Source organism: Actinia tenebrosa, unplaced genomic scaffold, assembly GCF_029948245.1.
Source record: "Actinia tenebrosa isolate PJP-AT-01 unplaced genomic scaffold, QUT_ActTen_1.0 PGA_scaffold1__47_contigs__length_23844297, whole genome shotgun sequence".
NCBI lineage: Eukaryota > Metazoa > Cnidaria > Anthozoa > Actiniaria > Actiniidae > Actinia > Actinia tenebrosa.
The window spans coordinates 11,414,087-11,697,626 of NW_028292578.1; the positions used below are offsets into that span (position 1 = coordinate 11,414,087).

The window sequence follows — 283,540 nt, forward strand, 5'->3', positions numbered from 1 at the left end:
GTTCGTGTTCTTCTCGTGAACCTTTTTTGAACATGTTTACAATTTAGACTAGAGTAACAAATAAGCAGTGTGACCTATATACCGGTACGTAGTTCAACCGGAAGTCTCACCGATATGTCTCTTGGTAGGTAGATCGAGTTGAAAATATTAAAAACAAGTTAAGAGAGGATTCTTCTCGTATTCAAGCAGTGAGCGCCAAAAACTATTGTCATGAAAAAAGGCTGTTGTACAAGGCTAAAATCTTATTATTCAGTCGAAAGTTTAACTTGTTTGGAAGTGGAGATAACCGATGAAAGTGGAATCAAAGTGTTAACCCAAAATAAAAAAATTATTCAAAAATGAGGTTTAGGCCTTCGTTTGCTTATTTCCCGTATATTTTCTATAAAAAAAGCCTGACAAAGCAACATTCTAACACAAATGCAACAAAACATCTTTGTTCAATTGAAAATACCGCTTGAAACAGGCATTTTATCATAGCACATCAGTTTATAAGTGTTTAAAAAAGGTTTTGAGTGTTAACCCAAGACGAAAATTGGGATAAAAACTCATATGAAAGTCTAGTTTTTAGCGCTTTTTGCCATTTTTGCTTAACACATTTCCTCTTAATGTGTATCATCGTCAGAATGAGTTTGTTGATAAACACGAGGTATCGCTTTTGCTTTATTATAATATGGGTGAGTTATTTCGGGCTGTCGGAAGTGGTTTTCACTTTTTCGAACTAGAGAAAAATTAACTTGAAGCAGTAAGCGACTAAATTTGTTTAAAAAATATCAATTATTAAGTAAATAAAAACAAAAAGGATAAATAAACAAATACAAAAAGGAAAAAAAAAAACATGTGACAAGATCATTTAGGAAACTCAACTCAAACTCAACTCAAATTCAACTCAAACTCAACTCAAACTCAACTCAAACCACTCAAACTCACTCAAACTCAACTCAAACTCAACTCAAACTCAACTCAAACTCAACTCAAACTCAACTCAAACTCAACTCAAACTCAACTCAAACTCAACTCAAACTCAACTCAAACTCAACTCAAACTCAACTCAAACTCAACTCAAACTCAACTCAAACTCACTCAAACTCAACTCAAACTCAACTCAAACTCAACTCAAACTCAACTCAAACTCACTCAAACTCAACTCAAACTCAACTCAAACTCAACTCAAACTCAACTCAAACTCAACTCAAACTCAACTCAAACTCAACTCAAACTCAACTCAAACTCAACTCAAACTCAACTCAAACTCACTCAAACTCAACTCAACTCAACTCAAACTCAACTCAAACTCAACTCAAACTCAACTCAAACTCAACTCAAACTCAACTCAAACTCAACTCAAACTCAACTCAAACTCCACTCAAACTCAACTCAAACTCAACTCAAACTCAACTCAAACTCAACTCAAACTCAACTCAAATTCAACTCAAACTCAACTCAAACTCAACTCAAACTCTAACTTTATTTGAAATAAGTGTATAGATCGTAGCAATCTAACATCTAATAAAAATTTTGCTTTCAACTTTTCTTGTTTTTTTCCCGTTTCAAAAACAACGAAACCGCTCCTAAAAATAGTTATTATGTTCTCTAGTACACCTTTTGCTGTTCATTAACCGCAAAGTAATATTCGTTGAAGCGAAGAAGCATTGTCATTAGAGCGAACAGGCATACAATAAGGCGAACGGAGTCTCAATAGTGCGATGGAACGTTCATTAAGAAATTTAGCATTGAATTTGACAATCATGAATATGTTTGCGTAGGTTCATTAATGTTTTCAAACTTTCATTAGCGTTTTGGTGCAGACAATAAACCACAACACGCATTCAATACAGTGTTTTGGACATTTATTTACGCAATACAATATAAGTATATTGTTCTTTTACGATTGTAGATTTTCAAAAACAAAAAAGTGAATTTATCGTTGAATGTGTTCTCTATTTAAACATCTTGGAAGATAATGTTTGCATGTGGTTGTACTATCGTATGCATTTCTGTGGATCTTCATAGGCCCTCACAAGATGCTATCTGACTTCATTTGGAATTTGGTTTCTTTGTTGAGCCATTGCAATATCCGAAAAAGAGGGATTAAAAAACTCAGAACTGATTTGATATTTATACCTAACGGCGCTTTGTTTGTACGAAGTCATATTCACGGCTAGTAAAAAAATGGAAAGACAGTTAAAATCCTACAATTCCTAGTGTAATATTTCTGCCTGTGCCTTTGTTCCTCACAACTCAAAACACATAGTTTGTTGTGAAATTGTTTCTCAAACTCATGATATTTCACAACTTTGTTCCAGTGTTCCCTATATTTATTCAATGATGTCTCATGTTCCTTCAAACCCCCTGGGATCAGTTCTCACACCGATCATGAATAAGTTCTTAGTCTTGCATGATTATTCAAATTAAACGAAAGCTTAACTTCAAACAAGATTTTTCAAATGTTTTGATAATTTATTAGTTGTATTAATTATTTTCCCCACGAGCTCAATTAGCCGAATTATATCTGATAGCGGAAAATTGATTAAAAAAATTGTTTTCATCGTTTACTGTCCTGAAAAATGAAAAGAGTTTGACTTTTAATTTGGTCGCGGGTCGCGGGTGAAGTGCGGGTCGGAAGGAGCGGGTTATAGCATCATTGAAACAAGATAATTTTTGAATGAGAAGTTAGATATAACCACCAAAGAAGGATTCAGGGTTATCCCATCATGCATTGCGATTGAGATTTAAAATTTCCATTTAAGGTAGTTTGGGACTCGCACTTTCCTTCGATAGAATTTTTTAAAACTTTTTCTACTAAAAGACTAACATATATTAAAGTCAAAAATGCAATAAAAAATAGGGGTCACCGTGCTCGTTTTGAAACTGTGGGGCTGGTATTAGGCCAATTTTTGCCCTATTTGAGTTAAAAAATGAAACATTATAATTAAATTTCCAGAAAAAAAACTTTTGCGACAAAGTGTATATGCTTTTCTATAAATTTATTCCATTGGGACGGCATGGATTGAGCTACTACGGAGATTTGAAAGTGGTACTCTATGAATTTCTGGTGTACTATTACCTCAAAAAAGTCAAAATTACCATGTTTTGCCTTCGAAGACCATCTAATTTTTTATCAAAAATTTAAAAGATTGTTTATGCCCAATGTAAAAATTAAAAAAAGTTGGGTGTCACAGTACTATATTCCGAGCTATAAGCTAAAAACGTGTGAAAAATCTTATGATTTCGATGTTTTGGCCGCGCGAGCATGGGCACTAACTGCTATTACGGCCCATATGTAATGTTATGGAGCTTTTTTGAACCAAAACTCCGCGAATGGCCATATTTTGACTCTAAAATGCGTTTTTTTTTTTGAGTTACATCGTAACTTTTGTTTCGATTTGCGTGCGCGAGCTGGATGCGCAGTAGCAAGGGTCCCTAACTACCTTAAACCGCTATGAATTGATATTTTCGAAATTGAAAAAGTCTATTGTATTTAAGTAGATTGTATTTTATATCTTTTAGCGTTATCTATTTACTAAATTCTGCGAGAAATTTAGAGATACTTATTAAAATAATGGAGTACTTTTGAGTACTTTCAGGTTCAGTGCATATCCTACAACTGGCTACTTTTACTTCAGTGCCAAATGGGTTCATTAAATGCAAAAGCAGTACTTTAGTATTTATATTATTAGTAAAACAATAATAAGCACGCAAAGGCGCTTGGGATACCCCTGGATCCTTCTGGACATCAACAATACGTGCCGCCGGCCAAACAGGGTATGGTTTTCAGCGATTTTACTCTGGAACAGGGTATATAAAATCGCGCTCGCTCTGGAACAGGGTATATGAAATCACGCACTCTCCTCTCTGGAACAGGGTATCTATTTTCGCAATAACGGAACAGGGTATATATTGTTTTCAGCGATCTTGTTCTGGAACAGGGTATGAATTTCAGCGACTTTACTCTGGAACAGGGTCAGGGTTCAGAGGGCTCAGACGCACATCGCTACCCTAAATGGGTAAGGGTACCCCCCCCCCCCCCCCGGGTTTTGGTCTAAAAAGCGTAGGGTTGATGCTGTTCAACTACAACGTCATTTGAGTTATCTATTAGCTTTCAAGTAGTTATTTTGTCAAAAAAAAATGTCTAACTCACTTTTAATGTTTCTCTTCCCGCGTAGGATATCGTCAAACACGATAACTTTGAAGGAATTACTAGGTTCAAAGCAGCGGACATAAACTATCCTTATATAGTCGAGATTAAAACACAACGTCCGTTGGCAAAGCTTCCCAAGGCATCAACAGAGATTTCTTTGATGAATAGTATACCATCAAAATCATCATGCGAGCAATTAGTAGAGCTGTGTGAAGTGGGGAAATATCCAGCCGTTTCGTGTGAGTTAGGGGAATTTACCGTCCAGTCGCTAAAACAACTAATCAAAGTACACGACCTTCGTGAAGTGAAGAGTGCTGTTCTCGATGAAAAGAAATGGCTTTCAAAGCAAGTTGATGTCCCTAACGAAGCCTGTTCCTATTCAAAAGATCATTTAGATGCCTTTGCTATGAAAATATTGCATACACCGAATGGCTGCAGCGTTCTCGAGAAGAACAATTACATCCTGTCATCAGACCTAGCAACAATTGCAGGTTCTGGATGGCTACACAACAGTATTTTGAATGACATCGCAGAAATCCTGCACAGGCAAAATAGAGAAACAGCTGTGCTTATGATGAATGACATTCTCTTAATGGATGAAGAAAGCATGTCAAGCTACATAAAAAGCTACATCTGTCCCTCCGTCAAGTATGTTGTTTTCTTTGCTAACGTCGGGAAAACAGGCTTCGGTGAGGTTTTTATCAGCACGCCAGCAAAACCAGGAAATCACTGGATATTAATCTACACGGATCTTACTGTGAATAAATGGTTGTATTGTGATACAAACTCCTGGGTCATGCCTACTAATCTAAGAGAGACTCTAAAGCCAATCATAGCAGCCATTTATGAACAAGTGGAAACCCCAACTAAAACCTTTGAAGAATTGATCCCTGCACATGTACCAGAAGAGGGACTGATCACGAGTCACTGCTGTTCCGAGAAATGCCTAAAAAACATGCCGGTGCAGACATGCTCTAATGTATGTGGAGTAGCAGTGGCAATAATGGGAGGAATCGCTTGCACTGCTCCGATGCTGTGGAGAGATGTTTTCCTCAACCCAAATGGAGATCTACCTTTAAATTTGAAATGGTTGAAGTGGCCATCGAGGTACTCCGACTTCTTGCGACTCACCGTCATCTCGTGGCTTCTCACTGATTCTATCTCTTTGGCATCCTTTGGAATAAATGAAGAGAAAATAACAACCCCCTCACCTGTCCTGAGTGCACCTTCTCGTATTCTAGAGCCTGAAGTTTTGATAATGTCAGACGATAACACTTTCGAGGAAATGGAGGAAGAACACGAAAAGGCTGCGGAGGAATCCCCTAAAGATAACAGCAATGAGGAAAGGGAAGAGACAGAGTGGCACGAAGTTGGAAGCAAGCGCAAAGCTAGGAGGGGAGAACAAAACTATGGCGAGAACATAAAGTGGTCAAAGACCAAAGATAATACCAATGCTGGAGTCAAGCTGGCACGAGAAGCCAAAGAAAAATCCAAGTATGTAGAAGAGGAGTCAGAGGGAAAGACAGCGACAAAAACCAAGGGAAAAGGAAAGAACCCGCGAGGTACTCGAGGTAGTTTGTCTAGTAGCTATGTTGACGATGAAAGAACATATACTGATACAGAGACCAGCACAGTTCCAGACAGAATGGAAACTGAAGACAAGAGCGATGGAAAGGAAAGTGGGAATTTATTTGTGGGTCAAACTTTTAGTAGTTTGAAAGAACTTGAAAAGGCAAAGAGGATTTATGAAGAAAGTCATTTCTGTGAATTATGGAAACGTGATTCAAGGACGCTAGAGTCGGCAGCAAAGCGTGCGCCAAAGAGGGTAGCCAATGCAAATAAAGATCTATTGTATTATTCGCTAAAGCTGTCGTGCAAATTTGGTGGGAGACCGGTCGATTCCAGAGAGGAAAGAAAGCGAAAAACAAGATCATTTAGACAAGGGTGTCCCTTTGAAGTTTCCATAAACTTGTCAGAAAATGGGGAATGTCTAAGAGTACAACGGGTTTCCAAAGAGCACAACCACGTTCTGAAAAAAGAAATATACGAGCGCCTTCCTCGTCAACGCGCTACACGAGATGCAAACGTGACTAAAGACATGGAGGAGGCAATAAGTCTTCGAGCCAATCTGAAGCTTCTAAAAGATCAAACAGAAAGAAACACTGGTAAAAAGGTAACACTCAAAGATATTGCTAACGTAGAACAACACTCGAAGAAAGCTATGAAGAAAAACGATATAGAAGATGTAACTGCATATTTGAAAGTTCATCCAGGTTCCCACACTGATGTTATTGTTGACGAAGAAAACAATTTTAAAGGTTTGATTTTTCAAGATGAATACATGAAAAATACATATGCTCAGTGTCCTGAAATTATCGTTGTCGATGCCAAGTACAACCTGTTGGAAATTGACATGCCTGTATATATACTCACGTGCATAGATGGTGGTGGTCTGAGTGGAATTGTTGCCATGTTAATATTAGCAGAAGAGACAAAGAACATTCTTGTCCAAGCTCTTGAAGAATTCAAAGTAAACAATCCTGCCTGGGGAAAAACAGCTGTTATAATGACTGACAAAGATTTCATCAAGCGCGACGCATTTACAGCATGTTTTCCCACTGCAACCTTGAATCTATGTAACTATCACGCCTTATTGTCATTCAGGAGCGAACTGCAATGTGAAACAATGGGAATGTCGCCAGCTCAAAGACAAAGTGTACTGGCAATTTTGTCGTCGATTGCCAAGTCAAAGACTACAGCCGAATACGAAAAAAATGTGAAAGCACTAAAGGATACTGACATCAGAGGTGTTGTTGCTCATGTTGAAGAGAACTGGTACCCAATAAAAGAACAATGGGTAAATTGTTTTAAAGTACAGCAGTTCAATGTGGGCGAAAGTAACAATCGCTTGGAATCCACTTTCAATAAGATGAAAACTGTTTTTTCCAAACGCGCCAGCTTGATGCAGTTCTGTGTTCAATTTCTAACAGTGATGAAATGCTTAAGAGACGAACGATGTCATTACTACGTCATGGCGGTCGCAAGGAAGCAAACAAACCCTTTGGATAAAGATCTACAACTGTACTCAGAGAAACTTACTTCTTATGCATTCAAGTTCGTGCATGAACAATATAACCAAATTGGTGAGGTCAACGTAATATCGCAAGATAGTGATGGCGAATTTAGTCTCTCTGGTTCAAGCAACAGCGACAAGAACCTACACAAAGTGACAAGTAGACAGTGCGATTGCATTTTCTTTACTCGAATGTGTTTACCGTGTAAGCATATACTTAAAGTTCGTCAAATAGTCAATCTTCCAGTATTTGAGGAAAGCCTGATTCATGAGCGTTGGACAATTAATTTATACCAGTGAGTGAGCATGAGATCAACTGGTAGATAGTTAGGAATATTCAGGAATGTTTAATAGACAATTATAAGCGTTATTGTTATCTCTACATTATCTTGTGGTTAGAAAGTCAATTCTGATTGGCCAAAAAAAAAAAAAAGAACGTTCCTGGAATATTTCTAGGTGGATACGGTTTTTCGATTCGCACTGTAAAAGTGATAGGCTGGGATAGTTGGTGTTATTGCATGGTTTGGGCTTGGTTTTTTTTTTTTCTCAATAAATTTAACATATAGTTTTAGGACTATAGGACTGTCTCAGGATGACCGCCAATCAAACATTTCAAAATACTAGATGGCCATCAGTTCAAATTATTTTTAAAAATCCAGCCCAAACTAATGTAATAAATTCTTAATAATGATAAGATATTTTGGTTCGTCTGAGGGCCCCGTCCACACGTACCCGAAAATTTTTGTATCCGCAAATTATTTTTTGCAGATACGAAAATGTTTGCGTCCACACGCAGCGTATTCGAATCGTTTTCACCGTCCACACGTATTCTATTTCGTAGAATTTGCGGATACGGTCACAAAAATTTCCGGACACGTGTGGACGCAACCCGTATCCGCAAAAAAAATTTGCGCATACGAAAATTTTCGGATAGCGTGTGGACGGGGCTTTAATGCATGGATTGGGAAGTTGAATTTTTTTGAAAGAATGAAACTTCCGGCCACTTTATTAGTATGTTCATGTTCATGTTAATGTCTAAACGACCGGCAGCCGGTACCAAGGATTTTTTGCTGGCAGCGAAAACTTTGGCGTTAACTATTTGGATTGAAAGAAAATGTACTGCTTTTGGATGAGCGTATAGGAATAATATAACGTTAACGTATCTCAAATGGATTGGACAAACGTATGGTAATATAATTTAGCCAGGTAATCATGAGGGAACGACTTTTTCACTGTTGTAGTAGTTGTTGGTGTTGAAAACATCAGTTTTCAATCATTAAAAAGGTCCTTTCAATGGATGTGAAAAAGTCGCTTACTCATATGGTCTCATGATTAGTTCACATTTTGAGCTTCATAATCAACTCTTAAACCATATACGTCTATTATGATTCATATTATCTATGTAGTTTTTGTTTTGCGTTGACCAAAATATATACGTTGTCGAATTTGAAAAAGATCCTTTCAATGGATGTGAAAATAGACGCTCCCAGTCATGGTCTTAAGATTAGTTCACATACAGTGAAAGGACCTTTGAACCATATTCGTCTAATAAGATTCATATTATCTATGTAGTTTTTGTTTCGCGTTGACTAAAATATATACGTTGTCGAATTTTAAAAAGGTCCTTTCAATAGGTGTGAAAAAGTCGCTTCCTCATATGGTCTCATGCTGACTTCACATCCAGTGAAAGGACCTTTGAAATTCCTAATCAACTCCATATACGTCTATAATGATTCATATTATCTATTAAGTTTCTGTTTTATGTTGACAAAACCTATCAGTTTTCGTTTATTAAAAAGGTCATATGGTCTCATGCTTAATTCCATAGTTAATAAAGCTCCCGATTAACTATGTGAGTTCACATCCCGTGAAAGGACCTTTGAAGCTTCGAATCAACTTTTAAAACATATTCGTTCATAAGTTATACTTTTTATCTAATAATCTTATTTATTTATTTATTTTTGCTTTTGGTTTCGTTGAACAAATCAAGCAACTTTTGATGTTACGAAAAAGGAAAAAAATTAAAGCTTTCAATATATTTTATGCTTCCTTCATATGCTCTAAATAAAAGTGAACAAACCATTAAATGAGTATGTTTTAGGATTTGATTTGGAGCTTCAAAAATTATTTTATAGGATGTTAACTTCTTGCAATCAAAACGCTAAGTTAATAAAAAGAGTGAAAAGACCAGTCAAAAGGCGTTCTCTAATAATCAAATAGTCTCTAATAGTCAAAACCTACTATCTGAGTTGAATCAGAACAATTATAGAAAAGGGGTTGGGCTCGTAGACCATGCCTAAATTAAATAATGTGTAAACTCACATGATAATATATATATATATATATATATATATATATTTGAACACACATAAAATCACTACTCGCCTTTTTTGTTTTCACTTGAATAGCATTGATGCAGGGATACCATCCCTTTGAAATGAAGACTTCCTTTTTACCCTCAAGTGCGCGTGGTATCTATCTATGTTAATTGTACAACCGCTCTCTTTCTGTTTTAGCATGTAATCTGGCACGGCCACACAAGTGAGAGATTTTCGAACTTTTCTTTTGATTTCCTGCTGAATAAAGATGAAAAGAAATGGTAAAACAAGTGGAATATATTCATAGACTCTCGCTGACTACCCTTAACTTTTCCTTCTCATAAAAGCCATATTTTTCATTAATTTCTAAAAATAACTACATCAAAGCAATTCTTTGAGCAATGTCAGACTTTTAACTTTGATTTTAAATTGAAATACCAAAGAAAAAACTTATTCGATTCCGATAATCCACCCAAGAAAAGTCCAATCCAAGGAGTAAATCCAGTTCTAAATTTTCCACAATTTTGGATTTTAAGGCAAAAACTACCAAATTCTAACAGGGCAAAAGAAATGGTTATCAATGGTGCAATTGGTTTTGCTTTTTTCGTAAAAAAAGTAATGGTTTCACGAGCAACAAATATTGACCCCGCAAGCCCCTTGTACGCCATTACTCACACCTACCCCTTACCCACAGGGTTTGGTTCTACAATTGGATTTTTGGAAGCAAAAACCTAACGATAACTAGGCAGATAGAAAGAACATGCACTGCTATTGCACTGCTAACAACACTTGCGGTGTAGTAATAGGAATACGTGAACGCACTTCCCGCAGACCTTCGCGCCATTAAAGATGTTAGTTTGTTTAAGCGCCATCTTAAGACCCACCTTTTTAAATTAGCATTTTGATAGTTTTTTTAGTATTCATCAATATATTTATTCATCTTATTTGTAAATAGTTATATAGTTATATATACATATTATATTATTATTGTAATGCGCGCATGATCATTGTATGGAATGCGCGCACAATAAGTGATTAAATTATTATTATTATTATTACGTTGTGACCTTTTTTATACGATCCTCAGATCTACCAAAACTGAAATGCATATTGAAAACATTACATGACCAGTGTTATATTAATTTTTTTAAATCAAGCCCAATACATGCAATAACACGGACCAAACTATCCTATCATTATTACAATACTTAATTATATGAGTTTGGCTGAATTTTTAAAATAATACTATACTCCTTCACACTCTTCAGAGGGACACCTTCTCCTGACAATGTAATTTCTAAAATAAGCTTACTTAGGTGTCCTTTTGAGTGCTGTGATCTTCTTACTACCTCGAACTCCTCCACTTTATTTCCAAAATAAGTATAGGAAATCGCACGATCTCGAGTACAATTTGGAAATTAATAGACACGAGTAATGTTTTGAAAGTTCTTGTAATTACACGAGCCTTTAGGCAAGTGCAATTAAAGAACTTTCAAAACATTACGAGTGTCTATTAATTCCAAATTGTACGAGAAGATCGTGCGATTTTTTGTTTATAGTTCACTCAACAAAATTTCAGTAAAGAATGCGAAGCGACGCCGTTCATCTTTGTCTATTTGGTGGCCGATTTTCAGTACATCGCACAACTGAAATGCATAAAAAAGATTAGTTCTTACGGCTTTATAATTTTATTTGTTTTTTTTAAAGTACAAAATGATAGAAAATAATTGTCTTGGCCGTGTTGCCATAGCGACTTAATTCGGTACTCCTACGGAGTACAATTAACGCTATAATTGTACTCCTCTCGACCAATCAGAGTCGAGTAATTTTGTTGAGTGTATTATAAGCTTAATAATTGGTGTCCTTTTGAGTGTTGTGATCATTGTAAAACTAGCTCAGTACTCGACACTCCTTCGCACGCTTCAGAGGGACGCTGCTATTTGCAGAGAATTAATTCTAAAGCAGACTATCGAAATAAATCCTATGAAAATAGAATGTAATAAGATTTTCTAAAATAGGCTTACTCTGGTGTCCTTTTGAGTGTTGTGATATTTGTAAAGGGACGCCTTCTGTCGATGTAATTAATATTTGCATTGGTAGTGAGTATGAGAACTGACTCGGTGAATGCAGAACAAGTTTATAACTACTACTATAAAGACTGGATAATTAGTCTATACCTTGAGTTTTTCACAGTCACACAGAATGTACCCTTTGTTATGATCTCTTCATATGCTTTGAGTTTTGGGAATTAAAAAAGTGGCTTTAAGTAGTTTTTCATAGTGAAAGATTCATGATACGGATGAGGACTACATCCCGGGCGGAGAGTGATACATGTAAAATACAGTAAATGTATGTAAATTGGGCTGTGAGGGGGCCGTGAAACGCACTCTACGCCCGTGATATAGTCTTTTCCTCAAAACACACCATTCTATCACAAGCTAAGCCCTGTTATTCTTTATCCTTCCAGTCTGTTGTATCACGAAATAATCATACACGAACCCTAAGCTAATGAGGGTGGATTTTTAACCGCCAACTCTCATCATGGACGAAGCAACGAACAACAAGTTTAAGTCGAAGTTGGAGACATTTTATCCCGATAATAGACATTCATGCCTGAAGTGAAATCGATGATAAAAGCTTAAAAGTATATCCACTTTTTCAAAAAATAGGTGTGTAACCACAAAATGACTTTGACAAATGAATTTGCTTGGTGTTATTCTTGAAAAATGGATACCCTTAAATATGGTCATTTGAAAAAAGGATACCCTTGAATATGGTCATTTGAAAAAGGAATACCCTTAGATATAATCAAAGATACCCTTCAATATGTTCAAAGATACCCTTCAATATGGTCATTTGAAAAAAAGATACCCTTAAATATGGTCATTTGAAAAAAGGATACACTTAAATATGGTCAAGGATACCCTTAAATATGGTCAAGGATACCCTTAAAACCATTTAAAGGAAAGACACGCACTCACTCTCTGTCTTGTTTTCAAAACCTAAACTACAGCCATATACAAAGTTTGAAAAAATTTCACACCAGAATTTTTGATTTTTTTCAGTTTGAACATTAAAATTAATGACTACAAAAATTTTCCTTTTGCAAGTTCTACGTGATCGGGCCAAGAGCGAGCGCGCGCAAAGAAAAACCGTTTCGAGGCTAATTAACTGATATGACAACATATGTTAATACCATCTAGCTATAGACTTTTGCAAACTGTACCGCTTAGAAGGGCAAGCCAACAAATTTGTTTTAAAACGTTTCAAAATAAAGGAAATCACACTTTATTTATATTTAATAAGCATTAAATTAAGTCTCTCTAACAATCTGAAAATTGTGAAATGTACCACCGTCGGTCCCTCTAGACGGTACGATTTTACAGATTGTCTCGCTTTGAAGAACAAACCGACAAATCGATCATTCAAATAAAGGATTTCGTTCTTTATGAAGAAAATGTAAAGAGGTCATTCCAAAGAAACTAGACGTTAAATCACAATCGGGTTTCTAAGTTGACTAGGAACAAGTGTAGTAAAGAGGTTGGGCTCCCTGTTGTTTCTTCAGCCTTTGCCAAACCACAGTCAGTCCAATCTTTTGAATAGTCAATAATAAGCAAATACATACTCATATAATTTTGAACACAATAAATATAAATAAATAAATATCACAACTCACCTTTTCTGTTTTCACTTGAATAGTACTGATACAGGGATACTGTACGGAATATCCATCCCTTTGGAATAACAACTTTCTTTTTACCCTTAGCGGTATGATGGTACTGTACGCCGCTCTATTTTCTGTTCTTAACTTGTTATCTGCCATAACACAAGTAAGGCATCTTTGAACGTCTTTATTCATTCCCTGTTGGATAAAGATGAAACGAGATGGTTAATTATCTGTAACAAAAACACAGATTTTCACAAACTTTTTTAACCTTTTCTTTCACATTAAAGCCATATTTTTTTATTAATTTCTAACAACTACTGCGTCAAAGCAATTGTTCGAGGTACGTTAGACATTCTACAATGAATTTAACTTGAAATACCAAAGGAAAAAAATTCTCGATTCCGACGCTCCACCTAAGAAAAGTCCGATCCAAGGGGTTAATCCAGGTTCTGATTTTCCACAATTTTGGATTTTTAGGTAAGAACTACTATATTCTGAGAGAGCAAGTGAAATAGGTACCAATGGTGTAATTTGTTTTGCTTTTGTGGTAATAAAAACATGTTTTTATGAGCAACAAATATTTGAACCCTCAAGCCAAGTGTACGCCTGCACAACACACCTTCCCCTCCCCAATGAAGAAGGTGTTACATTTGAATTTTTTTGCTCCCTCCACAAAATCACACCTAGCATTTTAAAACCCAACGCGATCTCTCTTTTCAACTGCGCTGCGACATTGATCTGAATGGTTTCAATGAAATTCTAAGGACTGTCCAAGCACGATTTCTATAACTAGATGGATAATCCGAATATTTTGTTATGCTCTTTCTTTGCGGCGCTCTAGTCGAATCTCAAAGTCCCCGTTAAGCCAGGTTATTGTCGTTAAGATCACATAGTATGATCACGGCATGGCAACAAGTATGTGCATGAACTCAGTTTAATTTTAGTTGGAAAGTTGGACGCGGAGAAAGTAAATTTTCAGTTTTTTTTGCGAAGCGAAGAAAAAGTGGGCCACGACTTAGATTATTCTGTACATTGATATTTTAACGGTTAGACAGGATCTACTTTTTATATCTTCTTCATGCTAGGGTAGAAATGGAAAAAAGTTGGTTTCCAAAACAATTTCAAAGTAATGACAAGATATATACGTGGAAAACTATATGGGAGATGGGCCTCATAAAATACAATAAATGTATGTAATTTGGTCTGCGAGGGTCATTTGAATAAAGGATACTCTTAAATACGGTCATTTGAATAAAGGATACTCTTAAATATGGTCATTTGAATAAAAGGATACTCTTATATACGGTCATTTGAATAAAGGATACTTTTATATACGGTCATTTGAATAAAGGATACTCTTAAATACGGTCATTTGAATAAAGGATACTTTTAAATGCATTAATTTAAAAAAAGAACGGCTTCTTCTGTTGTGTTTTAGGAAACAGTCCAGCATGATACACAGCTGCGTACGGAATAATTGCCCGGCAGTTTTTTATTTTTGCCCAGTTCCCAACAAAATCAAATCAATATTATAAGCGATTGAAAGATGCAAGGAAAAATAATCTTGCAGAAAAGCAAAGTAAGACTAAGTTTCAGGTCACCCATCCAGGTACTAATTTCGCTAAACCGGACTTGACTCAGTGTTGTTGAAGCCCAAGTTTTATCCACTGGACCACGGTTCCAGGTAAATCGGCATAACAATAGCCGTGAAAACAATGCACCGAATAGACTAGACTTTTTAACATTTTATTTTCAACCGATTCCGTGCGTGGCAGAGATGCAAGGGATTAGCCGATATGGTCTGGGGGCCGGCTGGTCTCTCCCCTGATGCTTCGGCTAGAACATTTTCTTGCGTAATTCGTACACCCAAGGGCAGAAGGATTTAATCGCCGTCAGGTCCGAAGTCCATACGCCGCCTCAGCTCTGCGGATGTCTCGGGGGTATGGCAAAGTGGAGTCGATTTTTTTTCTTAAATGTTTGAAGGTGGGATTGAACCCCATTGCATCCAGATAATATTTTCTATTTTTTAAAAGTATATTATCATGAATTTGTTAATGTGTATAAGTAAAAGGATTCTCCTAAACCAAGTAAGAGATTCTGCTAAATTACGTTAAGGCATAAGATTCCAAATGGACATTTCATTTATCAGATTTGTCTCTTGTCCGGCACCCGGTCTAGGATTTCAAAAGACTCAGTACTACATAGCCAGCAGCTCGGCATCTATTCACCTAAAAAACATCTATCGCAATCAATGCAATGACTTCCAACAAGAGAAAATAAACTAGTTTATAATTCTCCTGCTTCCAAACTATCCTATAATTATGATTAAGTAGTGCCAAGCGATTCCAAAGGACATTTTATTTGTCAAATGGTTCGGACTGGATTGTTCAAAATAGTTTTTCTGTTACGAAAAAGGTCCTTTCACTGGATGTGAAATAGTCCACTTACTAATGTAGTTCACATCCAGTGAAAGGACCTTTGAAACGCTAATCGACTTCTCAACCATATTCGTCTGCCATTAATTTCATTCTTATCTATTTTATTTATTTTTTCGTATTGCTCTGATTCGAGCATATTGTTTCTTTCTATTTATTTCATTTATTATTTTATTTTGCTTTGACCAATGACATACAACAGCTTTTCAATAAATAAAAAGGTCCTTTCACTGGATGTCAAATAGTCGCTCCATTGTATAGTTCACATCTAGTGAAAGGACCTTTTTTATAAAACCCTCATGAACAATTTTTCCCATTAATTTTCTCTTTTTTCTATTTTATTGATTGTTTTATTCTGCTTTTTCAGCACTATTTCACACGCTTCAAAAGGACAGTTAGAACTAGTACTAAATATTTATGTGTTTAAATATGAAAAAAAAAGAGACCATCCAATCACCTGGACTGCGAGTATACCATATCTAGATGGGATACTCGCAGTCCAGGTGATTGACAGAGACTAGGGAGATCATAATTGCCAGTGAAATTTTTTTTAGTCGACTAGTAGTCGTATCCTACGATAGTATAAACTTAGCTATAATAAATATTTATGTGTTTAAATATGAAAAAAAATAGTCCGTGAAATTTTATTGAGTCGTGTAGTAGTCATACCATACGATAATATAAATTTGTTTAGTTTTTTACCTGCGTTGTTGATTCATACATATATGTAAGTTTTCGATTGGAAGAACGTCCTTTAAATGGATGTGAAATAGTCATGGTAGATGGTCGTTCAGTCAAGAAACCTTCGAAGCTCAGTCATAATTACTTCCGTTAAACTGGTATGTTATTCATTCGTTTTCTTTTGATCTGCTTTTGATTTATACATAAATGTTGGTCATGTTTAGAGTTGACCAAAATATGCGGCTTTTGAAAGTTGATAAAGTTCCTTTCAATGGATGTGAAGAGGTCTCAACCTCGGATCTTACGCTTAGTTCAATTCATATCCAGTGAAAGGATCTTTGTACTATATTATGAACTGTTGAACCATATTCTTCCATTAGGTTTCTTTTGAACTATTTTATTTTACATTTTGGTCTGCGTTGACCAAAACATATAACATTTGGATTCAAAAAAAAAAAAAAAGAAAAGTTGAAAAAGGACCTGATTGTAGTAGCTTCAAAAGTCCTTTCACTGAATGTGAACTTTATGCTAGCAAAATAGTTAACAATATCCTTAATTTGGTAAAAGGTAAAGAGGTAAGTCCAAAGGTGGAAAGTTACAATCCGGTTTTTAATATAAATCAGAACTATGGTAAAAACGGGTTGGTCTCCCTGTGGTATTTTCGCTTCGTCGCACCACAGGTAGTCCATACTTTTAAATAGTAAACATATAAACGCACACTCTAAATATATGTTTTTGAACACCCATAAAAATCACTACTCACGTTTTCTGTTTTCACTTGAATAGCATTGATGCGGAGATACTGTAAAGTATATCTGTCCCTTTGGCCCAAAGACTTTCTGTTTACCCTTTGCGGTATCCATGGTAACTGTATGCCGCTTTATTTCCTGTTCTAGCTTGTTATAGTCGCAGGAACACAAGTGAGGAGTTTTCGAATGTCTTTTTCGATTCCTTATTTGATAAAAAAAGAGAAGAAATAAGATAATAAGTGGAATAAATTCACAGATTCTCGCCGACTACCCCTTAAATTATCAATCTCATAAAAGCCATAATTTTTCAATAATCTTTCGAAATAACTGCGTCAAAGTAATTTTTCTAGTATTGTTAAACTTTTCAGTATAATTTCAAGTCGAAATACTAATGGAAATTTTTTCTCATTCCGACACTCCATCTAGAAAAATTCCGATCCAAGGAGTGAATCCAGATCCTGATTTTCCACAATTTTCGATTTTGAGGCAAAAAGTATCAAATTCTAAAAGAGCAAGAGAAATGGGGATCAATGGTGTAATTTGTTTTGTTTTGGTCGTAAACGCAATGGATCTAAGAGCATCAAAAGTATGGACCCGCAAGCCACTTGTATGCCTATACAACACACCCACCTCCCCAAAGGTACTAGGTACTACGATTGGCCTTTCTGGGGCCAAACTCTGGGCGCTTACTAGCTTTACTATGCAGATTGAAAGGGTCTCCTTTCTTCCCAAAATCAAGCCAAACATACTAAAATCGAATGCGATCTCTGTTTTAGCCGCACTGTGACTTTGATTTTCTGTAGTAACGGTAAGATACTAAGAATTATCCAAACGCGGTTTGTATATGCATCCATCGTAATATTTTGTTACTCGATAATTTCGGCGCGCTGTCGTCGAATTACACATATCCTCATACCTTTAAGATAAATAAACGGTACGTCTGCATGTTACTATGGTAAATCCAGACTTACTTTCTATTCTTTCGGAGACAAACTGAAAAGTCGAGCCAAGAAGAAAGAATTTGACAACCTGTTGTATCGGATAAAAAGGATGTCCACTACTGGATTGGTCTATACCTTGACTGTTTTAACACTCATGGCAGGATCTACTCTTTATGCTTTTCGTATCCTCTACATGGTAGGATGAATCGAAAACATGGTTTCCGACGGGCGATGAGTGACCCTATAAAATACAGTAAATGTATGTAAATTGGTCTGTGAGGGGGCCGTGAAATACACTCTACGCCCATGTTATAGTCTTTCATCAAGCACACCATTCAATCACAAGACAAACACACCTTCCCCTCCCCTAGGTATTTGATGCTACTTGGACTTTAGGGAGCAAAAACTGGCGGTCACTATATCAGAATTTATATGAAATGTTAAGGTTATCGTTAATCTAAAGGCATCAACATATTCTATTATGAATTATTCAATAAACTCGCCTTAGTTTGAAGATGAACAAGAAAGCCAAGAGCCACACACCGTCTGACAAACAAGCCTCGTGTAACGTGGCAAATATTCCATAACCTTTACCAATAGAGAGAAGTACTTCAATATTTGAGAAGATTTCACATTAGGAAATTCAAGATTATTCAATCAGCTGAATGAATTTCCTATACCCCATTACGGGTCTTCAGCGATGTAAATTGAACGTCATGTTTTATAACTCGCAGCAGAGATCTAGAGCATTCGATTTCTTGGTATCAGTCATCAGCTGAATGAATCTCAAAAGTCATTCCCAACCTACTAGGCGAGCACTGCTATCAACCAGAGAGCATTCTATAGGACGTTTGCACGATGGCGTCATTGACCTCTACTATCAGACTCCCTTGCACGCTTTCTTTTGTTCAGTTAATTAGCACCAATTGTCTTACTATTCTCATGAGGGAATACAAATTTAAATAAGAAAGAAAATTCGCAAAGCATCTTGGTAATGGGAGTCAAATGACGCCATCATGCAAACGTCCTATTGCTTGGTATCAATCAGCTGAATGAATCTCACGAATCTCCAACAACTTTCGATGAGCAGCTGAGTAAAAATTCCACGCGAGACGTTATCTAACCACTGTTTTTCTATTTCAGACCACGCGTGTCATTCCCTACAGTATTATTTTCTTTGTTTAACGATTACGCACGAGAATCGAAGGCACATGAATATGGGCACAACTTAAACAAAGAATCTTATTCTTAAGAGAATGATGCGTGGTCTTAAATGGCCAAACATTACGCTCAAGTGGATTTAGTTCATTCCGACTAATTGTTTGTGTGGCCGGTGCATACCGTGACTCAAAATCCCTTGAGATATATATAACAATGAAACAGCTGCCATGTTGGTTGATTTAACAAGAGAAGCTTATTATACTTTGCTATTGCCAACAAACATTGCGGTTTGAGATCACATGCACTCCGACTATACTTATACGGTGGTTTCTTAGTGTAGCGGTTATCACGTCTGCTTTACACGCAGGTCCTGGGTTCGAGCCCCAGAGGAACCATTAATCAAACGTTTTTGCTTCGATATACCTATACAACAAGTAAGCGGATCATTTTACGTGCCGTTCTTCAGATAACGTTTTTAATTTATTTTGTGCGATTTCACGGCACCTTTGAGATGTGCGGATCCAGGTGTTTTTATTTTATTTTTGTAATTTTTATTTTCAGATTCTCGTTTCTTTAATTCGTATTTTTGGTATGTAGCACCCCATGTCCCCACTCCTACTCCTTTGTGAGAGGGTGGGAACGATATCGGATCAAGATGACTAAGTTATTAAGCGATGAATTTGTTATTTTTAATGAAGTCTAATAATGTACATAAACACAATAAAACAACCATCAGAATTGACTATATTTTTTATATTTTACTATCTACTATAGGTCAAGTTGAATTTGAGAAATGTGAAACAGACCTCATCGGTTACGGCATAATGTTTTCCTATTTCAGACCACGTGTCATTCCCTTGAGAATAAGATTCTTTGTTTGAGTTGTATCTATATTCATGTGTCTTCTCATTTGCAAACATTAAACAAAGAAATAATACTCTAGGGAATGACATGTGGTCTGAAATGGGAAAACATTACACCCAAGCTAAGTAGGTCTTTTGTGCGAAGCCAAACAACAAATACGAAGTAACAACATGTTTTTCCCGTCATTTTAGACAGAGCTACCAAGTGTATAGTAGTTCTCTTCCCAGTAAAATTTGAACAAAAATGAATCTTTTATTTATCCTTCAAATATCACTTTAGCCAGTGTACTGACCAACCCAAACTCTGGTTAACTTAACTTCAACTCTCAAGCCAGAGTTATAATAAGGTTGGGCTTCATGCAGGCTTATAGATAGGTGATGTTATCTTTATATTTTTGGTGTAACTACTGTGCTGCAAATGGAATAGAATTCTATTCACTATGAATTAGTCTAGAGGGGCTAAATTATTTTACAAGACGCCTTATGGGCATTTACTGGGATACCTGTGGTTGGTGGTCTATTGAGGAAAAAGTCCCCACAGGCATCCCAGTAACAAGTTGGCTACAGCGATGGCTACAGCAGCTGTGTTTATGAAACTGCCAAATCACTGAGTCCTGCAGTCTTCCTTGCCTTGTGCAGCAATGCCCTGAGCATGAACTGCTTGCGAGAGAGAGTTCGGACTTGCTACAAGGTAGGAAACAAACAAGGGTTAATTGAAAACTGGAAAGTAATATCCTTCATCATTCAAGGGCGGATCCAGGGGGAGGCAAAGGGAAGCTGAAGTCCCCCCCCCCCCCTAGCATTAAAAAAAACCTGAACAATTAAATGCTTTTTTATTGTTTTCCGTTGTGTTGAGGAAGAAACTCAATTAGCCCCCCCCCCTAAAATTTTGGCTTGATCTGGCCTTGTCATTATCACTACCTCCATTGACAATACCACCACCACCACACCATCAACATTACTATCATCATCAAAAGCAATACTACTACATCATTATTACATTATCACATTACTTACTTTAAGAAAAACCTCTGAACTTATTGCTTCTTTCCTGAGGGATTCACTCAAATAGTAAATCGTATCCTCCACTGCATTTTCCTCTGCAAATAAGCTAAGTATCCTAAAAGTAGAGTAGAGAGTGCATGTAGATCATGATTTACAATATGTATAACATATCATTAACATAATCATATTCATCATCAATATTCAGTTGCATCATCATCATCATTATCATCCAGATCTTCACCATCATCACCACATCCATCATCATCTCACCCATCATCTCCACCATCATCAACTCCACCATCATCATCAATATCACTGACATCACCATTATCATCAGCACCATCACAATCACCACCAATTTCATCATCATCATCATCACTGCCACGACCATCGTCATTAACATCATCATTACCACCAACATCATCAGCACCAACTTCGTCACCAACTTCAACATCCACATTCATGTGGCTAGTCACAAACACAGCCATCACAAGCATTGCACGAGTCTATCCTAAATTTTATGACTAATTTCTGTAAAGAATTGAAAGGCCAAGAAAAGACCTTGTACACATACTGATTATAGAGTGGAGCTGTTGTTACTACAGCATCATCAATATTCAAGTTTTCTGATTCTCCTTCAAGCTTGGAAATAACGCCAGATATTTCTTCATTCTTCTGAGTCAAAACTTTAATGTTGTTTTCTACATCAGACTGAATATAACAGAAAAATATAACAGATTTTACAACTTTCTCTTCCCTATGTTCAACTCACACATACTACCACTTCATCCGAGGGGAGGGGGGTGGGTACTCCGCCAGAATTTGGGTAGGGGTGTAACTTTTTTTTTACAACCATAATAACCAGTTTTGGTCAATACGAAAGTAGAAACCCTGAATATGACAGGAAACTCAGGAAGAACTTGGAACTTGAGTGAAATTGCATACCCTGTTTATGATAAGGAGCTCGAAAAACCATACCCTGTTTAGTGGATCATCCCTGTATAGTCCATATATGGGAGTACCCCCCCCCCCCCCCCCCCCCGGGCACTTCATTCACTGTTTACAACACACAAACACAACTCTCAACTCACAAGTTGATTCTTAGAGGCAGGGAAACCTGAGAACCTGGAGGAAAATAACCTTGGCAAGGGAGCTAGAGAACACACACTTAAGTCACATGTTATTCAGTCTCTCCCTTGGTAATCTGTCATCCACAAGTCTAATAATTTCATTTTAAGTGGTAAATGAATACAGAGTACAGCTGTACCTGTTCCTTTTCTAGACTTCTTATCATATCTTCTAGTTTATTACTGCCTTGCTTCAACTGTTGTTGAGTTCTGTCCAGTTCATCTAATTCAATCTATAAAATAAGAACATAACTGTCATTTCCAATAGCATGCAAGAATCGTCCTAGTGACAAAGTAGGTTTTGGCACATTTGAAACTCTGTTTTTTTCCATGACATGGAAACATTTTGATTGAACTCCTCCAAAACTATATTGCAGTGATGGTAATTCACATAATCCTGTATGTCCTATAGTGCTTGCGCACCTTTTGGTGTAAAAAGCCGATGTTTTCTCATTTCAGACCATGTGTAATTCTCTATGAAATAAGATTCTTTGTTTGAGTTGTATCCATATTAATGTGTCTTCTCATGCACAACCATTAAACAAAGAAATAACACTCAAGGGGATGACACACGGTCTGAAATGGAAAAACATTGCACCCAAAGTAAAGAGGGTTATAGATAATAACTGTAAATAAATATTACATGCAAACTTACACCTTCCCTCAAGCAATTGTTACTACATAGAGTTTGATAAATTATTATGAAATAATTGGGATACGACGCACACTATGATTGGTCGAAAACCATGTTTGATGAGAGTATCAAAACACGCTATCGTCATTTTAGCGTGCGCAAGTATTGCAACTGTTTAAACTATCGCGCACGCTCATTGGTCAGTTTGAATAAGACAGCGTGTAGGGAGAATTTACTTATACTTTGCTTTTTGATCAATTAATAAACAAAACAAAATCAGCTCCCTACCTGTGCTTGTTCAATAGTAGCTTTCAAACTTCTCCTAAGCTTGTCTTCAACAGCAGAGATCAAGGAACGTTTGATTTGATCTTCAGAGATACTACTCTGAGTTTGCAGAAGATTTTGACTTGTCCTTTGAGAGGATGTGCTTGAAGGGGTAGACTGAGACACAGGGGGATAGCCCCCACCAGGGGATGGGTAAGGCATTGTTGGTACAGAGAATGAACTACTGTTGGAGGAGGTTGGTGGGTAAGGTGTTTGGTAGCTTGGTCTTTGTCCAGCATCTGCTACACAAGAATTGAAGGCAAAATTCGTGACATTTTAAAAATGAAGTTTTTGGTAAATTCCTCAGAGAATGCAAATTTCCTTCAGTGACTTGAGTCACTTTCACATATGCTGGGTTTATGACAAGAAATAAGTTTTTTATTTGCATTTTTCGTGAGGTTTTTTAAGCCAAGTTGAGCCCTTTGTTTGACCTCGATCATGTGAAGTGATGATGATGGTGATTAGGATGGTGATGATGCTGGTAATGCTGGTAATGAGGATGGTGATGGTGATGATGAGGATGAAGATGATGATGATGAAGATGGTGATGATGATGGTGTTAGTGATGATGGTGATGATGATGATGGTGTTAGTGACGATGGTGATGATGATGATGGTGTTAGTGATGATGGTGATGATGGTGATGATGATGATGATGGTGATGATTATGATGATAATGATGATGATGATGGTGATGATGATGGTGATGAGGATGGTGATGATGATGATGATGACACAGTACCAATAACCAAACATTGATAATGATGATGCAACTGAATATTGATGATGATTATAGATGATGTTGATGATTTTTTAACATCTCAGAGTCTTATGGCTAGGCACAAATACCTTACTAATTGGGGAGACCTACTTTAATACTCCCTTCAGTATTATCATGTTATTTATGGATTGCGGATAATCTCTAATATGGAATATGGATATTAGGTACAGTAACACAACAAAGGTTTAAAAACTCAGCCGTGTTTAATATACAATTACCTGGCATTGGCATTGACATAGGTGACGGCATACGGGGACTGTTTCCAGGTGGGTAGGGTGGGGTATTTGAAAGGGAATATCCCATTCCAAACTGTTGACGATAATCTGTCCGTTGTTGTTGTTGTTGTTGTTGTTGTGGGTGATAACCTACTGGTCTTGAATATACTGGCGGTTCTTCAGCAAATATGCAGCATAATATTTGAATAAGAGATGTTAAATCTGATCCTGGCTGGAAAACAAAACAATGAAGGTCATCAGCAATGATATTGATTGCCTTCAAAGTAAAAACATGGCTTTACCAGCGTTTGCATTGCTACACGGCCACCCCAGATAAAAATCGCAACATGCACTTTGCAATAGACTGCCGTCAATCGAACAAGTTGATGTCATTTACACGCGTTTGGATCGGTCCGGATAGGCCCTACGAGTGTGGCTCATAATACTAATTTGTAAACAATTGACTGAAGTTTTGGCGCCTTTTGAATCACACACGCGTGTAAGTGGGGTCAACATGTTTGATTGACGGCAGTCTATTGCAAAGTGCATGTCGCGATTTTTGTCTGGGGTGGCCGCGTAGCAATGCAAACGCCGTTAATAATAAATGAGTGTTAACGTCAAAATGGGGTTAGTATTGTGACAAGATATGCTAGAGACTCTATTTAAACTAGCCTTGCTAAACTAGATGTGCCTGTACTTAAATATTGATTTAAATAAATAAATAAAAGCTTAACATAAGTTAAGAAAAAAAAGAGCACTTACATGAGTCCATTCTGCCAAATATGGCAGAAAGACTTTTCCTGAGTTATCAACATGTTTGGACACTTTTATCGCCATTCCAGTCGTTGGACGGACAAATACCATAGGTGGAATGAATGGGTGTGTCTCTTGAAGAAATATACACACTGGAATATTGTAGATGTTACCTATATAACAGAAACCAATCATCATGGTTTTTTTTTTGAGATTTCATTAAAAAACATATGGGGAAGCTGTGTGCCATAAAAACTGATAAACTGTGTTTGAAGAAGCATGGCATGTACAAGTAGCAGAGTACTTGAACTCAACACTTCTTAAATATCTACCAATCTGTTAAGTGTTTTATAATTTTACACTAAACTGGCAAGCAAGTTTTCATTCCTTTGAAAAATACAAATTACAAAAATAAAAAAATACAGAATAGACATCATTTTGGTTGTGAATAACAAGTGTCTACCGCGTAACTGTGCTCTCATAGAGTTCGCAACAACCACAACCAAACAATCAGAAATTGAGAATTATGACTTTCACAATATTATAATAAAAGGTTTTAGAAAATATGGACATTGTTAATCTTAATAACATGTATAACAGCACTTACTCCTAAAGTTAACTGGAATTGTTCCCTCAAGAATGAATAAATCAGTTTGTCTACCATCATTGTGAACTAAGAGGAATTAACACCAAAATATAACATGGTTAATTTTTATTCAATAATTCAGACTTACATAGAGCAGCATGGAATTCCATGTAAGAGTCAATTCAAATGCACATTCTATGATTTCAGTGATTTGTTAGATTCAAAAATATTCAAGCTTTTCATGTGCAAATGTTAAACATAGGAATGGCATAATTCTAGAGAATGACCACGTGGTCTGGAATGGGAAAACATTATGTATGCCCAGGGTATCAAGAGGTCTTATATATGTCTTGTCGATATCAAACATATAGAAAGCTACAATGTGTGTGGCTTTACCAAATTTTTCTGTTGATGGTCGTAGGTCTTTGTACACTGCCATTGCTGCAAGGATCTGCCTTTTACACATCTCTTGATGTGGGTACTGCAAAAAAGATATTTTAAACTTATTTAAAATTTTATTTTAATCTTTCTTCATAAAAAAAAGATATTACAACTGTTTTCATTGTTATGCACCGATCGAATTGAGACAAAAGACATGACAGGTTAAAGGGCAATAGAATACCATCAAATCCAATTATGGATAGTTTTCAGAGCTGCCATGTTGAATGAATTTAGAAAAGATTTGTCATCAGTCTCCTTTGTTGTACCATCCAACATGGCCGCCGTGTCTTTTGCTATTTCATTCTCTTGAGAATGATTACAAACCTGCAATTACATTGAACAACATAAAACAACAGTCTCTGGTATATTTTACATAAAGGACAGCTCAGAATTCGACATTTATTTAGACAGCTGACATTAATGGTCATCTTGTAAGCCATAATTATATAACCAAAACGTTGGATGTTTCTACAAATGTATGTTTCTACAGGTTTATACAGTAGAACCTATCTGCATCCCCAGGGGACATGTAAACTGATTAACTGGTACCCTAAACTCGAGTTAAGCATATCTAACACGACAAGCGAGACTTAAAAACCGAAATTCTGCATCAAATCGAACGCTCGATTCAAAGAAATCTTCAAGATTTCAGCTTATCGTTCATAAATTAATACAAATTTCGGAGAACTAGAACATCTCATGAATAACGTTCATAAATATTAGTGTATTTTAACCTACCATTCGCAGTTTATCCCTTAAAAATGGCTCCCAGCTCATCTTGATTCCTTTATCTTTAACACAGTATTACCATTGGGTTTATCTAATATAAATGATCTTTTACATTCGTAGTTTGTTTTCGTGAAAATATTTTTTGTCAACCAGAAGTAAAATCAAACCAAGATGGCGGACTACTCCCCAGGGCACATCGGAGTCAATGACATCATTATTATTAAGATCTGCTGACCGATATTTTTATTGTGCGTGGGCCATCTCACATGACCTTTAAGAGCACCGAAACTACAAAATATGACAAATCAATGTATTTTTTTGTTTTTATGTCAAAAATATCCATGCATTATTGTAGAATGATTGACTAGCCTTCATTCGTGCAATCATAGAGTCTACAAATAGTCAGGTCTCTTATGGCAAAATATAGGTCCCATCGTGACAGAAGTGACAAAAGCGCCAAATTTGGCAGAGATGTTCCTTAGGATCCACTAAATAATGTTAGAGGGGGAGCCCAACGCAATTCTCACAATTAAGGGGGATTAAGGGGTTTTTTAAATTGATCTTAATTACGAATTGGGCTACCTGTGGTGGTTTGCAGTTTTCAAGTAAAACAGCTCACAAGAAATGCAGTAGTGACATTAATTGACTGAAACTATTATGCTTACTCATTTCTTCGCATATACATTACATAAGGCTTTTGGATATTTCTTCGCATATACATTACATAAGGCTTTTGAATATATACTAGTTCCCAGTCCCTTCTCGCCAAAGCTTATTGCAATTCACGTTCCCTTTCTCAAATTCGCATTTTGAACCTAAATTACTGCTGTTAGATCGATATATGTTCGCGAAACAAATGTACTTTTAAATAGCGCTAATAGAAACGCCAAGAGATAACTATATTATTTGAATTAAGTTAGGGCTACATAACGGAAACAATGTTCGATCGCTGAAACTCTTCAGATTGTACCTTAAGCTTGATGCAATTACTTTGTTAGCATTGGCATCTACAAAGGGGGGTACATCCCAAGGAAGCCTTGGCACACTTGCATCTTGTACAGGCACGTTTGCAAGAGCACTTAATCAGTTCACTGCAAGCCTTGGATACTTCGGGAATAGTGATCCATTTCGGAACCCATTTGCAATCAACTTCAAACCACGAGAACTGCCCTGGTGATGGCACAGGTGGCTGTGGCTGATTGCTAACTGTCCAGATACCGGCCTGGTAAACGGTGCGCCGGACATGCTGCAAAAGGACATGGCCTGCAAATAACAACAGTGTCGATGTTATTAAGGATTATTTAAAAAAGGGATTGATCCTAGTTTCATGGAAAGAGGGTGCAGCGGGTTAGTTCAAACTTGTCATTGTGAGTATGTGTCCTGTTAGCGTCCTGGCCCCCTGACTCTTCCTCTCATAAGTGAATTGGAGACAAATTGTGATAAAGAAAAAAGTAATATTTACCTGTGTAGGCGGGAGCTTGTCCATTGCTCTGCTGTTCTTGCAGAATAGCTCCATCCGGGTTAGGTTGATGTCGGATAAGGGACTGAGCTTATCGTACAGGATTACCGTGTATCTCTCGATCTGTTTGAAGAGGGGCGAGTCTGCCGTAAGCTGCATAAATGGCGTTTTGGCAAGCATTTCGAATGTGGGCGTGACTTCTGGAAATATCTCCCATGCCTGCCAGGCTGACTTCTTCCCTTTCCCAAAGAAGCAGGAGGTGGTATCGCATCCAGTTAATGCGTGGAATACAGGCAGGGAAGTAGATCGTGGTTTACCAAGTACAGCACAAATAGAGTTGATGCTGACGAAGCGAAAGTTTCGACCCATACCAAAGGCAAGCCACAGATCAAGTTCCGGCTGGATTTCTCTCAGGTCATGAAATTTTCCCACCAAGATGAGTAGGACATCGGTATCCACGGTTCGGACGAGGACAGTTTTCACCTCTTCAACTTGGATGGCGTGAAGGATATGGACCACAACCCTCGTATCTGCCTCCTCGTGAGTACAATCTGTCATAGCGGTTACAGAGCCAATGGAAATCACAGAAGTACCTGGAGAAAAATCATTTCGGTAGTTAAAATTTTTTGTGTGATTCCAACATAGGTTATACACATTAGCATGATTGTTACCACTTTTCAATATGTCTTAGTAAGAAAACTGAGGGGGGTCGCTTAGCCGAAAGATTTGTTAGTTAATTTCCTTTGTTGTATTACACATACAGCATATTTCGTTTGAGTATCATAGCTGACATATGTGTTGCATGTTACCTGATGTAACGTGGATTCTCTTCGTTTCTGGCCAGTTATGTCCAGCAACCTTCAACGATAGGAACTGAAACAACTCTTGTTTGTTTAACGGGTCACGCAGGAATGACAACCAGTTGGATGGTAGTTCAGTACCAAACCACTCAGGATCATAGAAATGAGTGACTTTAGACTTACTGGGGTGGACATTTCTTGACAATCTGTAGTAAAACTTCCAGAAAAGTTGAATCCTTTATGCTCAAGTATGTCTCTTCTTACAATTGCGGAAGCCTTGGCCAGTATTGTGGCGTCCTCGGAGAAGTCCCTTTTAATCTTGATTGCATCTTTAACCATGCCCTTTAATGCTTTCGTGAAAACTATGAAAACATTTTTTCCATCATTTTGCTCTTGTGCATCATGAAACTGATCTAACGATGAATTCTTCAGTCGAGTCTTATTTACAGTCTTATAAACGCCCAAAGCTTCAAGACGAATTATATAAAGTGCATGCAATTCAGATAGCATAAAAAGAAGCTTGTTTTCCTTAATATAAATCTCAATATACTCAACCAACTCAATGGATGCTTTCTGAAGAAAACATTCTGAAGAAAAGAGGCATAGACTGATGCAGGTTCATAACAGGAACCAGATGCTCTAAGAGGACATCTTAAATCTTCTGTTGTAGTTGTTTGGCATATGATGCATCGATTCCAAGATATTTCCATTTCAGATTCTGAAATAATTATATTTTCGATTAATTTTAGCTAATTAATTCGAAAAACAACTTAAACTTCAAAGAAAGCCTGTTAAACCAAACTTTTATATATATTGCAATATAAAAATAGCAAGATTACGGCCTTTTAAGAGCAAAATTACTTACAGGTTTTGTAGGTAAGTCTGGGGGCCGCCATCTTGGATTTAGCCAACAGCCGAGTGAGACTGGCCACTAGTGTTTGAAAGAGATGCCGAAAAGTAGCTTTTTTGTTAAGATTTGGGGTTGTAATCGATAGCCATGACAGATAATGCATTCCAATGGGTAAATAGCATGTAAAATTTATTCAAAACGATTTTACATATTTAATGAATATATTTTAAAAAAGAAGCACAGGGAGCCCAATTCGTGAAATTTGAAAAAGTAAATCCTCCGTAATTTCCCTTAAAGGACAATTTACGTTGGGCTCCCCCTCTAACATTGATAGTACTACCATAAGCTACAACTATGCCAAGTTTGGTGCTTTTGTAAGCTCTGTAACGATCAAGACCATAAGAGACCTGACTAAAATAGCTATTATCTCATGAATCTTAATTTTTTTCTAATCACTTCCTTTGGCGCAATTTTTACTCTAAAAGCTCGTGCGTAGGCTTCCATTAAAAGCTGATTATCTCGAAAACGAGCTCGGGACACCCTATTTTTCTTTCCAGATTTGGAATCAGCATTAAATTTTAATTCGGAAAATCGAAGTTTTAAAAAAAGTTTAAATCAATTTCCAAAAGTAGGCAGTCACCTTAAATGATAATCTCTAATTATTATTTTGAAAATTAAAAGCTTTGTATTTTCATTTTATATTATAATTTTTTCCCCGTCATTTATCACAGGTAGCCCAAGCTTGCCTTCTGTGGGATTTTTTTTCCTGACCAGTAAAAAAAAATCTTAAGACGGGCTAAATTCAAAAAATAACCAAACAGACCAAACGAAGTGCTATTTCTCAATGATCGGGTAAAATTTCGAGGCTTTATTTTACGTTTCAATGATTTTATTGAAATTTTTGATGAATCCCTATACATTTCCTAATAGCATAACACCACAGAAACCAAGCTTGGGCTACCTATGCATTTGTGTAAGCCTCATACAAAATTGGTAAACTCTTCTTACAATGTATATCGAATGGCTGGTTTCTGTGGTATCTTTTGTAAAGAAAACGTTTATTGAAAACGCATTACAGTCTTCAACATAACGTGTTAGATTGCGAAATTTTGAATTTATGATTACTTTAAGATAATGTTTAAAATAGCAGTCGACGTCATGTTCGAGTGACGTCATAGGATCCAGGCCTTTTTTATAAATACATGACGTAACGCAAAACATCTGAAAACAAGATGGCCGCCGCATCGCAGGCCAAAACAGAAACGAAAGAAAAGGTGATTCTCTTTTAAAAATTGAATAATATCATTGCTTATTTGTGAAATTATAAACCCTTGAGCAAAAAGAAATATTATTTAATTTAGCTATTTCTTAGAAAAGTTAAAAAAATACTCGCTGTACAAGGATTTAAAGGTTTATTTTTGTTCTAGGTCGTGTACAGTCAAGATGGTGTGTTTGTTCATACTGCTGTCCCTACTACGACACACAGCGCTAATATCATCCCTGGACGAGTCAGCCTGATAGAAAAGGTTTGCAAATATTAATAACTTATTTTCTGCGAAACCTGTGCTAACAAACTAGTTATTAACTATTTTAATAATATCTCTTGTTGATCCTTTGAGCAAGCATCCATAAACTTATTAGCTTAACTTTATAAGATTATATATGTCAGCTCATTATAAGCTTATGTTTGATGTTAGTTAATATTTCGATCTGTTATTTAATACATCCATAATATATCTTAATCCAAATATGGCTTCTTTCCCCTCCCCCAACAGTCGTTTAATGCAGTCCCTCTCTACCCTTTGGAAATTGCATTCCATAATCAATGCAGACTCCCCCCACCCCTTCAAAAATCAGTTCCCCATTCATAGAGTTGCATAGATATAGTAACTTATATTAATTATTTCTCAGGACAACAGTACATTTGTTGATTGGTCACCCTGTGATTTCGGAGATGATGATTATGAACTGCAAAGTAGCGATTATTCTGAATGGAATCTGGTTACCCAGAACAAGCAAAAAGGTTTACAATACATTATAAAATAATCTCACTATATAATATCTCTTTCCCTATATTGGCGCTAATGAACAAAAAGGAGATAAAAGTGTTTACATGCAGGGGTCTGCAGAACAGGAGAGAAGTGTATGACTTCATTATTATCCCCTTTTGATGCACAAGTCCTGAACATAAATGGGGCACCCCCTAAAAAAACCTTGGTGTGCACCCCTCCCTAAAAAAATTTTGGACCTACCTCTGCACCTACTAAGTTTGATATCAATCCCAAGGTACTATTTAATTATTGTGCAAATCTCACTAGACCAGTTTTTCTCTTTCTTTTATCAAACACAAGTACTCCAGTTTTGAGTTCTCTTTGCTCAAACCTTAGTCTCAGTTGTGTGTTATAATATTCAGCTATTCAACCAAAACCCGTGGCATTTTAATCAATTCATATTGTTCCTTAGTGCGTACATTCCTTACTATACAATGGACCTTAATGAAAGAAAAGAACACATTTGTACATAATCGAGGCTAAGACTGAGCAAAGGCAAACTCGAAATGGGAGTATTACAATTGCTCTTGTTTTGAATATGAATGACAATGACAAAAGAGAAAGTTCTATAGGGGTTTGTACTCACAAGATTATGTATTTTTTGTGTTTGTCTAAGATGAGAAGAATAGTCCGAAGAAGAAAGAGAAATCCAAATATGCCATTCACTTTGATATCAAGAAACTTCATTCCATACGACGCTCAGATCCAAGACTGGCATGGTCGTATATTGTATTTATCTTAAAGGATTCAAATACATTACCGGCGTTACACTTTCATTCAGGCGGAATAATGAATCTTATCAGAAACTTGCAAAGATATATCTGGATAACAAGGTACACATGCTTGAGTATAGCTTGAGTAGGTTTTCTATGGATTTTCCAGTTTTTCTTAAAGATCTACCTCTAGATTCCACTTTGATTTTTGGGCTTTCACTTACACAGTTTGGAGACTAGCTCTCTCTTGATTGTCCAACAAAGTATAATCTTTATATCTCATTACTACTAAGTTGGGAGTGCATTGGTATGTTGAATAATAAAAGTGAGTGAATAAGAAGGGATGTTTCAAAAACACAGCGTAAAAATGCTTGTAGCTATACTCTTGGCATTTAGCTTTTTTCTCAAGTAAAAACTATCTTTAAGCATAAATCTATTAACAATGAGTGGACATCTTTTTCTTCTTATGCTATTGTGGATACTGATGCCACATCACACCTTATGTCAGCATGAATACATTGATGATGCATGGTGCTAAATTTTGTCATCTTTTCTTTCAGGTCAGCTACAAACCATAAGCTGTTTTTAGTGGATGATGAACAGAAAGCATTACGAATGTCTTTAACCCAGTTACAGTTATTTCCTGAGGGAGCCCCACAAACATCATATATATCTGTAAGTACTCTATCTACAGAGTAAACCCATGGTAAAGACATGCCTTAATTGCATGATTCCTAGTTACCTTAATTCTGTTGTCTTCTTCTTTTTTTTTTTTTTTACTTAAAAAATTCAAAGGATGTCATCAGTTTCATGACATGGCCCAAAACCACTCTAGTGGATTTCCCTGTTTTACCAGCACCTAATTTGTTATTCATCTGTTACAGCATTTTTTTAATGCTGCCTATTACGATGGTATGGATGCACTCTCCAAGGTCACAAAATACTTCCGAGATACCATGGATGTAATGCAATCAGGGCCAAACCTTGCAGAGATGGATGATCCTTTGGTGATCAGTACAACTTCACCAAGGAAAGATGCAGAATTTGAGGATCTGGGAGAAGCAACTTCTCTTTCTGAGAGGAACATTCCACATCGGGTAGGTCACACTTGATAGGATTTCATCTGAACAATGGCTGATTTTTAACAATAATTATTGGTGAGGTGTTGATTTTGACGCAACTGCTCATTTGCTAACTTGACCGTTAGAAATGTAATTGCCTTGAAGATTCAAGATTTATTGAGTCCTCTTTACAGTAGGTCTTTGGAGTATTGTTCTCCTTTTTCAGACCACGTGTCATTCTCTTGAGAATAAGATTCTTTGTTTGATTTGTATCCATATTCACATGTCTTCTCACGTACAACAGTTAAACAAAAGAAATGATACTCAAGGGAATAACTGAAATGGGAAAGACGTCTAATAGCCTGACAGTATCAAAGTATAATACATTTATAATCATGTTTATAGCGTTGCCTTGGAGAAGTTCCTATGGTCAGCCGAGAAGAGCCTCTGAGGGAAGAAGGTTGGAAGTCAATGCTGGACAGTAATGGCCGAGTTATCAACATAAAAAAGCTGCATGATAAAGTATTCAAAGGGGTAAGTGACTTGACAGGTCCATTGCTAGGACCTCGAAAGGGGAGTTTTCTTTCCCTTTGTTCCCTTTAAAATATATATACATATATTTCTTAATTACATGTTTTCACTTACCCAGGGAATTGATAAAGGTTTAAGGAGAGAAGTCTGGAAGTATTTGTTAGGTTATTACAAGTATGGATGCACGTTCCAGTCAAGATTTGCTCTGAACAAAGCTAAAGAGTAAGTACACTAATATACCTGTCCTTAGGTAGAATAGCTACTTTACTTTTCCTTCTCTGGGGACTGACTGCTGATAGTGCAGTTTTCATATGAGTGGGGAACCATATGGTAAATTTGTAGCAGTACTGTAGGTTGTTTTTGGAAAGTTGCAAAGTTTTTTCCAGGGTTTAGGAATGAAAGTCATTTCAATTTTAAGGCATGTCATACTGTGTAACATGCCGTAAATCAGCATCGTATGTTTCCCACTCATATTTCCCGCCCCAAGGAGAAGGGAGAAGGTGAAAAAAGGGAAATGTTCACAGTTGTTCATTTTCTTTCTTATTTTAGAGAGGAGTACAGAACTATGAAAACACAATGGCAAACTATATCAGCCAAGCAAGAGAAACATTTCTCAGAATACCGTGAAAGAAAACAACTTGTTGGTAAGTGTGTAGAGACTCATACGATAGAAAATGGATCTATAGACTTAACATTAGCCCTGCCCTGACATGGATTAGCCCAGAGGTTGTTTTAGGGTTCTATCTGTGAGTTAGCCATGCCCTGACTTAGATCAGACCAGAGGTTGTTCCAGGGTTTGATCTGTGAGTTAGCCATGCCCTGACTTAGATCAGCCCAGAGGTTGTTTCAGAGTTCAATCTGTGAGTTAGCCATGCCTTGACTTAGATCAGCCCAGAGGTTGTTTCAGAGTTCAATCTGTGAGTTAGCCATGCCCTGACATTGATCAGCCAAGAGGTTGTTTCAGGGTTTGATCTGTGAGTTAGCCATGCCCTGACTTAGATCAGCCCAGAGGTTGTTTCAGGGTTCAATTGACTAATCTTCAGTTTAAATTGTTTTATATTTTTAGAGAAAGATGTAATGCGGACAGATCGTACTCATCCGTACTACATCGAGGAACCTAACAACAAAAACATTACAACATTGAATAATGTCCTAATGACATACTGCATGTATAACTTTGATTTGGGTGAGTAGTGTCGCATGCCAGGTGGATTGGGTGGCAACCGATGGCATGGGTTGATTGGGTAGATTAGGTAGCATGGGGGTCAGGGTTGGCATGGGCGACGTGGATGACATGGTTTTTATGGGTGGCATTTGGGTAGCAATGGGTGGCTGGGTAGCATGGATAGCATGGGGGGCTTGGGGAGCAAAGGTGACATGAGCGACATGGATGGCATAGCTTACATGGGTGGCATGAAATCTTGAGGGTTGTAAAATATAGGCTTTCTTAAGCTTTCAGCCAATCAGATTTAAGGAAACACGTTTCTCTGGTATACAAATGTTGTTATGTAACACAGTACATGTGCTTTACCGTGACAAATAACACTGAATCAGTCTCAACACTAAGGTCCGTGTTCTTGACGAGAATAAGAAGCAGAAACACAAGTCATTCCAGCTATTCTTGGAATGACCTATCTCCTATCGCTTTTTGTCTATCACTTTTCACCTATTGCCTATCGCCTTTGGGGAGTATATAGAGCTATACAGTACAATGTATATAATTCAGCGATAACAACGAATAATGAATATCTTACAGATGATGTTATTGTCTTGATTGCCTATAATAAGTTATTAAATATATAAAGAGTTACCAAGGTTACGTGCAGTTTATAATGAAATATATAACCCGTTTCCTAGGTTACGTGCAGGGAATGAGTGATCTGTTATCACCAGTTTTGTTTATCATGGATAATGAAGTGGATGCTTTCTGGTGCTTCGTTGGATTGATGAAGAAAGTGGTACGTGAATTACTGTATATTACAGAATACATTACATGGTACGGAATAGGACGTTTGCATGATGGCGTCATTTGACTCCCACTACCATAATGCTTGGCGAATTTTCAATTTTTCTTAAATTAGCATTTCCTCATGAGAATAGTAAGACAATTGCTGCTAATTAACTGAACAAAAGAAAGTGTACAAGAGATTCTGGTCCTATTGAACCAATCACAAGGCGTGATATTACACCTCATTCAATCCAATCAATCTTTTACAATACTCTGTTGTCGCTTCTCTATTGAAAACTTTGTCTGTTGATACTTTAGGCTCACAACTTTGACGAGAATCAGGAAGGAATGAAGATGCAGCTTCACCAGCTCGCTGTACTATTGAAGTTTGTTGATCCTTTGTTCTACAGTTATCTAGGTGAGTTGTTCCTGTGAAAAGGTAATCACCAACCTTCTTTTCATCCATCCATCCATCCATCCATCCCTCCCTCCCTCCATCCATCCATCCATTTTTTCTTTTAATAATTTGCTTCGTATTTTTGTTCAGAGCAACATGATTCTGGCAACCTTTATTTCTGTTTCCGTTGGCTGATTATCAACTTTAAAAGAGAGTTTCAATATGATGATATCATGACACTATGGGAGGTGAGTCTGACGATCAATAAAGCATATTGAAATTGAAATTATCTTGACCTTCCTTGCTTTCGCTGTAGCTTTCTTGAACCCTGGAACAACCTCTGGGCTGATCTAAGTCAAGGCATGGCTAACTCACAGATCAAACCCTGAAACAACCTCTGTGTTGATCTAAGTCAGGGCATAGCTAACTCACAGACTAAACCCTGAAACAACCTCTGAGCTGATCTAAGTCAGGGCATGGCTAACTCACATATCCAACCCTGAAACAACCTCTGGTCTGATCTAAGTTACACTAATTACACTGCGCACATATGGAGCACCATAGCACATGAGTAGCCAGGATATTAGCACAAAAAATATAACGAGTAAAGGGTCACGGCACGAGGTTTGATCTCAAAGTCATCAGACATTTATAATTCGTTTCTATCTCCCCAGGCCATGTGGACTCAGAATCTGTCGCCAAACTTTCATCTGATAATTTGTCTGGCTATCTTGGACAAACACAGGCAACTCATCATGGAAATGAACTTCGGTTTTAATGAAATCCTTAAGGTACGTTATAATTCACTTGTTTCTGTCGCACTGTGTTCGCAGGGAGGGGAGGTAAGGGATTCATTTTGTCACTGGTTGACCCATAGTGTCTCAATGTATTTATAGTTACCTAATAGTTACCTGCAAGCCGAGAATGGCGGGTGTTTTAGAAAAACTTAGTAACAATAATATAGGTCTGGAATTGAAACTGCGTGAGTGTTGTTTGTGAAAACAACTTGCGCATAAAAGGAATAACTCATTTCAATCTTCCTTTGCTCTGAAACTTGGAGCAATTTCAATCTGGGCTCCAATTTTCCCTCAAAATTCCTACGGAATCGTCTTCTTGTGATCTGAATGCTGAATCTATTTAAATCTCTTTCTTCTTTCCCGTGAATAACACTCATTTTCTTTCAAAACAAGTATATACACTAGTGTTCTTGAGCATATATTAACAATCAAGTGACTCGCGCAATATGACTTCCCTTCGGAAAAAGTGCTAGGCCCCAGCCCCTATCGGCCTGAAATCAAGCAATTATCTTGATATAGTAACTCTACGCTTCAAAGCTGCGGTTGTTGTATTTTTTAGTATATCAATGAACTCGCTTACCAAATTGACGTCAATGAAACGCTCATTGGAGCCGAGACTCTTTGTCTTCAACTTCTGGCTCATCCAGAGCTGCCCGAGGAGGTCCGGGCAATAGTAACTGGAAGAAACGTGGCAGTGATGACCCCGGATATAGAGAAACCAGACCCGCTACTCTTACGAATGCACGGCCGGGATGTTTCCAGACTTCTCCCGGTTACCGAAGAACGAGGCCCTGAGCAGAGGAATGGTGCTAGTAATGGAAATGATCTCTGTTCATCAGTTATTAATGATCTTAGTATTGTTAGTGTTCATGAGGATGGGACATGTCATGATATCTCGTCCAAGCCCCTCACCAATAATGTCCCTCTAAATGTTCAGACAAATGGCTCTGACGACGAGATCATCGTTCTCTCTGAAGAAGCGGAGAATATTTTTTAAATGTCTTCCAGCTGATCTAAAATAGTGACGTAGAAATGACGTCACTGCAAAACTGAGGCGTCACGAAAATATATATATATATATCTCATTAATTATCGTGTCATTGTTTTCAACCTCTCATTAGGAACGTCATTTTTTTCATTTGGTGGCCTGAAAATCAATAATTTCGAGAAAAAAAGTGACAGCGCAGTTTTGCAAATTTTTTTCGATTCTGATTGGCTGACATTTTCGCAGCTGGTTGGAAAAGCTCTCTTCAGGCACAATAATTAAAGGCGATGTTGACTGCAGAAGAAAAAATTCGGTCTTGGAAAATAAAGCCGTGTAATGATAGAGGATGACCCAAGCTATCCTATCATGCATCGCATTAACATTCAGTGCTTCTTACTTTACATTTTGGGGGTCTTTCATAAGAATAATCCATAATCCATTAAATAGCTTATCAAGGATGTAAAACCAAAGAGAAAATAATCAATTGAAAGCACAGCAAATTGGACAAGAAAAATAGTTAAAGCATCTCTTTTACGGCAAACATGAACTTAGCTTGACAAGTAATGAATTTAGAATTAGTGAAACAGAATGTCAAAAATCTCCAAGTGGTACTATAGTTGAAGAAAAGAATATTTGTCTATAAATGTGATGTTTGCCGTTTGCGGGAAGAAATAACATGGACTTATTCTGTCTTATAGTCGTACCTAAAAAATAATTTATAATAAAAGATGCTTTAAGATAGAAGCAATGATAGCAGACATGCTTTATCTGCATGTAAAATGTTAAAATCTCGGTTAGAAAAATGTTTTTTTTCTGCGGACAAATATTTTTGATATTTAATTCAGTTGGGAAATTGGTTGGTTCAGATTACTTGTTTTATATTTACAAGTACATACTCTAGTATAATATATGCATCTCAGCACGTTTCTCAACAACAGTAAAGCAAACTCGTTTTGTATAATATGTACAAACAACTTAGTGGATATACATTTTAGTACATAGCATATATCCGAGAACAAGTCAACTAGAGGGATCTTATCTAACCCGTGCAAAAATAATACGCATAATATTTAGTAGTACACTCTAAGCCCATTGTTTTCTTTTCTTTTTTTGTTTTTTGTTTGTTTGTTTGTTTGTTTGTTGGTTTTTTTTTTTTTTTATCGAGTAGTACTCACTAAATAGTCACTTTTCTTTCACGGGTTAAATAAAATCTCTCTAACAAAATAGTACGAATTAGTGAAAAGTTTTGTTCTATTGAGGCCTATACTGAACTAACTAATTTGTGCAAATTTCTGCAATTTCTTACGAAGTTATTTTCACATATATATGTTTTGCACTCTAGTGAAGCCAAGGCCATACTGTATCTATAAAGACAATGTGAAAGAATTAGTCTTAAGTTAAAAAAAATGACTAAATTTTAAAATTTTGTCATGAAGGCAAGTTTGAAAGTAAGTTTCAAATTTTTTTTATGCTAGCGCGAAGGTAGTTTTATTCAGCAAGGATAGGTGGAAGAAGGTCAAGACATAGCGTACATTTAGATATAAGCTTAGAGCACTCCTAAGACCCTATCTTTTTTATCGCTTTTATTCGTTAAGAAAAACAACTGCACACCTGTCGTGCAATGAAGCGGTTTTTGCTTAAGGGGAAACTTGGGTACTGACTTGCCGTACCACTAAAATGGCTTCCCATAAGAATGGTTATCTTATGAGTGGGAAACATACGGTACTGACTTATAGTACGTACACGGTACGACATGCCGTACTACTAAAAGGGCTTCCCATAAGAATGGTTAATAATAATAATAATGTTTAATATTTATAAAGCGCAAATTAACATATGAATATGATCAAATGCGAATACGATGGTTATCGTATTCATGAGTGGGAAACATACGGTACTGATGTATTTGTCGTGTCGTTTCCCACTCTCTTGCACTAAAAGCACTCTTGCATTTCGACAACTTTGAATTCAATACGGACAAGTTCTTTTGTGAAGAAGAGTAGAATCAAGTAGTATACATGATTACATCCTGATTGGCTTGCTCTTAAGTGTTTTCTTACTTTACACAGATTCATCCAAACGAGAGTTTCTTTTAAGAGCATTGTACAATGAAGAGGTCTTGTAATAGGTAAATCTTGTTTTCAAGAGAGACGGTCGTTCTTCAATTCTCGGTTTTTTCCGCAAAATCGCTCTCATCACTCCTTGAAGTAGCTTAAAAAATTCGTTTCGAAAGTTCTCGTTGTAGATGAAGTAGATAATGGGGTTTAGAGCGCTATTCACGTGTCCCATAAACCAGCCAATGAAAACTAGGATAGGGCTTAGACCACACCTTTTAATGAGTTGATCGTCAGTAAATAGGGCAATGAAGACTGTCACGTGAACTGGAAGCCAACAAACTGCAAAGGTGACGATGACAGTGACAATCATTCTTAGTACCGCTTGGTTCTCCTTACACGCAACTGTCTTGTTATGATGAAGATGCTTGCCCCTCCAAAGCTCGCGCAGAAGAGCGGAGTAGAAAACGATCACCAAGACGAGTGGAATAGCGTAGAGAAATACAAATAACACTATTGTGTAATCTTTCGAAGCTCTGTCATCGTCAAAATGGGGTTCCCAGTCTTCATAGCATAGCCTGACTTCACCATCTTCATGTAGTTTCATAGCATACAATAAAGGTGCATTGAAAATGACCCCCAAAACCCACAGGCCTCCAATCAACGCTTTAGCTCGTCGTTTCGTGATAATCTTCCGAAAGGGAAACACGATAGCTAAGAAGCGATCTGCAGCAAGTGTGAACATAGTGAGAATGGATACCGCGATAGCCAGTCCCTGTAGAAATGGCAGCATCTTGCAGATAAGAATTCCAGCAATGCCCTGTAACAAGCTATGAGATATATTCTTCGCTGCGATACTGAACATGGACGTTGGCATGCAAATAACCGCCATTATAATGTCACTTATCGCTAGGTTAGCGATGAAAAAGTTGGTTGTTGTTTTGAAGCTGCTTCGTCGAAAAACGATGGCCAGTACAGTGGCATTACCAATGATTGCCAGCACAAAAGCTACTGCATAAACCGTTATCTTGATAGTTATCACCACTGTCGAGTCTCTACTGATGTCTCGGTATTGACTACAAGAAAGGATAGAACCAAAACTCTCATTCACCGACCTGTTTGAAGCTTCCCTCGACATCAAGCTTGTGTTAAAGGCCATATTAATGTACCTCACTCAATGATGGTTTCCTCTGGAACTAAGAAAAAAGTCGAATTCAATAAATATACTAAAGTGAGTTTTTGTGCAAGAAATCATTATTGTTTAGTTAAAAGTAGCTGATTTCCACTGTGTTTTAAGTAGCGAGACTATCTATTCAAGCACTTATTGGCGTCTTCAAGTCGCAGTTTTCCGTAGCACTTTCTTATTTGAACGCTCCATTTGGGGCTAATTAAACAAACCTATAATATGATATATTACCGGCTTTAAAATAAGGTTTTTGGAATTGCGGATGTATTGTTTAAGTTTACTCCGACGAAGGACTAGCGTCCGAAACGTCAATAAGTTTTTTTCATCTTTTCACGGTGTATAATTTACCTTTTTATCATTACTGTTTCATTAGAAACACCGACGCAGCTCACACTAGTTTTTTGTCATTTTACTGTCTGTATTTAAAATATGCGTGCTTCCTAAAACTCCTCTTGTTAACTACTTTTGATGCAAATTTAGTTAATTTGCAAGAGGGTTCTGAAGGAGTAAAATATATTAACTGGGATTTGCACTAGAGTACGACAACACTACAGTAATTGGCTGTGGTGTTGTGGTGTCCCTGCCCCGCCTCACGTGAAAAAGAAAATAAATTAAATTAAAAAATAATACTGTCAGGCTTTTGACTTTAACTTCAGAAATACAATTTACCTTTAGCGTTTCTTCACTAGGCTCATGTTTCTTTCATTTATCATTGCGTAATTGCGACGACCACGGATAGCGACATGAATGAAGGCTGTATCATAATGGATTATCATCGCATCTCCCTTGAGTGGCCATCCAACCTTTAGGGAAATGTGTAGAATGACTATATAACAATCGTATCACTTGATCAGTCCACCAACGGCAAAGCAGCTGGATATCATATAATACTGATAATCTAAAAGAGAATAAAACTAAATAAATTAATAAAAACCTACATATCATTATATTTTCTTAATAGAATCGTAGCTAGGAAGGAAGAACACTAGATAATCTCCAATAAAAAAAACTCATCTTATTAGATAGACTCAGAACTTTTCTGGGACTTCCCTGTTTGTGAGAAAGCTAAATGCATCAATTTTTGGTAGGTCAATTCCTATTTTGCTTCGTTTTCCGTGTCTGGTTCTAGCTTAATAGATCTTTGAAGAGAATAAACTCAGTTGGACACTAGGCCTTCGATTATTGACCAAAAGTGGTTAAAGTATGCCTAAGGATGCTCTAGTTGATTGCGAGCAAAGTGGATATATAAGAGGAAAGGACAACGAGTCCATTAAAACTAAGAGCAACTCAAATACTAGACTCCGAAATAACCCGCCAGTTATCTGATATCGCGCAAATACATTTTGAATTTATTAATTCAGCATAATATGGCCTAAAAACTTCTTTATATTCTTCCATTGCTTTTTGTTTTTTCAACGCGTTTTTTTCAGTTTCATCTTCGGCAGATACAGGGTTTTCACAAGGAATTTTCAAACAGGTGAAGCGAACGAATAACTATTAAAAAAGACTGTAGTTTGGCGAACCAACAAAAAAAAAAAAAACAGCTTTTAATAGCGCAGCGCGCTGATTCTAAAAATAGCTTAAAGATTCGGACAAACATTGCATTCTGTTTAACCGCTACGAGGATATACGAACCGATTTTATTATTCTTACTTAAAGTTACAATAATAACCCATGTAAACTAAGATCAACTGCGATCGGCTGTGAAAATTATCTGCTGAAAGTAAACTTGTAAGTTTGCTTGTCCGAATTTCGCCTTTGTCTTCGTTTTTATGACGTCACGGCTGCGCACGCTATTGCTGGTTTTCAATCATTCTCAGGGGATTGAAATCTCAAATGACACGGCGGCCATGTTGGATGATATAACAAAAGAATTCCTTGAAAAATCTATTTCTGAGATATGGGCAAACGAAGTTTACGACAGATTTCTAGTGTAAATATATGACTAAAACGGTCGCTCGTTGACATTAGGGATGCCAACCAAGATGGCAGCCAAAATTTCAAAAAAGATTTCATTACGACAATTTGCATGCATAATTCGAATACAACAATCGTTTGGTTGGCTCATTATTCACTTTTCTTTCTTAACTTACTCAGGCTCCCAGTAATGGATCCAGGGGAGGGGTGCAGGGGGCGCAGCACCCCTCCCTGAACAAATTCCTGGATCCGCCCCTGCTCTCCTAGGTTAAGATGGAGGCGTAATAATGTTTTCCCCTTTCAGAAAGTGCCATGACTTCAAAAATAATAACACACACACAAAAAAACAGGATAATCAATTATGATTTTAACAGCAACCATAACTGGGCATGTTGGCTCACATCCTAAATTAACACCCACATTGATAAAACAGCCCACAAGGAGCCACAGGGAGCCCAATTTAGATTAAAGTGAATGGAGAAAATAAAGTCGGAAAACTAAATAGTAATTTTTTCCCTTAATTCGAGGTCAAGATAATGACCTCCGTAATGCGAAGGAGTAAAAAAATAGATAAAGAATGCACTAGAATATTTGTTTTCGCGCGCTCCTTTGTTTTCCTATATAATTCCCCTAAAGATAGGAAAACAAAGGCGCGCGCGAAAAAAAACTTTCTGGAGCATTTTTTATCTATTTTTTTACTCTTTCGTATTACGGAGGTCGTTATCTTGACCTCGAATTAAAAATGATTATTATTTAGATTTTCCGATTTTATTTTCTCCATTCACTTTAATCTAAATTGGGCTTGCTGTGTATGAACATGATTTGAACCTCGCGCCAAAAGAATATAAAGTTCCCGGATGGGTCCGCGCGCCTATTCTGTGCAATGTCATTATGAAAGAAAAACTGAAAATGAAATTTAAAAACCTTTCAAGATGGTCGTTTCAATCGCAATTTATATCGTTAATATGACAACCGCATAACCGTTAAAGCCGATATTAATCTTTATTTTCCATGCTTGTCAAGTTTGTAAAAAAACATTTTCTTTTGATTTAGTTTATTTTTTTATCAAATTATGTAAAGTTGTCGTCATAAAACTCTATAAAACTCGCATTTAAACTGAGTGATTTATTGCATTTTTATTTTAAGAAAATAAAGCGGCTATTGATAATATCCTATTCAGTTATCGCACGATTACTTGATTCTTGCGTTCCCTTTTATCGCCCTCAAACGATTTCGTTTAAATTAATTTGAGCCGAAAAAATACAGCTGTAAAAGGAAAGGCGGTTTGAAAATTTTAGCAAGAAATCTGGATTTACTTGGAATGAAATCCTAGTTTCATACATGCTCGTAACAAATTTCGAAAAGCAAATTCAGAAATATTCTTTTTAGCAAAACTTAGCTGACTGATTTGTAAATATTCTGCAAGCAAGACACTTCTCTAGAGACTAGTGAATATTAACACTCTTTCCAATATTTATCCGGCATAAAATCTTGGTGTGATGAATGATATAATTTAACTGCGTAAGTTAGGACAGTGACGAAGTATACTCGCCTAAACTGTTGTAGAATCAGTGTTGATAAAAGACAATAATACTAATGCCGGAGAAAAGCTTTCGAGTCACGAATGATTAACGAGAATCTAGAGGTTTTTTTCGGGTGTCTAGCGTTTGGTTAATTCGGACTTCGTAAAAGCTTTTAAGTGAAGTCGACTATTACAATGACTAAATGCAGCTTGATCAGTTATTGAAAGGTAAGATTTTTAAAATTCATAAACAAGTAATTATAAAGTAATGTACTGTCCATTAATCAGGATGCATGGTGGGTAGAAGAAATGTGTTTATTTTGTTACCCGACCTCGTATTAAAGCCAGAACGGAATTCTTTTCATTTTCTCTTTTCTCCTCTCCCCCTTTATTTCGCTTTTGCTTTTAGCACTTTCAATTAAAAATCGTTTCCATCTGTTTTAAAAATATTGTTCATACTGTGAATTATGTCAAACTCATCACGACTAAGCAATAAACTGAGCAGCTTGGTATCAATTACTGTCTTATTCTGGTTTTTGCTTTTAACATCTTTTTTAAGCTCTCAATTTATTACAATCAGTGAAATCCGCTATTTAGTATACTAACACTATGATGAATAAGAAAGCTTTTACTTGAAGTCCTAGCCTCTAGGTCCAATAAGGTGCATTTTATCATGGCTTCTCGGTATTCATTTTGTCGCGTTGCATTTTCCAGCACATAGTGATCGTCCAAGTATCAAAAATTAGACAAAATGGTTCGAGCAAATTATTTTTTTCCCTTGCTCTTTTCATTTGATTCCTCATCTTATCAATAAATAAGACCAATCTCTCATCTTTTGCGATAAAATAGATCAACTCCATCAAAAAAACTATCAATAAATAAAACCAATCTGCTATCTAAAATATATCAACTCCAGAAGACCAATCTTCCATAGTTGGATAAAATATATCAAGCAAGTTCATCAATAAATAAAACCAATCTCTCATCTTGTGAGATAATGATAGATCGACTCCATCAAGTATGAAAAACTGCCGCACATAATGGTTCAAGCAAATTGATTTTTCTCCTGCTCTTCTTATCAAAATTCCCCATCTTTTGGTGATAGAATAGATCATTTTCATTAATAAATAAAACCAATCTCTCAACCTTTGGGAAAAAATATATGAACTGCATATGATAAATAACACCAATCTCTTATCTAAAATATATCAACTGCATCCGATAAATAACACCAACCTCCCATCTAAGATATATCAACTGCATCCGATAAATAACACCAATCTCCCATCTAAAATATATCAACTGCATCCGATAAATAACACCAATCTCCCATCTAAAATATATCTCCCATCTTTTGGGATAAAATGTATCAACTCCATCAAAAAAACTATCAACTTTATCAATAAACCTTAGGGCAACGATGTGTTTATCAAAACATTGGGCAAGTAAATGTTTTACCTGATCCTGTTCAAATTCTCCTTATCTTTTGGAATAGAAATTGTCAAAATCAGTTGAAACTTTTTTTTTTTTTTTTAAAAGTAGACAACTCGAAGAGCGGTAATGTAAAGAAATATGTAAAGTAAATTGCCTGCTTCCAGGGATTAAAGGAAACGGCGCGTTTGTCAATTGTGAAGGATGCTTTTGTCACTGCATGATCAATAGCGGCTCATAGCTATAAATGCTTATAATATATATTTTGTTTCGGGAATAAAAAATAAACCTTGATTAGACAACGGGCCAGGAAAATTGAAATGAAACTTAAAACTTTTGATGAATATTTTTATATTACAGTCGTTGTTGTCGACTGCTTTGAAAAGAAAAGGAGAGAGTGAAAGAAGAGTACGCTTACTATGAAAGAGAGGAAAATTATTCCTTTGGGATCGTAGCCGGGGGGAAACTATGAAATGATCAAGCGAATAAAGAACGGAATAGGAAGAGAACGAGAAAGTACGAGAATGGGTATACGAGAACGAGAACGGGAACGAGAGCTTGAGAGAATGAGAGTGAGAATGAGAATGAGAATGAGAATGAGAATGAGAATGAGAATGAGAATGAGAATGAGAACAACAACGACAACGAGAATAGGAACGAGCACTTTAAATTTCTGTTCTTTATAGCTGAGTTTGAACGAGAAGGAGAATGAGGCCGGATAAATCGAAGGAAATTTGTTTTTCTTATTTCACGAGAAGAAGCAATAAAAACAAATTCAAAGCTCTGCTAATGATATATTTTTGAACGTTACTATATTCTACTCACCTATAGGAAACTCAACGTATACTCAATCCTCAGTAACAACATCCAATCTAATGTCGCTTCTGATGAATGTCTCTTTCAGCTCAGCCGGTTCCAGTCGTCGGTGCATCAGTGAGCTTCCATGTTATCAGAACCCCAATCTTCTATCAAAAGGTCTTAAATGTTCCTTCTCAAATGAGCTCAAGTGGTTTGGTGCTTAGGTTACCGCTCAATGTTTGTGTTTTTGGATCATTTAATAACCCTGAAGCGATAACGTGACCAATCTATCATAAAACACTCAAAACCGCTTCAAATCTAACATCAGCTAGTGGTAGATGAAGAGGTATGGGGAAACAATTCAATTTACTAAAAATAAGATCGTTTTCGGCAAAAGGTATCTATGTTGATATCCATTAGGTTGTTAGGTCTTCTATGACATTTCTGCGGTTTTCTTGCAAGTCTAAACATAACGTTATAGGCGACTTCCATTCACAATTAACGATCACTGGAGGGCGTTTCCATCCACTTCCTAAATTGTTTTTCTTCCGTCTTTTCAAAAGCTCCAGTAGTATAAAAAATATTTTATTAGAGAGTAATGACAAATTGGGAGACATAACGGCTGGAAGCACATCGAATAACGTTAAAAGGACTTTGTCAAAACAAATATAAGTCATTCCTCACTCATTTTAACAAGTTAGCCTGTGAGAACTTTCTTTAATAAAAATAAAATAAAATGCTTAATTGCAAGAAAGACAGTTTCTTATTCGTTTAAATAGAATAACACCAGCATGAGATTCGGTTATGACAAAATAAAGAAAAGTGTTCTAGTTTAATATAAAAAGAGATGTATCGGCTACAACAGGCACTAAAAAAAGTTGGTTTTGCCTGTTTTTTGCTTTTAATAATTCGTTATAATAATTAAAGTCATACCTGTGATTATTCGTGCTACAAGTCACGCTGATCCAAAAAGACATGTATGATGGTTGCAATAGGCCAAACATGATGGCTATAAGCCTAGCTTAATTTTTGCTTCTAAATCAATTCTAATTATATTCGGCAAACAAGGGTTAAGTTTAATCATTTGATGTTTTGACTCTGTCTTAACGGTGAGAACAACACTTAACTACTTTTTTGCATGATTGAAAATTGCTGGAAGCAAATGATTATTTATTTAAAGTACTTAATCATTGTTTTTACGCCCTCCCATACGGCCATAAGTAGTACATTGACATATTTATAAATAATAGAACAAAATTAAATAAAGGGTGGGAAAATCGGTTAAAAAAAAGAAAAAGAAAAAAAGGAAAAAAAAAAAAAAACTGGCCTCCGGCCTTTACAATTATTTCGTTTTTCAATTCTGTTCCCTGTGTTTTTTAATTTCGAATTAACACCAATCTAATAATATTTGGAGGTTTTGAAAATGACTTCTTTTCAATCGCTAGTGCAATCTAGAGACACAATGATAAAGAAACCTCAGGCAGGTATAACCTAATTTTCATCCAGTTTGAAATATATCGCTGCTTGATCGCAGACTGAACGTGATCCTAGATAACCCTAAACAGATTAAACAAATTATATGAGGGCATATCATGATTTCGATCGAAATAAAATTCGATATACGAATTTAATTCCTATTTTACTTGCACTTCCGACCAAAGAATGAGTCACTTGAAAATCATCAAAAACGCCCACAAATGAATTCAAAAAAGATAAATGGCAAGAAAATACGAAAGTCATTATCTAATATTTTCCCATGCTAGCTGATTTTTTTATATCTTTGCTTCATTAAATCTTTTATGTCTTAATTTATTGTGTTTTTTTTTTTTAATTTCAAATAGAATTATTGATCTTAATTGGTAGGTAAACACGAAATTCTCTTAATGACATTTATGTATAATTTTAAAGAAAAACTGTGAACGTCGAAGATCCATAATGTACAAATGTAATAGTTTGATACATTCATTTAGTTACCTTGAGCAACTTTCATTTTCATATCGAAAGAAACTTAAACTTTACTTTATTATTGTTAATAGCCGGCAATGTTTGGAGCCCTTAAAAATAAGAGGAATTGATAAATAGAGGATATTACATGGGCGCGCGGAGATACGAAATTTATCTTCGAGTGTTGAAAAGATTTTCAACTCGAGAAGATAAATTTCGTATCTCCAAGCGCCCATGTAATATTCTGTTTATTATATTATTATCAATGAAAGTATGTTTTGGCTTTTTCAGGCAATTCTTTCCGCGTATTTTTGAATAGCCATCGCAATGGTGTTATTTTCACACGTGAAAATAACATGTTATTTTCACGTGTGAAGATATCAATTTTTCGAAATAGAGAAAAATAGATATTTCATTGACAATTATATAATAAATAAAGTATTGAGTTGCCAACGACGTGTGAAAAGTAATCCATATTAACTTTGATATCGAGTTTAAAATTCTGTCAAATGTGTTTTTCGTCATTATATATATTTTTCGTTTTCAAGACATTTTACATAGATATCAAAACGCCACTTTATTTTTCACCGTTGGCTATGGACGTAAACACCTAATTATAATTGTTGTGGAAAGTGTTGCGAAATTTTCATGATGGTGATTGATTTGCGCTGCGGTTGCCTCAGGGATTGAAAAATATATTTCAGGTTTCTGATTGGCAAAGTGTCTTCGAGGTCGGCATAATTGAAGGTGGAAAAACTCTTCAAATTTGATCAATACCTAAACCAATACAACCTCTGGGCTGGTCAAAGTCACGGCTCGAATACCTCACAGATCGAATTAGAATTTAGCGTGTTAGGTTTTGCAGGGGGAGGAAAGGCGAAGACCCCGGACAAAATCAAGGGAAAGATCTAGAAAAACCTTTACTCATGTGATGAGCATATAGGCAATTTGTACTGCGCATGCGCGCGTTAATAGAAAACAAAAGAATTTCAGACGCCATTTTTGTTTGGAATGCACAGTCTGTGGGTTTTCTGATCAACGTTCTCAGAATTTAGAGGCATTCGATGGAAGAGCTTCAAAGAGGATCAAAACTAGAGATGAAGGACTAGCACATGAGCATATCAACAAGTACATAGTCCTTTTATTTGGAGATAAATCACTCGTCAAAATGTGCCCGAAAGGGAAAAACCTCAAGACATGGTTCACTTTGTTCCTGTTGTATTTCAAATCTAACCAGTAAATTGAAGAAATCTTTCTTTAAGGTGAGAAATTATTCTTTGATGTTTTAATTTTGTTGAATTATAACTTTTAGTTGAAAGCTGATCGTCTAAAATAGGAGACTGTTTGATGGCCAAATTCGCGTGTAAGCTAATTTTTACTCAAATTCAAAGTCAATTTACTCGAAAGTTTTACTATTCCCCAAGATGGAAATTACCTCTATTAGAATGGCCTTTCTTTTATCTTTACAGGTGTGCAATTTTTTTGTACTGAAAAATTGTGTGGCATATGGTGTTAAAGGAAATGTTAAGACCATCCCAGCTACCTCAGCATATCCTCAAATCTTGGGTAATTTTCCTTGTTTAGGTTTACCAAGATCTTCAAGTTGTTGGTTGTTGAAATATCTATATAAGGTAGCTTGAACACCTCAATCTTGTTTATTGTAGTTGTTTTTTAAATTGCTTATCTTTGTCACCAAAACTATTGGCATAGTTCGTAAGACTTTTACTGCTAAAATATCATTAGAGTGAATGCTACCCCGAGTAAGAAAAAGTAAAATTTCTATTTATTTTTGCTTTTCCCCAAATTTCTATTTGTTATCATTTAAGAGCTAATAGGCTATAGAATTAACTGGCCATAGTCATTTGCCTTGAAAAATTGTGCAGGCTTTACACAGTAATTTCAAACAGCTGACCTGTCATGCCTAAATCGGCCATCTTGGCTCACTGTTGTACGCTAATGCAGTAAACTCGTGTTCTTTTCACACTCTAGAAATGACAAGGCAGTTCTAATTTGTATTAAAATCTAAAAGTCAAAACAGAATTTATGGCCTTAAACCATTTTTTGAAGATTTTTCACTTTCACTATGTAAATAACTAATATTACACTATGTGCTATGAATGCATGTATAAGGAAGCATATATAAGGTACTAGATAGAGGAAGTTTAAAGGGTTACAAACCATGGAAGAAATAAAAACTATCATAGCTCTTAGAGCTGCCCAAGGTAGCTAATAATCTAGCTACTTACAGTCTGTAATAAATGGTTTCCAAAATTGTTGAAACAATTTTCAGTTGATGTGACGTTCCAGAGAAATTTGTTATAAGTTTATAATTATTAGGATTCCAACCTCTCAATGGGGCCTCAGCCAATCCTTAGGAAGAAATTTCTTTACATAATAATTAGGAAAAGGGAATGATAATTAAATGTAATAAAAATATAGTTTCTTTGTTCCTGTCTATAGGTAGAGGTGTATGATGAAAAGGTAGTCTGCTGGTCCTGAGAAGAAGGAAGGTGGATAGGAATGAATTATTTTTCAAACTATACAAGGAGTGAATGTTGTTTTGAATTGTTCCTTTCTATATTTTCATTGTCAAGACTAAATTAAAATTAAAATTTAAGTAAACCGACAAGCTGCACTGTTGTATTGATGTACTGGTCCAATCCTATGACAATCGCTATAGTAAATGAGGCTGCAATATACTATCATTTTTAGTCTAATATATAGATGTCCACAACTGACCAGGTCTGACCAAATTTGTTTTTTAATCTTGGGATGACAGCATCATTAGGATTAATTTAGATGGGTATCTCATGACATTTTTCATGGATGGTGATACAATTAATTTGATTATATACTATTCTGTTAATTATCTGCACAGGTTGTTCATGATCATGGTTATGTTTCTTTAATTGGGAAGGTTTGGCTTTAAAAAATTCTTTCTTTAGAAAGGGGGTTACTTATTAGAAAGGGGGGGTTTATTCGAGAGGGGATGCTTAATAGAGGATTTACAGCAAGTGCACATATACTTTATTGGGCCTTTTCTTTCTCTTATATATTAAGTCAGTCTAACCATGAAACATGAGTAAAAAAGGAAATTTTACCAGTTAGAGAATTTTCTATGATTGTAACCACTTCAAACATGCTTGCAAGAAGAAAACAAGTACAGTACTTGTACAGTGAAATAATAATTATTCACGACTCTACCCCAACGCGGTGATCGTAGGTTAACTTAATTTAGAAATGAACCATCAACCTTGTCATTAAGAAAGAATTAACCGAGTTACCTCCCTTACCTCTATCTATTTTAGCGCCTTTCAACACTAATCTCTCGTTCTCAACGTTGAAATTTCTACATGATTTCATTAAAATAAAGAGTAAAATAACGACTTAGCGACAACCTATTTCAAAAGGCAATAAAATATCCATTCGATAGCGTTTTAAATGGTCTCCAAAAGAAACAGAGAACTAGTAAACAAGCACTGTTAGACAGAAAATATTCCGCCATCTTGGGCAATTTCTGCAGGCTCAATTCAGCGGTTTTTCTATTAAAACTTATATTTGCACGCATGCGCAGACAAAATGCCTACGTGCTCATGTGATGTTGTAAATTTACGACTGCGCATGTCCGGTAGTTTTTATGCAAATTAGTGCCTTTCCTTGGTGCTGACAATGAAAAACGCGGGCTCAAGGTATTGTTTTGCTAAAACTTTTTCAATAAGCCTGAAGCGAGATGACGTTTTACCCCCGTCTCTAGACCATAATCCTTTTCACATTGCTTTTGTTCTTTAATTATGATTATTGTTCCTGTATTCTCTAAGGAATCAAAGATTTTAATATGAAAGAATTTTAAAAACTATTATGGTATAGAGTCGGGGGTAAAACGTCATCTCGCTTCAGGCTTATTCTGCTTATTTTCAAGATTCAACCCAAAGATAAGCAAAAAATGATTCTCTGGTGCTCAGGTTGCGATAAAAGTAAGTAATGATTCTCTGGTGCTCAGGGAGAACTGAAGTTTGTCATGCCGGGAGGACAACTTTCCATCTTTGCATGTTCGAAGCGATAATTCGATGAATCAACGAAAGAGGAATTGGTTTACATACATTGTCCTTAAACGACCAACCGTTTTTTCAAGGCGATTTTGACATGGACTTTTTTCGCCGTATTGAAACAAAACTTTTATATATTGAGTCCCGAGTGGACACTTTTTAAAATAACAAAGCCCTTTAAAAATTTTTTTTTCAGTAACTAGGAGAAATTTCAAGAGATTTTCGGTCATTTTTGGGGCTCTTAAAAGTTGTGGGCGTGGCTCTTCAAAACCGCTGTCTATTTTTTTAACTCATCGTTTGATATACTTTTTTTCCATACTCATTTCTTTTTGATACAAGCAGTCAAACACTTATGAAATGACAAGAAAAAAGATAAATGAAAGAAAGAAAGACTGCGTGTTTCTGATAATGTTCCAAACCCATTGCAAAACCCCAAAAGACTCATTTTGAACTCCGCAATGCTAACTATATAACACTGAGATTGATATTTTGTAAATCAATCTATCTCTTCCAGCTTTTATATTTTTCCCTTTTTTTCTTTGAAAATTGAGCTAAAAAATAAAAGTGGGTTGAAAAATAGTTTTAAATCGCCTTACGTTTGCTAGTAGCATTTTGACCACTGACTCTATGCAGCTCCCAGAGGAGGAGAAGTGAAACACCATCAAAGACGTCATGATTCACAATAAAAGTGTGAATGGTATGACTCTGGCACAAAGGTGAACAAACAGCAACTGCTTGAATTTGACGGTTAAACCCTGAATAAGTGATAATTATTATCGCAACTTTTGAAACCTCATGCATAGTAATGAAGTAGTATATATAGTAGGTCTTGTAAGTGGTATAGTGAGTCTTTAAGGAGATTTAAGATGGAATTGAAGATTTTAGAGTCGGGATTAGAAGATTAAGAAATCTCTAATTCGGTCTAAATTAAATCTACCTCAAGATATTGTTTTTTCAATTACAGTTCTTCAACACTTCGACGATAATGATATTAAATAATTCGAATAACTTTAGTAATTCGTATTGAAGGTATGAAAGATGAGCTCAAATTCAAAAGGCTATGACTCGCTCAAAATGGACTAAAAAAACTTCAAACCTTGCCCAATGGTGAAACAAAACACAAAGAACAAGTAGGAGTAATTGAATTATATTTGGTCAGCGTTTTACCCACAAACAGTTTATCGTGCAACGAAGATAGCCCATTGTAAAGCTACAGTGCACTTGTTTTATTTATTGCAGGCGGCAAGACTATTCGTAGTATTCGCTTGGTAAATATGCCTCATGAACAAAAAAAATTTAGCTTTAATACATTTAGTTGTTTTATCCATGCTCAAAACTTCAGCATCAGAGTTGAATGAAAGTTTGAAGGATTAGAATCATCGTTTTGCTTACCTCGAGGTTGAATCTTGAAAATAAGTAAAACTGGAAAAGTTTTAATGCAAGAAACATGAACGACGATGCAAGACAAACTTGCTCCATGTCAGGATTCACGTGTGAACAAAAAACTTGTACATTAAGCCCAACTGTACACAGGGGTCCCATAAAATAGATAGTTAGAGTTTATTTCGCTCATGTAGTTGAAAGTTTACAACTTTTGCTAATAGTACAGTAAATGAGGGTTTTAAGTATATGTATAACATATATATATATAATATTGTACGTACGCAATTAAAAGCATTGAGAGCCTAGTGAGGGTTAACTGGGAAGTTAATTGGTTAGCCCCTAGCCTTCAGTTTCTAATTATTGTTCAGGTTATGGAAATATACAAAAAGTTACAAGTCTAAAGGAGAAAGTGAATTAATAAAGAAAAAATGAAAAGTATCAAGCAGTGTTACTTAGTATTTTAGATTGGAAGTAGATGTTAAAAATTGAGAATGGAAAGTGGGGGAAAAGGGGAATTTAAAAGGAAGAAAACACAAAAACTTTTTGCGCATTTGTGAATTACAGACGCTTCTAGAGTTTTATCAGAGGGTTCGTAAATTTTTGAAATAGCAACATCAAGCGCACGCCTAATTAACATAAAATCTACTATGCGTAGTTGTGTTTTTACTAAAAAATGGAAAATTATCCACACCCACCAAGCAACCGCGCGCCAACGCACAGCCACAATAAAAGAAAAATATGTTAGTTTATCAAATGGCCACCCTTTGAAAAAAGTACGTGGAACGGGTTCAAGTGAATATTAGTATTTTTAATATTATCTCGAATCATATGTCCATAATTATTAGAATTTACTTAGTATTATTATTAAAGCTATTCTTTATTACAATAAGAACTATTAATCTTTATTAGTATCGTAATTAGTAATATTAGTATTATCAAGGATTATTAGTACTATTAATAACATATAATTTCAAATATAAACCCGGAAATATGATTATCTTATACTAGGGAATATACCTATTATATGTAGGAGTCAAAACTGTTGCCCGACGACGTACAAAGCGGGCGAACCCTGGATTCATCATAACAACATCACCCACTCCCTAAAATCATCCAATAAAAAAAGGCGCGGTTGAGCCACCAGATTAAATTGTTTATCTCTGTCCACTTTGAGACCGCGACTTCCAATTGTCACAAATCAACGTACTTCAAGTTAAAAACTCATAACGAACATACGGTGCAAATATACAACACTACCTAGCTAGATATAGTAAAGTGCTTGTCTTAATTCATTAATAACCATTTTGCATGATTTTACAGCGGTATATTTCACTGATGATGCGCATGCGCATGAGGTACAAGAACAACTGGAATATTTGAATGAGATAGCACGTGATCACTAACTCCACCAATCAGGGTTCGGCGAATTGAGCTCAAGCCACGTTTACCGATGACAATGTAAGCTGCATTTTGCTTTTCTGCAAAAGCGCAGATATGTTCTCCTGATCTGTGGTGGTTCTCTATTTTTATTTTTGCTGATTGCTGAAGAAAAATATGAAAGTTATATTAGTAATGTTGCGTAAAAAGCTTCAATTTTATTCGCGTTTTTATTCGATGATTAATACTTCACTTCCTCCGCAAAATAAGTCGGCAATTCCGCTATAGTTCCGTAGTTCCGTGATAGTTCCGTGACAGTTCATAGTTCCGTGATAGTTCCGTGACAGTTGCGTGGTAACTCCGTGTCAATTCCGTGACAGTTCCGTGACAGTTCCGCGACAGTTCCGCGACAGTTCCGCGACAGTTCCGTGATAGTTCCGTGACAGTACCGTGACAGTTCCGTCATGAAAAACAGTCAATTGTCAAAAGATAGAAATCAAACTTACCGAAAATTCTTTGCACTTGTTCGTATAAAACTTTATAAACTCCTTCTGTTCGTCATCGTGCTTTCTTACTTTCTTTTGCCAGTCGAGAGTATGAGTTGAATCTTTGAATTAAAGCATAAACAGATTCGGAGTTGAGCGTAGTGCTGGGTCTTATTCCCAATTATAGTCTGAAAAAGCTAAAAGCTAAAAGACTTCCGAAGGCTCCCCCTGTTTGACGCTAAATAACAACCGACCGGACAATGTCATGGCCGTCATCTTTGCCGTCACATCCATTGATATTAGCCAATGTGAAATCTTAAATCGAATTCTATTTCTTCGTCGACTATGACATACAAAAGCCAAACCCCATACCCCCAACACTAGCCTCACCCCTCCCCCTACCCCAAAGCTGAAATCACCCCTCCCTTACCCCAACACTAGCCACACCCCATACCCCCAACACAAGCCTCACCCCTCCCCCTTAACCTAAGACTCGACTCAGATAAAACATTTACATACATGGATCTGCAGGTTGTTCAAGTGGGGCTTGACAGTAGAACAGGATCACGTGATCATCACTTTTGTGAATATTTTCAATGTACCCTGCATGATATAAAAAATACATTCATCAGTGATTGCTTAATTGGCATGCACAATTCAGTGTTTATCAGTTAGCTTCATTTTCCGAAGAGAAGACGAAAGAAAACTGATTGAAGGTCTAGGGAAACGTACCCACTGTTGCCTTGAGACAATATAGATCTAGACCCCTTGCATCAGTTTGGAATGCTGCTCAATCTGGGGACAAAACAATAGGTACCCAATTCTCAGGAGATTGGGATTCTTTAGTTTTGTCCCTCAGATCGAGCTGCTTTGACGTCAAATGCAAGGGGTCTATTAATCAATCAGTTGTTTTACCTTCCTTTTCAAAGAAATAACCCAATTTTCATATAATAAAAAATTGAAGTAAGAAATTATTTCATTATTCGAGAAGTGACGTGCTCTTGTCTTATCGAAAGTGAGTTGTATATGCCCATTGTCATTTAACCATTAATATCTAGGCCAAATGTCAGTTAAACTGTTAATAATTTTACACGCGCTGACCATAATATTACCTAAAATTATGAAATAACCTGCAGTTAACTGTTAACTACTAATTTAAGGTTATTTGTCGATAGCTATGCTAATTTTTAGGCCAATTACACTGTAATAGCCATCGTATAGATACCGAAAAGACAAACATGCGACGCGTGAGTTTCTTTATTTTTTTCTATAGCTTCTGGTGTTTAAGAGATTTATAAATGATTAATGACATAAAATATACTTTCCAAAGCTAAAATATGCATATAGATTTTTTCTCTTTGATCTAAAAGAAAATACCGTTACGACTCTATTTTTTTTCATATTTCGTATAGCTAATGATATATTTGTATATATATATATATATATATATATATATATATATTTAAGTCAAAAACGTTTTCTCGTCAATATTATTAGACAGGATTGAATTGCGGTTAGACTGTGACCCCCTGGTGTATCTTGCTTTAACAAAATATCTTCCAGTATATCTTTCTTTACTAGCTTTTGCCGTGAATGTAAGGGCAATTATTACATTGTATAGTCACGAAACCTCAATCTGTTTGTGCGCGCGTAAAGTCGTTTTGAAGTGCTTGGATGCGAGGCTACAAGGAAGGAATTTATCGTTCTGACAGTCAACATGGCCGCTGTCGCGTGAAAAATATATCCATGCAGAATTTAGCATTCAGAGAGACAATAACAGCTGTCACTACCTCTGATATTACGTATACCATAATTGAGAATACTAATAGATCCCTGAAAAATATCTCTAGCTTCTCTTCCCTTTTTCTGTTTTCATTGGTTCATATTCCATCAGTTTACTGGTTCTTAAAACTAGAACTAACGCTATAAAATATCAGTTTAACTATTTCGAAAAGCGCTTAAAATATTTTCCAGTAAAAAGCCAAATATCAGACATCATGCAGTCGTTATTTCTGCCGACACTAAACACCTAAATTGTTTTCCATTTTCAAAATAGCATTATTTTTACTGATTTCATTCCTCTATACATAACATCAGGCTATTAAATTTAAGTACACTTACACTCAAAAGCACGTTGGCTGTGTTCGCTGATAGTAACTGCAATAACAACAGTCCTAGTAGAAGCAGTTTGTTCAGCCATTTTTCGCTTTGAAGCTCGCTTCTTTCTAGTCTCTCTAAACGGTGCTTCTCTCTGCAGAATTCCTCAGCGTCTTTGCTGTTATCAAATCCCCACTATGTAATGACTGCCTCTGAATACTACATCAGTGTCCTCAAAAACAACAAAGACCGCTTATTAGTCATGAATGAAATCAAATGAAATTGGGGGAAATTGTACTATAAATATTAATATAAAACTGGCAGCCAATTATATAAAGGTTGGCGGTTTAGAGAAGGCGGGAGGCATTCAATCGTATTTTTCATAGACCGATATTTTTCTATAAATATCTTCCGATATTTAATAATGTTATAAAAAGAAAAAAGAAAAAGAAAAAAGAAAAGATATGACATTTGTTAAGTTAGTTTAGTGATTTCAGGAGATTTAAGGGCGTTGTAGACTGTGTACTGAGTTGGCGTGGAGATTTCTTTCTTCCAGCGCGGGTTGAAACAAGTTTTGAGAAAATAACGCTGTCATGAATAATATATGAGCGTCATGTACGATTACCCACTGCCACATGCAGAACTTTCCTTTCCATCGCCAATAAAAAAAAATAATGTAGGGAAAGCAAAGGAATGATAAGAAATGCCGACATGTTTATCTTTCAGCTGCCGCGGCTTACTTCGTACTCACCAATTAGAATAACTTTTATCAAAGTTTCTATTTTTGTTTACTCTAGCAGGTGTTTTTCGTTAGCTGTAATTCAGTATCTTACTACACACTTGTAATAAGTGTTCTCTTACTAATAAATCATATGGGTTTTTTCGTAAAATATGCTCATCTCTTTTCAAAGTCTTAAAGTGTCTCTTGATCCTTGGTAAACATGCCAGATTTGAAATCAAATAATGAATATACATTAGAAGACTGTTATTCAAAAATAAGTTATCTTTTGTTTCGCCTTGGTTCTATAACTAATACAAGGAAAACGCATATTACAGTCTACTAATTTTTTATTTTAATTTTTTTATTTTCCCACCTCCAAATTAAACCTTGACATTTGCCCCACATGTACAATTTTTAATGTCCTCATTTTAAGTATTTTCCCCTTAGGCCTTAAATTCAGAGGGCGTATTCAATGAATGATATAATTGGATCTCAAAATGGGTTTGATCGATCCAATCTTAATTATATTTCTCCACACGCATGTGGAATCTTGTAAATTCTCGTATTTGATTTATCAAAACAAAATCCGACGAATTCAAGTTATAGAACTCTCCTAAGATGATGAATAAATCAAGACTTGTGTAGGCTACGCGTAAGCTTTGAAGGCAGGGTGCATTATGCACCCAACCCAGGCATACAAGGGCTATTGACATAAGAACCTTGCCCATAACTGGGGCTGCTAAGCTTTTATTGACACTTTTTTTTCGTTTTCAAAGTAAAACCCTCAAAACAACATTTTCATATGGCCCTTATGAGGGGCTCATTGACAATTTTTTTTCAAAGATCTCAATAGCTCCTGGGTATGCCCGTGCTCCCCCGTTGGGGCAAGACATTAATAGGTGCATCATATTAGCGTATCGGATCGATCAAGTGTTTCTGATAAACAAAAACATCATAATCAAGGAAAAGACACGTGGTCTGAAATAGGAATTGATCATTGTTTAAATCCAAGGTATGTAAATATGCAAATCCCCCTTCTCTCCCCTCCCACTCCCATATTTTTGATCTTGGTGAGTTTCCTTGACTTTGTCGCTAAATTCTCACTTTAACGGCTTAGAGGGCGGCTTTAAAAAATCAAAGGTAACCCATGGTAAGCTCGCGAAGCTTTTTGAGTACCAATGAACTGAGGCCCCGTCCACACTATGCCGGATAAATTTGAATCCGAATTTTTATTTATTCGGTTAGGCCTACCGTCCACACTAGTCCGGGCAAATTCGGAACAATTCTTCACCGAAAACGAATTTTCGAAATGGAACCGAGCAAATAAAAATTCGGATTCAAATTTATCCGGCATAGTGTGGACGGGGCCTGAGATGATAATAAATGACACTTGGTGACTCATTTCATTGAGGGTATTGTGACCCGAGTGTATACGTAAGGATGGATAGTTCGACAAAGTCAAAGATTATTTGGACCGAGTCTTCGATCCAATAAATGATTGATTCTTCGAACTTAATTATAAATACGACAATCTCAAATCTCAAGGTCCAATAAAAAGAGCATAAAGTAAACTAAGAATACTCAAAGTATGCTGAACTCACCTACATCAAACTGATTATGAGGTGATCGAATATCCAAAATGGCTTCCTCTGCAAACAACGTGGTTGGAGTTTTCTTCCTGTGACCTCACTTAGCGATTAATACAATGGATTCCATAGCCCCCTCGATAGCTCTTCATGAGCTAAAGCTAATGACACACCGATGCTTGGTATACCTGTGTCTTAACAGACAGCGATAAGCCTGGATCCAATATTATTGTCTTAACAAGAAACAAATGGCGGCGAAACAGAAAAAGATTCTCGTCTTTTTTCCTTCTTTTTATCTTCTGATCTTCTTAATATTTAACCATAATGTCGTTCTTGGGGAGAAAAAGCTGCGAATGGTGAACATGGTAAGTAAGAGCAAAAGATTCTTTAAATATAGTACAAGAAAAACAAGACAAAAGTGGAAGTAAATGTTGTTCTTTTGAATCCACATTTTCTTAAAGTTAGTTAACTTTTGGAACCTTTTTTAATTTTTCTTTAAATCATTCCTCTCTTAATTTATTAATATTCGTTATTTAGGAATAAATTTCCCTTAATTCAGCGTTGTATAAGTTCAATTTAACGGTGTAAAATTTGCATTCTGTATAGCTATAGATTCATCTTTGATCTATCTGTATATGCAAATGACGAGCTCTTTGACACCATGGTGATTTATAGTGACCTTACAAATGAGCTCTCAATATTTCAAGTAAAAATGATTAATTTTACTGTTTCTTTCTTTCTTTTTTTTTTGGTTGGAATATTGCAAAGGCCATTTCATTCTCACCAATTCTTTCAAAGTCTGCATGATTAAATCCTTGAAGAAGAAGCTTTTAATCATTAAAAAGATAAAACTTGGAATACACCTGAGTTAGCAGAGAGACCTTATATTTTAAAGCTGGACAAAGTCCCTCGGTCTATCATTAAGCTGATAATTATACAGCTTCTCATTAATCCCATATAGGTAACTGCCCAATTATTTCTTAATTGGACAGGTCTTGTTGATATGGAATTAATTAGGCAGCTATATAATTAATAGGTAATGGGATTTCATACTTCCCAATCAAGAAATAATAAGACTCGAAAAATTCCTCTGACTGCCAAATTGGACTCGGCCTACGACCTCATCCAATTTTGTCAGTCCTCAGAATTTTCCTCGTCCAATTATGGAGTCCTGTTACATATACTAATGAATAGCAATTACTAGTTGGGACTGCATTACTATCTTGGATACGACCAGTGGATCAGAAAGAAACTCATTATAAAAAACTTGTGATTGTTAACAATTTTATGGCTGGTTTTACAAGTGAATAATATTGTTCTGTTACTAGCATAAGTTAAATTTTTTTAAATCTTTGTTAATTTCTTTTCACATTTTTAGGTTTATCGTCATGGTGACAGATCTCCAACAACTACATTTCCTCTTGATAAAAATTTAAAATATTGGCCTCAAGGACTTGGACAGCTGACTCGGGTATTTCTAGAAAAAAACACTGTTTCGTAGTTAGCTAAAAAATTAATTATTTAACAAATAAAACAGCTTTTTCAGTGCTCTTTTCAGTAAAGAGCGCAGGAATGAAGTAAGCATGAAAGAAGTGCAAGGAGAAGCAGGAGCCATAGTTTTATTATATAGTCACTGATTTTATTTCAGTATTGAATTTATTTATGCAAAAAGAAAAAAACAGTCGCAGGTTCAAGCAGCACTTCAAATTTGCACATGCGGATGACATCAGCACTGTGCTTCGTTCACTTATGAAGCACAGTTTTCGACCAATCAACATGCACGTACTATCCTTACTATATAATAAATAGATATATTAGAGGGCTCGCACGAAACCTATGAAACAAATACTAATTTTTAGTACTAAATAGTGATAATCAAACAATAGGAATTCTGTATGATTACAACTAAACAGTACTATTTAATGTTCACGGTTTTAGTGTGCACTCTATTCCCATCAAAAAAAAAAAAAAAAAAAAGTAAATAAATAAATTAATAAATAAAAGGCTGGTTAAATTTATTTACTATATTCAAATCAAATCTCTAGTTAAATAACGAATTATTTGTTCACATAATGTCATATATATTTATAATACATTGTTTCTATATTCAAAAAGTATTACCTGCATTGAACTAACAAGTGAACTAACTTAATTTTATTTTTGTTTTCATTTTTTGTTTTCTCATTCATTTGTGAATAATTTATTTATAACTACTAATTATTTCTAATTACTGTTTTTATATTAGCTATCATTTTTTTGTGCAGTGTTTATCAATGTGTTCTAATTTTATTTTTCTATTTGAAACAGTTGGGAATGCTTCAAGAGTATAAGTTGGGGAAATTTATCAAGAAACGTTACATAGACGATAATGAACTGTTAAACAAAACTATGTATTTGAAAGACGAGGTAATGTTTCTTTGTTTACCAATAATGATTACGAAGTTATATATTGAAATATAGATGATACTTAAACAAAGAATACCATTTTCAAGAGAATGGCAAATGCTATGAAACAGGAGGGCATAACAGCCAAGCTAAAGAGTAAGGTCTATTTCTTTGCAAATAAACTTGACTTAAAGGGGCACTTAACTTGGATGAAAACTCCCCAATTTTTGAAAGTCCAAATAACTGAAGTATTCGAGGATAATTTGACTCAATTATGATTATGTAAACCAGATTAGTGAAAATCTTAGCCTGTGAGCCACTTGCAGTTGAGAAATTTTGGTTTAAAAGCTAAAAGAACAATAGGGTTGAGTAAATGACGTCATTTACTCACAATTTAGTTGCTGAATAAAACTGCTAATTTTCACACCCCACTTTTGACTGTCAAGAAATATGTTGCTTGGCTACTATCTGGGCCATATAGATAAGTTTAACCAAGTTTAAAGTCATTTCCAATTTTCATCCAAGTGCCCCTTTAAAGTATTTACACACTGTTTATTTGTGACATTTTCAGGTTTACTGTAGAAGTACTGATACTGATCGCACAATAATGAGTGCTCAAGCACAGATGAATGGTTTATATCCTCCTCATGGAAATCAGGTGAGGTTATAAAGCAACGACAATGAGTGATGGGGTTGATTAAAATTTAACAGTTCACCACGAGACAATTTGACAAAGGAGGAATTTTGAAAAATGAACAGTCCCACGACTGAGCAAATTTCTCAAAGATTGTGGGGTCATCATTTTATCATCTGTGTTATGTCTTGCCCCCTGTCAACTCATAATGCCTTGCAATCGACCTTGCCAAAATTGTGGCCGCAAATTCAGTTGAGCTAAAATTAAACTGAGAGAAAAACCAATATCAGCACTGAAAAGAGCGTGTTTACTTTAGTAACCCTATAAAGATTCATTATGTCAGGTGTTATATCGGCCAAGAAAACTTAAGTTGACAAATTTACAGACATTTGTATGTCTGGGGGTGAGGGGCATACGCTATAGGGGTCTATTTGAGATGGGCACCACATTGTTGAAGTAGTCCATTTATCCAAGTAAGACTAAATATAGATACTGGACTCACTGCTCACCTTTGAGAGATGTCGAGGTCATTTCAGGGTTTGATCTGTGAGATGAGTTAGCTGTTTTGGGAACCTTTATCAAACCATTATTAAAACTTTTGGGTAGATCAAAGTAAGGAAACTTTGAATTAATCGAAGTTAGGTTTTTCAAGGTTCAATAAAAAATTGGTTTTTAAAGGTTTTTAATTTTTTTATTTAGATCTGGCGTCCCCATGTGGAGTGGCAACCAATACCAGTACATGTCGAATCACTAAAGAATGATAAAGTATGCCTGTCCAATATTATTCTTTAATTGCTGGCTGAGCTCAGGCAAGCTATCTCTGCACCGTCCTTCAAGTGCTTACTTGTTAGTCATTATTATGACAATCTTTTGTCTTCCTTTGAGATCACTATTACTGTTCTTGGGTGACGAAATGCCACTGCTCCAACTGTAGGGCCTAGCCATTCATTGATTAGTTACTTGTTTGATCTCTCTTTTTTTTTAAATTTTAGTTGGAGACTATCCTATAGGTGGAATGTCACCTGTCTAGTTCTCCGCAACAGTTTAACTATTGGAAGTTAAAATAAATAAACAAAAGAAAATTTAATTTATTATTTTTAAATCACACATTACTGTAGGTACTTCGATGATCTTTTCCTAGATCAATATTGGAAAGGGATGCTGATTGTTTTATTTTATTTTATTCAACAGTTACTTAGAGGTTCAAATTGTCCAAGATATGAAGAGCTGATGGAAAAGTCTTATAGTTCGCAAGAATACAAAGATATAAAACTAAAATACCAGGTTTGTTATTTGTGTTGGTAGTTGTGCTGTTGTATGTCAATGATAGTGTTAGGAAGTGGTCGTGTCGTAAGTAGTGATAGTGTTGTTGTGGTTGGTTGGTTGTGTCATTGACATAACAATTGTGTCTATTTTCAGGACTTCTATAAGGGCCTTCGCGTGCAGACTGGCCTTAATGACTCACTTAAATTTAGGAACCTTTATTCAGTACACGACAACTTGTTTTGTTCAGTAAGTAGTGAAACATTTTGCTCGTTATTGAAGTACATGAAACAGTAAGTAACATCCTCAAACTGTTTGGTGTTGTCTTGTTTTTTTTTTTTTTTTTTTTTTTTTACAGCAATCTCATAATTTGACACTACCATCCTGGGCCAATACAACTGTCATGAGTGTGTTGAAAAATATTTCCAACTTCGAAATGTACCTGCTGACCTCCAGTAAAGAAATGGCTAAACTTCAATATGGTAAGGACGTATCGTGACGGTGCTGTGCCCGAGCATAAATTTTGATTGGCTGAGCAGCTATCTCGCACGCTGGCATTGGTTTATAGGATGTCGTCAATTCCCTTTCTGTGCCGTCTTCTGACGGCTGCAAACTGCACATGCTCGAAATATTGGTGGGAAAACAGCAGAGATGTACGAAACAAATGTGTCTACGTATTATTATTTTTAGTTTCTTTGATGCAAAATCGGCGCGCATTTTGATATACTTTTCGTACAATTGTTTTTCATTTATACCCCAGGAATTATAAGTATATAATTAGTCGACGAGGGTAAATTTAATCACAGGTTTTCTTTTTCGTGAAAACACTGAGCATAATGGTTTGTGATTGCTTGTTACAGGCCTTCTTCTTGGAGAGATGATAAAACATATGCAAGGTTTCGTTAATCACGAAAAAGGGATCAAGAAAGCCTACATCTACTCAGCTGTAAGTAACAGGATAAACATACTAAGGGATGAGGTCAACACAGAGTAGAGTCATGACCCTAGAGGAGTCAGGTTATGATGTTGCAAAGATGTTGAAAAGATGTTGCAAAGATGTTGCAAAGATGTTGCAAAGATGTTGCGAAGATGTTGCACAGATGCTGCAACGATGTTACAAAGATGTTGCAAAGATGTTGCGAAGATGTTGCACAGATGCTGCAACGATGTTGCAAAGATGTTGCAAAGATGTCGAAAGCTGTTGCAAGATGCTAAGATGCTGCAACCATGTTACAAAGGTGTTGCAAACGATGTTACAAAGATGTTGCAAATGGATGTTGCAAAGTTGTTGCAAAGTTGTTGCAAAGCTGTTGCAAAGATGCTGCAACGATGTTGCAAACGATGTTACTAAGATGTTGCAAAAATCTGCACAGATGTTGCAAAGATGTTGTAAAGATGTCGAAAGCAGTTGCAAAATGCTGCAATGATGTTACGAAGATGTTGCAAACGATGTTGCAAATATCTTGCACAGATGTTGCAAAGATCCTTAAGGACAACTAGACTCGATTTGATATCCATTAGCACCCTTCTTCCTTGCATGTTTAAGAGATATAAACATAGTGTCGCGAAAAAAGTCTTACTAATTTTGTCTTTCTATCTTTGCTAGCACGACACTACGATCAGCGGAATGTTAGCTGTTCTTGGTTTATTCGACCGAATTTCTCCTCCATATTCATCTGCTGTTATGTTGGAACTCTATTCATCTGATAACGGGTATGACCATCTACTGTCTTTGTATTTGTCAAAAAATAAAATCGCATCTACAATTTGTTTTAACGCATGGCCAGCCTTTAGGGGGGAGGGAGGCGATGTCCTCCTTTTAGTTTGGGATTCTTTTTCAACTTTTTTTGGTCCAAAATATTCCTAGAAAGTAGGAGATTAAGAATTTCCCTGGTTCTTTGGAGCATATCCCCGGAGCATCCCCTTTCCCCAGATTCCTGGATTAAACTGAACGAGGCATATATTGAAGTTTTATCCAGGCATTTATCAAAATTTTTTTTTCTTTTTTTTCTTTTTTCTGCAGAAATGACCAGTCTGTTCGTATCTTCTACCGATTCGGGCAAAGTGACAAGCCAAGACAGCTGACTCTTGAGGGATGTGATGCAGACTGTCCTCTCAACGATTTTATAGAGTAAGGGCTTGTTTACACGAATGTGAAAATGTAAAAACGATAGCTGGAGAACCGTCTCTTTTTTTTACAGACTGACAAAAGACTCCATCCCAAAAGATAGAGACGCAGAGTGTGGCGCTAAAGAAAAGATGTGCTTCAAGTCTATAGTTTATAAAAGTAAGTCAAACAGCAATAACTCACGCGTCATTGAAAGCGAGAAAAGGGAGAGGGTTTGAGACAATAGTGAAAGAGGAGAAGGAGAGAGGATAGTTGGATTGATAGGAAGGTAGGAAGGACAGAGGAAGAATCGAGGGAGGAAGAACGAAGGTAGAAGGAGGAAGGGACGAAGAAGGATGCCGAGAGAATGGATAAATGGAGGCAACAGAGTAAGAGCTGAGGAGGTTTGAGGAAAGAAAGGAAGGGCGCTGAGAGGAAGGAAGTAGAGAAGAAGAACGAAGGAATGAGGAACGAAGGGTATAGAGAGTGAGGGAAAGAAAGAGTCAATTTTTTGAATGTTTTTTTCTTTCTTCAGGTTTTCTTGCAGCGTTTGCAGGGACACTGGTCATTCTCATTCTACTTTCTTTCTGTCTTTGCTGCTGTTGGTGTAAACGTCGTCGTTCTCGTATGCAAGCGACAAGGGTAAACTTCGATGATGGTCTGTTGAAAGACGCGAGTCTGTTGCATAATCAAGACTATGATTCGGAGTGAAGGAAACAGTATATAATGTGCGGAAGGATTTCACGGCAGACATGTTGTAGGACAGGAATAGCTTTGCAGGACAAGAGATTTCAATCCCCAAGGCAAGAAATCCTGTTCGTGTTATTGCCGGCTCTGCCGTGAAACCTTTCATCTTAAGAAACATCACATAGTTCGCTATACTAGCTTCGCCCGGGTCACAATCATTCAATATTTAGTCTGAAATACCGTCAGGAAATTAATTTACGAATATTTGAACGATAGGAGTGGCAGAAACAATCAACAAAACAAATTAACTAACAATAATAACGACAACAGCAACCGAACAGCAGCATCAGCAACACCACCAGTAACAACAGTAGTAGCAACAACTGTAACAGCAACAACTACAACGAAGACAACAATAGCTAGAAAATAGTGATTTTGATAAATATATTTATCATGGATGATAAAATGAAATATATTTAATGTTAAAAAATAAAAATGTCATTAGTACACCAATCAGGCATACTCGATCATCTCTCAAAACACACAAAGCGCTTTGATTGGTCGAAAAATGTAACACTTGATGAATGAAAAATGAGATAAAGACGAAATTCAAAGCAATTCCACGACTTTTTCTGGTGTTCATAAGTTTATTTAAGATATATATAGCTCTACAAGTTAGTCGATACGGATCATCTAAATACTGTGTGCCGTAAAAACTAATTACTATATTGGTGTTACACACTTTATCGTTTACTACTTATTACCGTCAATGTGAATATCCCATCCTGAGAGAACATCTACATTATGGATGTTCAAAAAGTTGTCAATTTACGGAAAGAACCGACAGGTCACATGACCACTGGATGACATTGTTTTGATAACGCAAGCTATAACAACTTGTGAGGCTTAAGTTGTGAACAAAGGGATCTGGCGTGACTCAAAGTAATCTGGCGTGATTCAAAAGTCACGAATCACGCCAGATTCCTTTGTTCACAACTTAAGCCTCACATCGGTGCGAGTTTTGAATTTGGTCTATGGCTAACTGATATATAATATATATATATATAAAGAGGCTTGTAAAGCGCCTATACAAGCCGGTTCTAGGCGCTGTAAAAAATAATAAATAAATACTATACAAACATAGATTACAAATCATAAGCAAGTCTAAATAAATAAGTCTTAAGTTCAGTTTTAAAAGATTCAAGAGAGGTATTGTTCCTCATAGGATTAGGCAGAGAGTTCCACAACACAGGAGCGGCAACGGTGAATGAACGATAACCATAACACTTTAGATTATACGGTTTTACAGACAGCAATATACTTGAGACGACGAACGGAGATTACGAGCAGGACAATATCTATTTATTAATTCTTGAATGTACATAGGAGCAGAGCCATATAGAGCTTTGAAGGTTAGTAGGAGAATTTTAAACTTTATTCGATATTCAATAGGAAGCCAGTGCAGGTTGATGAGAATAGGAGTAATGTGATCGCGTTTCTTGGTTAGAGTTACAAGGCGGGCAGATGCATTTTGTACAGATTGAAGACGGTTAATGAGGTATTTCGGAAGGCCAAATAAAATAGAGTTATAATTGTCAAGTTTTGAAGTTATGAAAGCATGAACAAGAATTTCAGTGGACTTTACGGAGAGATATTTACGAAGTTTAGCAATGTTACGAAGATGAAAGAAGGCAGTTTTGCAGGTGTTCTTTATATGAGGTACCATGGTGAGAGCAGAATCAAATGTGACACCAATATTTCTAGCTTGAGTAGAGGGGACAATTTCATCAGGACCAAAAAGAAGATTTTGACTACAGTGTTGAGGATTGTTCAAGGAAGAGAAGATGAGAAATTCTGTTTTTCTCTTGTTTAATTTCAACTTATTGAGGGTCATCCAAGAATCAATTTCAGATAAACAATCATTGATGTGCTTCATAGTTTCTTTAAAAGACAGGTCATCATTACAGGAGAAAGGGATGTAAATTTGTGAATCATCAGCATACAGGTGGAAAGACATCTTGTGCTTTCGAAGGATATCAGCAACCGGAGACGTATACAGAATATAAAGAAGAGGACCAAGCACAGAGCCTTGAGGAACACCACAATTAAGAGGAAGAGAATTGGAGGATACACCATCAACAGAAACAAATTGGTAGCGGTCGGACAGGTAAGATTTAAACCATTGGAGAGCAGAACCACAGATGCCAAATTTGGAGCGAAGACGTTGTAGGAGAATAGTGTGGTCGACGGTGTCAAAGGCGGCAGACAAATCAAGCAACAACGTAGCAACACAGTTACGTTTATCCAGGGACTGAAGAATGTCATTACAAACACGAAGAAGAGCAGACTCACAACTGTGATTACGTTTATATCCAGATTGAAATGGTTCGTGAAGGGAGTTAGCTGACAAGTAGTTGTCGAGTTGCACTGCAACAGCTTTCTCTATTACCTTAGAGACCATTTTTAAATTTGAAATAGGGCGATAGTTGGCAAGAATTTCTTTATTTAGGGAAGGTTTTTTTAACAGGCTACGAAGAACTGCAGTTTTAAAACAAAACGGAACAGTACCAGATAAGAGCGATTGATTGACAATGTTACAGATTACGGGCAACAACAAACAAAGATTATGACGTAATAGGTCAGCAGGAATGGGATCGAGGCTACACGACTTGGACAACAGCTTCTTACAGTGTCTTCCCATAGTTTCGGATATTTTGCGATGCAAATCCAGAGGATCCAGCATCATTGTGGTTCTTTCTCCACTTCGATCTTTGATGGAAGATCATGTGCTATATCTAAATAATATTGGGATTCCAGCAATTGCCATCGGTGACGAGGAAGATGCTGAAATCATCCAGCAGATCGTAAATGGCAACTATGTCGTGTTGTTTGGTTCCCCAGAGTGCTTTCTGTCTACGACAACATGGAGAGGAATTTTCTGCACGCCAAGCTTCAGGGATATGATGATCGGCGTCGTAATAGATGAAGCTCACTGCATCGTTCAATGGTATGTTGACAAATTTAAAACTTTTTATCTCTTTTTCGTTTTGGTAGATTTTCAAATTTAGTATAGAGCATTTCTAGCTAGGTTGATATTCACTCTAAATTATCCTTGTGATTGAAAATTAGAGGGTAAAACCTTTGCAAACGGATTTTTGCCTTTTTTAAATTTGTAATTTTTGAGCTGGAATTAATAAGGAACGTGGGAGAAACTAAAATTGTTAGGTCCACCAAAACGCTGTGAAATATTAATTTTTAAAATCATCCAAAATCCCATACAATTTATGCAAAGATGCAAAGCCATAATTGATAGCTAGACAACCAGATCAAGCGAAGATGAACGGATTGATCGATATATAGAAAGACAGACTGATAATCTAACATAAAATAAAATAGAAAACCCATGCAAGAAATACTGTCTACAGTTACATAGTAGTGTTATGCAACAACATAAATGTAGTAGAAACATAAACATGCACATTGATATAGCATGCTATGTTTGAGGTAGTTCATTCAGGATATAATATTTTCATTATTCTATAATTTTTAAAATTGGACATACACCTACTTGCAAGAACGTTGACATACGAAAATAGAACATTAGTGGTTTAGTGGGATAGGAATTATATTAAAGACCCATTGCCACTTACCGTGATGCATCACAATTTATTTACATTTTGAATCGTGTCACCACTGAAAAAACAATTTTAACCTTTTGAATAAACTCTTAAAAGAATGTAAAAGAATCAATTTGTGCCTTAGTGCTATGTCAGAAAAGGATCTAATATGAAGTTATTATTCAATATATGAATCTTTGAATTTCATGGACCACGAAATTCATCTGTGACCGCGGTGCATCATGGTAAGTGGCAATGGGTCTTTAAAGAACAAAAGAAGATGACTGAAGCTGAACTTTTTTTTTGTCTTTTTAATGTATTCCTTTCTCACTAAATTACTAATGTTCTAATATCGTATGGCAACGTTCTTGCAAGTAGGTGTATGTCTTAATTACTGTTTTGTTCTTTGTGTTATTACAGGGGGCTAACAGGTACCAAGAAGGTCCCATTCAGGAAGTGGTATGGTTGCTTAGGAGAATTACATTCTTTGATTCCCAAAGATACTAAATCAGTGATCCTAACAGCAACTGCCACCAAGGCAACCAAGGAACAAATAATGGAAACCCTGAACCTGTCACCAAAGGATGTGCAAATGATCCAGCAGAGTCCTGACAGGCCAAATTTATTTTATTCTACACAATATGTAGATAAAAATGAGCCATTGGAGATTGTGTTTGGGCGGCTTATTAATGAAGTTGATGATATGGGTGCAAACATGCCAAGAACATTAATATACTGTCAAACACGAAAGCAGTGTTCAGTTCTGTACCGAATGTTTGAAGTTTTTTTGGGTCTGAAGATGTACAGTGGTGGAGTAACCAATCCACAAAAAAGACTGGTTGAAATGTTTCATGCTGGCACCCCTAAAAGAGTTAAGGAACACATAATCGAAAATATGGCAAAGGATGATGGACATTTACGAGTTGTCATTTGTACTGTTGCCTTCGGCATGGGTATCAATTGCAGGAAGGTTAGACAGATTGTGCATTTTGGACCATCGAAGACAGTGGAACAGTATGTTCAAGAGTGTGGGCGTGCTGGACGGGATGGACTTCCAAGCTCTTGCATCCTGCTGTTCAATGGACTACTGTCAGCCCACTGTGATAGGGATATGAAGGCTTACGTCCAACAAGAGGGATGCTCGCGTATATGGTTAATGAGCCATTTTGAAAGTAAAGTGGCAAGTAACAGTTTACTTCACCAATGCTGTGGACAATGTGCAATGAAATGCAGGTGTAGTGACAAGGATTGCAGGGTGCTTTGGAGTCCCAATTTGAATGGAGATACAACAAAAAAGTCACCAGTCCAGAAATTAATGACCACCATCAATGCACATGCTCATCATGAAAGGGCCAAATTTACAAGAGTTGTCAGTGAACAACAAAGGGAGAAACTGAGATTGGAACTTCATTGCTTCCAGCAAGAAATGATGAAGGAGGTACAAGTGGATACTATGGTGACATGTCCCAATGTACTCATGGAGTTTAATTCTTTCCATATTAATCAAGTGATTGAACACTGCAGCATTCTTTTTACCATCCAAGATGTTGTAGAGTTGGTAGAAATATGGAGAATGAAATATGCCACTGCCATTCTCATAGCTTTAGATAAAGTCTTCAGTGATATAGATGCTGCTGAAATACAAATGGATGTGTTTCCACCTGAAATGTCAAATTATTCTGACTGGAGTCAAGTCAGGGATGACACTACACTGGTAGGGATGTTGAACAGCCAAGATTTAGAGGATCTAAGTTCTTTTAACACATGTATGGACACAGCAGACAGTAGTTTTTTAGATAGTACTTCTTATCAGAGTTTGAGTACTGCTTAGAGCTTTTATCCATAAGTTAAATCTCTCTTACCCATTTCTTTTTTTCATTTGAAAAAAAGCAAAGTTTATCACATTGTCCTGGTTTTGAGATATTTTCCTCATAAGGACAGTCCCCTCTCTAAATGTGCATATATTATGCAATAAAATGAACATTTGCAAAAGCTAAGTTTAGATTTGAGTAGCATGTGAAATAGCTTTTTAACCCTGGATTCATCAAAAACTACAAAAAGGTAAAAGCTTTGGAATACACGTAGTTAAACATTGAGTGACATCACTATTTCTAAAACATTTCTTTAAGAAACAGATTTCAGAAATAAAGTCATTTATCTTAGCAAAATCAGAAAATTAAGTGTGATTATCCCAAGAGATGTCTTATCAGTAATTCATGATGCATTATTCCATGAGAAACTTCGTGTCAATTTTATACGATTTTTTCCTATGAGAATGAAACTATCTGAAGGATTCAAACTCTAATTGTCAGATTTTGCCAGAGCATTTTTCATATTTCAAAAAAGGCTGTCAAGAGCTTCTTGTAACATCTATATTCTATAGCTTTTACAATTGTGTCATTTTGGTTGAAGATTTTTAGCAGTACAGACATGTCTTGTGGAGAATGTAAATGTGCCAGGAAAAATGAAGTCATTTATGATTACGTGGTTAATGAAACACTTATATGTACATATTCAGGTATTATTAACTGCATTTTTCCAATTTCTCTTATTGCATTTATTATTTTTCTCAACTACATGGACTTTATATTTAAGTTCTATGCAAATAATTATAATATATAAGAAGTACAAGTGGTAATTCCAATATTTTCCTTAACTTGTTTCTGGAACATAACAGGACTCTTAAAGTCAGAACTCTAGTTGTTAAAGTACCAGGGGCTGATCCAGGGGAGGGGTGCAGGGTTTGTGTGCCCCCCCCCCCCCCTCCGATTTGGTTGATTTACAGTCAAATATGACTTTATTACTATCTATTTTTCGATTTCCCAAAAAACTTCCTGGATCCGCCCCTGAGCAATTAGCCTGTTCTCTGACAAAAAAGAGTAACAGAACAGGAAATTAAATTAATGCTGTATTTTAAGTTTGTATCAATCATGCATAAAAGGAATTTAATTAATATACATTCATATGAGAATTTGTGTTGAATTTGTTTTTATCTTTTCTTTGTCATTGTTTATCGTGCTCTTCTATTTAAGATCATGTACTTTTTGTGGTCGTTGATCCAGGAGAACATGCTGCTCATGTCAAACCCATGTAACAAGGTTGGTTGTATTCTTGAGTAGTATCTGTATCTTCTACCTGGAGTAAATGTGAATGCGTCATTTGTTACCAGTTCTTGCACAATCTTGCACATGTCATTCTTTGTTGACTTCTTCACATGCTTACCAGATCTTTTATTGATGGACAGGTTATGGTCATAGTTAATCATAAGCTCACTTGTTATTCCAAGAGAATGACATATCCTATCTAGGGATCTTCTAGAGGCAGCAGGTCCTAGCTTCTTTATGGCTTCCTTCACTGTCTTGTTGTAAAACTCCAACTGCAGATCAAGTGGAATGTTGGCTCCTCTTACTGGCTTGTTTTTCACAGATCTGTTCCAAATTAGCCGATGAGCTGACTGGGGACTTAATAATGCATAAACTTGAAACATCTGATACAAGCACTCCAGAGAGTACTTTGTGGCACTCCCTCCTTGATGCTTAAGGTACATGAGGAAAAATTTCCAACAACGATGCAATCTTCCTCCATCACCTTCTGATATAGCATCAAAGAAATTAAGAAGAAGCATCCCATATTCCAGTAGTGATTTCTGATATGACAACATGTCATCTCCATCTTCCTCATCTGATTTGGGATCTTTAAGTATGTTCACAGTACTGTTGTCACTTGAAACTACAGGAGGGTCATGGCTGGCCTCATGCTCCTTCGAATATTTGCCATTATGAACAAAAGTCTTTGAACATCCAGGGAATCTGCATTTGTATCGTGCACCAGCTTTGCGTTCCTTCTCTTTCTGTTCAAGAAGTTTTGCCAACTCTTCCATGCTTTTGTTCCTTTTCTTATCAACCACAAAAGCATCAATAATTAGAGAGGCTATCTTGTGAAGAAAGTCTTTCTTATCCTTTTTAGGTGACTCTGGTTTTGGAAGCTCAAACTTAGCTGGCTTTTGATCATCCAGAGAACCCATGCCAAGGATTTTCAGTGCTGCTGCAATTATTCTTGATTCAACTTCAAGGATGAAAAATCTTCGACATGCATTGGCTGCTGCACTAACATCCCCTTTGACATTCCTCCTATTGATAAGGTTGCGGTCGCTGTACATAGTACACTTGTCACCAGAAGATGAGATATTATATAGGTTGGAAAAACCTACCTAAAGAGGAAAAAAGAAAAGAAAAAGGTATCCTTAATGATGATAATGACAATAGTAATACTAAGAATGCTTTAAGTAATCTTTACAGCATAAACTGAATGTAATATCAATTGGGGGTGGGCTTTTTACAGGGCGGTCTTATAACCGAAAGGAAATTTATGTCAGCAGGAAGGTGAGCTTATATCCCTGTGGGCTTATAACTGGGTGGGCTTATAACTGGGATTCTACAGTATCTTAACATTTTCTCTAGCACAAGTACAAACTAACACTATCACAGAAGCAGAACAGTGCAAACAACAATAGCAGCATCCAAGCAGTTTATCTAACTGTCTTTTTATTCCTTTGTGTTGTTCATGCCTAAGTGAATTCTTAGTTTGTTAATAACCAAATTGGTGGACAAATAAATATTCTGATGAGCTAAATAGTTAGTATTTGTTTCACAGGTAAATGGCATGCACTCTTTGATTTGTGTTTTCATTTTGACAACCTACCTCTAAGAACTTATTCCCCGAGTGCCAATCAGCTATTTCAAAGTGCAAACCCTGGAGCTGCTCCTCACTTGTAAAACCATTCGCTAAGGATGCATGGCCATTGACTGCTCTCTCAACAGACAGTTGGTCTCCAACAACTCCTTGGTCACCATACTCTTTTTGTTCTCCTTCCCCATGAGAAGGCACATATTTATGGAGGGTTTGTAAAACCTTTATTATCCCATCAGCATCGTTCTCGTTCTCGTGTATCATTCCTAGAAAAGACTAAGAAAAATATTTTTTAAATAAATTATGACAACCATTTAGGTTGCATTGTTAAGGAATAGTGGTATTCACTATTTATAAAACCAGAAAAAGATTATTTATTTATTTATAAAGAAGATCTAATTGGAATGTCCTACCCCGGCTGGATATTTTGCTAAGTGTTGGTAGGGGTAAATGTTATTGCACTGTGACACAACTGAAACAACAGTTCACTTAATTACTAGAAATATTACTGAAATTCGAGAGTGTATGTGGTTGGAAAAAATAAGTCCACCTGACAGGATTCCAACCTGTGACCTTTCAGATACTCTGGTTGGCTTGGTTTTCTCAAGCCCCTGTATGAGAAAATTTTCGGATGCAGTGCAGGCTATATAAGCTAGTGACAACTCCCAATTGATCTTCCTATTATCCCTTCAAAGTTACTTATCTATCTTCTATCATGAAGTTCACTTACTGTTTCTGTTTTCTCATTCATTTCTTTACTATATGCATGGGGTATATGGGAAGTACAGACATCTGAAAGATAGTTTAGGCATGGTACTTTAGCAGCAATGATGCGTTCTGCCAAAGTGAGGTAGTCATCACGCTGCTTGACATTTTCATGGGGACTTGGGAGACAGACACCATTTTCCATTTGAAGGATACCATCTTCTGGAGGCTTATTACTTAGATGATTTCCAGTAACCCTGTTTTCAGTGGACATAAACGTAACACAATGTTTATCAATGTTTTGATGATCCTCTGTCATGTAGTGAACATCCTGACGATAGTCTATATTGTCAAACGTGATCTTTCTGCCCTTATCCTGTTGCACATGCATATTGTCATGGGGAGTTGGCATGTTAGTAGCAGGTTCAGAATTGAGAACTGCACCAGAGTTTAGCCCAGGTTCTGTAGGCACATCTTTGATATGCTGGTTACTGTGCCTTGCCATCCATTCACCTTGCTTTGATACTAAATTTGTAATCTTGGTATCATAGTTCTTTCCAAACTCATCTAACTTCTTGTATAGATATGTATGGCTTGTTGTAAGCCGGAGAGGGGCCAGTCGAGCAAGAGTTGCCTAAAACAAAAATAATGGAGTGTCACAAACATTTTTTTTGCTAAGATCATATCAGCCGCTCAGGTTTTATTCCTATATCTTGAACATGCTTGAAATATGAAATGAAATATTCGCAATTATCAGATTCCTTTTTTCATGAGAAATATTTGTCTTTTGTTAATGCTTTTTTTTAAATTTTCATCAACAGAAATGTAATACTGTTATAATCAGTAGGGCAGCAGTGTTGCTAAATATACATTATTTGTGTAGTGTATATTATAGTATATTCTATTTATGAAATTATTTTCAAATCAGACATAGTACTTACCATCCAACTTGAATGATAGAGGAATGTTGTTATCAAAAGTTGAGCAGCAATCATAGACTTTGACCTGTTACAAAGACAAACTGCAGCTGCCATCCCAATAGCTCCAAAATGACCACCTGAAGTATTTGAGGCTCTACTTTTACTGTTGATTGCAGCAGCTGACAGACAAGAATGCATCAGTGGCGCTCTTTTACTGATCTCTTCGTCCAGCTTTTCCATTGTAAATAACAACATGCTATCCTTGTCTGTCTTCCTGAGGGAGATCGGATTCTTTTTGGAACACAGTTGTGTTGCTTCTTTTTCAATTTCCTTTAACACGAGAGCTGTTAGTTCTTTTTTAAGAGCTGGGCACCTCCACGTTGCATTGGCGATTTGTTTAAAGGTACCCCGAGCTAACATCTTCCCAAGCGATTCTAGTTCTTCAGGGAGCTTTCTCTCCTTCTCTCTTGATTTCCACTTCACCTTTACGCAGACGTCAATATGTTCTGCCTTTGTAGGTGCCCCATTAGTAAATTCTCCCTGAACTGGAGACCCAGGGCAAGGATCAATTGCGGGAATTCTTAGGTCAGGAATTAATCGTAGGTCTTGAGCGGTCACAGGTAGGTGTAAGATATTACTTCCGCTTACTAGAGAGATTTACTTCCGTATATTATGCATGTATGTAATTCATTAGCATAACTGCACGTGGAGAATAAAGCAGAATAAGTGTGGCCATCTTGTTTCTTGTTGTGGTTAAAATACAACAAATTGGCGACGAGGACGGGATCCAAATCAGCCTAAATTTGGGAGAGAAGGTCCTAAGGAAAAGTTCTCAGCGAAGAAGCCGTCGAATCAGCTATTGTGTCGAAATGCCGGGCGGAGAAGCACCTAGTGCAGCGAGTTCATTTTGCTACGGCAAAATAGCGAAATATCAAAAGGGTACCGACTGGGAAACTTACACTGAGCAAATGGATTTCTACTTCATTGCGAATAAAATAGAAGACCCCAAGACAAAGAAGGCAATTCTACTGGCAAATTTGTCGCCGGAGATGTATCAGTTATTAAAGGATTTACTTATACCCGCCAAACCAACCGACGAAGGTACGACGTATGATGTTATTGTTGGGCGACTTAAAAATCATGTCAAGCCGGAAAAATCTGCCTTAGTAGCACGATTTGACTTCGATAACCAATCTAGAAGGGACGGTGAGTCAGTTAAAGATTACGTAGCTGTTTTAAAGCACCTAGCAAGTGAGTGTAAGTTCAGTAATGCCATGCGAAATGAGCGCCTGCGAGACCGATTGGTATCAGGCATTCGCGATGACAAAATGCTACGTGATTTGCTAAAAGAAAACTTGGATGATTTGACGTTCGACAGAGCAGTAGCTAAGTGCATAGCTCATGAGCAAGCTAATAAAGATGTGCATGCCCTTAAGGGGGAGGTGGAACCCAATGTCAGCGCGAGGGTCCACGTTTTGAAAGATGTTAAGCCAAAGGGGAAGCAAAGGCGTAGAATCCCAAAGAAACAAGAGCACAACACTCAGCAGCCTGAACAAAAATGCGGTCGTTGTGGGGAGCAGCATGACCCTAAGACATGTAAATTTAAAAAAGAAAAATGTTACCATTGTGGAAAGGTGGGACACATTAAGAGAGCGTGTCGTGCTTTAACTGCCAAGGGGACCCCAGTGAAAACCCTAGAGTGTAGTGATGACGGGAGCAGCTCCTCAGATCTGAACCATCTAACCACTGCCAAAAAGAGAGAGCCCATTTGCGTTGATTTAGCCCTGGAGAAAACCCCATTTCGTATATGGAAATCGATACAGGTTCAGCTGTTACTGTTATTAGTGAAACAAGTTACCGGGAATACCTAGGACATATTCCCCTGTTAAATACCACTCTTCAGCTGCACACGTATACTGGTGAAACTGTTAGACCATTGGGCAAGTGCACCGTAATGGTGACATATCAAGACCAAAAGAAAAAGCTACCCCTGTATGTAATAAAGGGAGGTGGCCCGGCGCTAGTGGGTAGGGAGTGGTTAAGGGAGATTACCCTAGACTGGCGGCTGCTAAAGATGGAAGTCCGTGCAAGCGGACTGCAAAGCGTGCTAGACCGCCATGAGACTGTGTTCTCAGACGACTTGGGTTGTCTGAAGAACATTAAAGCCAAGTTCACCCAGAAGGATGGGGCGCATCCTCAGTTTTGGAAGCCAAGGCCTATTGCCTTAGCGCGTAAGCCGGCTGTTGATAAAGAGCTGGAAAGACTAGAGTCTCAAGGAATTTTGAAAAAGGTTACCCACAGTGAGTGGGCAGCCCCTATTGTCACACCCATCAAGAAAGATGGTAGTATCCGGGTCTGTGGTGACTTCAAGGTAACAGTCAACCCCTTTCTCGAAATTGATGTGTACCCATTGCCCCGTATCGAGGACATATACGGGAGTTTGAATGGTGGTAAGATCTTCTCTGTGATTGACTTGAAGCAAGCATATTTACAGATGGAAGTGGACGAAGGTAGCAAACCATACGTTACGATTAACACTCACCGCGGTCTCTACCAGTATCAGCGGATGCCCTACGGTATTGCCTCAGCACCAGCTTTGTGGCAGCGAGCAATGGACCAGGTGCTGCAAGGACTCAACGGGGTGCAATGTTATATCGATGACATAATCATAACCGGCAAGACCGAGGAAGAACACCTGGAGACCATGGACCAAGTCCTGACAAGGCTGGAAGAGAATGGACTCAAGGCTAATAAAGATAAATGCACCTTCCTCAGGGACTCCGTAGAGTACTGTGGACATATCATTGCAGCAGAAGGCCTTCGTCAGTCCCCTAAGAAGGTGAAAGCCATAACTGATATGCCGGCGCCCCAGGATGTCTCTCAACTACGTTCTTTCCTGGGGATGGTACAGTATTATGCACGTTTTTTGCCAGACCTGTCCACTCATCTTAATCCCCTGCACCGCCTGTTGGCTAAAGACCAGAAATGGAGCTGGGGGCAGAAGGAGGAAAAAAGCTTCCAAACGGTCAAGAACATGCTGACAGAAGATCGAGTCCTTATCCATTTCGACCCGGACTTGCCAGTGATCCTGGCCACTGACAGTTCTTCGTATGGGTTAGGGGCGGTGCTGTCTCATAAGCTGCCCGACGGAAGCGAAAGACCAATAGCCTACTCTTCAAGGTCTTTAACGCCAACAGAAAAGAAATATTCCCAAATAGAGAAGGAGGCACTTGGCATCATTTGGGGTGTAAAAAGGTTCCGGTCATACCTAGAAGGACGGCACTTCAAGCTGATTACAGATCACCAACCGTTGAAGTTCCTAATGGATCCAAAAAGAGCCGTCCCAGTGACAAGTGCAGCCCGAATTCAGCGATGGTGTCTGTTTTTGGGCGCGTTCTCATATGAGATTGGGTATCGCGGAACCAAGGAACATGCAAACTGTGACGGATTATCCCGACTACCTTCACCAGCGGCCCCAAGGGACCGTTTGGACAGTGTTAGTTTCCTCTACTCCACTGTAATAAACACCCTTCCAGTCACTGAAAGGGACCTGAGACGGGAAACCCGAAGGGATCCTAATCTTGCTCGTGTGGTCAGATTTGTGGAGGAGGGGTGGGACTCCTACGAAGCTTGTACACAGCTCGCACCATATGCATCACGCAGTGAAGAGATAGTAGTTCATAACGGAGTGCTAATGTGGGGTACTCGAGTCATAGTTCCACCTAAGCTGCGAAGCAGAGTCCTCGACATTCTACACGAAGGCCACATATGCATGGTAAAAATGAAGGGACTGGGCCGGAGCTATGCTTGGTGGCCACAGATGGACGGAGACATAGAAAGGACAGTGAAGGAGTGCGATGGATGTCAACAAGTCGCGAACAATCCCGCGCCGACACCATTGCATCGCTGGGAGTATCCAGCCTCGCCCTGGCAACGTCTACACATAGACTTTGCAGGCCCTTTTCAGGGCCGAATGTTACTGGTCGTGGTGGACGCAAGCACCAAATGGCCGGAGATATTCTTAATGAAGAACACTACTGCAGAGGAAACAGTGGCAACGTTGCGCACACTTCTAGCCCGAATGGGGTTGCCAGAGCAAATCGTGTCAGATAACGGGCCCCAATTTACCTCCGAAGTGTTCAAACGTTTTGCACAGTCCAACGGCATTCGCCATATCATGGGCGCACCGTACCACCCTTCTACAAACGGAATGGCTGAGCGTTTGGTTCAAAGTTTCAAGCGCGCTGTCAAGGCAGACTTGACTGGTCGAGACTTACAGCACAAACTTGATCGCTTCCTCATGGCCTACCGTGTTTCACCCCATGCCACCACAGAACAGAGTCCCGCACAGCTCCTTTTTGGGAGGAACCTGAAGACAAAGCTTGGTCTGCTTAAGCCTGACGTGAAGAGACAAGTTGATAAAAAGCTCCTCACAAGCGAGACCAAACCCATGAAAGTGTTCACTGTTGGAGACAAGGTTTGGGCCAGAAACTTTGTTAGTGGTGTGAAATGGGTTCCAGGTGAAGTCGTTAAACAGATGGGTCCGGTGCTATATCATGTTAGTGCCAAGGGCATGGTCTGGAAGCGGCATGCTGATCAGTTACGGACAAGAGTAGCCAAATACACTGATGATAGTGAAACCGAGGCTGTATCATGCATCATACCTCCACCGATCTCGACAGTTGGGATTTCAACCACAGAAGCAGTTTTGGGTCAACCGAGTCAACTGGACCAACCGGACCAATCACCAGGAGATGTTCCACAACTGGAGCAAGACCCTACTGTATTGTCGCCAGTGGTAGGCGTGCCAGAAGAAGTACCACCCAAAGTCAAGACTACCAGATCTGGGAGGGTTGTGCGAACGCCCTCTAGATTTAAGGACTTTGAACATTAAGCTATTAGGTCAAAGATAGCTAGGACTTGTTGAGTTTACCAGAATTAGTGAGGGGGGAATTGTAAGATATTACTTCCGCTTACTAGAGAGATTTACTTCCGTATATTATGCATGTATGTAATTCATTAGCATAACTGCACGTGGAGAATAAAGCAGAATAAGTGTGGCCATCTTGTTTCTTGTTGTGGTTAAAATACAACAGTAGGAGTCGAAGTTAGAAAGCCATGCGGTGTACCTTCGCTACGACTTTTTTTGGGAGTTACATGGTTGATCTCCTTTGATGAAGCCCTCTTCGGGCTTGTGTGAACGAGCGACTTTTTTTTGTCGTAAAGTCTTCGTATTTCTGACTCAAAATTTTGTTGTTGTTGTATAACACTTCGCCGCTTCCAATCAGTGTCATAATTACGGTGGCCCACAAGTCTCACGGCAAAACAAAAACTCACGGCAAAACAAACTAAACTCACGGCAAAACAAACTAAACTCACGGCAAAAGGCAATAAATTCACGGCAAAATAAACTTAACTCACGGCAAAATAAAGAAAGCCACGGCAAAATAAACTAGACTCACGGCAGAATAAAGAAAGCCACGGCAGAACAAAGAAAGCCACGGCAGAATACAATGAAGGTTGTGATGGGCAACGACGTATTGGGTTCCCTGTTAATTTTTTTTACCGCGAGCAATTTGTCAGCGGTTTTGATGTTGTAAATACGGCGTCTGGTTAAATAGTACATAATCCATCCTGCTTACTCATTAACATTAATTAAGATATGGAGAGTCACCCCTGACGAGCAACAAACTCGCAGGGATAAACCTAAGAGTAAGCAGGAAGGGTGGGTGGGAGGGGGATTTCTTTCTCCAGTAGGGTTCACGCCAAGTGACATACTTGAATATTTAATGATCTCTTAAATAATACTAATGACGTCATCAGGATGTCTGATGAATATTTAATGAGATAGAATAGTACATAATCCATCCTGCTTACTCATTAACATTAATTAAGATATGGAGAGTCACCCCTGTCCTCGTTGTCTCGATAATAACCTTTGTTCACATATCACAAATCATATATCTCGGTCATAGCACAATCGATCGAAATGCCAAACCTTTTATCACAGAACACCTACCCAACCTTATCACCAATAATTCCCCCAGCCTTATATCTTCTACTTATATCACCCAATGTTTTCCCAAACTCATCCCCAAAATAAAGTTATACAGATGCAACGAAAACTAACCCAGACCTCTGACAAGCGCTTATATTGGCCACTAGAGGGGATGGCCACATTTTCTAATTTGCACCTACGACATAGATCGAGCTAGTGAATTAGCCCTTACAATGCTGTAAACATATCTACCCAAAACTTATGCTCATTAACTTAAAGCGCTTGAGTAAACCCTTGCATTGCATTCCTAGCGCTATAAGCGTCACTCAAGTTTTCAGGCAATCTCGACAAGATATCACCGACTCCATCAGTGGACATGACTTGTTGGAGTTTAACATAATGTTGCGCCGTGGTAATCGTTTTCCAGCCGACATGACCCATTATCGCCTGCATGTCCGCTCCCGACAAAGCCAACGATATAGCGCATCCACTTCGTAATCCGTGTAATGTAGCATGACGGCCTTTAAATGTTTCCTTCATGCCTCTGACATAGGTGGAAAGTCTAGCCTGAGCAGCAGAAGAGTCGAAAGGGGCCGGTAAAACCTCTCCAGATGGACTAGTCGGCCTGAACAAATAACCCAGTCTTATGGGGATCTTTAAATAGGCGCACATCTTCATATAAACTTCGAGAGCGACAACCGGACAAAGACCGGGGTCCTTATACCTCTTAAGAGCAAATAGATTAGAACTTCCGTCCCGCAGCGATTTTGTTATCATGTGATTAAACAGCAACATCTCTTTACCAGGGGAATACAACAATTCTTTGGACTTCGTCCGACCCAAATCCCCCGCTCTGTCACCAGCAAAAAACCGTACTTTAAAGAAAGCTTGATCCCGAGCATAAATATACAACTGACTTGACGTATTCGATTCTCTTTTAAGATGTTCCAGAATTTTCCTTGCGATTGCGGCTAAATCGCTGAGAAATAGTGGTTGCGCTTGCGAGGGTAGTGTTCTTGCCTGTAACTGCTCCTCCCGAACCAGCGAAAGGTATTTCTTGACCTTTACATCTGACGCAGAATTCCCATAACCAGGCAGAGTAGATTCATCACAATTTCTGCCCAGTTGATTAAAGATCGAGCGGAGTTTGCCAATTAAAGTATCAACCGTGGTAAAAGCTAACCTTCTTGGGCATGCGCAAGATGAGTCTCGTTTGTCGCCAAAATGTGAGCAGATATCTTTATGCACCACAGTTTTGCCAAAAGTATCTTTCCAAATTAAAAAATTAATGATATCATCCGGTGTCGCACGGGTTAAATTTGTCGGAGGGACTGCCTGTCCTAAGAATGCCGAAAATTCGGCCTCCAGGGCTGTCTTCTGTCTAGAGTAAGGGGTAGAACTTGCCCTTTCAACTAAGGCTTGTTTCCTTCGAAGAATCTCCTCCCAGTTAATAGTTGCTTTTAGGCATTGCCAACGGGTCACTATCTGTACTCGCCGTCTATATCCACACCTCTGGCAGAAATGAAAGTCCCTGTCATTGGGGTAGCTGCATTCAGGGCAGGAGACCGCTGGAACGAATAATCGTGGAACCAGAGGAAGGGCCTAAATGAAAAGGAGGGCATAAATTAGCATGGCCCTACGCGGAACATCCAAAGCTCGGTTTGAAGTCTTTGTAGCTGAAAATCCTGTTTAGAAGGAAATAATACAGTATCTAGGCTACCTTTCTGTGCTAACTTCAGCTTTCCCCTGGACATTGAATTAATTACAGGCCACCATATGGGTAAAGGTGAGAGCTTTGGCACCACCATCGTAACCGTAGCCTTAGAAGACCGTATCAGTCGCAATAAAGGACCGACTAGCGAAAAAGGCGGGAAAACGTACGCATTTACTCGTTCTCCGTCGCAAATTGTGAGATCCTGGGTGAAAACATTCACCCCTCCTGAAAGGGACGTTGGGAATGGCGTAAAATGACGCAAAGGTGTGCCCTGATAATCTTTCTAAACTGTTTCGTTTATTGACGAAATGTTACAAGCTACGGTTTCAGAACTAATTCTCTTCGCGAGTTATATACGAGTTGGTTCGAAATCTAAAAAATGCGAAGCAAAATAAAGCGTTACTTGTGTAGAAATATATATAAAGTTTAAGCGATATGACTTACCCGGTAGCTTGCTCTGAAACTCGACGAACTGAATTTAAATTAGCGTCACTTACTTATATACAAATGCGACTTAATCCGAGGCAAGCTACTCGTGCGTGCGTGCAGAAAGGAATCTATAATTGAATTCATGCTTTTCGCGCATAACGAAACACTCCCCCCCGGCCTAAATAAAGAATCTTATCTTAACCTTAATTCTAACTAAACAAGATGCATATTCAATAAATAATTCTTATCTAAAGTTGAAACTAGGTCTTTCTAGTGTCCTTCTTTTCTTCATTATTCAGTTTCTTCTACAGGAATCAGAACTACCAATTTTTGGACTGCTCTCTCTACAGTGGTGTAGTTTCTTCCTTGGTAGGTTTTCCGCGGCTCCCCTTGCTTGGGTACTTTGTACTGTACTTGCACTCTCAGCAATCTGATGTAGGATGAGAATCGCTCGATGTTGATTCTTACTTCTAACGTATCTGATTGGATGTTTTGTGCCATCATAACAGGTTGAACTGTCTCTGGGAGAATTATGCTTGTGGGTTTCTGGGTTATTGGCCATTCACTTACTGGTAACTCCAAGAATTCTGGTCCCTTTTGCCAGGCACTGTCAACATCTAGTTCATCAGGTTTCTTGCCACGTGTTAACCAGTCTGCGATGTTCAGTTCTCCGTCAATCCAATACCAATCAGAGGGATTTGTCTTTTCTTGAATTTCACCTATGCGCGTGCCAGCGAACGTATTGAATCCGTATGATTCTTTCTGGACCATAGCTTGCACAATTTGCGAATCCACAAGATGGTAGAATTTCACAAAGTTGTATCTTGATTCTTTCTCTATGAAGACCTTTAGACGCTTGTTTAGAACTGCTCCACACAATTCAATTCTATCAATTGACATCTTCTTTACTGGGGTCAGGCGATTCTTCGACATGATTAGATTACTCTCAAACGTATTTTCTGGCATTTCCCATCTGGCGTAGGCACATGCACCATAAGCTTCTTGAGATCCATCGCTGAAAATGACTAGGGAAGGATCACCAACAGCATTACTTGGCTTGATACATCTGTTGAACGATATTTTCTCCATACCAAAAAGGTGCTTGAAGATTTGCAACCATTCACTTTGGAACATATCTGGAATAGGATCATCCCAATCAAGTTTTGGATCATTCAGCCATAGCCTTCTCATCTGCATCTTTGCTTTCACAGTAAACGGACCAGCAAGTCCCAGGGGATCATAGATCCCGTTAACTTGTGACAAAATCATTCTCTTTGTCAACGGCTCTGGAACTCTTTCAGGAATCTGCTTGACACTCAAATCGGGTTCTGTTCTTAACTTCTTCTTCTTCGGGGAGAAATTTAGACGCACTTTAAAGTAGAACTGGTCTTTGACGGGACTCCATACCACACCAAGAACTTTCTCTGAACTTGAATTTCTTTCGTCTTGTAAAAGCGGTTTAATCGTCACCTTGATTAGATTCACGTGAGAACGTCCAATACTTGACTTGAAATCCTCCTTTCCTCAAGAGAGTCTCTATGTCTGTTGTTAGAGATTTAGCCTCTTCCTTGCTTTTGACGCTGTCAATGATGTCATCCATATAGGTATTGCTTGTGATGGTCTTTGCTGCTTGAGGATACTCTGTTGATGACATCTCTGCGGTTTTTCTCAAGGCTACAGTAGCTATTGTACCAGCGGGTTTGTCTCCAAACGATACTCTCTGAATAACGTAGGTGTCGGGTTCTCTATCCTTCTCCATATTTCTCCACAAGAATCGATGAGTGTTCTGATCTTTGATGCCAATCTTGACTGTGTGGTACATTTTCTTGATGTCTCCAGTAATTGCTGTTTCATTTTCTCTAAATCTGACGAGAACTCCAAGCAAATTATTAAGCAGGTCAGGTCCCTTGGCCCAATACTCATTCAAAACATGACCCATGTAGTTAGCGCTACTGTTAAATACTATTCGTACAGGGGTGGACTTGGAATCTGGACGAAGAACCTCGTGATGCGAAATGTAGTGGACTGGTCCTTTGTAATGTCTCATCTCTTCTGCAGTGAGCTTTCTGGCGACATTTCTGTTTATCATATCATCTATTTGCTCTTGATAGACTTTAGCATGTTCTGGATTCTTGACTAATCTTTTCTCTGTAGACATCAACAATCCCATTGCTGCTTTCCTGTTATCTGGTAATTCAGCTGGATTTCTTATCCAAGGGTAATCTGCGGTCCATGTGTTTTCTTCATTGTTGAATTTCAAGTTTTGTTCAATTAACTTCAGTTCTCGTTCTTCTTTTAGCGTATAGTCCTTCGATCCAGGAGGGCACTTTCCACATTTACAGCCGCCACAACGAGGAGTACACTCGATCCCAAGATTCTCGATCTTGTAGAAATCTTCTAAGTCTACTTTGGGCTTTACCTGACTAACATGATGAACTCCTCCAAGTACGTGTTGGCTACGCGTCTCTTTGACTTCCTTGAGAAGTGGGTGTCTACCTCCAAGACATCGTCCAAATCTGTTTTTCAGTAACATCAAATGTTCCACCTTTTGCTCTGGTTCTGGATGAAATGCAGCATACTCGTAACCAATTAGAACATCTACAGATCCTTCAGGCCTTGCTATGTCATCTCTCTTGATATCTTTGAATAAATGTACTGCTCCTTCGACGTCGATGCTATGGATGTCCGATGTGATTCTGTCTATCCCGAATGCATCTATCTCTACCACACATCTTTGCTTGTCTATCAGATGAAGCTTGTACCTTTTAGAGTCGATCGTCTCCGTCTTACCCCCAACTTTGATGATAGTCAATTGCGCGTTCTTGCTTGGCAATCTTTGTTCTTCAGCTTTGGCGTTGGTAATGAAACATAATGATGCTCCACTGTCCCACATGACATTTACGTCTCCTTTAGGTGTTGGAATTTTTTGAAAAAGTAGGAGGCAAGTTTCTTCTGCTAAGCTGTCACAGGACGTGGCACGTTTACCTTTTGGTGTCTCTTCATCTTGTGTTTTGCTGTGTTGGTTACTTACAGGTTCCTCAGTACTGTTCTGACTTTCTTCAGGATTGTGAAGTGTCTTGTGATGTCGTCTGGTACAACCACTTTCTCCACAGTTCTTTTTTCTCTTGCAGTCTCGGAACAAGTGTCCTGGCTTAAGACATGACCAGCAGGCTTTTTTCGTCTTTATTAGATCTTTCTTCTCGCTGTACGGCTTAGATAAGTAAATACGACATTCATCTGTCCAGTGATCCGCGTTATCATGTAACAAGCACTTCTGGGAAATCTTTCCATCAGAATAACGCTGTTGTCTCTCTCCTGGTTGGCGAGTATCTTGTTCTTGAGCTACTACATGATGGGCTGCTGATTTGTATGAAGTGTTGCTTGTACGTAATTCAGCTGCGTCGTATTCTATCGCTCTCTTTTGGCTTAGTAAAAACTGCAACAAACTAGGGAACTTGTTAACTCTTTCAACTTTACTGTCATCATCCGTCACCATCTTAGCCCATTCTTTTCTCACACTGGCAGGCAGTTTTTTCTCGATTATACTAACAGAACTAGTAGTTGTCATTTCGACTTCAAGGTCAAGTCTCTTAAGGTCTCTGAAGCCATCTTCCACGACATCAATAAATTCGATCAATCGCTTACTCTCTCCATCTCTTATCGGTCTTACCTTGCGTATGGTATCTATGATAGCATCAGCGATTTTCGATGGGTCACCATATTTCTCATCTAGGCGTTTCCATATTTGGTGGATGTCATCATCCACGCTTTTAACCACGCCCAAAGGTTCTTTGCCAAGACAGGATCTTAGCGTATATGGAGCGGTTGCTGTTGATAAACTTGTCATAACTTGTTTCTGGAAATCTGCTTTAAATCTCGGATATTCTCTTAATTCTCCTTCGAATCTCGGCATCTTTATTTTTTCCAACCGTAGATTATTCATCTTTGCTGTCTCCTGAATACTTAGTTCTTCTGTCAACTTTGTTTCAACTTCCTCAGCAGCTTGACTACATATTCTGTATAGCGACTATCCACGTGATTTCTAGAGTGGCACTTTCTCTGGGTAGCAGGCTGAGATACTCGTTGTTTGCTTTCTTGCAGTCGGCAAAGGCTTCATCTAATTCTTTCTTGGCTACCTTGAGGGCTGCAAGCGACGAATATTTCACAATATTTATAGCTTGTCCAAAGACTGCTTTGGCACTACTCCTTCTCACATACGCTTGATCTAACATTCGTTGAAATTTCTCTTCTTCTCTAAGAACCACTTGCTTCTTTTCTTCTTGTTCCTTGGCTTCATTATCGGTGGACGTTTTCTTCTTCTCGTATTGATTCTGGCGTTTCATAGCGTCGCTGAACAAATCTTGCAATTCCAGAATCCATGTGTCACCGGCTTCTACCTCTTCATCAGTCAGGAATGTGGTATAAACATCGTGCTTTAACTCAACGGTCTTCCAGGTTTCAACCAATTCGTCGTAATTTCTCTTGACTATTTCTACTCCACAATCTTCGTCGATAGCCTTCTTTACTTCGTTTAATTTTCTGGTAAACTTGCCTTTAGCTGCTCGTCTTTGGTTCTTAACGTCATCGGCCATGTTCCAGTCGTCTTGGTGAGCTCGGATTTCGAATGTTTCGTTTATTGACGAAATGTTACAAGCTACGGTTTCAGAACTAATTCTCTTCGCGAGTTATATACGAGTTGGTTCGAAATCTAAAAAATGCGAAGCAAAATAAAGCGTTACTTGTGTAGAAATATATATAAAGTTTAAGCGATATGACTTACCCGGTAGCTTGCTCTGAAACTCGACGAACTGAATTTAAATTAGCGTCACTTACTTATATACAAATGCGACTTAATCCGAGGCAAGCTACTCGTGCGTGCGTGCAGAAAGGAATCTATAATTGAATTCATGCTTTTCGCGCATAACGAAACATAAACGTTGGAGTCAAGTGACATTAAATCCAGATTATGACCCTCTGGCCCTCCAAACGCCCGCTGCACAGCATCCCAGCCACTTGGGGAAAGCATAGCATCTAAGCGTGAAAGATGACGGGAGAAATAATCAGCCGGGTTAGCACCTGAAGGAACGTAAACCATATGGAGTGATAAGTTTCTTTCCGTGGTCGCGTGAAACAGTTGGCGAGCCACCTCTGTTAACTTGAGTGACTTGGGGCCACGTCCCTGCCAGATATTTAGGGTCACCTGGTTGTCGACATTCACATCTACCCTGCAGTCAGTGACTGAGTCGGGAAGAGACCTAATCGCTTGCAACACAGCGTAAAATTCCTTCACATTAACATGCTCCTTGCGCAAATCCTCGCTCCAGTAATCGCCTAGCTCTTCGTCACCGGAGGCAAGATGCAATGTTGCAGCCCAGCGGAAAGAGGAAGCATCAGTTGACATCCTTAGCGACACATGTCTCTCTTGTCTCCAAGGGATGAACCTGTTCCAGGAGTCTAAGAATCGCCAGAATTCTATCTCCTTCCTTAGATCCCTTGATAAAGTCACCTCTGAGCCACGATTTGCCTTCCCGATGGACGCAGCCATTTCTCTAATGTAAAATCTAGCCCCGGGGAATGCCAAAGAAAAGGATGAGCATTTTCCCATAAGTCTTTGTATAGATTTCAGAGACGTCGACTCTTTACACGATAAGATGGCCTCTCGTAACTCTGCAAACTTAACACGCTTATCTCGTGGGACTGAGAATGCTTGCGCCTGTGTATCAATGATCATTCCGAGAAATTGAATTTTGACAGTGGGTAAAAGTATGCACTTCTTAAGGCCAAGAAAATAGCCTAAACCTAACAACACTGCGCAAGTCACGTACAACGCCGCCACCGCCGCTTCCCGGCTAAAGTCATCATCTCTTATCTCCAAACTGCGAGACCATCTTCCCTCCTCACTATAGATTTCGCCTAACAACCGGTCATCGATGTATAGGCAAGAGGTGATGCCTCTTTCCCGGAGGAATGTGGTTGAACTTAGACCAATGGACTGGTAGACGAACGGAGAGTTTTTCCAACCGAACGCGAGTGTGGTTCCAACAAGCCACCACCCCTTCCACTCGACCCCAAAGTACTGTTGGGAGTCCTCTGACAGAAGAACATGATCATACCCCGATTTGTCATCTATCTTCGAAAGGTATGAACCAGGGTACGCAAACTGGGGGACTGACACCAGGGTGTCGAGCTTGAAAGGCGTATCCCTCATCCACAAGTTTAGGAATCTTGCGTCCACGCACAAACGAGGCTTATTAGGTTCGACCGTTAAAGGTAAGACCAGCCAAGGGGGATCGACCTTCCCAACCTCGCCCCAAGTCCGAACAGCGCCTGAACGGATGCGATCAGCGAGAGTTATCGAGATAAATTCTTGAAATCGGTCACAAGATCGATGATTTTTGAACATTTGTCTAGGGGGCGATGGCGAGTCGCACTTGATGCCTTTAAAAATTCCCTTAAATGGTTGTATAAAATCTTTAGCGTTCACTCCATTTTGGAGCCATCGTAGGATCTGGTCACCTACTGGGTTGTTCTCTAAGATTTTTCCCCACATCGGGATATGCCTATGAATCTCCCCCGCCCTGAAGCTTTCAGGGTCACGAAACTGAAGCATGCCGAAATCCGCTTTTTCCCCACTTATCACTCGGTCTATGTCAGCGAGCACAGCACTGGAAGTGCTAGTCACCCTTCCTGAACTTGGGCTTCCATCCGCTTGGACCCATCTAATCTCTTTATCATGGGCTGTTCCCTCTACACACAAGGGGTTGAAAACTATTGCCAACTGTAAATAAGATCGTAAAACGAGAGTAAGGTGAAATTTTAACCCAAGCCCAGGAAAAAGGCGACCACCACACAGCTCGCTAAAGCGGGCTCAAGGGCATGCCCTAATGGGCAATACGCTTGCGGGAGGTCCTTTTCCCGAGTTAAAACAAAAACAAAGCAAAATAAAACAAAGAACAAAACAAAACAAAATATCTGATGCAACTTGTTTATGCAGTAAAGTAATATACGCATTATTTCATTCGATCATCCATTTCCTCGCAAAGTCCGTTCTCACAAATCAATTCGAACCTAGTGCCACCTAGCGGCGCTTTACATTAAGTGAATTAGTGGGACAAAATCGTGCAATGTGCCCCTCCGCGTTACAGACAAAACACCTCCTTGGGCCTCGGTTACGACGGGTATACGGTGCTGTAGCCCTAGTCGTTCGCCCAGCAGCGGGAAAGCGGAATGGCGGTGTCAGAACAGAAAGTGGTACTTGAGCTACCTGGGCCACCTGAGTCGGGTTTTGAAGCCTTATAGCCTTATCGATCGTCTTAGCTATTTCCGCTTCTTCTTTACTTGCTACCAACGTAGTCAAGATTGGTTGTAAAGACGGCTCTACCACAAGTGGGCGACACTTTCGCAAGATGATATTAAATTTTGTAGCCCTCTCGTCATTTAGCTTCTGTGCCGTATAGACAACCTCTTCCAAAGCCGCTATCGCGGCGTAAGCATCGAATAAAGCCGTTGGGCGACCCACCAAAGCCTGTAGAGAACTTATCGCCCCATCTACCGTGTTAACACCCGCTTTTTTCTTCATCTCCTCAAGTTCTTTCCTTAATTTCTCTATCTATAGCAGAGGATCAAGAAAGAACTATTACTTTACATTTGAGACTCTTTGCCAAGTTATTTTTCCCTCTCGATGTGCCAACTACATTTAACTCATACCCGACCTCTCGGGTTCAGTCCTTTCGTTAACTTAATCTCTACCCGACCTTTCGGGTTAGCGGCCTCTTAAGTTGATTCTACCCGGCCTTCCGGGTCCAGGCCTTGTTTGTTTTTGTTTGTTTTTAATTATCATTTTATTATATAACCTCTACCCGACCTTTCGGGACAAAAACTGTGTGTAAAGCTATTTATCACTAAATTTGTAACCCGTATCGGGTACTGGTCCGCACAACCAATTAATCCCAATATTTTATAAAACTAACGATGCACAGCATAAAATAGAACAATAACCAAGCGAGACAAGATATGCACGCAAGAAGCACACCATATGTAGCAAAACAATAGAACGAAAACAACGAAACAATTAAACATGCAAATAGGACTAAAACTTAAATAACCAACGCTTGTGACCTAAACGTATAGCGTAAAACATTCCAATAAATATAAAACACAACCATACTAGAAATAGCTAAGGTGAAACCCAAAGATATTATTAAAATTAAACATAAGACAGCACATGGCCAGGGAGTAGCTACTGATGAACATACGCGTATGACCGTGCCAAAACTGAGATATACACTGACAAAGATAAAACTAAGTGCAGCTCGGCAAAACATACCTCCGAAACCTGCCGAGTTTCGGTTTGGTTTAAAGACTTTCCCACGGAAGAACGTGGCGCTCCCGCCGAAGACACCGTAACCACCGAATCTTCTATCCCCGGTACGGCCAAAGCTGCCGAGACGTTTAAAGGCACTTGAGACGTGGTAGAGGAAGTTGGTGGGTCAGCCACAGTAACCACATCGGTTGGATTCAATTCTTCAATAATCTCAGCCGGAGAAGTCATAGTGAAACGCTGCTGGGTGAACGAACTACTTGATAAATGGATTTCTTTCTCCAGTAGGGTTCACGCCAAGTGACATACTTGAATATTTAATGATCTCTTAAATAATACTAATGACGTCATCAGGATGTCTGATGAATATTTAATGAGATAGAACACTATTAAATTTACAATGCAAAGTTTATCAATTTATCATAACCTTTAAAAGACTTTAGACTTCAATATTGACCCTGAAACAATAAGAACGCTTTATAATTATTCCAAAACAAAAAGTTTCAATGATAAGAACCTAAGCTTGACAAGAAATAATTAAAAATGAATGTATGTAATGAAATGAATGGTTTTAGGAGATATTTTTGAAGAGAAAAATCGGTTCAAGGTTTGTCATCTTAGACGCCGGGTAGGTAATTTCAAGCCGATCGGTTGTTTGGATGCTCGATGTTCTAGCTCAATCAATCGCGTTTGAATAAAGTTATCAAATGAACTATCCACCACTTAGCAACATTTTGAGGCAAGTAACAGCCCTTATGGTCAAAGGCCACCTTTCGTCATTTAGTTCTCAGATGTTTTGGCAGTCAGGAAACAAAACAATCCTCAGTCATTCGCGAGGGTTGCCAGTGAAGCTAATGTGGCCCCCAACTAGTTTTATCGCCATAAATGGCAGAGACTTCACCGTACAAGTATGTAGAAATTGAAAGTACACACATTGTAGATATAGGAAATCACCAACTGCAAGAAAATCCACACCAAACCGGTGAGACAGATTTGGCATTCATAATACTTTCTCGCCAGGAGATGTTCACACAACGACGGTCAAATGCAAATGAAGCATAATGAAACTTTTACCCCACAATGCTTCACGCGACTTGATCACCTTCCTCTGATTCTGCCATGGCTTTCTTTATTCTGCCGTGAGTTTAGTTTATTTTGCCGTGGCTTTCTTTATTCTGTCGTGAGTTTAGTTTATTTTGCCGTAGCTTTCTTTATTCTGCCGTGAGTTAAGTTTATTTTGCCGTGAATTTATTGCCTTTTGCCGTGAGTTTAGTTTGTTTTGCCGTGAGACTTGTGGGCCACCGTACATAATTAACAACAATGCTTAAAAATACTAAATATGTTCCTATAAGTGAGTTCAGTAGTTTGTCGTAATTCCATACGGACGATGGGGTGGAGCAATCCATAGGTTGTAGATTGGCATTCTACTACAGTATGGAGTTGGCTGAGTCAACTGGGGGTAAAACGTCTGAAACGGCTGATGTGTTAGTCTGGGCTGATAAGGTACCGGTGCCTGATATGACTGCATGTTGCATGGACCACTGTATGGATTGGTACTGTGCAACAACACATCATACCCATACCTTGCGGGTTGTCTTCTTTCACGTGTCGGGTACCTAGGCTCTTGATGGGACTCTTGAACTGTATCCTCATGTGATCCATCTGTATCATCTGTAGATACGTCTTCTACTATCTCTCCTTCCGCTTGAGAAAGGTTATTTCCGCCTTCATCAGTATGGTCCTCTTGAATGTCAGCATCAGTATCAGCATCTGCAATAGGTACCAACTCACTCAAGCATGTTAAGGCCTGGGTTATGAACCAATTCTCTATCAAACCATTAAAAAATCATTTCTCTGGTGTTTTTGCTTAAAGTATAACCAGCTTTCTCAAACTTCCTTAGATCGTGGTTCTTTACAAATTGATTCCAATAAATGGGAAAAATTTAGGTCACGTGACCACGAAATTTGCGTAAAAATTCATTTTAATAGTAGGTGCTCAATTTAAGTCTTTGTTGAACGTTTTCAATCTCAATTTATTTCCTTTCCTGAAGTCCTTCAATTGACGTTGAGAATGGTTGGCTAAAGTTTTGTGTTAAGGAGATATTTTACAAAATAGGTCACGTGACCTGTCAAAATATCCTTTATGCCCATCCTTCTCCTTTCGTAAACATTTTGGTCGACCATTCCAAACGTGCATATCTGTATCATTGTTGCTACTTTCAAACAAGCTAAAGAAATCTTACAAATAATCTAAAACCATCACCTAGTTTTTCATTTAGCATTTTCCCTCTTTTAAGGTCACGTGACCACCTTTTATGCAAATTTATCAATCCAAAAAGTTAAGCACCCGAAATAGGGATAGCTGTTGCAATCTCATTCAATTATTACATCTAAAAATGAGGATTCTACAGTGAAAAGTAATTTTTGCCCTTTTGAACAAAATCCCAGGCCTTGGACTACACGATACCACAGGATACCCAATTATAGAAAATCTAGTCAACCAAGCTATCTAACCAATAAAAACTAAATATTACATGTTTTTCACGAAATCCACCAAAAGCAAACTTAACGTTTTGATTATATTATTACATGTTACGCGACTTAGAGAACTTTAAGTTCATTACGACAAGCAGTAAAGCGAGAAATGTTTTTTATATCGACGAATAAACAAAATGGAACAAAATAATTCGACAGCTCTGCTGGATTTTAGGCGCTGAAAAAATTCAGTGCACATCGTAAAGGAAACAAAAAGCCACTTAAGGCTTGACAATGGTACATTCTAAGGATTATTTTATAATATGACTAGATTATTACGCGCGCTCTGATTGGCCAAAAACCAATGAACTATTTCCCCATGGGCTGCAACTCGCGCACGCTGATCTCAACGGACGCTCGCCTTTTTTCTCTAAATTTTCAAACCCGATGGCGTCAATAGCGCGCGCACGAGCGAGATGGGTGATAAAACGCGTGCTCTTAACAAGCTAGTGTCACTCGGCTTCGCCTCGTGCCACTCTTTCGCTTGTTAATCGTTCTTTATATTCTCTCGTGCGTCGACACTGGTGAAAAACGCACTGCGCACGCTCGGAGATGGCATAGCGTAACTAAGGGCAACTTATGTTTTTGATGCCGGTGTTTTGATTGTTTTACAAAATCGCAAAACTTAAGAAAAATGCTGAAAACTTAAGGTTGTCCTTTTCGCAATAGCAAGATAATTTCGATAGTGATACACTGCCGATTTAAAAAAAAACTTTTGTTTATACAAAGCAAAAATAATCTTTGAAAATGCCGCAAACTCGAGGCCCGTCGTCGACATCCAGCATGGCTAATTTGCAGATAATCACATGGTCGGATCCTATGTAAAGAAATCCAAAAATATGTGTAAAATTCCAAAACGAATATTTTAAAAATAGCCCTGTCGGTTAAAATAAAACCTACCTTTACATGTGATCAATTGTTATTGTCCGCCATTTTGTTTTTTTCTCCCAACGCATGCGCAGTGTGTTTTTCATCAGTGTCTCGTGCGTCTATATCGCCATGGGCGCGCTCTTTTATGTCGTCTAACTGAAAATTATATTGTTATGTACCACTCTATAAAAAAACTAAACTAATAAACCACTTGAATACAAACCCTCGTAAATATATATTGATGATTACACTTATTTAAAAAAAACCTTACAAATTTATGATAAACAAATAATAAATCATAATATTTGAAACTCAGTTGTCTGTCTGTCACACGTTTGTCTGTCACAACTATATTTGTGTTTGTCTTGACTGTCGTCAAATCACACAATGAAAACTAATATAATAATAATAATAATAATAATAATAATAATATTCATTTATACACGATAAGTTATATACAGCGTAGCTGATGTGGTCGTGTTCTAATCCTAGGTCCTAAGCTATACTAGTCCTCTCACTCTCACCCACGCATATTAATAAGCTTGTATCAGTAATCAATTAAATCGTCCACTACGATTTAATAAAGTAGACTGTCATGGTCACGTTATCGACGATATACGAGATCGAATGATGCATGACGTCACGAGGTCCATTGTGACGTCATATTTCATCTTTCCTCTCGTTATCTTAAGAAGTACAAGTGGCAGGATATGACGTCATGACGTGATTCTTCCATTACGTCATTTTCTGTTTTCATTTTTGAACGATCCGAGCACAGGTAGCCCAAGCTTGGTTTCTGTGGTGTCCTGTTATAAGGAAATGTATGGGGATTCAACAAAAATTTCAATAAAATCATCAAAACGTGAAATAAAGCCTCGAAATTTTACCCTATCATTGAGAAATAGCACTTCTTTCGCTCTGCGTGGTTATTTTTTGAATTTAGCCCGTTTTAAGGATTTTTTCTCCCACCAGTAAGAAATAAGAGAAGGTTGGAAACTCGGGATCCAAAAGCGAGCCATCACGAGTCTTTGAAACCTTGTACGTCTTCGAATTTTCTTTCCAGCGCCAAATTTTAGTCATGACCCTTCTCTCACATCCCTATAGAACCGAGAAAGTGGCATTTGAGATTAGTCTTCGCGTCTTTAAGCCATGAAATTTGCCTGTATTCACATACTACCTCGCTTGTTCTGACCCGTACTTGGAGCTCACTGTACACCAGTTCAACGGATTTCTTTCGGCAACCGACCCGAGGTCACGCCGGAAGTCTTCGTATCGTAAATGCGGATTGGATTTGGATATAGTCTTTCTTCGAAATTATAAGTTAAATACTTTTGTATCTTAGGCTGTTAAAAAATACACTCACCATAATTTCGAAGAAAGACTATATCCAAATCCAATCCGCATTTACGATACGAAGACTTCCGGCGTGACCTCGGGTCGGTTGCCGAAAGAAATCCGTTGAACTGGTGTACAGTGAGCTCCAAGTACGGGTCAGAACAAGCGAGGTAGTGTGTGAATACAGGCAAATTTCATAGCTTAAAGACGCGAAGACTAATCTCAAATGCCACTTTCTCGGTTCTATAGGGATGTGAGAGAAGGGTCATGACTAAAATTTGGCGCTGGAAAGAAAATTCGAAGACGTACAAGGTTTCAAAGACTCGTGATGGCTCGCTTTTGGATCCCGAGTTTCCAACCTCTTATTTCTTACTGGTGGGAGAAAAAATCCTTAAAACGGGCTAAATTCAAAAAATAACCACGCAGAGCGAAAGAAGTGCTATTTCTCAATGATAGGGTAAAATTTCGAAGCTTTATTTCACGTTTTGATGATTTTATTGAAATTTTTGTTGAATCCCCATACATTTCCTTATAACAGGACACCACAGAAACCAAGCTTGGGCTACCTGTGATCCGAGAAACGAACCTGAAGCACGCCATTTTGAAATCATGGCGCGGCTAGTTTAGAGGCTGTCCATAAAAGCCTTTTTTGTTAACGGTTTACTTTTATCACATGACATTGTTCAAATTCACCCGCCTAGGAAGAACATTTGCCATGCTGAAAAATCGTCTTTTTTTTTGTCCCGGCTTCCGAGCTGGTTTAAGAAGTACATGCGGTAAAAGTACCCTTGCTGGGTATTTTTTCTTTTCGTGTTAAAAAAAATACTCAATCTAAGAACTACTGAGCACCTAGAGGGTTGTGAAATAGCTACCATATTGAATAATCACCGTCGTGGAGTGAGCTTGATTGCTAAAGCATTACGAGCATTTAGGTCTTCCTCCGCCCGTATTCTAAATATCGGGGATACATTTCTTAGTCTGCGACGTTTTCAAAATGCATCAAGACTTACGATCGACATCAGCTCATTCCCATCGATGAAAACTCGATCTTTCATATCCGAAACTGAATTTGGTAGCAATTTGTCTTATTGTCATACAGTAAATACGACACAAACTTGCTGTGTCTACTAATTTAAGACACTAATCCTATCCTCAAAGGTGCGCGTTACTATACTTCTAAATCTACCATTATCTAAATCTACTCTTACAGCATACTAAAATATTGAGCTATCACAAATAAACACATCACATGACATTCAAATTGACTACATTTTCCCATCAAGAGAAAGCTACTATTACTTATCTTTAGGACCAAAGCCTCCTAATGACTCAGTGAATGACCTATCAAGGCTTTCCAGACGATTGCTAAACTCGGCTTGAATGCCTTTGAAGTTGACCCGAAATTGAGAATTGGAGTCGTTCATCTCGTTGTTCTGATCCACAGGGCAGTGGCTCTTGCTGGTGGTTTTGGTGTCGCTGCGGACGGGACCTTGTGGTTCATCGCTGTTTTCTTTCCCACAGAAAGTCTTCTCTTCATTTTCTTCTTTCTCTACCTTGACTACATTAAGTTCTTGGTCACTTGTGTTTCCTGACGTCGGAGAACCTTTGGGAGAAGGACGTTTTTCATCTTCTTGTTTACTACCGCCAACGGGGATTTCCTTGAACGGATTTGTGTGAGGCAACGAGGAGCTTTCCCCATCAGCGCGATTTGGAGTTTGCCTTTGCTCAGCCAGATGCCTCTCGTTCAAACCTCCTGGAAATTCAAAGGGGGCATGTCCTGGAAACGGGAATCCAAATGGAAACTGCATTTGAAAGAGGCGCATTCTTTCCACAGGCGACATCATGGCTGTCTGTGCTGCCAGAAGAGGATTCATGGCTGTCCGAAGCATTTCCGAAGCACTAAGCCATCTGCGCATGGCAAGTTGACTGTATTGTTCGCGGGGAAGACAACACGGGTTGTGCACATCAAAAGGGTTGCGAATAGGAGAAACATCAAGAGGATTGGACAAACCATCAAAACGCGGGAACATCACATCAGGGTACATAAACTCTGGAAATGGGTACATAGACGGTAGAGGTAGATGCATACCGCCAAGATTCATGAGCCCTCTTGCAGCATCCAGCCTGCTGTCAAAGTTACCGAGTGGTCTCCTTAGCAACCCATCTTCCTTAGTGTTTTGGTCTTCAGAGTTTGCCTTGACATTTTCATTCGCTGTCTCGGTTTTCCCTTCATTCTTAACTTCTGCTATTGACGGAAGATGGTTCGCGTTTCCGAAGCCAAACGGATGATTCTTCCGAAAGGCTTCGTACTCACTCGGGTGGATTTCGGAAGCATCAGCAAGGCTTCGGGATCGCTTTCTCATGGGAGATTCATCAGTGTCGATTTGGGATGGTTTTGTTTTCTGTTCATTTCGGATCATATTATGCATCCTGTTCTGATTGGCTGCCCCATACACACGGTCCTGCACACGAGATTCGGTCTCAAAACTAGACTTGGAGGAGTTGGACAGATCACTGATGTCACTTTGCATCTCCTGATCAGAGAGAGTGGGTTTAATGTTATTGGATACAGGAGGATGGCCAGAATCTGATGACGCAGTAGGCGAGGCTAAGGGGCTCAATGGAGGACGTGAATTAGGGTAGAGAAACGGTCCGACGTGAGCTGTTCGCATCATACTATGACTTGGATAAACACTACGCCTACAAAAGAAAAAGAAAATAGATTACATGCATTTGAATCCCATTTGAAGATCTTCAATGTTTTTTTCATGACGTTCCTCGCTCTAATAGCCTGAGAGGGGGAACTGGACCGTGAAAGTGTTTATATTGAAACAACATTGAATAGACCCCTTGCATGTGACGTCAAAGCAACTCAATTTGGAGGATAAAACAAAAGACCTGCTGCAAGGGGTTCATACCTCTTTACCTTGGGCGTAATGTTTTCCCATTTCAGACCACGTGTCATTCTCAAGAGTATCATTTCTTTGCTATACAGTTGCGCATGAGAAGACACATGAATATGGTTACAACTCAAACAAAGAATCTTATTCTCAAGGGAATGACACGTGGTCTGAGATGGGAAAACATTACGAACAAGGTAAAGATGTCTATTGGCCATTAATTGTAAGATCCAACAGAACCCATAACATACTATCCTACCTGTTTCCCAGTGGGTCACTGTTAGTTCTTTCTAATCTCTTATGTGCTGCTAGTGCGACTTCTTTTTTAACCGACGAACCAGAAGAACCATTATTGGAGTCGTAAGCAGGGGAGCAGATGGCGAAAAGTCCGTATTCTACGACGTCATTGTCTCGCTTTCGGGTCTGGATGGCGCGAAGGCGACCGCTGAGTCTGAAAAGCTAAAAGAAAAACGAAAGAAGAAATTAAAGATTAATGGGAACAACCGAAGATACATGTGAAAAAAAAAAAAAAAAAAAAAAAAACGTACACCAGAGGCAAGCAAAGGACGAGTGTTTATAATTAGAAGTTAAAAAGTTTTGTCATCCTATTCTAAAAAGGTACAAATAATTCTCCTAATCATGCTAACTAAAAATGACAAGACATGTTGGTGGGAGGATGAAAAAGGTTTTACCGCGTTGCGCATTTGCATGTTATCTCTTTCAATAGTTACAGCTATGCCTTCCGTCACTATCGACACACACCACCCGCACCCGACACACGCACCACGCACGATGCACACCAAACATACGCACGAAAACCGCACGACTCTCACCCGACACACGCATGACACACGCCCGACTCACACCCGACACACGTACGACCCACACGCACCCACTTATCAATTTACCTTGTAAAAGCCTCCACCGTGATTCAAAGTACACTTCATTCGACAGGTAAATGACCGATTGAGTTTCTCGAGTTCGCTGAGGTCTGATTTGCCATTCTCAGTAGGTTTACCAGACGTGGAGTCTCGTCGTCTTGGTATTTCTTTATCGATCTACAATAGAAACAATGCAGTGAACATTTTGTTTTACGATAACCAATCGCCCGTGACGTGTCTGTACTGAAATATAAGTATTTTAAATATAAGTATTGTACTGCGTACCTTGGTATCTTTAGAAATATTATTAGGCCAGGCTAACTTTAATTTAACCATGTCTTGATCGTCTATATGTAAGAACTTGAACATGCTTTGGTGTATAACGGCTGCCTGTTGTACGATAAAAGGGAAAAATAACAATTAGATACAAGAGGGCAATTCATCAATAAAAAGGGGGATAGAGAGGAAAAATTATAAGAATATTACTATAGCAAAGGCTATCGGCTATCCTCGGATCAATAATATCCACTGGTTAAGGATTTATCCGTTGGATAGCGCTATCCATGCATCCTTCGTACAACCGTAAAGTGATGGTGCAAAAAGCGCACCCATCCTGACGATACACTTTTTTAGTTGGCAACATTTATGGAACGAAAAAAAAAAAAAAGAAAAGAAAAGAAAGAAATGAAACGATAAACTGTTAGAAAGTTGTAGAAAGTTAATGAAGCGCAATGATCTTTCAATAATCACAGTTGCTAAGTACTTCATTGCCCACTCGTCACCCACACTCGCCTCTATTGTTGTCTAACGACTACAGCTGTAGAGGCTTGAGCTTCAAGCTTAATTCCACCATCGCATGCAACTACATCATTTCAGCCGCACGCAACTTGATTACGTCAAGCGAAGAAAAAACAACTTTAAGAACGGGTGCAAATGACTTTATTTCTTCTAATGATTAATTTTATTGTGAATTTGGAGATTTTCCTCGACGAATTTCGTCCAGCTAAGGCAACTACATTTGGTGTCTATAGTAACACTTACTGGACCAGCCTCATCATGTCCTGAGATGTCCTTGAAACTCAACAACGACTGGATTAAGAGCCAAAGAGGGTCGAGTGGTTCTTTCATAACAATGACGATAAATTATTCTTAATTTTTGACTCGTTATCCGTCAGGTTATTAGAAACTGTACTTGTGAAAGCTCTTAGATGTCCATTTAGAGTTTTACTCAAATATTCTTTGTACGTGGGGATAATATTCTCATATATGAGTCTTTTTTTCGCGTGAATTTGGATGAATTAATTAAAATTCAAGCTTTCGGTTGGAATCGGTCCATCATCAGGGAATCAACGACAATGGAACTCAGCTTTGTAGCATGCCAGGAATTGTCAGAGAGGAAAGAAAAAAATAGAAAAGGAAAAAGAAACGAAAGGGAAAAAATTCAGTCAAACAGTCACAAAAACCCATACACACCTGTGAATAACCAAGAAAATCTCGAACATTTTCAGACACGTAAAAAAGTTGTCCCTCTTGTGTAATAACGACAATGAAACCATCTAAAGCCTGAAAATAGAAAATAAAGATTAATGATACTTATTAAGTTAGAATCCGGAAAAATAGAAACCACGCGCATGGGTTACCTTTGCTTTTTAAATTACCAGATTACGAAAACATTTGTCTTTATTTTAATTAATTTATTTTTTTCATGCAAGAAATATCACAATTATCCGAGAATTTTCAATTTGTTGGAAGAAAACTACTCTTGGTTTTAGCTTTTGGCACAACCTTTTCTTTCTAGTCTTTCTTTCGTACAAATCCATTGGAAAAAACATAGGGAGCCCAATTTTGGCGCCAAAACGAACACAAGGGGTGAAAAAGCGAAAAAGTTGATAAAAAAGTTTAACAAAAATAACAGAAAATAACGATGATGGACTTTAAATGTGCAGAAAATAGGTAAGAAAATCTATATTTCGTGGTTTTTATACTTGAATAAGCAGGTTTTTGGGGGGGCATTAAGTCTATATAAGCTTACATTTTACAAAGAAGCTAGCTGTTTATCAAGAAGAATCATTAGTTGTTATAGAGAATAATTTTAGCTTATATATCGTTATTGAAAAGTTATTATCAGTCATGAACACTAAGCTGGTCATAAACCTTAACTACTTAAAACTTTAAACTCTTAGAAAATGCTAATGGTTAAAAAAAACTGGCTACAGCTCACACAGAATTTCACATAAACTTTCTTATTTAAGCTCGTATACTAGCTGTTTTTACTTATGAATTTAGCTGACTTTTTAATAAAAATTATCCATTTTTCATCCCTTCAACATGTTAATCTATTAAACTTAGGAAGTCATGCGATTTTGAGATTATTGTAAATACCTTTTAATACCCTTTGAACAAAAGAATTGTAGCTGCATTCCTAATTAATCACATCAGGTGATCTAATAGGGACTAAAGGCAGGATAACAGAACTAAAACGAACATTTAGTTAGAAAATAAAGACTCCTTTCAAAACTACCTTGGATGTATTGCTAGTGGGAAAATACAAAAGGAATGACACAAGTTTCATTTCGAAAAAATGAGATATTTTTGCATTTTCCTGTTAGCCAAGCTTATGATCACATCCAAGATTTTGATTAATTGGGATTAATTTCTATTACGAGTTTATGAAGACTAAAAACATTTAAGCTTGTTTGTTCGTCTCTGTTGTAAATAATCAGTGCAAAGTCCTTAATCTGTCAAAATAAATAATAAATAAATATATATATATACATGTAGGTATGCTAACATATAATATCCATATTAATGATCTCCGTATTAATAATCTCCAAAAACACTCTTGTCACTCATGATTTATCATGCATTTATAAATAATTATGAGTTAACATAATAATGCTCTTCGTTCTATCACTGCTCAATCACTTTTTTCATGTGCATTTATACCTCATAATGTAAGCCTTGAAAAGAGCTTGCCGAAAGGATACTGCACTTGAATATTAGTTTAAAATAACATTAATCTTTGCCATTACCTGCCATTATTCTCTTAAATGATGTTTAGAGCATGGGCAGGTGGCATTACACTTTTTGACCTATGATCCCATCACTTTATTACACTTCAATGTAATCTTCCACCATATCATCAGAACAAAGGCAAGTTAGCTTGAGACTAAGGAAAAAATTAAGTATATTGTCCAGGAATCACAATATCGGCCAGCTGCCACTTACACATGTTATTATTCACTATGTTACCGGTATATACCATACACCCTCAGGCCATCCTGGATATATTCCATGCGACACATGTATTTTAAGTTATATAATATAATATAATTATTAAACATCTTAAACTGAAATAACCTCAGTTCTAAACTAACTTGAAAGTTTGAAACTTGAAATTTTGAACACAATTATTGATACATTCCATCAACAAATGCTGGTTTAACATTTGATAGTTGCCTAGCTTAGTGTACTGCTATGCTGGTTTAACATTTGATAGTTGCCTAGCTTAGCATACTGCTATCTTTATTGTTTATTAATGTTTGCAAGAGTTACTATGGTGTTTTGTGGTTAGAGGATTAAAGAGGTCCTAGTTCTTGATATGTGCGTATAAATTTTACTCGTGGCCAGTAGATGTACAAAACTAAATACTTATTATTATTATGTTAATAGATGTCGTAAAAAAGACAAGTGTACAACTAATGTTGTTAATTTTAACAATAAAACAACTGCTTTATCCCAATTAATGGCACATATTTAAGAGGCTTCCTGAAATAGCCCTTACAATAAAATGCATTTTTACCAGTTCACTTTTCTGTCACAGAAAAACTCTCAAACAACTTTTAATTAGTACTTTTACATGCACCATTGCTAAACACTATTGGAATTTTTATTGATGTATATATTTTCAAGAAAAGGTTGTCGGAGCCAATGGAGCCAAATTTTATGAATATCCTGAAACAACCTCTGGGCTGATCAAAGTCAGGGCACGGCTAACTCACAGATCAAACTCCGAAACAGCCTCTGGGCTGATCTAAGTCAGGGCACAGCTAACTTGCAGATTGAACCCTGAAACAGCCTCTGGGCTGATCTAAGTCAGGGCTAACTTACAGATTGAATTGGAATTTAGCTTTCTAGGTTTTGGAGGAAGGAAAACTGGAGCAGCCAAATAAAAAATACAGAGTATAGGAGTCGAACCTGGAGTGTGAGGCTTAGTGCACTACTATATTGAAACACTCATGCTAGCCTATAACCAGAATATATCAATTATTGTGATCCATAACAAAGATTGTGACTGGTCTACCTGTAGTGAAGGTGTTAACTGAACATGTAATCTAATCTAATATATTCATGAATGTATTTCTCCCTACCGACTTGTACCATTGCATGATGAAGGAAACTGTTGCTTATATTTATATGCCATGTGGTGAGACCAACAGTGTATCTTGGTTAAAGATACATTTATTTCCTATTCACTACAATTTTTATTTTCATTTTTCATTCACTCTGAAAATTTCATTTTCAAAGATCTTATTTATTTTTTAGATCTTTTTTCCTAAGTTTACCTTGGCTGCCTAGAAAGATAAGAAAATATTACATTTAATCTACCACTTTTCACAAACAAGAAAACTTGTATTTTCATTTCCAAAATATGATTTTTTTTTTTAATATTAGCATATGAGAACCAAACCAAGAAGGACTTTTATAATTCAACTTCCTCCGAAAAAAAATTCTTTTAATAATAATTTAAAAAATACATAAATAATCTTAGTTGTAGTAGATTGTAGCAGAAAAAACCATGTGGTACCTTAACAAGTTCATTCCACTTTCAGCTAATCCAGTTAAGTACTATTACATGTTAGTTCTTTCATTATCTGTAACTTTACATGCTTTTCAATACACCACCAGCTTGTCTTTCATTGTAATTTTTTCAAAGACATGGTGTTTAATTTATAAGCAATCTTATTGAAAAGAAGCAAGAATAAAGTTCTTTATAAAAAATCTAAAAAAAGTTTTAAAAAAGTAATAGAACCTTTAAAAAAAAAATTTTTTTGAATATAAATTTCTGTCATATCTATATAATTTATATGTACCTCAATGTTGACGATACCAACAATAGTCCACTTCTCTTTGCATTCTTGTTTCAGGCAAGGAAATATTAGAATTCAGTACTCCATTTTTGGGTTTCTGGATCTAGTTATTTAGACTAATAGATTATTCTACTGGGCTATTGGAATAAGGCATGCCCTGACTTAGATCAGCCCAGAGGTTGTTTCAGGTTCAATCTGTGAGTTAGCCATGCCCTGACTTTGATCAGCCAAGAGGTTGTAATTGAGGGTTTGATCTGTGAGTTAGCCATGCCCTGACTTACATCAGCCCAGAGGTTGTTTCAGGGTTCAATCTGTGAGTTAGCCGTGCCCTGACTTTGATCAGCCCAGAGGTTGTTTCAGGGTTTGATCTGTGAGTTAGCCATGCCCTGACTTAAATCAGCCCTGAGGTTGTTTCAGGGTTCAATCTGTGAGTTAGCCATGCCCTGACTTAGATCAGCCCAGAGGTTGTTTCAGGGTTTGATCTGTGAGTTAGCTGTGCCCTGACTTACATCAGCCTAGAGGTTGTTTCAGGATTCGATCTGTGAGTTATCCACCCCTGACTTTGATCAGCCCAGTTGATTTCAGGGTACTGATATAACATTGAAGAAAGTTTTTAAGGAACAAAGATATATCGTTGAGTAGTCTTTATTACAGATGTTTAATGTTTAAAATCCTTTTCCTTATTTTCATTCACATAATGCTAACTTGTACTACCTGCTGCTAAATACGAGAATATAAACTCAACCATGTGAAGAATAAAAAAGATTAAAAAAACATACAACATGTAAAGACGTTAAAACAAAACATCAAATATAAATAAAAAAGTTAAAAACTATAATATTATAATCAGAAATGCATTTTCAAGTATCTTGCACTAGTAATGAATCAAAATTGAAACAATAAATCCATGCCACTTAAAACAGACATTTTGTGTTATGTAAGACATATATGACTAATTTAATGTCGTCCACAATAACCTTTATTTAAAATCTCTGTATAATCTTATTCCTACATTGTATTACATTTAATTCAGAAACAGCTGTAAAACACTAGTTTTTTTAAATGAAAAATTTGTTGGGAAAGTAGTTGTAATACAATATAAGATGTGAGACTGAATTCTGTCATAAACTATGTTGTCTTATCTTTTTTTGTTTCACAATACAAGAATAGAAAAGAAAATCAGGGCCATTTTCATTCCTTTCAAGGCATTTCCCCCTCCTTTTCATAGCAGATTGCCTGAACAATGAGCTACATTTAAGTGGACAGACCTCACCTTTCTTTATGCTTATAGAAATTACTTATTCTCTTACAATCTAGATGATCAATAGCTATTAGGTAGTACTTTAACTGGACATACAGCATGTTTGATAATACATCCAGTAAATAGTGGTGCTTTAATGTCCGGGCTTTTATCATAAGGGAATCAAAGGTTACGGAGTAATACTGTAGTTTCCTCTCACCTCTGAGGTCTCAGATTTGATTTCCAAACTCAACTTAACATGTGAGTAAAGTTTGTTAGATTTTTCCTTTGATTTAATGTTTTTTCTTTGGATGCTCTAGATTTTCTTCCTTCGCAAAACCTAACAAGCTAAATTTTAATTCGATCTGCACATAAGCCAGTGTACTGATTATGTACTTATTGACTGAGTTAGGTCGGGCCGTACGGGAAAATATTTGGCTCGAGGTGATGCCGTACAAATGACCGAGAGCCAAATATTTTCCCATACGGCCCGACCTAACTCAGTCAATTAGCATTTTATCATATGACCCTCACGAAAATAAAAATAATTAAAAAAAAGAAAGCGTGCGGATTCGAGCAGGGCCGGACGGGTTTTTCCAGCCCGCTTACGTCAACCCGTCCGGCCCCCATCACGTGACTTTTTCCAATGGTTTTATTAGAGTGCGTGAGCAGGGCCGTACGGGTCATATGATAAAAAAGCTGAAGGCTTACCTCAAGAGATAATTGTGAAAATAAACCATTGCCTTCAAATTCTCTAACAAGATCTTCACAGGTCTCTTCCTGGCCATTTTTACCATTTACTGGAAAAGAGAGAGAATACGATCTAAATTGTCAAGAAAGCCAATAAAGTGTTCAAATAGAAAAAGAACAAGTAGTCAATTAGAAAAATAATATTTCAAACCACAATGGTGCATAATTTTAGAAATTGAATAAATTAACATCACAGGTCTACCAAATGTGTAAAGGTGGTTGTTATGTATAATAATGATGCTTATATCGATGTTTTACAACATTTCAAAGCTATCCTGAAAAAACATTCTGAAAAGAATTTTTTTAAATTTTAAAATTAAAATTTAAAATTTAAAATTTATTTTTAAAATTTTTTGTAATGTAAAGACTCAGCTCTATGAACCAAGCTGATTTAACCAATCAAGCATTACAATGTTTACCAATTCATTACATTGAAATACCTTTTAATATGGTTTATTTTCGTTGTTTCATACACATAACAAGCCACATACATAGATATTTTAGAACATTCATTCTGACAGGGCAAATGACTTTAAGATTCAAAGAGGTCGAGACCTTTCTTAAAAGAACATCTTTTTGGATCCATCTACGTATCAGACTATAAATACGTGTTCATTCTTATGTAAATATAATTTCGCTTCCATTTAGAGATAATGCTTTTAAGAACCACGAGATCTTTTCCCAGAAAATACATCGCCGTTTTTTACGATAAATAGAAAAAAAGGAAAAAATATTCTAAAATTTTCTTGCGAACAGTCTTTCACTCACGCTGAAAAAGAGTCGGAAAAAAAACGAAGTTATAGTTTGCCTTTTATTATTATTACAGTTACCAGATACCAAAAGTGATGATATTCCAGGTAGCTTTGATAGAGACATTTTCTGGCATTGTTACCAATGCATACACACAGTTCGAAAGGTCAAATTCAACTGGGATAATGAAGAACAATTTCGTATACTGTAGTTACGCGAGATCTATTTCATTATCGCCGTGTTCCGTAGTACAGTAGTGTCTTATTCTTTCCAGGATCATAGAAGATTCAAATTTTCCCTTAAGAAAAAGATCTCAAACTGAGTTCTATCACTTGGGGCTAAGAATTAGTCATAAGAATTAGAGTGGTCGTTTGCGTCAAAGGACTGTAAGCGCGAGTTTACAGTCTCTCTTTTGCTTCAGTAAGACATATAACCATATAAAATTGAAATTAATTGGATCAAGACTTTGAAAATTGATTCATCGTTTAATGCTACAGTTCTGTTTCATATGGTCAAAGATGGCCACACTCATCAGGAAAAGTAACAATGATAAACTATAATTAATATGAATCAAGTATATATATATACTGTATATATTTATATATATACATATATATATATATATATTCATATCATAAATTAATTGATTTTGTTTTGCTTTCTTTAAGGAAAATACAATGCCCTTACCCAGTCATAAGTACCTTCTTTTATAGTACCTTGTGTGGTGAACAAACAATAGGGGAAAAAATTTCAAGGTACTTCAAAATGTAAACATATTACAGCTTATTATTAAAGCTGTTACTAATATTGCATTAATCCCTTAAAAATGACAAAATTTAGAAATGTTCAAAAACTGGGTTAACAATATATTAATTGCACGAAATAGGGAGGACAGAATGAAAGCAGCAGCAAAGTTTTTCTATCCAAATGTTCTTAGTGAAGATTATGTAGTTATTCCAATCAACAGAAGGTACCTGTATTGTAATTTATAAAAGAAATTTATTTTTTACAATTTGTTAAGAAATTGTGAATCAACAAATCTTTTGTAATCAAATTGTTTATTTTTCAGTTTACATTGGCTTTTGTCTGTAAAAACTCCATGGTATGTATAGCTCACTATATGGATGACATTTTCAACTGGTGATTAGACTGTGCAAGTCAAACTGTAGCATATAAGAATTTACATTTCACCTTATGTTTTAGGCATATTATTATAATGGACTCCTTAACGTGTGACATAACCACAAGGAAAACTGAAATGCTGTATCTTGAAAGGTAACTTAAAATTGTTAGGTTACCTCAGTAAAAACCAAACAAAAGAATAAATAAATAAAGTTAATTTTATTTACTTAAAGTACACCTTTTTATCAAAGGTTTTTGGAAGATTTTTGCAAAACTAATGGCTTAGTTTCAAACACAAGCAAGTTGTCAAAACATGTGCTGAAGGTAAACAATGTAATGTGCATGTATCTTAGTGTGAACACTTTTCAATATAAAAAAAATATGTACAAAACGTTTCAATATTTACTACCAAACAGTGCTAATTAAACTAATTATAAAGAGCAACAGAATTATCATATGTTGCACACTTCTATTGTTTGTATCATTCGACTGAAGTTTATTATATGATTATTACTAGTGTTTAATCAATTTTTTTTGTATTCTCTATATAGGTACCACAGCAGCCACTAGATAGCAATAACTGTGGACTATACATGACCATGTTCTTAAAACATTTTCTTGAGGTATATAATTCTACAATGTTTACAGTTTTGGATTAATTATTTGTAAAGTCATATGTATTTTACTCCATTTTAGGACCTGGAAATATATGAAAGCAAACCCAATGCTTATGTACATGCTGTTCATGACTGGTTTGATCCAATTGCTGCAGAAAACAACAGGACTGAATTGAGAATACACCTAGAGTCTCTGTTCGAAAACAGATAAGATTAACAAAGCAGAAACATAAATTTTAATTGATTTAAGATCTTAACCTAATAACCAGGCTAGTAACTATAGATATATATTTTTTTGTGCATGATCCCAGGGCTCAAAATCTGATATTTAATCCTTAATCTCAAATATTACACTCATCCTTCTGCAGATCTCACAATTACTTTGTTACTAGCCTGCTATTTGAAGTAATTTTATAAACAAATTTCAAATTACTACTTAATTATGTTTCATTATTTTTAATAACACTTGGTTGCAAATTCACTAAACAAGCACAAACTGTTACAATATCATCTATGTAGGGTTTTAAGGTCAGAGGTATTGTTCCTTTTAGTATTGTAAACAATTTCAAAAGTCTAATCATTCTTTCAATGTGGACTCGTGAAGTGGCAATACGCCGTGTTGCTGTTGTTGCTTTGGCAGACACATGACCTTTCTTCATAACTGGAGGTTTAATTAAAATTGCATCATGTAAAGCAAGAAGAGCCCGAACGTTGAAGCCCTTATCCGCCATAACTTCATCATTTGGCTGCAACTGTTGCAAGAATCCACTTTTAGTTACAATTTCTTTGTCACTTATGCTACCACTATACAACTTTGAAATAAAATTAATATGACAAGTAGGTGACTTGGAGATAAGCAATTTAAACGTGTTTGCAGACTTATATTGACTGTACGTTGATCTCTGGAAGGATGGCTTTGAAGGTTTTTCTATATAAAACTCTGTACAGTCTATTATGGCTCTCAGGTTTTCTTTTTTCTTAAATCCTTTGGGTCTGGTTATTCCCTTTAAATCTGAGATAGTGGAGAAGGGTAAAAGGAACTTTAGTTCCTTACTTAAAAACAAAACCCAAGAAATAAATATTTGGCTGCCAGTTCTTGCACATACTCCAAAAAGGTCAGACAACATAATAATGCTTGGGCTTCGTCTTAGTCTCACAAGGGTAAATACAAATTGCTCCTTTGGTGTCAGCTTAGAAAGTTCTCTTCGTTGCTGAAATTAGGTAATAGATCAAGTTAATTTTTTGGCCAAAGTTTAGGTCCTTACTATATAGGGATACATGCACAAACATATCAATATACATAGTGCTATAACCTATACATATGCCCTAACTATTTTCATAAGAATACCTGAAGGAATAAAAACAAGAATTAGCATATACTATTTTTCTTGTGCTTGTATACTTTTGCTAATATTATACTGCTTATGTTGTGATGAGGACCACCTAGGCTTTCGTAAACTCAGTAACTTACTTGTAAATATTTATTATCAATTTTTCCTGTCTTTGTCTTTTTTGTCCCTTTCCACGTATTCATTCGCTGACTTTTTTCCTCGATGTGTTGGAAAATCAATTCAAAGCACTCTTTGGTCATCCCTAATATTAAAGTGCAAAGTTGTACAAGCATTCTTATTTTATTTATTTATTTATTTATTTATTTATTTTATTTAATCAAATTTCAAATACATTACATTCAGATTCAGTCTAATCTAGTGTATCTGAGCTAGACCAAACAGAATTCAAGATTCCTTTATATAGTCTAGCTGAGATTAAAAATATATACTATAGCCAAAAATATCAAAGGTTTCAAAGGTTTTTATTTTTCCACACACGAAAAAGCAAGAAAAACTAATTACGAATTAAATAAATTAAAAATACTATATTAATAATTAACGCAAATAAAGAATTCTAATGCTTGACAATAAATTATCACAGTGTCTTGATCTACGTGTACTGGTGTGTAATGACAAATTTTTTGAGGGTCCAGAACTTTCTCCATAAACAAATTCTTCATAAGAACATCACTTGAATAGGTCTGCAATCACACCAATCGATGAATGTATTTATAAATAACTAACCTACAACCAGAGTGACATTTTGTACTAGCTGACAGTCATGTAAGTTTAAATGTGTAAAGATCTATGTGTATTATTTCTAGAATATAATAACCTACGATACCTGAACACTGCATTCAGTGGTCGGAGTAGCAACTGTGTTCGTGCTTTTGTCGTAGTGTGTTTCCTCAATAGGTTCATCTCCGTCAATCCAGTCGATTTCCATCTGGACGTCCGCCACGATCTTATCTACGTCGACGTCGTCGAGCATTAGTGCTTGCAGTGCTTTGGCTGCTTCAAGCTCTTTCTTCAATTTCCCTTTTGACATATCGTTGTCGCCAAGCATTATCAAAGCCCTGGCTGCTTGCTTGTTATCACAGATTTTCTTGCTTTCTTTTTTTGTATTCTCCCTTTCAAGCGAGGATTTTCTTTTACGATTACATCGTTTGACCTACACAGAAAGTGAGTTATCGTAGCTGTGAGTAATTAAAAGAATAGCAGGATATTACTTGGTAAACTCTGCGAATAAAATCAAATCACCCTTACTTTTTCTTTACTTGCCACTGCAGATATGGGATTGGGGTAATCTTTTGTCGGTCCATTTTCTCCAACGAAGTGAAGGCTGCAAACATAACTATCCTTAGTACAGATAAACGTGTCGCCTCTGTGACACGCTAAAATCCATCTTTGTCTTCTCTCTTTATGTCTTTTTTCACCAGGAAAATGATAAAATTCTACCGGATCTCCTCTGCTGTTTTTGGCCCAACGTTCTGGGTATCTCGAGTCATTTTTGCAGGTTCCATACGCACATCTTTTTGTTATAACCATGATTTCAATTCAGAACTTCGTACAATTACACCAACTCTACAACGACTGAATGTCCGAACTTTCCGAGTTTGTTTACGTATTGGTCACGTGACACTACACAGGAATCCCTAGCGCCCCAAGGGTGAATACACCAATCCCGCTTGTCAATCTCCGTTGTAAAAGTAGCCAATCAGAAGTCAAACTTTGAAAACGCCATTTCCGGTTTTAGACGACGCCATTTTGTCGGACAAGTTATCAAGGTCTGTGGAGGTTGATACCTTTGATATCTGAGTAATATTTTCAGTAAATATTGCTTTGAGGCTTGCTATTGAAAGTTTTTAAGTTCCGAAAAATAACTAGAAGTATGGTCAAGCACTGCTGCTATGGTACTTGTAATTCTGATTCACGGAAAAGTGATATATCTGTCATGTTTTTCCCCTTCCCAAAACCCAAAACAAGGCATGAAGACTGCCTTCGTTGGATTAAAGCTTGTGGAAGGCCTCACAGCGATTTTAACATCCAGAAAATTATGAAGGACACATATATATGTTCAAAGGTAAGCAATAAAATCTGAATAAAATAACCAAAAATAATAATAAGTGTAAATATAACTGCTGACGAAAATAAAGATTTGATCTTTGTGTTGATCAGTTTACCTTTGTTTTGTTGTTTTGGTGAATACAGGCCTTTTTTCCCTGTCGCATAGCGTTTTGCCTTAGCCAAGATCATATTTACGACAGGTAGGGGTTTAATTTTGGTTCCTCTGGGCCTATGCCATTGCTGGGGTAAACTAGTACAAGACAAGGAAGTCGGTACTTCCTTCAGTCCTTTTTGCTGGTAGTGTATCAACGTGAAAACCAATGCAAGAATATGGGAACACGTTCCAGACATACTAAAACGAGATGCCACATTAGAATCTGATGATCTCACTTTTAAGTTATAAAGAAGATGAAGAGATGCATGCTTACCCTGCCACGCAAACGCAATTACAATCTGTAAAACGACGTTCCTCTGTAGAAATATCCATATGGAGTTTGTGTGGTGTTTCATTTTTGCGCATCGATTGGTAACATTTGCTTGAAACAAATGCATGTTTTTCTTCAGATGTTTGCAATTTGACATCAAAGACATAACTGTTTAGGAAATAGTTATATCCTCTCTCCTTAGATCTTAACGTGAGAGGTCGTGATCCGAAGAAGTTTAATCCAAAATCTTTGGGTAATGCATTCATCGATGTAACGCAAGGAACCGCCATATTGGATTTAATGTCCGAGGTTGCCTGGTTGCTATGCGTTGCTATGAAGGGGCGGAGCTTGAGGGATCGGTGTATTGAAAAGGTTTTCAGTTTCAGAGGTTGCGCAACGGGGCGCGACATCACAACACCATTCGTCCATCAAAATTGTGAAGTATCTTCAGAAATTCTCGGCTTGAAGACGTTTTCTTATTCAAACTATATTTATTCTTGGTCTTCGATAACGATTATTTCGTTGCGTGAGTTGAGATAATGAATATTTCCTTTCAAGCCTGCGTGACAAAATTTTGCACGATAGTGGAAGGTGTGAAGGCAAACTATTCCGCACAAAGCCACCATTTCCACACATGGTCACCTTTTCCTCGCAAAACTGTCTTCTAATTTTCGCTATTTTCCAGGGCGACTGTCTAAATTTACATCTCAAAGTCTCACCCATTTTTCTATAATTAAAAAAATTGGAGTCGAAACTCGAACGTGGCAAGAGGAAATATTTCCAGAACTATGTCGTGCCAATAAGCAAACATATGGCGTACGATCCCCGCCAAAATTCATGCCTTGAATTTGACATTCAAGTTTCAAATTCAACATACAAATTTTACACTCGACATTCAAGTTTCGAATTTTACGCTCAAGTTTTGAACTTCAGCATTCAAGTTTTATATTCTACATTCATGTTTTAAATTCGACATGCAAGTTTTATATTCTACATTTATGTTTTAAATTCGACATGTAAGTTTTATATTCTACATTCATGTTTTAAATTCGACATTCAAGTTTTATATTCTACATTCATGTTTTAAATTCGACATGTAAGTTTACATAGCGTTCGAGAATGTATAACTCTTCTTTTGTATCTTACATCAATGGGCGACATTTTTATTCGCGCCTTCCCAGGCGTCTTGCGTCTTGTTACTCGTATTTGAGACCGCGACCGGCAGTGTTGGTGAAAATATTCTAAGTGACATGAACCAAGTGCTCGGTATTCTATGCCGAGCAAAGACAAACAATCCTTATTAGGAGCAGTGTAGAGTACAAGAAGCGCTTAATATTCCTCGATAAATCTAGTCTAGTTTGGCTTCTTTAACGTAGGTAATTTATCGTATTTTTTGCGAAAATTGCGACCGGCAGTGTTGGCGAAAATATTCTAAGTGACATGAACCAAGTGCTCCGTATTCTATGCCGAGCGAATACAGACAATCTTTTTTCGAATCAGACAAGACTACAGGAAGCGCTTACTGTAATATACCATAATAAAGTAAGACTAGTTTGATACCCTTAGCTGTAGCCAGTTCTCGTTCGCATGATGAGCTCACGTGTAGGTAGAACCGAAATTGTATGTGTGTTAGACCTAGCGCCCTATCATGCATCTATCGTGAAGGCGTGAAGATGCAAGATGGCGAAAAAAATCGACGTGTTTCAAGACCGTTATAGGCCCAAGAGCTTCACCCTAGCTGTGCGCTAGATAGAGATGCTAGACCATGCTACGGCAGATCCTATTCCAGCCACAACAGAATCCGTCAATTCCCCATTATTTATAAGGATTCGATTTAAATATTCTAATCGAAGCAAAATACCACTGTAATCACCATCCTGACAGGCATCTATACTCTCTAAAGTTTCTTGTACGACGGCAAGAGCGAATTCTGCCGCCATAGCTTGCGCCTGTCTCAAGCAAAAACCTCCTCCCCTCCCCCAAAGTCTTTCCATCTCAAGATCACTGAAGCGTAAACGAAAATATAAAAGTCGAGTTGAAAATGTACGAGGTCGAGTTCGAAATATGATGCGGTGAATTGCAAAATGTACCCAGCGTGTGTCGAATACCAAACTTGGAGATCAGTCATATATAGGGTACTGGTTCAGGTAGTTCAGTCTACAGCTTGGAGTTGAAAATTGCGGCATCCGACTTGAGATTTGAAGGGGCGAGTAAACATCACATAACGAGTAACAAGACGCAAGACGCCTGGGAAGGCGCGAATAAAAATGTCGCCCATTGATGTAAGATACAAAAGAAGAGTTATAAATTCTCGAACGCTATATAAACTTGCATGTCGAATTTAAAACATGAATGTAGAATATGAAACTTGAATGCTGAAGTTCAAAACTTGAGCGTAAAATTCGAAACTTGAATGTCGAGTGTAAAATTTGTATGTTGAATTTGAAACTTGAATGTCAAATTCAAGGCATGAATTTTGGCGGGGATCGTACGCCATACAAACAAACATACATTTATTTTAAGACGTTGAATTTTTAATCATGCGAGGCCAAAAAGAGCGAATTCTTCCCGCACTTTGTGGTGGAATATCTTTTCATTAGTACATCATTTTATCAGAATATGGAGCACATTTGAAGTAAAATCGTGGGTCTGGAAAAGCTGTGTTGGCGAACTGATTTCCGCTCTAAAAAAAGTACTGTGAAAAGCGACGCATATTCACCGACACTTACACTATACAGGGTTTCATTAATTTGCGCATTTTTTAATACTTCTCTAAAAAACATATAAACTCACCCAAATATCAAAACATGAAAGTTATCCCGACATTTTTAATACAAACGATATACAAGACATAGGGATCCCTAGTTCCAACAAATCAAATACGCGAATACAGCCAAACATATATATTCATTTTTTGTTCCGAATTTCTAAGGACAAACACTTTAAAAAAGCACGGCAGGGCTTGAAATAGAATTTTTTTTCAGCCTGCCAAAGTAAAGGAGCATGGTAAAAGGAGTCATTCCAGTAAATTTTGCATGTCATTTTATTATTCATTTGGCAGTGCATCATTATTTTTGCCTGCGATTTGGCCATTGCCAGGCTGCTATTTCGAGCCCTGCACGGGTAAATATAAAACGTTCCTTTGCAACACTATGGGTAACATTATAGCCGAGTATAGGGTCAAATTTCTAGAGATCGGATATTGCTTTAGGCGATCGGCATCGTACCCGCCAACTTCTGACCTTTCTAACCTTTCGCCCGAAAAAATACACAAATAAATAGCCTAGAATATCCTCGTTTTCTAGTTCTATTTACGCTGATAAATAGTCTAACTCCTGTTAAGAAAACTGAGCGTCAAAATGAAGAGTGAAACGACTTGAGGAACATATAAACAACAGTACATAAATTATACTGTGTTGGTCAAACCGGCCGAGGAAAGGCAAACGACTCTAACATGAAGGCAATTTACTCACTCTTCTTAGGAAAATCGAAAACCAAATTAGTCTAAAATTCTCTGTATTTTGTAGAGAATAAAATAATAGGAGAAGAATCGACGTCTTTAACACATTCGGTGCTCGAGTCAACAGAAGCGTTTCAATTATCGCAAATACATATCATTTCCAGACGGACAAGAAAAAGTATTAAATCAACTTTGAAATGGTTGTGCCTTACCTTGGAAGAAACTCTTCGCCCTAAGATAGCTTACTGTTAGTCGAAGAATTGAGATTTTATCCAGCTTCGTTACGGTTTCTTCGGGAAAGGGCAACAATCGAGCCAAGTTATCCAACTCTGCATTTAGGCGATCCCTATGTCTCTTTGACGGATTGCCAGGCCTGGGGAAAACATGGTAAAAACAGGCCTGTATTAAATTCGAGTTGCGTTTGGTAGTAGCAGAGAATATCTTTAGTGTCTGTTGACTCCCATGAAAAGTATTTTACAAAACCAGAAAAGGAGTTTAGAGGTGAGAATTAGATACAAACATCACACCAACTCGGCTCGAATCGCTTCGCTCTCACGAATTCGCAAACTCTCACTCGACCTGACACGAAACATAAAATCTACATTGAAACATCACAACAGACCCGTGAGTTTTCTTCTTCCTTTTTAGTTTGTTATTTGAGTTCATACTCTCTACTTCGGAGGCCGCCAGTTTTGCGAAAGGCCTGCAAATTCCAGCCACAAATTGGAGTGTGTCTTGTTTAAGGCAAGGATGCCGAACAGAATTGTATTTTAATACAAAAGCCACGACACGAGAAAACAACACCAGAACGCCAGTCCATCAATGTATGAGCAACATCTTGAAAATATAATCCAAATCGAGGGTGTATCATAAACTTCCAGTGAGGGAAAATTCGTTTGTTGTAAAGCTAAGCGCTTCTGGAAACGCTGTACCAAGTGATTTGGTCATAGACTTGACTTCGGGTTTGGAAAAGCTGCTGATCAATCTTAACCATTTGAACCCCCAGTTCTCATGATTGACAACGCTATTGTCTGTTTTCTCGTATTGATTGTCAGCTCAAGTTTAATGATATATTCAGGCCCGGAGGAACGCTTGTGATTGGCTGAGTCACACTTTGTCGGCTCTATAATTGGACACTCGCAGTACCGCAACAATAATTTATTCAAATTCTGCACGCTCTCTTGCAATGGACTACAGGGGGGTTTATATATTTGCATGAGAATAATAATACAAAATGATTTTGAGTCACGAAAGAAGATTGCGTCTCGCAAGGGCCTATGTATTTACTGGATCACGCTGAGAACTACAGAATGAGGAAAGCTTAACCTAAATATCGTCCATGATCTTCCCAAAACGCTTCTATTTTCTCCAATCGGGTATTTTATCTTTTTCCCGCAGAACTACCCTTCAGCCGTGAGTTTTAATGCTAATTTCAAAGTGCGTAATAAAAGAACAAGTTTCACATTGCCTCACGCCAGAATTTGTATAAAAGTCGAAAGCTTTTGTCACTAAATGGTAAATGGTTGTTTTCTAAACCTCATATAAATAAACTAAAGGCTAAACGATTTACAAATAAATATTAAGATTTTATTTTTCATGGACCAGGGACGGAGTCAAAGCGGTATTTCGCAAGAGGCCATTACCGCTCCCGAACATGGAACAAAATCCACCCTATCAGATCTATTAGGTCAGTATATAATAATGTGTATGCTTAATGTCATTTTTTGGACCATTTCCTGGACCGTATATATATGTTATTTCATGGTTCTTCGTGTTCCTTTTGCGTGTATATGATTGTACAACATCTGTACAAGTGTTACAGAATTAATACGAGTTCAATAGTTACGGTGGCCCACAAGTCTCACGACAAAACAAAAACTCACGGCAAAACAAACTAAACTCACGGCAAAACAAACTAAACTCACGGCAAAACAAACTAAACTCACGGCAAAAGGCAATAAAGATATACAAAAGGCAATAAAGATATACAAAATAAACTTAACTCACGGCAAAATAAAGAAAGCCACGGCAAAATAAACTAGACTCACGGCAGAATAAAGAAAGCCACGGCAGAACAAAGAAAGCCACGGCAGAATACAATGAAGGTTGTGATGGGCAACGACGTATTGGGTTCCCTGTTAATTTTTTTTACCGCGAGCAATTTGTCAGCGGTTTTGATGTTGTAAATACGGCGTCTGGTTAAATACTATTAAATTTACAATGCAAAGTTTATCAATTTATCATAACCTTTAAAAGACTTTAGACTTCTGACCCTGAAACTTTAGACCCTGAAACAATAAGAACGCTTTATAATTATTCCAAAACAAAAAGTTTCAATGATAAGAACCTAAGCTTGACAAGAAATAATTAAAAATGAATGTATGTAATGAAATGAATGGTTTTAGGAGATATTTTTGAAGAGAAAAATCGGTTCAAGGTTTGTCATCTTAGACGCCGGTAGGTGATTTCAAGCCGATCGGTTGTTTGGATGCTCAATGTTCTAGCTCAATCAATCGCGTTTGAATAAAGTTATCAAATGAAATATCCACCACTTAGCAACATTTTGAGGCAAGTAACAGCCCTTATGGTCAAAGGCCACCTTTCGTCATTTAGTTCTCAGATGTTTTGGCAGTCAGGAAACAAAACAATCCTCAGTCATTCGCGAGGGTTGCCAGTGAAGCTAATGTGGCCCCCAACTAGTTTTATCGCCATAAATGGCAGAGACTTCACCGTACAAGTATGTAGAAATTGAAAGTACACACATTGTAGATATAGGAAATCACCAACCGCAAGAAAATCCACACCAAACCGGTGAGACAGATTTGGCATTCATAATACTTTCTCGCCAGGAGATGTTCACACAACGACGGTCAAATGCAAATGAAGCATAATGAAACTTTTACCCCACAATGCTTCACGCGACTTGATCACCTTCCTCTGATTCTGCCGTGGCTTTCTTTATTCTGCCGTGAGTTTAGTTTATTTTGCCGTGGCTTTCTTTATTCTGCCGTGAGTTAAGTTTATTTTGTCGTGAATTTATTAAATAATAATAATAATAAACTTTATTACTGTGTCATGTCGTTCTAGCTTATTTAAATAAACTAATTGGGGACACCTATCTAGAACCCTATAAAACCAATAAAAATCTTATCCCATGTTTCCAACCCTTAAAACAACCCCTATATGATATTTACAATTATCTAATTTACGGTAATATCCCACCCCTCCGACTAAATATACCCATTATTCTTACACTTTTGTGTAAACTACAAGCGAAATCCTTACCCCACGGACCCCATAGTAACTGTAAGATAATTCCCACCCCCAACTGATCCTAATTTACATGTGTTCGATACTCAGATCGATACGCTTACTAGGTAGCGCATAAGAGGCAGTTTTGGCAATTATCACTCATGAGGTCACCTAAGTTAAGTGTTCTTATGTGTCTTTTAAATTTACTTAGGGTATCTAATGACTTAACGTTCCTCTTAAGCTTAGACCATAAAACTGGTCCGAGATATCTTATGCTGTGTTTTCCGAAATTGACTGTATTAAATCTTGGTATGATGAAGTCAGAATTCCTAAGATTATATCTGCAACTGGACTGATTAAATAAGTCAGTAACATAGGAAGGGCTTAAACGATTTTTAACTTTATACATAAGTATAGCTATATCTTGTAATCTACGATCGTTCAGAGTACTTAGGTTAGCCCATTTCAAAAGTGTTGCATAATCACTAGTCCTATTACGGTACATAGCTCTCAGGGCTCGCTCCTGAACACGCTCCAACTTTCTCCTATCCGAAGCACGACAATGATGCCATACTGTGTGACAGTAGGTCAGTATTGGCAGTATGGCAGTCTTGTATATCTTTATTGCCTTTTGTATATCTTTATTGCCTTTTGTATATCTTTATTGCCTTTTGCCGTGAGTTTAGTTTGTTTTGCCGTGAGTTTAGTTTGTTTTGCCGTGAGTTTTTGTTTTGCCGTGAGACTTGTGGGCCACCGTAAATAGTAGACTAGTCTAGCGCAGGTCTAAAAATAATAGGAAGTGTCTAGATACCCGGGACCCGGGAATGATTTTCAAAATACTAGATACCCGGGAGTTTTTAGTTTTTATTAAAAATCCCCGCTAATGATAACTTTCATGGATTCAAAGTCTTCTAACTTTGTTTAGGATAGCAAAGCGCTTCTTAGAATCCTTAGACATTTGATGAATATGCATTCGCCGAGTCTCGCCATACTATATACACGGCGTCCAAGTAGAAAAATTTCACTAGTAAACAAGGTCCCGGGAACAATTTTCAAAATACTAGATACCCGGCTGTCGAGAACCTGCCTGGAAATTCTACAATTCTTTAGTATCTTCTCTTATTTTCTTTGATAATCACACTATAAAGTAGTGCGGTAATATAATCGACAAAAATCTCCTTGTCACGTCACGCAAATGAAATGGATCTTTTGAAACCAGGACTCAAAAATCTAGGAAATACGTGTTTTGTAAACTGCATTTTGCAGTGTATTGTGTACAACAAACCTCTCATGACCTTCATCAAAGAACATGCAGTCGAAGGAAAACACGGTAAGACCTACAACCAACTATATTTGGATTCATAGACATTAAAGTGTGCACGTGTAATATTTTTTTCCCAATCAATTTGCAGATCATGGAGATGGATTTTGCATTGTCTGTGCCCTCAAAGAACTTGAGCTCAATGTGTGTGGTGGCAATAATGGTATTATTGACTTGTCCCTAGTTATATCGTTGACAACTTACAAGGTATCAAGTACACTTTGTAGGATAATTAGTCACTAATCAAAATATATTATGTGCTGGCTTAGATAGGAAGGCAAGAAAAAGTAAAATTATTATTATTATTTTATCATTATGAGAGTCATGTAAAGGAAGCTTTAATATACACGGAATAAGAATAAATGATGGTGCATTGTGGAGTTGTAAGAAAATAAAGCACTTGTTGATGTATTGCTATATTGAGAAGTATAGAGCAGGCCAGTTTATTGACTCATGCATAATGTGATAATAATAAATGAATGATATTGAAATATTTTATATCTTTTTTTGATATTTAATATATTTTTTATGTACTTTGTGTAAATTATATTTATTTACTCTTAGTTATCTCCTTTATTAGTTGATAGAATTTAATAACTTTTTTTTATTTATTAACTACCGGTACTTCATTTGTTAATATGGTTGGCATTCAGTACTCTCTGAGAATTTCATCAAAATGCCTGGTGGATCATTTGATCAGCAAGATGCACATGAGCTGTTTTTGAATATCATGGGAGCTATAGAAACTTGCACTCAAAAAAAGTAAGTGGCATTTAGAATTACTAAAAAATGCAATCTATGCATGTGAACCTGACCTTTTTCAATATTGTAGGTTCACAGCTATCTTTTATTCAACTGCTGAACTTTCTCTTTTCCATTTCTACAGTGGATTTCCAGCTTTACTCTTAAACATTGGAGGAGAGACAACTAGCTCAGGTAAGACAGATTATTGACAAATATCATTTGAATGGTATGCCAGAACAGTAGTAACCAGAAAGATTTTTTTTTTTTGTAATGTCAGAATATTAATTTCTATCTTTCATTTACAGTTAGATGCAGTGTATGCAACCACACCAGCTATTGTATTACTCCAATGTATGGCTGTAGCATTGACATTCCGGTACGACTTTTTTGCTAGTAAAGAGTCATGTTGAACCTGCCAGTTGATATATTGACTATATTTTTATTTTTGTAGGCAACGTGCAAATCTTTGGTACATGCTTTAGAAGCTTACTTTGCTGCAGATATACTTGATGGTAACAATAAATTCTTTTGTGCAAGGTACATTCATTGCACTTTTGACTTCCCCTTATTTTGGTGTTCTTAAAAATCTTGGCCTGCCTGGATTCCAAAATAATGGATGTACATATTGAATTCATAGGTGTGGTCAACTGACAAGAGCGGAGAAAAAACTATCTGTCACAGAATTACCTAAAGTTCTTCCTCTTCATTTAAAGAGGTAAATTATATTATACCTATTCAGAAATGCCTTAAACATTAATAAATTAGGTTGTGTAAAAATTTAATGCAGCTTTTTTGGGGCAGATTTTCCATGGGAGGATCTACAAAAATCAAGACCAAACTGGCCTATCCTGAAACACTACAGTGCAACATGTTTAGTGATGTTTCACAGGTACAAAATGCTAGTCAAAGCTTATAATTATATTATTTAGTAAACATTAGACAAGTATACTTTGTATATTATGCAGGAGTAATGCACTCATTTTGTCTAAAAATGGCCAACTATAACAACTGACAATAAAATATTATTGTGTTCTATAATTTATTTATAGGAACATGCCAGCAAATATACTCTGAACAGTGTTGTTGTGCACAATGGGGATAGCTGTAATTCTGGCCACTATTCCAGTTTCTGTAAAGTAGACAACATATGGTTTTCTATGAACGATCAACATGTATGTACTTAATTATATTTTACTGACAATAAACAAATGCCAAGCATTAATATATTAATGTCAATTTCTTATAGGTCACTAAAGTGTCAGATGTAGAAGCTCTCAATCAAGAAGCTTACATTTTGTTTTATGTCCTGTCTGATAAGGAAGTAAAAGAAAAGGTTAGCTAATCTTTGTTTAAAATCTAATTAATTGCCCTATAATTATACATTATCCAGAAGATATATGTATTGGACAATATGTAATTTCAACACATGAAATTATATGAATTATGATTATGATATGAAATTTCATATTATTTTTTATGCAGGTGATACAAGTAAATGGCAAGTGCATTTCTTTACTCTTATCAAGTCATAACATAGACAAACCATTTGAAAATAAAACAAAAACAAAGTGAATGTGAAATATTTATGTTAATCAAATTACAGATACAAGCGGGGAAGACAAAGAAGAAAACCCATTGCCGGGATATCGCATCAAAAATCAAGTGTTCAACGAAGAGGACCTCACGAAATTACGGGATCCTAAAGCCAAGATCAATGACAATGTAAGAGCTTTAAATTCTAAGTCTTACCCTAATGAACAGAATGTTCTTAACAAATTAAAACAGGTCAAATGTAATTCCAGAAGAAGTAATTAATTTGCTTTTCTTTAGATAATAAACAGTTACATTCAGCTCCACCTCATGGAGAACAAGGTATTAAATAAGCTAGGACTTGCTGTTTAGCATTGTTTTTCCAAACATAGGCTTGAATTCACTTGTGGAACTTTCAATAATTATTTAATATTATGTTTACCAAGAAAAAATCACTTTATGGAGCAACTCACTTGAATTACTTATCTATAATTCCTTAATTTAATGTCTTCAGAAAATGTCCTTCCTCAACTCCCATTTTTTTACAAAACTGAAAAAAAAAGGTTATCATGCAGTCAGAAGGTGGACCCGAACGGTGAGAATGTATACATTTAGATTTTTAATTTTTTGTCATTAGCTAATTATCAAGTAATGCCAAATTATCTAAAAGAACTAGTACACTGACCTTTGACCTGCATACATAAGTCCTTCTGTGTATTTAATATTGCATTTGCATTTGTCAGTTCATTATAATTTCTGGAGAATACAGTTGAATTAAAGGATTAAAGTAAACAATTTAATGAAGGATCAGAGGGATAAGGAATCCCTACATCTATTTTCATAACAACAGACACTGACACAAAAGGCAATTTCCTTAAAATTAATCAAAATGTTATTTAAAAATTATTGTTTTTCTTTAACATGTACAGATTGATATATTTAGCCTGGAAAAACTTCTGATTCCAGTTTATCAGGATGGCTCACATCCAAGTGCTGGACACTGGTGCCTGGCTGTGAGTACAATTTAGAATAACTATGCTGAAATTAAACATCATTCATTGTGTGACAGAGTCAAAAGAACGTTATTTTGAACAATAGTAAATCGGACTTTAACCTAGTTTTAATTGGTTTAATTATAATTTCAGATACTAAGGAATGTTCTTCCTCTATATCAAGTGAAATCTGCAAACAAGTAGTTAATTAATTTCCTGGGATTACATGAGTAATGTTAGCATATAGCTACGTTTTACGGAACAAGTGCGCCTTGGGCGTATTGCGCGTGGATTATTGTAATACATGAGGAATGCAGACTCAAGCATAAATAGAGCTTTTTAAGTAAATTTAGTCAGTATAGCAAGAGAACTTGGAAGAGCGTCGAACCACAGAGTCAAGACAAAGAACTCGCGTCGTTAGAAGACAGAGAGCTGTAATCTCGTTCTCGTTTTGTACTGATTTGTGATGTACTAAGCTGAGTGGTGAATAAACTCTTTTGCCAACACACTTGCAATCTGTTTAGTGATTTGTCACAAAACCTGTTCAAAATAGTACTGTATGAATGAAAAGCATTAGTTCTTATAATGCCTATTGACCACGATGAACTACATTTTACCCAAAAAACATTGAAGTGTGCCCATATGCAGGATATATTATCTATACTTGACTTTTTTTGGGTCCTATTTATAGGTCATTGACTTCAAGAACAAAAATATCATGTATTATGACTCACTAAAAAATGAGTCAGCATATGAAGAAAATGCTGAATTAAATGTGTTAAGGTGTGCAATACATAACTAATGTAGTGGCTATTAATATCACTTTTAGCATTACATATTATACTTTGTTATTACATACATCAATATGCATCATCAACATCAACATCATCATCATCAACATCTTCATTGATTGATTTTTTGTAATTGGTCACTGAAAAGCTACCATCCCCCCAGGGGAGAGTACAATAAAATTTCATTCAATCATTTTTTATTATCATCATCATCATCATAATCATTGATTGATTTTCTGTAATTGGTCACTGAAAAGCCCCCCCCCCCCCCCCCCCAGGGGAGAGTACAATAAAATTTCATACTTAACTATTTTATATCATCATAATGTATCATCATCATTGTCATCATCATAATTTTCAGGTGTTATTACTTATTGCAGATCATATCAAAGAGGAGATGAATGACAAGCTAGGATTACCATTTAATGAAAATGGATGGACATATGTCATTGCTAAAGTAGGTGTTAAGATGAGGACATTTAACTGTACGGCATACAACCAATTATACCCAGGGGGCAGTGATTAATTTCCCTAATGTACACAGTAACAGACTATATGTTGGCATTTTTGGTCTCAGCCACCACCCTCTAACACCTTCCTCATTGTTGATGCCCTTAATGTAAAGAAAAAACTTACTAGCTGTATTGTTAATGAAATAATATAGGAAATCCCAAAACAGGACAATGGTACTGACTGTGGTGTATTTGTTTGTCAGGTAATAATATTATTGTTGATAATCATAATTTCATTTAATTCTTCTTGTCCAATATATTTTTTAATTTAGACTTTATCACATTTCCAACATACCATATCTTTCTTTTCTCATCTTCCCACCTTATCCAAAACAGTATGCTGCTCACATTGTTCAGGGATTGCAGATCTTCGACTTTAAACAGGTAATTATCAAAATTTTGCAATTTCCCACTCTTCCGTTCTCATTTTACCAGTTCTTTTAGATATTCTTATTTTTTTATTCTGCTAAATCACAGGAAGATATTCCTAATTTGAGACTGCAAATGAGTGATGAACTCAAAACCTTAACTCCAGTGTAAGTGTACTGCTCTTTATTGCTATATTGCTGACATATTTACACAGACTTTACCAAAAATAAAATCTATATGAAAAGGCATTTATCTATCTTTGTGGCTGCAAAGCCACAAAGCACCATATGCACAATATAAATACTTTGCAATTCTTGTGTCTTGGATGTATACATTTTTTGAGAGAAAATTAATCAAACAACAATACAAATTACAGCCTCAGGGAAATTGCTTCACCATTGACTATTGGCCTAGTAAACTTGTTATACTCTTCTTGCAGTTCATTAATTTCCGAGTGGGCAGAGACTTATGGCGATGGTGGTAGTGAGACTTATAATGATACTGAAATATACCATAGTACTGATGATGATGATGATGATGCTCAAAAAACTGATTACTCTACCTGTGCCACTGATGATATAGATAAAGTTGGAGAAACCCTTGATGAGAGTGAAAAGTGCATGCGAAATGCAAGCTCACTGCAGGATCCTGTGGGGAATCAAGATACAGATGGATGGGATGTCAGTGATGCTGCTGATCATGACAGGAATCTGGACTTTGACACTACTAAAGTAGCAGATGAAGACGATGATGTAAATCCACAAGTATATACAGATGGAACTGTAGGTAGTTATAATAGTTGCGGTAATTATGGTAAAGTGCAACAAGCTGGTGCTGGGTCAAATACTGAAGGTGCAGCTGAAGGTGGTGCCAGTGGAAAACACGTCGATGATAATGAGAAAGAGCCTTTCTATGTAGGAAAAAAGATACACAGTGAACAGGAATTGGAGGAATTAATTAGCACGTACGAAAAATCCCATTTCTGTTCACTGTGGAAATATGATTCCAAAACACTCGAGGCAGCACGAAAGAAAACACCCAAGAAAATTGCTTATGCAAAGCACTCCTTAAGATATGATTATGTGTTCATGAAATGTATTTTTGGGGACAAACCAAAGAGGTCCAGCCAGACGAGGAAAAGAAACACAAAATCATTTAGGCAAGGATGCCCATTTGAGATCTTCATCAAGTTATCCCCTGGTTGTCAAACACTGGAAGTGTCTCGGTTCAAAGAAGAACATAACCATGAACTGATACAAGACGTCTTTGACCATCTTCCAAAGCAGAGAAGTGTAAGCACTGCCCATAAAAAAGAAATTGAAGAAGCAATTCAACTGAAAGCAAATCCGAAACTTCTCCGTGAAAAAGTTGAGAAAACGACAGGAAAAAAAGTGACACTGAAAGATATTTCCAATCTGAAACAAAGAACAAAAAGTGAACTAAAACAAAATAACTTGGATTCAGTCATTGAATTACTAAAAAACCAAGAGGGCTCTTCTGTGGAAGTCATTATTGACGAAGCCGAAAAAAATTTCAAGGGCCTCTTGTACATGGACAGGTACATGAAGAACATGTATACTATGTTCCCTGAATTGCTATTAGTTGACGCCACATACAAGCTATTAGATCTTAGAATGCCAGTGTATCTGCTTCTATGTGTGGACGGAAATGGCTTCAGCGAAATAGTGTACATGTTTTTCTTGGCCGAAGAAACGAAAGACGTAATTGAAGCTGCAGTGAATGCATTTAAGAAGTTCTGTCCGGCTTGGATTAACACTCATGTTGTCATGTCTGACAAGGACTTCACGGAAAGAGAGGCCTTTACAAAGTGTTTCCCCCAAGCATCGTTGAACATATGCTTATTTCACACTCTAAGATCTTTTTCAAGATGTGAAAAAATGGGCATCACCTCTGATGAAAGGAATCGTTCCTTGGAAATTTTGACGAAGATGGCCTACTCAAGAACACGTAGCGAGTATGCTAAATACCACCAAGAACTTGATTCGATCAGTAAGTCAGTAAGAATATATATAGATAAGAACTGGACTCCAATTAAGGCACAATGGGTGTCTTGTTTTAAGGACTGTACATTAAATATCGGAGAAACTACAAATAATCGTCTGGAGTCCACATTCAGCAAAATCAAATCTGTCTGCAGCAAATATGCCAGCATCCTACAATTTACCCATGAATTCCTTTCTGTTCTTAATGTACTGAGAAGTGAAAGAAGCCATCACTATGTTATGTCCATTGTCCGTAAGCCTATCAAGAGTAAGTGCCATCAAGATCTTCAACAATATTTAAATTTTCTGACACCATATGCCGCCTTTAAATATGTAGAGGAGCAATTCAATCTATCATCAAAAATGCAACCAGTAACAAATGACACATTACAAAAGACATTTTCATTCAGCTCTTCGAGATCATTTAACAACAATGATAATTTTACAACAACAAGTTCCTCATGTACATGTCCCTTCCAAAACAAAATGGCCCTTCCTTGCAAACATATCTTTAAGGTGAGAAATATTCTTAACTTGTCTTCATTTGAGCCAAGAACTGTTCATCAACGGTGGACAATGACTTATTACAGAACACTTCGAGAAACACGCTTCTAAAAATCCATATGCGATACCATTACGGTAAATGAAGTCACACTGCCGTCAAACAGTGACAAAAGAAAAATAATGACGCAGGCGCAAAAATTTTAAAAAGGACTACAACTGGGTCAACAATTGGCATCTTTAATAAGTGAAGGAGGAATGCCCACATACTTAGAAAGAGAAAGCGTTTTAAAAACTATCATTGAACAGTGGAAAATAGGGAAAAAAGTGGAATTGTGTGTCCCGAAAAATGAAAATAGAACCGATGATCAAACAGTCCAAAATGAAGAAATTGCAACTGTTGTTGCAAATGATTTTGTCATTAAAGGAGGAAATGATAAAAGTATTGAAGGTGTTGATGACAGTGAAGAAATTGCAGCAAAAAGTAATCCCTCTATGTTTGAAGAATTGAAAGTAAATGATGAAGATGTTAGAACCGATTATATAATGCCACCCAGAATGATGAAAAGAGGGCGTCCTAAAGGTGCTGAACTAACTGTCATTGGGCTTCCAAAAAAGAAGAAAAAGATTAAGGAACAAAAAATGCTACCTTTCTCCAAACTACAACCGAAAGAAAAAGACCGCATCATTCTAGAATGCCTTACAAACACCCTGTCAGCAGCTGAAGCTCTAAGTGGAAAACGGCTTTTAATTAAATCTGATCTTCAATATAACATCCAAGAAATTCCAGACACCATTAAAGACCAAGAGACTATTGATATCTACAGAGCAGAAAAGTATTTTCAGAAAGATACATGGGTGGATGTTCTTGGCATCTTACACAAAAAGGAAAATCAGAAATTTTGTTGCACTGTCTGCTGCAAGGTGATATCAGATGAGTCCCAAAAGAGCATTGCCTGTGAGCGATGCCTGACATGGTTTCACTTTTCTTGCACTTCACTTAACAAAGCACCAAAGATGCGAAATTGGTTTTGCAACTCATGCAAAATGAAATACCAAACCTGAGCATCTGTTTTAACGTAATGAAAAGTTAAAACCTTAAATGGAAATTACGTTCACCTAAAATGCCGACACTGACTACTTTGGAGCGCTGAATGTGCGGCCACTTGGAGCCCTCGCACGGATGGTTCAGAATTGCTCAGCACGGGCATTACACCTTTGAAAAATTGTATAATTTCCAACTTTAACAAACCAAAACCCACACTTTTTTGCAAGACTATATATTATTCAAGTTATTTTTAGAGACAACAGGTTAAATTCCATCAATGTGCGAAGTTTAAGAAAATTCTATAATAGTACAACATTTTAAAAAATAATTTGTCTGGTTTTTATTCAACTTTTTCAATAAACTGGTGCAGTGAAACCTAAACCTCATGTTTTTTTCCTGTTTTGAAATAATTCCGGCTTTCCTTTGCATAAAACGTTTCTATTTAAGAAAAAATAGTCAGTCGCCAGTTGGTGTGAATTTTTTTTAAATTTTGGGTTAGTTTCAAACGTGGGAATTATTTTAAAATGTATTCTATAGATATTTTATGTTTATTTATTTAACTATATTTATTTATTTATTTATCAATCTATTATTTATATTCATTTCCTCTTCTTAATTTATTGGTGTTTTTTGAACGATCTCTTCTCATTTCATAATTTAAATATTTATTCGTTTATTTATTTATTTGACTGTTTATTTTTTAAATTGTTTATTTAATTATCTCTCTCTTTCTCTCTCTCTCTCTATTTATTTATTTATACATTTATCTATTTATTTATTAATTTGTCTATTCATTCATTCATTCATTCACATTCATTCATTCATTATTTAGATAATTTAGATGTAACACTGTTTCACACTTTAAGTGAGTTCACTATAATTAAAATATACTATTCCAATAGATAAACAAGAATTTACAAATTCATGGAAATAAAGTGTCCAATTAAAGCATAAAATTTTCGCTCCCAGTCTATTGCAATATTTCAGGAGCGTTGCGTGACTAAAAGAAGCGCTTTGCTATCCTAAACAAAATTATTAGCGGGGATTTTTAATAAAAACTAGAAACTCCCGGGCATCTAGTATTTTGAAAATCGTTCCCGGGACCTTGTTTACTAGTGTGAAATTTTTCTAAGTGCCACAACTTGGACGCCGTGTATATAGTATGGCGAGACTCGGCGAATGCATATTCATCAAATGTCTAAGGATTCTAAGAAGCGCTTTGCTATCCTAAACAAAGTTAGAAGACTTTGAATCCATGAAAGTTATTATTAGCGGGGATTTTTAATAAAAACTAAAAACTAAAAACTTTCGGGTATCTAGTATTTTGAAAATCGTTCCCGGGACCTTGTTTACTAGTGTGAAATTTTTCTAAGTGCCACAACTTGGACGCCGTGTATATAGTATGGCGAGACTCGGCGAATGCATATTCATCAAATGTCTAAGGATTCTAAGAAGCGCTTTGCTATCCTAAACAAAGTTAGAAGACTTTGAATCCATGAAAGTTATTATTAGCGGGGATTTTTAATAAAAACTAAAAACTCCCGGGTATCTAGTATTTTGAAAATCGTTCCCGGGTCCCGGGTATCTAGACACTTCCAAAATAATATGTATCAGAAAGTTGAGTAGACAAATTTCCGCCAGCATAAAACGCAGTATTCAAGTTAATCTTTAAAAATCTAGATAAATAAAAGTCAAAATATCAATAAAATGAATTCAAAATAATTATTTATCCGGACGTAATGTAGACTAAAATGAGGGTCGGTTGTCTCGATGTTATTTCCATCCATAGCAGGGTGTTAGTTTTTGATTATGAAATCATTATTACCTGCGGAATTGTTAAGTCTATCATGGTTATCCCAGAGCTTGAAAACAAATTGGAAATCGGAACATACTTGAGCGGCATGGATGATGCATGGGTGTGTCGTTAGCTTTTTTTTTAGCTTGGGGACGTGCTGTAATAGAGTATTATGGTCCCAGTCAAAAATCTCACGCGCGAACGATTCAAAGAGCAGGTTTTCAAAGGCCCATGATGCATTAAAGTTCGAGCTATTGAATTCAAATCAACTATTTGTCAGTAAATGTTTCCTTATAGAAATATCCTAAACCCAATGTGAAGTCTTTTAAAAAATAATAGTAATAAAAATTTTTTTTTTAAATCGGCCTAAGGTTTTTGTAACGAAGGCAATTCCTAGTAGCAAGCCGGCTGTTAAGAGAACCCTGCTGTTATAAACGCGTGTCAAGATCACATTGTCTGGGCTATATCTGTCTACGTTTGCACCCTAAATCTAACTGAAAACCTGTAGAATATTTTTTACTAATGTCTTTTTATTATGAGTGCAAATGAAGACTCGCAAGTGTCATTGTTTGTAACTGGAATAACATTTCCAGTCAGAAGTTTCATTTATCACAGCTGTTGAAAGATTTGTCTAACATTCAAATTCGTTTTAGTTTACGTTTTTGAAATGTTTTTTCACTTTTCTCCATGCAATTTTCCACCTTGAATTTTCTACCCGCACTTTTGAAACGCTTTGAGTATGCTTTTACAGGGTTAATGATATTACGATTTATTTGACTATTTTTTAAATTTTGAATACAATATTTGTATATTATTGTTTTTTTCCTATTAATCTGTCAACGTTGAAAGATTTACTTATAAATCAGATCTGTTGACAATTTTTCTTTTTTCCCCTCGCATTTCTGTTTATTTCTTTCGTAAAATCCTAATGAACAGTTTCCAAAACCTTGTGGGTTACAAACATTTCTGTAATTTTTTGCTGGTCAACGCCAAATGTAATTTCCAAACCATGCATTATTAAATCTTACCATTTCCAGACACCGTCAACACTAATGCAGGGCTGTCAACTCTCCCGGATAAGCCGGGAGTCTCCAGATTTTGGACCGTATCTCCCGGTCTCCAGATTAGAGTCTCAAATCTCCCGGATAATCGCCGAAGCTGACCATATCTAGATTCGACTTTCACAACTATAAAATTTCAATTATTTTTGTGTTGTTTTTGTTATTTTACATCGCTAACAAAATCAAAACATTCCTCATAAACTGTTCTCGCAAGCAGGCCATTGTAATATAAGCGATAATCTGATTGGTCAAAAATAAACCAATCACATCAAATGTTACAAAGTGAATGACGTCTTTTTCGCGCGCTTTTTTCCGCTGTGACGTCATGTCCCTACCCTATCAATTCTCCAGATTTGAATACCTTGGGGGTTGACAGCCCTGCTAATGGTAAACAACCCTTCTGCACGAAATCTAAAACTAACGTTTTCCTATCCTATATAAGATTATTTTTCTCGAATTGTATAGATAATCTATTATTTTTGTCCTTTATGGAGTAAGATGAATAAAAATATGAAGTTTTTGATGGTTTTTCTTCGCAATTAGGAGATTTCGTGACAACATATAAAGGAGTCAGATATGTGATATGATTCAGTTAATGTTAAGTTGTCTGGCTACTACAGTCGAACCTCTATTAAGCGGCACTCTATTAAGCGGTCACCCTCTATTCAACGGTCACTTACTAAAGTCCCAAATTTTCTCTCTCATGTATACTGTAAACTTGACCCCTATTAAGCGGTCACCTCTATTAAGCGGACGCGGTCACCATATCAACGTACCAATTTGTAAACTTGCATTGTATTTAACCTTTATTAAGCGGTCACCTACTGATTACACATTGATGTATTATGACACCAAATACATAAAACATGTCAACATTCTTTTAACAGTTGTTTAGATAGCATAACTTCAATAACAGATGTTCGTATTTTACGTCACTGTATATAAAGCAAATCCGCAGCACTAGCCAGTTTATTTTGGCCAATTTCCACTTCGCGCAATTCCATGGTCACGAAGAACTGTCGCTAGCGCTTAGCAAAGTGAACGACATGTTTCATGAACTTAAGTTGTCTGCCCCTAAATTACAAACAACCATAACTGAGTTTTTTTCATAATACTGTACTGTACCTTAAACAAATCATGTTTACACCAGCGATGTGAATTTTGTGATTTTTTTTATAGCAAGTAGACGTAGTCATGCAATGTTGTTCTTCAGTTTGCGACGAAAAAAAATATTTTGAGTGAGCAATTTTGCACTTTATTGCTCTATTTTCTAGTGTTACTGTTTTCTAAGAATAAAATGTACATTTCGTGATCAATTATGCACTCTTTTGTTAATTTTCTGCAAAATGTGGCCTAAATAAGTAAAACCTCTATCAAGCGGTCAACCTCTATTAAGCGGTCACTTGGCTAAGTCCCGTGGGTGACCGCTTAATAGAGGTCGACTGTATATAGTTTCGTCAAATATCCCCCCTCTGTATTTGGAATTTTTAAATTGTTTTTGAACGAAATTTTTCAGGGTTTAAAAGTGCGTTTTCCCTCTTCTCAGAGAGTGAGAAACTTCTAACACATGAAAAATTTCAATTTTAATTTCCGGTCTTGCATTCATTCAGTTAGTTTACTTGGGTGATTGAATTCGAGTAATTCGCAAAATATTCAGTTTTCTTCTTTATCTGGCGAAATATTTCCTAAAAAACTTTCCCTTTTTGTGGAAAATATTATTTAGTTTGAATCTAACCTACTTATTTTGTATGTCTATAAAAATCATTCCTCTTGCATATACGTTTTGACGATACTTGATAGGAGGGAATGAAAAAAAGTAAAAATTGAAAAAAATTCAAATATTGTTACTTAAAAAGAAATGCTTTACCCCAAAACCCAAACCTTAATATTATGTAATTTAGTGTACAGGCTGGAATATCGTGACAAAAAGAAGGACTTTGCGTGACAGGCTTTAGAGCGTCACGTGAGTCAAGTAGTGTACCAAAGTACTCGTAAAGTAAGAGGTTTAGCGTGAAGACGGGTTGAATGGATAATAAGGCCGGATGAATGATAGTATAGCAGATTTAATTGTTGTTAAGAAGAAGAGTAGGCACTTTCAAAGCTCTTAAAACAAATCTAGCGTCATCATAATTCTTAGCGTCCTTTAGGTGAGCCTGCATTCGTTTTGGTCTCCGCAATAAGTGACTCCTCTTAGTCCTTAGTGCATTGTAGTCTCGCTTTGGTACAAGCATCTTTTGATCAGCATATTAAGCCCTATATGGCTGTTTTTATCGAATCTAGACCACAATGCATCACGTTTATAAATTCCCTTGCCGCTGTCTAACTACAAATCCTTTAAAAAGTTAAAGGTAACGAACCAATATGTTTTCCAATCTTCGTTTCATCCGCCATTAGTGTCGATCCCAGATCCTTCCTGGCTCTCCCCGCGTTTGAGAGGGAGACTATAAAACACAGTACTAAAGGTATTCCTCCCTCCCTACATGGCAATTTGACGTCATCATTACAGGGAGAGAGTAGGAGAGGAAGAGGGAGAGGGAGAGAAACCTGGAATCTTTCTTTCTTCCTTCTTTCCTTCCTTCCTTCCTTCCTTCCTTCCTTCCTTCCTTCCTTTCTTTTTTTCCTTCCTTTTTTCTTTCTTTCACAAAATCGTTTTCTCCACTAAAATGACTAATCAATCCGATTTCTTTGGCATCGAATCACTTGGATTCACAAGTTAAATTAATAAGCTGTGTGCAAAAAAGGTAGAAATGAATAGGTTTGACCCTTAGGCTATTGCAAGGACCTATTCATTGATGTTATGTTTTTATATCGACGCGCTGCGGGCGGTATTTCTCTAGGCTCCGTCACATGTCGCACTGAACGTAAATAGATAATAGTTTATTCGCGTTCACAACGCATGGCGCAACGATGTTCTATCAACGGGTGAAGTAGTATAGGGAATGGGGGTTCCAGCGCAATCTCGACACGGGCAAGACCCGTGTCAAAAATCCACCTACGGACAATCCCCACTCCAAGTGTGGTTGGGGGCAACAGCGCAAATATGTTAGTCTATATATGGAGTGCGAAGAATGTAAGAAGTTCGTTAACGACTTTTGCATAATTTGTCTAAGACCTAAAGTTAACATACCTAAGCCCAAGGGTTTCTGGTGTTGCGACAAGAAAATGCAAATAGAAGACGACACGTCAGCACAGTGTTACGAGTGCGGTAAAAATATTCGTAATGCCGTGCCTTGTGCTACCAGGGAACAATATTATTCCAACGGAGGCCGCAAGAAAACACCTTATAAGAGAATAAAATACTTTAGGGACTGGATGAGTCATATCCAAGGTTATCGACCGGTATATTTAGACAACGAAGTAAAGAAGAAAATTATAGACCATTTAGAAGAGCCAACCCCACAAAGTCTACGGAAGACATTGAAAAAATTAAAACTAGGGAAATATTACAAAGCTATTCCCTATCTTTTGTCTGAAATTACCGGTAAGTCTATTCCCGAGGTTTCTGATATGACAAAAGCCGAGTGGATGTTTTGTCGGCTGGATAAGGATATTCCTTATTACCCTGACGTAATTTACGAAATATTTTACAAGATAGACCCCAACCACCCCCTGTTAGGATGGATTCCAAGGCGACTGACGTAATAATATGACAGCTGCGAGGCGGGGTTTTACTTTCACGTGGCGGAAGTGGCGTGCCTAGGAAGAACAATGAGTTGTTCACGTGTAAGACAATAGACAACATTCCGATCATGCCCCTTCGCCTTAACAACCAGCAAGTTTGAAAGTAGACTCGATATTCACTTTTAAAATCGCTGGTTGTTAAGGCGCTCAGGAATGTGTCGACGTCAATGATAGCTTCAGACATTTGATTACGCATATGACCCAGACAGCCGGCGTTCAATATGTAAATAGAATCCTGTCTTGCTTTTTTCAAAGCAGATGTTTACTGAGCAAGCTTTCTTTGAAGCTCTTCTTTTGCCTCCTGGTAGATCTTTTTGCGAGATTCCTCGGAAAGATCTCTTACGACTGTTTTTTTATTCCTTATGTCCGACTTTAATTTCTCGTACTTTTCCTCTTCGGCCAGAATAAGCGAGAATTCTACGTCGTCTATCTTTCTGTCACGCAAAGCCTTTGAGACAAGGTCAGTGATAGTATTTACTTTAGCCCTTGACAGAGCTATTGTCGTGTCATGCTTGGATATCTTGCTTGACAACTGTTTCATGATGCCTGTTGTAACAGCGGAAACGATGCCGCAGACGGCGCCGACGCTAGCCAAAGGAACTCCAACAATTATTCCCGGTCCAGTAAGCGAAGTAGCAACGCCAGAGCCTGTTAACGCCACGGACATGGAGCCGGAAGTTATCGCGATTTTATGTAATATGCTTCGGGCTCTAGCATACTTTTTCCTGACCTCCTCATAGTGCTTCGTTTGACCCTCTAAGTAAGCGAGGATTAGATTTGCCTTATTCAAGCGGAAGTTCTCGGCATTCAATTCATTGGGTTTTGTAGGTAAATCAGGATAGAGTGGAGGTGCTGATGGTATAACATCCATTATATATACTAATGTACGACGCTTTTGGGGATGATATTGAGGAGCAGCCACATCACGACAACCGGGATTATGCCAACTGGAGAGCCTTTAGGAAGATGTTTCCGCATGCAGACCCTAGTAAGTTCGAAAGAAGGCCCGATGGGATTTACTATAACGGCGAAAGAATATACAGCAATACAGACTTGGAGCCGCATGAGGAGAGGAAAAAGGCACAGCATTTGCCAATAACGAAGGAGGCACCCGTGTATAAAGCACCCAATTTTCCTAGAAACTTATTGTTAACCACGGAAGATTACCCATTTTACGATGCTGAAGGTGGTGTAAACAACTTCGAAAAGCTGGTAACGCACCTGAAGATTTCAGTGGGTAGGCAATCATTTGATGTAGTAGTAAGAAATATCTATGGGGATACGATGTTAAAGCATACGTCGGGTAAAGAGGCCAGGGAATGGTTAGCAGGGCCCAACATGCGGTATTGGCCGCAGCAGTTAAACTTTGCTGTCTGGGCCGCCACTAAAGGTTGTGGCGTTGCCGCGGACATGTTTCACATTCCAATTATGCAGTTTCACGTTGCCTTTACGGTAAGGAGGTTGTTGAAGGAGCTTAACGTACCCCTACCGGGAGATAAGGCATTTAATCCAATGAATAACCGATATGACGCCGCAGCCCTGGAAAGGTTAATTAATGAATTCAAACCACAGCAAAGAGACTTTCGTTATAAGGAGGGTAAGACGCATGGGCTGGGTATAGTTTACGTTTGGGGTGCCAACGGTGAGAAGCCGGCTGATTATGGGCATCAGGAATACCCAAGTAATGAGTTAGAGTTCGGTGATATGGGTGGTGATAAGAGCAATAATTCATTAATTACCAGAATTCAAACAAACTACCCCGGCACTTGGGATCCGTTCGTGTTAATGAAAGGAAAAGGTTTAAGGAACCTAGCCAGGATTAACCGTAGCATTGAAGCATTCGTGTACTGCATCCTGGGAGCGCAGGTAAATACCCGCAACCCCATTGTTGGATCCCAAGGCGCTTCACAGGAAACGCAACAAGAATTCCTAACTTTATTTGAGTCTGCAATAATAGAGAACAACATATCCAAGTCGGTGCAGAGATATCAATTAGCGGTGCAGCAGTCTAAAGTGCGACTGGATTACGCTTTGTCGCCTGGTTGTTGGTTAATGCCAAGTAATTTAGTTATTAACGCCAATTCCGTTGTGGGTTATAACAACAAGCTGCAGCGAGCTACTAAGGATATGAAGTTTGGGGTGAACGACGTGAACTCTGACACTCTTAGGAACATTCCTCACTTCGTAGAGAAGCCAAAAAAGTCACACGAAGCGAAGCTACCCATAGTTAAGAAACCATCGAAGAAGGTCCATGTTATGCCTACGATACCCGAGGAATACGACCATAACTTACTAAAAGCCGGCTTAGCAGCCGCGGGTGTTGGTCTGAGTTATTATATATGGCGATGAACAACCCCTACGTAGCTGGAGTAGATTGTGTTTATACGACTTACACAGGCGAGAAAAAATACACCCAGGCATCTTGGGTCGATGTCACGGGCATGTCCGTGAATTTGAACTACTCAGGAAAGAAATTAATCCTTTGTAGCATTTGCCTTGGCTCCGCGAGTCATGCTAACATTGGGTTTCGATTTTGCGATGTTAACGGCGCACTACAGCCAATGCGCGCGAAGACGAACAACAGGGAGCCAGCACACTTTTCCGCAGAACCACCGACGAGTAGCACTGAAAATTTATCGGTTTGGACTTTACACATGGTTGCCGATTGCCATGGGGAGGTAAAGCTGCAGATACGCGTAGACGACACCGGGAGCGTTTGCATAAATAGCATAGAAGATCAGAGAAATAAGGCTTATAATCACATGACAATTAGCACTCTTACGGTGCTTAGCCTTTAAATATATGAATCCACATTTAAGCGAAATGCGTTACCTCCACTACCTAGGGTCAGAGAGTTACAACAAACACGAGTGGTTCGATGTGGGGATGTGGGCTGAAGTTGGAGGTCCTGCGTTAGTCGTTTGCACCGTTAACGTCGGTACGTTGGTAAGCGCAAACGTGGGGTTTAGGCTTGTTGATGAGAATAACGAGCCTTTAACTCCCTATCGAACTTCCTCGAGCAATAGGAGAGTAGCTCACTTTTCGATGGAGCCAAACAAGTTTAGCGGTGAAAACCTAACACCAGTTACGTTTCACGTGGTAGTTAACTGTAAGTATGCTAAGCTGCAGGTGTTTCCTGACGACGTTACCAGCGACGGATCAAACTTTGGTTATGTAGTGATAAATGGTGTGCATAAAAACGACGATGCCGCCTGGAACCACAAACCCATTAGCACCATGAGCGTGCTGCCGTTAGTCCCGCATTATCGAGGCGGCGCGAATACTATCTTTACTTATCCCAAGCCGAGAACGCCTCGGGTACCCGACAAGGATAAGCCCCCAGTAACGTACCCAGATAAGATTAACCCTGAATCTTCTTCAGGAGTACCACTCCAATAGCGACGACCAAGATCCAAACGTTATTCCCCACGAACTTTAGCAGTTCTCCGCCGGCCCTAAGTGCCAAGGAAACAACCGAACCCAGCAGCCCAGGAAGACCGGCTGCCATCTTTTTTCCCAAGTCCGCCAGCCCATTGCCTAATTTCTTTACGCCTGCGCCTGTAGCCTTAAGCGCGGATAGGATAACTCCTACTACGGTGCTAATAGCGACCGCAAACGCCAGCGGAACGCCATACTTCAAAAGGGCTCTTTTTACCTTTTCCTTGGTGGTAAGCCCCAGCTCTTTTTCCAGGTTTTCCTTTTGCGCTTGTAATTCCGCAAGGCGTATTTCAAGGGCCTCCACTTCCTTTTGAGCTGCTTCCCTTTCTTCCTCGGTACGAGTTTGGTCGTTGATTATTTCCTGCTGCCGCTCTATTTGCCCCTCCAGGTCTTCGATAGCCTGATCTCTTTGCCGGATTTGCTCCTCTTTAGTGTTGATTTCGGCAACCAACTGCCGCCGTTCCTCCAAAGAGCCGGATATGGTGATATGCAAGTTTTTAGCTTCCTCTTTTGTCAGGTCTAACTCCTGTAAGGTGAGGTCGAAAGCCCTTTGGGCTTGGTCTCTATCGCGTAGGGCATTGTCTCTTTGTCCTCTAATTTCTATTATTCTTTGGGTTTTGTCATCAACTTCTCTCTTTTGAGCATCGAGAAGTAGTCGGTTTTGCCTCATGTAATCTGCCTCCCTTTCTTCCAACGTTTCTTGCAGTTCCTCGACGCGTTTTTCTAACGCAACCTTTTCATTCAAGGCTGCCAACCTTTCTAACGCGCTTCGGGTAGCTAGTTGAAAGCCTTTTAATCTTGCCACGTCACCCCTAACTTCACCATTGTCGTCGAAAAGGGGTTGCGGTTTCGTCCAGCGGTCTTTGTCAGGAAATCTCAGGTCTTGAACGCTTATGAGGACTTTGTTTCCGCGTTCTGTGAGCCTTACGTCGTCGGCCTCGAAGTGGGAATAGCGCTGCGTTAGCTCTTGCGTTGCCCACTCTACAGTTTCCCGCGCGGCTGCCTCAGGCTGCTCTATGTTTTGAAGCTCCAAGTACTCAGGGACGGGGCTGCCGTGGTTTTTTGATTGCCACATGCGATTCAAGGCGGCCTTGAAGCTTTTCCATCTATTACCATACTTGTTTTCTAGAGCCATGTCGTAGATTAGGGGGTCGGTTTCCGCGCCTTTAGTCCATGCGTCGTATTCTTCGTCGTTAATGTCGACTTGACCTTCTTCGGTGGTGGGGTCAAAATCCGTTCCTTCTACTTCCATTATATATGATAAGCTCAAAGTTAAACCCCAACGTATTACCTAAGCAGGTTGGCGGACTGAAAGCAGAACGCACCTTTCACCGAGTCACCTTTACCCCCAGCAGCGCTAAGCCAGGGGAAACCCTGTACGTAGGCGTGCCCCGCCTAACGGATAACCTAGTCTTAGTTCCTGGAACCCTGGCGCTAAGGTTTGACCTAGCAATACAACCAAGCACTGCGGACGCGCGTCACGTTGTCAACGACCTTGGTCGCAACATTGTCTCAAAGATGCGGGTGAAGTTCGCAGGGGAATCCCTCTTGGACTTAAATAGGTACGATCTGTATACCACGTACAAAGACTTATGGTTGACTGCATTTGACCGCGCGCAAAGGATAGAGCAGGGAATCGCCAGTGATGCCATACGCAAGGTAAGAAGCGCAGCCTCTGGCGCCTCAGGAGAAGACGAAATAAAGGCGGCTTATGGTACTAAATATGTCATTCCATTAGATTTCGAAGTTATCACGAACCACGGTGCATACTACCCAAGGCAGCTAAGCGAACTACAGTTCGAAGTAACCCTAGCAGACACTACGAACATCCTACAGGGAAAGGACGTAAGTTCAGCAGCCGTCCACCCATACTCCGTTACTAACTTAGAGCTGCAGTATGAAACGGTATACAGCGAAGACTTAGCACGTAGCGCCGGTATGGAATACAGCTCCGGGAAGGCTTTCCTTTACGATCACGTCGTGATGTACAAGACGTTCAGCTTTACGAATAACGTCGAAGAGGTCATCAACCAAAGCATTAACCTTCCCAGGCGCAGCCTTACAGGGATAATGTTGCTGTTCGCAAAGACATACACGGCAGGATTGCGTGACTCCGAGGCGTTCTTTAATCCTAACGTTACCAACGTAGGTGTTAGCATCAACGGAGTGCCTAATAAGGTTTACTCACAAGGGATAAAGCCCGCGGATGTGTACCGGGAAGTCGCACGTAAGTTTGGCGACCAAATTAGCCCAAAGGAATTCTTTAAGGATAAGTATGCGCTGTGGATCGACATGCGCACGACGAACGACGAAGACCTACATGGACAGGGATTACGCCTGGTAAATACCCAGGACGGCATTACGTTGGAGATCAAGCGCACCAAAGACGCCAGCGACACTACTAAGATAAATGCATACATTTTCGTAGTCTCAGACGCGCAGCTAAGCGTGGAAATGAATCAGCTAAAAAGCGTCGCGTACTAGGATGACTGAGGATAAAAATATCCCTTACGTATAATATGCTCCGCGTATTCAAAAACAACGAAACTAAACTGCAATGCATAGTGCAAAGCGACAAGCTGTACTTTAAGGCGAAAGAGGTAGCAAAGGCATTAGGTTACGCAGACACCAAAGATGCTATTAAAGTCCACGTGCGGGATAAGCATAAGAAGAGGCTTAGTGAATTTAGAATAGAGGTGAATCGCCTCCCTTCTGGTTCACACCCACAATCCCTGTACGTGACGGAATCTGGTTTGTATCAGTTAATATTTAGCTCCAAGCTACCGACAGCAGAGGCATTTCAAGATTGGGTCTTCGAGGATGTCCTACCTACGTTAAGGAAGACGGGAAAGTACTCGTTGGATGGTCCAAATAAGTTGGTCTTCAAGATCGAGAATGAGTTTGACTTACATAAGAAGGTCATCGATTACGTACGCCGGTTTCACCCTACGCTGTTATTAGCACCTGGACTCGGGGAATTGCAAGATACCACCAGTAAAAGGATAACGTGCTGGCAAAAGGGCTACCAGGCAGGTCAACCCGACATCCTAATTCTTAACTCCCATAAAAAATACAATGGGTTATGTCTGGAACTGAAGACGCCAAAGGGTAACGGCGCATTGTCCGACAAACAAAAAGCGGTATTGACGCAATATGAAATGAATGGTTATCTTACGATGGTTTGCAACGATTACGATCTGATCTGCAGGGAAATCGACCGTTACGTCGACGGCATTCGCATACCTTGTCCTGGCTGCGTTAAGGCTTTCAAGTCACAGGAGACGCTACAAACGCACCGAAAGATATTTCATAAATATAATGATAGTTGAACAAACTCACTGGCGCGAATTAATACAAGGCATTTCATACAAAATAAAAAATTACGTCGTCTTCGAGGACATTAACCGCTTAAGGTTGGTCCTCTTAGACGGCAGCCAAGAGTACAGCTTATGGGCTCCTGACTGCGTACGGTACGTACTGCAAGGCGAAGAGTACACTCACATACGTAGCTATGGTAAAGTCAACGGTCGATGGAAGTTCGACGTTGAAAGAAAGGCGGAGGCTAATCCATTGTGTGATTAGTCATCCTCATGGGCTTCTAGGTATTGGTCTGCTACGTCGGACCTCATTTTTTCCGACATGAAATCAATCGATATCGTAATCAAGGCTCCTCCTGCGAACGCTGCGACGTAAGGTAACATCATATATTAGACCATTCTTTTCGTATTGCAAGGTAATGGTCTAAAGGCTTGGGACCTTCGTACAGGCAACACCAAATATGTTGTTCGCTACGTTGACAACCACATTTATCGCAGATGCCGTCCCAGTGTTCTCGGTTCTCCCATCTTACTCCTTCGTAGTCGTCAAAGCATACGAAATCTTGGTCTATTTCTTTCTTACGCAGCACTAAAGCCCGGCTGGTTTCAAGGGGGCAACATCGCTCTGCTAAATCGCCGTGGGTTTCACAGACGACTTCTTCGAGGTGGTAACGTCGGCAGCGGTATTTATGCCAGTTTTCTTCGAAGAGGGGTTCATCGCATCGGCGGCAATGACCTTTAAGGCAGACTCTATGCTCGCGGTGATATCGTAGGGCCTGTACTGTGGACAGTTCCTTACCGCAGTCACCGCAAACAGTGCTGATGGTCTTCTGACAGACTTTCTTGGAAAGATGGTATTGCAGTCGCTGCTTGCTACTAAAAGTTCTATCACATTGCACGCACTTCATTATATATACCTTATTTTTTATTGTTAAATTGTTAAACCCTGTAAGAGGGTCTTAGGATAAGGTCTATTATTTCTTGTTATTTTGTTAAGCCCCCATCAAAAGATGAGGTATCATTCTTTCTCATCGTTGAAACCAGCAAAAAGATAATCATGTTAACCATTCTTCGATACGATGATTTAACAAAATAACAATAAAAAATAGGTCCTTACTTGAGACCTCTTTGCAGCATTTAACAAAATAACAATAAAAAAGAAAGACCTATGCTAATTCCCCTTGCCGGGGCTTAGTAAGATCTTCTTTGCGACCTCTTACTCTTCTCGAGCGTCGTCTAAAGTCCTTCGTGCTTTAGTATCCGCGGGACACCAATGTCCAACGAAGTCTTCTTCAGAGAATACCTTATTACAGTGACGGCAGGTGTATTTTTTACACGGTTTGGGTATCGGTTTTTTGGGAGGGATTATGCAGTCAGCAGGTAGTTCGCACGTAATGCAGTCCATATATCTATGGGGGATATCGAATGAAGTCCTTAATGGACTCCTTAGCCCACGTCGCCATCGTCAACAAGGCGCCAAACCGTTCTGCACGCTTCAGACCGCACATTTCATCGTACAATTCCTGTACGCGCTCTTTTAACCGGTCTATCTCTTCCCTTTGCATTTCTATGGTGTCTCTTTTATCTTTTGCGTCGGCGACAATCCTTCTTACTGCTTCCACTGGGTCCATCTATATATGGACCCAGATCACATACCTTGTAACGCTCTGATAGTAGGACCCACCGGCTGCGGAAAGACCCAGTTCGTGGTAGAGCAGCTATTAGGACCCTTTAGATACCGCTTCGACTACATAGTACTATTATGCCCCACCTACGTGAATAACCGCACCTGGGAAGGCATAGGCGGGAATGATGACGACTTCTTTGTAGATATCTTAGACCCTAACGAGTTATCCAGCCATTTGAAGTTCTGGCATAAGCAATTCCCTAAAGATACGCAGACTTTACTCATACTGGATGACATTGCCTGTGGGGACGACGTAAAAAGGCGCACCTCCGAATTAGTGAAGCTCGCTTTCAGCGGCAGACACGACAATATCAGCGTTTGGTTGCTTTCCCAGCAGCTTACCAGTGTCTCTAAACCCTTTAGGGAAAACATAGGCTCTCTCGTAGTATTTTATACACCCAGTAAGTCTGACCTGGAAACCATTTTAAGCGACTACGGCGGCGAGATAAGCAAGGAACAGCTGCACGAATACATGCGGCATTTAAAGACGCACCAACATTCCAAAATGATTTTCTCTTTGAGGTTTCCTTATGACGTTAATGTATATGGAGATTGAGCAGCTCTTAGATGAAGTCCCCACGCAGTTAGACGAAAGTAACCTCAAGGAACAACTTAACATCCTTGTGTCATCTGGGAAGTGCAAAGAAATGATAGGCAAGGAACTTACCCATGAGCAAGTTAATAAGTTGTCAGAAGAAGAAGTTAAGAAGTTCCATAAGAGGTATGAGGCCGCCCTTGCAAGTAAGACCACGGACGCCGTAGCAGACTCCGCTATCCGACTTGCCACTAAATTGCTTGGACTTGCACTGCCTATAGACGACGTGGAGCAACTACAGAAGGACATAAGAGATGACTATGTCATATCCCAAGAACTTAAGATAACCTGTGGGTGGTTGTCTTTGAAGTGCGGTAAGTTAATGGCGGTCGCCTCTGCGGCACTTCACGTAGCTCAGCACGTCGACTTGAAGGAGGTACTAGGTTCCTTCGGAACATCTTGGAAGGACTTCAAAAAGGGCAGAGAAGTTGAAAAGGTCTTTCAGGCAGCACTTGCTGAGGTACCTGATCAAGTCGCCTCAAGTACTTAGTCAAGTCGTTGTCAAGTCACCTCAAGTACTTAGTCAAGTCGTCCTTAAGTCATTCTCAAGTACTTAGTCAAGTCGCCTCAAGTACTTAGTCAAGTCGTTGTCAAGTCACCTCAAGTACTTAGTCAAGTCGTCCTTAAGTCATTCTCAAGTACTTAGTCAAGTCGCCTCAAGTACTTAGTCAAGTCGTTGTCAAGTCATTGCCAAGTCATTGTCAAGTCGTCATCAAGTTACTTGTCAAGTCCTTCAAGTCCCTTAGTATAAGATGAGTGGTACCGAAGAACAACCTCAGGAGGAGCAGAAGATTACCAAGCCTAAATCTGCAGGCAGAGTTGCCGCGGGAAAGAAGCTCGCGGAGATGAATAAGAAGAACAAAGCAAAGAAGGTGGAAAAGGTGGAGGACGAAAAGGAATCCTCCATTAATCCTGGGTACGTCATTGGTGCGTTAGGAATTGCTATAGCAGCGGGCAGCCTTTACTTACAATGGTGGAATATGAAGCCAGAAGTAAAGTGGGAGGCCGTGCATGTGCCGCCAACATATCACGCACCTGTAGAGACGAAAAAGAGTAAGATCCCTGAAATGGAGTAGATTTATCACCCGTGGCGACCTAGATTTTCCTTCTCGCTTTGTAATATAATGTCGACCGCGTTGTTGAAAACTGTTGAAGAAGCAGCTATTATTACTTCTATTGTTGCGGGTATTGGTTGGGTAGGTAAGAAAGTGCTCAAAGAAGACTTTACTGAAGACCCAAGCAAGAGCTTCGCTAACTTTGCTAAGATGACCGCTGCCGTTGGCGGGGCTATCATGGTAAAGGATTACCTACGGAAGGAAAAGTACCTACCTAATGTATAATGGTTAGCTTAGTCGCAGGTGGAGTCATTGCAGCTTTAGCATTCACTGGAGCTAATTATGGTGGTCAATATTTAGATAGATTAGTTAGAGGCGACAAAAGCGGTGCCGCCGAAAGAAAGAGACACGACTTAGCGCTGGAGAAATATCAAAGGGACGTAGCGGCTTGGAATGAAAAAAGACAAGCTTACAGGGATTGGTTGGATAAGAACTACCAAGACAAAATGCAGGCAGACAAGAACTTCGAAAACACAGACTACGCCTTCAAACTTTATGCGCAAGCGCATCCCACAGTGGCGTTAAAAAAGCCTCAGTTCAAGAATTACTACCAGCCTTCTAAGAAACAAAAAGATAGTGAGCTGGTCTTCGTAGGAGTCGCAGGGCTGGCCGGAGGCGTGGCTTTGGCGTATCTAATATAATGATCGTCTTTTTGGAAAGCGACAAGAATAACTTTACTACTTATCTGAATCCTCCCATCCGCGCGGAAAGGGCTCGGTTGGTTAGTTGCTCTTTGTACAATTCTTGGCATAATTTAATTAATGGCTTTGTCATCGGAACTTCCGGCACCAAACCAAAAATACCAGATTCCCATTACACCCCAATAACACTGGCTAAGGAGCTAGCGAAGCATGGATACACTCTTACCACAGGATTACCCCATGAAATGAAACTCAAGAAAAATAGTGGAAGCGCCAATCTAAAGGGCAGTTCATTGGTAGAACTCCTGGGCCTTACTAGTACCACGATAAATAGCGGCAGTACATATGATGTGAAATGGAAAGTCGCATCCTCTTACGAAGTCTATTGCGACTTGGTCCATAGTTACAACAATGGAGAAAAGTCTTCTCTTATGTCCAAGTTTCTGCCCCAAGGTAATCCATTTGACCCAGTAGAATACACTCCCATTTCTTTGAGCTATGACTTATCTAATTTGGTAGAAAGCATAAACATCACCATTAAAGTGGACGGAAAGACGGTGGATTTTAACGGACGTAAGATCAATCTTGTTTTGGAATTCATATAATGGGCCGCGTAGAGGACAAACTTAAAAGGATTTACTATGGGCCGGAAGGCTATTGGAGAGGAGCGTCAGCTATCAAGAAACTCGCGACCGCGGCCAGGGTATCAGACGAAACGGCTAAGAACTGGTTGAAAAAACAAACCCTCTGGCAGGTTTATCTTCCCGTGCCCAAGTACATTCCCAGGCCCAGCTTCACCGTAAATACCCCCAATGAAGTTCATCAAGCGGATTTGCTTTTCTTACCGCACGATAAGGTAAGAAAAAAGACTTACAGGTACGCTTTGACCGTAGTTGATATCGCAAGCAGATACAAGGACGCCGAACCTATAACCAGCAAGGATTCTGGGGAAGTCGCAGAAGCCCTAGGTAGGGTTTATAAGCGCGCCTTGAAATGGCCCAAGCTGCTGCAAGTGGATGCGGGAACAGAGTTTATGGGCGTGGTTACCAAGACCCTGAAAGACCACGACACTAAGATTAGAAGAGCTAAAGCAGAGTACCACAGGGGTCAAAGCATTGTCGAAAGATTCAATAAGACCCTGGCCGAGCGTCTCTTTGGATACCAGTATTGGAAAGAGCTGGAAGATCCCTCCAAACGCAATAGGGAATGGACTCAGAGGCTCCCCCAGGTCGTCGCGGCTTTGAACAACGAGGCGGCCAGGGCTACGGGAATGAAACCCAGGGATGCCATAAAAAAGAAACACGTGGAACACAAGTCCTTCGTCAGAAGTTCGAGGGCGGTCTTCCCCCATGAAAAAAAATTAGGTAATGTCACGGTTCGATATCTCTACGAGCCGGGTGAATTAGAAGGAGGATCCAAAAGAGCTACGGATCCTAATTGGTCTTTGGAAACTTACCAGATCCGAAGTGCGATAGCTAAGAAGGGTCAGCCCATCTCGTATTATCTTCATGATGGTCCCACGCGTGGGTTCGTCAAAGAAGAACTGCTTATCGTGTGATGTCCGAATGCTATCGTATGCACTCCGTCATCACACATCCATCGCTTACCGTCAAATGCAGACAGTGACACCTTCTCCTGCGTGACGTTATGTATCTGATGACCATAGCTGCGCAGGCTGTTCATCTTATGCCGCTGTTCCTTGCGTGTTCGTAATACGTTGAGGTAGGACTCATGCGTAATGTCCTTCTTAACCACGTACTTTTTTACGCCTTTAGCTTTCTTTTCTACGCCGTCTAACTTTAGCACGCTGTACATCTTTGGTTTCAGACCCACGTATTCCACGATGGGTTTTCCTAACATTTCGTCTTTCATCTTCCCAATTACCTTCTTATTCTTCGCAGAGTAAAGGAAGTGCTCCTTCGGGTAACCGCTGGTGTCGTACTCGTCTATGTCGGGGAGGCAGTCTTTGTAAACGTCTTCCGTTTGCACTTCTAGAATTAGGGAGTCGGTGTCTGTGTACAGAAGGCGACAGCGGTCTCCGTACTTTGGCTTAAGCTTATCGTAGTAGAACTCGTACATAAGCAGCTTCGATAGATCCAGCACCGTAAAGCCTGTGTAAACGGGCTTGTTTAGTAAGAGGTTTGCCTTTTTCATGTGAATCACGTAGAAGTTCAGCATTTCTACGTATCTAACGAAGCCTGGCTGTGACACGTATGCTTCTGCTTCCTCTTTGGTGCTGACTATTCTTACGCTTACGCGCTTGCGGATGTTCTCCATTGTCTTTCCGAACACGCTGTTGTTCATCAGTTTGAATAGGTTTTTCTCGAAGTCATTTTTCGCTGCGGTACGCTTTTGCGTGTTAAAGTCAATGTAGGGGCGCATCCAGGGTTCCTGCGTGAATTTTAGGACTCTGTGGATCTTCTTCACGCGCATTCCGTGTCGCACGTAGAACTGTAGGTTGCGGTAATGCACCACATACTTCTTCTTATCCATCAGGTTCATAGTTAGTTTCCTGTACGGTTTGTAACCAGGGCACATTTCCCTCTGCAGCGGACTTAGCTGCTTAAATGGTATCTCTATCGCTTCTGGTGCTAAGGGGAACTCATTGTGTTCGTCGTGCAGGCGCTCTGGGTACTCCAGATCCACTTCTAAGACGTAACCCTTGTCTTCCTCCTTTCCTACCTGCATGTAGAAGTCTATCGGCTTCACTGGATCCCATTCGAAGTCTCTCACAGGTAGGTACTGTGACATTGCCCAACCATAAAGGTTATTCGCATCCAGGTAGTAAATGTATGTGGTTGGTTTCTCTGGGTCGTGCTCTACTAAGGGGTTGTTTGCGCGGGCGTAACGTCGGCTGGGCCCGCATACGCCGCCGCGGATACCGTCTTCCATAAACCGATACATGTCGTACTCCGTTAGGAGATCCAACTGCGCATTTGTCTTCTTTAACAAAGCACTCCAGCTGAGCCCAGGAGCCGTGTAGAAATTAGCGGGATCCAATCCGTAATATTCCATAGCCATCTTTCTGAAGCTTTGGAAAACGTCTGCAAGCAGCACTACGTCAGACCTTAGGTAGATGTCGTGGTAGTCACCCATGTTCTCACAGGAGTACTTTTCCCACACGTCTAACGCATGCTGGTACTCCTCATCCTTTATACCGGACTCGTTTAGGGTGCTGTAGAAGCGATCTTTGGGTGGTAGGGGTTCTTTGAATCGATCCCAGGAGTCCATGTATTCGTATGGGTACACTCCTTTCCTTTCCGCGCCGTATTGGCTGGAAATGGGGAACTCCGTGTTGTATTTAACCAAGTTTGCTAAGGAGTCCGCCATGAACTGCTGCGAGTCTAAGAACTTCAGCTTGCCCACAGTTACGGACATGTACCTTTCTTTGTTGTTGGGTATGCACTTTACTTCGGAGCCGTCTGTTCCTTGTAGTAGCAAATGGGAGTCGTAACCCCTTAAATTGTGAAAGAATACGGGTATTTCCATTTCTGGATCTACTTTGAAGTTTATATTGCATTTCCAATGAGCCGCTCCTCTGTATTTACCCGTGATGTGGCAGTGATCCCTAACCTTATCCACATAGAAATCCTCAACAAATGCTTTGTGGCAGTGAATGCAGTGCGTGGAGGGCTTTCCCGGCTTCTCACCTTTCTTAGCATACTTCCCGCATTTAAAATGAGCTTCTCCTAGATACTTTCCATCTTCATCCCACGCTTTCTTGGCTCGTCTTCCAAACTGAAGAAGCGTATGTTGGCAAATGTGGCATTTTTTTGCCTTGTTAAAAGCCTCCTGGTTCTCTTTGGTAAATTCCATCTTCTTTGGACGTCTTAATTGTTCTCTAATCTCCCCCTCCTCTTCTCGCAATGCTTCTAGAAACTCATTAGCTGCGTTCTTACCTCGGTAAATCACAGGAGGGTTTGCTTTACCGTCTGATCTGACTACTATGTAACCAAAGGAGCAGATCTCGTGTAATCCTACCTTATTCGTGGCGCCACGTTTCTGCTCTTCCTTAGTTATCAACGCTTCGAAGTCTGCATATATCACGTAAGGCACTTGCATCTGCTTTTGATGGTCTGCGTATGAAAGCTCTTTGTTGGTGGGCATCTGGATCCGTTGTGCCACTTCTTCGACTCCGCGGCAGATCTCATCGTGTTTCTTTAGGGTATTTAAGGACGTAAATGACAGCAAGCAGCAGTCGCAGAAGTACTTTTTGCCTTTGTGCTTAGTATGTCTGTAGAATAGTCTGCTAATGTGTTTAACCCATGAGTAGTGTCCGCCGTGGTAGAATAAATGTACGCGCTCTCCTTTACTTTTTGACAGAACTAACGGTACTATCGTCTGCTCTCTGACTCCGTAAACGTTAATTGCTAGATCGTTTATTTCCTCAAATATGGGGATGTCTATCAACTGCATGGGAAATTCCACACCATCCCACTCTAAATCATCTGTGGGATACTTACTTGTCCTACAGGGATCCTTCTCTGCTGGATACAGTGCAGACCTGATTGCCCACATAAAGCATCTATTGTCTTCATTCTTCACGTTTACAATAGCCTTCTTCCTTTCTACCCACGTTGGTAGCGGTACGTAACTCCCCCCTCTTATGGGTACGTACCTGGCTATACTTATCTCTATTCCTTCAACCTCCTCTACTGTCCAACCCGATCCTTCTTTCGTGTAGTTAGACAGCGACTCCATTATCGCTTCTAAGGCTTCACTGAGTGACCTATCCAGATTCGTGGATTCTAATATCACTAACGACTTTGATCGCAACATTGCTGTCGTCATTACCTCGTCTTTTGATAAACTTACTTCTACCATTATGCTCGCTTTCAGGGCTCCTAATTCTTCTATACCTTTTCGGAGAGTCCTTTTAACCTTCCTTTCTGACTGACGCCAAAACTGTCTAACGTCAATCTCACCGTTACCGGGTATTGGCACCGTGCTGAAGTTGCTTTGGGATTCCATGTATATAATAGGAAATATTTTATACCTAATACCAAGCACTTTTTAAGTCGTCGTAGTCGTACTCACAGTCCTGACAATGCCAAAACAATTTAACCTTAGTCTCAAACTTCTTACCACATCCACAATCATAACTGCTCATACACTTCGTCTTCATTTTCAAATGCTTTTTCAAATCCGCTTCTTTCTTAAAAGTTCTCTTACATTCTTCGCACTCCATATATAGACTAACATATTTGCGCTGTTGCCCCCAACCACACTTGGAGTGGGGATTGTCCGTAGGTGGATTTTTGACACGGGTCTTGCCCGTGTCGAGATTGCGCTGGAACCCCCATTCCCTATACTACTGGTGAGGTTGCTATGTCCCAAAAGCTCAGCACATTAGCTACAATATCTCATAATTTAAAACTCTCATCGCGGAACATAAATCAATTGCTTCGATTTTTTCATGCCTTGAGAAAATAAAATATAATTGCCTCATAATCCTTGTAGTACTCTTAAAACAAAAACTATAAGACACATTTTAAATTCCACTTGGAAAACTGATTGGTTTGCTATGTCCGAGTCGGAAATATGATTGTTGCATTTGATCGAAGTTTGAGTTAGGGCCCTATTACACGTTGAAAATTCTAGCTGAAACTTGCTTGAAACGGCGTTGCGAGAAAAGTTTCAAGGGGGTGTTACGCGGCGCAATTTTGGCTTTGTGAAACTTTCGTCGCGAGAAAGTTTCACGAAAAGTAGAACTGCTTTCTACTCGTAAAACCGAAACTTGTGTCGGGAACAAGTTTCAGAACGAAATTGTCCCGTGTAACGCCCCCGCGAACGGCTTGTCTCGCAACGCCGTTTCAAGCAAGTTTCAGCTAAAAATGTCAACCTGCAACAGGGCCTTTAGTTATTTTTGAATGTTAATTCACAGGTGGCAAAAACTTCCTTGAAAACTTTGCTTTATATCTACCATACTTCCATACCTGTTTCTACGCGTTCGAAATGGGATGAAAGAGATAATTACCTCACACTTCTCGACTAGTCGCACAATTTGGTGTCAGAAGCGACACCTACAGAACCGTACCTTACTAGCGCGCGCAGTTATCCTATTTAATTCCTTGGAAAATGCTCTATAGGCCGAGAATAGGATCATCTGAACTTAATGGAACGCAAGGAACAAAGCCAATGTTTATATAATCTATTGTTTTTGGTTGCAGTTGAGTCATTGGTTTACGGAGCGGCTGGTATGTAGATCAACCAAACGAAACGGGTAACATAGTATAATAAACACACAACCTAACGATAATATCTTCAATAATATTTTTCTTGCGGTATTTTTGGAGTTTAACTACTGTTTTGTTTGTCAAAAGTGCCGACTCTACAACAAGGTCTCTATAATCCAAGTTGGTGTGTTCTCAAATGAGAGCCGTTCGTTTGTTATTTTGGTTGGTTCGCGCAATACCAGTTGACTGTGATAGGTGACAAAACTCGACTGTCACACTATATTTAATAGGAATTCTAAAACCTCTAATATTTGGCTTTCCTTTTAAGTTTTACTTTTGATATTATCCGTAATTCCTTTCCCCCTAATTTCCCCCCAAGAGTATAAAGTCGGATAGAGTAGTAGTCGAGAAAGTGAAACGTAAAACTGATCGAAGGCCATTTAAAAATGAATATTAAATTCTTTTACTTTGAATTTTTTTTTTTTTTTTTTGGTGTGTGTGAGTGCGTGTGCCCGCCTTATTTTTCTTTAATGTGTGGTACAGTGCTCATGAAAGGCCAAGTTGATTTAAATTAACAGTTCTTAAGAGGACTATTCGCTATGCGGAAGCGATGAACCGCTTAGATTATCAAGACAGTCAGCTGCCGTCACACGGACAACATATTCCAACCTTACCTTACGTTTCGCGGCTGCTTTGTCGTTTCTATTTTCTCCCGAGGTATGAGGAATTTCAAAGTCTTGGACTTCGGGCTGGGAAACATCGTACAGGAAATGTTGGTGTAGTGAGTAGTGAGTTTGTTTCATGAGATGTAGCTTTAATCGCACGAAGAGTCAATAGACGTGTTGCGCTAAGCCCGTCCCACCCACGTGGCACAAAGACACAAGTAAACATACTAAATTTATTAAACAAGTTACTCAAACGAAAAAATACTAGGACCAGCTATGAATCTACCGATGGACAGAGAGTAAAAGAGCGTAAAAAACTGATAGAAAAGGAGAACATTTTTACTAATACAATGAAATAAAGATCAGCCGCAAAGTTGAGTTCCTTCGATCAATGACGGCGCGCGCACACTCGCGTTCATTTGAGAAAAAAGAAAAAAGAAAAAGAAAAAAGACTTATTTAGAAATTAAAATACTTGAAGATTTTTAGATTTTAATATGAAGGATAGCGCGCGCTTTGCGCGAAGATCAAACTTTAATGCGTGAGTGTAGAATATCTAATATAGAAGCTCGTGACACAAGCCTGTCGTGTTGGGTTTGCTCGCGCAACAGGTGAAACAGGTAAAGAAAGCATTTCCGAAAACTTACCATCACGAACTCAGTGTTTTTTAAAAGGCCTTGAATCTTCTCAGAGCGTTTTAAAAAAAGGGTACCTACGCATTTGGTTTTGAGTGGCCTTTTTTTATATTTATTCTCATACCTATATTTGGTCTGGCAGCGGCGAAAAGTCAGAGACAAGGTCGAAAATAGAAAAACAGCTGAAAAACAGTATAAAAATTTTTAGAACTAAACTTGGATCTCAAAATTTTTAGATAGAAAATAGACAGAAATAAGATATAAAAACATTTGAAAAAATCTAAACATCATAAATTATATTGAAACTATCCTTGATGCCTTCGGGCAACCCTTTACAACCGAGAGCAGGGCGAGTGTATATCGATTTTTATAACTTCTAGATTTGCGAGCTCCCTCAGTGAACAAAGATAAAACAGCAACAGCAACACTGAAAAAGTTCAAAAAGTCCTTCAACTTTTTTTAATGGGGTTAAATTAAGATTTTAACTGATGTGCAATCTGTTTGAACATAGCAGCTTACTATGTGGACGGAGTGGTATTTGCGTCAGTCGCGCAGGAGAGCAATATGGACTCCGTTTTTTTATTTAACAGGAGGGAAAAAAAGGAAAATGTTCTTGTCATCATTCCATCAAGTTACCAAAAATAACCGAATCATTATAGGATTATAGTACCTAGAACTAGAATTTCTACAAAGTCCAATGCTGTAAAAATCCAAACTTGGACGTCAGACGTTATTTAAATTACAGCCGTTTGAGTTCGATTTTTTTAACGAAATTATCAATTAAATTTGATGATTTTACTCAAAATTATTCTTTTCAACTTCGTGCTTTTCCTTTTCTATTTTAAACACGATGTGAGAGTTTTCAGCCATCTGCTCTCAGTATTTAGTAATGGGCGGATAGGTCATGCTTGCTCTAAGGCTTTCTAAAACCCTCATCAAAAATATAGTCCCTGAACTCCAGGAATCTAAGAGTTTTTCCAATAATAATAATTTAAACTTCAAATTAAACAGGCGTCATAATTTTTACCAGAAAAATTTTAAAAATCACCATTTTTAAACGACTTGAATTTGACGTTTTTCAAAGCGCCACTAGCGGTTGCGTATTGTCCGTGGGATTAGCCCTGGTCTGAATTAAAGGTATTTTTCTTTATTTTAAGCCTGAAAAATGATTAATTGGGTGTTAAAAATCCATTAAATACCTAGAATGTGTATTTGTACAAAAGAGTACTTTTAAGAAGGGATTATGGTGTGATATTAGAACAGGACCGTCCTGAAAAGAAATGCCTGGTACCTGAGATACGGCCGTTGTTGAGAGGACAAATTAATATTATAACAAGTAACTGGGGAACATTGGTTTCTAAGGGGAATTTTCGCAGCAAATTCTCACGGAAAATCTAAACTAAAATATTGTCCGAGACTATAATACTCATTACAAAATTGTCTTGGATAAAGTTTAGCGATGTTTTCAATGGTCGACACAGACCACAAACTCTTTCAAAAATCACAACAGCTTAGTGGGGATAAACTATGACACAATGCGCGGGCCTAGTTGGTCGTGATAGGCTTGAAACCATTTAGCTTCGTGAAGCGAATCTCCTTAGAATTGCACGCATTTTCTAAGGATTTCCTGAGGGCATATCTGAGGCAACATTTTTTACTCATCTACTATATTTTATTCATATATTTATCAGTTGTTGATACTTCCCACACGAGATTAACCAGAAAAAAAGTAGTTGCATTCGCAAACGTTGCACTTAATGTTTAGCCTTAAATTATAAGTTTAAAGCAAGGAAAAAGCAGACAAAGTAGAATGATAACGAAAAAAAGATGAACGTTAATAGAAGAAAGAATTGCAGTGTGTTGTTTTGGTAGACCCGAAATTCAGTTTTTGGTGTTGCCAACTTTTATGAATTGAAATAAAAACAATAGATTTTGATCTACTTTTTATACTCCACGAGAGAAGGTCTTCCAACTTAACGATAATAAACGTACTTTTGAATTCCCAACGGAGTATGAAGATCTGTTTATAGTTTCTTACGGATTCAGGATCAGGTTTTGTGTTTATACAATTAGGCACGGATAAGGCCGGCCCTAGAGACGGGAACGAAGTAAGAACAATGAAGACCAGAAAGATAGAGATCAACTGCACTGCTAAATCCTCAAATCTTTACTTACTATTTCAGTATTATTTACATGGAGGAAAATCCCACAAGCGATAGTGGGCCAGTGAAGAAAACTGAATAACATACAACTTGGTGACTTCCTATATGTCCTCCAACATGTCAGAAATGTTCACTTAATAGACATGACTACCCTTTGCGAACTATTAGTCATTTTGAGGTTGAGGGAAAAAGATAGTCAAGTTGACATTGCAGTGCTGTAGGGGGTATATTTCCAAGATGGCGTCTATTTCGCTCACTTAAACAGTCCCAAACTGGACTGCAATGCCACCTCGACAAAGTTTTTCCTCGACCTTAAAATATCTAATAGGATTTAAAGGATAAGTTGTTCACTTATCAGGGCACAATTGTCCTCCAATATGGTGGAAATAACCTCTAGTTCAACGCTCTTGAGAAACCTATGACATGCATTTCAAGACAAGTTGGTCATGGTCAATGCGGTGGCTTGTGATTATAAAAAAAACTTTAACATTTACCAATGTCTTTACTTGGCCTCTGACATGGCGAAGACCTATAACATACAGTCTGTATAGAAGATAACTGGTTTCAGAAGCAATAATCAATAATCACTCACTCATCAGCGAGTGTTATTATGAATGCATCTGCGATTCTGTGTAATGATTCGCCCAGTCAGGAGCGTGATGGTTGATCTTCTCAATGATGTTGTTGACTTGAGCACACAACCCTTGAATCTGTTTGTCCCAAGAGGGAAGAGGTTCTTGAGCTTAAAAAGAAAGGAAAGAAAAACAACAACACATCATAATGTGTAGAGACAAACAAGTCCTTGGGTATCATCATTTTCAACTCCTAATTTCAATTCCTTCTGTGGTAAGTTAGCCATGACTTGGATCTCAGAGGTTGTTCCAGGGTTTGATTTCTGAGTTTGCCGTGCCCCGACTTTGATCAGCCCAGAGGATGTTTCAAGGTTTGATCTGATATTTATCCGTGCCCTGACTTAGATCAGCCCAGAGGTTGTTTCAGGGTTCTATCTGTGAGTTAGCCGTGCCCTGACTAAGATAAGCCACGAGGTTGTTTCAGGGTTCGATCTGTGAGTTAGCCATGCCCTGAGTTATATCAGCCCAGAGGTTGTTTCAGGGTTCAATCTGTGAGTAAGTCATGCCCTGACTTTAATCAGCCCAGAGGTTGTTTCAGGGTATTCATAAAATTTAGCTCCATTGGCTCCGACAACCTTATCTTGAAAATATATACGTCTATAAAAACGAATTCCGATCAAATAGTGTTTTTTTTCATATTTGCCACCAGTTGTAAGGAAAGCCTTTTTCAAGCTGTGTCATGAATATATTCTTTAACAGTAGGTGGCTTAGACAGTCTGCTGGTTTTGAGTTGATTGAAAAAAATTTTGCGCAACTCAACCCGGAAATGTCGCGTCGCTTCTCTTTGAAGCTGGTACCCGGCAGCTGATTAAGTATCAGGAATAGAATAAAGAATATAGACTAAAAAAACTAAGGAATAGCTTTTTTAACAGTTGGTGGTTACAGTCTGTTGGTTAAAAAAAATTGTGCAACTCAACCCGGAAATGTCGTGCCGCTTCTCTTTGAAGCTGGTACCGATTGATTAAGTATCGGGAATAGAATTACAAATCTAGACTGAAATAGCTAAGGAATAGTGAATTCTTGGATGAAAACAAAAGAAATATTTCAGTCTTCCTAAAAGAAAGAAAGAAAAGAAAGAAAGGAAGGGAGGGAGGGAGGTTTTTAGGATTAAATGAGATAGACGACATGCTGCTCGGATATCTTTCTTTATTCTTGGAGGTGGGGATGGACGGGGAGGCAACTGAAAAATCTGCTTAAATCGTTCTGATTGGCCGATCATATGGCAGAGGCGAGAAGAGGCAAAATCCTCGTATGTTGCGTGATCTCGCCCTTCTCTATACAGGTGCTAGATTTGAACTCTTTTCAATATGTGATGCTATCAAGAGAACTGTTTTTATTATGATCATTTGATGACTTTACCCGCACATCCCACCAGTAGGCTACCATAACTTTTAATTGGATGAACCGTGCGTACGAAAACAATGAGAAGCCATTTCAATGTCACCATATGACGCATCGTAAAGCCATTTGAATGTTGTGCCGTACCTGGAAGTGATTTCACGGGTATACCGTACTGGGAAGCCTTTTGAATGTCACGGAAACGTGCGGGAAGCCCTTTCGAAGTCACGACATTTTAATGTTACACCGTATCGGGATATCATTTTGATGTTACGGTATGCATGCCATAGTTGGAAGCCATTTCGGTGTCACGATATGGCGCTTCGAAAAGCCATTTGAATGTTGTGCCGTATCGGACAGTGATTTAGTTACGGGTATACTGTAGCATGAAGCCTTTAAAAATATCACGCAGGTGACGGAAATGTGCGGGGAACCTTCTGATGTCACGGTACCGCAGATTTCCTATTCAAAATATTTCATATTTTATTTCATTACAAAGAATATATTGTGGTATGAGTTAATAAACAGCAACGTTGAAGACTAAGGCAGCGATAAAATCCGACAAAGCACCACAAAAGTAACAAAACAATATTTATTAAATATTTGTGTTGTGTCGTGAATGTTGAAAGACCTGTTCAAAACAATAAATATAAAGCTACACCCGCAAACAGCGAGAAAAATAGTAGAACAAATAGAGTATAAAAAAAGCTGATTTAAAAAGGTTGAGCTTAATAGCGACTATGTCAGCTAGACTAGAAAATGTTCAAATTTACACTCATATCCCCCCCCCCCCCCAAAGTACAATCTTCGTGAATATGAAGATAAAACTCATGGTAGAGATAAAGGAGGTAGTCAAGCAAAGAAGAGAGTAAACAGGTACATGACTTGTAGGTCTACCAGACTAGAAAATATTCAAATAGTCCCTTTCACACTTCCCTGTGCCAACTTGAAAGGTAGCCGTGCCTTTGCATCGAAGCGAGACGAACGGTGAGCTTGCAATGATAGACATGTGAATAATTGTCCAAGGTGTTAAGAAAGGTCTCTATCATTGCAAGCTCACCGTTCAACTCTCGTTAATGCAAAGGCACGGCTACCTTTCAAGATGGCGCAGGGAACTGGGAAGGAACTATTCACTTGGAAAATCTGAAGTAGTCACACCAATGTGAAAATTTTGATAAATATTGGCCAATTTCAATGGATAACGAAGTAAAGTAAATGTCAAAGCTCTTTTTGTGTTATTACTGTATGACCCAGACAACGACAGACCAGGTATGTCTTCTCTGTTGTTTTTATTTTTTGAGTTAATATATCCTTAATTGACAGAATCAAAAAAGCCAAATTAACTGAGTAACAGGAAGGAGTTTCAAAAACATCTATACTGAACAGTAGTAGATAGATATAGGGATATGCGGTTACCCCTCTGGGTATGCCCTGGAGTGTATTATAAGATGAATAAACTGACCTTCAAAATGGACAATACCATCGATCTGATCAATGGATCCTGTCATTCTACTCTCAGTGATCATCTGTGAAGCAATCCTCTCTGCCTTTAATAAACAACATTTTAGATTAGCCCAGAGGTTGTTTCAGGGTTTGATCTGTGAGTAAGCCATGCCCTGACTTAGATCAGCCCAGAGGTTATTTCATGGTTCAATCTGTGAGATAGCCATGCCCTGACTTTGATCAGCCCAGAGGTTATTTCATGGTTCAATCTGTGAGATAGCCATGCCCTGACTTTGATCAGCCCAGAGATTGTTTCAGGGTTCAATCTGTGAGTTAGCCATGCCCTGACTTAGATCAGCCCAGAGGTTATTTCATGGTTCAATCTGTGAGATAGCCATGCCCTGACTTTGATCAGCCCAGAGATTGTTTCAGGGTTCAATCTGTGAGTTAGCCATGCCCTGACTTAGATCAGCCCAGAGATTGTTTCAGGGTTCAATCTGTGAGTTAGCCATGCCCTGACTTAGATCAGCCCAGAGATTGTTTCAGGGTTTGATCTGTGAGTTAGCCATGCCCTGACTTAGATCAGCCCAGAGATTGTTTCAGGGTTCAATCTGTGAGTTAGCCATGCCCTGACTTAGATCAGCCCAGAGATTGTTTCAGGGTATTCATACAATATGAAGGTTATCTTTCTGCCCTGCCCCTACCTTTTCTGGAGGTATTTCCAATAATGAACCAAGTTCCACGAATCCAATGTTGTTATATAATTTACTTGCCGACAGTAAATTGTGTTCGATAACAGCACGGTCAAGGATAGTAGAACCTGAGTTTGATTAAAATAAAAATGAGTTTTAGTGAAAGCTTGAACAGCATTAGTGCTAAGAAAGAGCATTCTTTTGACTTAGTCTAATTCAATATCATGTTGAAATTTTTTAAAAATCGTGTCCGAAACAGTGGCATGCAAACACAGATAAACACTCAGCATCAATGAAATTCAAGATGGCAGCTCTTCCAGCAACAACTTCGTTATGATGCCTTGATAAATGTTGAAAGTTTGATGGAAAGCACCTGACGTTGAACTGTAGTTTGTGGTGTTCGGTACCTAGTAAGAATGTCATGCTAGAAGTCCCTAAGGCAAATTCCCTCTCATGGCTAGATATTCATTATATTACCATCAGCAGTAGTTGCTTTGTGGTGTGGCATCAACATGGTTGCAAATTCCTTGAGTTCTGGGCTGCGAATGATCCTGTCAAGATACCTGCATTCAAAATATAATGCAATTACTTTTGTCCAATCAAAGAGAAAACGTTTTTAGCCAAATGTATGTAAGGTGCATTGGAGTGTTTTAGATTTGACATTAAATTTTACATAAACACAAAGACAGGCTTACATCTTTTCCAGTATGCCATATGCTGGTAGATGCTGACATCTCTCATCTTTGAATAAATTTGCTAACATTCTAGATCTCTGTTGACCTGTAGATAAAAACAGAAAACAATTCTTTATTAGCCTGATGTAATAATCTGGGCCTGGATGTATGAAGGTTGGATAGCGTTTCGTCATATAACAGGGGCTTTATACTCATTCCTAAGGATTCTTGATGGGTTTATAACCAGGGTGTGGAAGGAGAAGTTGCAGCTCTTTGCCATAAAAATACCTGCTGATGCCAAGACTGTGCATATCAAGGCATGTTTAAGAGCTGTCATTCGCTCATCTTCATGGATTGCTGTTCTGTATGACAAGTCAATGTATCTTTGAGCAGCTTCTATGAACTTGCGCCGATAGTCCAGAACACGAGCATAGCAAACCTGCAACATTTGATAAACAGCAATAGGAATAGCAGTTTGGGTCATATTTTCATAACTAGGTTGATTAATTGACTGACTGACTGGCCAACAAATGACCAGCTGACCGACAAGAGAAAAAAAAGGTACATTGCATACTTTCAAGCTAGTACACCATTAATGAAAAAAACATTACTCAAGAAAATGACGTGTTTGATAAACCCTGAAATCCACAGTTTCAAGTGCTTTAAAAGTCATAAATAAATGCATGATTTCAATCTAATTTTATATGAAAATACAGCTGATTAACCTTATAAAGGATTTGTAGACTTTCATTTTTTGTGTCTGCATGGAGTAGGGATGCTCGATTGAGATAAGCGTCAGCTTGAACAGGATCATCATCTTCCAGGTACAGCTGTGCTATTCTGAGGTATGTTTCTAGCTTGTAATCTACTGAATATTGCCTGAAAAATGTTATTAAAAACCATTATTGTTACCCTCTACTTCAAGGATGTCAATCCCCCCCTCCCCTCCGGGTTCTTTCCACAATCCAATTCCTTTTCATTCTTCAACCATAAGATTTCTATTATTACCATTTAATTTGAATCTTATCAGCTAAGCCCCAAGTTTTTAAGGTCTACAAGTACGAGGATCCATAAGGTACAGGGGTACAAGTGGTCCCATGGCAGAGCCTTGGGGTAATCTGCACATTTTACCTTTGTCCTGTCTCTAATGGGATGCCGGTTAATACTTTAGCTGCTGCATTCCACTCCTGTGCTTCTTCATAGAGCTTTGCAAGATGCTGACGTATTGAAGCAACCTTGAATAATGACGATACACACCACCATTATGTAAATATTTAGTTTTTTTTAACTGAGTGAAGAAATGAACAAATGAATGACTAAATGGTAAAACAATGCATTTACTAAAAGAATTAAAAAATGAAAGAGAGAATTATCAATGAAAGATGGATGCAGGCATGTATGGAAGGATGGGTTAGGGATGAGATGAATGGTGTTAGATTAAGTGATGAATGGATGGATGCATAAGTGGACAGACGGATGGATGGCTAAATGGACCAATGGACAGATGGATGGATCAGTGAATGGATAGAACAATGAATGGGTATGGGAATGAATGGGTAGATCAATGGATGGATGCAAGAATAAATGGAAGAACTGATGGGCGTTTTACCTGCTCTTCAAAAGAAATAACCCTTGGCTGTAGTTTATCCAGTGCAAAATGTGAAATATTCTTAGCAGAAGTATTGTCAATATTTGGCAAATTATTACAAAGTTCAGTGAAAATCTGCCTCGAAACGACCAAACTTACTCCCTCAGACGCCACTGAAAGATAAAAATATCAGAAATAACCACAGATAAGTTATTTTTGTTTAAAATTCTTCACATTTATCCCTCCAATGACCTCTTTCAAAATTTTCTTTCAAACCGACTCAAATTTATGTTTATAAAATCTTGACTAATTTTACCTGCTTCGATAAAAACCTTCATGCCATCGGTAAGACGAGGCTCGGGAAATTTAATAATCTTAGTAAGAATATCTCTGTATTTTCCCATAGCGTCTTTATGGTTCCCTGAACTACAAACACCGCTTAACAAGCTCCTCACTTCGGCCGCCATCTTGTTTTCCTCAGAAGGTCATAAATAACACAGGATACCCAACTTACAGGGAATTTATTCAAACGCTACAACAAATAAATTTGATAACTTATTTACTTTATTTTGAAAAAAGCGCTTTTATTTTTTTGAATTTTTAAATATTTTTTTTCTATTTTTTTAATATTTATTTACAAGAATTGTATAAAGATAAAAAAATAAAGCGTTAGTTTCTAGTCTCCAGATTGTAAAGGACAAGCATGGAACGCCTGGGAGAAGTAGTAACAAGCCGGATTCAAAATGGCGGGGATGAGATACCCAGGATATCCACCTGACAAAAATGACAAAAGTCCAGGACTTTCCTTGATGCTTTCCCTGGCATTAAACACCGCAACTCATCCTCTAACTACTGTTAAAGTTCTAGTTCAGGTTAGTGGTAAGATATATATGTTTTTTTCACCTCAAACAGAGGTTTCTTTTGAGGATATATATGCAATGACAAAGTCAGAGTGATCTGAAGTACCATCTTGTACGTTTATAATATTCAGGAAAAGCTCTCAAATCTTTGCAATTTTATAATTTGAATCAATATATTCGTAAATTACATGAAATAAGGAATTAAAAATAATAATTTTTATGAACTTTGAGCAATTAATAATTCATTTTTTCTAGTCATTCACACTTCCTGTTTAACTTAGATAGCATGAATGAGCCATCCCACTCCAAGCCAAGATAAAATACCATGCATTGGTAGAACATTCAACCTATTTTCAGTAGCTGTCCAATACAACTATCTATAGTTTGAGATGTCTAGGTTTTTGGCATCTGTCAATCAAAGTTCAAAATTTTCACACACATTAATTACTATCCCATGGTATTTTTTGATTTACAATAGTTACAAACCCAGACTTGTGGGGTGTGTTGGACATGTTAGTGTAGAAATGGTTTTAAATCTATGACTGGGGGGGGGGGGGGGGGGGGGGGGGGGGACAATAGCAAATCAGGGAGTGTGATGTTACAAATAACTATACATTATTATAACACATTGATCCATATAATCTAAAAGATTCATTGTCAAGTATCATTTGATAGAGCTTTGCTTTTGCTTCAGGTTGGTCATGAACCCTTGCCAGCAGTTGCTTCCAAAACTATTTTTGGCAATCCGGTGATGAAGCTTCCTGGCCTACTTGAATATGGTAACGAACACCATTTCTTAATAATTCATTTATTTAAGCCCCAATACACTTTAGAACCTCTGACTTGAACTTGTGTGCAACCACAATGAAAGACAAGTTTTGCAATTTATATAAATATATGTAAGTGCTATATATGGGTTTTGCACCATCAAGTGCCAGTGCCAATGATACTGCTTAGGCTGCCTGTGGTTAGATGGCAGAATAATAAAATCCCTTTGCTCTCAGGAATTAGATTTTTTCTCATGTAAAACGATTGCATTGTTCCTGCCATCTAAGGTAGTTATTGTCATTTTCAGTTTGATTAGTCATAGATGTTCTTATAATGCTGAAGTTTTCTGATCCCAATTCCTGGATCCGTCCTGATTGTTTTGATCAATATCATAATGGTTATAATTAATGAGTTATTATTATTGCTAATGGTCAGGCAAACACATCAAGAAGACAGATGGTTTTTTTGGACTTTACAGAGGACTTGTACCGAGGTATACATTCAATCACCTTACCTGACACCCCTTCACATTTTACATGCAATTTTCAATGAATCTAGCCTTTACGACAGAAGAGACTATTGAATAACTCTTTCCAAAATGTTTTTCTATTTTGCAATCAACCCTTTGTTTATAACTTGACACCCCCATTACCATATCCACCCGGTCAGCTCAGTTGGTAAGAGCATCAGACTTTAGTGTAGGAGGTCGTGGTTCAAGCCTCAGCCGGACCAACACTCAGGGTCTTAAAATAACTGAGGAGAAGGTGCTGCCTTTGTAATTACATCTGCAAATGGTTAGACCTTCACGTGGCTCGGATGATCACGTTAATGGTGGTCCCATCCCTAATTAACTAGAGATGTTAACAGAGGAACACAAGTTTATCAGTTGAATTACTGTCAAGTGTTATCCTCTATAAACAAAGTTAATTTATTTATTTTATTTTATTTTATTTATCCATCATGCACTGACTTGCACGCCTTTACTGATGCTAATTAACACTTTTACAGAATCTTAACCTTAATATTTTATGATTATTTCAACATTATATCTAAATGCTAAAAATTCTTCCAATATGATTTTTTGCTTGTAGATTAGTCTGTGGGGTCATTGGCTCTTTTGTGAATGATGCAACATTAGAGGTAAGTGTTTCTGAAAAAGTGTGGCCAAAGAAAATATCCATACCTACTCCATGAAGGGGAATTGGAATTTCTAAGTGGTGGGGAGGGTCTGAGGTGGGTACGTTGCATCTATACCTCTGCCATGAAGGGAATTGGAATTTACAAGGAGTGGGAAGGGACGTCTGAGTAGGGTACGATTTTATGTTTTATGTTTTACCCCCCAAAACTCTATAACTCTGTTAATGGAAAGGTTTGGAATTTCCAAGGAGTGAGGAGTGTCTTCAGAGAGTATACATGTATGTTTTGTAGTTAAAGAAAATATCCATACCTGGATCCCTTACAGGGCTTCTCAATCACCTATGTGAAATCGTACAATTTGCCATCGTGACAAAGTAGGTTTTGGTGGACTTCAATCAATGTGTTTCCATGACATTCCATAGGAACGTGCCCTTAAGAGCTTTGTGTGTTCCGATAATGCTTGGAAACACTTTGATTGGCGTCCACCAAAACCCTATTATGTCTCTAAATTTTCCCCCACTATTTCGTGCGTGCGATTGAGAAGCGCTGTAAAGAGGAACATATCTTATCGGTGTCTGTAGTTTCTTTTTACTCATTAAGACTAATTCTTTTTTTTTTACCAGGCTCTTCAAAGTAAGGATGATCCATTAAGTGAATCATTTGGTCTTGAACCAGTAGAGAAGGTATGCATAGACTGACAAACTTCAATGAAGATTCACTTGATAATTCTAAAATCAAAATCATCTTTCATCTTTTCGACTCATTTTGTAGGAATTTAAGGATGAAGTAAAGGATTTTACTATTGAGGTGTGTTCATGATTCTCAGAAGTATCAACATTTGTATGATTTAAATTTATTATGAGATGCAAACATAGTGATTATGATAATATGAACTTCTATCATGAAGTCTTGATAACTAAATAATAGGCTGTTGAAACATGAAAAATGCTCTGGTAACAAAAGTTTTTTTGTCTTGTCAGACATGCAAGCAGACAGCGGCAAAGTGTATAGCAGTGATGGTATCTCATCCCTTCCAAGGTGAGTCATCCCTGAAGTATTATCAACAAGACACTGTAGCGTTTCATTGAACCAACTAGTAGGACGTTAGTTAAAAACCTTGCAGGGGGAGGAAAGGGGATTGCTGGAAATTTACTAAACTCAACGTAACATTTCAGTAGATATGACATCTATTCAATAATCATTTTCTTGTCTTGATCCTTACTGTAGTTATCACTGTTCGAATGATAGTCCAGTATGTTGGCAAGGAGACTATTTACAGGTGAGACATCTAATGCATTTACCACTCCTGGGTGGACAGCTTAATCCCTAACATACTTTGCTTGACCCAATTTATAAGGCAGGCGATAGATCGAATTAGAATTTAGAAGTTGAATTTTGTGGAGGGAGGAAAAACCGGAGAACCCGGAGGAAATACCCTCGAAGCACAGGAGAGAACCAACAAACAACTCTACTCACATACCTGTACAACAACAAACCGGCCAGGGCTTGAACCTGGGTTGCATTGGTGAGAGGCAGCACATCAGCAGCGCATGCAACCTGTGGTCACGTGATAAGAATATTATACCTGTATGCTGAATGAAAGGAAACGTCTGTATGCTGTAGTTGCATTTCTTTTTTCTTTTTAGTGGAATGTTTTCCTCAATCAGAGAGGTGTTTAATAACCATGGGATTTTTGGATTCTTTGAGTAAGTACTTCATGATCATCATCATCATCATCATCATCGTATCATCATGTGTCATCATCATTAAGATCATTATCATCACCATCTTCATTGTCATCAATGGTCAAGATTGTCACTAGTGCCATCATCACTGTCATCATCATAATCACTAGTACCATCAACATCATCATTATTGTTATTGCATTTCACATTTTCCAAACTGGTAGCTTACATGCCCTTATTTCTTCTCCTTCTTCATACAATTTCATATATGTTTTTTTATGCTTTTAGTGGTGTAGTTCCAAGATTAGTAGGAGAAGTGCTGTCACTCTGGATCTATAGAACTCTTCATTTCTTTATTACTCAGTATGGGCTGGACAAAGAGGTAATTAACTATTCTAGGTACAGACCCCTTGGAGCACTTTGGAATGCAGCTCAATTTGGAGGACATAACAATAGGTTTCCAATTCTCAGGAGATTGAAATTCGTTTGTTTTATTCTCCATATTGAGCTGCTTTGACATCACATGCAAGGGGTCTGTTGTAAGTAACAGTAAGGAAGTGCACAGACTGTTTTTCTTTCTTTTCTACATGTCAGATGGCGGCAAGAAAAGAAATCAACATTTACACCACAGCTCTTTCTCAGGTAAGACAGCAAAAAATATCACGGATCCCCGCTTCCCCCACCCCTAAGAAAAGGGAATGACCAATAAATAAGATTTCTGGGTCCAGAAAACGAACCCAATTTAGGTGGAGAAACCCTCGAATCAAGGAAGAAACCTAACAAACTCTACTCACATGTGATGCTGAGTCCAGGAATCAAACCCAATTTAGACCCAAGAGAAAAATCTGAAATCAAGGGAGAGACCTTTAAAACTCTACTCACATGTGATGCCAAGTCCAAGAATTGAATCTGAGACCCCAAGGGTGAGAGACGAGTGTACTACCACTACGACACCCTTGATTCCATTATTGTTTGTTAAAAAAAGTACATATAAACCTTTGATGAAATATTGAATTATGGTTTAGGTTGTTTACCTCAAAGCTAAAGACTACCTTTCATTCCCTTCCCTTTTGCTTAATGCATGATTTTTGTCGTCATTATTTCAAGTGGCTGTCAAGTCTTGTCACCTATCCGTTCACTCTGGTATCTAACGTCATGATAACTAATCATGTTGGGTGAGTACTTTTTAAATTCATAGTATTGTTGAAAAAAATGTCCGAGTTTCATATGCCTCAAATTTTGAGCCTACAAAAAAAACTCTCTCCGTTATTTATAAATTCACTTGTGTTAAAAATACTAAAACACTTATTCGCCTCAGACTCAGTGAATATCGGGGAATATTTAATAATGTATATTATTATCTATTTGACAGTCTCGTTGCCGGGGAACCGCCAGCAATGCCTGTCTACACTGACTGGGTTGACTGCTTCAAGCAACTGCGATCTTCTGTAAGTTTATGAGATCTTAATAATCGAATAAGCCCTCGCATACTGATTTACTGTGTGAAAATTTCATGGTTAGTATGCAGGTCAATCAAATCACGTTACTAGAATATCTTCAGTGAAATGTGGATAATTTGCACATTGCATTTCTATCCTCTATCGGTACAGGTACAGGTGCATTAGAAAAACACGAAGATGTTGTTTCCAATCGAGTGGAAAATTTGCACATTACACTTCTTTTCTGTTGGAGCCACTCCTTTTCTGGAGTTCCACAGGGATCCATCCTTGGTCTTAAATAATTACATTACAGCGATATGCAATCTTGAGATTCTTTATTAGATCTTAGGGATTATCTTAAGTTTTAAAGCAAAAATGTTGTTTAGTTTTGAAAGTTTTCTAATTCAAGTTCAATCCTTTTCTGGAGTTCCACAGGGATCTAGCCTTGGTCCTAAATAATTGCATTACAGCGATATGCAGTTTTGATATTCTTTATTAGATATTAGGGATTATCTTACGTTTTAAAGCAAAAAATTTGTTTAGTTTTGAAAAGTTTTCTAATTCAAGTTCAATCCTTTACTGGAGTTCCACAGGGATCTAGCCTTGGTCTTATACAATTACGTAATGGTGCGAGATTCTTTAGATTATTTTACGTTTCAAAAAAGATGTTTAATTTTCTAATTCAAGTTCACGTCAGTAGGTTTAATATTTCGTTAACGAGTTCGTAGATCACAAAATCCTTCAGAACATTACTTGTAAATAAAGAGAAGATCTTCAACCTTTCTTCAATTTTTCGACGTTTCAACTTTAAGATTCAATAAGTTTATAAAGAAGCAAAAGATCAAAAACCGCTCACACCATTTAATTGTAGTTTGTCTTTTGATTTTTCTCATGGTGAAATTCTTTTGGATATACGCGCTAAATCCAATGAATATTAATTCACCTCTATTGAACGTGCCCGATTTGTGTTTAAGGCTGCGGCATTGTTTCAAACTAAAAAATCGCTTTCAAATAATATCATTTTCTAAATCTTTATTATATGACCTAAAACGATATATAGTTTTATGGGGTTTTGTTTACCAGTGGTAAAGTGTTGCGTAGAGAGAGTCTTAAACGAAACATACCCCTGGAGGTTTCCATTAACCATTAATATTTCGTTAACGAGTTCTTAGATCACAAAATCCTTCAGAACATTCTTTAGATTATTTTACGTTTCAAAAATGCTTTTTATTTTCTAATTCAAGTTCACGTCAGTAGGGTTAATATTTCATTAACAAGTTCGTAGAAAACCCTTTACTGTTCTGAAGTGAAGGGAACTATTCCGTATTTGAACTAATTAGCATATCACACATTTCGCTTTATGTCTGCTACATCCTCGGTAACCCGGTGGTAAAAATCTGTCGCTCGTTTCTCGCTACCAGAAAAATTCGAGTATTTCGTCTTTTATGCGGTAAAACATTAACCGGCATTGAAATTTTTCGACGTTCCAACTTTAAAATTCAATAAGTTTATAAAGAAGCAAAAGATCAAAAACCGCTCACACCATTTAATTGTAGTTTGTCTTTTGATTATTCACATGGTGAAATTCTTTTGGCTATACGCGCTAAATCCCATGAATATTAATTCACCTCTACTGAACGTGCCCGATTTGTGTTTAAGGCTGCGGCATTGTTTCAAACTAAAAAATCGCTTTCAAATAATATCATTTTCTAAATCTTTATTATATGACCTAAAACGATATATAGTTTTATGGGGTTTTGTTTTGTTGAGTCTTAAACGAAACATACCCCTGAAGGTTTCCATTAACCATTAATGTTTCGTTAACGAGTTCTTAGATAACGAAATCCTTCAGAACATTCTTTAGATTATTTTACGTTTCAAAAATGCTATTTAATTTTCTAATTCAAGTTCACGTCAGTAGGTTTAATATTTCGTTAACGAGTTCGTAGATCACAAAATCCTTCAGAACATTACTTGTAGATAAAGAGAAGATCTTCAACCTTAGTGCTCAGGATCTTGCCATCCTTTGCTGTGGATTTGTCTTTCATCACTTGTATGATCTCGTCAACTTTTTCCCTGTCTGTCGTTGCGCGAAAATTCTTTGTTTGGGTCAAGAAGTCAAGAAGAAGATTGCCCTTGACAGAATTCTCGTCAAAACTCTCGGTGAAATCAATAAAGTGCTCTCGAGTGTAATGATCAACTTTCCATCCTCGCTTCTTGGCCAAACTCTTGATTATCTGCTCACAATGATCTTCATCTGTTGCCTTGCCATATTGCCCTGACCTCGTGTACCCTAACCTAGAGGTAATATTGCATGGAATATAATCACTACTAAGGTAAACTAAACGGCCATTTTTATTCAACTCGTTTTCAAAACAATGAACCAGGGTTTCTTGGATATCGAGGTGGTACATACTGTGTACAAAGTGTACAATATCGAATTTCGTGCGGGTTTGAAGATCTTTTTCTGCAAGTCTTTCTTGCATGTATTCTTCCCAAGACATCTGTCGCGCAACAAAGGTAGTTTGTTCACCAACTTGTAACCTTTGGATGTCTTGTTTATAGAGACTGATCGAGTGGCCATTGGGGTCGATAGCACAGTTGTATACCTTCGTATCTTTGTACTTCTGGTGGCTTGCTAGTTCTTTCTGAATGATTTCCACGATGTAGCGGTCTAGTTGTCCATTCCCACACCCAACGCTTAGGACATTAAAAATATCCTTCGGTTGATTGTCTTCGAGAATTGTTCTGACAACAGCTGGAAGATGAACTTCAAGGATTTCTTTATCCCTGGCTACCTCGTCTGACTTCTCTCGAAATACAGCATGAGACTTCTCGTAATAGTCGCCAGTATCAAAACATGTTTCTTCCATTTTTCCTGTGAAGTAATGTAGCTAATTTAATTGCGGTTGCAGCACTTAGTAGGTGCGAGGTTTCTTTTGAAAACCCTTCACTGTTCTGAAGTGAAGGGAACTATTTAGTATGAGAACTAATTAGTATATCACACATTCCACTTTAAGTCTGCTACATCCTCGGTAACCCAGTGGTAAAAATCTGTCGCTCGTTTCTCGCTACCAGAAAACCAAGCAAAAGAAGACCGACAGAATTCTACCCCTGGGTTACCGGGGATGTGTCTGCTGCGGCTCGGACGACGTTTTATTTTCTCGCTCCGGCTGAACAACCAGTTTGAAATCGGAAAACGTTATACAGCCAAGTAGTCACAGTATCGGCAAATTGGTTAGGATGGTGTTGCCTTTTCTATGTCAAGGTCATTACCTCTAACGGTTTTTATTGTACTGGGAGATGGATTTCAAGGATTCCTTTATCCCTGGCTACCTGATCTGACTTCTCTAGATGTACGACTTAAGACTTCTCGAAATAGTAAACGAATACGATTTTTGATATTTGGAGTATTTCGTCTTTTATGCGATAAAACATTAACCGGCATTGAAATTTTTCGACGTTCCAACTTTAAAATTCAATAAGTTTATAAAGAAGCAAAAGATCAAAAACCGCTCACACCATTTAATTGTAGTTTGTCTTTTGATTTTTCTCATGGTGAAATTCTTTTGGCTGTACGCGCTAAATCCAATGAATATTAATTCACCTCTATTGAACGTGCCCGATTTGTGTTTAAGGCTGCGGCATTGTTTCAAACTAAAAATTCGCTTTCAAAAAATATCATTTTCTAAATCTTTATTATATGACCTAAAACGATATATAGTTTTATGGGGTTTTGTTTACCAGTGGTAAAGTGTTGCGTAGAGAGAGTCTTAAACGAAACATACCCCTGGAGGTTTCCATTAACCATTAATATTTCGTTAACGAGTTCTTAGATCACAAAATCCTTCAGAACATTCTTTAGATTATTTTACGTTTCAAAAATGCTTTTTATTTTCTAATTCAAGTTCACGTCAGTAGGGTTAATATTTCATTAACAAGTTCGTAGAAAACCCTTTACTGTTCTGAAGTGAAGGGAACTATTCCGTATTTGAACTAATTAGCATATCACACATTTCGCTTTATGTCTGCTACATCCTCGGTAACCCGGTGGTAAAAATCTGTCGCTCGTTTCTCGCTACCAGAAAAATTCGAGTATTTCGTCTTTTATGCGGTAAAACATTAACCGGCATTGAAATTTTTCGACGTTCCGACTTTAAAATTCAATAAGTTTATAAAGAAGCAAAAGATCAAAAACCGCTCACACCATTTAATTGTAGTTTGTCTTTTGATTATTCACATGGTGAAATTCTTTTGGCTATACGCGCTAAATCCCATGAATATTAATTCACCTCTACTGAACGTGCCCGATTTGTGTTTAAGGCTGCGGCATTGTTTCAAACTAAAAAATCGCTTTCAAATAATATCATTTTCTAAATCTTTATTATATGACCTAAAACGATATATAGTTTTATGGGGTTTTGTTTTGTTGAGTCTTAAACGAAACATACCCCTGAAGGTTTCCATTAACCATTAATGTTTCGTTAACGAGTTCTTAGATCACAAAATCCTTCAGAACATTCTTTAGATTATTTTACGTTTCAAAAATGCTATTTAATTTTCTAATTCAAGTTCACGTCAGTAGGTTTAATATTTCGTTAACGAGTTCGTAGATCACAAAATCCTTCAGAACATTACTTGTAGATAAAGAGAAGATCTTCAACCTTAGTGCTCAGGATCTTGCCATCCTTTGCTGTGGATTTGTCTTTCATCACTTGTATGATCTCGTCAACTTTTTCCCTGTCTGTCGTTGCGCGAAAATTCTTTGTTTGGGTCAAGAAGTCAAGAAGAAGATTGCCCTTGACAGAATTCTCGTCAAAACTCTCGGTGAAATCAATAAAGTGCTCTCGAGTGTAATGATCAACTTTCCATCCTCGCTTCTTGGCCAAACTCTTGATTATCTGCTCACAATGATCTTCATCTGTTGCCTTGCCATATTGCCCTGACCTCGTGTACCCTAACCTAGAGGTAATATTGCATGGAATATAATCACTACTAAGGTAAACTAAACGGCCATTTTTATTCAACTCGTTTTCAAAACAATGAACCAGGGTTTCTTGGATATCGAGGTGGTACATACTGTGTACAAAGTGTACAATATCGAATTTCGTGCGGGTTTGAAGATCTTTTTCTGCAAGTCTTTCTTGCATGTATTCTTCCCAAGACATCTGTCGCGCAACAAAGGTAGTTTGTTCACCAACTTGTAACCTTTGGATGTCTTGTTTATAGAGACTGATCGAGTGGCCATTGGGGTCGATAGCACAGTTGTATACCTTCGTATCTTTGTACTTCTGGTGGCTTGCTAGTTCTTTCTGAATGATTTCCACGATGTAGCGGTCTAGTTGTCCATTCCCACACCCAACGCTTAGGACATTAAAAATATCCTTCGGTTGATTGTCTTCGAGAATTGTTCTGACAACAGCTGGAAGATGAACTTCAAGGATTTCTTTATCCCTGACTACCTCGTCTGACTTCTCGCGATATACAGCATGAGACTTCTCGTAATAGTCGCCAGTATCAAAACATGTTTCTTCCATTTTCCCTGTGAAATAATGTAGCTAATTTAATTGCGGTTGCAGTCCCTTAATAGGTGCGAGAGTTTCTTAAAAAACCTTCACTGTTCTGAAATGAAGGGAAACTACTAACAGTGCGAATCGAGAAACGTGGACACCTAGAAATATTCCAAGAAAGGTCTATTCTTCTTTGACCAATTAGAATTCAGATAACGGAAAGCCACCCCTTTTCCTTGCATTCCTGATAAAACCTTTGTAATAGTCGTAATAACCCTAACCCCATGCTAACATTCCTAGATCTGCCAGTGCTTAAGTTAGCAATTATTTTGATCGACGGAAGCCAGAGCCCTGGCTGTGTAATAATGACAAAAATAGGTGAATGGTATCAAAAACGATTAGGAAACATTTCTTATTTTCTAGTGCATCACGTGACAAGGCAGCCATATTGGCGTACCAAACAACAGAAACGTTCGCACAGTTTTTTCATAAAAATAGAGTTCAATTCCCGAGGTTAGAAAAGGTTTTGGTACATCGATATGGCTGCTGTGACGTCACGTGATAACGCTCTATTTTCTTGTTTTTATTCAATAGGGTGATCTTTGGAGAGGATCGAGTCTGTTACGACGAACAGCGAAAATGAACAAAAGAAAGTAACCTGCTACCCGCTCTACAGCAGTATTAGAATACGACCTACAGACTCGTACAAGGTTTTGATGATTTTTGTTGTTTTTTTAGTGATAATTACAAGCATGTTCGGTCAGATTTGTATCAAACATTCTTCATTCTAAACAATTACAATGAAGGGCCAGTTTAAATATAGTTTTAATCGCAAAAAAATTGTGTCAATGGTCTTGCCCCTCTCCTTTATTTGGTTTCTCGTATTAATGTACCTTGTACAACATGACTTACTATAGCAAAAAGGTTTGTACAAAAATAAATGTGGTCAGACTTTAGAAGTTTTGTTGGTTCGTTTTGATTAATAATCCTTATTTGAATTAAATGTCCAAGTCCTGTGTGACATCTAACAGAATGGATTCAAACACAAGAATTTTGCCAAGATATCCGTGTTGTGTGCAAAATACACACAGTGATTTCCTAATAAACATCTAATCTTCAAAACGGATTTTTCCTTTTAACTTTACCACCCAGTTTACCACTGGATGGGTTCGATAACCATTCAGGGACTTTACGCTTTGTCCCTTGAGAATAAGAGCTCTGATTCCTTATTTGCGAGTCCCCAGAAGCCCAACGATTAAATGAGTTGAAGTGGGTTGAAGTGCTGCATTGTTTTTCCAAGATTGCAATCACCATCTTGATGTGTCCATACGTGATTTGACTTGGTAGTTTCTCTTTGATAGCGGAAAGATTGCTGATGTCTAAATAGAAAAAATCAGTGAGAGAAAAAAAGAGATGAGACGACCCAGACGCCTCCAGATAAGTGTGGCACATTTTCTCGTGTTTTGACTTCTGTCCCGCATCAAACTTCAAAGATCAGAGGTAAAAATAATTGGACCAACGGAAGCCAAAACATCTAGTTATTTGGAAGATCTCGAAGTCGCGGGAACATGGAAAAAAAACCGTCCATATAAGCTTATGTTCACTGCTCGATTTGGCGGGAAATTGTCACGCGATTTTGTATACCGGCCTTTCGCAACAAGACTACGAGAGGCAAATAAGCGGCTGGATTATTAGAGCAAATGTCCAACAATATTCATTCCGTATGAAGTAATCTCACGGGCTTTGATTGGTTGAAAAAAAAGCCGTCCATTCTCCCAGTGCCCAGTTGTGCCATTAGACTATCATAGATGGAAATATCTCGTGTACCTACCAGAATTGATTGGAGGAGATCTAATAACCTGTGTAACCTGTTTTATCACCTCTTCCGTCACTCCAACTGTACAAACAAAAACACAATACTTTAATAAATATCCTATACTTATAAGTGGAAATGACAACGGTCCCGGTCTACTCACGTCGTTTGTAGTCCACAGGATACCCAGCACGGAAAGCATCCGTCAAGTGATTCACTATTGTTCCTTCTACTAAATTCCTCGCTTTAGATATTTCTTTCTGTAGAAAAAAAGCATTAAGAACCAAAGCAATACTATGATTGAGCGAGCATTTTTATTGGATAAGCAGTGATCTCGCTCACTCTGATTGGTTCACGAGATGTCTTACTAGTACCGTGACCGTGACGGTAATGTTGGCATTTTTTATGATCATTTATCTCTCGCACTGTGATTGGTCTAAACTTAATTGACCGTATCGTGTCGAAATCTACTCTGAAAGTAGTCTACACCAAGTCTCTTTACAAATGAGGCTACCGTTGCATGACATACAATTATTTGTAAACAAATTCTATAACTAACTTACCACAGACATATTCTTTTCGTGAAACCAGTCATAAGACGTGTGAGTTGTGTCACTTATTTCCCGCAGGAGGGTACCCATGGGCTCTTGTCTTGTCTCCTGATAAAAGCAAAACACCTCATGACACCAATTCTACATCCAAATAAAAAGTTTTTTTTGTTTATTTTCAATACCAAAAATTTTTGTATAGACTCCTCGCCACACGTCAGAATGCAGCTCAGTTTGAAGGACACAACAATAGATTTCCAATTCTCTTGAGATTGATATTCTTTTGTTTTGTCCTCCAAATTTGAGCTGCTTTGATGTCACATGCAAGGGGTCTATTGTTTAAGTTGTGTATCCTTTGATATACAGTTGATATTTGTTAATATTTCAATACTGAAATGTGGCTAACCCTGAAGTAAATGAGTCTGTCCGTCAAGGTCTATAATCAAGAAACACAGCGTATACTAAGTTTTGATACCTGGGCTTCCTGTGGTTTCGCAGTTGCCATAGAGGTGTCAGTTTGATCAAGGAACATATTGGTAGAAAAGTTGTTCTCAGAACAGAATTCCTTGATACACTGGATAAGTTGATCTCCAACTCGTTCACACTGTCTCTCAGATATGCCGTCTATACGCAGTAGATTCTCCTTGTTGTCTGGTCTAAATAACGAGGCAATAAATGAATGAAAGGATGGAATGCTGGCTGGCTGGGATAGAATGGTACGTATAGATATTAATGGGTGGGTGGATGGATGGATGAGTAGGTCGATGGATGGATGGATGGATGGATGGATGGATGGGTGGGTGGGTGGGTGGATGGATGGATGGATGGATGGATGGATGGATGGATGGATGGATGGATGGATGGATGGATGGACAAACAAATGGCAAGCCTACTGACCTGTATTTAGTAATATCAAGAAGGTGTTTGTTAGTAGCCAACATGTAAGGTGCACAGTCAAGGTCATGTGACAGGTCAGCACGTTTCTTTAGCAGTGATGTATACAGGGCACCCTGAAACAGGAACGAAGCCAAGGTTAGAAGCACAGGAGTGAAAAGACTTGTTTACATATTAGTTTCCTTTGTTGTACTTTTAAATAGCAGTATTTTCATCATAAACATCATCATCAACACTATCATCATCAGACCACACCATCACCATAATGGTCATTATCATCTATCATCATATACATGTCAAAAACATTATCATCATTTATACATCGTCAGCATCACTTGAGGATTATCATCCATCATCATCATCATCAATACATCATCAAGTATTCAATACATCATCACCAACATCATCATCATCATCACCATCATCACCATCATCATCACCATCATCATCATCATCACCATCATCATCATCAATACATCATCACCATCATATGGATTATTTTCACATCATACTTGTAATTCCAGTTCCTTTTCATCTATAACTTTCACTTCAGGCTGCTCTGGTGTAGATAGTACTTTCAGTTGAGGTGTAGGGTTGCTGACTGAATAGGAATAGTAATTCCAGTCATTTACAGATGACGCTGGTAAGATCCTGTGAAACAAGAACAGCACCATGTAAACTTCACATCAAAAACCGGCACCAAAACTCTGGGAAACCACTTTTATTCGCATAATACTTTGTGCTTGACTCCTATGTAAGATGTAAGATGTATATAACTATATTTAACGTTGAATGCAGCGAATGATTTCTATTTCTTTCAATCCAGTAGTTGATTTTTACGGAAGCAGGAAAATTGATTGGAATTAAGACACACACCTTGGAACAGGAGGAGTTGATGGACGTTCAAATGATTCAAGATCCTGTAGAGACATGAATAAAACAGCTCTAGTAAACTGAAATAACAATATTCTTTTTTTTTATGTTACAGTCTAACTTACTGACAGATATTACAAAATTCTCAAAATCTTTTAGTTTTCCCTCGGGTATCGTTTTTTTGCACTTGAGAAGACCCAAAAATAATATGGATAAAACCTGAACAAGGAATCTTATTCTCAAAGAAATTACAAGTGGTCTGAAGTGGGAAAATATTATGCTCAAGTCTATCAACTACTGGTTATGAGTACAGAGAAATACAGCTAAAATGTCTCACCCTGGATGGTGTCAATTCTAGTTTGACAGAACTGTCTCTTCGACTTTGTGAAAGCCATCGTTCTCCTTTAGCTGTTAAAAACAAATGTGATGAAACATTATGGGGTTTATGTAAATTAGCTAGCACAAGAGAATATCAACTAAGAGGAGTCATAGCACTCTTTGATGCTATTTTTAGAATCTTCGATGCTATTTTTAGAATCATTCAGTTGATCGTTCGTCTTTCTGCACATGCATACTGTGCACGCTCTACCTTGCCTGCTCATGTTCTCTTTTGTTCTTTTAAAAAAACGTAAGCAAACAGCGTAGAGCGCGCGATTCTAAAAGTAGCATCAAACGGTGCCTATGATAGTTACAAGCAGGAATACCTTCTCTTAGTTCATTTTCTCTTGGCTAGCAAGTACTATTGCCATCCTAACATACCTGAAACAGCCGTTAGACTCCCATATCCACCAGGGTTTGACTTTTCCTCCAAAATATTCTCTGTCATTAGTTGTCTTGCTGTTGGAAAAAACTTCACAAGATAAACTGCTAGGCAAAAAGCATTTTCATGTTTCATGTAACATCACAGCGAACATGTTATGTTTATGCAAAAACTGTGGAGAAAGTTTCTAATGTTTGGTACACCAATATGGCTGCCTTGTCACAAGAAAATACTATAGCTTGGACTAGATGACAGTTATTTCTTCTGGTTTTCCAGTTTTCATACCTTCACAAAAACCATCTTCTAAATTTCACTTGCACATGGTCTGAAATCAAAAAACATAATATGCCCTAGGTAAGGCTTGTTTCTACTCACCAAAACTCTTCCACCACTTCTCGTTGTGACAACTAAAAAAAGAACAATAATAAAATATCTAAATACTGTTCAAATAAATTTCCCAAAGGAGAAATTTTCAATCGTTTTGCTATCCAACATGGCTGTTGTGAAACCACTCTATATATGAAAAAGACTACTAATATTGGTATTTACAAGTAACCTTAGAAACCAAAAGCATATTGTATGACGAGACTCTGTGTAGGAATAAAGGTTATTATTATTAAACAACAGTGGTTATTCGAAGGACAGCTTACCTGCCACTTCCATACTCCTTGAGTCTTGTAAATCGTTGAGGGACTTTTTGGTTAGTCTGAAACAAATGAGAATCTTCACTGTATTTTACGTCATATCACCCAACATTAGCCAACCTCATCTGACATGTTCAAATCCCAGTTGACTCACTATTCTGCACCTAATCGGAATTCTCAACCCAGCCAATCTTACTGGACCCCATCACATCTTACCTCACCCCAACACACCCCACCTCATCCACCACACCACACATCACCCTACCTTACCCCACTACAATCACCCTATATCATCTCACTGTACCTGACCCCAACCAACCTCCCCACACATCACAAAGCCCCATCACACCCATCTGACTTTAACTGATTTCAATCATTTCACAATGTTATTTTATAACGGAAAATTTCATCCTTCCATCTTGCGTTATTTATTACTTACAGATCCTCTCAAAAGATAGACAATCATTCCTATTCCATATTTGCCACTCCCAACAGCCTTAATAAAAAAAATTAATATCAGGTTTGTTAGCGTGCAAGAAAAATGACCACTCATCATGAGTCTTTCTTGCAGCTTACTGGTACAGTTTAGGGGCGGATCTAGGATTTTATTCAGGGAGAGGTGCTGCGCACGAAGTTAACCCAAGGAGGGGTCCCAGGTTGAACATCTTGCCAAGATTCTTGCAAGATCTTATAAAAATCTTACAAGATCTTAACAAAGATCTTAAGCAAGATCAGGCAAGATCTTGTACCAAGATCCTGTAAGATCCTGCAAGATACTGCATAAACTTGCCAAGATCATGCAAAGATCCTGTAAGATCAGGCAGGATCTTGCCTGATCTTACAGGATCTTGGCAAGTTTATGCAGTATCTTGCAGGATCTTGGTAAGATCATGCCAAGATAAGACCTGATCTTACATAAGATCTTGGCAAGTTTATGCAGTATCTTGCAGGATCTTGGTAAGATCATGCCAAGATAAGACCTGATCTTACAGGGTCTTGGCAAGTTTATGCAGTATCTTGCAGGATCTCGGTAAGATCATGCCAAAATAAGACCTGATCTTACTGGATCTTGGCAAGTTTATGCTGTATCTTGCAAGAAATGTACATGTTTTTTCAATGCCTTGACAAGATCTTCCTGGGTATTGTAAGATGTTTTAGGGTCTTGGCAAGATCTTCCAGGATTTGGTAAGATCTTTCAGAGTCCCTGGTATTGGGACTTACACCATAAGGCTTTAGGATCATGCCAATTAGATCTTTCAAAGATTGATTTGTAGCACTTAAATTAAAATATCCTGTAAACGAGTTGTCTAAGTAAGGATAAAACTTATTAGAGGTCTTGATCGAGAATAACTTTAATTGAAAAAAATTCAGAATCAAGAATAATAGATAAATTACACAATTTTGTTGCTGTCTAAAATAGTACATAATTGCATTCTTTCTATTTATATTGCTATAAGAAAATACATCTTCTTCAAGCATGATTTAAGAAATTGGAATATTATTAAGATCAAAAATTTACATGAGTATGCATATAATGTACCACTTAAAGAAATTATCTGTGATTTGTGTTGGTCAGGAACAGCAAAAACCACATTGCATAATTATTTTTGAAGAAAACCTTAATTTCCCAGACAACTAATGTAGCTAATTACGATAATATTTCTTATTAAAAAAAAAAAAAATGGAAAACTCAAAGTAAAAATATTTTCAAAACTTGATTATTGCAGCTAGGCAATATTTCAATCATAGTTAATAGAGGGGACCGGAATGGTTATGAAACTATTGTCATAGGGTGGCCTTTGTTCGCTTAATTTTGATGTTGAACAGTTCTTGACCATGCACAATGTTTGATTTATGCTCATCCGAAATAAGAAAACATAAACTTTGTTGATGGGATTGTCGAAAGGAATATTCAAATATCTCTTATAAATCTTTAATTATTTTGAACTAGCAGCCAAAAGAAAGATTTTGGTCTAATGTTCACTCAGCCATTGCCAACAATGGTAAAACAAAGGATTGTGCAGGGTCACGCTTGGAAAAAGTGAACAATAACCAATTACAACAGGTTTCATAACCATTCCCCTCTATTTGCTTTGTTTCGATTCAGGAATATAATAAAAATCAGAGAACTATTCATCATTGCTTTCTACCACTTTCTGATTCATCTGTAGTTTGCGTGCACAATCTCTGCATTTCTGATTACAGACATCAACAACATGCTGATGCATTTTCTGGATCTTTTCTTTTCCATAATTTGCATACAGCACCTCTTAAAAAAGAGAACAAAGAAAAATAAAAATTATTTTGTTAGATATTATAAAATATATATTTTCACTTCTTTAAGTCCCATTTTGATTTTTTATTTGGATGGCAAAAATGTTGGAGAAACACCATTTCAGTATTTTATTCGTGAACAAAAATGTTTTTGCTTTACATTTTCAAGGTACTCACCTAACATTTTTCCAATTCTCTCTTGGTCTAATTCTTTCTTTGATGACCTCTTTGAGGCAAACAGAATCCCCTGACTCATTTCTTCCACTGAAAAAAGTTTGTCCATTAACCTCAGGGCATTTTTGTGAGGCTCTCTTGCAGGTGCCTTCAATGTAAGCAGATTTATGCCATTGTGTTCCTGTAAAAATAAACAATATATATATTAATATGATTCTAGTTTCCTATATTTCCTAAATTTTAGCACATTGGAATTAATGCTTGAATCATAGGAGGAACAAGAGATACAAACATTTAAAGCCATCCGAACTTTAGAGTTTTGGCTAATTAGGTTCAAATTTCAAACTTGCCACAATCCCGCCTGCTCGTTTCTAAAGTGACCTATTGATTCAACAGGTACATACTACTCATATAAATAAGGGAAAAATTATTATGTTAGAAACTTACAATGTTTTGAAGAGCAGAGGCATCTGATAGGTCCTTTAATGATCCCATTGGTGTTGAAGGGCTTGGAGGTAAAGCACTAGATCTTGACCTATCTGGAGTTCCCTCATTCTAAGTTTAAAATTAAAAAAAAACCCCAAGTTTTTATGTTAATATTGTAGCCTGATTTTAGATGCGTTTTCTTGTTGAGATCCTCTTTCATTTGGTTGTAACAATTGGATATGTACTTGCCTTGGTTAATTTTGTCTTCAAAGCCTTCTCTAAGTCAGTCATCCTTTGATTCAGACTTGACATTTCCTTCATGAGCTTTGCAATGTGCACCTTGCACTCACAGCCAGGTTTAGGAATGTTGGCAATGGGCTGCAAGTTCAACAAAATAAAGTATTTTCAGAAAATTGTCAAAAATTAATGAGGTCAGGAATTGGATCAAGTGAAAATAGGAAATAAAATTAGAACATTTTGTTGCTTTATGCCAAATCCAAAAGAAAGAACAGGAAAATTAACAGTCTTAAAGGACTTTGCACTGTTATTTGGCTGTGACAATGATTTTTGAAATAGGTGTATAAAGCTTCTGCAATTACCGCATCCTCCAAATTCGAAACTAGCGAATACAGCCTTTCTCTTTCCTTCTCTGCTTCATCAATCTCTTCATCATCACTATCTGACTCTTCGTTTTCTGTTTCCACTTCAATAAGTTTCCTTTTTGGTTTAGGTGCTGTAACGGAAAAAAATGCATCAAATGATATGGTGGACATGTCTCCTTTTTTATTTTGATATCAAAGGAAAGATTTCAGTTAGATTGTTTATTTTAAACAAAAGCATATAAAAATACAATGCAAACACAACAATTGTGATCTTAGAAGACTTAAAAATAAGTTATTATTCTTACCATCTTCTCTAACCTCCGGTTTCTTATTTAATCTCTTGATAGTCTTCTCATTTGCTACAATAATTAAAAAAAACACTCTATAACTTGTTTTTAAGACTAGTTCTCAGTTCTCAATCACACTAGACTCTGGAATGGGTTCAGGTAGTCTTTATTAACATAAAACTCAATACTATGAATATACAGATAAAAAACATATATACATATATTTAAATCCTAAGTCTATATTGTTACAAACGTATTTACTATTATTCCCCTGAATAATAAGTCAACATCGAGAAAACAAAAATATTACACAATTAACTTTGAAGCGCCATTTTATAAATTTAGATTTTTAGCTTATTAACGTAGATTTTTAGATAAAGATACATAGTTATATATTTAATATATATTTCAATTTTCCTTATTAGTCAGTTTTTTCATCTTATAATTCCTTCTTCTTTGTAAGTATTATATATTAACATATTCATATTTAAATAATGGACAAATTCTATTCGTTTTTTACAATCTTGAAAAAATGTATAAATATTTAAAAATTATTGATTAGAGATTATTGTTATTATTAATTATTGATTAAAGACTATATATTTTTAGAGAAAAAAAATAAAAAATTATTTACACAATTAACTTTTGACTACCTCTATAGTGGAGTGGTGGGCAGGACAAATTCTATAAAGCGGTAGTTCGGTGTGTTATTCCTATCGCAAGCTAAGTGAAAGTGCTTCAGCTAATTAAACGCACTAATTAAGTATTAGCGTCCTTACTTATTATGTTTGCATATTACATTGATGTGCTAAAACGCCATATGATGGATCAATAGATTAATTAAATTCAACTTCCTGTTCCCATCCTGGCCCGCCTACAGATTTAGATTCATATTAACCTCTGTTAATATCCACTTTAAGCAGGGAAACCAAGGCAGTTTACTGCTGTGCGTACGTGGTGACATACACTGTACTCTGATTGTTCATGTGTATTGCCCAAATTTCCTTTCACAACAAATATTGTTGGCTCGATCAACAATGGATAAAAGAAAGAGTTTTTTACCTGGTAATTGTTTGCCAAATTGTAGAGCAGCCACTCTATCTAGATCACGTTTTGGACCTACAATGCAAAGAAAAAACAAGGATCATAAAGAACTTTACAAATCGTTTAAAAATTGTGGGTTTAAAATGCATGCAAGTATGCCTTAGTCAATGCCTCACATTGAGTCTCCAATTATTAACTTTTCATAAATCAGCAATGGGAATATTCTTACCAATATTTGTTAAATTTCCAATATGCGTTCGCGTGCCGCTCTTTACTTTTACTTTAGTCCCAATCGTCAAGTCTATGTCCGGACAGAGCACTTGCTTTCTGTCTGCCACCGAATAGGTATTATCATCGAACACTATCAGATAATACCGGTCTTCATTAACTGTAATTGATAGAATCATAGTTTTAATATCTACTACAATTAACCGCAATACAATCTGTTATTTTAAATTATTTCTACTCAGACAGATCCTAATCAACGCTTTTGAAAACTTCTAGGCATCAGCGCGGCATTCTTAAGGAAGAAGATCGCTGTATGCAACGCTTTTGAAAATCTTAAACGGCTAGGCATCAGCGCGGCATTCTTAAGAGAGAAGATCACTGTATGCAACGCTTTTGAAAATCTTAAACGGCTAGGCATCAGCGCGGCATTCTTAATAAAAAAGATCACTGCATGCAACGCTTTTGAAAATCTTAAACGGCTAGGCATCAGCACGGCATTCTTAAGAAAGAAGATCACTGCATTCAACGCTTTTGAAAATCTTAAACGGCTAGGCATCAGCACGGCATTCTTAAGAAAGAAGATCACTGCATGCAACGCTTTTGAAAATCTTAAACGGCTAGGCATCAGCGCGGCATTCTTAAGAGAGAAGATCACTGTATGCAACGCTTTTGAAAATCTTAAACGGCTAGGCATCAGCGCGGCATTCTTAATAAAAAAGATCACTGCATTCAACGCTTTTGAAAATCTTAAACGGCTAGGCATCAGCGCGGCATTCTTAAGAAAGAAGATCACTGCATTCAACGCTTTTGAAAATCTTAAACGGCTAGGCATCAGCACGGCATTCTTAAGAAAGAAGATCACTGTATGCAACGCTTTTGAAAATCTTAAACGGCTAGGCATCAACGCGGCATTCTTAAGAGAGAAGATCACTGTATGCAACGCTTTTGAAAATCTTAAACGGCTAGGCATCAGCGCGGCATTCTTAATAAAAAAGATCACTGCATGCAACGCTTTTGAAAATCTTAAACGGCTAGGCATCAGCGCGGCATTCTTAAGAAAGAAGATCACTGCATGCAACGCTTTTGAAAATCTTAAACGGCTAGGCATCAGCACGGCATTCTTAAGAAAGAAGATCACTGCATTCAACGCTTTTGAAAATCTGTTACCTTTGCTTGTTTCTTTCATAACAGTTCTTGAAGTCATGTTGAAGTGGATAAATGGTCGAAGCAGTTTTGTAATGCGAGAAGTTTTTTCCGTCGATGAAAGCACGTGTGCGTAATTTTTGACGTCCTATATTAGAGTTGAGCACGTGATGGCTTCTCGTTTCATTGGATAACCAATGAAATTGTTTCTTGTATGACGTCGCGTTTCATTGGCTAAAACGCACCAATGATTGTGCGACATTTCCCCCGCTATTTACAGTAGATTATTTGCGAGGGGAACGATAAATATTGGTTGACACGAAAGATTACATAAATCGAAAGCGAAGTTTATCCATTTTCTTATAGAAAGTAATATTAGATGTAAAGATGACTTTGAATTAGCACAATACTCACCCAAAAAAGCATGAACTCGGATTCAGATAAAGAATCGAGCGATTCCAGCCGTGCAAATCTTGACAGTGGGACTGATAACGAGTACGATGTTTCTGATGATGAAACTAGTGTTGATACCACTCCATTAAAAAACACTCCATTGAAAAATACTCCATTGAAAAACAAGGATGGAATAGACTGCCAGAGAAAGAAAAGAACTACCAGATATCCATTATTTTCCAGTGATGACGAAGGTCATTCTATAGGCGTGTTAAAAAAAAAGAAATATCTGAATCACCACGATGACGACAGTGGTACGAGTAGTGAAGATGAATTGTTTAGTTACAAAAAAAGAAAGAGAAGCCCGAGAAAGCTATTACACAACTCTTATTTACTGGATACATCCACTGATGAAGATGAGAATAGTATGTTAAATGAAATAGAAGTACATCAGCAACAGTACCAAGATGATGAAAGTGTTGTCTGCTCGTCATCCATCTATGATTCCGATCAAGAAATCCAGCTTGATATTGAACATCATGTTGATGGCCAATCCTCCTCGCAGTGTTCTGAATCAAATGTTGAATCTGGAACCTGCAGTTCAAGTGATGAGCAAAGTTCTAGTGATGAATCGAGATCTGATGATGTTCTAGATGCATCTAGGGATGAAAATAGTAAGAATATTTTCGACGACATAATCTGTGAGAATTCGAATTTAACTCGTGGCGCAAGTTACGTCCTAATCCTACAGTTCTCACGGAAATACAAACTTTCACGCAAAGCACAGAATGATTTACTCACACTTATAAGGTTGCATTGCCCAGATGACGTCAAAGATGTAATTCCCAAGACATATAAGGAGCTTTTAAAACGGACATTGCCTGGAATTTCTACTTTAAAGAAAACCCGACTTTGTCGGGTCTGTAAGGAAACATTAGAAGATAATGCTGTGGCGTGCCAGAAAGGACATCGTGTTGCAAATAGGAATCCCACGAAGGATGAGGCTTTTTTTATCAACATACCTCTAGAACCTCAGCTAAAGATCCTTATCGAAGGTAAAGTAACATCTTATTTTATCGTTTTAGAAAGATTTGTTAAAAAAATGTTGAAGCAGGCATAGAGTTTCCCATTATCCTCATCATGTGGGAGAGGGGTTTCTAATTAACTAGTAAGTGTACTTTAATGTGGATGCATTTTTTCTTTCGTATTCTACAGAAAATACTTCAGATATACTGGCTTCATGCGAAAGACAACGGTTGGAATGTTCTAAAGAATCAGCAACATACAAAGACATAACAGATGGCTCTTCGTATAAAGACTTTTATAAAACAATTCATGATGAAGATCCAGAGGGAACCAGCCACCATATCAGTTTGATGTTAAGTACTGATGGAGCCCCAGTTTTCAAATCTACTAACTCTTCAATATGGCCCTTATATGTTGTAATTTTGGAGATTCCACCAAATAAGAGGTATGAGAGTATATATGAGTATAGTCTTGATGTCTTCCCTTTGTCTGGAGTCTAATCTCTCCTTAAAATTTGGTAAATTTGGTTTTAGATATTCTATCAAGAATGTACTTCTACTTGGCCTTTGGTATGGACCCCAGAAACCTGACATTAATGCCTTCCTACAGACTACTTTAACAACAATTTCAAAGTTAGCAGAAGATGGTATGTTTTCATACTTTGTTCCTATGACTAACATGCAGTATTTACTTCAATGAAAATAGCTGCAAGAATAGATATGGAACATTTATGTAAGAATGAGTTATGATAAACTTAAGTTATTATTTCAACATTCATTTTGAGGTCTGGAGTGCACTGCCGGAGGAGATTTCTTGACATTCAAGGTGCATTTACACTGCTGTATTTGTGACCTTCCTGGGAAGGCCCTTATACTTCTTCATAAGCTTTTTAATGGAAAGTTTGGTTGCTCAGTAAGTCAAGTAAATATAAATACATTACAATGTAATATAATTGACAATACATTTTTTGAAAGATCAAAATGTAGCCATGTCTAGCTGTTTGGACAATATTAATACTATAACTCTTGTGCAGATTTGTTTTCACCCAGGATTGAGGTTACCAATAAGAGGGAATGTAAGGGTTTACCCTTTCTCAGCAAAGTATACGAGAAGAACAGCAAGAGAAACTCGGTTTCATGCTTTAGTAGCTGAGGCTAGTGGTGCTAGTGTGAGTAAAAATTAAATTATTACAATGATTAAATAAATTCTAGCTGAAATAAAAAATGACAGATCTTTTAAATTATTAAGTAGTGTAAAGTCAATAATTAATTCTTGCACTTTCACAATAATTTGGAAAACTTTTTAATATGCATCATCACTTAATATTCAATATTCTTTGCACATAAGGCTTTTGATTACCAACATGTTCATTTTAAAACAGGTATTTGGGTTGAAAGGTTTTTCTATACTTCTGAATCATATGAGCATTCCTGATGGTTGTCCGATTGATTACATGCATTGCATTCTTCAAGGTAAATGTACACACGTGCACAATAATGCAAAAGTATAACACATGCATGAACATAATCATTAATTATTAATTAACTGATTAGAATAAGGTATCACTAATACGTGTGCCATAAATATTCACTACTCTAGGTACTGGTAAATGGATTCTAACAGCAATGATAAATTCAAGTAATAAGGATAAGCCTTTCTACCTGTCTCCGGCTTCACAGAGGAAAGTAAATACAAGTATAGAGTCAATTGCAGTGCCTCATGACATGGAAAGAAAACCTAGAACTCTGGATAACTTGAAAAGATGGAAAGGTTAAAATTAAAAATATGTTCTTTTAATTTGGTGAAGTATTAATTAGCATACAGTATATAGGTACTAATTAAAGACATGATTGCTTTTCTTTTTCATAACACAGCTACTGAGATTCAACATTTCTTGTTGTACTTTGGTCTTCCTGTCCTGAAAGGAGTATTAAATCCAGAATACTTCCATCATTTGGCTTTACTCTCCTCTGCTCTATGGATATTCTTGAAGAACGAAATAACAAGAGATGAAATTGAATTTGCTGGAATTGTTATTAAATCATTTTGTCGCCTCATGAAACAGTACTATGGTATATCAAACTTTCAAACTTTTAACTACCAGTAACAATAATTATTATAAAAATTATTTTCATTAATAAGATATGCTAGAGCGAAAGTCCTAGAGGATCAGTGTTAGTCCTAAATAAGATGGATTCTAGTCTTTTATCACATGGTGGCCATATAGGTTGAAACTATAGGTCTTGAATCCCCTGGGTCCCCTATAGGCCTCAATTTTTAGAGACTTCTCACAGCATTCAACAAAAACGGTTTACACTCATGAGAATAAACATGGCCACTGTGTGATGAAAGCCAAGTATGGGTGCTTGTAGTTCTAAGCTTTTTGTTTGTTTGCTTGTCAATGATTACATTCAAGGTGTAAGAAGTGAAACAATCAATGCCCACAGTCTATCTCATTTGGAACAACAAGTTCATATTATGGGTCCACTGTGGACACATTCATCATTTGCATTTGAAGCTATGATTGCCCATCTGCTAACTGCTTTCAAAGGGACAAGAGGAGTTGCAGACCAGGTAGCTAAACAGCTATTATTAAAATTTTAAAAAAGTATCCAACAAGCTTAATTTAATTCATAAATTATGCAATTTTATATACAAATTTGTGTTGATTTTTTTAATGTGTACTCTTCTATTTGATTAGATGGCTAACAACTATTTGGTGGAGAGACAGATCTATCCTCTTACCCACCAGCTTCAAGAATCTGATGCCGGGGAGGAAGTTAAGCATTTTTCCAAGAGCTTGTCATTGTCAAAGCCCAGGTAAATAAACATTTTGTAGCTATAGAGTAAAGAGTTTACCCTGAGAAGTACAAGCCTAATATATTAAATCACTTGATAAACTTTTGTAACATCACTTTAAATCGCAGAAAATTTGACATGGCTGAATAAGCATAGTGTTTGAATAAAACAGCTGTACTAACATAATTTGGGCCAACCCAAATTCCACTTTTAGTACAGCTCATGGAAAGTATGCCATCTGAACTTGGTCTAAGTTGACTAGTTAAAGCAATTTTAACAATCTAATGCATGTTGTTTTCAATTTTCAACACTACAGGCTCAAATGGAGTCAACAGGAAAGGAGTGCAGTATCTTTTGCTGAGCCTACCCAACTTAAATCTATGAGTGCCGAGGAAGTTAATGCTGTCAATGCATTACTTGCTGTTTGCAACCTTTCCCTAGTACATGTAGATGTAAATGAAAAATACAACTATGCAGAGAGAATAGAGATGAATGGGAACGTTTTTCATTCACGATCCTACAAAAGGGCTGGGAAGTCATGTAGTTCTATTGTTCAGCTACGTTCTTTAGACCAGTCTGAATATTTTTATGGGGAGGTACAAACTTATATAAGAGTAAAATCATTACCTATTGCAATAGTCAAGCTTTATAGTCAAGTAGTAACTTCTATTTGCTCTGTCAATATCACACCACCATCAGATCCATCAGTTTTGGCATATGCAAGTGCTAAGCTACTAGGAAGTAACCATATACCTATGTCTGGTCCTCTTGAACCAGAGCTCTTTGCTATCAAATGTACAAGTATCACATGTAAATGTATATTAGTCAAAGTGAATGAGCCTTTCATTTTTGCCTATGTTACACCAGTAACAGACTTCAATTGTAAATAATATATAATGCTCTCAACTTAAAATGTGAACTGTTTTTTTGCAAAATAGATAAAGTAATATTATTTTAAAGTGACAATGACTATATTATATTCTTGTTTGTTTACTTTCCTCAGCAGTAATTTTCACAACAGTAGTGTGGTCATGTAACATATACTCTGATAGTAAGATATTAGTCTGAGGATCATTATTAAATATTATAAGGAGTAAATAAAACTGGCTGAAGTTGCTGTCTTAGATTCTTAAAATATTTTTAAATGTCTTGCAAAGATTATGACAATTAAATTCTAGAGAAAATTCAATTAAGTTCATTTAAAGATCACAACTAATCTCGTAAAAGCTTCTTGATAAGATCATGCCATGATCTTGGCAAGAGTCTTGTAAAGATTTTGTAAGAATCTTTGGATATATTTTCAAATATCTTGCAAGATTATTACAAGATCTTAGGAAGATCTTATTAAGATCTCAAAAAGATCTTGCTTAAGATATTGTTAATAACTTGATAAGATCAATGCATGATCTTGCCAAGATCTTGATACTATCTTTGGAAGATCTTGTTAAGATCTTTTGAAGATTTTCAAATTGTCTGCAAGATCATTGCAAGATCTTGTTAAAATCTTTATGAGATCTTGACTAAGATCTTGTTAAGAACTTGATAAGATCATGGCATGATCCTGCCAAGATCTTGATACTGTCTTTGGAAGATCTTGTTAAGATCTTTGGATATATTTTCAAATCAACTTGCAAGATCATTACAAGATCTTGGGAAGATCTGGTTAAGATCTTGATAAGATCTTTAATAAGATCTTGTTAAGGACTTGCCAGGATCTTGGCATGATCTTGTCAAGATCTTGCAGTTTTAGTATGTTAAATCTCTTTTTAAGAAATAAAAAGATCTTGAAAGGGTCTTGGCAAGATCTTATCAAAATCTTGCCAAAATCTTGGGTTTACACAAGATCTTACCAGATCTTGCAAGATCTGGCAAGATCTGACAAGATCTTACCAAGATGCTCAACCTGGGGTGCACTCCTTAGAGTCAAAGGGAAAAAACAGTATTGGTTATCTTTGAAGTAGGGGCACAAAGTGGAACCAGGGAGGGGTACGCACCCCCTGCACCCCTCCCCTGGATCCGCCCCTGCAGTTAGAGCATCTTCCCGGTATCAAAAGATCATGGGTTTTATTCCTAACAGGGACTGAGATGTTTTTCTGAGCTTCATTCAGCAAATGAGTGACAAATGAAAATTGTTTTCTATAACATGAAATTTGTTTTCAATAGTTATATGAATTTAGTTTTTAGTATACCAACATATAATAAAAGTAATAACTACATGAAAAGTACACAAAAAGACAAAAAGCTTGAACCTCACCTTAACAGCAGAGAGGAATAGTCTTGCTTCTTTGGCGAAGTCTTTCTTGTTGGACTTTCTCGAAGGATTCAGAAGGCTTAAAGGAAGAATGAAATGTTAAGACAGGACAAAATTGGTCCAATTCGGACTTTTCTTCCCTCTTGAGTGCAGACTGATTTTTAGCAGTGAGGATGTAATGTCTGTGCTAAGCCAGAGGATCATGAGCACACTGCAACCATAGACATGGCTGGAAATTGAGTCTAAGTTGAGTGCTGACTATTGTAAATAAGGAATGAAGTAGTGTACCTTGAGTGAACTTCATGGAAGAGGGCCCCTTACGAGCAGTGATGGTCATAAAATATCAACATAAAATGTGCCTTCCAGGTACAATAATCAAGGACTGTGTCATCATACCTGTTTTTACAATTATCACAACAGTTGACTTTACCGCCAACATTTTTGTCAACATCTTCAAAATATGCCAAGATTTTTCTGTTGAAAAGAAGGAAAATTGGTATAAGAATTCTTGTATAGAGATCTTTGGGTCCTTGTACATAATTATTGAGTGTGTTGTTCTAAGCAGATCTGTATCATAAAAGAGAATACAAACCTTCTTCTGCATTCAGTAGTGCTTAAATATTGTTCCAGTTTGTTCAGCATCCTTAGCTTATGTTGTCTGTGTGTCTCTGAAGTGGTTTCATTGATGAGATGCCTACACGGCAGATAAAAGAATAACTATGATCATCATCATCATCATCATTATCATTACCACTATCATCATCATCATCATTACCACCATCATCATCATCATCATTACCATCACCATCATTTATACAATCATCATCATCATCATCATCATTACCATCACCATCATTTATATAATCATCATCATCATCATCATCATTATCATCACTACCACCACCACCACTACCACCATCATATCATCATTTCAAACGTCTATCAAATATTCTGACTAGCAATATAACAAGAAGGCTCTTTATTTTTTGTTCCTTTTCTTTCTTTCTTTCAGACTGTTAACTGACAAGGAAAATACTACCTTACCTAGAAAGAGCAAAATCTCCAGTCTTATAGAACACATGGCAAGTACTGTTTTCCCTGTAAAAAATTGAAGTTGTATGTAAGTTATTTTCTGTTGTCTTCTCATTATTTTTCACCAATGAGTGGAAGTGAGTTTGTTCACAAGTCCAACACTTTGTAGCTCAAAGGTGAGTATCAGGCTTGATCCCTGCCTGGAGGATCTAAAATATATTTCAAGGAATATTTGCTTGAAGTTTACTGAAAAAAATATTTACATATTTATTAAAATAACATAAAGCACTTGTAACAACTATTCCTTGATGAGGTATAATAAGATTAAAGTAGTAACCAAGTACCAACCCATCTCTTCCAGCTCGCCCTATTTCTTGATAATATGACTCAATGTCCTTAGGTGCTATAAAAATATTTAGAAGAAATGTTGTTAAACACATAGAATTATGGGAAGCATGGGTCACAGGAAAAAAAAATGTCCTTGAATTCCCAACGAATTCCCATCCAATTCCCAGAGAGAACGAAATTGGGAACGTGGCACTGATTCCCAATGTTAGTTTGTTGGGAATTTTGTTTTTCTATTGGGTATTAGAAGGAAATACCCAACAATAAATCCCAACCTTGGTGTTCGAATTTAGTCTCCCCCACAGTCACTTTCAGTGTCGTCAAAGCGGCTGTGGGGGAGACTAGTTCGAATTGGGAATTCAAGGAAATTCCCAACAATTCCCAATTTGGGAATCCGTTGCTTTTTTCCTGTGGGTGGTATAGTGGTGAGAGCACTTATCTCTCACTAAAATGTGACTGGGGTTTGATTCCCAGACTCAGTGGTGAATGTCAGTAAAATTCTAGTTGCTTCTCCGCTGTGCTGCAAGGGTTTTTCCCTAGTTCTTCGGTTTCCCTATCCAATTTATTTATCTGTGAATGGTAACTTTAAAGTTAAAATTCTGGTTTCCAGATGGTGTGAGAAGGATATGTCCTCACTGACAAGTTTTTTAAAGCATTGACAAAGGTAGTCAGCCTTTCAGTGTAGTTGAATCTAAGGTAAACCCATCACATGTCACTGAAGAAAATATTGATGGATTTAACACACCTCCATAGTGTATAACTCTTCGCACATCTGGCTTGTCAATGCCCATGCCGAATGCAACAGTTGCAACAATGCACTACAAAATAAAACATGTCTGTCTTGAGCACAACTTATCTTTTAAAAAAATATGGCTTGAAATTGAAAAACATTCCACCTTTAAAGGACAACTGACCCCAAAAATTGCCGTTTTTCATATAAAACTACAACGTACATAGATCACATAAATTCAACTTTGAACTCTGATACAGCTTCTATGTCGCCGAAAAGAAATAATCAATTCGCGAAAAATAGCAATAGAAGAGCGCCATATTTGAGCCCGCAATAAATTACCGCATTAATGCCGTGACGTCACAACGTGAAGCTTGCATTCCAAACTTGTTGAGTTTGTATATTTCGAGTGCTAGTCGATCTTTTAATAGTCTAAGTTAGAGTAAGTTTCTTAATCCAGATGGTCCATTGTTGTGTGCCAGAATGCACCAACCATTCTTCCAAAACTGAGTCTGTTAGCTACCACAAAATTCCTAACAAAATAGCTCTTCAGAAGGCATGGATAGCGCGGATAAAGAGAGAGAACCTGCCGCCTTTGAAGAACTGCTACGTTTGCAGCGATCACTTCGAGGATTCATGCTTTGAAGTGGATCTGATGGAGCAGTTAACCGGAGATTAAAGAGCGATGCTGTTCCGTCAGTATTCAATTTTTGCAAGCCAGCTAAAAGAAGAGCTACATCAGAGAACCGGCTCAAACGCAAACAAAACGAAGAGGTGAGATAACATGTCATTTATACATAACATAGTTTACATTGTTTTTCGAAATAATCACTCATGAAAAAGACTTATTAATGCATACCGAAGCGAGTCATCAATCATTAGCTATTTATGCTTTCATAGATGAAATGTTGCTTAAAATCATAAGTATAGCTAGTAATATTTGATCGATACTTGAAATTTTCAAAATGGTTATTTGCACGTGTTTAGTTTACATTTGATATTTATTCGTAAACCATAACAATGTTGCCGTAATATTCCAAATTTGCTTGGATAAATGACCACGGAAGAATAATTTATAGCATTGTTGGTTAATATGTTTATTTTGTATTATTTAAGGTAAAGTAGGCCTCGAAGAATGGTTTATAGTATTGTTGAAAACATTGTTTATTTTTGTATTTTCAAAGAATGTGGAGCAGCTATGTGCCACAATAAATCCCTCGTGTGAAGATCCACCAAGTATGGAAACACCAGAGTTCTCTCCTGAACCACTTTGTAAGGAGATTGGTGTTCAGTGTTGCCTTGGTTGTAGATATGTTGTAACATCCACTGCATCAACTCAGACAGAGCCTGGATACTATAAAGATGCCGACACAACAACAGTTTACAATCCCTCCCCTTCACCAAACATCAGTAGAGATGAAATACTCAGTGTGAGCTTCCACGACCACAGCTACAGTACTAGCTATCACCCCTCACCAGTAAAGTCAATGCCAACAGTGTCTCCACAAAAGTCAGAAAAGTCTTTGTTTTCAGAGGAAGAGGGACTCCCACTAAGTGACGATGATGATGGTTTCATTGTTTCATCGCAAGAGACAGTTTCAACAACGGACAGTGAATTAGAGCCAGAAAACAAAGACTGCAATAAAACTCTTGAAAACCATATCAAAGAACCTAAATATTTGGTATTTAACTCTTGTTTGCAGCAGTTATTCAAGTTTTGTAGAAGCTGTGGAGCACCTGTCGCTGATGTCAACTTTGTATGTCAAGGCAGCCTACTTATTGTGACAACTACATGTATGAAACATCATGCTTTGACATGGTACTCACAGCCAATGTTAAATCGCTTAGCTATTGGGAACTTGTTGATTTCCTCATCAATATTATTTACTGGTAATACTTTTACCAGACTTCAAAACTTTGCATCCTGTCTTGGCCTAAAATTTCTGAGTGAGAGGGTCTTTTACAGACATCAGGAACGTTACCTATTTCCTGTTGTTAATGATGCTTGGAAGAGAGAGGAGGCTGCTGTAATTGAAGAGCTGTCAAATAAGGACATAGTAAATCTCAATGGTGATGGCCGAAGTGACAGTCCTGGCCATAGTGCTAAATGTGGCACATATACTATGATGGAGACAAGCACAGGGAAAATTGCCACCTTCAGCATTGTTCAAGTCTCTGAAGTAACCAGCTCCAATGCTATGGAGAAAGAGGGGTTTCTAAGGTGTTTGAACACTTTAGAAGACACGGTCAGTATAAAATGTATCACAACTGACAGACACACATCCATCACCAGCACTATGGCAAAAGATTTTAGCCACATCAAACACCAGTATGATGTGTGGCATCTTTCCAAGTCAATTGTAAAATAGCTGAACAAGAAAGCAAAATTGAAGAAAAACCAAGAGCTGGCACCCTGGATACAATCCATTTCAAACCATCTTTGGTGGTGTGCTGCTACATGTAATGGGGATGTACAACTTTTGAGAGAGAAGTGGAAATCTGTTGCTCACCATTGCGTGAACAAGCATTCCTGGAAGGATGCAGAGGTATTCAAAAAGTGTGCCCATCCTCCCCTAACCTGCAGACAAGTGCGCACCACACACTGGATCAAGCCGGGGTCACCAGCTCATGTGGCCCTAGAAGAGGTTGTCCTTCAACCAAAGTTACTTAATGACTTGGCAAGATTGACCGACTTTTGTCACACAGGAGGGCTTGAAGTTTATCATTCGATGATGCTGAAGTATTGCTCAAAAAGAGAGCACTTCTCTTACAAGGGAATGGTTGCTCGTACTCAACTTGCTGCCATTGACAACAATTTCAATACAGCTAGAATTCAAGCAATTGTTCAAAAAGGCCCAAGGAGTGGAGAAGCTCGTTATCGCAAGTGCTTCCCTAAGATGCACAAGCGCTGGGTTGTTAAGCCAGTCTTACAAAGAAAAAGCTATGCTTTCCTCCCTGAGCTACAACTGAAAGTACTTGAAATTTGTGAGGGTGGCATGGAGGCTGCAGGGGTTGACCCAATTGAAGAGGTTGAATTACCAAGAAACATTGCTAGTGTTCCTGCCCCAGACAAACAGGAATTGATTGAACGACACCGGTCAAGATTTTCTAGGTAATTAATTTAAATGGAATGTAGTAGAGACTACAAACACTAAAATGTGTAGTGTTAAGTGATGCTAATTCTAACCATTTCCTATTTTTAATTAACACTATTTAGTAGAAAATAATGCAAAGCATCATTGGCACTCTTTTAGTGATTGTACTCTAGTGAATAGCTGTTTTGAAAGAACTGTCAAGTAAGCCTGTCGTCCCAATCCCCCTCATCTTTGAACAGTTGTGTTCATTACTGGTAATAATTACAATGCTTCTACAAATGGGAAGGTACATGACAGACCCAAGTAAAACTGCTATAAACAAAATATGTAATTAATGTGAAGGGGACCTGATTAAAGTGGTAGATAAGTTTGCAGTTTTTAGATGTTCAGATGAAAATTGTATTAAAATATCATTACCACTTAGGAAACGATTGACTTTTAAATGAAATCTTAAAAGAGGTCTTTTCTTTAACTATCTACGCTCCATTATATATGGGGTCTCTCCCAGTATGAATGAAGTATAGAAAAAATTCCAGCTGAATAGTGACTTTCGCTTTCACTCATGGGAATCAAGATGTTCATTCATTTGCTCTCAGTGAATTAATCAGCACATGATTACTGAGCTGCAAAGGGCCTATTTGCCTGGGAAAAAAATATATGAGCCATAAATGGCTGACAAGCCTGGATGCCAAGATTTCCTAGTGCCAATTTGTCTGACAATGAGACTAGTCAGTACCGAGATTCTAAGATGGGGTGGGATTCTATCACCAAGAGAATATTTTTTTCATTTAGAACAATTTTTGAATCCATTATAGCATGCTACTTCAAGGCAAATTCTTTATAAACAATACTGACTAGCCTTGTTTTCAGACAAATTGGTGCCCAGGAAATATTGGTTATCCATGTCTAGTATAACTGCAAAATTTGCTTGGTTAGCTCATGATTTTGTCCACTAGTGCTTTGTACACTAGGTTCTCTATTCAGCTGGATATTTTGTCTAGGTGTAGTTGTTTTTAAATAATAAAATATGCAAAACCTACAAAACATTTATATAAACAACTTTCTATATGTACTTCATCTAAGAATAAATTCATGACTACTCTTATACATTTTGGTCTCAGCCTTTCCATGTTTTCCTTTTCAATTTATCAATTCAGAAATCCTGATAGAAAAAAATCCACTCTGTGTATATGAAATGAAGTAAGGAATAAATAAAATGTATATAATAACTCCATGTAACTTTAGGCCAAGCTAATCATCTGCATAGTGAAAACCTTCAAATTCAAAGTCCTCCTCTAGTCCAGGGGGAGGGAAGTGTGCTCTGATGCACATGACAGCACAAGAGGGCAGAACAACCCGAACTTCCTTTCCAAGAACTCCCCAGCACCATCTTGCTAGTTGCCTATATGCAATGTGTCTGTACTGCTTGTGCTCTGGGCCTTCATACGCATTACTGTACTGCTGTTTGTACTGAGCCCATGCGGTTCGAAGAACATACTTATTGGCACAAACAGGTAAGAATCCAGGATGTTGAGTAATGCATGGTGGTGGTTCATCAGCATCTCCATCTTCAACAACAGACTGGCATGTTGCAACCACTTTTTCGATTTCTTGGCAACAAATGCATTCAGATATTGAATCCATAATTTGGCAGCTACCACAGGTACACCTATTTAACAGAAATAAAACAATTCTTAGTATCTTTGAACATTATCAACGATTGTCCCAAGTGAGAATATACATACACAACTTGTGACACAACTATATCCCTGTATCTATATCCTGCAGTATATAACTTATTGACTATCAAGCGATGTTTTTAAACATGTTTTTAATTAAAATTGTGAAAGTTGGTATTGCTTTTGGTCGCAAACTGGATTCATGCATACCAATATCTAAAGAACAGATTGCAAGAACACGAGTGGCAAGATACGATTTTATATAAAATGGATATGTAGTTCAGTTTTGTGATAAGACAGAAGTACGACTTACCAATCTGAATTTGTAAGTCGATTGTTCTCTTGTTCATCGTCTTCAATAATGTCACTGTCAGATCCTTCTCTAAACTCTTCATCTGAGGAGATTTCTATTTCTGGTTCAAACTGATATGGCCGTAAACCAAATTCGTCGTCCATTCCGAAAAATTCTTGAGCGAAATCGTCTCCCGAGCTGTCCGAGCCTTCGGAAGAAGAATTAAATTCTGACATGCCTTTAATTTGATGACCAAGTTGTATTTTTTCGCAAAATATTGAGTAAAACGTATAAGAAACTGAGGAAGAAGTCAGGCAAACAACTGGAAGCTTGAACTCTTGTGACGTTGTGACGTCATTACGCTATTTTTCTGAGCCCGCGATAAAAGCGCAAGATGGCGGCCACCAGAGCGATATATGCGATGTTTTCAAAAAATTGTTTTAGAAAAATGGATGCTCTATCCCCTTTAAAAACTGGATTTTTGGACTTCTCAAATGATGTAGTTCCTCTTAAAAATGGGTCATTTTGGAGGGTCAGTTGTCCTTTAATGCCAAAGTCAGTTGGTTAAAAACTCAGCTATGCCTTATTTCTAACCCAATTCTTAGTATTTTGTTGTGGCGTAATGTTTCACATTCCAGACCATGTGAAATTCCCTTAAGAATAAGATACTTTGTTTGAGTTGTATCCATATTCATAACTTCTCGTGCGCAATTAAACAAAGAAACGATACTCTTGGGAATGACATGTATGGTAATGGGGAAATGTTGCACCATGACTGATAAGGTCTATTGTTTAGATTATCTCAAGGCTTGCACACATGGCGTTAAGTACCTGTACTTCATCTCTGATAAACTTGGATTGAGCTTCTTGTCGTTTATTGATGGGAAGACCAGCATGGTAGATCCTGCACGAAACACCAAGTCCTGAAAGTTAATTGTTAACAAAAGAATACATTAGTAGCAACAACAGCAGCAGCAACAACAACCACAGTAGCAGCAGCAACAACAGCAGTAATGAGAACTGCAGCAGCAACAACAGCAGCAACAACAACAGCAGCAACAACAACAGTGGCAACAACAACCACAGTAGCAGCAGCAATAACAGAAGTAACAAGAACTGCAGCAACAGCAACAGCACCAACAACAACCATAGTAGCAGCAGCAACAACAGCAGTAATGAGAACTGCAGCAACAGCAACAGCAGCAACAACTACAGCAGCAACAACAACTGCAGCAACAGCAGCAGCAACGACAACCACAGTAGCAGCAGCTTCAACAACCAAAAATCATCATAACAGCATACCTAGTAAAGCAGTTTTAACAGTTTCTGTCATTTTCTTTGTGGGGCAATAAACTATTGTTGAACCACCAAACGAGTACTCTATTCTGTTGTTTTGGCTAAAAAAAAAAAAGAAGAAAAGACTCATTTTCCTTAAAATTCATAAAACATAAAATGCTTTCACAAAACCTTTTTTGATTACTATTTATTTCCTGTATTATGGTTTTGATTAGGATTCATGAAAAGGAATGACTGACATGCATGTTTTACCTGTTTTTGACCTCCACCAAGAGTTGTCTTAGATCTTCAACAATGTTTGTCGATTTATTTAGCACTTCAAAGAAGAGATTAGGCCTAAAAATAACAATCACAGTCAATTTGCATAGAAAAATTGTGCTAGGTTTTCTGTGTGCCCTCATATTATATATATTGGTAATTAAACTAAATGAACTTGTAAATTAAGTACCTTTAAATTTATTTAACCCTGAAACAACCTCTGAGCTGATCTAAGTCAGGGCATGACTAACTCAAAGATCAAACCCTGAAACAACCTCTGGGCTGATCTAAGTCAGGGCATGGCTAACTCACAGATTGAACCATGAAACAACCTCTGGGCTGATGTAAGTTAGGGTACAACTAACTCACAGATTAAACTGGAATTTAAGTTTGTTAGCTTTTAGTGGGGAAAAAACTGGGAGAAAAACCCTTTTGAGGAAGAGACCTAACGAACTCTGTTTACATGTAATGCAGAGTCCACTAGCCCACCCTTGAATCCCACTAGCAGGTAAAGATATCAGTGCCATACCTGTCAAACCCAGTACAGACCATGACTGGGTTCTTCAGATGCAAAGAACTACAAATGTCCTTTCTTACTACTTGTGTGGCTGTAGCTGTCAAGGCTACTATAGGAACACCAAGAAGCTTCTTTCGAATACAATCTAGCCTTCTGTAGGATGACCTGAAGTCATGTCCCCATTGGGATACACAATGAGCTTCATCTACTGCCACAAGGGTTAGTCCTGTACCCATTTGTACATAGATGTTAGATGTAATAAAGAAGGAGAAATAATGTGAGAGTTTCATTCTACTACCACAAGGGCTAGTATAGGGTACTTGACTAAGACACAGTACAATGCAACAAGAATGATGAAGCCTACAGAAAATAGACTGACCTACGTTATCCTGTACTCGTGCTAGAAAATCAGTATCTGTACAGACATACTCTGGTGTAAGGTATATCACACGGTATTCACCTCTGGAGAGAGAAAGATTGTAAAAAAGAATTCAGCTGTTAGTAAATTAAAGATAAATGGAGGGAAGGAGGGAGGGAGGGAGGGAGGGAGGGACAGACGGACAAATGGAAAAATAGATTGATCATAGATGGATGCATGGATGGAAGGATAGACAGATAGATGGGTGGATAAAGAAATGGACAAACCTCAAAATTCTAGCCTTTACTCCAGCAGTGTCAGTTTGACCACCACCAAGATAACAGGCAGGAATTTTTAACAATCTACAAAGAAAAAAATACCTATTTATTACCCAAGAATATATTTTACGCCATTGACTCATTATGAACTAAAAAATTACTCTCGAATAGATGTGTATGGTAACATGCACTTACCCAAGTTTCTGTACTTGGTCTTCCATGAGAGATATAAGAGGTGATATAACGACAGCAGTGCCGCCAGTAAACAAAGGGGGATACTGGTAACACAGACTCTTCCCATAACCTGTATGTAATATATACAGTATCAGTGGAACAACCCTAAATTTAAATTTGGATTTTTGGACTAGCCTAAATATAAACATGATTTGAACAAAATCATCATAAACTTAGCACAGAAATGTCCCATATTAAGATCTTGTACAATTCCACATTGTGAAAATGTTCGAAATACTAGAAACCAACCATTACAATAATTTACACCTCAATAATGTTTTTGTCTCAAATGGATAAGATGAAAGCAAAAGTTTAAATTTGACATGTCATATTGCACATTTTTCTTGTATGATACGTTTTTCAGCTAAAAATTTTTAAAAAATGTACATATAGAATAATTCATTTTTTCAGTTTCTATACATTTCATTAAAATGACCAATTTTCAATCCAATTCCATCATCAAGTGATAAAAAGAAAGAAAAACTGGGATCTTGACACCATAGAAATGAGATCATCAAACACAACAATTGCAATTGGACATTTTTTCATTTATTGTGATTTAAATACTTTCAGTTTAACAAAATGTGCATAAACATCAGAGTATGATAATTATCATTTTGTGATTGGAGCTCATTCATGAATTTTGTACATTATCTACACAAATTGAAATGTGAATCAGAGACCTTCACAGCCTAACATATTTATATGTGAAAGCCCTTCACAGTCAAGCATATTTATATGTGAAAGTCCTTCACAGTCAAGCATATTTATATGTGAAAGTCCTTCACAGTCAAGCATATTTATATGTGAAAGTCCTTCACAGCCTAACATATTTATATGTGAAAGTCCTTCACAGTCTAACATATTTATATGCGAAAGACCTTCACAGTCAAGCATATTTATATGTGAAATTCCTTCACTGTCAAGCATTTATATATGAAAGTCCTTTACAGTCTAACATATTTATATGTGAAAGCTTCACTGACAAGCATATTCATATGTGAAAGTCCTTCACAGTCTAACATATTTATATGTGAAAGACCTTCACAGTCAAGCATATTTATATGTGAAAGACCTTCACAGCCTAACATACTATAGCTAGTATGTAGAAATTCATAATATTTGAAATCCGAAATCTACGTATTTTAAAAATATTCCGAAACAACATATGCTTTGTATTCATTTTCATTTGAAGAATACTTTTCTCAGTTGCTGTTAAATTTATAACGACGTTCTTGGACTTTCTTACCTGCAAAGCAGTTCGTAATTAAAAATCTACTTAGGTTTGCTTCTAAGCATTTAAATTATGTACCATAGTTCATTTTGATTTACTGGTTTCTTCAACTTGAACACGAGATGTTTCTCTCTTTGTCCACATGTTCCACGAGCTCGAGTACATACGACGACGCATTACCACATAAGTAATTTTACGCTGAATTCTTCCGTGAATAACTCCAAATTTGTCAAATTTCCCTAATAATCCTTTAGCTCGTTAATTCTCCTTTGGGCTTTACTACTTTCTGCTGTATTTTTTGTCATAATTCTGCTTTTAAAAGAGTTTCTTTCTTGAAACGAACAAGCATCCGTTAACGTACTGTAACACTATCTTGTTGTGATTTGAATATTCCTTGCAAACAATGACAGGAAGTGACCTTTGGACTTTTAATCCAATTATAAGTATCTAAACTGAGTGCTGATCATTTGCATTATATCCAAATACAGATTTTCTTAAAATGTTTCACAAAAAAGCAGGTTTGCAAACGTTCGTTCTATAAAGAAACTTTATACACTTACCAAGAGGCTCAATAAACAAGCCAATACCAGAAGTTCATAACTAGAATTGTCCATATGAACTTCTGCCAATACTGCAGGAGTGGCGGTACTTTTAATTTTAGTTTCGTTTTCACATGACTTTAGGGACGGACCATTAGATTTTTGAGGGGGGGGGGGGTTGGGCAATTTATTGTGTGCAGGATTTTTTTTTACCTTTCATTGCTGTGCAGGAATTTTTTTTGGAACTTGCATGAATATTTTTTTGGGCATTTTTCCTATGCACGGTTTTTTTTTCTTTATTTAAAGTCGTGCTCGAATTTCTTTTACCCATCAGCAGCCCCTAGTGATGCAATTTTGGCGGCGTGCAGCCTTGATCTATTTTAGCTCGCGCTGTTGTCGCGAATTGTTGTCGGGGCAAGCGCAACAAAAAGTTTAGCAAATCGAAACGTCATTTCTATGCGGGGTCTGTCCTCTCGATCAAAAGTTTGATTTCGTTGGAATTTTCGTTGGATGAAAAAAGTCAAAAAAAATCTATAACGGGGCTGATGGTGTGTCACGGGATTCCCCTGCTTTTTCAATCTTATTTTGATGTGGATAATATTAGAAACGGATGACTGGCACCAATCAATTATGGTTCTTGATTTTTATAAAAAATTTCCGACTGCCGCGGCCATTAAATAAGTCATTTCAGTTATGTGACCGGCAGTGTGACGAAAAATATCAGTACCATGAAAACAACCTTGAATATGATACTGTATGCCGGGCGCAAACAAAGCACAAATTTTTCGAACCAGAAATGCAATCGCTTGACGGTTGTTTATTGAGCTAGGAACATTAGGTTTGGAATTTAGTTTGTATAACCTTTCATATAACTTCAGTTTAGATACTTATAATTGGATTAAAAGTCCAAAGGTCACTTCCTGTCATTGTTTGCAAGGAATATTCAAATCACAACAAGATAGTGTTACAGTACGTTAACGGATGCTTGTTCGTTTCAAGAAAGAAACTCTTTTAAAAGCAGAATTATGACAAAAAATACAGCAGAAAGTAGTAAAGCCCAAAGGAGAATTAACGAGCTAAAGGATTATTAGGGAAATTTGACAAATTTGGAGTTATTCACGGAAGAATTCAGCGTAAAATTACTTATGTGGTAATGCGTCGTCGTATGTACTCGAGCTCGTGGAACATGTGGACAAAGAGAGAAACATCTCGTGTTCAAGTTGAAGAAACCAGTAAATCAAAATGAACTATGGTACATAATTTAAATGCTTAGAAGCAAACCTAAGTAGATTTTTAATTACGAACTGCTTTGCAGGTAAGAAAGTTCAAGAACGTCGTTATAAATTTAACAGCAACTGAGAAAAGTATTCTTCAAATGAAAATGAATACAAAGCATATGTTGTTTCGGAATATTTTTAAAATACGTAGATTTCGGATTTCAAATATTATGAATTTCTACATACTAGCTATAGTATGTTAGGCTGTGAAGGTCTTTCACATATAAATATGCTTGACTGTGAAGGTCTTTCACATATAAATATGTTAGACTGTGAAGGACTTTCACATATGAATATGCTTGTCAGTGAAGCTTTCACATATAAATATGTTAGACTGTAAAGGACTTTCATATATAAATGCTTGACAGTGAAGGAATTTCACATATAAATATGCTTGACTGTGAAGGTCTTTCGCATATAAATATGTTAGACTGTGAAGGACTTTCACATATAAATATGTTAGGCTGTGAAGGACTTTCACATATAAATATGTTAGACTGTGAAGGACTTTCACATATAAATATGTTAGACTGTGAAGGACTTTCACATATAAATATGCTTGACTGTGAAGGACTTTCACATATAAATATGCTTGACTGTGAAGGGCTTTCACATATAAATATGCTTGACTGTACATCACATATAAATATGCTTGACAGTGAAGGTCTTTCACATATAAATATGTTAGGCTGTGAAGGACTTTCACATATAAATATGTTAGACTGTGAAGGACTTTCACATATAAATATGTTAGGCTGTGAAGGACTTTCACATATAAATATGTTAGACTGTGAAGAACTTTCACATATAAATATGCTTGACTGTGAAGGTCTTTCACATATAAATATGTTAGACTGTGAAGGACTTTCACATATAAATATGTTAGACTGTGAAGGACTTTCACATATAAATTTGCTTGTCAGTGAAGCTTTCACATATAAATATGCTTGACTGTGAAGGACTTTCACATATGAATATGCTTGACTGTGAAGGTCTTTCACATATAAATATGCTTGACAGCGAAAGTCTTTCACATATAAATATGTTAGGCTGTGAAGGACTTTCACATATAAATATGCTTGACTGTGAAGGTCTTTCACATATAAATATGCTTGACAGTGAAGGTCTTTCACATATAAATATGTTAGGCTGTGAAGGTCTTTCACATATAAATATGCTTGACTGTGAAGGTCTTTCACATATAAATATGCTTGACAGTGAAGGTCTTTCACATATAAATATGCTTGACAGTGAAGGTCTTTCACATATAAATATGTTAGGCTGTGAAGGTCTTTCACATATAAATATGCTTGACAGTGAAGGTCTTTCACATATAAATATGCTTGACAGTGAAGGTCTTTCACATATAAATATGTTAGGCTGTGAAGGTATTTCACATATAAATATGCTTGACTGTGAAGGTCTTTCACATATAAATATGCTTGACAGTGAAGGTCTTTCACATATAAATATGCTTGACAGTGAAGGTCTTTCACATATAAATATGTTAGGCCGTGAAGGTCTTTCACATATAAATATGCTTGACAGCGGCGGTCTTTTACATATAAATATGTTAGGCTGTGAAGGTCTTTCACATATAAATATGCTTGACAGTGAAGGTCTTTCACATATAAATATTGTTTCTGTTGAACACCCATGTTTTGAACACAAACATGAATCATATGTCGACATCTTGTCATATTTATCAAGAATTGTTCAAAATTGCAATAAAAGTAGAAAATTAATAAAGGAAAACTCAATGTAATGGAATTTTGTACATTTTTTCATAAAAAAATCCATGATGATAAGTAAAATGTTGTAAAAGCTGAAAAATGTACATTTTAATAAAGAATATTGATCCTGAAGTTAAGGTACATTCTGTTTTGTTCATTTAACCATATACATGATCATGTTTCTTATAAATTTGTTCAAATCATGTGTATGTTTAGGCTAGTCCAAAAATCCAAATTTAAATTTAGGGTTGTTTGGCCGTGTTGTATCCGATATACAAACTTGAGGCATAGCCGACACAAATACTGTAGATTACTTATCAAACGTCTAGGTTAGTTCCTTTGTGTTTTGCTAAAATTTTCAAGATAAAAGTGAATCTGGCCAAGAAAATCTATCTTAAAGTTTATGCAAATGAACAGGATTCTGTATCTGATTTACAAAACTCTTCACAGTCGTGATTTCTGTTGTGTTTTCCTCATGAATTATTAATGAGTTTAATAAGGTATGTTACAGCACATCGTGTTGTAAGCATTGATCAACTTATAATATTTAAAAACAATTTTATACAAATCTTTTTAGAACATCTGTATTAATAGGAAATATTATGTCATAAAAAGATTTGTATAAAATTGTTTTTGAATATTTTGATTGATAACCCTATAATCGAACAGAAAGTTGTGATCAAGGCTGCGAATAATCTTTTTAGTAAGCAGGTCATTTGTCATATATTTTACCAGTTGCCATGACTACACAAACATCCCTGTGTTTGTTCAGCACCATGTCGATGATCTTCCACTGCATCCTGCCATAAAATATAAATTGTCACTTAGAAATATGACGTCCATTTAGGTCATAAAATTCAAGTTACAGAGCAAAACTCACGGTCTAAATTTTGAATGTCCAAAATAACGCTTCAAAACCTTTATGTACTTTAGATCAGGCTGAATCGCTTGACAATCTAGAAGGAGTTAAAAACTTTTTATTCTTCCCACTTTTGACACCTTTTCAAACTAATACATTCTCTTTAGTGTCATTTTTTTCTCTGTTGATAAAAAAGTATAAACATCCAAAGCATTCTAAAAAAGTATCTATTGGCTTTTCATCATTATCATTGCTCTTGATGCCACTTCATTTGTCCCACCCCCTAAGTGGACCCACCGATACTTTGCATTTCATCATATCATTGAATGGAATTTGCAATAATATAAGTAATAAACATTGTTAACATTATTTTACCGCTTTCTGATGAGTCTCTTCCATTACTTTTTGTTTCTTCATATTCATTGATACTCTTGTTGCATAGCTCATCAAAGTCCACCTATGATTGAACAAGAAAAAAAATTTATGAAATACCATATGTACCTTGATTACTGCCTCATTTATTCAGGTTGACAATTTTTTTTGGTAGTGTACCTGGGATATAGCTTGATCAAACAGGTCATCATCCATTGGATCTAGCATATCATTATTATATGCATCATCAGTATTATCATCCTTTTCCAAAGGGGCATCTAATGAAACACTTTCCTGTTAAATTATGAAATTTGTACATGATAAATGAAGGGTCATAGTAGGACCTGATTTAGAGGGGAGGGGTGGGGTGGGTTGGGGATATGGTGCAGTTATAAAAATTGCCTGGTCAAGAAGCATCTCATTCTTCACAGGGGGAGGGACAAGGCCACCCTGTTATTGGGTTAAATGGTTAGACCTTCATGTGGCTCGGATGATCATGTTAAGGGCCTTCCCGTCCCTAATTAACTAGAGACGTTAACAGAGGACCACAAGTTTATCAGTTGAATTACTGTCAAGTGTGATCCTCCATAAACAAAGTTAATTATTTATTAATTATTAATTAAAGTGTTAACCTGATATATTGCCTGGTCAAGAATGTCATCATCCCTTGGGTCCAGTGTATCAGCATCACTATCAGACTCCTCTTTTACTACACCTGGTGATGATTCTGGAGGATTTTCCTGCCGAGAAGAACATGGATTGAAAGATGTCAATGTCCCCAGGTGACCACTGTACACAAAGAACAACAATAAAGAACGCGTCCAGGCTAAAGAGCGAACTGCACATATAAGTTACATGTAAGCTATGGCAAAGATTATATCATATCCAAGAGAACAGTATACACTAGTATTACAGTCAAGCCATTGCTATCAAAATAATACTCTTTTGTCACAATGACGTTGATGACAATATTGACAATGATGATGGTGACCATGAAGTTGGACAAAATGATGGTGATGACTGTGATGATGATAATGACAACAAAAGCTGCAATGAAAATGGTGGTTATTAAAATTATCTTTTTTTTTACTGTAACTAGCATGAATTGATATCTGTAATCAAATCCTAATACAATGCCATAAACCATAATAAAACTAGACCTTTTTTTCAATTTCAGTGACAAGATCGTCATCATCAGGATCTTCTGTATCAGCATCACTATCATCAATAGTCTGTCCTCCCAAACATGATGGCGAGTCTATGGGAGTCTCTTCCTGTTACAACAAACAAAACCTTGAAATAAGCCTTTTCATAGTTTAAGAATCAATTCCACTGTGCATGCGATTTTATCCCAAATTTCTCACCTTCTTTTGTTTAATTAAGAACAAAAGAAGGTTTAGACAAAAGAAGGTGAGAAATTCGGGATAAAATCACATGCGCAGTGGAATCGATTCTTAAACTATGAAAAGGCTTATTCCACTGACCTTAATACTGTGATGCATGAATATTCACAATGATTTATAATTATAAATACAATAGCACTTTAACCTAATGTTAGGTCAAATAAATGGATACAATCAATTTTAGGCTGAAATAATTAATTTATTGCATTGCATCGTTTTTAAAACCGGTACTTTTCGCTACTGCTGGTCTATACTAATACCGCACAAGTAGCTCAGCCAATCAGAGTGCAGGATTTGTGATAGACGGCATGGTAGGACTTTTGCTAAACCAACGTACCTCAGCACAATCATCTACACATGGCCGCGCAGAATCTACAGAAATATCGTCTTCAGCCTTCACAATTTGCTGATAGAGCTCAGCAACACTAGAATCAATCGCATTTACGAGAGATTCGCATTTGTTTTGGTCAAAGTTGAACTTGTCTTGATTGTGGAGAAATTCCAGCACTTCGTTCAATCTACTTGAAGCCAGTGAAAGTACACGTATTTGGCAGGAGTTAGACATCCCTTTAGGCCCTTTTTTGTGCTTTCTACAGGATAACGATACCAGAAATGTCCATTGTGAAAACACTTTTTGGAGATTTTTTTCTCCTCTTTTGGTGGCTCCTCGCTTCTTTTACAAATGGCGCGAACACAGACTACTACTTCATGTAGTATTACTTTTAATGAAACCACTGATACTAACTATGAAAAATCGTTATCAATACAACTACATGAAGGACTGTGCTAAAGCTTTATCCCAGACTCCTTTGCTTTCACGGACAAAATTTGTGCTCCAAAAAACATCGAACATTTTCAGTCATCGAGGTCAGATATGTGAAGCGGATTTTTTCACAATATTTTCAATGCAAAACGAGAACTAGGAATTTATATATGTAATTTTTATCCTGCTGATCCCGATAATGAGGTTGATCTCCACACACACGCGTCTTTTTCTCTACACGTGAGTTTACTTCGTTACGTAACTAAACAGGAGAACACCTCAAACACTTCACGAGCAGTTTACCGACAGCTTAAATTTATTTATATCCACGTCCACCGGTGAGTGGAAAGATCAGAGCAGGCGATATGGAAGAAAATGATTCTTCCCAACGAAGGTTTCAAAAAACTAACTCCCTTTACTGGGCGAGAAAAGATCTTCGCCTTCATGACAATCCTGCTCTTCGAGAGGCTTTACTCTGTTGTGACACCTTTCGTGTTGTTTATATATTGGACACGAAAAGCGTAGAAGGTTCCCGTATAGGCCTTAATCTTTGGCGATTTCTGCTTCAATCGCTGGAAGAGCTTGATAACAGTCTAAGAAAGTTAAAATCAAGGCTGTTTGTAGTGAGAGGGCAGCCTGCGGATGTTCTTCCTAAGCTCTTTCTAGAATGGAACATCACAAAGCTAACGTTCGGGGAAGATACAGATCCATTTGGGAAAGAAAGAGACTCAGCTATTCAAATGCTGGCCAGAGAAGCTGGTATTGATGTTATTGTTCGGCAGTCGAACACACTGTACGACTGGCCAGAGTAAGTATAAGGATCGTAGCATTATTTCAAATTTGTCCGAAATACGGAGTGGCTATTCGTACGTCACCCGTACGGCAACTTGTACATGTATTTACTATTCGTACGGGAGTCAAAAATTTCGTCGATTTTCTCGGGAACTCTGTATAATTCTTTTCCAACGTAATAACGATATTTTTGTTTAGACCAGTTAGGCGATTCATGTCAGTAATATTATTTTGATTCAAACTTATTTGACGAGTCTGTACCCAGTAGCGAGCAACTCACTTTCGCGACACTTTTCGTGTAGATAGTCTGAGGTCAGTGTCACTGCGGGAAATGTCACGCAATAGAATTTCTGACGACTCCCGTACGAATAACATTCGCGAATAATTCCCGGGGGTACTCTTGCCCGTTTAGGGTAGGGGTGTGCCGCTGAGCCCACTAAACCCTCACCCTGTTCCAGAGCAAGATCGCTGAAAATCAAACCCTGTTCCGGTATTGCGAAAATGGATATCCTGTTCCAGAGAGGAGAGAGCGTGATTTAATATACCCTGTCCCAGAGTGAGCGTGTTTTATATACCCTGTTCCAGAGTAGAATCGCTGAAAACCATACCCTTATACCTGCACAAATTTTTCACATGCACAGAGCTTAGCTCTTAACTCCTTTATGATCCATTTTAAAGAAAGAATTAATCCACTTGTGCATATTTTTTCCATTTTTAATTTGCGTCCACAATCTTGTTTTCAATGCAATAACACCAAAATATATTTTTTTCAGAAATGGACAGGTTAAAATCCTCCCATTAATATCAGTGGATTTTTTCATTTCTAGATTAATATACCAAAATGGAGGAAAACTTACCTGCTCATACAAGAGTTTCCTCAATGTAATTCAAACCATGGCCCCCCCTGATCTACCAGAGGAGACAATAACATGTAACTCACCAGGACTTGGTTACACACCCCTTGATGAGGACTGTTTTGATAAATATGAAGTGCCGTCATTTGAAGAACTTGGCCTTGATTCTAGTAAATTGTGCACTGAAGCATGGCATGGAGGAGAAATTGAAGCACTTAACAGGCTTAATCGACATTTAGAACGAAAGGTACATATCTATGAAATAAAACAATTTAATAAATTAATATCTCCTGGGATATGAGGGACTGTTTGTTTTTATCAGAGTTTGAGAGGTATGCATGTGTGTATGTGGGGGGAGGGGGGGATGGAGTATTGGTGAGAAAATAGAAATAAAAGCTTCACCAATCCCCTATTAGTATTTATATATGCCTTTGGGGGGGTGGGGGTAGGGGGTATTATTTGAAGACCCCACTTTTCGATTACTAACTGTAACGCCTACCCCCCTTTCAATAAATAATTGAACAGTCTTCAAACTAGTGAGACCAAAAATATCAGACATGACTGGTGTGGGAGGAGTGCTGCATAATTCAAAATCAAATAAACTCTTTTTTTAAAATTTTGAAAATTTCTTAATCTTGAATTTGAAGGCATGGATAGCAAGCTTCGAGCATCCTAAGATCACCCCAAATAGTCTTCATGCAATGGCTCATAGTGTAAGCCCCTACCTAAGATTTGGGTGTTTGTCTCCAAGGCTGTTCTATTCTCGCCTGACAGACCTTTACGAAAAGGTATGAATTTGCATATTTTATAGAGTTTCGTGTGTGACTGTTTCTTTTATGTGTAGAGGTGATCAATGTGCCATTTTAATTAATTCCTTTTTGTATTCTCTTGTGAAGAGCTTTTAATATCAATGGAGGCCAAAATGGCACATGGGAAATGACATAATTATATTATAATTTATTCATTTGTGCCATCCATGCAGTCGCCAAACACGTATTAAAAACAGTGGATGATGCCGGGGGTCGCCAGTCACAGCATGCATCTAATTAACGTACTTCCCATGTGCCATTTCAGTCTCAGCTTCTATGTTCTATGTTTCTGAACCCGACAATGATTTTTCAATTGAGAGTATATGTTTTAATGAGTGTTTTTTAAGGTAAAAAGGAGAAAGCCATCAATTTCCTTATATGGTCAATTGCTGTGGAGAGAATTTCTTTATATGGTATCAACAAATAATCCAAACTTTGACAAGATGCATGACAATCCTTACTGCTTGCAAATACAGTGGAGAGATGATAATTGTGTTGAGGAAGATTTACAGAAATGGAAACTGGTAGCTATCCATTCATTATGTTTATCCATTCACTGAATCAAAACATGGTGACCAATAATTTGAATAACCCTTGAATCTTTGAAAAATCTGATTTTGTAGATTCTATTTCGCATTCCCAGTGACCTAAATTCTGGTCCCAGTGATGAACCTTGAGGAAATCCAATGATGATGATCATATTTCCCATTCCCAGTGACCTAAATCCTGGTCCCAGTGATGAACCTTGGAGTAATCCAATGTTAGTGATTGAAATCCTATTATGTGTATTTAATTGTTGATTTTAGGGCCAAACAGGATTTCCATGGATTGATGCAATCATGGCACAGCTCCGACAAGAAGGTTGGGTTCATCCTATGGCTTGTTACGCGACAGCTTGTTTCTTGACAAGAGGAGCGCTCTGGATAAGCTGGGAAGAAGGCATGAAAGTTAGTAAATACTACATATTATTCTGTATAGATGGCTTGACAGGGAAGCACTGTAGAACATACTGCCTTGACTTTACACAGTGGCAAATCCAAAAAAATTCAATGAGGTGGCTGTTGCCTAGTATATAATTATCAAGTTTTCTTTTTAGATTTGGCCAACCTTATTCTTTATTCTATTATTTTCAAACTCCAAAGGGGGTGGCTAGGCCAATTAATCCACCCCTCAAAGATTTGCCAAGTCAATGGCAGTTCAAACCTCCCATATCTGGAACTCTTTTGATGTCATATGCTGTATCAACTCAATAATTTCTATGCTTTTAATCAGTCAGTGGTTTACAAGTATATTTATTCATGGATGGCAGATTTGGATTGAAAAGCTTAATATTGAATTACAGTGTTAAATATACTTTTCAATCTGGTGACTGCTGAAGCAATTTCATTTGTCCGCCTCCCCCCTCCTCCAACGAGTCCTCTTCAATGCCCCTCCCACCTCTAAACTAGTAACCATGTTGATGTTAGCTTGTTTATTTTTATTAGGTATTTGAAGAGTATCTTCTTGATGCTGACTGGAGCGTCAATGCTGGAAACTGGATGTGGTATTCTTGTAGCGCTTTTTCTCAGCATTTCTATCTTCCTCAGTGTCCAGTAGAATTTGGTAAAAAGCTTGATGAAAATGGGGACTACATTAGGTAAGACTTTGAGGACTTCGCTACTCGTGATTGCTTGAGAGGCAGGGCAAACCATCAATCCATCGGTTTGCAGTTATGAGATTTGTCTTTGAGATGATGTCAAAAGTGAATTTAATGTTGTATGGATGGAATTACATAAAGTACTGACTTACAGCATGTACACGGTTAGTCTTTTACAACATGCCATGAATTGAAATGGCTTCCCATAAGAATGGTTATTGTATATGGGAAACATATACCTGAGCACAACATGAAAATAAAAATGGTTATAGTATGAGTGTAGAACATGTGGTACAATTACTTCATGCCATACACTGTAACATTGAAATGGCTTCCCATATGAATGCTTATCGTATGAGTGTGAAACATATGTTATGGTAACATCCAAATGGCTTTCCATAAACTGACTGGGAAACTGAATATTACAGTTATAAATATTATGGCATGCTGCAATATTGAAATGGCTTCCCATTATAATGGTTACTGTATACTAGAGCTCTTTCTCTTATTAGTACTAGTGTTGTATGTTGTTAATATTGAACGAGCCCCTGAAAAAAATAAACTATAATAGTGTCTTCTTTTTTAAATGCAGGAAATACCTACCAATTCTGAAGGGTTTCTCGAATGAATACATTCATGAGCCATGGAAAGCACCATGTCGTGTGCAAAAGATTGCACGCTGCATGATTGGAAAAGACTATCCTTCACCCATGTTTGACCAGGAAGAAAAGAGAAAACAAAATATGGAAAGAATTCAAAAAATCATTGACTCACAACAGCCAAGTATAGAGATTCAGGTAACATAAGTTGCCCTTCAGTTAGTCCACATGAAAGCTCGGCTCCAGCATGCAATTCACATGCTTAATGGTGGTGAAGTGGTAGTGTATGCCACAAAGGGACACATTGGCAGCTCACACCACCCGTGCTTCCCAAAACCCACTACATGAACACTTATGTCCCAATTTTTTCTCTTTTTTAGCAGTGTTAGCTTAAGATAATGAAGAATTCAAGATAATGGCAAGATCTTCAAGCATTTGAAAGTAGTATATAATTCACAAAATAAATAATAATTGCGGTTGTATATAGCTTTTGTAAAATTATGCAAGCAGCAAGATTATTCTCATCTACCCTCCAACGCAATGCATTGTGGCATTGGTTTCTCAACTTTGTTGCAGTGTGACATGTTTGTATGTCATTCTTGCTAATACACAGAATCAAAAAATATGTTGACTAATTTGTGTAAATAACTATTTTTCTGGACTGACTAGCCACATGTTCACTTGGAAACATAAAAGAGTTGTTTCAGAAGTATGAGACGCCCAGGTCAGTCCAGAACAATAGTTTTACAAATTGATAACCCATATTTTATTCAGTGTATATGCAGTCTTTTGATTCCCGAAAAGAAAAAAATTAAAATGCCTCAAAAGTCCCAACCTGTGATCATTGCCACATGATCATTTGAGAGAAGCTGAATATTTTGCCATAAGTTTAGATTCCAATTAATACTGGCTAATCTTATTTCTAAATATACAAACTAATATAAGATCTTATTTTCCAAAATTCAGCATACCAAAAGGTAACTAATATATGAATACAATCATATTATTAATAGTGTAATTGCTAATGTACATAAATGTTATTTATATTTATTTAATATTGATTGACCAAATTGTAATTTCTATGATTTATTATTTATGGTTAATTGATATAAACAGTTTTAGAGAAATATCACACATTTCAACATGCATGTGTATGTGTGATGCATTGTGTGTTATGATGCATTGTAATAAAGATAGAGATCGGAATATGGGATATTTGCATTATGGCTTCACTGACTACAACTACCATAATCCCTTGCACACTTTTTTTTGATCAGTTAATTTGCACTGATTGCCCATTTGTTACAGTTCTCATAAGGAAATAAGAATTTAATGAAAAAGAAAATTTGCAAAGCATTTTGGTCTAGTGATAGTCAAATGCTGCCATCATGCAAGTTTTGGACAGGACCCAAAACGTTTTGGCCAAACTGTTATAGTATGCCTTATTTGGATTTTCTCAAATTTGTTTGTACACCCAAAATAATGATTACCTTGTCCACCCAAACCATCCATACTTGCTTTGCAATTGCATTTTAGGGACTTGGTATCTACTTTGTTTATTTACTAGCAACATAAAGCTGTCATCTAGCATGTTATAAACCTTGTTTAGTGTAAATTGATCTATAATTGATGCCTAAATATATGTCTCTTTAGTAGTCATAGAAAATAAAATATAAAACATTTTCATTGCTAATTCAAGTATTTAGCAAAGAAAAGAAAAGGAATCATCCTATTTGATGGTTCAATCTCTACATTAATTTATATTGTGAATGCTCTTTTAAATGTTAGCTGTAAAGAATGAAAAATATTCTTCAAATTTTATTGATACCCTGTAACCTCTGCATAGGGTGATGGAATTAAGTCAGGGTATAGCTAGTTCACAGATCAAATTCAAATTTAGGGAGGTAAACTAGAGAACCTGGAAAAAAAACTCAATTGAAGGGAGAGACCTAACAAACTCTACTTATTGATCATCCTCCAAGTCACTGAGTCAAACCTGAGACTCGGCGGTGAGAAGCAAGTGCTATGCAGCCTTTGATTTCCATCCTCAACCGATATATGTGTTTCATTTTTTCTACCCCTCCCCCCCCCCCCCCCCCCCCCCCAAACTCTAATCCTGAGATTTCCAGCTGTTGACATTGATGTGCACCAGCTGATATCTCCCCCATATCCCAAAATAAACAAGATACACTCGCTAAATCAAATAAATGTCTTTTAATGTCTAACCAAACATTCTCTATTGAGAACAATATATTTAACTACATCTGTATCCAGAGAAATATTATTATGCAATAGTCAAACATTAAGAAATAGTAACATATAGCCCATCCTTAGGATGAAGATAACAAAATAGTTTGTACTTATTCTCTTGGAGAATGAAGATGTGATGAAGATAAAGATCTCAAAAGCATGCCATACAGAGATATAAAAGATTTTCTCCCTTTAACGGCTTTTTCTTTATATTCACATAATATATTTTTTTACAATATCTATAAAGAGTTTAAAGTGTCTGAAATCATCAAAATTGATTCTTTGACAAGATATCTCTAATGTATTTTTGAATTTCTTGCTCCAAAACGTGGATGATTCTTTATTTGAAGCCTGAAAACAGAAAGAAAGACAATTAATGTCAAACAATAGAATCTTATAAATAAAACATCTGGAACAGGCATTGTACTATGTGCTTTTACTATGTGCTTTTACTATTTGCATATCATTAAGGTTTTTCTTTCAAAGCCACAAAAACTGTTAAGCAAATCTTCAACTTCAAAACACAAAAAATATAAAAAACTACCAAGGAACTACTAACATAAGTTAAAATGAGATATCTGTACAAAAAGGTGAGATCAATTTTAATTTTAGTCGCGTGTTGAAAGGGCAGATAAGAGTCTTATAAACGAGTTCAAACATGTTCCTCGTAACAGCTGGAGTCCAATGGTCCTTCTTTACAAAAAAGAGGAAAGAAAATCTGCCAGAACAAAAACTGTCCTTCAAAGATAATCCTTATTTAGTCATTTGGTTGACAGAAGTAGTTGGATAAATAAAACTAGAAGTCGTTCTTATCTTCGAAAAATTGCGAATTTTTTTTTCATTGTCGTCGAGCTTTTTCTCGGCGTCCTAGATTTTTCAACAAAATTAAACGCTTTTGGCGTTAGGTTTGTAAAATTTGTCTTTAGGAGTAGTCAATCATGATTAATATAAAAATCCCTTTGCTAAGCAAAAACACGCAATGTCAACACGAAAGCAAAAATGTCTTTTTACGCTAACTGACACTTACCATTCATGAATTTTGTTTCAATTTAAAAACTTGTCCAAACGCATTTGTCCGGCTTGTTTGACGGAAGATCGCGTTTGTCTTCGAAAAGATGGCGTATCTTTATCGATTTTTGAGCATAATTTCGGCTTCTTCTGCTTCAGAAATCCTAAAAAGAACAATTCGAAACATACATAAATTTATTATATTATGTATGAATGAACAAACATAGTCACACTGACAATCAAATGCCGAGAAAAATATTTTCACAGCTTAAAATGAAAGAATAGCTGTTCCTGCCATAATATTTTGAAAAATTTTAAAGAATTTTGACCCGATTTGTGGCAAACGAGCGATCAAGTTTTCGTGCAACTTGAAACCTCAGGGGATTGATCTATAGTAATGCGTCCAAAATCACTACGCTAGAATAAACATAACTTTACTACGACATAACACGATACTACACAACACCATAAGAAAGATCTTTTAAACAGCTAAATAATACTAATATTTGTACCTGTAATTTTGTTAATCGGGACTCTTTTTCGTGGATTCTGCTCTGTTATTTTGCTGGTTTGAGTTGTGGAATTTTCACACGTTATACTCGTAGTAGTAGTAGTAGTAGCTGAAGAATTCAATTCTACGTCGGCACTTTTCGTACAACTAGAGTCTCTTAATGTAGAAATCCTTGAATTTAAAGTAATGCTTGACGAAGGAATGTCATTTTGAACATCATTTGAAGGTGTTTTATGCCATAGATATCTTCCTTTTAACGGTGTTCCCTTCTCAAAATCGAAGTTCCATCGTCGAATCCCATCTTCCACCATAGTTTTCATTTCTCGTTGTAGATGCGCGCGTGTTTCTGAGTGATCAACCGGTCCAAATAAGCATCTTCGAACACCTAAACTTGGGGAAACATCCGTAGGATCTTTCTGAGTTACGATCGAACGCCATTGGACTTCTGTAAGAGCCATAGTTTTAAGAAATCTCTGTAGTACCTTACCCTTCTCTGATCGAAAGATTATAAGTCTTATGCGTACAAGCACGACTTTATATATTAACTTTACAAGATTACAGTCATGCGATTGGCTGATACGGAGTCGTCATGGCAATATCAGAATTACACGTCGTTTTGGCGCGAGATTGCTCGAACGCGTTTATTCAGGTATTATTCATTGCAGTTCATTATCAAATCACATGGGGAGAGTGATTAAGAAATTAGGAAAGCCCCACAGTTTACATTAGAGTTTTCGTAAACGCTCTTTATATGCTCTATTTTTTTTAAAAGAGTTAATTTTTTTGGATGAAAAACACCTGTTATCGACCTGAAACCGAAATTTACCACATTGATATTGACACGTGTGTATTTACATATCAATGATATCCAGTAAACCAAGTTTGTTAAAGCCCTTTTTTAATAACAATAAACTCGATAAATCCCCTTTAAATCACCTCTGATATTAATAACTACAATCTTTAAAGACAAATAACTAGAACTCTATGAACTTAACTTGAAAATGAAGAAGAAGAAATCTTGAGGCAGGCTGTGTACTCGCTTTTTTTCTGACACACATCTTGAATCAGTTCTTTAAAGCATTATTCAGTGTGTCAACAAAAGCACGCTCGCACGTGGCCTCCGTTTGCAAACCATGGGTTTTAAATTAGAGGGTTGATCAGCTGTTCAAGACGTCTTTGTCCTTCATCCGTTGAAATAGCATTTTAAGCGTGTCTCATTGAAAATGATTCAATGCTTTTTTCAAACGTTGTTAACTAGCACGATTTACTCAAAGAATATCAACAATACAACCAGGAGACAATGAGAATTTCAAGCTCAAACTCAAGCGCCGCAGTTCGGGACATGAAAATACCGCGCGAAAACTAAATTTGAATGTCAGCAATCGTGTATTTGTTTTTGTAAATCATAGGATTAGCAACAAAACTAGATGCGATTTAACATGCAAATAAAGCCATGAGTAAATGAACAAACATCTTTATTTATTTGTATTTCGGATGTATTCCTTAGTATATTAGTGTTGGAGATTAAAAGCCTTTGTAAGCGCACATAGTCCAAAGTTCAGTCCTAAATATATCATGTATGTATGTGTGTGTATGCTTGTCTTAAAGTACTGTAAACAAGAGTCAATATAGTGAGTCTTCCTATCTGATTTAGTTGTAAACAAGGAAGGTTTAGATATAGCTTCAACAGGCGAGCAGTGTAACCCATTTACTATGTGTCACTTCATTTCCATTTTTCTTCAAAAGGAATCATTTTACTACTACAAGTACATGTAGTTGCTTGTGGTACATGCCTTTTTCCTTTGGCTTTATCAGAACTATTATATTGACTTGCACGATTGTTTTGGCTTTGAATAAAGCAACAGACCATGCTAGTAATACGTACAATTGACGATCTTTCAGACTTATCGCATCAATGAAAAATAAGAAGATCTTCAAGTAAACTTCCAGTAAATTTTCCTTCGTAGTTTAACTGAGACTTTTTGTTACGTTTTGGGGAAATTGGGCATTGAAAAAGACATGTGCTTCGAATGAAATTATTTTCAACTTTGTTGAACCTTTGAAATATGATTTTGTATACTGAAAATTTCCGGCATACTGAGATATTGGTTTCGGAGTTATGGAAGTGTGCCCCGTTTTATAAAATAAGCCGCACTGCATGGCAGCCCTAACAAAGCTTCCACTAGAACAATTAACCGTTTCTATCTACCAAAAAACAACTGTTTACTCTAACCTCGTGGCCAGGACGAATCGTATTTTTGTTTTAAGGGGAAAAATGAACTCGATACAACACAATGCAAGGCAGGGATTTGAAATACAAGGTGGGATTTGAAATACATCGTTGGTAATATTTTTCACCGGTAATTCAGTGTTAAACATTTCTTTTCGTTGAACCTAGTCGTCGATGTGGTTATGCTCCGCCTTCTTTCGTCTTTGGTCCAGGGTGTGCTTAACTTTATTTGCCTATTGTTTCATATTATTAGTTAAGAGTAGTATTGATGATCACTAAGTATCTGGGTAAAACATACGAGCACCAACATATTATTGGACTCGCTCAGGACTAACCAAAATATTTTTAAAATTTAGTTAAAACATTTTTAAAAGTGACTAAATCTTTTTTTTTTTTTTTTTTTTTTTTTTCTTGTTTTCTGTGTATAGAACGTAACAGTTATACTTTCAATGCCGGCTAGTTTATTAGGATATAGTCTTAGTTTACTCCACAGCTCACTACCAAACATAATGGCATTCTTGGATGAAATAATTAGACGAAAACGTAAAAATGAATGTAACCTGTCCTGTCATTTATGAAACAGTCTCATTCCGTTCGCATGTAGATAACAAGCTTCATCTTCTACAGTTGAATTTACAGACTTTTTAATTTTAATCTGTCCTTTTATTTCACTTTTTCTTCGATGTTGTGACGGACTATACAGAATAATTATAAATTCCGAATCCATTGTTCAGAACAAATACGAACACGTGTGCGCAGTAAAGTGGAATCTTTTCAAAATTTGCCGTTCTCAGACGCTGAAGCGTTTGACTAGGCAGATTTTCTTTGATACCTTGAATGTGATGTTCGATCTCAGAATTCTAACGGATAATGTCTTGCATGAGTTTTGGCTAATGCTTTCATAATGATTTTGAAATTTTGTTGGGTGGTTTAATATTCTCATTACTACACCTTTTGCTGTTCATTAACAGAAAATGTACATTCATTTGTGCCAATAGTTGTATCAATAACGTGTAATGTACTTTCATCAACACCACAAGTAACATCATTAGCGCGGATCAACTTTCAATAACGACAATTGAATATGCGTGTACATTCATAGGCATCAATGGACAATCAATAGCGCGTTTGTACATTCATATGCGCGGAATGTATTTTATTGTGCGCGAAATTCAACTTCAATAACACCAAATGACAAACAATTGCATTTATGGACAATCATTTACCCAAAAGTGAAAATTCATTAGTGCTATTAGCATAATCATTGACAATCTATAACGCGCTTGGACAATCATGAGGGTCAACGTTATATTCTATAGCGTGGTTCGACAAACATTTGCATGATTCGAATAAACAATAAGAGAAATAAAACAATCATTAGCGTTTCTTTTTTAAATCACTTTAATACATATAAAAAACTCAAAAAAACTGCCTCCATAATAGCGGCTGCGTAGGAGAATAGCAATTAGCTCACTTAAAGCAGCAATTAAAGCCGACATCAGCCGTCCAGAGATCCAACAACATACGAACTATTGGGCTGAGGCAAGACGACAAGGGATTGCTCTAGGTCTCTACAGAAAGCAGTTGCTAATGGAAGGGTTCCAGAGAAATGCGGCAACCATCACTATCGCTAAATGTGATCAGTTGTTCAGATATATGCAAACGTATTTGCCACGATGTATAAATGGCGAAGAAATTGAAGGCTAAAATAGTTTTTTTTTTTAAATCGCTAATGATTGTTTTATTTCTCTTATTGTTCATTCGAATCATGCAAATGTTTGTCGAACCACGCTATAGAATATAACGTTGACCCTCATGATTGTCCAAGCGCGTTATAGATTGTCAATGATTATGCTAATAGCACTAATGAATTTTCACTTTTAGGGAAATGATTGTCCATAAATGCAATTGTCTGTCATTTGATGTTATTGAAGTTGAATTTCGCGCACAATAAAATACATTCCGCGCATATGAATGTACAAACGCGCTATTGATTGTCCATTGATGCCTATGAATGTACACGCATATTCAATTGTCGTTATTGAAAGTTGATCCGCGCTAATGATGTTACTTGTGGTGTTGATGAAAGTACATTACACGTTATTGATACAACTATTGGCACAAATGAATGTACATTTTCTGTTAATGAACGGCAAAAGGTGTAGTAATTGAGCAATTCAACAACCAAACAAATGCAGCTATTTCATGTCAATTTTTTGTTTATCTAATTATATGCGAGAAACCTTTTCAATGGCACGAAGTTTTTCCTAAATGACAAAAATCTTGGATCAAAAAGCCATCAAAATGTTCTGGGTACAGGTAATGTAATACGCATAAAATTAAAATTAGGAATTTTTGTAAGGGCTAGAAAATTAAAAATGTGTCCATAGAGAGGGGCATTTTAATTTATTTTACAACTATCTAGTTTCAGTGATAGTTAGTATTATAAAAAGAGATACAATGGTACCTGTTGGATCGGTGCTAAATGGTGTCAGAATCGCCCGTGATCCAACTTCGTTTCTTAGGTAACTCATTAGGGCTTCAAGGGCAGTTTTCTCTTCACACTCTGACTTGTTACGGTAACTTTGTGTGAACACCTGTGCATTTAGCTTCGCTTTAATCAATTCCAGATAATGAAGGATTCTTAAGTGATTTTACATTTTTTTGTTCTTTTACTTTCTCTTCCACCAACGGCTTTGCATGCCTTTGGAAACTATATCATTATTGGAAGGAATTCTTACCGTAACTTAGAAATGGTTATTTAGCCCCTTTCCAGTACTTCGTCGAACGTTTTTAATAAATTGCAATTCTTTGTCCCAAAAAAGTGAAAAGCGGGCTTAAGCAAGAATGAGATCATTTACATGTAACACCTTTGATAATATCTAATCTTTTAAGTAGCTTAAACCAGGATAAACTTGTTATGAAATAAAGTAGAGACAATCGAAACCCGGCAAGTCAAAGCACATTATCATGTTGAAAACAAAAAGAAAGCAAAAAACAAAAACAAAAACAAAATAAAGGCATGCAACAACAAATGTGGTTCAGGCTTTGGTTTTGGTTTCTGAGAGTCGTGTTCACAGTGATATGCCGACTCTTACATGAACCTGCTGAATGTGGAAACTGTTATCCCTTTGACTTGTACTTTAAATTAAACTGCTTAGTCTAGAGACCCCTTTAAGCCTGGTTTTCACTAATCGACGCAAGCATAAGCACAATGGCAAGCCAACAGGGGGGAATCTTACGCGGTCTCTTGTGCTTGCGTCGCTTCTTTTCAGTGAGAACATGTACTAGCTTGGATTTGCGTCAGCTTGAAAAGCATCTAAAAATACCAAAACCAGGCTTTAAATCTGTCGTTGTTTTTCTTTTTTATTAGTATTATTTTCTTTTGCTATACGAATTACACTACGGACACGGGATCAGTTTTACAAAGTTAACCATTGAATCACGATGTTGAGATAGAACAAAGTCCAACCTAAACCAATCAGGAAGAAGAAACAATACGTTACTGATTCTGCTCTCTTCTTATTGGTTGCAGTTTTCGCTCTGCATCGTGATTGGCTAACATCGTGAAAGTGATTCCGGTTTGTGTGTCCGCACTGTAACGGGATTCTAATGCACACTGAATACTCATAAATTTAAATCAACAATAACATTTTGATATCTAAATCAAAACTTACAGAAGGCTACAAAAGCATGCTAGTACAAGGGAAACTTTAAATTTCCTTACAGACATCTCTATATTACGGACAGATATTTAGGTTCATAGAAGCAACATCTTTTTGGTAGCCCCCTTTACAAAAAATAATATTATTTTATTGTGCCCCTGCCCTCCTGAGCTTTGCAGAACATATTATGATATAGAAATATTTTATATAGAAAATCACCCCCCCTTTTTTAAAAAGGTCCCCGTAAATTTTGACGGAAATAACTGGTGTCCCCCCCTCTGAAAATCGACAAAGTCCCCCCCAACCACTAATTATGAACTGTCCCTTATACTTACTCTATGCATAGAATTAAACAAAAAATGCAGTAAAATGTGGTGAAGCATCTATTTTATTGTATTTATTGTATACACACACAGATATATTAAAATGACAAACCATTTCAATGCAAAGTTAATTTTTTTCTTGACGATCTCCTTTGAATATCATACATCATTTATTACAATGTACAAGCTTATCATTCATTAAACACTGTCTATAAACATTCCAAAATAACAGACATAGTGTGTTTTTCAATCAATGATGACTATCCTCTCCTTCTAATACATGTTGGTGACCCTAAAGAAATATTGAAAAATTATTTAACACTAGTAAACAATTGTTGATTTTTATGGATGTCATCTTGGTTGAATTTGAAATACTTGGCTGTAATGCCTTTTGTTAAACCGACTAACATTGCCACCATGTCTATGGAATTTTGTTATGTTGAAAATGAATAATTGGCGATCTATACTGCACAGACTCAATCATCCTCTTCCTCATCATCATCGTCATCAACATCATCATCATTATCATCATCATTATCATCATTATCAATAGGTATCATCATCATTAGCCATCACAGCAATAACCATCATCGTCATCAACATCATCATCATTATCATCATCATCAACATCATTATCAATAGGTATCATCATCATTAGCCATTACAGCAATAACCATCATCGTCATCAACATCATCATCATTATCATCATCATTATCATCATTATCAATAGGTATCATCATCATTAGCCATCACAGCAATAACCATCATCGTCATCAACATCATCATCATTATCATCATCATCAACATCATTATCAATAGGTATCATCATCATTAGCCATTACAGCAATAACCATCATCGTCATCAACATCATCATCATTATCATCATCATTATCATCATTATCAATAGGTATCATCATCATTAGCCATCACAGCAATAACCATCATCGTCATCAACATCATCATCATTATCATCATCATCAACATCATTATCAATAGGTATCATCATCATTAGCCATTACAGCAATAACCATCATCGTCATCAACATCATCATCATTATCATCATCATTATCATCATTATCAATAGGTATCATCATCATTAGCCATCACAGCAATAACCATCATCGTCATCAACATCATCATCATTATCATCATCATCAACATCATTATCAATAGGTATCATCATCATTAGCCATTACAGCAATAACCATCATCGTCATCAACATCATCATCATTATCATCATCATTATCATCATTATCAATAGGTATCATCATCATTAGCCATCACAGCAATAACCATCATCGTCATCAACATCATCATCATTATCATCATCATCAACATCATTATCAATAGGTATCATCATCATTAGCCATTACAGCAATAGTCATCAACACCATCACCACCACTCATCATCATCAGTTATTATCATCAGTCATGAATATCTAAATTATCATCAATGATCAGCATCACAGTCTTCATCATCACCAACGAAAACCATCAACATCACACCTGTCACATCTTCATCATGATATCATCACCATCATCAAAACCTTGCAACTATACAGTTGTGATTAGCCATGTCTTAGCATTGCTAGCCATCCAAGCTATTCCCTTTCTGGACCAAACGCTTGGACAAACTGGGATGCAAGGCTAGCCCATCAGAAATCCAATGTTTATCCAATACACACTCAGCATAAATATATACAGTGTAATCCCTTTATCTCAATGCTACTAGGAACCAGGGTAAAGGTTTAAAATAATGAGGGGTTTGAAACATCCAAGATAAAATATCATACAGAGATACACTGTCAGTGGAAATTAGAGATACAAAGATGACAACTTTTAGTGTATAGGTTTCTGAACTTACAACTACATCAGCCCAGTCATGCTTCAACCTCCACAGCACCCAGAACCACATAGTACCTCCAAGAAATTTGGACCAAAAAACATAAATCTTCTTAGGTTGTGTTATCCTTACTAATCCATTCATATCTAAATCCTAAAAATAAAGAAAACAAATTGGTTCCCTCCATACTGAGATGAACTGGAAACTTCTCAAATGGGTATATAGCTTTGGGGGTATTCTTACCCATTTAGGGCAGGGATGTGCCGCTGAGCCTTCTGAACCCTGACCCTGTTCCAGAGTAAAATCACTGAAATTCATACCCTGTTCCAGAGCAAGATCGCTGAAAATCATACCATGTTCCGGTATTGTGAAAATAGATACCCTGTTCCAGAGAGGAGAGAGGGTGATTTCATATACCCTGTTCCAGAGCAAGTGCGATTTTATATACCCTGTTCCAGAGTAGTAGTAGGGGGGTTGGAGGGGGCATTGATGGTTTGGCGGGGAGGGGATTTGATATGTATATATATTTTACTATTATTTATTATTATTATTCTATTTTGTATATATTTTATCGAGGGCCACCTGAAAATTATCATTTATGGTAACGGTGTTACCCTGTCTAATAAAGTTGTTATTATTATTATTATTATTATTATTATTATTATTATTATTATTATAGAATCGCTGAAAACCATACCTTTTTTGGCGGCACGTATCCGTATAGCGAATATAGGGGAGTACTGTCCCCCCTTGGGGTATATAGATAGATAAACAAACCAGTGGAGTATTAAGCCTGATTACATGGTAAATATCTTTCTTCACAGCTTTCAGCTTTCAGCAGTAATAAAAAGGTCATATGGTCGATTTACCATTGCCATTACCAAAAAGTATCTTTCAAATGGCTAGAGCCTAGCTAGAAAACTCCTAAGTTTATTTAAGCTGTAGTCATTATTTACATGTATTGTAAAATAATAATAATTACCTTCTTGTAATATGTAAATGTAATAGTAGTTCATTTTTGTAAATATATTTAATTGAAATAATTGTGCAAAGTAAATAAAACTGAACTGAAACTGGAAACTGAAACTTTACAAAAAGCCATTTGTGTTTGCATGTAAATCGCCCTTGCGGAATTCTGCATTCTGATTGGTTTAATACACTACTACAGGTAAGCTTATATTAGTGATTGCCCACAAGTATTGATTGGTTTAATACACTACTACAGGCAAGCTTATATTAGTGACAGCCCACAAGTATTGATAGAGAAACCAATAACCTTAGATTAAGTGTATAGAAATAATTGAAATAGGTCGATATAACCAGACTAGTGGACTATATTAGTGGATTACTACAAGTATTGAACTTAAAGTGATAGCCCACTTGAGAGAACTGTAATCTAAGATTATGTGTATAGCAAAATACGAAAAGCACATTTTCTGGATAGTCATTTCAGATAAGATTGAATATGACAGATAAATTGAATGATTTCCAAGCATATTAAGATTAAACTTAGTGGCTAATTTTACATCATCAGAAGGCTACAGACAAAGAGTGGAAGACCAAGAAAGATAAATATAGACGTGAATATATGTAATCATAAGAACTTTACTTACTATTATTTGCTCAACAATGTTGAGCTTTTTCTTATTCCTTCAGCTGAAAAATTCTGCAAACTTCGACCACAAACTTCACGAAAACTTTTACAAGACACTTTTAAAATGGCGGACCTATTTGTTTGGTAACCAGTCCATCTCAAACACAGGTATCCCATTACATAACGTTTGTCGAACCGTCATGGATCCGTCAAGTAAAACTTTGTTGTGTTTAGAGATTCAGACTTATTTGATAACTGTAGTTGTTATAAAATGAAATGCCTTATGGCTTATGGAATTGAAGAACATTAATTGAAGAATGGAAAATATCCAGATTGGGTTGCCTGTGGTGAAGGCTAACTTTGTTATTTACGAGTGTCTTCTTCGGCTAAGATTAGAAGAGTGTATCGTTTGTCACTGCCTCGACAACCATGTTTCGACTACCTTTTTTTCGTGTCCCAAAAGATGCCAATCCGTGTCCCAAAAGATGTGCAGCCGTGTTCCAAAAGACGTATCGACTACCTTTTTTTGTGTCCCAAAAGGTTTGCAGCCGTGTTGGCTATCGACGCCGTGGTAGTTGCAACAAAGTAGCCACGTGGCCTGGTATGCGAACTTCCCCTATCGTTTTTTGCGCTCGGTAGAGACCTTCCAAGATTTCCAAAAGTATTTGTATTGTCCGTTGTTTTCCCAGCATGTATGCAGCTATACCCGTAGCTATGTACAAATACATGCTATATCTGTGGACAAACAGGTATCTACCATATGGTACCCTATGGATCCATAGGTGTCTAGACACAAAAAACATGTGGTTGTAGATATATATGGCCACGCCAAAGATACTATTCGAAGAGGAGATCGCAGACCTTTTGGAAGACCGAAAGAATGGTATGGGGCTGCAGAAGGTAGCTAGGAAATACGGTATAGGAATACCCAAAATACGTAGAATAGAAAAAGAAAATGGCGTAGAGGTTGCAATACCCGAGAAGCCGCCTACTACGGATCTGCAGAAACATTTCCTGGAAGTGCAGGATTCTTTTGCTATTGTCCTCGACGACCTACAGAAAACGAAAGAAGAATTGCTGCTGCGCATAGGCGATCTGGAGAAACAGCTGCCAACCAGCGATTTGGAAAGCCTATCCAGCGAGGCAGAGGATTTGTCCGAAGAAGTAGAGGAGATATCCACGAAAATAGACTGGCAAATAGCTGGGAATGTGCTATTCGCCGTCTTGGGTATTGGTGCCCTTGTTTGGGCCGCCAGGAAGGAACCCAAAGTGGTGTACAAATATATTCCACACGAACCAAAGCCTAGGGAGCCACCAAAGGGAAGGATTCCAGAGATGGAGTAGCCGATAGATGTTGCGCAAACCTACTTTGCAATGTCCTACGTGGACACATGCACCAATCTATCCTTCCTTTTGTTCGCAGTGGTCTTTTCCCTGCCTATTTTGCAGTACAAAGGCGGTGGAGATGTCCAGTCTATTTTTTGCGCCTGCAGAAAGTGTCCCCAGACGGGCGTGGTTGCATGTTCCGCCGTGCAGCCCTCCAATACGCACTCGGAGCATCGGCTGGACAGGAACAGGATGGTTCTTTCTTTGCCCCTGTAGGTGGTTCTAGCATAGCGCCAGCATTGGTATTCGCCCGGCTGCATATGCAGCGCCTGCACGCATTCTTTGTTTGGCGGCGCCTGCACTTCCAGTAGTCTTTCCGGATTTTTGGGTATTCCATGGTCCATTTTGTCCACCAATTCGTAGTAGGTGTCCAAACCAGGGCCTTCGGGTACGAAGATGCTGGCTGCGTTGTTCTGCCACTCCAACAGTACTTCTTCCCCCGGAACTGCGGTGTGCACGTAGCCGCTGCTTTCGAACTTCCCCGCCGCAAATGCATCCAACATCGCAGCTGTAGCCCAAGCCACCGACGCTTCCTTGCCGCTGCGTAGGACTACGCGGTGCCCTTTGGCGGGCCAATCGGGGTCTTTGTTCCTTGGTTCTGCGTATCCCAGTATTTTGTAGTCGCCCGGGGGAATTTCTTGCATGCGGTGTACCTTCGTATGTGTTTCGAACAGCAACTCGCACAGCTTGCCGCTGCGTCGGCGAGTCCTATCCAACAGCTTTTTGTGCTTTTCCAACTCTTCTTCTATCTTTCGCCGGTCTGCTTCTTTTTGCCGCAGGATGTTCTGCTTTTGTTCCGACAGTTCTGCGTGGTATCTTTTCGTGGCTTCGACCCACTCGTCGCCTTCCAAATCGTCCCGTATGTCTTCCAAGCGCTGCTGTCGTCTTCTTTTGGATAGGAAGGAGATCCTGCGGTCCGTAGGCACTTCTAAAATGCCGAATGGGCTCTTTTCTACTCCCAAGCGCTGTGCCTTCTTCGTACGCCATATCCACTCCGCGTGTTCCGTAGTTGGGAGAAAGTCTGCGATGGTAGGAGCATTCGCATGCACGCGGGTGGGGAACTTGGATTCTGCCAGCACCGTCGAGGAGTCCTTCGTGTAGCATCGCAGCGGGGCTATTTCCACTGGATCCAATTCTTGCACGTCTATGCGAAATATGGGGCATCTGCGCAGGCCAAATTCTGCTATGGTCCAAAGTACGCACTGCTCCCACTTTTCGTTGCCCCGCACGCGCACACCGGCTATTCTTCCTGTTCCCACATGGCAGTACCAAGCTAGGAAGATTTCTTTTGTTTCCTCGCAGCAAATACACAAGCATCTGTCCAAATGTTCGGCAAGTGCCAACCACATGTTTTTGGGTGGCTGCACCACAAATATGTCTTCTAGCGGTGCTATGGTTTCCGCAATGGCATTGGTGTGTTCTTTGGAGAAATCTCTGCTGTAGATGGATATTTCCACGCGCGTACATCCTCTCTTCTGCACGTCTGGATGCAGGAATGTCCTACGCAAATGGTCGTTGGGGCAATCCACGTACTCTGCCAACTTTGCACCTACGGGGTTTTGCACTTCTCCAGCTTCGAAGTTCGACACCACTTTGTTGTATATTTTCGTTCGTTTGCCCTTTTCTACCCAAGTACAAACGTGGTTGCCCACTTGGTGTGTATTGTCCAAGATGGTGCCTTCGCGCCAACCAGCTTCTCCCTGCTCTTTGTAGCCCATTTGCAGCAGTCGGCGCACCAAGCTCTTGCGGTCCAAAGTACCGGAGAAATCCTGCGTGTAGTCGACGGAATAGATTCCATATCCGTGCGCATCCAATAGCCTAGCGAACTTGGCAATGCTTTTGTCTACGACTTCTATGGGCAACTCGGAGGTGTCTACTTTGGCTACGAAGGTGGCTGCGTGTTCGCCGTGCAGGCTATTCCACTTGTTGGACAAATGGGCTACGCGGTCTACTATGTTTCCTTTTCTACACGTGTGCGCCATGTTGGTTGGTAGGAACATTCCAAAGGCTTCCGTGGCCGCAATGGATATCTTCGAGACTATTGCTTTTGCATTTCTGCAAACCCGCCCATACAAGTCTTGTTCTGCGACGAACCCATACACGAATACGTCGTCTACGAATGGCGGTAGCCCATGCAGCGGCTGCAAACTTGTAGGGCCTTCGTTGCCACGCAAATAGTCGCATTTGGATATGTCCGGCAGCAGGTTTCCGTCGTGGGCATTGTCCAGCAGCAAATGTGCTAGCAGCCTACTCTTCGCTCGTATGCCCATCTCTTGCAATGTAGTCGAAATAGTCTTTTGGGAGTCCATCTCTATATATAGGGGGAGAAGCAAATACTACGAACGTGGCCTTTGTTGGACAACGCACATCTTTTGGGGCACATTTCCAAAGGGGCGGTGGTTTGCAGCCCCTCTTTTGCCACGGGGACACAAAAAAAGGTAGTCGAAACATGGTTGTCGAGGCAGTGACAAACGATACACTCTTCTAAAAGAACTCTCTTACTAACTTCCCTACGCAATTACCGGGATGTCGCACCGGTTTCAACTTCTTAACGTCTGGCGTCTTTATCTTGTACGCACCGTAAATGACTACGGTAACAGGGTAAGCAACCTCGTAGAACAGCATGTCTATTCCTACCAATGCTCCCGGGCGTGTGTTTTCGTTTAAGACAAACAGGTCCTTCTTACCAGACGCCCTGATAGGATTGCGCCCCTTTTCTATCATCCACTCGCCGTCTAATTACTTTATGAACGTTAGCTCCAACCGGTAGTTACCTTCGGGTATTAAGTTAATTATTCTTTCAGCCCTTTCTTCTGTCATCGTCTCGTCCGTATCTCCCTCCATAAATGTTGTGAAGGCAAAGTCAGCATCCAGGCGATCCAACACCTGAGTTCGCAGTCGGCGCACAGTTTTATTTCGAATGCTTGTGATGGTGTCCATCTATATGTAAAGGATATCTTAACCTCCGTTTGCGATATCTTTGATTCCCAACACAGCAGCAGTAAGGACTTGTCGCGCGGGTATTTCCCGCTGCCGGCGCCTTTCTTAAACCGCCTGTAAAACCCGTAAATCTTTGACATTGACCGCGAGTCCCCCTTACTGCCTACGGGTTGGGTACGGGTAAAGTGGACAAATCGGATATTTGCCTAAAAGTCCGTAGAGTTGGCTCGAATAATTCCCGCGGCCGGCGCCGTTACGTGGGGGCAGGTAATCCCCGGGCGATTCCGAATGGTGACCGCGAGTCCCCCTTACTGCTGCTGTACTAAGGGACGGACCATTAGATTTTTGAGGAGGAGGTTGGCAATAACCATTCGAACACAGCTTTAAAGAGTGGGGGGGGGGGGGGGATCGTGCATAATAAAATTGCCAGGAAAAAAATCCAAATTATGTCCCAAAAAAATTCCTGCACGGCCATGAGGCGTAAAAAAAATTCCTGCACAAAATAAATTGCCCACCCCCCACCCCCCCCCCTTCAAAAATCTAATGGTCCGTCCCTAACCCGAACCACCACTCTAGCGAGTTCTATTTTCTCAGTCAGTAATATCAAGTATAATCTGTCTGAGAAACATACTAAAGGTCATCAGGTGATGTCACGCTAGTTTCAGTTTTTTTAAGGATTTTTTCCCCTACCAGTCTTACTGGTAGGGGAAAAAATCCTTAAAAGGGGCTAAATTCAAAAAATAACCACACAGATCGAAAGAAGTGCTATTTCTCAATGATAGGGTAAAATTTCGAGGCTTTATTTCACGTTTTGATGATTTTATTGAAATTTTTGATGATTTCCCATACATTTCCTTATAACAGGACACCACAGAAACCAAGCTTGGGCTACCTGTGGTAACAGTGGTAATAAAGTCGATCCCAGTTATAATTTCACTAAATCTGTTAATAGTCTCTCAGTAATCTAAATATATAATATTCATGTCGCGATTGGCTAGACCAGTTAGATCTATAGTCGTAAGTAAGTTTGCAAGTAAACAGGTTTACTGGTACCAAAATGATACAGAGAACTATGATAGCAAATACCATAACAGTTATAATTGGAAAATCAAGCACTTTTTTATTGCAATAATTTTCAAATCCTAATCACAAATTAAAAAACATCCTGCATCCAGTTCCTTAGTTTGGCAACAGAAGTGCTTGAATAAGCCAAGAAAATGTAGGTTATGATATTGTATTAAATGTTTCATGGATCCTCATGCCATGGATTGACATGGATAGATCCCAGGGGGTGGGGTGTAGGGCTCGGCTCCTATATATAGAAGGGTGGGGAGGCTCATCGGAAATCTTGAAAATAGGTACCCGTACCCGGATCTTGTCCAGGTGGGCGTGGCAAGTAATGATTTGCTAGCCCTGAAAGGTACATATTATCTATAATATTGATTTAAGTGACAGAAGTCAGATAGTGAGCCAAAAATGAATATCCTGAATTACAACTGGCATTCCAACTGTCATCATATAATCTCAGGTATCTTATTGCCTCACAAACACCCTAAGAGGTAGTCGTACTGGCTTACTCTTTAAGGTACGATGAGCATCCCCACCCTTATCCAATCCCCGGGGGCTATATTCATAAGATCTATAAGCCTCAAGATTCATTATTCTAGACTATAAATTTTGATCAACAAAAAAATCGATTTCCATAATTCTGTCCAAAGCTTTCTTCACAAAACACAGCATTCTGTAAATTATTTTGTCCCAAAAGAACAAGCACACCTGTCACACCTGCCAAATACAAGGACAAAGAAGAGTGGCCTGCATTTTAAGATGCTGGCTTTCCTATGGAAGCCCAATTTATTACTAATCCTTATTAAATGTGGTGACAAATACAGCATTAAGGGCCAGTTTCCAATTTGGCCAATAATTTGGCCAACTAAAAGTTTTTATTTTAAAAAAATTCCTGAATTTTGTCTTTTCTCTGATATTCAAGTCTAAAATTTCACATGGCATATACACTTTTTATATATTTTGTCATTCATGTCCAATTAAATAACGGTTAGTCTAATTAATGTTTTTTTTTAAATTAAGAAATAAATAATGCTTGCTGTGCTGTGTGCATTCATCAGATATTATAAATTTATTTGGGAATAGGCAGAACATGTCCAGAAGTACCTGTTGAGAAGCACTCCATATATATATGCATGCATGTTTCTCCCCTAACACTTCTCTTGTGTTCTGCCAATCACAACTGTGTGCTTTTTATAATTAACTGAACAGTACAACACAGACTAATATTTTCTATTTCTTCATACATTAAAGTGCCACTAACACCTTGGAATTATAAACCTTAATATCTTCAAGATGCATCAATCAAATCATATAAAATAATTTACCATTCAACTATTCATCACTTCAAGTAGAATCAATACTGAAAATATTGTTAGGGGTTATAGGCACTTTAACAAATTTAATGAACATCCAAACTTAAATGTCAAATGGGTGCATTATATATCCCTAGTTTTTTGGTATGATTCTATATAATCTACAGAAAATAGAGTGAATTAAGTCTTTACAACTGTTGAATATTGATGTAACCAAAATAAGATATTAAGTTATTTACTATTTTAGTTGAAAATTCATGTTCCAATGGTCTGAAAATCAGGGGAGAAAACAAAGTAAACCTCTGGATTTGCATGACCATTAGTTTAATGATTGGGGTGTACTTAAGGATACACCAACTAAATAGGTACATGTATTTACGGTAGTAATAAATTATGCGTTCGGTGTGTATATAATGAAGTAGAGAGAGTAAGAGAAAAATATCAAATGCCCTTGGCAGGATTCGCCACGTCTTCGGTATTCTAGTCCGATGTGTTAACCACTACACTACAAGGACCAACCACGCTGGTAACGCAGCCAGAATATGAAATGTAGGGTATTCGTGAGGATCCCAGAGCGATATTTTTTCTCTATAGGTAAGTTGAACACCGTAAATATGTACGCAAAGAATAGACATAGTATAGTAGTAATAAATTATGCGTTTCATATTCTGGCTGCGTTACCAGCGTGGTTGGTCCTTGTAGTGTAGTGGTTAACACATCGGACTAGAATACCGAAGACGTGGGTTCGAATCCTGCCAAGGGCATTTGATATTTTTCTCTTACTCTCTCTACTTCATTATATACACACCGAACGCATAATTTATTACTACTATACTATGTCTATTCTTTGCGTACATATTTACGGTGTTCAACTTACCTATAGAGAAAAAATATTGCTCTGGGATCCTCACGAATACCCTACATTTCATATTCTGGCTGCGTTACCAGCGTGGTTGGTCCTTGTAGTGTAGTGGTTAACACATCGGACTAGAATACCGAAGACGTGGGTTCGAATCCTGCCAAGGGCATTTGATATTTTTCTCTTACTCTCTCTACTGTATTTACGGTAGTTAAAGTAAGATAAATTTATCTAACTATTCAACAGTGTGACTAAATTACTCGGACAGCATTCTCAAGACTGGGTGCATTCCGTTGTGCATGCAAATCCATATCTTCTCTTCTTGCTATTTGTGCTGCATGGAAAAATTTAAAATTAAATCCATAATTTAAAAATTGTCAATTAAATAATTATTAGCTAGTGCATACATGATACCTATTAGTAATTCTTTTCAACCCTCTTTTTTTGGGCTCCAAAATGAATCATTGTGATCAATTAAGGGGAAAAAAGAAGGTTTATGACAATTTTCTCTAAAAAGGTTCCAGATCTAGAGGGATCATTAGCCTAAAGTTGAACATGCATGATTATTAATATCTATCAAACATAACTTCATCCTTTCTGAGGCTTGCATATTTTGACTCACGAGTACCTGATCATTTTAAAGAAATAAAAGATTAAATGTGTTTACCTTCATTAGCTCGTTTGCATTTTTTGTAATATTTAATGATGATTACCACAATGAGCATGAGTAGAACCAAACTGCAAGTTGTACCCAAAATTAATTTATCTGTTGAAATAGACATTGCAAGGTTTAATTTTGAGTGAAACTTTCTTAGAATAATAACATAGTTTACATGCATACATAATACACAATGCTATTACAGTCAAAACAGCTCAAGCTTTAATTTTTTATTGTACAATATATAGCAGATTGTTCTGATACCAAAGGTGAATATAGAGAAATCTAGCCAAAGGAAGTTCTGGGATGGGAGCTACAGCAGATCAAATGTCTCTAGGTGAGCACCAAGAACATAAAGGCAAGTCACCTTAATTAATTGCAAGTCACCTTAAATAATCTGCATGGCTGCTCATGCAGCAGGGAGCCAATCAATGATAGTCGATCATTAGCTGGCAATCCAGACGTGTAAATATATCTAACTCTATTCAAGAGATTTAATTCCCATGATAAGCCAATTAAATCATGTTTGAATAATTACAGTCAAGTTTTATAATCATATTTATATTCAGGATGATCATGATCAAATAATAAACAACTATTGTGTAGTTTCAGAAAATACCCATACCCCACCATGGAGGAAATTTTTTTTTGACCCCGTCCTCTCTGGAATTTCAGTGAATACGATAAAATTAAGACGATTTCTGAGATGATGCTAGAGCGCTGTCAAAAATATCGCATGCTCAGATTTGAAAACGAGGCATTTTCAGGGAAGATCTTCCGCTCGTGCGCTATAGAAAACACATACAAAAACTTGGGAATTATAATTCTAATAAAGGAATTAATACATGTATTTTGAAGTTTCTTTTAGTTGAGGAGCTGGATAATAACTTTTTGAAAAAATACAGCTCATTTCAGATAAAATCTTTTCTTCAAGGGTTGTAGAAATCGCCTATAACTCTATGCTTTCCAATGGTTTTGTTATCACACTGCCCGAAAATGCCTCGTTTTTATGTCTCTGCCTGCAATATTTATGAAAGCGCTTGCGCATCTCCAAAATCATCTATAAATTATAGATTGCAATTAGTTATAGAATAAAAATTAGCTACTTGCTTGCAATGAATGCTATGGTAGTAGCGATGTAAAATGGGCAAATTATCGGTCAAAAACTATTTTCCACAAAAAAAAAGATTTGTTTGTCACCCCAGTACATCTCCTGTGCAACCTAGCCCTACAGCTGTACTTTCAAAATGGCTCAGATGGTGGCTGTTACCATGAAACAGCCAAAAAAGTGACTTTAAAGCCATTTGCCTCTCTCTTCTGTCATCTTCTATTAAAAAAAGTGACTTTCTTTTCATATGGACATGCATAGTCCACACCTCTTGAATTTCCAATTTCCTCCATGGTGGAGTATGGATGTTTTCTGGAACTATGCAAATGAGATTGATCATGAAGCCTGTGGCTTTGGCAGATTATAACACAGCCTTAATGGTCTCAATAATTTATGATATAATTTATGATATCATACAAAAACCAAATTCAATGACTGCAGTTTTATCATACATTTTGTAAACTTAGGATAAAGATTTCATTCTGCTTTCGAAAAAAATAGCAACTGTAAATTTCAATTTTGCATTGTGACCTTGAGTGATTTTGACATGATATATGTATTATCTGCAGAAAATCCTAGCCTACAGATAATACAATTATCATGTCAAATGCACCTGATATATCAGGGACTGGCTGAGGGCTATCCACTTGCCAATATTGATCAGAAGCGAGATATTGAGTAAAATGTAAAATAATCAATACCAGTGTCAAGCTGATTATTTCTGATGGTAATGAATTGAATCCCAAAACTTGATAAATTATTTAATTTCTCTAAAATGGTTAATAAAATAATAACATTATCCTTGCCTTGCTTGGGTGGGCCACCATGGGTCGTTGGACCATGGGTTGTTGGTCCATGAGTTTCCACGGCTAATAATATAATAAATAAAAGCTAAAGGTGAAAATAAAATTGGAAAGATTTAAATAAATGATAATTTTAAAAAAATTTGAGGTCAAGATAGTGTCTCAACGATACAAAATAGTAAAAAAGTCCATTAAAAATGCACTAGAACATTTTTTTGTCTGCACCTTTGTTTTCCCATATATTTATACTTTGTTTATTTATAATGGTAATTGAACCCAGTGTGGTGCAATATTGGACTGAAATCAAAGGAGTGATTACAAAATTGCAAACCATATCAGAGAAGTGATACGATATCACTTCATGGTAAATGCTGGAAACTGTGAGTTTTGTTATAATGAATTTGACCCTAAATGTGAAATTGAATGAACCAATTCCAATTAAGGAACAGGTTTAAAATTAACATGACTTTGCTGCTTAAAACTTTGGCTTATTTAAAATTTCAGTGCCCCTCACATTTGCTTCGATCTGTTCTATTCTCATTCCATCCTTGTACAATTAAAGCTTATATAAAATCTACATTTTAATTAATACTTATTCACCTACATACAGGGGAGAGTAAAAAACATGGACCCCTTATCTATGGACCACCTTTCGTGGACCACCATAAAAACAACATTGAAAACAGTGATAAAGACATTACCGATGATAAAGAAAGGAAAATATTTGACTAGCTTAGGCTTACAATATTTATTAAAAACTGATCGAAAACAAATGTATAAATAGATTTTTAGGTTCAACATAGTTTATACTTTCAAACTTACGATTTCTCTAAATTATATCTTCTGCTAATATAACACATTTTCATCCTTTCAACATCTTCTGCAAGTACACCAAATTTGCTTTCATCCAATATAAAATCGATAGTTGAAAATACGACTTGCTTCAGTGCCACCATTTTGTATATTTTGTATAGCAGGAGATATATTTGGTATATTAGCAATGTCTTTATCACTGTTTTCAATGTTGTTTTTATGGTGGTCCACGCACATGGTCCACAAAGGTGGTCCATGGACCAGGGGTCCATGCTTTGTACCCTCCCTACATATAGTACCTTCAATGAGACGACGAGCTGTTAGGTTATTGCATTTTGCAGTTAGTACACCATTGTCAAACTGCACTAGGGCTAGGAAGGTAGAACCAATATCCACCTTAGTCACATTCAACAGGTCGAACCACATATTGCCGGTAGTAAGATTTCCAATGAATTTCAGTCTTTGATATATCTCATAGTGTTCTTGTTGTCCCAAGAAATGGGTTCCCTTATCAGATGTGGTTAGCAGAGGTACAAAGCCTATTGGGCACAGCCCACTTGAATAGTTGGTTTGGCTAGCTGGTTGCATGCAAAGTCTCACTTTGCTAACTTTTCCATCAAAACTCCTCCAATGGAGAGAAGCATTTGCTTCAGGGGAAGTACTAATATCTTCAGTCAAAGGAAAAGGATCGCAGTTGTCATTGCCTATACCATATACTGAAGTTTAAGCATAGTAAAGAAGAGTTAAATCTCCATTTTTCTCATACAAAAACAAACAAACAAAACTGACAAAAGCAAAAAAATAGACAGAAGCAGAATGCCAATTAAGTTAGTTCTGGACCTGGTTCTAAGTTCTTCAGGTGTTCACAAATTTTATGAATTTCTTAAGGGGTAGAGAGCAGTAGCAGCTTAAACTCTTTACAGGGGCTTACAAATTTGATATCTGTCATGTTCTCTAATGGTTGAGGACTTTAAATCTTCAGGGGGTATAAAGTAAAAATAAGGATTCTTTAGGGGTTATTCTAATACCCATTTCTTCAGGGGTCTGGTAGTACTTTGCTTTAAAAATCTTATCCTCAACAGGGGGAGTGCAGATATTAAATGGAATAGCCCATCAAAGTGTTTATCCGAGCCACGTTACGGTCCAACCATTTGCAGACAGACAAACAAAGAACTCAAATATTATATCAAAATGAAGAAAAATAAAGAGAGATATAAAGGATATCGCATAAAGGTCATGATCAATTTCTGACCGGTATAACATAGGTCGAAACCCTAAGAAGGGGAATAAAACTTCTGCTCACAAGGTAGTTCCATCATATTAGGTATTAATTTGGTACTGGGAATTAGAAATGGACTACAAAATAAACGAAATGGAATTAGAAATGGACTACAAAATAAACGAAATGGAATTAGAAATGGACTACAAAACAACGACCTCAACAACACAATAAATAAGATACTTTAAGTATTGAAAGAATACTTTACCTCCAGCAGCAAAAATCCCGCAAAAACATACTGAAGTAAAAAAGTCAAACATTCTCTGTATATATAGGAACGTGGGTTCTGGACTAACTTAGACTGAGACTGTATAGTCCAGCATATAAGTGAATATTTTTGAGTGAATTGTGTGTTTTGCATGAAACCACAGGCAGCCCAAACAAGGTTCCTGTGTATGGTGCAAAATTTCGGTCAGATCTATACACAGCGGACAAAAGCATCAAAATTGGCATAAATGTAGATTAGAGTATGGTAATCAATATTAGGACCGGTGCCCATTTCAATCTCTTTAGGATTCCATATTAATTGGATTTTAATTTTCTGAAAAAAGTCAGTTATGGGCTCCCTGTGGTCAATATCTTAAAAATATGGTTTTTTAAAGAAATATAACCGATGTAATGTCTCTAGAATGCACTATTGCAGTATATTAAAAGAGCGGATTTCGAAAAAAACCACTAAACGGCCTCAAATCGCGCTGAAACGTCGTCAGAAGACTGAACAAAGTAAAAGCAACGACTGCAGCAAGTTTTGAGGCAAATTGTTGAGTGAAACATTTTATTGTCATAACTTTATCATAACTCCCATACATTCCCTTATAAACCATACACAGGAACCTTGTTTGGGCTGCCTGTGATGAAACTTGGTACAAAGTTACAACCTCGTACCCAGGGCCCTCTCGGCCCGACTTCAAAACAAAATGGCGGTCGTCGGGCAACCTCGTCCCCAGGGCCCTCTCGGCCCGACTCCAAAACAAAATGGCGTTTGGAGTCGGGCCGAGAGGGCCCTGGGAACGAGGTTGGTCGTCGGGGAGAAGAGAGGCCATCCCATAATTTTTCTTATAAAGCGGTAATTCTAAATATGGTTTTGCAGAAAACTATTTGTGGGCTTCCTGTGGCGATATAAAATATAAACTTAAATTTTTTTTGTTTTTAAAGCAAAATCATTAAAACGTGTTTTGTGTAGACACACATGCCATTTCAAGTCGATAAATAATGTTACAAAATGCATATTTGGGCTAAGTTGGAGTTCTGCACGTTTTGGGTTCCCTGTGTAATCAAAATGGCGGCCATTTTGGCATCCTTGCAATTCCTGTAAAAACCATCGAGGAAAATGTAAAAAATGTCCAAAAGTTACAAAGTTTTGCATCCAAAAGATACTTCTAATGCTCCAAGCACAGTCACAGACTGGTCAAAGTGTATCATTTGCCAAAAATCTACAAATGAATCGCTTCGTTGTGCAACTAACAGCTTCAATTCATCAACTGCTGGCCATGGAGCAGGCTACAAGACAATTGCTGAAAATCTACAGGGCTTTGACAACATGGGAGCTTTGCCTGCATCTTTGAAATTATCAAGACTGAATGAAGGTAGTAGTGGAATAGAGGAAACATTGAAAAATCATGATGCTAAATGGCATGATTCATGTAGACTAAGGTATAATAGATCAAAACTGAACCGTGCATTAAAGAGAAAGGCCGAAAGTGATGTCAGTGATACTAGTGATGAAGCTCAAAGTGCCCCGAAGTATACTCGCAAAAGCAAACAACAAACACCTGTTAAAGATGTAGACTTGTGTTTCTTTTGCGGGCCTGAAGCGTTGCATAGCGTTTCAACTTTGCCCCTCGGACACTCGTGTCAGGAATTCAAGTTGCAGGACCAAAGGATTTTAGCCAAGCTCAGTAGTGGAGATTTAGTAGCACAAGAAGCAAAGTATCACCTGCAATGTCTAGTTTCCTTTTACAATAAAGCTCGCCAAGTCAAAACAGGCGAAGAAGAAGACAGACAAAGTTAATCATGGACTTGCCTTTGCAGGACTTGTAACGTACATCGAGGAGAGTTGCTCGGATGAGGACATTGCATATGCACCAGTGTTTAAGATGTCAGACCTATCTAATATGTACAAGGAAAGATTGAAGCAGCTTGGAACTGTCACAACAGGGCGCATTCACTCAACAAGGCTGAAAAAGAGGATTCTAAGTTACTTTCCTGACCTAGTTGCAATTAACCAGCAACGTGAAGTTCTACTAATGCTTGATAAGGATGTTGGGCATGCTTTGGGGAAAGCATGCGAATATGATGCTGACAGCGATGCTGTCTATCTGTCTAGAGCAGCAACTATTGTCAGACGGGAGATGATGAAGACAAAAAACTCTTTCAATGGTTCTTTTGACACTGATTGCCAAGAAAAATCTGTACCTACTTCGCTTTTGGCTTTAGTGTCGATGCTACTGAATGGCCCAAATATCAAAACACAGTGCATTAACAATACACCAAACTCGGCTCTAACGATTTCCCAGTTGTTGATGTATAACAGTTCGATAAGACGAAGAGAAAACGTGAAGACTACAGAAACTAAAAGTCAAGTCAGGCACAGCCTACACCGTGAAACGCCCCTACCCATTTACCTTGGGCGAATGATCCATACAAAGACACGCAAACGCGAGCTCGTGGCACTCTTTTTAGTCTCGGATGATGCTTCACTTGAAAGATGATGTGATGAGAGGATATACGAAAGTAACTTTGCGAACAGTTGATACAGATGTTGTTGTATTAGCAATTACATCTGCTTCTAAACTTGACATCACAGAGCTGTGGGTTGCCTTTGGAACAGGGAAAGCATTCCGGTATATAGCAGCACATAGTCTTGCACAGATACTTGGCCCTTTTAGAAGTAAAGCCTTGCCTGTGTTCTACGCAATCACTGGGTGTGATAGCGTCTCCTTCTTTGCTGGAAGAGGAAAGAAGACAGCGTAGGATGTGTGGAATACCTTTGATGAAGTAACAGCTGTCTTTGATGAGCTAGCCTCAACGCCGCCAGTGATTAATGATGAATGTCTAGCCCAACTGGAACGATCTGTCATCTTGCTCTACGACCGCACCTCTAGTCTGACATGCATTAACCAAGCTCGAAAACAGCTTTTCTGTCAAAAAGCTAGAGGTATAGATTGCCTTTCACCGACACAAGCAGCACTAGTTCAGTATGTTAAGCGAGCCACCTACCAGGCTGGGCACTGTTGGTCTCAGATGCACAGCGCAGTTCCTGCACTTCCTTCACCACAAGACTGGTGCTGGATGAAGACAGAAGATGGATGGGCTACTAACTGGACAGACCTACCGGAAGCTACACAAGTATTCCGAGAACTGCTTCGTTGTGGCTGTACAAAGGGATGTAGTGGACGGTGTAAGTGTTTAAAAGCGGAATTGCCATGCACGGCACTTTGCAAATGTGATGGACGTTGCTGAAGCAATATCAAGGTAATAATATTACCCACCTCGATCTGGGACTCCTCAAATACTCTTTTATAGTGGAGAGCTGGCCATATATGTAATACTGTAGGCACCTGACCCCAGGAAAGATCCAACTTCAGGATGTCAACCATAGGTTGACGGGAAAGGTGTAACCCCATACTGCGGTTTGGGTTTTGATGTAACATAAGTTATTTTGTAAATAGAACATTTATATTGTAGGTACCTGACCCCAGGAAAGATCCAACTTCAGGATGTCAACTATAGGTTGACGGGAAAGGTGTAACCCCATACTGCGGTTTTGGTCCGGGTCTTGGTTTTGTAACTTTTTGTAAATATTGCATGACTACTATAACCAAAAAATACACATATTCATTTGCGTTATCAGCTTCAGGGAATTTTGCTTCTGTCTGTAATAGTTAAGAGGAGGTGACTGTAATACATGGTGTCCACAAAACGTTCGAACCCTTGAAAAGGCACAATTACACAGGGAACCCAAGTTTTGGTATTTGCTCATTTTTTCATTTTGTAAATAATCTCATAATAATTAATAAAATACAAATTATGCAAAAATCCTATACTCAGCAATGTTTATGGTTGTAATTTCTAACTTTGCCCTTAAAATTGTGGCTTTAGCAACCTTCTATCAATACTTTTTAGTGATAAAGCAAAATTACACAGGAAGCCCAACCTGTGTTTTTACTAAATGTTCTCTAAATCCTTAATTTAAAAAATTATGGGATGGCACTCCTTCCAGAAATGTTTTTTAGGGTAAGTTCTGACTTTGTACCAAATTTCATGCTTTTGTCACAAAACGCACAATCTTTGCTCATATCTGCTGGACTATTAATAAAAGCTCGTGCGTAGGCTTCCATTAAGTGCTGATTATCTCGAAAACGAGCTCGGGACACCCTATTTTTCTTTCCAGATTTGGAATCAGCATTAAATTTCAATTCGGAAAATCGAAGTTTTAAAAAAGCTTAAATCAATTTCCAAAAGTAGGCAGTCACCTTAATCGGTGGCAAAGGTATTACATAGTATGAAAAGTTAGAAATTATTTGCGTGGTTTTGATTTTTATATATTTGACAAGCGAAAAGCACGTTTAATCTATAAATGAAACCACAGAACTCATGCCTGTTTGTGAACGAAAGCAAGTTTTTGTCTTCGCCGAAAGAAAACTTTAAAATTCATTTTTGATTGAAAGCTCTGAAAAGAACTGGCCTAAACTCAGGGGGAAAAATATGATTATACTACAAAAATAGTCATTCAGTTCCGGAAACAATTCATAGAAGGTAATTCATTGATGTTAACTAAGATTTCGTAAAAAAAGTCGACAAAAATGCGTAAACTCTCCATACGGCTGTGCGAAAGGTGGCCATTTTCTTAAAATATCGAGATGTCTTGGACTGTGGTTGTTTGTACATGTACTGATTTTATTACGACTTACACTTTGATCTTCTTTGTCTTCATTACGGCATTCACTACTAGATTACTAGAAAAGAGTAACTACAAGATGAACTCAGGAAAATAACGAGGCAGTTTTTTTAAACTATTATCCTCGATAAAGTTACAAGAATGATGTTTCAGTATGTTACTATATTGAAAGACTTCTCTGAGGACGAAATTGAAGACTAAAAGTGGATACTTCTGGGCCTAAATGTGTCAACATGACAGTTGTATCGAACTGCAGATGATGACTCGTTTTCAAAGGCATGTTTATCTGGATTATTTGGATTTCTTTTTGGTTGCAGGCAAAATTTAATATGAACAAATAATATTGTGATTTGTTCATCGATTGATGTTTGTGCATCGTGCAAATAATTTACAATTATTTATTTCGAGTGAACTTATCGTTGTATTTTATGACAGTATACAGCATTTTACCTTACAGTTAAGGCATGTTGTGATATCAGTCTTTCGATTCCAATACTGTTTTCTAAAACCGTTTTTTTACAATTTGTGTGGTTAAAATGTTTTTAAAATATATTAGGCCAGTTTAAACAGTGAATTTATAAACATTTAAAGATAAATCGCATTCAAATTTATTTGCAACTTTTTGACGTAATACATTAAATCTCAAAAATACTGAAAGTTTGTCGACCTGTTCACTTCTCAAAACCTACTGGCCGCAAAATATTATTTTAATTTCGGTAAGAACTAACTTTTATCTCTGCAGTACTCAAATATCATAGTCCTACGAAGTCTAACTTTTGAGTTTTGATTTTTTTCCTAAGCCATATTTTAGCCAACTGGCCAAAGTCGATTATCGATGGTCGGTAAAATTAAAATATCTAGATATAAGTAAGTTCATATTTAACTTAAAGGCACTCATCTTTGCATAAGATATATGTCTACTATAATATGGAAGGATTTAGTGTTGTGATGATTTGTTATGGAATTACGAATTTTTAAACATCGCCCAAATTTCATGAATGAGAAGTAGTCAAAATCACTAATTTGGCCCCAAAGGGGACCCCCCCTGAAACTTTGCAAAAAAGCGCTGACACACAAAACAAAATGTGTTTTGGAAATAACCTTGGAAGGGCACACTCACACACAAAGTTTGAAAGAAGTCTGTTTTTTCACCCAAAATGGTTATGAGGTTCTTACAGAGACAGCCTCTTAAGTCACTAACTACAAATGTTATCTTCTTAGAAGAGAAACTTTAGATGCAAGTTTCAGAGCGTATTTAGAATGGTGTCTCATATAAGTTAATTACAAAAGAAAATTTTTTAACTATTGCACCTAAAAAACCCCATAGTTTGACGAAACTTTCAGTCTGACAACTTGACCGACGTGTTGACCCGTGACGCAAACCACCTGCGGACCATGTGCCTGGTAATATAAAAGCGTCTTTCCTCGAACGACTTTTTTAAAAAAAATTAATATCAATTTCTTTTGACGAAAAGAAAACAGAAAATTTAAGATCTACACACATACAGTTATATTGCGGGTGGTAGATTTGACTATGACTGTTTTTGATTTTCTTTAATAACTCAACGTTAATCGGACTGAGCAAGGCTGGGCACCCAGCCAAAAGATGAAACTACCTATATATAGAGCACATGTACTATAAGCTGAAATGAAAAAAAACAAATAGATTCCAAAAGCTCATATTAACCTTATGAAATAAAACCTAGCGATTTAGCAACTTTATTTTGCAACTTGTCATTTTGTGGTGGTTTAAAAAAAGGTTTTATTTTCTTATTTTTTGTCTTTTTAGTACTTTTCAAATTCACGTTGTTTCTACTATTAAGCAAAATCATAAATTAAATACTACTTATATATTGGTATCATATCTCATTCTCAAATCTGTTCCTCTGTCCCTTTTCTCACGCTTTCTTTTTCCTTTCTCTTCGAAAAACAAATAATAGGTTGACCGCCAAGAACTTCTGCACTGGCTATGATTGACTTACCATATTCTTCCAGTTCTAGTACGTTCATAGACTGAATCATCGTCAGCTAGCTGGATCATAGTAAGAGCCATATTTTGAACACACAATGATGTTTTATTGATAAACGGCGATTCAGTTACATCAAGAAATGCCCGTTCTTTGACATTATCGATACTAGTAGTAGATGATCAGGTGCTCCTTGCCCATGTGCAGCGTCTGATAAAGACGGCTGAAGGAGAATAAGAGAATAAGAGGTTCAAACGTTGGGTAGAAGATCTACACGTCCATTTCTCATACTCATCACTCATGAGTAAACCAGCCAATCAATGGGCTATTTTTGGGTCACATGATGTTACTTGAATAAAAATAAGATAAAAACTAGACGCTCTGAGACTCAGGGAGCCCGGCTTTGGGATTTGTACATGAATAAATAAATCAATAAAGTGCTTTGGGTTTCCTGTGTTGAGATTTGAAACAAGACGCTGATACGTTGAATTTCCGGTAATCGTATTACCAGAACTTGATAGCAGATTAACGTAACGCATCAGTGTAACGCACGCCCTAGTAAATGGTAACAAGTTACTGGTAATACGATTACCGGAAATTCAACGTATCAGCGTCTCGTTTCAAATCTCAACACAGGAAACCCAAAGCACTTTATTGATTTATTTATTCATGTACAAATCCCAAAGCCGGGCTCCCTGTGTCTGTTTTTTTGGGCTTCTTCAAAAAGAATACGCAAGCAAAGCCTGCATGTGGCTACTGTTTTTTTTAAAAGACCAAACGGCATCACAGGAAGCCCATACAAGCTTTGAGAGCTTGTCCGGCAATGTCTGTCTGACAGTGGTCAAATATTTGTAAAGTTATAACAGTTTTTATATGATCGAGTGACTGGTGACGTCATATCTCACATGATTGGCACTGTGTGTAAGCAATGCCCGGCATTGTATGTCTGACATTGGCCGAATATTTGTAGAGTTATTACAGTTTTTATGTGGTCACGTGATTGATGACGTCATATGTCACATGATTGGCATCCGTGTGTAAGCAATGTCCGGCAATGTATGTCTGTTTAAGTTTGACTGCAATGGTCAAATATTTGTAGTTATTACAGTTTTAATGTAGTCACGTGATTAAACAATGGAATGGACGCAATCGTTTGAACCATATCGAAATTTGATATTTAATATGAGGATATGAAATACTGATGTTCCATGTGGGATAATTTTTCTAGCACTTGTGGAACCACTGTGCATGCGCACACTCGCACATAGTTTTATCTTCGGATTATTCATGTATTAAAAGAATCAAGGAAAGATGCAAGCTGAAGTAAAATTATACAATTAACGCCAAGTCAAGCCCTTTTTTTCTGATGTATTAAAGTAAACAAAAACGCTTATGTGCAACGCCAACATTTCGATTTTTCAGAAGACTCGTAGATCGAGCCGGATGCATCGAAGAAAGCTCTTTACTCGGGCTTTCAAAGAAATGCCCGAGGTATAAATTGGGCTTCGTTTTTTCTTTTTTTTTTTTTTTTTTTTTTTGCGTTCAGTCACAAATCGCAGTTGCGTTCAAAGCGCATGCGCAAGTTCTATGCGCATGCGTAGTATGCGCCACACAAGCACATGGACACTAGCAATGGCGGATTTTTTCAAGGTTTCGTCGTTGACTATAAAATCATGCTATACCAAATCAGTTGTCTCATGTAAACCTACGTAGACATGATCGTGAACCCAGCAGAATACCAGTACGAACTCTGAAAAGTCTGAGAAACAAAAGCTGAAAGAGTTTATCTTCCCCGGGGGGGGGGGGGTACTCCCCTATATTTGCTATACGGGTATGTGCCGCCCTATAGGGTATGGTTTTTCGGCTTTTGGGTCTGGGGTAGGGTATCATTTTTTTGCATTTTGTCTTGGATAGGGTGTCCTTTTTGTCTGGGATAGGGTTACGATTTGGTCGTTTTACTCTGGGATAGGGTTAACGATTTGGTCGTTTTTGTCTGGCGAATAGACTACGCTTTCTGACGGCACAAAAACAATAAAAACGTTAGCAAATATTGATTGCAATCTATTGACTAACCGGGTTTAGTCTGGGATAGGGTGTACAATTCTTAGTTTTAGTCTGGGGTAGGGTATGTAAAATCAAAATTTTAGGTCTGGGATAGGGTCAGGGTTTGGAGGTCCTGGCGGCACACCCCTACCCAAGTTGGAGAGGTAGTACCCCCCCCCCCCCCCCCCCCGGGTTATCTTCAAACGGATTCGTCCAAGTATACCGAAGTCCTCCAGGCTTTATTTAATATTGTTATGTGAAGGTTAGAAAACTTACAAAAAATGAATGTAAGCTGAATACTAAGAGAATAAGCTTGAATAAAGTCACACAACATAAAAAGAAGCTTTTGTTTAATTGCTCTAACGGGATTTATAAAAGGGATAATGAAGTCGAAATATCATAGAGCTAGTCGGTATTTATCATTGTTTACTTGTAATAGTTTGATGTGTCTCTACAAGACTAAGATCCATATGCCAAATTATTGTAAATTTAAACTGAGTACAGACATAGAGAAGAACCCTGGTCCTGCTCCAATGTACATTGACCCTAGCAAAACAATAACAGTACCTTATAAGGTAATGAACTTGTATTTGGACAGGCTTACCATAAACCACGAAACGAAACGAAACGACACAATAAAATGCAAAACGAGGATTTCGCATTTTACAGATCTTTAAAATGCGAAACCGTCATTTCGCATTTTACAGATGTGTAAAATGCGAAACGACAGACTGTAACCCGAGGCTTTGCGATCCCATGTTTAACTGTATACGTAAGCTTACTCACGAAATTGGATGAAAACTGTGTAGCTCCATGTCTTAGAAAATTAGAGATTACTTTGAATCTCAGTGGGAAGAACAGTGTAAACTTTCCATGTACCAAAAGCCACAAATTATAAACTATATTGAAATACTTCAACTCGTGTTGTTGTGGTGCCATTTTGAATGCATAGGGACCCCAATCGAATCATAATATATGACAGCACAAAGGAAGCCCACAAAGAGAAAAGCGAGAAAAGGATTCAAATTATTTCTAGTTTTTACGGAAGCCCAGACGGCTCATGCTTACCACAAATTTTCATTGACAGTTAACGTTTTGACAATTGACAGATAGCGTTGACAATTGACAGTTAGCATTGACCATTGACAGTTAGCGTTGACCATTGACAGTTAGCGTTGACAATTGACAGTTAGCATTGACAATTGACAGTTAGCGTTGACCATTGACAGTTAGCGTTGACCATTGACAGTTAGCGTTGACAATTGACAGTTAGCATTGACAATTGACAGTTAGCATTGACAATTGACAGTTAGCGTTGACCATTGACAGTTAGCGTTGACAATTGACAGTTAGCATTGACAATTGACAGTTAGCGTTGACCATTGACAGTTAGCGTTGACAATTGACAATTAGCATTGACAATTGACAGTTAGCGTTGACCATTGACAGTTAGCGTTGACCATTGACAGTTAGCGTTGACAATTAGCGCTTATAAATATGAGCCAGCAGTCAATGAACATGCGGTTATTCCAACATGGCGTCTTCCTCGTGTGGTGGTTCGCCTTCTGTCCAAAATTCCTCTGTTAATCAGGTAAATACTTGTTAATGTCTTTGTAGATAACAAAATTAGAACGATATATGGTCGTTAAGGGAATTAGAAACATTGTTATTATTGTGATCCCCTAATTTAGAGTGAATATTTGCATAACAATAGCGTTCGATTATTTGTTTTGGTTCAGTTGTCATTGATATAAATAAGGGAAATGTTTTCTGCATGCTCTATAAATAAAAATCCCATGCATTAAAATATTTAAACCTTTTTATTAAATGCTCAGTGTTCAGTTCCTCATGATTTGTATTAAAATACAATTCAACAGTTTGACATCAGTAGGGAATTCGATGTTGAAATAAAACCATAACTGCTTTTAATTTTTGTTCATTTTTTTTCAAAGGTTGCCGAATTTCTTAGAGGAAGAAAGGTTGATGAAAATGTTATAAAGAAGTTTGTAGCAGAAAAGGTAAAATTTATTTCAATGTGATCATGATGTAATTGAACATACATAATTTTGTATGGTCAGCTCTACACAATGTACATCTACATGCATACATCAATTTATTTCTGGATTTCTTCTAGATGGATGTTGAAACAATTTCTATTTGTACTAATGAAGAGATAAGAAATCTCGGCATTCATGCCCTTGGAGATGTGATTGCACTGAAACAGTTTGCCACAGATATGTGCAAAAAAGATGCGAATGCAGACAGGAAAAGATCCCTTCTTGAGGCAATTTTGCACAGTTCATCAAGAAAAAAATCAAAGATTGAACTTCCACCAAAACTTTCTACCTCAAACCGTATCAAAACAAGAAAGGTTTTGTTAGGTCAGTATAGTATTTTTCTATTATTATTTTTTTTGTAAATACATGCTCTAAAAGTAAATCTGTATTATTTCAGGTAATGTAGACAACATTCAACCATAGATGTTCATTATTTTACTTTAATTTATGAACATAATTTAACACATAAAATTACAGTTGCAATAAACAAAATATGCATTGATCAGCAACAACAACAAAAAAGCAAGCAAGTATTAGCAGGAGAAAGTAATAGGACTCTTTTCTCAATAATATTGAGTTGATTGTGTTCTTGACAGAGCTATGATGATGATTGTAATAATTACAATGCATCAATAATTGATTCTTAATATTAATGAACTAAATTACTTTTAATTACCTTTTAATTAACTTTGATCTGGGTTTGAGCTTTGCACATCTTTTTTTATTGACAAACTTAATTTAGTAATTTGCAAATGATCATAGAAATGTGACTTTAAATTTACATTAATTTTGATATTACAAAAATGTATTTACACTTACATTCAAATATAATTAAATACATATAAATTAGTGTTATAAATAAATTTATTATGCATGAAAATATTTATAAATATTGTTAATTTAGAAATGTATTAGTATGTTCAATGTACAATTATTTATATGAATAAATAATGTTTTTACACAACAGGTATTTACTGTAATACTTTTATTATTTTATGGATAAAAACTTAATAATAACTATTATTAAAATGTAGACACTAAGAGAATGTTGTTGTAATTTTAGGTTGGCTACATTTCTCACCCAAGAAAAACAGGTATTTACCTGTGCGATCTTCTTCAGGTGGAGGCTCCAGACAGATAGATCTTATGTTGACAGCTGATGCCCATGATGTTATCAGTATAGCAAAAGAACTGTTTATTCCTGGTGGAAAGAGCTGTTACGGAAATGAAGCTGACATGTCTTTTGGCATAGCTAACTACCAAAATGTACTGCAGAGTTATTTTCTGATGAATGGGTTTTGTATTGTAACGTCTGTAACTTATATTTAAGAAAACATTCAAATTATCTGTTGTATCATGGCTGTATAATTTCCCATTCATGTGAAAAGTGCTCTATGTGCATTGAAAAATTATTACTGTTGAGTTGATAGTTTGATAATCATGCATTCAGGCCTGGGCTCCATCAATTGAAAGTGTTGACCTAGCTGCCATCTGATTTATCAGTGTTATTGAGTTAAGCAGTAATTGCTATTGTTGTAAAAATTGATACCACTCTACAGTGTGCATGTACATGTAGTATCTCAGTTGAGTTACCACATAATGACAAAATTAGCATACTGATTTTTGTTCAAGGATTATTTTCACAATCCAGTAAGGCATCTGATGTTAGTGTTCAGTTTTAAATGCACTTCACAGCTAATTGTCATATTTTTGCTTGTTGCCAATGATTATTAGAGTCCTCAATCTCATCATAGAGATGCAAGAAATAACATCCAAGTGTATCTGAGACTCTAATAATTATTATTTGTTTTCTCCCTCAAGCTATAGCACAGATGAAATACACATTTCCCACTAAATTGATGTGTTCATTAGGATGATTACGCTTGTCATAGCTTTAATTGACAGTATGATGTCACACTTGAAATGTTACAGTACAATTTATATGAGTAAAATGTTGAGTTTGTTTGGTTAGTAATAAATGCCTTTAAAAATAAAGATGTGAAACATTTTCAATTTAATACCATAACTATATTGTTTTTGAAAACAATTTAAAAAATCTTAAAACAATAATTTCATTTTTTGAACAGAGGCTTAAAACATTCCCTTTATGGATTTTTGTCTACACAGTCACTGCTGAACAATAATTCAGCTGGGCTTCCTGTTTTTTTGACCATGACAGTCTTGGGCAAGCTTCACAAAGACACAAAGCAAAAATTATCACAACACATGAAGTAAAGGTGGACTGTTTAACAATTACTGACCCACTCGTAAGTGCAGACAAAAAGAGGGATAAAAGACAAATGAAAAGATGGGGGAGAGGACACAAGTCAATTTATTAAGGGGATGGTGCAAAAAAAAAAAAGGCAATTCCTATATTTCTAACCACTGATAAATGCTTTGGATAGAAGTTATCCTTACAAGTTTTAATTTATTTGTTGTCATCATCAAAATATGTTTTATAAGATATGGCCATTTTTCAAAATAATGAGAAAAGCATGTTACAGTCAAATTTTTATTTGTATTTTATGGAGTTTTTAAAGCAATGCAAAAAATTATTTATATGACATAGAGATGTGCTGCTATGAAATAAAGCTCAAACCCAACTCACAATCATAAACTTTAAAATTACAAACCTCTTCTATGAAGTACTAGCTATAGTGGCTTTGCAATGTGATATTTATAGCATCTTTGCAACGTAGTAAATCACTATGCTTGCATATATAACAGCATCTATACTTTATCAAAGCTATTTTCACATTTGAAGCAATAGAGGACTTGTTTAAATTTAGATAAACTGCCTTAATTACGTCATTATAAATAACAAAATGTGCAAAGATACCAGTATGCACATCAAAACCTAATTGTCAGTCTCTGCATAAAAAGAATAGATAAACCACATTCCCTGGATCTTCTAAATCTTTTCGAAAATAGTTGAAACAAATTGCTTTTCCTCAATTTTTGTGCAAACTTTTCATCCTTAATTCCTCTGTACAATGTTGCTGTTTGCACTTGAGTTAGCAAATATTCTGTTTCAACACATATTATAGTCAAAGATCTGGAAGATTGTTATTTAGCTACAATGTACTTTGCAAATACTAAACCGTAAAATATCTCTTTCTTACCCAAGTTTATAATAGATGCTGAATTTCCTCTAGTAAGAGTAAATACAGTTCTCGAGCTTCCTCCGGTGATTGAGACATCTCCAGTCCATGCTCCATCATAATAATCTCTGCCAAAGACGCAAATTCTGGTGAGAAATCTATTGGAAGATCATCAGGACAGCAAACTTCCTCAGAAGTGGTGATGTCCTCCATGCTGATTTCCACTTTAAAGTCTCTTTGACTTTCAGTTTCTGGTAGGAAGTATAATATATCTGGTCGACCTGAAGGTGCAACTTGATTTTTGGACCGTCTAATGCGATGTGTATTCCATAGTTTTGCTGCTCTAAGAAGTTCACTTCTGATTACAGGCATATAACAGAATTTAAGACATTCCCGATGTATTATGTTGGCATCACAAAACAAATTATTGTCCCTTAGAGTCTTGAAGTGATTGATCCACCAGACAGTACACCCCTTACGCAACTGCCCCCACCATGCCTCAATTCTTTGGTTAGAAACTGATTTTCCATACATAAAAGATTTTTCTTTAGAAAGACCATCACTGCAATTGTGTCTTAAAAACCGTTGTGTAGCTGCAACACGAACATTTTCAGTGCCACAATCAGCACGCACTACACGAGGTGTACCACCAATTTGACGAATGCAATTGATAAAGTATTTTACCACAACAACAGGGTCATTATTTGTAGGTCCTACCTCTAGCCACATTATCCGTCTGCTATAACCGTCAATGCACCCATGGACACAAAACCCAAAGGGTTTTAATTTGTCGTAACCATCGATATGCCAGAGAAAATTTGGCCCGGGTACACGGTAAGTTCGTCTCTGCAATCGATGTCTCAGTCGGGATTCTACGCCAACGGGATCAAGCATTTTAAGGGCCAAACGAACGGTTTTGCGTGTCACCACTAAGCCATGTTCATTAACAACCCTTTGCCACATTGACCTATAACCTATAACACTGCCACTTCCTTGTAGCTCCTTTTCCACAGCATCAATAACCATCGTTAAGGAACTCTGTGGACCCCTTCTAAAAAGGCCTCTTCTCTGAAGTATACGTTTGAGTTGACTCAGGCTAAGCTGTATCCCATGTAACAAGGCAAGGCAGCTCAAAATTTCTACTCTACTAAACCCTAATTTGAAGTACTGCTCTATCAAATCGTCTCTGGGAGTATCGTCATTGCGTAAAGCTGGTGTGTAATCTAAAACGGCAACCGAACGGCAGAAAACATCAAGAAACACAATGATTTTCAGTAGTGAATGTTTTACCTCCATTTTGCAGGCTCTAAAGCAATCTAAACAATCATTTCCGAGACGCCATGTTGTAATATCCGCATGTTCATTGACAACTGGGCTCATACGAGTCAATTGTCAACGCTAACTGTCAATTGTCAACGCTAACTGTCAATTGTCAACGCTAACTGTCAATTGTCAACGCTAACTGTCAATGGTCAACGCTAACTGTCAATTGTCAATGCTAACTGTCAATTGTCAACGCTAACTGTCAATTGTCAACGCTAACTGTCAATTGTCAATGCTAACTGTCAATTGTCAACGCTATCTGTCAATTGTCAAAAACGTTAACTGTCAATGAAAATTTGTGGTGAGCATGAGCCGTCTGGGCTTCCGTAGAAAACGCTTCAAAGAATTTTAAACGCCATACTTCTCTAACCTCATTGAAAGAAATTCAAAAGTAAAACCTTTGGCGCTAATTTTTTTTCTCTGATGTCATATATTATGATTTGGCTTCAAAGTCTATTCACAAAGGAACATGAGGTACATAGCAATATTTATTTTAAGATACTATTTGATTTAAGAAGCAAAATAGATAATTTGCTAAGCACATTCCAGGGTTTGATCTTTGCCGTTCGAAGCGTTATGATCTCCTTTAATTTTTCTTCAAAAAAATGGTAATTCATTAAAAAATATCGATAAATTATAAAATTATAAAATGTAAAGCAATTATGAGAGAGGTCTGGAGCAAATATTAGCCCGTATTTACGTTTTAAATGAAGCATTTTGATTTTAAAACGAGCTATACAATGCCCGTGCAAACGATAACTGGTACAGCTAATGGAAACAAACTAGTTTAACTTCATTATGGTATATTAAGCGCTTCCTATAGTCTGGACTGATTCGAAAAAGGATTGTCTGTATTCGCTCGGCACAGGGGCGCCGGAACCCACTTTTTGTGAAATTTTAATACATTTTCACTAAACTCAGCTCCCCCACCTTGCCATACAATGTCACTATTGAGCCCCCCAATCAAAAAACTGCTCCGCCGTCCCTGCGGCATAGAATACGGAGCACTTGGTTCATGTCACTTAGAATATTTTCTCCATGTTATTTTCACATGTGAAAATATCAGGTTTTCGAAAAGGAGAAATATAGGTATTTTATGGATAATTATATGATAAATACGTTTACTATATGAGATGTTCAGAAAAAAAGTGATGACATGGTACCTACAAAATAAATCAGAAATTTTCTGAACTCCTAAATGCCCCCTTCGCGCCAAAGGTAACTATATATATATATAGGTATAATGTTCTACTGAGCTACACATTGTAATTTTGATGCACAGAAACCAGGCAAAAGAACCAAGCTCAAATGATGTCATGTGGTGTCTGCATTTGTTCCGCTAGTCGGGTTTGGAGGACTATAAAAACCAATGTAATATCTATAGTTACGTTTTTCTGGTTTTGCCTAATCACGTATAGGTGGGATTGACGTGAGTAAAGAAGACTGGGACAAGATGCTATCTGTCAATGTCCAAGGATGCTCCAATATGGTCCAAGCATGTCTGCCACACATGAAAAAAGGTTAGGAAAAGAGCAAAAAAGGGACAGGGGGACAGCAAAAATCTGCAAATTTTTTGACCCCGTATTTTTCACAGTCCTTATAGTTTCCTCAATATTTATTCATTTAGAGGAAAGGGGCTCGTGTTCTGTCGTGAATGTAGCTAGTGTGTGTGGATATCGGGGTTTGTCTCAACGTTGGACCTACAACACCAGTAAATCTGCAGTTCTTGGATTGTCCAGATATATGGCTCTAGATCTCAGTGAGTTTGGCATCAAAGTTAAATCCGTCAGCCCTGGTATGACCTACACTCCTTATGTAAGTCATGTAGATGTTTTTAAATTTCAAAAGTATTATGAATATAATAATACGTACATGCATACCATGCCACGAGTAGCACACTAATCGGGGGCACTTACACAATAAATTAAGTAAATAAGTTAAAAATTATGTTAGCTAATAATTAATAATGTAATATATATAATAATAATAACACGCAAGTCATGCAAATGCTGAGCATCTTTTCATGATTTCCACTATTTAACTATTTCCACTATTTCCAGGTTGCAGAAATCGCAGGTCATGATCGCGCTAAATGGGAGCCAGTATGGGGGAAGGTCTACATTCTGGAGAGATTATGTGAGCCCTCAGAGGTGGCATCATCCATTATACAATACAATACAATACAATACAATAACTTTATTTATACTTGAATTACAAGATAGCAAGTACATGCTAATATCTCCAAGTTATAAATAACCTAAACTAAAAATTAAAATTACATGATGCTAATATAAAAATATGGATGTAAACAATGAAATAAATATATGTATATATGTAAAATAAAATTAAAATAGAATTATCCTCTACAAAAGGTACAACAGTCAATATCAAATTTGACTTTGGAAATTTCCGATTTAAATTTACTTAATTCGTGCAACAATCTCATGTTGTTTGGAAGAGAATTCCATAACTTACTACCCTGATAAGCCAAGGAATGAAGACCATAACTAGTGGTGTTTACTCTAGGTACTATAAGAATGTTATCACCCCGTAAATTAATGCTACAATTACGTAGTGTAAATAACTTAGAAATATATTCAGGAACCAGTCCGTGCAGAGCCTTAAATACTAATATTAAAATATTGTGCATTCTCCTATTATACAAAGTAGGATGATTAATACGCAACAATAATTCCTCATATGTGCTTTTATGATCATTATAAATAAAACGCAAAGCGCGTTCATTAAGTTTTTCTAATTTGGTTGAATTACCTCTCCCGCAATGATGCCATACAATAGAACAATAATCTAAATGAGGTAAAAAATAGGCATTATATAATTTGACTTTGGCATCAGTATTAATTAGTTTCTTATGTCTTTGTAAGACTTGAATTTGCTTGCCAACCTTCCGTGCTATCTCTGTAATGTGTTTGCTGAATTTTAAATCTCTATCGATAGTTACACCTAGTAACTTGACATCATCTGCAAGACTGACCACCTCACTACCAATGGAAAAACAAGGTGTGTTTATGCCCTTGCTCTTGCCTAGCCACATGGTAGTACATTTATCAGGATTCATCATGAGGCCGTTGGAGCAGAACCACGAATGAGCAGTGAGAAGATCAGACTGCAGATGCCTATGTAGTAGAGAAACATCATTACTAACATCAAAGATCTGGGTATCATCAGCATATGAACTAACCTTAGACTGAAGCTCAGATAATAACAAATCATTGAGGAAAATATTGAAGAGGAGAGGGCCTAATACAGACCCTTGAGGAATTCCTCTGATAAGTGGGCTTTCCTGTGTAGTGGAGATGCGTCTTTCAATTACTGGGACTGATTTGGCTGTTGATGGCGGGTTCTTAGCGTTGAGTGCTGAGGGAATTAGTGGCGCTGGTTATGATTACAAGTAAACTGTTAATGATATTGATAACAAGCGAAAAAACAATGACGAAAAAGAGGAGCGGGCTCCCTATACGTTAATTTCGGGATAAATAGACTTTTGATCAAAAATGCTATTCAGGATAGTGTAATTCGCAAAGATAGTCCCAGATAATTCCTTCCAAGATAGATAGATAGATATTCATAGCGTCAAAAAAAATTAAAAGTTAGAAATTATGAGCATTTTAAAACTTTTTTTTCAATATTTCAAATTAAAATTGATTAAAGTCAATAAATTGGACAACTTGATATTTACATTCGAACAGCAAAAATTTTATATGTCGATATGTCTAATTGTATCTCGTGATTTAGGGCAGCCAAGCTTCCCATCAGCAATAAAATGTTATTTGATCGCGATATTGTTTCAATAGCGTCGGTGGTATAATGGTCAGCATAGCTGCCTTCCAAGCAGTTGATCCGGGTTCGATTCCCGGCCGACGCATTTATTTTTTCCTAAAAATTTTGCCATTTTGAGTATTCCAAGCTTTTTTCGTCCATTTCTTAGTATTTTAAGCTTATATTCTTTTGAGGAATGAAGAGGGACATTTAAAAAATCTTTAGGAAACTAGGGTTACCACAGGCAGCCCAAGCGATACACCATGAGCTTTTTTAAAACTTTGCTCTCCAATTTAATTTTGCTAGTGAAAGATATTATAAAATAACTAACAAAAGTAACAATCATGAATGCAGCTTTATTATACTCATAGCTAATGATGATGATGAAAAATTTTTTTTTGCTTTCTTGGGCATCGTATCTGCATGGGCTACCTGTGGTCAACTCTTTAATCGTTCGTATCGCCGCCCTTGCTAATCGCTAATGTCCTTGGTTAGTTGTTGTACCACAAACTAGGACACAAGGAATAAAACTTGTTTGACTTGTTTGATTAACTTTTTCCACGAATTGCAGGCAAAACCCCTGCATAGTTAATATCTCCGGTTCCAGCGATTTTTGGTCAGCGGACTGGTGCAAAATGCATATATTCACATAAGAGAACGTTTGTGAAATGCACATTTGTTGGAGAATTATTTTTACACTTTCCCTTCTTTGTTATTATTTTGATCACATACCTAATTCAATTTCCCTCTTTTCCTGGTCGAATAATAGTGGCATCCCACTAATGTCATAACGTACCTTCGACTAGACTCGAGCTCCTAAGCAGCCGTTGGTTGCCACACAGCCTATGTGCCGACACAGCAGATGCGCACGCGCAGGAAATTCCTCGCATAGCATAGTTTATCATGCGCAGCAAATCCAACCTCGACTTGCAACTATTATATTTGTGGTCACTGAAAGAAACTGTAAATTGGAATATTGCAACGTTTTATTCGATATTTCGATCCATTCGATTTTGACCCGTTTTATTCGATATTTTATTCCATTCGATTTTGACCCGTTTTATTCGATATTTTGATCCATTCGATTTTGACCCGTTTTATTCCATATCTTACTCCATTCGATTTTGACCCGTTTTATTCCATATCTTACTCCATTCGATTTTGACCCGTTTTATTCGATATCTGGATCCATTCGATTTTGACCCGTTTTATTCGATATCTTGATCCATTCGATTTTGACCCGTTTTATTCGATATCTTGATCCATTCGATTTTGACCCGTTTTATTCGATATCTTAATCCATTCGATTTTGACCCGTTTTATTCGATATCTTGATCCATTCGATTTTGACCCGTTTTATTCGATATCTTATTCCATTCGATTTTGACCCGTTTTATTCGATATCTTGATCCATTCGATTTTGACCCGTTTTATTCGATATCTTACTCCATTCGATTTTGACCCGTTTTATTCGATATCTTGATCCATTCGATTTTGACCCGTTTTATTCGATATCTTGATCCATTCGATTTTGACCCGTTTTATTCGATATCTTAATCCATTCGATTTTGCATGACTTGTTATTTGTTGCTATTATATCAATTCGTGAACATTCAGGTGCATGACTTTGCTGAAATGAGGCTCACTCGTTATATACGAATATTTTTTATACGCGGAAGTGAAGACATTTTTAAGAACGCATCTATTTCTTAAATATTTTCGTGTGCGCGTCGGTGGTATAATGGTCAGCATAGCTGCCTTCCAAGCAGTTGATCCGGGTTCGATTCCCGGTCGACGCAATTTTCGTTTTTACTGTTCGTTTCTTGATGTATCTTTACGTTTAAAATCCAGAAAATAAAATCCCGAGGCGTTCAATGCACTAACTTTTTACAGAATTAATGTTTTTGTTCCGTTCCAGCAAACTTTGAATTCTCTCCCAGTCCTTCCGCGCTCATCCCCAGGTAACCTCCGTCCACGGGAAGATCCACAGATGTTATGAAGGAGGCATCGCTACTGCACAAATAAGTGATTGCCGCTGCTACTTCTTTGGGCTCACCCATTCGGCATAACATATGGAACTTACCCCAAAGGGGTTCCCATTTTGTTCTGTCTTCTACTGCTGCCTTGGCAACCTGAAGAAATTAAATGAGGATTACGAGCATTATACTTATGGGCCTTATTCACGCGGCAGCCATGTTGGATTGAACAATAGATTCCACCACGCGTAGCCTCAAATTCAGGCGCTTTAGAATTAATTTATGCTGGGGAAACAAAGTTTTTTTCTCATGAGAATAAATATGGCCGCCGTGTGATAAAGGTCCATTCCTGTCCCTGAATGTCCTTCTCTCTCAGAGGTTCTCTCCATCCACTGCTGGACGATCATGCGCAGCTTTCCTCCCCCCCCCCCCCCCCTGAAGCTAACCAATAGAAGCTAGTGAAGGGAAACGTCATGTGACTAACGTTAGCAGCAGTAAGGGGGACTCGCGATCGATGCCGTATATTTGCGGGTTTTACCCGGGGAATTACGAACGCGGGTACAGCAGATTTACGGGATTTCCCGCGAAAAGTCCCTTACTGCTGCTCTGTTGGGTACTGCAAACGAAGGTTAAGGTATTCTGTTGGATATACAATGCATGAATGTAAAGAGTTCGTAAACAACTTCTGCATAGTTTGCTTAGCACCTAAAATTAACATACCCAAGCCCAAGGGTTTCTGGTGTTGTGGTAAGAAAATGCAAATAGAAGACGACACATCAGCACAGTGTTACGAGTGCGGTAAAAATATTCGTAATGCCGTGCCTTGTGCTACCAGGGAACAATATTATTCCAACGGAGGTCGTAAGAAGACGCCATACAAAAGAATAAAATACTTTAGGGACTGGATGAGTCATATCCAAGGTTATCGACCGGTATATTTAGACAACGAAGTAAAGAAGAAAATCATAGACCATTTAGAAGAGCCAACCCCACAAAGTCTACGGAAGACATTGAAAAAATTAAAACTAGGGAAATATTACAAAGCTATTCCCTATCTTTTGTCTGAAATTACCGGTAAGTGTATTCCTCATGTCCCAGATATGCAAAGGGCCGAGTGGTTATTCTGTCGGCTGGATAAGGATATTCCTTATTACCCTGACGTAATCTATGAAATATTTTACAAAATTGACCCCAACCACCCCCTGTTAGGATGGATTCCAAGAAGATAGTGGACGATTACGTCATATGTTTTCAGCCAATCAAAACCTTCACAATTTTCTTTCACATTTGTGAAAACGTTTCACATTTGTGAAATAGATTTGTGAAACTAATCTGCATATTTTCTAGACTGACGTTCGATATGTAAATAGAATCCCGTCACGCTCTTTTCGAAGCAGATGTTTACTGAGCAAGCTTTCTTTGAAGCTCTTCTTTTGCCTCCTGGTAGATCTTTTTGCGAGATTCCTCGGAAAGATCTTTTACGACTGTTTTTTTATTCCTTATGTCCGTCTTTAATTTCTCGTATTTGTCTTCTTCGGCTAAGATAAGCGAGAATTCTACGTCGTCTATCTTTCTGTCACGCAAAGCCTTTGAGACAAGGTCGGTAATAGTATTTACTTTAGCCCTAGACAGAGCTATTGTCGTGTCATGCTTGGATATTTTCGTGGATAGCTTTTTCATAATACCCGTAGCAACAGCCGAAATGATACCACAAGCTGCCCCAACGCCGGCCAAAGGAACTCCAACGATTATTCCCGGCCCAGTAAGCGAAGTAGCAACGCCAGAGCCTGTTAACGCCACGGACATGGAGCCGGAAGTTATCGCGATTTTATGTAATATGCTTCGGGCTCTAGCATACTTTTTCCTGACCTCCTCATAGTGCTTCGTTTGACCCTCTAAGTAAGCGAGGATTAGATTTGCCTTATTCAAGCGGAAGTTCTCGGCATTCAATTCATTGGGTTTTGTAGGTAAATCAGGATAGAGTGGAGGTGCTGATGGTATAACATCCATTATATATACTAATGTACGACGCTTTTGGAAATAACGTAGAGGAGCAGCCACATCACGATAATCGAGATTACTGGAATTGGAGAGCATTTAGGAAGATGTTTCCGCACGCGGATGCTAGTAAGTTCGAAAGAAGGCCCGATGGTATTTACTATAACGGCTCCAGAATGTACAGTAATGAGGATTTGAAACCTACGCTGGTTAATCAGATAGACGATCAACTGAAGAATTCTGGTTATGTTGAACATAAGCCTAAGCCAACATATGTTGAACATAAGCCCGCGCAAGGTTGGTCAAAGGAATTATTGCTTGGTACCAGTACTTATCCGATACCCGCAGTTTCATTTGATAAACACCCAAGCTTGGACCTAACGCTGAACATGCGGATTTCTAACAAGCATTCCTTTCCGTTAAAGGTGCGGGATATCTTCAAAGACGTACCCATTAATCATACCACCGCTAAGGAATCTCATGAATGGTTAAGCGGTCCTAACATGCGTTATTGGCCGCAGCAACTAAACTTTGCAGTTTGGTGTGCCACTAGCGGCTGTGGTGTAAGCGCAAGCTTGATGAAGAATTCAATATTTATGTTTCATTTTCACTTCACGGTTAGAAGAATACTGCATGAAATGGGTGTTATTGCGCTGCCGGGAGATGCCACGTTTTATCCAAGAGATAATAAATACAGCGTGCCGGCTTATGACAGACTTTGTAAGGAGTTTGACGTTGTAGGGAAGGATTTCCGATGCACTGCCGGCGCTAACAATGGTCTGGGGCATATTTGGGCTTATTGGGGGATTGGTGGGCACGAGCTAAGTGATAAGGAAGTTCATGCGTTGAATCTACGATGGAACACTGGGTATCACAAAGAAACTCACGACAGTAGCACCTTCTTTGAACCAAACGCTAAGACCACTAAGGAAGTTAGAGACGGACCTTTGTTCAAAGACGAGGGCGGTAAGTATGCAGGGGCCAATCCACTGATTATCAAAATTACCAACGACGAGCAAACGAAGCAATATCTTAATTTCATACCCCCAGAAGGCAAAGGACTAACCAAAGCCGGCCTTGCCCGTTTGAACCGCAGCATAGAAGCTTACGTGTATTCCATCCTTGGAGCTCAGGTAAACACCCGATCCAGCATAGTGGGAAATACGGGCGCCGCAGAAGAAACGCGAGCCGAAGCTTTGATTCTATTCGAAAGTTCGATTTTGGAGGGCGACATTAGCAAGGGCGTACAGCGTTACCAACTAGCTATACAAAATTCTAAGGCCCGACTGGACTATGCAGTAGCCCCGGGTTGTTGGTTAATGCCTAGTAATTTATCTATAAATACTGGTTCTGTAGTAGGATACAACAATAAACTGCAGCGAGCTACTAAGGATATGAAGTTTGGGGTGAATGACGTGAACTCTGACACTCTTAGGAACATTCCTCACTTCGTAGAGAAGCCAAAGAAGGTACACGAAACGAAGCTACCCGTAGTTAAGAAACCATCAAAGAAGGTCCTACCTGCGATACCTGAGGAATATGACCATAACTTACTAAAAGCCGGCTTAGCAGCTGCAAGCATTGGTCTGAGCTATTATATATGGCGATGAACAACCCCTACGTAGCTGGAGTAGATTGCGTCTATACGACTTACACAGGCGAGAAAAAATACAACCAGGCATCTTGGGTGGACGTCACCGGGATGTCTGTGGATCTGAACTACTCAGGAAAGAAATTGATATTATGCAGCATTTCTTTGGGGGCCGTTAGCAGTGCGAATGTAGGATTTCGTTTCTGTGACGACAATGGAGTATTGCAACCCATGCGCGCGAAGACAAACAACAGGGAGCCTACGCATTTCTCAGTAGAGCCGCCAACGAATAGCTCTGAGAATCTTTCCGTTTGGACTTTCCACATGGTTGCTGATTGCCACGGAAAGGTAAAGCTGCAGATAAGAGTAGATGACACCGGGAGTGTTTGCATAAATAGCATAGAAAATCAAAGGAATACTGTCTATAACCACATGACCATCAGCACTTTGACGGTAATGAGCCTCTAGAAGGGAACTTGTTCCCTGTAATATATGAATCCATACGTGAGGGAAACGCGTTATACCCACCGCTTAGATGAAGAGGGATATGACAACGGCGCTTGGCATGACGTTGGACTGTGGGTTGAGGTTGGGGGAACTGCATTGGTCATTTGCACTATTAGCATTAATGCAAATACGCATGCGAATGTGGGGTTTAGGCTTATCGATGAGAATAATAAGCCCCTGCTTCCTTATCGAACTTCAACGAACACCAGGAAAGTTACCCATTTTTCGATGGAGCCCTACACTAGGTCCACTGAAGACCTAACGCCAGTGACTTTTCATATGCTAGCCAATTGTAAATATGCTAAGTTGCAAGTCACTTCTGATGACGGCAAGTTTGGGATAAATCGCATAGGTCGCAGGCCCGCTAATGCAGCCTGGAGTCATAAGCCCATTTCTACCATGAGTGTGTTGCCGTTGGTTCCAAATTACCAGGGCGGTGCTAATACCGTCTTTCATTATCCTCAAAGCAGGACACCGTCCGATGAGAAGATTAAGCCTTCATCTTCTTCAGGAGGACCACCCCAATAGCTACGACTAATATCCAGATGTTATTCCCTACAAACTTCAACAGTTCGCCGCCGGCCCTAAGTGCCAAGGAAACAACTGAACCCAGCAGCCCAGGAAGACCGGCTGCCATCTTTTTTCCCAAGTCCGTTAGTCCATTGCCTAATTTCTTTACGCCCGCGCCTGTAGCCTTAAGAGCGGATAGGATAACTCCTACTACGCTCGAAATAGCGACGGCGAATGCCAGCGGAAGGCCATACTTCAAAAGGGCTCTTTTTACCTTTTCCTTGGTGGTAAGCCCCAGCTCCTTTTCCAGGTTTTCCTTTTGAGCCCGCAATTCCGCAAGGCGTATTTCGAGGGCCTCCACTTCCCTTTGAGCTGCTTCCCTTTCTTCCTCGGTACGAGTTTGGTCCTCGATTACTTCTTGCTGCCGCTCTATTTGTCCCTCCAGGTCTTCAATAGCCTGGTCCATTTGTCTGACTTGCTCTTCCATAGTCTTTATTCGTGTAATTAACTGCCGCCGTTCCTCTAGAGAGCCGGATATGGTGGTACGCAAGTTTTTTCCTTCCTCATTGCTTATGTCCAGGTCTTGCAGGACAAGATCGAAGGCTCTTTGGACTTGGTCTCTTTCGCGTCGAGCCTCGTTTCTTTGTTCTATTATTTCCACTATCGTTTGGTCCTTGCTGTCAAGTTGTCTTTTTTGAGCATCAGTAAGTAGTCGGTTTTGCTTCATATATTCTTCCTCCCTTTCATCCAACGTTTCTTGCAACCCCTCAGCGCGTTTTTCTAACGCAACCCTGTCGTTCAAGGCTGCCAACCTTTCTAACGCGCTTCGGGTAGCTAGTTGAAAGCCTTTTAATCTCGAGACGTCACCCCTAACGTTACCCTCCTCATCGAAGAGGTTTTGTGGGGTTGTCCAGCGGTTTTTGTCGGGATATCTCATGTCTTGAACGCTTATGCGGACTTTGTTTCCCCTTTCCGTGAGCTTTACATCATCAGCATCGAAGTTGCTGTAGCGCTGCTCTAGCTCTCGAGTTGCCCACTCTACAGTCTCCCGCGCAGTTGCCCCCTGCTCACCTATGTTTTGAAGCTCTAAGTACTCAGGGATGGGGCTGCCGTGGTTTCTCGATTGCCACATGCGATTCAAGGTGGCCTTGAAGCTTCTCCATCTATCACCATACCTACTTATTAAGGCCATGTCGTAGATGTGAGGTTCGGTATCCGCGCCTTTAGTCCATGCGTCGTATTCTTCGTCGTTAATATCGACTTGGCCTTCTTCGGTGGTGGGGTCAAAATCCGTTCCTTCTACTTCCATTATATATGATAAGCTCAAAGTTAAACCCCAACATATTACCTAAGCAGGTTGGCGGACTGAAAGCAGAACGCACCTTTCACCGGGTCACCTTTACCCCCAGCAGCGCTAAGCCAGGGGAAACCCTGTACGTAGGCGTGCCCCGCCTAACGGATAACCTAGTGTTGGTTCCTGGCACCCTGGCGCTAAGGTTTGACCTAGCAATACAACCAAACACTGCGGACGTGCGTTACGTCGTCAATAATGCAGGTAGAAACCTTGTTTCCAAAATACGCGTAAAGTTCGCCGGGGAATCCTTGCTGGACTTAAACAGGTATGATTTGTATACCACGTACAAAGACTTATGGTTGACTGCATTTGACCGCGCGCAAAGGATAGAGCAGGGAATCGCCAGTGATGCCATACGCAAGGTAAGAAGCGCAACCGACAGCGCCTCGGGAGAAGACGAAATAAAGACGGCTTATGGCACTAAATATGTCGTTCCATTAGATTTCGAAGTTATCACGAACCACGGTGCATACTACCCAAGGCAGCTAAGCGAGCTGCAGTTCGAAGTAACCCTAGCAGACACTACGAACATCCTACAGGGAAAGGACGTAAGTTCCTCAGCCGTCCACCCATACTCCGTTACTAACTTAGAGCTGCAGTATGAAACGGTATACAGCGAAGACTTAGCACGTAGCGCCGGTATGGAATACAGCTCCGGGAAGGCTTTCCTTTACGATCACGTCGTGATGTACAAGACGTTCAGCTTTACAAATAACGTCGAAGAGGTCATCAACCAAAGCATTAACCTTCCCAGGCGCAGCCTTACAGGGATAATGTTGCTGTTCGCAAAGACATACACGGCAGGATTGCGTGACTCCGAGGCGTTCTTTAATCCTAACATCACTAACGTAGGCGTTAGCATTAACGGAGTGCCTAATAAGGTTTACTCACAAGGGATAAAGCCCGCGGATATGTACCGGGAAGTCGCACGTAAGTTTGGCGACCAAATTGACCCAAAGGAATTCTTTAAGGATAAGTATGCGCTGTGGATCGACATGCGCACGACGAACGACGAAGACCTACATGGTCAGGGATTGCGGCTGGTAAATACCCAGGACGGCATTACGTTGGAGATCAAGCGCACCAAAGACGCCAGCGACGCTACTAAGATCAACGCATATATCTTCGTAGTCTCAGACGCGCAACTGAGTGTAGAAATGAATCAGCTAAAAAGCGTTGCCTACTAGACTCGAGTTCCTTGAGCCAAGGATAAAGAATATTCCTTACATATATAATGCTTCGCGTATTTGAAAACGACGACACCAAACTGCAATGCCTAGTGCAAGGCGACCAATTGTATTTCAAAGCAAAGGAGGTGGCTGCGGCGTTAGATTACGAGAACACCAAGAAGGCCATCAGGGATCATGTCTCCGAAAAATACCAGAAAAGATGGGTTGACATGCAAGGGGTCCCAAACCGTTCCCCTTCTACTATCCACCCACAATCCGTGTTCATTTCGGAACCTGGGTTGTATGAGTTGATATTTAGCTCCAAGCTACCTAAAGCAGTGGAGCTGCGTAGCTGGGTCTTCGAGGAAGTCCTACCTGCGCTTAGAAAGAATGGTAACTACGAGCTGGAGAAGCGCTTCAATAGCCCAAATAAGATGAAGTTTAAAATAGAGACCGAGTCTGACCTACATAATCGGGTCGTATACAACGTTCGCAGGTTCTACCCATATGCAATCATAGTCCCTGGCTTAGGAGAACTGCAAGACACCTCAAATAAGCGCATTAAATGCTGGCAGAAGGGCTACCAGGCAGGGCAACCCGACCTGTTGATTCTCAACAGTCATAAAAAATATAATGGGCTGTGCATCGAACTGAAAACACCTAAAGGCAACGGAGTCCTGTCCGACAAACAAAAGGTGATGTTAGAAAGATTCGAAGAGAATGGTTACCTGACCATCGTAAGCAATGATTACGATATGCTGACCAGGGAAATAGCCGAGTACATGGCCGACGTACGTACCCCTTGTCCTTGGTGCGTAAAGGCCTTCAAAGGCCCCAACACCTTAAGCACGCACCTTAAGATATTCCATAGGTATAATGATTCTTAAACAAACATACTGGCGAGATCTGCTGCAAGGCGTTTCATACCGAATAAAAAATTACGTCGCATTCGAAGACATCGACCGTTTGAGGTTGGTCTTAGAACGCGACGGTCAGGAATACAGCCTTTGGGCGCCTGACTGCGTGAGATACATACTGCAGGGTGAAGAATATACACACCTACGCAGTCATGGTAAGGTAAACGGCCGATGGAAGTTTGACATCGAACGTCGAGCGGAGGATAATCCGTTGTGCGACTAATCCTCTTCATGGGCGGATAAGTAGTCATCTGCTGTGTCTGCCCTCATTTTTTCCGCCATTTCATACGCTGATAAGGTAATAGTCACACCTCCTAGGAACGCTGCGATGTAAGGTAACATTATACCTTAAGTAGATTCCACTCTTTTCTTACCAACAGATAATGATCTAAGGGCTTAGGGCCATCGTAAAGGCAGCACCAAATATGTTGGCCGCTACGTATACAGCCACATCGGTCGCAGATGCCATCCCAGTGTTCCCTATTCTCCCACCTTACACCCTCATAGTCGTCGAAGCATACGAAGTCTTCGTCGATCTCCTTCTTACGTCGCGTGAGCACCCGGCCGGTTTCAAGGGGGCAACATCGCTCTGCTAAATCGCCGTGGGTCTCGCAGACCACATCTGTGAGGTCATAGCGACGGCAGCGGTACTTATGCCAGTTTTCTTCGAAGAGGGGTTCATCGCATCGGCGGCAATGATCTTTAAGGCAGACTCTATGCTCGCGGTGATATCGTAGGGCCTGTACTGTGGACAGTTCCTTACCGCAGTCACCGCAAACAGTGCTGATGGTCTTCTGACAGACTTTCTTGGAAAGATGGTATTGCAGTCGCTGCTTGCTACTAAAAGCTCTATCACATTGCACGCACTTCATTATATATACCTTATTTTTTATTGTTAAATTGTTAAACCCTGTAAGAGGGTTTTAGGATAGGGTCTATTATTTCTTGTTATTTTGTTAAGCCCCCATTAAAAGATGAGGTATCATTCTTTCTCATCGTTGAAACCAGCAAAAAGATAATCATGTTAACCATTCTTCGATTACGATGATTTAACAAAATAACAATAAAAAATAGGTCCTTACTTGAGACCTCTTTGCAGCATTTAACAAAATAACAATAAAAAAGAAAGACCTATGCTAATTCCTCTTGCTGGGGCTTAGTAAGATCTTCTTTGCGACCTCTTACTCTTCTCGAACGTCGTCTAAAGTCCTTTGTGCTTTAGTATCCGCGGGACACCAATGTCCAACGAAGTCTTCTTCAGAGAATACCTTATTACAGTGACAGCAGCTGTGTTTCTTACGAGGCGTCGGAGGGGTAACGATGATGCAGTCAGCAGGTAGTTCGCACGTAATGCAGTCCATATATCTATGGGGGATATCGAATGAAGTCCTTAATGGACTCCTGAGCCCAGCCCGCCATTGTCAAAAGCGCGCCAAACCGTTCTGCACGCTTCAGACCACACATTTCATCGTACAATTCCTGTACGCGCTCTTTTAACCGGTCTATCTCTTCCCTTTGCATTTCTATGGTGTCTCTTTTATCCTTTGCGTCGGCGGTAATCCTTCTTACTGCTTCCACTGGTTCCATCTATATATGAACCCAGATCACATGCCTTGTAACGCTCTGATAGTAGGACACACCGGCTGCGGAAAGACCCAGTTCATCGTGGAGCAGCTATTAGGATCCTTTAGATACCGCTTTGACTACATCGTGCTATTATGCCCCACCTACGTGAACAACCGCACCTGGGAAGGCATAGGAGTGAAAGATGACGACTTCTTCGTAGATATCTTAGACCCTAACGAGTTATCCAGCCATTTGAAGTTCTGGCATAAGCAATTCCCTAAAGATACGCAGACTTTACTCATACTGGATGACATTGCCTGTGGGGACGACGTAAAAAAGCGCACCTCCGAATTAGTGAAGCTCGCCTTCAGCGGCAGACATGACAATATCAGCGTTTGGTTGCTTTCCCAGCAGCTTACCAGTGTCTCTAAACCCTTCAGGGAAAACATAGGCTCCCTGGTCGTATTTTATACTCCAAGTAAGTCTGACCTGGAAACCATCTTAAGCGACTACGGTGGTGAGATAAGCAAGGAACAGTTGCATGAATACATGCGGCATTTAAAAACGCATCAACATTCCAAGATGATCTTCTCTTTGAGGTTTCCGTATGACGTTTACATATATGGAGATTGAGCAGCTGATAGATGAAGTCCCCACACAGTTAGACGAAAGTAACCTTAAGGAACAACTTAACATCCTTGTTTCCTCGGGGAAGTGTAAGGAAATGATAGGCAAGGAACTTACCCATGAGCAGGTTAATAAGCTGTCGGAAGAGGAAGTCAAGAAGTTCCATAAGAGGTATGAGGCTGCCCTTGCAAGTAAGACCACGGACGCCGTAGCATACTCAGCCATTAAGTTCGCGACTAAATTGCTTGGACTTGCGCTGCCCATAGACGACGTGGAGCAACTACAGAAGGACATAAGAGATGACTATGTCATATCCCAAGAACTTAAGATAACCTGTGGGTGGTTGTCTTTGAAGTGCGGTAAGTTAATGGCAGTCGCCTCTGCGGCTTTGCACGTAGCTCAGCATGTCGACTTGAAGGAGGTACTAGGTTCCTTCGGAACATCTTGGAAGGACTTCAAGAAGGACAGAGAAGTCGAAAAGGTCTTCCAGGCGGCACTTGCTGAGGTACCTGATCAAGTCGCCTCAAGTACCTAGTCAAGTACTTAGTCAAGTCGTTGTCAAGTCACCTCAAGTACTTAGTCAAGTCGTTGTCAAGTCACCTCAAGTACTTAGTCAAGTCGTCCTTAAGTCATTCTCAAGTACTTAGTCAAGTCGTTGTCAAGTCATTGCCAAGTCATTGTCAAGTCGTCATCAAGTTACTTGTCAAGTCCTTCAAGTCCCTTAATATAAGATGAGTGACACCGAAGAACAACCACCCGTAGAAGATACCAAGATTACCAAGGCTAAATCTCCAGGCAGAGTCGCTGCCGGAAAGAAGCTCGCGGAGATGAATAAAAAGAACAAGGCAAAAAAGGAGGAAAAGGTGGAGGAAGAGGAATCCTTTATCAATCCTGGGTACGTCATTGGCGCGTTAGGAGTCGCTATAGCAGCAGGCAGCCTTTACTTACAATGGCGGGCTACGAAGCCAAAAGTAAAGTGGGAGGCCGCAACATATCACGCACCTGTAGAGACGAAAAAGAGTAAGATCCCTGAAATGGAATAATCTCATCACCACGTACCGTGGCGACCTAGATTTTCCTTCTCGCTTTGTAATATAATGTCGACCGCGTTGTTGAAAACTGTTGAAGAAGCAGCTATCATTACTTCCATCGTTGCGGGTATTGGTTGGGTAGGTAAGAAAGTGCTCAAAGAAGACTTTACTGAAGACCCAAGCAAGAGCTTCACTAATTTTGCTAAGATGACCGCTGCCGTAGGCGGGGCTATCATGGTAAAGGATTACCTACGGAAGGAAAAGTACCTGCCTAATATATAATGGTTAGCTTAGTCGCAGGTGGAGTTATTGCAGCTTTAGCATTTACAGGGGCTAATTATGGTGGTAGATATCTGGATAAATTAGTTAGCGGTAATAAAAACGCAGAATCTAACGCCGAAAGAAAAAGGCACGACTTAGCGCTGGAGAAATATCAGCGGGACGTGGCGGCTTGGAATAAAAAAAGACAAGCCTACAGGGATTGGTTGGATAAGAATTACCAAGACAAGATGCAGGCGGATAAGAACTTCGAAAACACAGACTACGCCTTCAAACTTTATTCGCAGGCGCACCCAACAGTGGTGTTAAAGAAGCCTGACTTTAAGAATTACTACCAGCCTTCTAAGAAACAAAAAAATAGTGAGTTGGTCTTCGTAGGAGTCGCAGGGCTGGCAGGAGGCGTGGCCTTGGCGTATCTAATATAATGATCGTCTTTTTGGAAAGCGACAAGAATGACTTTACCACTTATCTGAATCCTCCCATCCGCGCGGAAAGGGTTCGGTTGGTTAGTTGCTCTTTGTACAATTCTTGGTATAATTTAATTGATGGCTTTGTCGTTGACAATGCCGCCAAACCAAAAATACCAGATTCCCATTACACCCCAATAACACTGGCTAAGGAGCTAGCAAAGCATGGATATACTCTTACCACAGGATTACCCCATGAAATGACATTCAAGAAAAATAGTGGAAGCGCTAATTTAAAGGACAGTTCATTGGTAGAACTCCTGGGCCTTACTAGTACCACGATAAATAGCGGTAATACATATGATGTAAAATGGAAAGTCGCATCCTCTTACGAAGTCTATTGCGACTTGGTTCATAGTTACAACAATGGAGAAAAGTCTTCTCTTATGTCCAAGTTTCTGCCCCAAGGTAATCCATTTGACCCAGTAGAATACACTCCCATTTCTTTGAGCTATGACTTATCTAATTTGGTAGAAAGCATAAACATCACCATTAAAGTGGACGGAAAGACGGTGGATTTTAACGGACGTAAGATCAATCTTGTTTTGGAATTCATATAATGGGCCGCGTAGAGGACAAACTTAAAAGGATTTACTATGGGCCTGAAGGCTATTGGAGAGGAGCGTCAGCTATCAAGAAACTCGCGACCGCGGCCAGGGTATCAGAAGAGACGGCTAAGAATTGGTTAAAAAAACAAACCCTCTGGCAGGTTTATCTTCCCGTGCCTAAGTACATTCCCAGGCCCAGCTTTACCGTAAATACCCCTAATGAAGTTCATCAGGCAGATTTGCTTTTCTTACCGCACGATAAGGTGAGAAAAAAGACCTATAGGTACGCTTTGACCGTAGTTGATATCGCAAGCAGATACAAGGACGCCGAACCCATAACCAGCAAGGATTCTGGAGAAGTCGCAGAAGCCCTAGGTAGGGTTTATAAGCGCGCCTTGAAATGGCCCAAGCTGCTGCAAGTGGATGCGGGGACAGAGTTTATGGGCGTGGTTACTAAGACCCTGAAAGACCACAGCACTAAAATTAGAAGAGCTAAAGCAGAGTACCACAGGGGTCAAAGCATTGTCGAAAGATTCAATAAGACCTTGGCCGAGCGTCTCTTTGGATACCAGTATTGGAAAGAGCTGGAAGATCCCTCCAAACGCAATAGGGAATGGACTCAGAGGCTCCCCCAGGTCGTCGCAGCTTCGAACAACGAGGCGGCCAGGGCTACGGGAATGAAACCCAGGGATGCCATAAAAAAGAAACACGTGGAACACAAGTCCTTCATCAGAAGTTCGAGGGCGGTCTTCCCCCATGAAAAGAAATTAGGTAATGTCACGGTTCGATATCTCTATGAGCCGGGTGAATTAGAAGGAGGATCCAAAAGAGCTACGGATCCTAATTGGTCTTTGGAAACTTACCAGATCCGAAGCGTAATAGCTAAGAAGGGTCAGCCCATCTTGTATTATCTTCATGATGGTCCCACGCGTGGGTTCGTCAAAGAAGAACTGCTTATCGTGTGATGTCCGAATGCTATCGTATGCACTCCGTCATCACACATCCATCGCTTACCGTCAAATGCAGACAGCGACACCTTCTCCTGCGTGACGTTATGTATCTGATGACCATAGCTGCGCAGGCTGTTCATCTTATGCCGCTGTTCCTTGCGTGTTCGTAATACGTTGAGGTAGGACTCGTGCGTAATGTCCTTCTTAACCACATACTTTTTTACGCCTTTAGCTTTCTTTTCTACGCCGTCTAACTTTAGCACGCTGTACATCTTTGGTTTCAGACCCACGTACTCTACTATGGGTTTTCCTAACATTTCGTCTTTCATCTTCCCAATTACCTTCTTATTCTTCGCAGAGTAAAGGAAGTGCTCCTTCGGGTAACAGCTGGTGTCGTACTCGTCTATATCGGGGAGGCAGTCTTTGTAAACGTCTTCCGTTTGCACTTCTAGAATTAGGGAGTCGGTGTCTGTGTACAGGAGGCGACAGCGGTCTCCGTACTTTGGCTTAAGCTTATCGTAGTAGAACTCATACATAAGCAGCTTCGATAGATCCAGCACCGTAAAGCCTGTGTAAACGGGCTTGTTTAGTAAGAGGTTTGCCCTTTTCATGTGAATCACGTAGAAGTTCAGCATTTCTACGTATCTAACGAAGCCTGGCTGTGACACGTATGCTTCTGCTTCCTCTTTGGTGCTGACTATTTTTACGCTTACGCGCTTGCGGATGTTCTCCATTGTCTTTCCGAACACGCTGTTGTTCATCAGTTTGAAGAGGTTTTTCTCGAAGTCATTTTTCGCTGCGGTACGCTTTTGCGTGTTAAAGTCAATGTAGGGGCGCATCCAGGGTTCCTGCGTGAATTTTAGGACTCTGTGGATCTTCTCTACGCGCATTCCGTGTCGCACGTAGAACTGCAGGTTGCGGTAATGTACCACATACTTCTTCTTATCCATCAGGTTCATAGTTAGTTTCCTGTACGGTTTGTAACCAGGGCACATTTGCTTTTGCAGCGGACTTAGCTGCTTAAATGGTATCTCTATCGCTTCTGGTGCTAAGGGGAACTCATTGTGTTCGTCGTGCAGGTGCTCTGGGTACTCCAGATCCACTTCTAAGACGTAACCCTTGTCTTCCTCCTTTCCTACCTGCATGTAGAAGTCTATCGGCTTCACTGGATCCCATTCGAAGTCTCTCACAGGTAGGTACTGTGACATTGCCCAACCATAAAGGTTATTCGCATCCAGGTAGTAAATGTATGTGGTTGGTTTCTCTGGGTCGTGCTCTACTAAGGGGTTGTTTGCGCGGGCGTAACGTCGGCTGGGCCCGCATACGCCGCCACGAATACCGTCTTCCATAAACCGATACATGTCGTATTCCGTTAGGAGATCCAACTGCGCATTTGTCTTCTTTAACAAAGCACTCCAGCTGAGCCCAGGAGCCGTGTAGAAATTAGCGGGATCCAATCCGTAATATTCCATAGCCATCTTTCTGAAGCTTTGGAAAACATCTGCAAGCAGCACTACGTCAGACCTTAGGTAGATGTCGTGGTAGTCCCCCATGTTCTCACAGGAGTACTTTTCCCACACGTCTAACGCATGCTGGTACTCCTCATCCTTTATACCGGACTCGTTTAGGGTGCTGTAGAAGCGATCTTTGGGTGGTAGGGACTCTTTGAATCGATCCCAGGAATCCATGTATTCATATGGGTAGACTCCTTTCCTTTCCGCGCCATATTGACTGGAAATGGGAAAGTTGGTGTTATACTTTACGAGGTTTGCTAAGGAGTCCGCCATAAACTGCTGCGAATCTAAGAACTTTAGCTTACCCACAGTTACGGACATGTAGCGCTCTTTGTTGTTGGGTATGCATTTGACGTCGAAGCCGTCTGTTCCTTGTAGTAGCAAATGGGAGTCGTAACCGCGGAGGTTGTGAAAGAACACCGGAATCTCCATGTCTGGATTTACTTTGAAGTTTATATTGCATTTCCAATGAGCCGCTCCTCTGTATTTACCAGTGATGTGGCAGTGATCCCTAACCTTATCCACATAGAAATCCTCAACAAATGCTTTGTGGCAGTGAATGCAGTGCGTGGAGGGCTTTCCCGGCTTCTCACCTTTCTTAGCATACTTCCCGCATTTAAAATGAGCTTCTCCTAGATACTTTCCATCTTCATCCCACGCTTTCTTGGCTCGTCTTCCAAACTGAAGAAGCGTATGTTGACAAATGTGGCATTTTTTTGCCTTGTTAAAAGCCTCCTGGTTCTCTTTGGTAAATTCCATCTTCTTTGGACGTCTTAATTGTTCTCTAATCTCCCCCTCCTCTTCTCGCAATGCTTCTAGAAACTCATTAGCTGCGTTCTTACCTCGGTAAATCACAGGAGGGTTTGCTTTACCGTCTGATCTGACTACTATGTAACCAAAGGAGCAGATCTCGTGTAATCCTACCTTATTCGTGGCACCACGTTTCTGCTCTTCCTTAGTTATCAACGCTTCGAAGTCTGCATATATCACGTAAGGCACTTGCATCTGCTTTTGATGGTCTGCGTATGAAAGCTCTTTGTTGGTGGGTATCTGGATCCGTTGCGCCACTTCTTCGACTCCGCGGCAGATCTCATCGTGTTTCTTTAGGGCATTTAAGGATGTAAATGACAGCAAGCAGCAGTCACAGAAGTACTTTTTGCCTTTGTGCTTAGTATGTCTGTAGAATAGTCTGCTAATGTGTTTAACCCATGAGTAGTGTCCGCCGTGGTAGAATAAATGTACGCGCTCTCCTTTACTTTTTGACAGAACTAACGGTACTATCGTCTGCTCTCTGACTCCGTAAACGTTAATTGCTAGATCGTTTATTTCCTCAAATATGGGGATGTCTATCAACTGCATGGGAAATTCCACACCATCCCACTCTAAATCATCTGTGGGATACTTACTTGTCCTACAGGGATCCTTCTCTGCTGGATACAGTGCAGACCTGATTGCCCACATAAAGCATCGATTGTCTTCATTCTTCACGTTTACAATAGCCTTCTTCCTTTCTACCCACGTTGGTAGCGGTACGTAACTCCCCCCTCGTATGGGTACGTACCTGGCTATACTTATCTCTATTCCTTCAACCTCCTCTACTGTCCAACCCGATCCTTCTTTCGTGTAGTTAGACAGCGACTCCATTATTGCTTCTAAGGCTTCACTGAGTGACCTATCCAGATTCGTGGATTCTAATATCACTAACGACTTTGATCGCAACATTGCTGTCGTCATTACCTCGTCTTTTGACAAACTTACTTCTACCATTATGCTCGCTTTCAGGGCTCCTAATTCTTCTATACCTTTTCGGAGAGTCCTTTTAACCTTCCTTTCTGACTGACGCCAAAACTGTCTAACGTCAATCTCACCGTTACCGGGTATTGACACCGTGCTGAAGTTGCTTTGGGATTCCATCTATATAATAGGAAATATTTTATACCTAATACCAAGCACTTTTTAGGTCGTCGTAGTCGTACTCACAGTCCTGACAATGCCAAAACAATTTAACCTTAGTCTCAAACTTCTTACCACATCCACAATCATAACTGCTCATACACTTCGTCTTCATTTTCAAATGCTTTTTCAAATCCGCTTCTTTCTTAAAAGTTCTCTTACAATCTTCGCACTCCATATATAGACTAACATATTTGCGCTGTTGCCCCCAACCACACTTGGAGTGGGGATTATCCGTATGTGGATTTTTGACGCGGGTCTTACCCCGTGTTGAGATTGCGCTGGAACCCCCATTCCCTATACTACTAACGTTGCTGTCCTTGACCATTCCCCTCCCCCACCCCCAACCTCCATCTCCACCGCGCACACTCTCCACGCGCCTGTATTGTTGGCTAGGATGTCAGCGCGTCTCACCTCTGGTGTATAAGTCCAAGCAGGACTGACAGAATTCACGCGTATCCCATCGACAGCCAAGTCCAAAGCCATACACTTCGTTAGTGAAACTATTGCTCCTTTACTTGAGGAGTACGTCCAGTGAAAAGGTTGAGCTACGTAAGCGGAAATACTTGCAACATTAACTACAGCACGATGGCCAGAACCATCTAAAAGCAGAAAAGATGTTACAAGATAAATGTCCGTCAGATCTGTGCATTGAAAATATCTTGGATACAGCAATGAAATAAGTGATTCCACATCACCCAACTCTAGGACGGGTCCAGGGATAAAATAGATATATGATCGACAAGGAATATAGTTATCTCTCTCGATAGCTCCTACTAACTCTTTTTCATGTGTGGCAGACATGCTTGGACCATATTGGAGTATCCTTGAACATTGACAGCCATTGTCTTGTCCCAGTCTTCTTTACGTGCGTCAACACCTGGAATTAAATGATAAGACCAGGGGCTTATTAAGGCATGACATCTCATATGCGGGATCAATGCTCGAGCAGCATGTTTGTATTTTAATCTATAGCTATATTAATACCTTTGGCGCCAAAATACGCCGCATTGTTACAAAGACAATTCACACGTCCAAGATCGCTGGCCACACGGTCCACTGCCTGAATACACTGATCTCTATCAGACACATCTACAGAATAGAACACAACCTCGTGGCCTGACGACTTGAGTGATGTCTCCAACTCTTTACCCAGTTTGTCGTTGATATCAAAGATTGCTACTGCTGCTCCATCGTT

General features: G+C 38.0%; 27 protein-coding genes and 3 non-coding genes across 46 annotated transcripts in view; 13 read left to right on the top strand and 17 right to left on the bottom strand.

The window, feature by feature from the left end:
* Window positions 1-19,488: 19,488 nt before the first annotated feature.
* Trnav-uac (transfer RNA valine (anticodon UAC)) lies at window positions 19,489-19,558 on the top strand. Its single transcript has one exon. It is a non-coding gene; the product is annotated as a tRNA-Val (tRNA).
* Window positions 19,559-19,827: 269 nt separating this feature from the next.
* LOC116298596 (tumor susceptibility gene 101 protein) lies at window positions 19,828-26,799 on the bottom strand. Of its 2 annotated transcripts, none has more exons than XM_031707115.2 (10): window positions 26,631-26,799; window positions 25,848-25,932; window positions 25,473-25,538; window positions 24,875-25,038; window positions 24,116-24,344; window positions 23,081-23,355; window positions 22,299-22,391; window positions 21,606-21,742; window positions 21,044-21,146; window positions 19,828-20,710 (listed from the first exon to the last, which is right to left on the bottom strand). In XM_031707115.2, exons 1-10 carry the CDS (start codon window positions 26,667-26,669, stop codon window positions 20,615-20,617), a joined length of 1,287 nt encoding a protein of 428 aa, XP_031562975.1. In that variant the 5' UTR covers window positions 26,670-26,799; the 3' UTR covers window positions 19,828-20,614. The 2 variants fall into 2 exon arrangements, with proteins under 2 accessions (XP_031562975.1, XP_031562973.1); XM_031707113.2 differs by having other exon boundaries at window positions 23,081-23,358.
* Window positions 26,800-27,639: 840 nt separating this feature from the next.
* Window positions 27,640-28,449, bottom strand: LOC148909858 (uncharacterized). The gene is made up of 2 exons (XM_089032181.1): window positions 28,084-28,449; window positions 27,640-27,884 (listed from the first exon to the last, which is right to left on the bottom strand). The coding sequence occupies exons 1-2, from the start codon at window positions 28,447-28,449 to the stop codon at window positions 27,705-27,707; spliced, it is 546 nt and encodes a 181-aa protein (XP_088888307.1). The 3' UTR covers window positions 27,640-27,704.
* Window positions 28,450-30,948: 2,499 nt separating this feature from the next.
* Window positions 30,949-51,694, top strand: LOC116298586 (TBC1 domain family member 15). Of its 3 annotated transcripts, none has more exons than XR_016120141.1 (17): window positions 30,949-31,004; window positions 31,158-31,256; window positions 31,642-31,753; window positions 32,398-32,614; window positions 33,055-33,169; window positions 33,379-33,591; window positions 33,961-34,089; window positions 34,205-34,308; window positions 34,636-34,730; window positions 35,153-35,272; window positions 35,944-36,044; window positions 36,353-36,452; window positions 36,582-36,679; window positions 37,106-37,222; window positions 47,228-50,327; window positions 50,535-50,696; window positions 51,526-51,694. XR_016120141.1 is itself a non-coding variant. In XM_031707100.2 (15 exons), exons 1-15 carry the CDS (start codon window positions 30,963-30,965, stop codon window positions 38,223-38,225), a joined length of 2,100 nt encoding a protein of 699 aa, XP_031562960.1. In that variant the 5' UTR covers window positions 30,949-30,962; the 3' UTR covers window positions 38,226-38,957. The 3 variants fall into 3 exon arrangements, 1 of the variants encoding a protein (XP_031562960.1); XR_016120142.1 differs by having other exon boundaries at window positions 50,535-50,631; XM_031707100.2 differs by lacking the exons at window positions 47,228-50,327; window positions 50,535-50,696; window positions 51,526-51,694 and adding an exon at window positions 37,788-38,957.
* LOC116298587 (neuropeptide FF receptor 2-like) lies at window positions 39,380-47,279 on the bottom strand. 2 transcript variants are annotated; one of them, XM_089032180.1, is made up of 4 exons: window positions 47,149-47,279; window positions 42,123-42,351; window positions 40,274-41,463; window positions 39,380-39,577 (listed from the first exon to the last, which is right to left on the bottom strand). In XM_089032180.1, the coding sequence occupies exon 3, from the start codon at window positions 41,424-41,426 to the stop codon at window positions 40,275-40,277; it is 1,152 nt and encodes a 383-aa protein (XP_088888306.1). In that variant the 5' UTR covers window positions 41,427-41,463; window positions 42,123-42,351; window positions 47,149-47,279; the 3' UTR covers window positions 39,380-39,577; window position 40,274. The 2 variants fall into 2 exon arrangements, with proteins under 2 accessions (XP_088888306.1, XP_031562964.1); XM_031707104.2 differs by having other exon boundaries at window positions 39,380-41,463.
* A 2,960-nt stretch (window positions 51,695-54,654) lies between the features above and the next one.
* On the bottom strand, window positions 54,655-60,920 carry LOC116298592 (uncharacterized). The gene is made up of 5 exons (XM_031707110.2): window positions 60,776-60,920; window positions 58,478-58,685; window positions 56,876-56,959; window positions 56,378-56,478; window positions 54,655-56,036 (listed from the first exon to the last, which is right to left on the bottom strand). The coding sequence occupies exons 2-5, from the start codon at window positions 58,554-58,556 to the stop codon at window positions 55,824-55,826; spliced, it is 477 nt and encodes a 158-aa protein (XP_031562970.1). The 5' UTR covers window positions 58,557-58,685; window positions 60,776-60,920; the 3' UTR covers window positions 54,655-55,823.
* A 55-nt stretch (window positions 60,921-60,975) lies between these two features.
* On the top strand, window positions 60,976-68,454 carry LOC116298591 (prostatic acid phosphatase). Its single transcript, XM_031707109.2, has 13 exons — window positions 60,976-61,125; window positions 62,139-62,231; window positions 63,068-63,166; window positions 63,717-63,803; window positions 64,479-64,544; window positions 64,971-65,063; window positions 65,199-65,291; window positions 65,401-65,524; window positions 65,903-65,988; window positions 66,649-66,755; window positions 67,066-67,173; window positions 67,244-67,329; window positions 67,685-68,454. Exons 1-13 carry the CDS (start codon window positions 61,009-61,011, stop codon window positions 67,858-67,860), a joined length of 1,335 nt encoding a protein of 444 aa, XP_031562969.1. The 5' UTR covers window positions 60,976-61,008; the 3' UTR covers window positions 67,861-68,454.
* A 1,782-nt stretch (window positions 68,455-70,236) lies between these two features.
* Window positions 70,237-74,206, top strand: LOC116298600 (bifunctional 3'-5' exonuclease/ATP-dependent helicase WRN-like). Its single transcript, XM_031707119.2, has 2 exons — window positions 70,237-70,843; window positions 71,874-74,206. Exons 1-2 carry the CDS (start codon window positions 70,485-70,487, stop codon window positions 73,282-73,284), a joined length of 1,770 nt encoding a protein of 589 aa, XP_031562979.2. The 5' UTR covers window positions 70,237-70,484; the 3' UTR covers window positions 73,285-74,206.
* LOC116297246 (uncharacterized) lies at window positions 74,203-77,775 on the bottom strand. Its single transcript, XM_089032179.1, has 3 exons — window positions 76,873-77,775; window positions 76,151-76,418; window positions 74,203-75,659 (listed from the first exon to the last, which is right to left on the bottom strand). Exons 1-3 carry the CDS (start codon window positions 77,350-77,352, stop codon window positions 74,464-74,466), a joined length of 1,944 nt encoding a protein of 647 aa, XP_088888305.1. The 5' UTR covers window positions 77,353-77,775; the 3' UTR covers window positions 74,203-74,463.
* Window positions 77,776-87,367: 9,592 nt separating this feature from the next.
* LOC148909859 (uncharacterized) lies at window positions 87,368-89,821 on the bottom strand. Its single transcript, XM_089032443.1, has one exon. The coding sequence runs from the start codon at window positions 89,819-89,821 to the stop codon at window positions 87,368-87,370; it is 2,454 nt and encodes an 817-aa protein (XP_088888569.1).
* Window positions 89,822-99,461: 9,640 nt separating this feature from the next.
* Window positions 99,462-157,013, bottom strand: LOC116290748 (uncharacterized). Of its 3 annotated transcripts, none has more exons than XM_031697850.2 (8): window positions 156,845-157,013; window positions 119,814-119,974; window positions 109,791-109,879; window positions 104,223-104,312; window positions 103,035-103,139; window positions 102,777-102,926; window positions 102,128-102,327; window positions 99,462-101,668 (listed from the first exon to the last, which is right to left on the bottom strand). In XM_031697850.2, the coding sequence occupies exons 1-8, from the start codon at window positions 156,928-156,930 to the stop codon at window positions 100,264-100,266; spliced, it is 2,286 nt and encodes a 761-aa protein (XP_031553710.1). In that variant the 5' UTR covers window positions 156,931-157,013; the 3' UTR covers window positions 99,462-100,263. The 3 variants fall into 3 exon arrangements, with proteins under 3 accessions (XP_031553710.1, XP_031553711.1, XP_031553712.1); XM_031697851.2 differs by lacking the exon at window positions 156,845-157,013 and adding an exon at window positions 120,224-120,616; XM_031697852.2 differs by lacking the exons at window positions 119,814-119,974; window positions 156,845-157,013 and adding an exon at window positions 114,494-114,648.
* On the bottom strand, window positions 112,191-114,347 carry LOC116290752 (uncharacterized). The gene is made up of 3 exons (XM_031697857.2): window positions 114,274-114,347; window positions 113,790-113,913; window positions 112,191-113,529 (listed from the first exon to the last, which is right to left on the bottom strand). Exons 1-3 carry the CDS (start codon window positions 114,327-114,329, stop codon window positions 112,759-112,761), a joined length of 951 nt encoding a protein of 316 aa, XP_031553717.1. The 5' UTR covers window positions 114,330-114,347; the 3' UTR covers window positions 112,191-112,758.
* On the top strand, window positions 115,380-127,392 carry LOC116290750 (uncharacterized). 4 transcript variants are annotated; one of them, XM_089032185.1, is made up of 15 exons: window positions 115,380-115,732; window positions 121,207-121,288; window positions 124,266-124,381; window positions 124,828-124,936; window positions 125,061-125,110; window positions 125,224-125,294; window positions 125,370-125,455; window positions 125,556-125,633; window positions 125,720-125,807; window positions 125,968-126,090; window positions 126,165-126,251; window positions 126,522-126,640; window positions 126,749-126,790; window positions 126,963-127,043; window positions 127,378-127,392. In XM_089032185.1, the coding sequence occupies exons 4-13, from the start codon at window positions 124,851-124,853 to the stop codon at window positions 126,750-126,752; spliced, it is 792 nt and encodes a 263-aa protein (XP_088888311.1). In that variant the 5' UTR covers window positions 115,380-115,732; window positions 121,207-121,288; window positions 124,266-124,381; window positions 124,828-124,850; the 3' UTR covers window positions 126,753-126,790; window positions 126,963-127,043; window positions 127,378-127,392. The 4 variants fall into 4 exon arrangements, with proteins under 4 accessions (XP_088888311.1, XP_088888312.1, XP_088888313.1 ...); XM_089032186.1 differs by lacking the exon at window positions 115,380-115,732 and adding an exon at window positions 120,858-121,116; XM_089032184.1 differs by lacking the exons at window positions 115,380-115,732; window positions 121,207-121,288 and adding an exon at window positions 121,876-124,183.
* Window positions 128,178-131,730, top strand: LOC116290747 (uncharacterized). The gene is made up of 6 exons (XM_089032183.1): window positions 128,178-128,223; window positions 128,612-128,688; window positions 128,896-128,946; window positions 129,080-129,127; window positions 129,221-129,279; window positions 129,552-131,730. Exons 2-6 carry the CDS (start codon window positions 128,629-128,631, stop codon window positions 131,728-131,730), a joined length of 2,397 nt encoding a protein of 798 aa, XP_088888309.1. The 5' UTR covers window positions 128,178-128,223; window positions 128,612-128,628.
* Window positions 157,014-159,620: 2,607 nt separating the features above from the next.
* Window positions 159,621-166,468, bottom strand: LOC116290742 (COP9 signalosome complex subunit 4). The gene is made up of 10 exons (XM_031697845.2): window positions 166,314-166,468; window positions 166,019-166,170; window positions 165,541-165,644; window positions 165,135-165,288; window positions 164,698-164,848; window positions 164,431-164,515; window positions 164,213-164,298; window positions 163,748-163,863; window positions 163,063-163,147; window positions 159,621-160,372 (listed from the first exon to the last, which is right to left on the bottom strand). The coding sequence occupies exons 1-10, from the start codon at window positions 166,462-166,464 to the stop codon at window positions 160,239-160,241; spliced, it is 1,218 nt and encodes a 405-aa protein (XP_031553705.1). The 5' UTR covers window positions 166,465-166,468; the 3' UTR covers window positions 159,621-160,238.
* Window positions 166,469-166,709: 241 nt separating this feature from the next.
* LOC116290744 (mitochondrial carrier homolog 2) lies at window positions 166,710-178,355 on the top strand. The gene is made up of 14 exons (XM_031697846.2): window positions 166,710-166,869; window positions 167,552-167,636; window positions 168,061-168,118; window positions 168,717-168,765; window positions 169,386-169,445; window positions 169,534-169,569; window positions 169,743-169,800; window positions 169,990-170,041; window positions 170,409-170,468; window positions 170,736-170,829; window positions 171,042-171,089; window positions 171,555-171,622; window positions 171,820-171,895; window positions 177,991-178,355. The coding sequence occupies exons 1-14, from the start codon at window positions 166,741-166,743 to the stop codon at window positions 178,051-178,053; spliced, it is 936 nt and encodes a 311-aa protein (XP_031553706.1). The 5' UTR covers window positions 166,710-166,740; the 3' UTR covers window positions 178,054-178,355.
* LOC148909860 (histamine N-methyltransferase A-like) lies at window positions 173,589-175,083 on the bottom strand. Its single transcript, XM_089032426.1, has one exon. It carries the CDS (start codon window positions 174,757-174,759, stop codon window positions 173,857-173,859), a length of 903 nt encoding a protein of 300 aa, XP_088888552.1. The 5' UTR covers window positions 174,760-175,083; the 3' UTR covers window positions 173,589-173,856.
* LOC116290740 (bifunctional 3'-5' exonuclease/ATP-dependent helicase WRN) lies at window positions 178,246-213,793 on the bottom strand. The gene is made up of 33 exons (XM_031697842.1): window positions 213,444-213,793; window positions 212,864-212,977; window positions 212,336-212,443; window positions 211,884-211,997; window positions 211,707-211,788; window positions 211,353-211,428; window positions 211,205-211,272; window positions 205,651-205,759; window positions 205,465-205,539; window positions 205,199-205,281; window positions 204,832-205,045; window positions 204,297-204,380; window positions 204,051-204,145; window positions 203,580-203,671; window positions 197,698-197,770; window positions 196,956-197,010; window positions 196,620-196,673; window positions 196,168-196,269; window positions 195,972-196,049; window positions 195,579-195,654; window positions 183,368-183,424; window positions 182,935-182,990; window positions 182,660-182,691; window positions 182,284-182,361; window positions 181,862-181,932; window positions 181,528-181,571; window positions 181,164-181,302; window positions 180,655-180,767; window positions 180,233-180,413; window positions 179,773-179,868; window positions 179,373-179,469; window positions 179,228-179,293; window positions 178,246-178,775 (listed from the first exon to the last, which is right to left on the bottom strand). The coding sequence occupies exons 1-33, from the start codon at window positions 213,669-213,671 to the stop codon at window positions 178,513-178,515; spliced, it is 3,273 nt and encodes a 1,090-aa protein (XP_031553702.1). The 5' UTR covers window positions 213,672-213,793; the 3' UTR covers window positions 178,246-178,512.
* On the bottom strand, window positions 184,446-189,322 carry LOC148909861 (uncharacterized). The gene is made up of 9 exons (XM_089032425.1): window positions 189,131-189,322; window positions 187,965-188,123; window positions 187,754-187,810; window positions 186,710-186,763; window positions 186,402-186,535; window positions 186,052-186,180; window positions 185,824-185,931; window positions 185,380-185,557; window positions 184,446-185,197 (listed from the first exon to the last, which is right to left on the bottom strand). Exons 1-9 carry the CDS (start codon window positions 189,165-189,167, stop codon window positions 185,058-185,060), a joined length of 996 nt encoding a protein of 331 aa, XP_088888551.1. The 5' UTR covers window positions 189,168-189,322; the 3' UTR covers window positions 184,446-185,057.
* Window positions 189,531-204,120, top strand: LOC116290745 (uncharacterized). Of its 6 annotated transcripts, none has more exons than XR_016120171.1 (11): window positions 189,531-190,554; window positions 190,715-190,970; window positions 191,059-191,171; window positions 191,310-191,437; window positions 191,559-191,693; window positions 191,907-191,997; window positions 192,125-192,295; window positions 192,400-192,597; window positions 196,588-198,456; window positions 198,867-203,280; window positions 203,545-204,120. XR_016120171.1 is itself a non-coding variant. In XM_089032424.1 (11 exons), the coding sequence occupies exons 1-11, from the start codon at window positions 189,531-189,533 to the stop codon at window positions 194,212-194,214; spliced, it is 2,967 nt and encodes a 988-aa protein (XP_088888550.1). In that variant the 3' UTR covers window positions 194,215-194,427. The 6 variants fall into 6 exon arrangements, 1 of the variants encoding a protein (XP_088888550.1); XR_016120172.1 differs by having other exon boundaries at window positions 198,867-202,291; XM_089032424.1 differs by lacking the exons at window positions 196,588-198,456; window positions 198,867-203,280; window positions 203,545-204,120 and adding exons at window positions 192,942-193,099; window positions 193,227-193,345; window positions 193,641-194,427.
* LOC148909862 (uncharacterized) lies at window positions 200,781-202,984 on the bottom strand. Its single transcript, XM_089032427.1, has 2 exons — window positions 202,770-202,984; window positions 200,781-202,446 (listed from the first exon to the last, which is right to left on the bottom strand). Exons 1-2 carry the CDS (start codon window positions 202,982-202,984, stop codon window positions 202,029-202,031), a joined length of 633 nt encoding a protein of 210 aa, XP_088888553.1. The 3' UTR covers window positions 200,781-202,028.
* Window positions 213,794-213,952: 159 nt separating the features above from the next.
* LOC116290741 (cryptochrome-1) lies at window positions 213,953-220,247 on the top strand. 2 transcript variants are annotated; one of them, XM_031697844.2, is made up of 8 exons: window positions 213,953-214,677; window positions 215,489-215,762; window positions 216,163-216,303; window positions 216,672-216,848; window positions 217,131-217,271; window positions 217,809-217,960; window positions 218,553-218,757; window positions 218,943-220,247. In XM_031697844.2, the coding sequence occupies exons 1-8, from the start codon at window positions 214,235-214,237 to the stop codon at window positions 218,946-218,948; spliced, it is 1,539 nt and encodes a 512-aa protein (XP_031553704.1). In that variant the 5' UTR covers window positions 213,953-214,234; the 3' UTR covers window positions 218,949-220,247. The 2 variants fall into 2 exon arrangements, with proteins under 2 accessions (XP_031553704.1, XP_031553703.1); XM_031697843.2 differs by having other exon boundaries at window positions 213,956-214,677; window positions 218,940-220,247.
* Window positions 220,248-220,754: 507 nt separating this feature from the next.
* On the bottom strand, window positions 220,755-222,844 carry LOC116290725 (uncharacterized). The gene is made up of 3 exons (XM_031697826.1): window positions 222,330-222,844; window positions 221,837-221,981; window positions 220,755-221,160 (listed from the first exon to the last, which is right to left on the bottom strand). The coding sequence occupies exons 1-2, from the start codon at window positions 222,784-222,786 to the stop codon at window positions 221,854-221,856; spliced, it is 585 nt and encodes a 194-aa protein (XP_031553686.1). The 5' UTR covers window positions 222,787-222,844; the 3' UTR covers window positions 220,755-221,160; window positions 221,837-221,853.
* Window positions 222,845-237,111: 14,267 nt separating this feature from the next.
* On the bottom strand, window positions 237,112-251,398 carry LOC116290733 (uncharacterized). Of its 2 annotated transcripts, none has more exons than XM_031697835.2 (5): window positions 251,097-251,398; window positions 243,235-243,651; window positions 242,126-242,188; window positions 240,221-240,319; window positions 237,112-239,887 (listed from the first exon to the last, which is right to left on the bottom strand). In XM_031697835.2, the coding sequence occupies exons 1-5, from the start codon at window positions 251,134-251,136 to the stop codon at window positions 239,805-239,807; spliced, it is 702 nt and encodes a 233-aa protein (XP_031553695.2). In that variant the 5' UTR covers window positions 251,137-251,398; the 3' UTR covers window positions 237,112-239,804. The 2 variants fall into 2 exon arrangements, with proteins under 2 accessions (XP_031553695.2, XP_031553694.2); XM_031697834.2 differs by lacking the exon at window positions 251,097-251,398 and adding an exon at window positions 244,423-244,703.
* LOC148909863 (uncharacterized) lies at window positions 245,909-248,066 on the top strand. The gene has a single exon (XM_089033131.1). The coding sequence runs from the start codon at window positions 246,311-246,313 to the stop codon at window positions 246,923-246,925; it is 615 nt and encodes a 204-aa protein (XP_088889257.1). The 5' UTR covers window positions 245,909-246,310; the 3' UTR covers window positions 246,926-248,066.
* Window positions 251,399-254,298: 2,900 nt separating the features above from the next.
* Window positions 254,299-259,707, bottom strand: LOC116287791 (uncharacterized). The gene is made up of 2 exons (XM_089033005.1): window positions 258,304-259,707; window positions 254,299-254,704 (listed from the first exon to the last, which is right to left on the bottom strand). Exon 1 carries the CDS (start codon window positions 259,660-259,662, stop codon window positions 258,310-258,312), a length of 1,353 nt encoding a protein of 450 aa, XP_088889131.1. The 5' UTR covers window positions 259,663-259,707; the 3' UTR covers window positions 254,299-254,704; window positions 258,304-258,309.
* LOC148909864 (uncharacterized) lies at window positions 254,598-257,176 on the top strand. The gene is made up of 4 exons (XM_089033006.1): window positions 254,598-254,715; window positions 255,077-255,142; window positions 255,259-255,505; window positions 256,245-257,176. The coding sequence occupies exons 1-4, from the start codon at window positions 254,659-254,661 to the stop codon at window positions 256,508-256,510; spliced, it is 636 nt and encodes a 211-aa protein (XP_088889132.1). The 5' UTR covers window positions 254,598-254,658; the 3' UTR covers window positions 256,511-257,176.
* A 3,712-nt stretch (window positions 259,708-263,419) lies between the features above and the next one.
* On the top strand, window positions 263,420-263,491 carry Trnag-ucc (transfer RNA glycine (anticodon UCC)). Its single transcript has one exon. It is a non-coding gene; the product is annotated as a tRNA-Gly (tRNA).
* Window positions 263,492-264,411: 920 nt separating this feature from the next.
* Window positions 264,412-283,540, bottom strand: part of LOC116291665 (uncharacterized) — a 19,255-nt gene continuing 126 nt past the window's right edge. The window contains exons 1-4 of the mRNA XM_089032247.1: window positions 283,330-283,540; window positions 283,124-283,222; window positions 282,757-282,944; window positions 264,412-265,517 (exon numbers count right to left, since the gene is read on the bottom strand). The exon at window positions 283,330-283,540 is cut by the window's right edge and continues 126 nt beyond it. Coding sequence (XP_088888373.1) covers window positions 265,281-265,517; window positions 282,757-282,944; window positions 283,124-283,222; window positions 283,330-283,540 — 735 coding nt within the window. The 3' untranslated portion in view covers window positions 264,412-265,280. The remainder of the gene's footprint in view (window positions 265,518-282,756; window positions 282,945-283,123; window positions 283,223-283,329) is intronic.
* On the top strand, window positions 265,113-265,184 carry Trnag-ucc (transfer RNA glycine (anticodon UCC)). Its single transcript has one exon. It is a non-coding gene; the product is annotated as a tRNA-Gly (tRNA).

Bases quoted from the DNA above. Each gene is read 5' to 3' on its own strand.
- LOC116298596 (XM_031707113.2), bottom strand. From the start codon at position 26,669: ATGAGCTGGGAGCCATTTTTAAGGGATAAACTGCGAATG. The intron at 25,933-26,630 runs GTAGGTTAAAAT...TCTTTTTTGCAG, and splicing joins TAAGGGATAAACTGCGAATG to TACCCACATCAAGAGATGTG. The intron at 21,743-22,298 runs GTACAGCTGTAC...TGTTATATTCAG, and splicing joins GAAGTCTAGAAAAGGAACAG to TCTGATGTAGAAAACAACAT.
- LOC148909858 (XM_089032181.1), bottom strand. From the start codon at position 28,449: ATGGGTCGAAACTTTCGCTTCGTCAGCATCAACTCTATTTGTGCTGTA. The intron at 27,885-28,083 runs GTAAATATTACT...TGTTATTTGCAG, and splicing joins ACAAGCTCCCGCCTACACAG to GCCATGTCCTTTTGCAGCAT.
- LOC116298586 (XM_031707100.2), top strand. From the start codon at position 30,963: ATGGCCGCCGCATCGCAGGCCAAAACAGAAACGAAAGAAAAG. The intron at 36,045-36,352 runs GTACGTGAATTA...TTGATACTTTAG, and splicing joins TTGGATTGATGAAGAAAGTG to GCTCACAACTTTGACGAGAA. The intron at 36,453-36,581 runs GTGAGTTGTTCC...ATTTTTGTTCAG, and splicing joins TTTGTTCTACAGTTATCTAG to AGCAACATGATTCTGGCAAC.
- LOC116298587 (XM_089032180.1), bottom strand. From the start codon at position 41,426: ATGGCCTTTAACACAAGCTTGATGTCGAGGGAAGCTTCAAACAGGTCG.
- LOC116298592 (XM_031707110.2), bottom strand. From the start codon at position 58,556: ATGGCTGAACAAACTGCTTCTACTAGGACTGTTGTTATTGCAGTTACT. The intron at 56,960-58,477 runs GTAAGTGTACTT...TATATCATGCAG, and splicing joins CAGCCAACGTGCTTTTGAGT to GGTACATTGAAAATATTCAC. The intron at 56,479-56,875 runs GTATGTAAATGT...TTTAATTCAAAG, and splicing joins TGAACAACCTGCAGATCCAT to ATTCAACTCATACTCTCGAC.
- LOC116298591 (XM_031707109.2), top strand. From the start codon at position 61,009: ATGGCGGCGAAACAGAAAAAGATTCTCGTCTTTTTTCCTTCTTTTTAT. The intron at 64,545-64,970 runs GTATGCCTGTCC...TTTATTCAACAG, and splicing joins AATCACTAAAGAATGATAAA to TTACTTAGAGGTTCAAATTG. The intron at 65,989-66,648 runs GTAAGTAACAGG...TATCTTTGCTAG, and splicing joins AAGCCTACATCTACTCAGCT to CACGACACTACGATCAGCGG.
- LOC116298600 (XM_031707119.2), top strand. From the start codon at position 70,485: ATGGGATCGAGGCTACACGACTTGGACAACAGCTTCTTACAGTGTCTT. The intron at 70,844-71,873 runs GTATGTTGACAA...GTGTTATTACAG, and splicing joins GCTCACTGCATCGTTCAATG to GGGGCTAACAGGTACCAAGA.
- LOC116297246 (XM_089032179.1), bottom strand. From the start codon at position 77,352: ATGGCAAGGCACAGTAACCAGCATATCAAAGATGTGCCTACAGAACCT. The intron at 76,419-76,872 runs GTAAGTGAACTT...TATTTTTCTTAG, and splicing joins TGAATGAGAAAACAGAAACA to TCTTTTCTAGGAATGATACA. The intron at 75,660-76,150 runs GTTGTCAAAATG...CTCTTTAGGTAG, and splicing joins GAATAAGTTCTTAGAGGTAG to GTTTTTCCAACCTATATAAT.
- LOC148909859 (XM_089032443.1), bottom strand. From the start codon at position 89,821: ATGCCGAGATTCGAAGGAGAATTAAGAGAATATCCGAGATTTAAAGCA.
- LOC116290752 (XM_031697857.2), bottom strand. From the start codon at position 114,329: ATGAAGAATTTGTTTATGGAGAAAGTTCTGGACCCTCAAAAAATTTGT. The intron at 113,914-114,273 runs ACCAGTACACGT...CACTTTAATATT, and splicing joins CAAAAAATTTGTCATTACAC to AGGGATGACCAAAGAGTGCT. The intron at 113,530-113,789 runs GTAAGTTACTGA...ACCTAATTTCAG, and splicing joins TTGATAATAAATATTTACAA to CAACGAAGAGAACTTTCTAA.
- LOC116290750 (XM_089032185.1), top strand. From the start codon at position 124,851: ATGCCTGGTGGATCATTTGATCAGCAAGATGCACATGAGCTGTTTTTG. The intron at 124,937-125,060 runs GTAAGTGGCATT...CCATTTCTACAG, and splicing joins GAAACTTGCACTCAAAAAAA to TGGATTTCCAGCTTTACTCT. The intron at 125,808-125,967 runs GTACAAAATGCT...ATTTATTTATAG, and splicing joins TGTTTAGTGATGTTTCACAG to GAACATGCCAGCAAATATAC.
- LOC116290747 (XM_089032183.1), top strand. From the start codon at position 128,629: ATGAATGACAAGCTAGGATTACCATTTAATGAAAATGGATGGACATAT. The intron at 128,689-128,895 runs GTAGGTGTTAAG...GAAATAATATAG, and splicing joins GGACATATGTCATTGCTAAA to GAAATCCCAAAACAGGACAA. The intron at 128,947-129,079 runs GTAATAATATTA...TATCCAAAACAG, and splicing joins GTGGTGTATTTGTTTGTCAG to TATGCTGCTCACATTGTTCA.
- LOC116290748 (XM_031697850.2), bottom strand. From the start codon at position 156,930: ATGTTTCCCAGCCCGAAGTCCAAGACTTTGAAATTCCTCATACCTCGG. The intron at 104,313-109,790 runs GTAAGCCTTCAG...TTCTATTTTCAG, and splicing joins TTTCACAATTATCTCTTGAG to GCTTTAGATGGTTTCATTGT. The intron at 102,328-102,776 runs GTAAATTGATAA...TTTTTCTTTTAG, and splicing joins ACGGTGGAGGCTTTTACAAG to CTTTTCAGACTCAGCGGTCG.
- LOC116290742 (XM_031697845.2), bottom strand. From the start codon at position 166,464: ATGGCGGCCGAAGTGAGGAGCTTGTTAAGCGGTGTTTGTAGTTCAGGG. The intron at 165,645-166,018 runs GTAAAACGCCCA...TCATTATTCAAG, and splicing joins TTATTTCTTTTGAAGAGCAG to GTTGCTTCAATACGTCAGCA. The intron at 164,516-164,697 runs GTATTTTTATGG...TTTTATCTACAG, and splicing joins CACAGTCTTGGCATCAGCAG to GTCAACAGAGATCTAGAATG.
- LOC116290744 (XM_031697846.2), top strand. From the start codon at position 166,741: ATGGCGGGGATGAGATACCCAGGATATCCACCTGACAAAAATGACAAA. The intron at 167,637-168,060 runs GTAACGAACACC...GCTAATGGTCAG, and splicing joins TCCTGGCCTACTTGAATATG to GCAAACACATCAAGAAGACA. The intron at 169,570-169,742 runs GTGTGTTCATGA...TTGTCTTGTCAG, and splicing joins TAAAGGATTTTACTATTGAG to ACATGCAAGCAGACAGCGGC.
- LOC148909860 (XM_089032426.1), bottom strand. From the start codon at position 174,759: ATGGAAGAAACATGTTTTGATACTGGCGACTATTACGAGAAGTCTCAT.
- LOC148909861 (XM_089032425.1), bottom strand. From the start codon at position 189,167: ATGACTTCAAGAACTGTTATGAAAGAAACAAGCAAAG. The intron at 188,124-189,130 runs GTAACAGATTTT...TATCAATTACAG, and splicing joins TATGAAAGAAACAAGCAAAG to TTAATGAAGACCGGTATTAT. The intron at 186,764-187,753 runs GTAAAAAACTCT...TAATTATTGTAG, and splicing joins ATTTGGCAAACAATTACCAG to CAAATGAGAAGACTATCAAG.
- LOC116290745 (XM_089032424.1), top strand. From the start codon at position 189,531: ATGAACTCGGATTCAGATAAAGAATCGAGCGATTCCAGCCGTGCAAAT. The intron at 191,438-191,558 runs GTAAGTCAAGTA...ACTCTTGTGCAG, and splicing joins ATGGAAAGTTTGGTTGCTCA to ATTTGTTTTCACCCAGGATT. The intron at 191,998-192,124 runs GTAAATGTACAC...TCACTACTCTAG, and splicing joins CATGCATTGCATTCTTCAAG to GTACTGGTAAATGGATTCTA.
- LOC148909862 (XM_089032427.1), bottom strand. From the start codon at position 202,984: ATGTCAGAATTTAATTCTTCTTCCGAAGGCTCGGACAGCTCGGGAGAC. The intron at 202,447-202,769 runs GTAAGTCGTACT...TCTGTTAAATAG, and splicing joins CGACTTACAAATTCAGATTG to GTGTACCTGTGGTAGCTGCC.
- LOC116290740 (XM_031697842.1), bottom strand. From the start codon at position 213,671: ATGTCTAACTCCTGCCAAATACGTGTACTTTCACTGGCTTCAAGTAGA. The intron at 212,978-213,443 runs GTACGTTGGTTT...TTGTTGTAACAG, and splicing joins GTGTAGATGATTGTGCTGAG to GAAGAGACTCCCATAGACTC. The intron at 205,540-205,650 runs GTAAGTGCATGT...TTTTCTTTGTAG, and splicing joins GACCAAGTACAGAAACTTGG to ATTGTTAAAAATTCCTGCCT.
- LOC116290741 (XM_031697843.2), top strand. From the start codon at position 214,235: ATGGAAGAAAATGATTCTTCCCAACGAAGGTTTCAAAAAACTAACTCC. The intron at 215,763-216,162 runs GTACATATCTAT...TTGAATTTGAAG, and splicing joins ATCGACATTTAGAACGAAAG to GCATGGATAGCAAGCTTCGA. The intron at 216,849-217,130 runs GTAGCTATCCAT...TGTTGATTTTAG, and splicing joins ATTTACAGAAATGGAAACTG to GGCCAAACAGGATTTCCATG.
- LOC116290725 (XM_031697826.1), bottom strand. From the start codon at position 222,786: ATGGCTCTTACAGAAGTCCAATGGCGTTCGATCGTAACTCAGAAAGAT. The intron at 221,982-222,329 runs GTACAAATATTA...TGTTCTTTTTAG, and splicing joins CCCGATTAACAAAATTACAG to GATTTCTGAAGCAGAAGAAG.
- LOC116290733 (XM_031697834.2), bottom strand. From the start codon at position 244,474: ATGTTTGACTTTTTTACTTCAGTATGTTTTTGCGGGATTTTTGCTGCT. The intron at 243,652-244,422 runs GTAAAGTATTCT...CTTAAACTTCAG, and splicing joins CGGGATTTTTGCTGCTGGAG to TATATGGTATAGGCAATGAC. The intron at 242,189-243,234 runs GTACTATATGTA...TTATATTATTAG, and splicing joins AGCTCGTCGTCTCATTGAAG to CCGTGGAAACTCATGGACCA.
- LOC148909863 (XM_089033131.1), top strand. From the start codon at position 246,311: ATGTCAGACCTATCTAATATGTACAAGGAAAGATTGAAGCAGCTTGGA.
- LOC148909864 (XM_089033006.1), top strand. From the start codon at position 254,659: ATGGCGTCTTCCTCGTGTGGTGGTTCGCCTTCTGTCCAAAATTCCTCT. The intron at 254,716-255,076 runs GTAAATACTTGT...TTTTTTTCAAAG, and splicing joins AAAATTCCTCTGTTAATCAG to GTTGCCGAATTTCTTAGAGG. The intron at 255,143-255,258 runs GTAAAATTTATT...GATTTCTTCTAG, and splicing joins AGAAGTTTGTAGCAGAAAAG to ATGGATGTTGAAACAATTTC.
- LOC116287791 (XM_089033005.1), bottom strand. From the start codon at position 259,662: ATGAGCCCAGTTGTCAATGAACATGCGGATATTACAACATGGCGTCTC.